Source organism: Sparus aurata, chromosome 11 (genome assembly GCF_900880675.1).
Source record: "Sparus aurata chromosome 11, fSpaAur1.1, whole genome shotgun sequence".
Taxonomy (NCBI): domain Eukaryota; kingdom Metazoa; phylum Chordata; class Actinopteri; order Spariformes; family Sparidae; genus Sparus; species Sparus aurata.
This window is the reverse complement of record NC_044197.1, coordinates 31,110,035-31,392,450: the sequence shown is the minus strand read 5'-3', so window position 1 is coordinate 31,392,450 and position 282,416 is coordinate 31,110,035. Positions and strand designations below refer to the sequence as shown.

Below are 282,416 nucleotides of genomic sequence, written 5' to 3'. Positions count from 1 at the left end.
TGAGACATCATACTGAGCAGTTACCCACTGCCATATTTACTGATTTAATCCTAATTCACTCCTCTGCAACTCCTCATGTTTTTGTGTACCTTTTAAAAAACTGCTATGGTTACTAGTGGAAAGATGTTTAAAACTGGGCCAAAAGTGAACGGACCATTGAAGAGGATTACACATTCACATTTAGACCATGTCACACCAGAATTCAGCAAAATAGTCTCCAGGTAGCGGTTGAAAATGTCTCTTTTGCAGATACTGCAATAACCTGCAACACAGCAAGGATCAAACCATATATCCTGCTGAAATTGTGCCATGAATCACACATTTTTTCAATTTAAAAGATAATTTTCCAACTCCAATAAAACCACAGATGAAAGGAGAGGTGGTCAGTTCTGTGTGCTGCTAATATACAGGAGCAGCTCTGCAATGTTTAAAACTTCAACAAGATGATGTCACAAATGGGACTGTTGGCAGCAGGCACGTGCACACATAAGGCCCAAGGGGAGCTTGAGTCCCTGCCCTTTTTGCCTTGTATTAAAAAATGCCCTTTTTGTGTGTTTTTTAATGAATAAATAAATTCCTGTTGTGCATAGGGATGGGAAAAACGTCTTGAACCTTTGTGAGTTATAAATCCATGAACATAACTTTCTTGTGGGGACTAACAAGTCGCCTTCCACTTATTCAACGTGCTTAAATATGAGTCATATTTCAGAAGAGCGCCCATTTGTGTTTGTTAAGCTAACTTCTGGGTAACGAGAGTTAAGAATAATATGACAGCTGTCTGTGTTGGCTGTTTATCTTGTCACATATCTTAAACTTCTTGAGTTTACTTTGACTTTTCTGTTGTAACCATTGCTGTTCCTACTAACAGTCACAGTAGTCATTTCTTGGTTCTGTGACATGTTTAGATGTGTAGCCTGTATTTCTTGTTTGCACTTGTCCTCCAATAAACAGCCTATTAATAAACCAGTGTTTCATTGCTTTTTAAGAATTGCAGCTGAATTGCATGTCTTCTGAACCTCAGTATAATGATAATGTGAATAAACTCATGTTGACAATAACTTGTTGACACAAAAGAAATGGCAATTGCATATCACTCAGAGCTACACAGGATACACAGCTAAGTAGCTAGCTTTCTATAAGTACTTTGTTTATTAAGTTTACATTAATTAATCTACATATTACTAGATACATATTTTGTTATTAAGGTCTGAAAAAAAAATGGTGCACACGCATGTACTGCCCTTTTCTGACTTTGAGCCCCTGCCCCTCTATAATCATGTGCACATCCCTGGTTGGCTGTGTGATCTTCATAATTACATATTTTCACAGTCTGATATTTCATTGGTTTGATGACAAACTGAGACTTCACTGACTTGGAAAATTATCCCAAACAGGATCGAAATATTATTTTTTCGCTACATAAAGTGAATAAACTCAATAAACAAACTGACCTCAAAGAACAACACTATTTATACAGTTTTACTTATAACCTTGTTTATGTCTTTGCTTGTTATTCAGATATGGGAAACGAAATATGTCTGCCTTTGCATTATTATCTCATTAATATAGTAAATATTAAAATTCTGAGTTTGAATTCATTCTCCAAAACTACATAGTGACCCTCTAAAAGCATTGAAAGCACATCTTCATGAAGACCAAATTTTGTCTCCAAGTGCTAGATGACTTTTGAGAAATACCTTCACATTAATCAATATTTTTTCTCTTTCAACCTACAACTGAAACCATTATCAAACTTATGTGATATGGCATAAAAAGGATGCAGTTATATGCTACCACCAACAACTGACATGTTGAGGTCCTCGACATGCTTCAAACGATCTTTGCACTGTCACTAGAAGTCGGCAGGCAAAAGTTTTTACTCGAAAATTTAGAGGTGATAATCCTGCTGACACAGAAAGGAGCAAGATGTGATGAGTCATGGATATAGTGAGAATGGTGCTATCTTTCACACAGTCTTGCCTCAAAGGCCCTCAGTTGCAAATATGAGAGGATACGGAGGTAGCTGTGTAAAGATTTTGAAAAACAGAACTTCAGATAGAAGTTCAAACCCTTTTTACATTCACTCCTACAAACAGGTGGACAAACACTGCATGAAGTGGATGTTAATCCTTGGATTGTTCAGACAGATTTCTGACATCGGGAAGGCACTATAGGACCCTTATACACTGTGAAGTAGTGATACAGTATGAGACAGGACCAAACAGCCAATGTAGAGCTTTGGCAATACAAGAGACAGTTTGTGTCAGAAATATCGCCACACATCTACAAATCTACTAACAAGTGCCAGCCCTGCAGTCAAAGCTAGTTTTTGTTTTCCTGTATTCCACGACATGAGAGCAGCATCGGCATTGCTTCTGAACTGATCACGCACTGTCCGATGAAGAGATTGTTTAATCTCTTTTACAGAGTGACATAGAAACAACCAGAGTTGTAATGTGAGCCGGGTTTGATCACTTTTTGAGTGTAAAACCAAACACAACAACATGAATCATTTTGTGCAGACGCTGTCTCCAATGCTGAAACAAATAATACTGCAAGAGACACAATGTTCATGGATCAGGCAAAGGCATGCTTTTCATATCACCTCCCTGTTAGGCCACCTCTGAACAAGAAACAATTTTGCCGATAATAATGGGTGCTCACAAATTGTGCAGCCTCATATATTTTAAGCTGACTGCACCCTTAAGACAGTGAAACACCACATATTGGAAGAATTGTCATCCCTCTAGATAAGATTCTGTGGAGAATCTATTGACAAGCAGCTGCTGCATTGAAACTCCTCTGAAGAACATCCCACTAAAGTACTTCATATGGATTTTTGTTCTAATCTTCGTGCTGTGTAGCTTTTGGAAATCTCTTAACAATCGTCATACTGCATGAACAGAAGAGGAGGAGGAAGAAGAGATCTTTAGAAGAGTGGCTCTAAAAATATATTCTCTCATTCCCTCTATTTTACTTGCTTGCTTTCTTTGATTGATGTAAAACTCTGTATGGGAATGTGAAACTGCAGGAATGTTGATCCTGTGGGAAGAAAGCACAAAACACAAATCATCCAGATCTCACCAGAAATGAAAAATACATTTAATCGACACAAAGCAGGGACAAGCAATGAGCACAGGTTAGCAAAAAAACTGATGTTTTCATCTCTGTCAACCTTCAGTACTTTATGTTCTTCAGCTTGAACATGGAAGGAAGGAGGCAACAGAGTTGAAGCAGGGTTATAGGAGTAGGAGGTGTGTTATTATATCCATCTGCACCATCAGAGAACAGGCAGTGGTTTGTTTTTCGTGTGCAGAATATTTCTCTGCTTCATTGCCTCTTAGAGAAATGTTACAAAGTGCACTGCGTTCAACTTGTTTTTTCCCTTTCCAATTTTCGTATGAAAATCCTCTCCTGCACCAGAAATCTAAGAAGTATCTGAATCCCCATTTCTGGTCTAACCCTCATGCTGAAAGTCAGTGTGTTTCATTCCACTTGTGTTCCTCGTCCTGCGATCATCCAGCCCTCCCACACAGTGTGTAATGGTGACTCAGGCACCTCAAGTCTGCCTTCATCTTCCACTCCGAGCTGCAGAGAGCTGAACCAATCCTCGCTCTCTTACTTCCCTTCATTCTCAGATCACTATATGTCTCAGAAACAGCACATACGTACGTGCGTACGAACAGGCACACAGGCCCCGGCTGGCCACTCTGGATGAATCGTGATCAGGATTGAGTGTTTCTCTTGACGCAGTGACATCATCACTAATTGATCCTCTTTTGAATTCTGACAGGGGAATTATATGCTGCTGTATGGGGGTTACCATAGCAACTGGCCCATTTTCAATGCAAGGAGATGTGGAGTGCTGCTGGAAGCTGGGGGATAATTGGGGATGTTGGGGTGGGAAAGGGGGGTTGGTGGGTCAGGATGTGTGTGAAGAAAAGTGGTGTGGGGGGTGTTGGTTTGGGGTGGACTGACAACTCAAACACAATCCAACCACCATACAGAGCAATGGAGCAGAGCTCTGATTTGCACAAGGAAACTAATTACAATTCATATGCCTTGCTGAAGATTAGCAAACTATTGAGATTTGGACTGATCACACGTCCCTTATCTAGTATTGACCAGGTACCTCTGCACAGATCAATAGGTCACAGGTATATCTACAGCAGAGCACAAAGTAGAAAAAAACACTTCATGTGTTAATCGATTGATCATCCGTGCTTGTGAGCTGCAGTCTGAACCCTCTAAATCAATACAGTCCCTGTTATATTAACAGAGAAACTTAAATCAACAAAGTCTCTGTTTCTGGAAGCCTCGCCACGAGACACACAGGCAAATTTACACACTATGTATCATTAGGGAGGTACTTAGGAGCTTATCATATTATAACAAGGCTACCTAAAGATTGAAAAATGCAAAATAATTCAATTTTCTACAGTTAAAATGCAAGTTCTATTTATAGATCTCAACTCCACTTCTGCTTGTTCTGTATTCTGCTCAGTACTTTGCAGCTCAGTTTTCATTAATTTTCTTTAAGCCCGCCAGACACTTTTATCAATCTTGTACATTACACTAACACACATGCACATTTTAAGTATTTATGGCCAAAAATTAGACCACTAATCTTACACTATACATATTGGATGAGCAGTCATGAGTTGGATGCTCCCACTGACTGTAAACTCAGGAACCCTTCAAATAAGAATTCCTTCAAACACAATGGCCATCCCCAACAATGTTCATAAAAAGCGAAGGGCAGAGAGACAGACAGTATGGTCTGTTTTGCAGCAAAGTTCAGTTTTATTCAAAACAGAGCACAGTTTCAGTCGAGACCCCAGTTAGCCACAACAACACATTTTCTGGTGTCCAGATTACATAAAAAAGAAATGCCAAAAGTCAGACACAAATTTGAATCTATTCAAGCTGGGTTACACAAATGCTGTGATAAAAACAAAAATGTGAGTAATTTCAAGAGCGGCATGATTTTCATCTTTCGCTGAAAAAGTCACATGTGACAAGGGGTAAAGCTATTGTTCAGCTGCACCGAGCTGAACAGCTCCTGGGGAAGAGCCTCAGGTGCAGAGCCAGATCTTTAGGCAGAATAACAACCTGAGTCACATCAGATTCTGCTCTGATCTGGAGCTGCTTACTAATGGAGGGAGAGCCCAGAGATTACTTTTAAAATTTGGGATTAAAAAGTGGATTTATCTTCACTCCTGTTCATCAACCTGACTGCAGCAGTGATCCGCAGAGGTGACCTCCATTATCGGTGTGTTTATGTTCTGTAATGTTGACTGCTGACTGGAGCTGGAGGGGAAATGGATTTTTGGATTAATAGAGAAAACCAGAGTCTCTGGTGAGTGCTGAGTTTAGGGAGAGCACCAACTGAATAGAAAAAAGCAGACACACACACCTTGCAAGCTGTCACTAGCTAGCTTATGGCCAATGTCCAGTAAGGTTTTCTGATTGTTATGGGGCAAATAAACACAATGATCCCATGATTAAACTCTGTTTGGTCTATACACACCATAAGAGTCAAGCCATACTAGCAGATCTGTGAGGATGTACTTAGTAAAATGGTGTTTTTAGTTTAATACAATCTTCCAATATTTACCATTTTTGTTATCTTATCATATTAGCATGCTAACAATCCAACTTTCCAAAAAAGTGCAGAGAGCTATCATGGCAACCCATATAGTAGTTTTTGAAAGATATTACTAAAACCCCAAAATGTCAGGGGATCACCAAAGTAACTGGAATTCATGCACTTGGAACCTTGACCAAACCAAAGTGTTGGACAAACAGACCTGTCAACAGACAGATGGACACTGCCATCCATCAGTGTGGCTAACAAGCTCACTCCAGTTTATAATGGGTCTTCATATCAACAGCCATAAGAAAATCACAGAATATCTCAAATTGCAACAAATGTTTTGGATCCATCTTAGTTCATATTAAGCAACAGCAAGATCATTGATCATTCAGGCAGTTGATAGGCTGTGTGTGGTGTCTTCCCTCAAACATCTGATGTGATTGTTAATTTAGTCAAGGGCTCCCGTTGTTTGAATCAGGCTCATAGCAAGAGGCTGATGTCTTTCTCAGAATGCACTGGGCAGAGGGTGGAGACACCCTGCATGTGTCACCAAAGTCCATTGAAGGGTCAGTGCAGTCAGTATACTTTTTTGGCATAAAGGAGGATGAACAAGATTAGAAGAATGTGCAAACAATACCATAAAATGAATTGCATTAGAAACTTTAACATAAATTCTGCTAATGCATCCCACATCTGATTTGTATAAAGTGGATTGGCAGAGGGAGGAGTAGCTGTGGTGTCAGGTCGATTAATGTTGGCAGAGACGGCCCCTGTGAATGTTCGAGAATGTAAATATAATGCATCTCCCTTTTGCTGGTCCCCCTCATCATGATGTAGCAATAACAGCGATTGAAATCACCATGGCAACAGAATTTCTACCTGAAAGCAAGGCTGCGGAGAAGCTAGAGGAGGAGGGATGGAGAGACAGAGGGGAGAGGATGAAAAAAAGGGGGCTGGGGCCTCTCATAACACTGCATGATTTATGGAGGTCTGGGAAGGAACATTTACACCATGTTCACTTCACACATCGTAAAAAAAGGATATGAAGCATTATAGACCAGGCAGCCATTCAGCAAGTAGATTTGCCCTGGCTCTTTACCCCTTCTTTCTCTCTCTGTCTCTATGAAAGCGAGGAAGACAACGCCTAAAATGTTTCTTTTTCTCAATTGCCCTACATAATGACTACTAATTCAAAGAAAAAGGAAATATCAAATCTATCTCACGCAAAGGTCCAGAATATCGGTAATGATTTAGTGCAATGTCAAATCAAAAATGCTCCATTCTTTCTTTGGTATAGGCGCCTCACACTGCTGCTTTAAATAATTTTTATGGTCATGGATATGAGATGTACTGGTTTTTAAATACCCGCAGCAAGACTCAATATGTAAGCCTATCCATTCTTGACTGAAACCTCTGTTTTCGCTGCCTTCTTTTTTCTGAATGTTAAGGGTTAGGTTTCCATCTGTGTGTATCTGTCTCACTTGAGTCAGAATAGTTATTGGAATACACAGATGTAATCGGCTAGTAGCATAACGGCCATGATTTACAATGCTTGCAACAAATCTCTGTGTTTTCTGGGACGCTAGTGCTGTAAGGGCGAAAAATACTGCGCTGGTTAAAAATACAAAATTTCAACAGTATTGATTCATTATAGGTCCAGGTCTGGATAGGGCAGCATCTGCATCTGGACCCAGACAAAGGTCAACCTATTAGTGACCTCAGGGTGGATGGAGAGGGATGGCAAGTTATCAAGAGGGATATTTTTTGGTCATTTTGCTAACAAGGTGGGTGGTTCCACCTCTAGCCTTCCCTCCTAAATAAGACTGTCTGGAGCCAAAGTGAAATTCCAAGTTTCTAGGCCTAAACAACCTCATTTGAAATCCAGCTGACATTTGATATAACGCTAATTACAAAGCATTAAGCTTAGAAACCGATCCTTTAATATGACAGCATGACTTTTGCTCTCTCTAGTTACTTTGGCCAAAATCTAAGCTGCAGGTAAAATCCTACGGCCACCTTATCCTACCTATTTTTCAGATCATCACAATGAATTTGAAGTGAAAACAGATTTCTTCACAATATAATATTGGATTCATGGCAAAATGTGCCACTCAGGCTGGGAGCAAGACTAACAATAGCTAACTTACCTAATGTAGCTGTTTAGCAAAAAGGCAACAATGCATTCAGTAGAGAGAACTCTGTTGAGGTCCTGTAACTCATGTCGCAATCAATAACCTCCACCATAAAACACATTATGTTCAAGCCTGAAAGCATAGTAAATGCCTTAATACTGATGGCTTCAATTTCATGTTGGATCTCATCAAAGAAGATGCTCATTGTGCCAGAAGCAAGTGTACAAACACCAGCAAGAATAGAAGTATCAATCCCAGAGATTAATCTTGCTGTTCTCCTTTCATCATCAAAATGAGCAAGGAAGTTTCTGTTAGCAGTTATTTTCCTATATTATTTCCTGAATATTGTATTGCTCCTTAATGCTTGGCAGTCAAAGCCCCAATTTCAACCAACAGGGAGTCAGACGACTGCAGTGAAATCTACACCGCACAGAAAATGGCTGACGAGAGCAATGTCAGAGTCATTAGAGTATTAACAAAATGGCCCTTTAGTCTGATTATCAGGCTATATCTTAGTCAGACTGACAACGTGGGACTTTAATAGTGAATCCAACAGGTAATGTCCCTTTGTAAAAAGCTCCTTGCTCTGAACTGTCCTCGTGTTTTCTCACCCATCTGTGCTCTTGTTTTCTTTGTTGAGTGACTGAATCATTCTCTCCCGCTACAGTTTCATCCATATCAATGGAGAGCGCCACATGAGCCCTCACAAACCTCCCCTCTCTTCCTACTTGCTCTTCCATTGCCATGGAGACTCTGGAGAGTCCTCACTACATGGCAGGACTTGTCAGAGACACGCAATGCTTCCTTCTTGTCCCACAGGCACACATACACTGACACTTCTTCAATTAACAGTATCAAAAGAAACACATTGCTATTCTCCTTCCTCCATTCACCCAGTGCCTCATCTTCATCTTCCCAGTGCAACATTTATTTTCCTGGGTTTCTGTTAAGTCCCATGTTACAGACAGCTTTATTTCCCCTGTGCCTGGTGGGTCTAACAGCTTTTACACAAGTTTGCACAGCAACAGTGAAGTCTGGAGGGAAATAGGAGACCTTGGTCATGGCACACATAGAGTCAGATGAGAGGGACTACAATAATAAGTGAATGGGACGAGGCGCTGAGGAAATAACACAAGCAAACCGACTAATTCAAAGGTCAGTGAGTAAAAATTGGTGCTCAGTTGTGGAGATAAACTACTGCAACTATTTTAGCTTCTTGAAATTTAATTGAAACCAGCAACATTATCAGGAAACGTAACTTTAGCTCTCACCTCAAATGAAATATTCATTCAAAAATGAAAATACTTGTTTGGGCTATAGACAAACATTATATGTCCAAGATTATGTGGAAACAGTATCCAGGCACAACTTTAATTCTAAAGTTAAGTTAGAATTTTAGAGGTTAAGTGTGAACGCACTTGAGAGATCTTTGGCCTAAAACCCAATCCAACACCTTTGGGATTAGCTAAAAAGCCGAATGCCCCCCACTTCGGGCAACCCAATCCCAAAATAAGTTTCTGCTAAAGCCACAGAAAAGTTAAAACAGGACATTTCGTTATGTTGCTTATGTTTGGGTACAACAACTACTTAGTTAGGGTTAGGAAAACATTGTTTGGTATAAAATAGCTGTTTAGGTCACCACGATCATGGATGGAAATGGTCCAACTTCCTGTGAAAACTGCCGGTTTTGGTCACCACGAAAATAGATGGAAGTGTCCCCAGCTGTCCTTCAAAATATCCAGTGGTGCCACCCAGTGGTGTCCGTTTGACTGATTTGTTACCTGTAAAAACGGCACCACCGTCTCCTCCACTTCCAGTGTGAAACGTGATATGGCACGTTTGCTACAAATGTCAGCCTCGGACGGATATGTGGTTTACAGAAATGTTAACTGCCATTATATCCTGGCTGATTTGGGATCCACTGGATTCAATTATTTCATTAACTGCAGTGATACTGGGTTGAGTGGAAGCAAATCCCTGCAGTCACATTTCTAAATCTGTTGGAAAAGCCTGATAATTGAAGTGGCAACAAGTGTCCACAAACTTTTGGCCACTTATTTGAGAATGTGTAGTGAACAAAAACAGGCCTGCCAATATGTTAGAATAGATTGTTGATATTAAAGGCAACATAAATGAATCTGAGAAATTGTTGAATCCATTTGTCTTGATTTACTTAAAGGGAGAAAACAAACAAAGACATTTTCTCTCACAGGGATCATCAATCAGGTAACTGACAGGATGTATACTTTTTCTGATTACTTGGAGTAAATAATTACACAGTGATTGTCTCATTTCAACAAGCTAAGACAAGTTTATTAACATAGCACATTCCGTACACAAGAACAATTCAATGTGCTTCACACAGTACATAAAAAGATTAAACAGGAAATACAGAGTAAACCACTGAAACATAAATGATAGGAACCATGTGGAGACATGCTTAAATTTTTGGCAACAACAGGGGAACACAGTTTTTAACGGGAAACCAAACTCTTTATCTCCTGGATATAGTTTCATATTTAAGATCTAGCCAATCATTTTGCCATTTCTATTGTCAAACTTAAAAAATGTGATTAAAGTGAGACAACTGTAGATAAAATGAATGCCCGAGCCTCCATGTGCTCCATTCAGCTTTGGACTGTATTCCTGAACTTTCTCCTCACATGAGGTTTGTCTCTGAGATCCAATTATGAGGCACCACTAGCATAGGATTATTTAACACTTGTATTAGACAGTCATGTTCCCCTCAGGAGAATGTCACAACTTTGTGATTACTTCAAATTCCCTCAGGACAAGTTTTTTTTTTTTTTTTTCCTCCAATAGTTTAGTTTGTGACCTAATACGTTTTTGAAATAAATAGTCAGACAGCTGTAGCTCAGGATTTAGGCACACTAGGCATCCAGCAATCAAAGATCTATGTCAAATCCCTGGCTCCCTCAGCTACATGCCAAAGTATCCTTGAGCAAGATGCCAAACCCCAAATTGCTCCTGATGAGCAGGTTGCCACCTTGCATGGCAGCCTCTGCCATGAGTGTTTGAATTAGTCAATGTAACAAGTGTTGTAAAGCTCTTTGAGCGGTCACTAGTTCAAAAAAGTGCAATAGACATGCAAGTCCATTTACAGTGTTGTAAAGAAAACAAATAAGTCAACTTGCATAAAACTCAAGATATCATTTTAAAATATTACTTTGGAAACTGTTCCCTCAGTCCTCTTAGTTAATGTTTCTTTATCTGTGATCACATTGCAAATCAATTTCTCATTTTACGATTACTGCAAATCAGTCATCAGCTTCTTGCTTGCATTACCTCCCATTAGCAGTCACATGCTAACATGATTTGTTTCATTATCAGCATTCTGCAGTTTGTGCATCCTTTGCCCTTGCTTTTGGGAGTAATAATCTCGTGTAAGATCGCCTCTTCGGGCTTCTGAGAAGGAGACTCACCAACTCTGAGCATGTCAGTGTAGTGTGTGTTGGCGCACAAATTTGTTGTGACAGCTAGTTACTCAGAATTGTGTGACCCAAGCATCCAGCAGACAGAGAAGACCATCTACCCAGACTTAAGTGGTGCATCTACAGTATGAACATCCCCCCCCGACATGCTGCTCAGACGTGGTCCGACCTTGGAGAGAGAGCTGCTTCTTTACTGGAGGAGGGGGAAATAAATAGAGAGGAATAAAGGCAAGACAAGGCTTTGACATACATCTTTAGAGACAAGCAGAGCACAGAGTTAAACATTAGCAGTCCAAACAATGTGAGGAATAACTCTCTCTTGATAAATAAAACATTTAGCATTTCCATTAATGCAGAAGGCTCGACGGGCCGAGGTGAGAAATGGGGAGTGCAGCAGAGTACATCTCTCAGTGCCTGCATGCACGCATGCATGCGTGCACACGCGCGCAAGTGTGTGTTTGCCAGCACTCTTTTCCCACAACATAGTCATTTGATAGCTCTCAGAGGATTGTGGTTATAAACAGTATTTTTTTTTTTTTTACTACTGTCATGCGCCCCAAGCTATAATAAATGTGTTTTTTCTTCCTGTCAGTGTACAGCTACGTTGCAATTCATGAAAAATCTGTTAGCTGTCAGTCATTCAGGATAAATGGCAGCTGAATATCTGGACCTCTGTAAGAAATAGAGTACCCGAAATAACTAAAGCAAATGAGGAGCTGCAGAGATTATTCCAGCCCATCGAGCTTCGCTGGTAAATAAACCTCAGAGGAGTCTCAACGCGCAGACCACTTTTCAAAACCAATTACTTTTAGTGATGTAGAATATATTCTCCTTTTGATAAGTTACAGTATACTAGTGCATTGCCCGTAGAAAGTATGTATTCCTATAGAAAAGTGGGAGGTTAAGTAGCTTTTTTTATGGATGGCCAAATGAGGCTGTGTTTGAAGGTGGGACGTCAGGGATATTTAGGTTTGTTGTGAAATTTGATATTCCAGGGTATAATTGGCCGTTTCTGACATTTTTTGATTTTGAGGTCCTGCCTCCTCCGTATAGCCCCCAGTGGAGGCTGTGCTGGCCACGCTTCCATGGGCATTGGCTCATCTGGCTGCGCCGGCAGATCAAAGGCACTCCATTCACTAATGCAATGTTGTGCAAAACTTGACAGGTCAAAATAATATTGCACACTTTCTCCGGGGTATACAGCAGCGTTCCCCCTGCTGGTCCAAGACAGAGCCACCTGTCCTTCAGCAACCCGAAGCAGCTCCACTGTGACCCGTGTGTGCGTGTGCGCACTATTGAGTCCGCGTTCCTGCTCTGTAGCGGGGTTTGCCAGCGGGGTTATTAGGTATTCCGTTAATTAGTTGTCATGTTAGGCTATTTAGCCTATCATATTTTATTTTGCAAAAAAGTGGTATCAGTAAAAACGTGGGCTTTTAAAAAAAAAAAGTTTTGTTTTATTCGTTTTAAGAATCCGTTTTGATCTGATCTAAATATGTGACTGCTTATGCTTAATGACAGCTGAGGTTTGTTATTTTCAGACTCAGCCAGATTTTGCAGTGCTGAACCACAAATCCACAGACTCAGATTTGCGTACACGAGCTCAGACCTGACGTGAGATCTGATCGTAGCTTCCGCTCACGTCCAAATTGATAAATGCCGAAGTTTGCGTGGAAATGGTCGTACGCACGTTTTTCTGCCGTACGTTCGTTTGATAAATCAGGGCCATTGAGACCAGTGGGTGGAGCTGAAGAGAATATCCTGATTGGATGTGATTGAGAACCCAAGGAAATTATGTATTTGTAGAGACTCGTTTATCACAAGGTACCGATAAAGCTACTCTTAATTGGACCAACATTTACAAATTGAACATCATGCTGTATTGAAGAATCCCTGGAAGTAGTGCTTGAGACCATGAACTGATTAGGAAACTGTTTACTGAGGTGATAGACCCAGCAAGAAGTAGGGTCATTTTCTCATAAGCTTACATAATCAGACTTCCTTTGAAACCAGTGGAGTCACCCCTGCTGACCATTAGAAATAATGCAGGTTTACAGGCCCTATGCATTGTCTTCAGAATGAGAAAAAGAATCAGAATGCCTTTATCTGTCCCGCAAACTTAGGTGCTGATTAGTAAATATTAACAAGCTTACAGGCTAAACTAAGTTGGTGAACATGGTGACCATTATACTTGCTAAACATCCATATGTTAGCATTGTTAATGTGGCACTTCTCAGCACATCTCTCTGTCACACATATTTTAATGTAAAATAAATAAGTATAAGATTGTTTTGTCCCTGGAGAACGGCATTCAGTTTACACTTCTTTCTAACTAACTAACTTTGGTTGTCTTAGAGCCATAACCTAAAATCATTTGAAAACCAAGTTGTTACTGTAATCATATACCAAAAAAATAGGTCAAAAAACTTATTCTGCATTTAGATTGGAAGTCTTGTAAGTTGTCTCTTGTGTGATCCGAATTTTTTCAAATTTCAAAAAAACACTGCCTACCACAATTAAATTACTGCATTAATCAGAATGCAATCACTGTTATTGTGCTGACTCCCCATACGCTGTCACACAGCCAGAGCAAATGGCTCTAAGGCTATTTTCAGGCTGCCTGCAGATGGCAGCTCTCAGGTAAGACCACCCTATTCGGAAATTAAGAGAGGCTCAGAAATAGAGCCTGCTCCTAGTAGTTGAAAGTAAATAAGTACGTTTAGTAATAGATTGTACTTGTACATATGACAAGGAGCTTTTAATTGGTCATAAAATAGTCCAAAGAAAATCATTTATGAACACATAAATACACCATTAATCACTGGTGGAATGCAACTACTTACTCATCTGTAAGCGAGTAAAGTATCTAAATACTGTGTTTGAGTATTTCCAGTTTCTGCTAGTTTACTATGTACTACCACTCCGAACATTTTGAATTAAAAAAAAAAACAAAACTGATTCTGATGATCAGAAACATGCTGAATTTTGGATCTGATGATCAGTCATCATCTAATCTAGTATATACAAACTTGTTAAATGTACTAACGTAAAAGTACATTACACATATTTTTCTTAAATGCTTACCCAAAGGTAATATTTTAACACTATATCATTACTTTTACTTAAGTAAGACTTTTGGATAGTTTTAACAGCTCTGCCAATTATATTCAATAACACACTTTTTCCTTCCAATTTTTCATTCTGCTCGATGAGTACAGTTACTTTTTACCATATTTTCATGCTAATACTTTTGCACTTTTATTCACATTTTTGAAAGCAGGACTGTAACCAAGTTTTTCTAAACTGAGGTAATGCTGAAAGGTCTGAAAGATGTGGAAAATGTTTATAATTAAACATGGGTTTGCTCTTTCCAGGCGTTCTCTTGTTTTAGACCAAATGGATTTTGATCTTTTATAACCACTGGAGGTGGTTACAAAGATCAATAAAGAGCATTTTTTGCTAAGCATTTCATTTAGAGCTAACCTCTACGTTCCCTGCTGTCATTTACAGTAATTTACAAATTCAACAATTTTAAAAGCAAACCTAGAAGAGGAAGGATCTCCATGTGGGTTCCTTAATACTGTGTCTTTCACCACTTTTCCTGCCTTTTGTGTAAGGTTGTTGTCTTGATTTCAGAGGCAGGACACTGAGGGATGAGTGCTTTCTCCAAGGCAAAGGTTCTTTTGGGAGGGATGTGGGCTGCAGTTTATTTGAAATGTAGATTCTGCACTGTGTCTGTGGTGCTTTCATCCTGTCCATGAAAAATGCATGCTGTGATCTCATTATCCTGCTCTACTCTTGGAACGCTACATAAAATCAATCCAGGGCAGAGGAGGGCTGAGAACACTACAGATTCTTCTTCTCTTTTCACAATGGGTGAGAAGAGGCCCTACAAGTGGGAGGAGAAGTGTTAAGGAACGCTTGTGTGTGTGTGTGTGTGTGTGTGTGTGTGTGTGTGTGTGCGTGTGTGTGTGTGTGTGTGTGTGTGTGTGTGCGTGCGTGCGGGCGGGCATGTGCATGTGTGTGTGTATGTGTGAAGCACTAAACTGGTGGTTTAACTACATGATTTCCATTTATTTCAGTGTGCTTCAGATAGAAAATACATAATATTCAGTGGTGGAGGAAGTACTCGGATCATTTATTTCACTTAAAGTACCAGTGTCTTGATGTAGAAATACTGCTTTCAGTCATGATAACACAGTTGTTATGAGGATTGAACCTATACTCTGCTGAAATGAGTAGCCAGTTCTCATAATGTATTTCACGCACAAATATCATTCAAGTAAAATGTCTGAGGATCCATATAGTCCACATTTACCGACTGAAGTTTATAGGGGACGAAAATCGGTGGTGCCAGGTATGCCATGAATCACACATACGAGGTTTGTCAAATTACACGATAATTTTCCAAGTAAAGACAGTCTCTGTTTTTGTTGTAATTAAAGTAAACTACCATTTTGTGTTTGTCTCGCTCAACACACGTCACCAACACCAACATGGCTGCCATCTCGGCACAGAAATGGCACCAAAGAAAGATGAAAATCACAATAAAACTAGCATAACACAACTGCAGTTATGTGAAATGAGAGTTGGTCAGATCTTTGAGCTGCTTTTATACGGGAGCAGCTCTACAATGTTTAAAGGTCCCATATTATACTGTTTTTCATCAATTTCACACAGCTGTCAGAGGTCCAACAACATTGCATATGATATGCATTGCCCCAAACCCATCTGTGGTCCTGAATTTCAGATGTCTAAAAGTCGCTCAAGTCAGCTCTACTGAGAGCAGGCTGTTTATGTTCCTGCACCTTTAAATGCTAATGAGCTCTATCTGTCAAACCTGCCTTGCCTGCTACACACCCCTCTCAGGGAAAGGATGCCGCTTACGCTAGTGGTAGCATGCGTTAATGTTTTCGGTGGATGACAACCAAGCTTCATCGTAATATTACATAAACTTGCTTCAAACGCCATTGCATAGCAGACCGAAGCAGAGCTAACTAATTAGCCAATTTCAAGCTGACCTCACCATACTCATAGGCAACTGTAAATACAATCAAAACATGGTGACACCTACCTGTGGCTCAGGTGCAGTTGCTGGGTCCGGTATTGCTGATCCTTTTATGAGGGTCAGTGTCGAGGCAAAGCCAGCTTTGTACTGACCCTCGTTACTGAAGCAGTCTGATGTGAAGTGGTTAGCACACACATACAAGCTAACAGGAAGCATAGCTGGCATGTTGTCATTAAAAATGAAACGCAACCACTATCTCTTCTGATGTTCTGTAGCTCGGACAGAATATAGGCACTTATGTTGATTTATACAACCAACAACAGAGCAATTTGAGTGTCTAACTCTGAGTGACGACATTGCGAAACACTGCTGTCTTACCACTGGACACACCGAACCTCACCTAGGGGATGATTGCCTCCTCTTGGATATCTCCTATCACCGCGCAGAGGAGGCCAGACTATGAACATCTCTCCTTTCATTATGTAACGAAAGGAACAGAATCAGAACAGCCTGTTGGAGCGCCATTTTACCAGTGGGTGGGCTGCAGAGACCATGGAGGACTTGTTTGCTTTTCTCATTCTGGGAGTTGGCAGGCTCAGGGAGGACCAGTTTATATATGTAGACACCAGAGAAAACGTGTTTTCCATAATATGGGACCTTTAAGTTATGGGTTACAGTCTGATATTTCATTAGTTTGATCACAAGCTGCAAGTTTTTCAAGACGAAGATTATCTTTGAAATTCACAAACATTTTATGTACAATTAATGGCACAATTCAGACGTGATCAAAAAATGATTTGTCTCTCTACATTCGCTACCACAATTTTTTTCTGCTCTAAGGTCCCATTAGGTAAACCAGAAGAGGCATGACTGGCTCTCTATCTTATTTTACTCTTGTAAGAAACATGGTTTCAAACATCAATCCTGAGTCTGTTCTTTAAATGGTTTTCTAATAAATAATGAATACATTTTGAATTTCTGATAAAGCCATATCAATTTCAGGCTGAAATGATCAACTTCTGGTTAGTCTCACCCATATCTGGTTTGTGCTCCACTCATCTTTAATACGAATACAGGTAATATAGGTGGCTGTGTCATTACCAAGCCTCCAGGAAGACGGCCAGGCTTTGAAGCCAATTTTCATAGTGGCCAACGTTACGTGATGCACTGGGGCCAAAAAATCCTTCTCCCATAAGCTTACATTGTGAAAAGGGAGCAACCCCATGAAATACTCCACGCTGGTGCACTGAAGGACACCTGGACATATCAGATATGAGTGGGTTGTCAAATAGCAACTGAATGAATATATGAAATGACCAAATGCAGATAACAGTTTTAGTTCCGGCCGTGGTTCTTTCATTTGTTATTTGGTGGATTTAATTTTCCTAAAAGTCTTCATGTGTTAACAATATAAGAGCACAATCTGTGAGAGTTTTCTGATCTATAGCCGACCAAAAGGTAAGGAAGAACTGTGTTCAATGTTAAGTCATTAGTTTGGTAGACTTAGACCTGTGCAGGAGGAGACTAGCGGGTAAGAGCTGACATCACTGTCCTTTTTTTCGCTATTAGCCACCCATACAACACGCCGGGGAGAGTTCAGGAGAGCAGAGGTGAATATGTTAAGCAGTGCCATGCAAGGACAATTCTAGAAGGGAAGAGGCCAAAAGAAGTAACAGGAATGGATATTATAACTGTAAGCCTCATCAGGCCGTATACTGTATACTGCAACCTAGGAGTCCATGACTCCAACTAAATATTGATTTTTAGGATGATGCAAGACATAAACTTTAGTTTCTGATGTAAAAGTTGTACAATTGGTTGACCTAATCATTCACACCAGTCACCTTCCTTCTTTCAGATGTTAGTGACAACTTACCAATGTCACACTCAAGACGGTCTGAAGTTTCTTTTAATGAAAAATGTGTAAATACAGGTCATTCTGACAACCAATGCAGACGTCCTTTGGCGTTGTTTTTTTGTTTGTTTTTCTGACATTCAGCATGAGCTTAGAATGGAAAATGTGTGTCAGTGTAGACACAGTCCTGTATATTATAAAGAATAGGAAAGCATGTCCCTTCAGTTGCATGTGTTGTGAGGGCACAAACTGTCACAGTGTGTCTGAGTGTGTCAGCGTAGGAGGAGCACAAGAATAAAAATAAAACTTATCTGCTTATCTTCTTCTCACAGTAGAAATGTCACCTGTCATCTTTATTTCACCACAACAGTTTTTTGTTTTCTGTTTTTTCTCCACCGGATGTTCTCATTGCCTAATTGACAACAGGTGGGGGGAGAAACATGTAGCTGCAATTTAACCAATTACAGTAATGATGGGTGAGGGCCGTGTCTCATTTCCCACTGTAATGGGCTAAAGTGAGCACACCTCGTCTAACATACTGAATACCAATAGCACAGCTGAATTCCTGCTTTGTGTGTGTGCGAATGGGTGTGTGTGTGTTCAGATTCAGGAGCAGGGTCCGTGTGTGTGTGGTGTTAAGTGTATTGTAGGGAATCCCTATATATTCTTGTTATGGTTGCCATGGGAACCGACAGTCAAAGGATAAAGTGAGCTCTGCCCATGGCCCCACAGAGATTAATGGCCCGTTCAGACCACTACTCTCCAATTGATGTCCCCTTCGTCCTCCACGTCAATACAGACACAGCTGTCTCCACAGTCAGATTAATGTAGTCTTCAACCATCAGTACCAGGCTTAAGGATCTCAGCTCTGCTGCAAAAATGTACTGCTTCCAGAATATAGCCACAGCCTCACACTTACACTAAACTGTCATCCATAAAAAAAATTGAAAACAAAAACTGTTGGGCTTGGTTTGGTAGGGTGAGGACCCAAATGCGGACACTGAAGCTGGAAATAGTTTCAGGAGTGATTTATTGATTTCACAATGGTTCAGAAAGTGAGGGAGTTGAACGGTCCCAGGCGGAGTCCCCGTCTGGCAGTGTGGAGGTGGAGGTGCAGGTGTGGTAGCTCACATTGACGCTGGTGGTAGCGTGGCATCGAGATGCCAGAGATCCCGGAGTGAGTCAGCTGCGGAGGGTTTGTCTGGAGGCTGTCAGGAAACACAGGAAGCCGGCGGGCTAGTGATCACTAGAGAGAGCTCGAGAGCAATTAGTTGTCCATAAGAACGAAATGAAACAATTTAAAGTTGTGGAGAGCGACAGTCGAACTGGAGCCATGTATTACATCGTGTAGATATAATCATCTGGCAGCAGGTAGCATGAAGAGCAGGGCTTTATCAGCAGCCGCTGATTGCCAACCTGCTGCAGGAGCACATGTCATGTCGGCTCCGGTTATGGAAACTCTGCCCAGCCTACCCATGCACCTCTGTATGCACAACACAGACCACAAAAACCACACCAAGCACCATAATAACCAACAAGTATTGCAGGACATGACAGAAAATGTGACAGGACTGGGAATCTGCCTACCAAAGCATGTTGCGCTTAACCTATAGGGGGCGCTATAAATGCCGTAAATGCTACAAATGCGTATCTCAAAGACCATTGGATGGAATTTCACCAAATATGGTATGCATGCACTAGTGCCATGTTGATAGGTGAAAGTGGGCGTGTCCTATTCGTCATTAACCATCATTGTTTGCATTTTATTAATTCATGGCGAGCTGGAAGGACCCAGGGACACGAAACTTGGTACGTTGAGTATAAATGAAGTCCAAAGACTGCTCCAAAAATGTGATCCCAATCCATCAAATGGGGGTGCTATAACATAGGGTGTAAACTTCGAAAGGCTCTTCCCGCCAAGACATAAATGCTACTGACTTGAAATTTTTCATACACGTCATCCTGATAGTCCTCTACAAACAGCCTCTTGCACTATGAAAGCTGCTGTTACAGACTTTTTGCTTATTTGCATAATTATCTCCACATTTCTCCCAAAATGATCATGATCATGGAACTGTGATTACTTGAACATTATAATACCTATTGAAACAAATTTCATCTGATAGGGGTCCGTGGTCTGATGGTGGATCATCTGGCATTAACATTACTGTCTTCTAAAGGCCGTCACGGACTCAGTTTTTCTCAGCCATAGGCATCACAGAAATCTTGAAATTGAAATGAATCCGCTGACAACAAACATGTCATGTTAGCTTACTGGGAAAGAATCGCTTCAAATTTGAACTGTTTTTACCACAAGGTCTGTAACCTCGATGTGAAATGATTACTTGTAAAAATAACTTTCAGTCAGCACTTCATGAGGGATAAGATGAGGATGAGGAACCTGCTGCTGCTGAAATTGAGCTAGATTTATGGCTGTCTGACTGCCTTCAATCTTTACAACTGTCGACATTAGCTTTAACCGTTCTTAAACTGTGTTAGCTGTGAACTGTGCTCACCTTTCTTTTGAAAGAAATTTGTGAGGATTTGACTTTGACACCTGCAGCACCTGCAGCTGCAGGGGTGGACTGAACCATTATATATTATAAGGGGTGAGAGGGGCCTCAGACAGCCTACACCACTCACAAGTAAATTCACAAAGAGGCACAGCTGGAGATCGCTAACACAGTTAGAGACAAGAGAGACAATGAAAGCAGCAAACCGCGCGAAAAATGGAACGATGAAACCCTGCGAAGTGATGTGCGGTCAGTTTGATCGCTTATGGCCAAAACAGGTTAACATCTCATATTTTGTGTAATTTATATATATATAAAACTATTCCAAGTTAAAATACAGACACTTTTAGGAAAAGTCATGTAACAGCAGTATTGCATTTTTTTCATTCAGTGTTATAAGTACTGTATTTTCTCTATAAGTGTTGATGTTTTCCTCAATTCCTAATATATACAATTAATGAAAATAAATTAAATGTTAAATAAACTTGATTTAACATGGTAGATCCCTTTGTATTGTTTTTCATGCAGTTGGTGCAACATTTTGAATTAGGACATTGAGATTAATGGGTAATTGTTCTGTACCATGGTAAGGACTTGGTGTTTAATAGTTGAACTGTGGTAGTTTGCCCATATCTTTTCCTGTTATAGACTGACACCGGCCCCCCACCACAGAAAGGAAAGTTGATGTTGCCCCCACCGAAAAAAGTTTGGGGACCCCTGGCCTACACTATTATTTTTTTTCATACAGAGTTAAGTCTCTCATCCGATTTATTCTGCCAATTCTATGTAAATTATGACATAAATTACTTAGAAATAAAAAAAAAATAGAATAAAAACAAAATTTTTATTTCAGGTCTTTCCAGGGCCCCCTCCCTGTTTGGGGCCCTGGGTAATCAGTCCCACTCCTCCCCCCCAGTTCAAGGCCCCTGGGTGCATGCCTAAAATGGACATTTCTTCGCTTGCACTAGTTTTCACGAAGAGGTCGTATGATCAAATATGGTCTCTCCATTTTTCACGCAAAAATAAATCACTAATTTCACTAATCCTAAACAAATAGCACAAATATAAACATTTAGCACAGCTATTCAAACATATAATGTGTTTCATTAACTTGATACATGATGATGTATACATGATACAACATATATACATTAATTGATATTGTAGTTTCACTGTGAAAATGGTGCACAAGTAGAATCAACACAATTGTCATTTTAAGTAAAGTAAAAAATATCATGATGTCATAGCATCATGCAGCCTACAATATAATACTTTGTATGGCTAATGAAGCATTAATTGCTCTGATGCCATTTCAAATGATTACATTCTGTTATTTCCCAGAAAATGTTTAAGAACACCTGTTAGATGATTGGAAGACTCAAAAGTTCAATCTATTCAAAGGTCAGACCCTGCAGCACAACACTTAAACTTCATATTGACTTTGTCTTTGCTGTAATCTCATTGAGATAATGGACTGTGCAGTCATTTCAGTCTATTTTCAACCCATAGCTTATTAAATCATTTTGTCCTGTAACTCAGTTAGAGTAATGGATCGCTATCAATGGGATTAAATGGGCAAAAGGTGTAACGGGATAAACCAATTGAGCAGAACACTGAGTGATGTTTATGTGGAAAGTGTTTAACGATGGGGTGGAAGTAGAGCCTGAACATAAACATGAAGCAGTTGCTGTTCTCCCGATATAGGCGTAAGATGAACTCTCTCGGCCTCATCGAGGCTGTAAATCCACAATCTTTAGTGTCAGCAGAGCCACTTCATGTGAAAGACGACCCCACATCGCCTCCCCGCCGCACACTCTGACTATTGAACTGGCTGTTGGAAATGTCAGGTGATGCATGTTAAGTACGTAACATTTCAATAAATAACAGGTCTGAACAGGATTGTGGCTTGTCATGTTACTCGTCCTTAAAATGCGCTCTGCTGCCTGCCACAGCCACAGAATGTCAGGAAATAATAACTGTAATTGCAGTTTGTAAGAAGTTCTCCATAACATCAGTAATATGCTCTGTGAAACCCCTGAGAATGATATTCATAATGATGATAATGTGTGCAGCATACATTGAAACAAAGGGTATAATTTGCAACTGAGAGAACATATAACACAGACTAATAGTGATTAGATAATTGTGTGATTCAGGATTACAATGAGCCTAATTTTCATTGTTACATGAGAGGAGAGCGCAGATTGGTCTCATCAGGAGGTTGAATCAGTTTATGTTTGACGGATTCCTCCGTTGAACTGAGCTTTCTCCTCTCAACAAGGCACCTCTTGGCTGGTGTAATTTTCTGTCGGATTGTCTGACTAATAAAATTGGCCACGCTGGCGGTCTGTGGTGACAGACAAAGATCAACGCCTTGAGGCTCAGAACATGGAGTGCAGACATGAAACCCTAACATAAAGCGACTTCGGCGAGGATAGAGAGGAGTAAAGGAAAGCCGAGATGATGGGGACATGCGGAAATTAAATTAAGAGAATGCTGCACTGACAAGGAATTTTGTCGAAACAGAATAAGGTGGAGAAAACAGCGGTGATGTGAGGGACATTTAATAACACACCTCCCAACAACAAAGGGGAGAGGAGCTCAGATCACTGCAGAAACATGTAAGTGACAAGCAGGCCTCACAGCTGGGATTGATTATGAAAGTGAGACTCAAAGAAATTGAACAACAGATAAATGTAGAAAACCAGTGACATTATTCTAAAGAAGATAATCACATGATTATAATCAAAACCCTCTTGTGCAAACACCAACAGGCAGGAGTTGGTGATGATGGAAAGACACTGACACTTTCAATCAAATTCCAGCAGTGATGATACTTAACTGAGCCCCAGAAACTTTGAAGATGAACATATATGAGCAGCTAGCAGGTCTTGATCAGTCAATGTAGGAAAAGGGGTTAGCTCTATATTTTTTTTTAAAAAAATAATGAAAATGTATAATGAAGCATTACTTAAAGCCTGAAATACTCATTCCTATTTGGAAATAAATTGGATTTAGAATAATGAAAATAGTTGGTACAAGATTGAATACAAGAGACAAGAGGGACTTTTATTCAAAACATAGTACGTAACATTAGTTAATATGCTGATGACTTTACTTTGACAAGAGAATATCCATCCCTTTATCAGATTCTGCACCAAAATATTAATGGGGTCCATTCTTTTAATTGGGCCTTCATCCAAGTTTGGTGGAAATCTGGTCAGTAGGTATTCCTGCCGAAAAAAACAACCAACTAACTAACTAAAAAACAAGCAAAGGGACAAGAGTGAAAACATTACCACTTTGGTGGATGTATTTAAAACTAGCAAGCCATTTCGATACGCCCATGGCCGCAACCCATAAAAAACGTGATTTTTTACCACTCGTTTTGCATGTGCAAAGTTTCATGCGTGTTTGAACATGTTTAGTCCCCACACTTTACATCTACTGCTGAACAGACAAACACAGTGCTAACCTTTTCCTTTGCTCTGTTTCGCGTTGAGAGTCACTGTCATCACTCGTCACTGTGGTTGTTTACAGTGACAATTTATAGTCGTCATTGCAAATGGTACCAAATGAGTGAACATCAGGGCACCCTTCAGAGAGGTGTGCCTCTGCTAATGCACCAGACAGTGAAGGAGAAGACTACAAGCTAGGGATTGGTGAAATAATATTCAACAGTCATCCTCTATCCAAAAATATGCTTTCATAAACCAAATTATTTTAAGCAGTGTAATACACCCCTTGAATAAAATGACCAGCGGTGGCAGAAAAATCATCTGTGTTTCATTTCACATCCCAGTGAATCTGTGTAAGTGATGCTCCATGATCACATTCCACATGATGATGTGTTTGTTCAGCCTTGGGCTGCGGTGTGCTCACTGCTGCTGCTGCTGCTGCTGCTGTATGCGTGTCTCTGTGGAGCTTGTTAAAGCTGCAGAGGTGACTAGCTGCAGCAGGAACCACCGCTCCGAAGAGACTCAACTCAGTGAGAACCAGGAGGATGTTTTTTTCTCACGTTTGGTATGTTAACACCTGGTGATACATATTTACCTTGTTAATATTGTACAGTGCATGTTCCCTCCAACAGTGCTCGAACATTTAATACTAAAATCACCACTGGACGGAAATCCTAAAGGATTTGTCATTTTTATATATTTCAACATAACTCTTGATGATATTGAAATACACGTCTGAAAACAAGCTGAGGTTTAATTATAACTTACTCATCTTATTACATGTGATGGTGAAGTACACAATTTAATGTTTAAATTAATAGAAAAATGATGGAGTTAGAAAGAGACAATAATGAAGCAAAAGCAAACAAGGGTCTTAATGGCTGAAATATGGTCTGCTTTGTAAGAAATCATGATCCACGGATGGAGCTGCCAACTTGGATGGTTAAACTGGCTTCATCCCAGAGAGTTAAATCTCAAATCTCTTGTACGATTATAATTAGTTCTTTTGACTCATTAAAGTAAATATATTTGATTAAAAACTGCCTATGACTTTGAGAGTTTTGATCCACATATATTTTTCTAGTTAGTGGGATCCTAACTTATCTCTCACTCTGCAACTGTATATTAGACATCCTCACAGACAGACGGATAGTTTTGGATTGGTGATCGCATCTCCTCAATTCTAGTGTTAAACTCTGGATTTGAGCACCTTACCCTGTCTCTAAGGCTGAGCCCAGCCACCCTAGAAAAGATACTGCATTCATTTTGGCCAATCTGCAATCTTGTTCTTTCATATGGTCGAAAATGAAAGCAGCTCATTATGACATACTTGTGTTTGCTGTGAGTCCACGGTAAGTTCTTACAACTTTATAACAGTAAAGTTACGTCACGTACATAACGTAAGGTTAATTACTCGGGTCTGTAGGTACTCTTTAAACAGAAGTAATGTTATGAACCCAAACCATGATGCTTTCTTAATCCAGTAGTTGTAGTGCCTGAAACTAAAAAAAACTTGTCTTGCCCAAACTTAACCAAACTGCATCAATACAACAAAGGTCTGGTACAGGCACGTGCACACATCGGGCCCAAGGGGTGCTCGAGCCCCTGCCCTTTTTGCCTCGTATTAAAAAATGCCCTTATTGTGTGTTTTTTTTAATGAATAAATAAATTCCTGTTGTGCAAAGGGATGTAAAAAAACGGCGGTATAAAAATGCCATGATTGTCTAACGTACACATTTCCTCTTAATATGGTGTTGTGTGTGTGTGTTGAACCTATAGCCGCTTCTCTGTCCGCTGCGGCTCTGCTCTGTCTCTCTCTACGAACGGTCGATACTTTCAAATAAAAAGCCCTCGCTAAGAACCCAGTTCTAAACTCCAGTGGGGTGCAATGGTCCGTCTCTGGAGGTAGTATCAGGGCTGCATTATTGATGAACCGTCCCAGTGTGAACAGATAATCCGGAGGTGCGGAGCGAGGGCGTGTCGGTCTGACTAGTCTGATAACTACACAGGTCCTTCACTCAACCAAATACAGAGAAATGTCCCACAAAGCAAGTTTACAGGACCGAACAAAAGTAACGTACTAACTGTAACTGTCTTTGGCAACTTATATGAGGAAAACAAATACTAAAGTTGTGCGTGGAGAAGCGTCTGTCCTCCTGTCTGTCCTACTGACTTTTCCTCACATTTCTGCTCAAAAAACAGCGTCTGTCATCGGCAAAAAACTTTAACTCACAGAGTGTTTAATAAATCACCGCCACTGTCAGCCCTCCTGGCCAAGACTTCAGGGAATTTTCCCCCAGAAAACAGCCTCCATCCCCGCGAGTGACAGTGTCAGACAGCGTCCTGTTTACTGATGGTGATTATGTATATTGGTAATTTAGCGCGAAAAACTTAACTCCGTCACTTTCCAGCATGTTTGGTGGGTCAGGATCTCAAACACTACACATTATAACAGCATCCATATGATTATAAACTGTCCGTGGGTTTAGATTAACGGGGGGACTCCTGTCAGTCATGTCGTTCTTGGGGATGTGTTGCATACACCCTTCTCACTTTGTCTCCAACATGATATTTTAAAGTACACAGAGCAGCAATTTATGGGAAATAAGCTGAAATGTTCTCTTAAATTCTTCATACCTTGCTAACTAAAGAAATGGTGAAAATGATAATTTGCTACATTAAATATGACATTTACAAACATGGTTTTATACTAATCAGTTGTTGTCTGTATCGCCGGGACTGAAATTACCTTAAATGTCCCTTCAGGTTTCAAGCTGCGTCTTGTTTGACTGGCACCAGACATAGATGACACACCTCAGAGAAGCACCTTTCCTCTAAATACCTCTTCGATTGAAAGGAACCTTGATCACTAAAGCCATTTAAGAGCCGACAAAATTACAACTAGACTTCAAGGTTTCATGAGCACAGAATCCCCCAGCAGTTCAGAGCTTTACTCCCATTACAGCAGCAGGAGGACTCAGGCTGCAATGAAATTTCACTGAAGAGCCTCATGTGAACCACGTGTGCCACACAGTTACATTAGATCCTCTTAAAGAGGACTGTATATGTCGAGTTTCCCTGTTCACAATAGCCAAATAGCCATAGGCTTTCATTTGACAGCTTCAGCTTGTACAAATTATTAAGGTGATTAACTGAATGTAATTGTGACTTGGCGATGTGATTGCACTGCCAGCTTAGAGACAGAGAGGGAGGAAAAAATCAACAGGGTTGGGAGTCGAGGGGAGGGAAAACAAGAATTTCTGGGCAGCAACATCCCAGGAGTCTGGCTGGTAGACAGACACTGATGTTGAAATTCAGATCACACACTCGCCTGCAAACCATGCTGCTCACCAGGGAGGGGAAGGATGAGAGACAGAGGGGGAGTGTGAGTGTAGGGGGGGGGGGACAACATACAGAAGAGGAGGCTGAACATCGATGTACACACATGCCACATACATGTAATGTAATCAGACAAAGGTGGACCGACGAGCCTGCGTCAGAATCATTCATGTTTTCATGGATTCATATTGATTAAAACTCCAGCTCATTTAGAATTCATAGATATAATCTCATGTAGTCCAGCTCATCTTCAATATCGGGGCTGAACAGCAGAGACTCTGTAGTGATGATGTCATAGAGACAAATCCGGGAGCTGCGCCACAGATAGTGAAAAATAGAGCAACTCCTCCACCTGAAGACAGCACAGTGGTGTTAGAATTAACATATACTGTACATATCAGCCAGACAATACCAAGGGAGACATAGAAATCTACTACAAAAATGAGAGTTTGGCTCAAAAATCAATGATTTTATCCTGAGCCTCTGAGAGGATTAAATCCGATGCAGCATCTGGGATGCATGTTAAAATTCACCTTCCAGAGTTTTGTGCTGTGATTAATATTCATACTACTATACTCTTTATTATGCCACAAAACGTGATTTTTTTTTTTTGTTATTCTGAACCACAATCATCTGCACAGACAACCCAGTCACCAGAATTAATGTTAGTCACACAAGTTTATGCAAAACCACCAATGACTTTAAACTGGATGTTTCTTTATGTTGCAATTTTTCATTTTTGTTTTTGTTTTGTTTCGCTTCGTTTCGTTTCGTTTTCTTCTGCTTTTTCCGTGAGGGTCGCAGGGATGTTACTGCTTTTATCCCCTTTTTTCAAGGGGACGCGGGGGTTACTGGGACCAATTCCAGTTAACTGTATAGGTGAAGGCCAGGGGACACCCTGGAGGAGACGCCAGCTCATCGCAGGACCCTTACTGATGGCAGAGGCAGCCACACAAGGTGCCAACTGCACATCAGGAGCAATTTTGGGGTTCAGTATCTTGCCCAAGGATACTTCGACATGTAGTTTAGTTCATTTATGTTTAATTTTCTAATACTTGCATGTCACAACACTGTGCTTATACTCTAGTTAGGTTTAGGCACAAAAAACACTTGGTTAGCGTTAAAAAAAAAAACCTCATGGTTTGGCTTAATATACCTGTTTTGTTGTTTCTGTTTTCCTCAAAGTCACAAATAATAACAGCACAGGACACAATGTGAGTTTCTGCCATCATTAAGTCTATATTAGAACTTGTATACAATGATGGTTTTATTATTCTATAAAATTCTATAAAAATGGGCTTTTGCCAATTCAAATAATGATATTTTATAACAAGACACACTTGTTTTTCAAGGAGAAGTATCGCTCTGAAATCCTGAAATTTCCTGCAGGGAGAGAGAAAGCTTGGGGATAAGTTGCAGCAAAGGTCGGTGGATGTTGTAGTTGATGATGTGATGCATTTTTCAGCCATACGTTTAGTGTTCAGCTTCAGGGGACAGCTGTCTTTCTTTAAAAGAGCTCTGCTTCCCTTTTCTAAATCATTAGAGGAGGCATTACACATCAAGACTGCCTTCGCAGTTATCCTATGTCTCGTTTTTAGAATGTGTTGTGGAGACACGTGCACTCAAAAACACAAGTTTACACAAACACAGACAAGTGAGAGAATAGAGAGGATGATAGTAAGACGAATGAAGAGACAGATGCCTGTTATTCTGCAACAGCTCACCTGTGGCTCACTCTGAGTAAAGCTGATGGGTAAATGAGTCTGACAGCGCAAACACAGACCTAACACATCTGTCCACATGTGAACACAGAGAGAGGAGTCATTGGATCATCTTTTATACGTACACAACATAGCACAGCAGATTACAAACATTTCCACCTTAACAGTTCATAGAAATACCATTGAACCCCCTCACTGACCAGACATGAAAAGCTTTGAGTTTATCAGAATATTTAGTCTGAGTTGTCGGCGCGGGAGCAAGAAATTAGCACTCTTTTTTGCCTCCCAGGCAACAAGCTGCCCTACCTCCTGGCATGAAGCAAACTTTGCCACTTGTCTCCACCATACATACCCTTTTGCCCTCCTCTCTCAGCCACTCCACACAGCTCTTGTTTTGGTGTTTGTGTTTGTTCATTCTGGGTCAGAGGTGGTTAACAAACAGGGGCTTCACACAGAGCTGAGCTAAATGCCCTCCATTGATCCTCAAATGTAAGAAGGAGGCCAAAACACTTTTAGCTCCTTTGTCTGGAAAACGGTCTGAAATATTTTTTTACTGTCATGAAATATCTGACTCTTCTTCTGCTCTTTGCTCACATGATACTCAGGGGCCCAGAATAACAACGATGTTTCAAGAGGAGGGAGAAGAGGGGGAGGTACTGCAGGAGGAATTAATTGTAGTTAGGCACAACAGAAAGAGAGCAGACGTACACTGTATAGCGCTTTACATTTACACAGATATATTTCACATATTTCTATGTAACCATACAACACAGCACTAAGGCAAATTCAATTTTTTGAAAATCTACATGGTGACAAAACTATTTCTGATTCTGCTTAAGGTTGTTAAAAGTCAGCGTCAACCAGCCACAAACACAGCTAAGTCAACGGAAATCTTAGATTCTTTAGTGCTTATATTCATGTCAGCCATTTAGATAAAACAAGATAAAATAACATCATCAAGGTTCCGTCAACAAAACAACTAACAGCTAACATGTACACAGTTTTGCCAGCTCGCCAAAAAGTGTCTTCAGAGTGTTTCAGTCATGCATTGAACTCCAACTAAAACTGACTTGTTATTTCTTAATGTCATGTAGATCCATTTCAGTAACATATTTAGTCCAAAACACAGTTTTTAATAAAGGGTGACAAAATGACACAAATAACTGTGAACACAAATGCTTTTTCATGCTTTTACCTGTCAGAAAACTCCTCATTTCACAGCAGATGAAGTTTATGTCAATTTAGCATTGTATTCTTTGAGTAGGCTGTATTTCCACTCCAGCACTTGTTTTTTGCCTATTTCATATGCACAGAGTGCAAATACACAAAGCATTATAGAGACTCTCGGGCAGGTTAGGATATTTTGAGGGCGCCTGGATATTTCCTCAGAAAAACAAGTGTTTAGTTTCCATTTTTAGAAATATGGTTATCATACCTTTGAACGTGAAGCTTATAATCTTTCAAAAGAGCCTAAACCCATGTCTGTACTCCAAATGTTTCAACAACAGCTTTGAATGTTTTTTTTGGCTAGTCTTGGGTAGGTGTTTAGGATAAGTTTATATACATTTCCAGGAATAAGAGCAGGTTAAAAGTATTTTTTTCTCATTGAATAAATTCCAATAATGGAGCAAAATATATCAAAAACATTGATGCCTCCTTTGTCACCACGGCTGTAAAACGTTGGCACCTACAATGACAAAAAAACCTGAACAATGGTTGAACCTGATTACTGACGCATGCAGGTTCACAATCAGGCTTCATGAGTTGTGTTTTAATGATTTCAAGAGTGACATTGTTCATTCTAATGCTAATTTTTTGGGGTGGTTAACACAGGCACTTTAGAGAGTTGACGCAACTTTTCATGACCCACACAAAGGGAAATTGTTACCAGCGGGTCTCATTAACTCTGTACAGCAGGGTCACTCTGATGAATGTAATGGGGCTGTCTGTTGTCAGGAGCCTCCTGAGCCCAGGAGAGAAGCTGGGTCAGGCAGAATGCAGCAGCACAAGTCAGCTCAGCGTGGAGATCTGACCAGAGGGAACAACTTGATTACACGATGACAACTACTGAGCCACACACACACGCACACGCATGTCAGCACATGAATTATGAAGGCAAACAAAAGCCAACGTTCCTGACTGCGTCTTACATGACTGTGACGCCATCAAAATCTGTCCACGGACAGACAGACAGACAGATATATGAACACCTGGTACTTTCCACTCCAATAAATGTGCGTAATACCAATTTTTGTCACAATGGCACGCAGAAACAGTACTAAGATTAGTATTTGTTTAAATGAATGTGGTTTAAAATGATCTCTTTTGAGGGGTCTATGGAACATCTTGTTGTCAGAAGACGCCATTTTTTAAACATACTGTGCCATCAGGTCACATTTCAGTCAATCACATGATGACATTGGTTTTCTGCTTCTTTACACATCTAGCATCTGAATGAATGATACATCCAATATGTAATATAAAATGGTTTATTTCCTATTTTATTGTAAAAATGTTTACAATAGCCACAAAATCACAAATTTTAAATAGCCAAATTTCAAATAATCTATAAGGTGGACAATGCATCGTAGTCACTCTGATTGTTTTAAGTGTGAAATACTTTGAAGCTCTTCATTCAGATTAATTTAAATATCTGCATTAGTTTCCAAATAAGAATGCTATTATTTGCTTGCATACAAACACACACAATGTCCCCTGCAGCACCTTCAGTTCAGTTATCACTATGGCAACTGACTGGGTCCACATTCTCCCTTCGCCTCATTTAGAATGACAATAATTTCACAGCATCATGTTCTCACTTTCTCACTATTTGTCTCTCCGTCACAAATATACTCTTAAGACAAAATATCGCTTCTTTTCTCTGTTGAAGAAGACAGTGTTGCTGTCTTTGAGCAGAGCAGATATCCTGTTATTTGTGTTGCACTGTTCTGCTCTGTGCCTGTCATCTAGCAAAGTGTAGCTATTCATAGAGGCAATCAATGCCAACCAGCAGGAAGAGTGACAAAACAAAGCTTAATGACGTGTGAGCCTGCTTTTGATAGCATGTATAAATAAACTGTACACGCTACTCACCAGTGAGTCTCTTCAAAACAATTAAAGAAGGTGCAGCCTGTTTAAAAAGGACAGGACTCAGTGTCTGTCAACCCTGGATTATTGTTTCTTGCCAGGATTATAACATTATGAAGTGTAAAAGACAAAAGTCAACAGGTTAGGTTGAATGCCTTCATAAAATTAATAAAGATTACAAAATACCAGTGCCCTACATTTCCACAATATCTGAAGGCAGACTCAGAGCTGCAAATTAATAATTTCTCTAGTTTATCAATGAATTGTTTGGTCTATAAAATATCAGGAAAATATGCAAGTTGAAAAGTTCACAGGGGACATTTTAATTTTTTGTCTTTTTTGTCAAGTATAAAATGTAAAACTTGTTCAATAAAATAACTATACATGTGTTATACACTGCTCAAAAAAATTAAAGGAACGCTTTTTTATTGGGTATGGCATGAGGTCAATTGGACCTGTCTGATAATGATCTGGACCGTTAAGTAGCAGAGGGCGTTGTCGATCAGTTTCAGCTGTATTAGTGTTGATGCGATTAACAACAGGGGCACTAGAATTGCAACAATGAGAAAACCCCCAAAAAAGGATTGGTTTTGCAGTTTTGGTCCTTTCAAGTTTCTCCCTCTTGATCTTTTTTGGCTGGTTTTCCACTAGTGCTAGTTTTGGCCAGAGTCATTATCACTACTGGCAGCATGACGCGATTCCTTAACCCTACAGAAGTTGCACAGGTTGTCCAACTCCTCCAAGATGGCACATCCACAAGTGCCGTAGCAAGGAGATTTAATGTGTCTCCCAGCACAATCTTCACAACATGGAGGAGATTTCAGGAGACAGGCAGTTACTCTTACTATAGGATAGCTGGACAGGGCCACAGAAGGTCCTCAACCCATCAGCAGGACCGATATCTGCTCCTTTGTGCAAGGAGGAACAGGTTGAGCACTGCCCGTGCCCTACAGACCTCTGGGACATTATGTTTCGGTCCATCAGGCGCCACCAGGTTGGTCCTCAGACTTTACAGGAGCTCAGGGATGCACTTACACAGATCTGGGAGGACTTCCCACAAGACAACATCTGTCCTCTCATTAGGAGCATGGCGCAACGTTGTTAAGCATGCATACAAGCACGAGGGGGCCACACAAGATATTGAGAAGCATTTTGAGTTGTAGAAATTAAATTTTGGCAAAATGGACTAGCCTGCCACATCATTATTTCACTTTGATTTTCAGGGTGTCTATACAATTAAGCCCTCTGTAGGCTGAACACTTTTATTTCCAGAAAAAGATGTAGCATCCTTTAGTTCCTAAGACATTGCCCTGTCCATATATGTATAGATATCCAGCATATTTTTTTTCCACATCTGATGTGTTTTTAAAGTGTTCCTTTAATTTTTTTGAGCAGTGTTTTCCCCAAACAGCCAGATTCCTCACTATAGCACTCAGCAGAGACTCTGGTTCTCTCTCTTCCTTTTTCACCTCTCCTCTCTGCATCATAACATTAATGAAGTAAAGTACATTTCCCCTCCAGCTCCAGTCAGCAGTCAACAGTACAGACCATAAACACCTGACAATGGAGGTCACAGGAGTGAAGATAAATCCACCTTTTGATTGCAAAAGTTAAAAAGTCATCTCTGAGCTCTCCTCCTAAACAACCCCAGGTCCGATCAGAATCTGTTGTGACTATGGGTGTTTATTCCTCCAGAGGTTTTGGCTCTCCTCCAGCACTGGTTGGAGCCTGCAGTTTTTTTAATAGAGAGACCACTAGCACCACAAATTACATTGTGTGTTTATTCATCAAGGACTCATACATCAAATCATAAAAGTCGGAAGAAACCAGAGATTATCCAAAGCTAAAAAATCCAGTAATTTGGCCCCAAACCTTACATGAAATGATTATTAAAATACATGCAAATTAAATTGATGGAACGCCCTTGGTAGTGCATGATGTATGGCAACAAGGTCACAACCATCACTGGCAACCTTGTTGAATGCCATACCCTCTTTCTCCCATTTCCTGTTTGCCTCTTCACAGTCACTGACCAAAAAAGGCATAAACATGCCAAAAAATTCTGATTCATTTCATTTAATGTCTGCTGTGGCATTCATTAATTCCTCATCATTTTTTGCAACTCAAATAAAGTACATGGTCCTGTTTTCAGTGCAAGCTTACTGGTGTTATTTTGTCATTTCAAGAAAAAACATCAAACAGACAAACATCTCTCAAAATGTTGACATAAAAAGGTTTATCAAGGGTAAGGTTGTGACATTGTACTCTATGTCAAGTGACATAGTGTCAGTTGACATACTGTCATTCTGATAGTATATTATGAGATTTACCTGTATAAATAAAGGTTAAATAACAGAACTTCATGACAATTGACATGGTCATTTTGCATGTTCCTCATCCATATACATATATATAAAGGGAGGAATTTCTGACCGTATGTGTCTCAATTATCTTGAGAACCGAGCGCTGCTATATGAAGATCAAATTCAGCAGGTGATTGCACAGGAGAAATGATTCTAGAAATAGTCTAGTCACATAGTAAGGTGACCAGATTTCTTAAGTGCTGTGTTCACAGCCCCATAGTATAAAATTGGAAGCCCACGTTCATCAACAATCTGTTTCCAGTATATATCTTTCACTTGGTAACTACCAAAACTCAGATTTTTAAGTACAACCCATGCTTTCATCCAATCTGCGTGTGTAGAGAAGAGCTGTTTGAAGTGACAACCCGCTAAAGTGACCCGATGATTTACGCACTTTCATCAAACTGATGGTCGGTTCATTTTCCTGGTCTAATTTCAGACTGGCAGACAATGCATCTCGCACAAAGATCGCAGGTAGGAAAGATTTGCACAGATCTCTGAGCAGATGAGAAACCCTATTGAGTGTTCCTAACATGCTCATATCCACCTCAAAAGTGAACTTGATGATTAGTTCCAGCATTTTCACAGGCAGGGTAACAAGGGATACTATGTCAGAATTTGATACATTGACAGGAGATTCAGGGGAACTAATCAAAGGTATGTCAAGAATAGAACCACCATTAACTTTCTCACGTGCCAGCCTTGGTGCAGTGTGTCTACTTGCTGGGATCCTTAGCATTTCCTCTTCCTGAATACTCTCTATGAAGGAGATGACAGGACCACTAAGGCTGACATAGTGATCCTCATGCCCTTCTGCGATGTGATCAAGAACCAATGTGGACATTTCCTTATGGTATCCTTCAGTAGGTGAAACAATTGAGGTAGCATCCATGCCAAGAGTTGAAACAATTAGAAAGTGAGTGTGGAAGATTTGAGCAGCTCCTTGGAGTGCGATGTGATCTCCAAAAGTCCCAGCCTCACCCATATGGTTTATGTAGCCTTTCCAGTTACCATCTACAAAACAAGACAATGATGTACAATCAAAAGCAAAAGGATTTGCAGCAAAATCTGATACAATCTCCTCCCCTAAAGTTGCAGGCTATTTCTATTTAGGCTCTTTGCCTAATCAATGATTGTCTCTGTTTAAATGATTGTCGTTGTCTCCTCGTAGGTAAAATGCTACTGAAATCACCTGGATGGGTCTCTATTTCCACCTCTGAAAGATCACAGTCCAGAGTTTGCATGCCATTATTGCTTTTTCTGCCACAGTAGACCTGAAAAAGTGAAGCCCAGTGCAGTGTCTTCTTTGGGTCTTCATTCAGTACTCTGGCATAGACTGGTAAATGGCTTACCCAATTCCTTCACACTCTAGGTTTAGCAGGTCGTACAACATCTTTTTACACAATTACCGATGCATAGGCACTACTTTTCCTTGACTCTGTGGATGATAAGGGGTGCTTTGAATGATCTTCACTTTAAGGGACTGCATGAGTTTCCTCACGGCTCCATGGAACTCTTTACCTTGGTCATGCTGTATTATTTTCGAAGGCCCATGTTCACTGTAGATCGAATTCAAGTGGTTGGCTATTTCACTGCTACTTTTCCCTTTCAGTGGCTTAAGCCGACATATCTACTGAAGAAGTCTTGCACCTTTAGAATGTATCTGTGTGGATTTGCCATACCATACTTTCCATTTATTCATATCCACAAGATCAAACTTATGTCTGGTCTGTACTTCTTTGGCCTTGATTGGCTTCAGGCTGGGCTTGTTCAAAAATCTGGCCTGAAGGTGTTGGTAATGTTTGGATGTATCTAGAACCACCCCGAATCCTGTCCTCACTAATGCCTGTGTAGTGTTCTTTAAGCCGCACCTTGAGTTTTCTTGCCCCAGAACCGTTTGTTTCCTCTACTCCTTTCATCACCAATGTTGGGATAGAGCCTTTCTGAACGACAGTCTTCCCATTGAAAAGGACAGTCAGGCCATCGTCATCCAAGGAAAACTTGTCTCTGTTCCTCCAAAACCAGTGCAACCAGCATTGTGTTGTACTCTTGTTCAACTCGCAACTGCAACATTGAACTCTTCTTTCAACAGTTTCAGAATGACATCGTAGCTCTCAGCCCAAGCCTCATTCCAATAATTCTGTGAAATGAATGTTAAATGCCAATATGTTTCATCTCTTCCTTGTGTCTTAATGCAAACTTTTCAAAAAAGTTTCAGAAGCTGGCTTTGTATACAGACATAAACACTTGTATACAATTAAGGGTAAACTAATGCTGTACTTAAAGGTGGAATATGGAGAATTACCAGAATACCACCATCTACTGATCAAGATAATCAAGATAATCCATCTATCCACCGACTGATTATAAATAGGCTTAGTTGAAAACAAAGGCACACGACCGCGGGAGGAGGCTTAGGAAAACAGTGGAGAAGTGAGCCACAGGCTGGTACGATGTAAACAGGAAGTCATTATCGAACCTGTCAAAATGTTTTTAATAATTAATTCAGACTAAATATAATTTTGTATGGAAAAGCAATACTTTTATTCTGCACCCAGGTATTATTTTTTTTTAAATATAGTTATTAATAAACATTCTCCATATTCAACCTTTAATTAACTTCTAATTAGCACAGGGTCAATAACAAAAAAATAGCGTGTAGCCTACCACTTTATCATCATATTCTATCAAACTATTTTCTGATAGACATCTTAAACTATATAAAGAAGTAGCCATGCCTTGGCTAAAGTTTAGTTAAAGCTAGTTAAAGTTAGCATCAGTAAGAACTAGCATGGAGCCACATGGTCAATAAAAACTACTCTAAAGCCTGCTGCTAGCCTACCATTATCAAACTTTTTCTGGTATTGATGCTGAGACACTGCATACTCACTTACCAAGTGATCATATAAAGGGAGAACGCTTCAATGCTGCTGGACATATTTTCAGCTAGCCACCACTGAAAGAGATCCTGATCGCGTTCTCCCTTGCAGGCACTCTAGTGGCCAGGCTGCCGGTGTCCAAGATTAATTAACCAAAAGTTAATTAATCAAAAGCATCATTCATTACCAGCAGATAGTGTTGCAGAAATGACATCACGTCAGTAAAACGGGATTTAAATGATCAAAACACCTTTAGACAGTTAAAATAATTGTATTTTCATAGAAACAACATACAACTTCAGAGACCCTATATAAACCCCAAAAATGAGTTTGAAAAATAAACATGACAGTTGTTATCAAGTTTTGTCATTCTAATGCTGACATTTTAATTAACCTTTATTTATACAGGTAAATCTCATAATATACTATAAGTATGACATAATGTCAGCTGACCACTATGTCACTTGACATAGAGTAAGATATGAATTTGACATTGAAAGTGATATAATAACCATTTATGAGTGGATATGTAGACCTATTCAGGTGTCATGTAATGTGTATGCAGTTGTTGAATGCTTATGTATGCCTTCTTTTAAAGAAGTGTTACTGAAAGTTGTTTTGTTGGTTGTTTTCATGAGGTAGTAATTTGTTGGAAATCTGTGAAGTGAAGAGATATGTTTAGGGAAGAGTTACCTGGGGTCTCCAGTGCTGCTCAGAAGCTTATATCTGAGCTTGAATTCTGGTCTCCCACGGATGTAAGTCCATCACCCACTCAGTAAGACCAGGATGTAGTTGCATGTCCCTGAGTATTTGCACAGTGCATATGGCTGTATGGTACTCAAGCGTATATAACATTCTTAGATTCTCAAAACACAAAATGTAGAACTCTGGACTGAAAATGAACATATATATTACATTATCAGTTTTGGAAAAAACTGTAATAATTTCCCAATAATGTAAGGTATTACATTATCAGTAAAAATGTAATATCAGTCAGGTTATTTTATTACATTATTGGTCAAGTTATTACATTATTGGGTTTTATTACATGAGTTACGTGCACATTTTATTACATTTTCAGTAAGTAACTAAGTACAGTATGGGGTACTTGTAATTTACTTGAGTATCTTAACTTAATACTTTTGCTGAAAGTAAAAAGTACTGTTACTTTTCTGAAATGGATAATTCTGCATCATGAGAACTTGTGCTTCTGGTACTTTAGATGTGTTTTGGTGCAACTTCCTTTGTACTAATGCGTATTTTGAGTACGGCAGCTTTACTAATCAACACATTGTGGTATCACTACTTTAATTTAATTTAAAGTTGCAGTTCACTACAAAATCCAAAATACATATTTGCTCCTTTGCTGGAGTGCTATTTGTCCATCAAGATTGTTTTAGTCTGAGTTTCTTTGAAGATATCGGCCATGAAGACTTTTGCCTCCTTTCCAATTTAATGGATCTAAATGGCACTACACCTAGCAAAGAAAATGCACATGAAAACCTCAAGGCAATGTCTCTTTCAAGAAATCCTGACCTGGTTTCTCAAGATAATCAACAGACTGTGTTGTGAGAAATTTCATGTAGAGACTACTTTGTTTTTGTATCACTACACAAAAGGGAGCATTTATAAGAGGCGAGATAACTAAGCTAACTAATGTCACCACTCAGCTGCAGAGGATGCCATTAATGATAACGTCCCAAACAATCTAGCAATCTAGATGGATAAGTAGCAGAGTACTACTTCCCTCTTTGTCAGAAGCAGGTATGTTTGAGTGGTGAGTGAGTGTGTGTGTGTGTGTGTGTGTGTGTGTGTGTGTGAGATGATCACTCTCCATTATGATGTTGGATCCTAATACCACACAATTTTGCTAAAACACAGTTATATACAACATCCAACACTCTCTTTTGCCCCAAGGAGGATACTTTTTCGACCACAGCAACCACCGACTCAGCCACACACACAGGCAGTCAGCAGTCCCCAGGCTGGAAAAGTAAATGAGCTAAAAATGTATGAAGACTAAAACATCCCCAGGGAGACATTATGTGAAAGAGACACCGTTTCCCCAAGGACAGGAGCCACACACGGCTTTCAGAGGAGGAGAAGAAACAAAGCTGAGAGGCAAACAGAGGCTACTTATGTTCAGGGAAAGCAGATAATATAGAATGGAGGCCAACAATTGAGGACACACAAACTGGAGAGTCAACTGTGATCAACTCTTCATTTAGACCCAATCCATTGTCTTTTGACCATCTAGTCTGATGAGAGGGCTATTTTTTTCGTAACCTCAAAAGTTCTTTTGAGTTTTCTCAATGGAACATTAAAAAAACAGCTCAGTTGGGAGAATATATTGTTAGCAAACCACAGACACATCCAAGGTTGACTTTTGTAGCAACGGTGGCATATCGTGTTCACACTGTATTTTTAAAAGCCACTATTCACACCAGGACTTTAAAGGTCCCATATTATACTGTTTTTCATCAGTTTCACACAGCTGCCAGAGGTCCAACAACACTGTATTCGGAATGTTTTGCCCCAAACCCTTCCATGGTTCTGAATTTAAGCTGTCTAAAAGTCACTCAAGTGAGCTCTACTGAGAGCAGGCTATTTCTGTGCCTGCACCTTTAAATGCTAATGAGCTCCATCTGTCATTGCTTGCCTTGCCTGCTACACACCCCTCTCAGGGAGACGATGCCGCTTACGCTAGCGGTAGCATGAGCTAATGGTAACGTTGAATGTATCTCTATGGCTCGCCAAGATTTTTTCGTTCAACCATACCAGGTTGACCCAGAATCTGACCCAGAAGGAGAGGCTCCTGAAGAAATACATACTCTGCAGCTGCAGCAGGACGTTTCATGGGTTTGGGGCAATACATTTCGAATACAGTGTTGCTGGACCTCTGACAGCTGTGTGAAATTGATGAAAAACAGTTTAATATGGGACCTTTAATGTGGTGGGGTGGACTCCCCTTAGTAGTGCTGACGAATGCAGCCTTGGCCCAACTCCTCCCACAACAAATTCTCTAATCAGCACCAAGCTATAAGGTACCTGTGTGCCATTGTTTGACCTCTGCTTCCTGCTTTCTCTGGTAGTGTTGGTGTCCCAGTGGCTGTGAGATCCCTGTTTGCCCTTACCAGAGCTTTTCTGTGCATGAGGGGTGCACAGGCTGAGGTTTAAAATGTATTTTAATGTGCAGTGATGTTTCAGGTTCACCTGCACCATAACACTGCTGTTTTGCCCACATCCGACGTTCAACATTTAGTTTGTTGCAATTGCTTACATTCAGGGCCGTAACCACCATTGAGGACACCGAGGTCATGTCTTCGGTATTTTTTCTCAGTGGAAAAAAAAAACAAAACAGAGGAGGCGATAACTGCCGACAAATAACTTTACTTTGTACGGAAACCACTTGCTCCTCTGTGTGATCATCACCTTGGGTTACCGTTACAGAGTGGTTTATCTTGTCGTAAATATACCATCTTTGGTCATGGCACTGGTTTGTGGGTAGGCTACCTCAGCGGGAAGAGGAAACTCTATATATGTATATATCCACTGTCTCTGCTCCAGCCCAGACTGCGGCTTTTGGAAACCTTTAGCGTACAATAACGGATTAAAAACTCTGTTAAAAGGACAAGCTGTACTTCAGCGGTAAGGATTTGTAGTCCGACGTATAAATCCTTATATAAAGAGTTTTAAGCCTGGAATCGCAGTAGGTCAGAAAGTGAAATTATGGTAGCGCTGTGGTAAATGATGGTAGAGTTATGTGGTAGCAGTAACTAGCTAACATGAAATTAGCGGGTTTGGTAAACATTTCCATGGTAATAGCGAGCTCCACCAATCAGATACGTCGCTGTTACACTATAGGATTGTGGGTAGTGTAGTCCTTCTGGAACTCTAAAACTAGTTTTCATAATATTAATCCCAGCAGAGGTCAGGACAGTAACACAATGTTACCCAGTGCTTTTAATGTTACTTTATTAACTCAGCTGAGTTGTTGTGTGTTTACTTTCTTCAGAAATAATGAAGAGAGCACGTCAGACCCTGCTCTCATTTGAGAAGAAGAGAATAGGGCAAGAAGAGGACGAGAGGGAGAGAAAAGAAAAGAAAGGTGAATGAGAAGACCAGGTGCTGCCCCAGGATAGGGTTATTAATGTCCCATACACACTGATGTTAAACAAATCATACTGTCCTCTGATCTAATTCAATCATAATCCTAATTATTCAATCTCAATGTAACTTAACTTAACGACATATCTAGTAAGATAGTGAAATTGTATGACTTACATTTTGCTTGTGTTCATGTACTGTTTGTGTTTGAGTTTGCATTTTTGGTATTTGAGTTAGTGTAGTGACACAGTTAAGTGTGTTTTAAAGTTGATATTAAGGAGGTGTATATTATTTTGCTTAATTCCTTCTTGGCAGGAGAGACAAGTGGAGAGGAGTTGAAAAGAAAGGGACAGTCAAAGGATGAGAGAGAACAAAGAGACAAAGATGGAGGTAGAAATATTGAAGACACAGAGACAGGAAACGAAAAGGGAGAGCAGATAATCAACAGCAGATAGACACAGAAAAGGAGGCTGAGGGAAAGAGCAAAGGAGACTCACTGGAACAAGAGAGGGAGAGCAGTACTGGGGGAGACGAGGCTGGAAGAGAGGTGACAGGAGAGGAGACAGTGATGATAGGTGAGAGAGCTGGTGTCAGTACATGTCAAAATGAGTTGGATCTAGCCAAGTACAAAAATAAAACACTTAATGAAGAAGAGAAGTACAGCCTTCTGAACAACAAGTGGGTCACCCAAAACCACAAGTACCCCCAAAGGAAATTTGGTCAGAGGCGGTTACGCTACAGCAATAAATGGGAGGATACATATCCATGGTTGAGGTATTCAGTGTCAGAAGATAGTGCATACTGTGCCATCTATATGTCATTCGGCAAAAAAACAACAAATGAAGTTTTCAGAAATGAAGGATTTTATGATTGGAAAAATGCTCTTGGGGAGAAGCGGGGAATAATCACTAATCACGATTGTGGCTCAGGCCACACAGAGGCCACCAAGCTCGCTGAAAATTTTCTAGACATTGCAAAAGGCAAAAAGGAAAGTATAAAATCAGCGGTGGACAAAAGTTATGAAGAGAAGGTCAATAAGAATCGAAAAATTCTTCTGTCCATCTTAGACGTCATTATTCATCTCTCTAAGAGGAACATAGCACTGCGTGGGAACTGGACTGGCAAAAGTGAAGATGGCAACTTCTCTCATTTCATTTCCTGGAAATCCTCATTCGATGCCACACTTCAAAACCTTCTTGAAACGGCACCAAAAAATGCAAAGTACATCACACCGAAAATCCAAAATTAGCTGATAGCATCCTGTGGGGCAGAGATTGAGGAGGAAATAGTGAAGGAAATTAAAAAAGCTAAATATTTCTCTGTCCTTGCAGATGAGACCATGGATGTGAGTGGCATAGAACAACTATCCATCTGCATTCGGTACATTAACCATGACAATAGGGCTGAAATATGTGAGCAGTTCTTGGGTTTCTGTCCTCTTGACAAACAAGATGCGCAATCAATTGCAGAAGCCATTCTGTCTCAGCTGAAAAAGTGGGATCTGGACATCAAATATCTCAGAGGGCAGGGCTGCGATGGAGCCAGCACAATGAGTGGCCATGTGAGTGGAGTTCAACAACGTATTAGAGAACATCAGCCAAGGGCACTATTTACACACTGCCGAAGCCACACACTTAACCTTGTGGTTGTTCATGGATGTTCTGATGTTCCCCTCATCAGGAACACCAAGGCTACTATAGAGAAAATAGCAGTGTTTTTTTCTGCATCTGCTGTTAGGAAGGACATATTACAAGAAGATCCACAAGAAAATGAGGAAACTCAGGCAAGCAAGAAAAGAAAAATAGGTGGTATCCCACTCATGTCAGACACACGTTGGGGCTCCAGAGGAAAGACAGTAGGTGCTTTTATAGAGCACTTCAAAGCAGCACACTCTCCACTCACTGACATGGAATCTGGGACCTCCTCTAATGCTAGCAAGGCCAGCAACCTAAAACACAGTATTCAGTCATTTGACACAATTGTCTCTGCTGTCCCCACAAACAAAATCCTTGGTTATATCCAACCATTGACCAACCAGTTACAGTCAACAAATATCAACCTGCGTACAAAGAGGCCAGAGAGGTGGCTCAGGTCATTTCTTTGCTGAGGAATGAGGAGAGCTTCAAAGAAGTATATGAGAAGTCAGAACAACTTGCCAGTACCATTGGTGTGGTTCCTGTAAAAAAACGTGTGACAAATAAACAGCAACTGGGAGCAAACGCACCATCAGAGTCCATAGAAGAACACTACCGAGTAAATCTTTTCTACCCTTTTGTGGACCATGTGATCAGCCAATTGAACACCAGGTTTATGGAAGGGTCAGAGCCTGCTACACTTGCTACATACCTGATACCGTCATCTCTGTCCAAACTCACAAAGGAGAAGCAAGAAATGATGCTGTCATGGTATAGAAAAGACCTCCCTTAGCCTGACTCCGTCGACCAGGAGATTCACAGATGGAAAGTCAAGAAACAAGCTCCAGAAGAGCTGGAATCCTCAGCTATAAAAACACTAGCTGGACTAGACAAGGAGTACTATCCAAACATCCACTGTATCCTCTCAATCTACCTGACACTCCCAGTGACCACCTGTTCATGTGAGAGGTCCTTTTCAGCATTAAGGAGGCTGAAAACCTGGTTAAGATCATCCATGGGCAATGAGAGACTGACTGGACTTGCAATGATGCATGTTCATAAACACAGAGCCCTAGATCCAGTCAAAGTGCTAAGGCGCTGGGATGCCTCTGGCCATCGCAGAATTGCTTTTAACATCAGTTCTCAGGCACCATGCACGCTTTCAGGCAGTTTAAAATCAGTTACAAATACATATTTCCTTATGGACAACTTTTCTTGTTAAAAATCTTGTCTTGCATTATGCCCTGTTACATCTAGGCTAGATAATCTTTGAAATGTTGCTTATGTTAGGACATTTATGTTAATTGGAATCAGTGTACTGTCAATAATCAACAATCATACAATTCCAGTGAGTCTACATGCCTGGTGCCTGGCTTCCTGCCCCAATCTACTTGCTCTCCACATCTGTACTGTATTCTGCTGTCCCTGCCCTCTCGAAGGTTGGTCAACACACACACAGTGTCAGTTACAAATACACATTTTCTTATGGACCCACCCGCTGAAACTTTGCTTATGTTCAAGCCTCCGCAATTATGACCTCAGTATTTCTAAAATCCTGGTTACGGCCCTGCTTACATTTACCTTGCCTTACCCATTTAGTTGCATTTTGAAATTGTTTTGCCTTTAGTTTTTTGTTTTAGACCAACTGGGTTACTTTACTTCATTTGTTGTTGCATTTTGTTATTTGCTTACTTGTGTTTTCTGACCATTTGTTTTTATAATCAGAGGGCCATAATCTTGGGAGGCTAGCCACCTGTGGTGAGGTCCCTTCACTTTTTGTATGTAAATAATCACACGGGTACAGACTATTGACTGCATCATTGCTGTGAGGTTTTCTGTGCTGCGCTGAAGGGGAGTAGTGGTAGCACCCCTGGACACTTCCTCTGTGTAGACTGCCGCTCCACATGTGGCCTCAGCTTAAGTTTTTCCTTTTTTGTGGGTTGGGCTGAATTTTACAACAAATTCACTGAATCTTAACATTCCATATTGAGGACTTTTTGAAATATATGTAATAAAGTACTTTGAAACACTAAACTGATTTTAAAAGTTTTGTTTTTTCGGCCATTTGCTCGTTAACCCTTTTCCCTCAGCAGTTCCAAACTCTGCCCGTTTACATTGATTTTGATTATTGTTTAAATAAAACCTTTCATTTACTTTAATACTTACGTCTCTGTCTATCAGTAATGACCCTCTGTGTCCTTTTTTATTCCCCAACCTATCCATGCACTTGAAAGATTTCTTGGGGTTGTAAGTCCCCAGGTGGCGTTGTTCGGCATCCCCCTGAATTTTCCCCCCTTAGTGCCCCCTCCCCACATTAACGACTATCAAATGAAAAATGTTTTGAAATGTGAAACAAGTTAAAAAAAACAAAACATTAATGTGATTAAATTGAAGTACTTCAAATAGTAAATAAAGTATTTTTTCTAAAAGACTGTTCTGATTGAACCATAATCTGTGAGATGTAATGAACACCGTAGCACTTAATATTGATTGAATTGTTGGTAATGGTTTTAGTAATGAGGTACAAATACTTTTGGAGGATTAACACTACTAGACTTGTTTCAGATTCTGGAATGCATCCAGTTGCCTACAGTGACCTTGATGACTGAAAATCACAACCATCAAGATATCAGTATGTTTGCAGACTACAAATATAGCACTTACAAACTGATATATCATGAATCATACAGTATTATAAAACATACTGTCACCATGCATTAAACATTGTTACCCCAAGTGGCATTGAATAGTCACTGGTCATTGATGTATGACTGCGTTAATGAATAACATTAGACTAAAGGAAATATTTTAGAGGGTGTTGGGGTAAAATAGTGCAGAGGACCAACCAGACACACAAAAGCAACATTTTTAAGACAGGAATCTCTAAAACAATAGCGTTTCCTGCACTTCTGACAGAATTTCAGTGCTTAGCCCTGCAACCATCTGTGGATATTTTTCCCTGCCTCCTCTGACAGTAATGAGATTATGTAATCCCACAGGCTTGAGGAACAACATGCTAACTGTCTCACCCCTGACCCTGGTCTCCAAGGTGCTCCTTTTTCACTGTCCCTCATCCTTATTGAGCCTACAGGGGCAGCTGTACCTGCCAGAGCCCCATCAACCCCCCTGCTGCCCAACAGCCGGCGCCTCTCACCCTCCAGCAACACCTTCCACCACCTGCTGGCATTCAACAGCTACAGCCAAGATATTTGGGGCAGAAGCGCGGGGCTGGGAGAGGGAAAAGCGGAGCAATTGTGTGGTGGTGTCCGTGTGCAGCTTGTTTTAAAAAATTTGATGCCAAATTAGGAATATAAATATCCTAAAAAACACATTGTGTCCTGAATGTCTTTCAATAATATGCTGTGGAGTGAGATGAGATGGAGCGAAGCCCTTAGAGAAATAGGTATCCATGGCAACGCATAGTGTCAAGCATCACTCCTCAGAAGTTGTGAGCTGTGCACACCACTCCGCTCGACATGATCTATCACTAATCTAAAACCCTGTACTTGTACATCAAAGGCCAAAATGAAGCTTTTTCTTTTAAATGTTGTCTTTCATGTATAAGTAAACAGTGTTTTAAATTACTGATAGATACTTTTGGGTATACTAGAAGCTCAGTTGGTAGACCATGCACTCTATGTACAGAGGCCATTTCCTCGCTGCAGAGGCTCAGGGTTTGAATCGGACTTCTGGCCCTTTTGCCCATTTTTGAAAAAAGGAGGCAAAAAACCACACCTGTGTCTGCATCAATGGAGCTAAGGTGAAGCAATTGAACAGTTCCTGGGAATCACTGCCCAGTTATCCAGATATACACCGATCAGGCATAACATTTTGACCACTGACAGATGAAGTGAATAACACTGATTATCTCTTCATCATGGCACCTGTTAGTGGGTGGGATATATTAGGCAGCAAGTGAACACGTTGTCCTCAAAGCTGATGTGTTTGAAGCAGGAAAAATGGGCAAGCATAAGAATTTAAGCGAGTTTGACAAGGGCCAAATTGTAATGGCCAGACGAGTGGGTCAGAGCATCTCCAAACCTGCAGCTCTTGTGGGGTGTTCCTGGTCTGCAGTGGTCAGTATCTATCAAAAGTGATCCAAGGAAGGAACAGTGGTGAACCAGCGACAGGGTCATGGGGGACCAAGGCTCACTGATACATGCGGGGAGCGAAGGCTGGCCTGTGTGGTCCGATCCAACAGACAAGCTACTGTTGCTCCAATTGCTGAAGAAGTTAATGCTGGATCAGAGAGAAAGGTGTCAGAACACACAGTGCAATCGCAGTTTGTTGCGTATGGCGCTGCATAGCCGCAGACCAGTCAGGGCACCCATGCTGACCAGTGTCCACCGCCGAAAGCTCCGACAATGGGAACATGAGCATCAGAACTGGACCACGGAGCAATAAGGTGGCCTGGTCTGATGAATCATGTTCTCTTTTCCATCATGTGGATGGCTGGGTGCATGTGCGTCGCTTACCTGTAAAACACATGGCACCAGGATGCACTGTGGTAGGAAGGCAAGCCAGCGGAGGCAGCGTGATGCTTTGGGCAATATTCTGCTGGGAAACATTGGGTCCTGCCATCCATGTGGATGTTACTTTGACCAAACCACCTACCTAAACATTGTTGCAAACCCTGTACACCCTTTCATGGAAACAGTATTCCCTGATGGCTGTGGCCTCTTTCAGCAGGATAATGGTGTAATTACAGCAGTTAACATTTCTTCAAACCACAGATACTTTTACATAACGAGGTAGAAGGAATGGTGTAGACTTTATTACCAGTCACAACTGAAATTTGACATGGGGAAATTTCCAGCTGACTGTGACGTTTTTCTAACCATAACCAAGTGGTATTTGTGCCTAAACCTTAGCAAAGCATAAGCACAGCATTATAAACTTAAACAAACAAATAAACAATAAACAAACGTATAGAAGCAACATAAAGAAACCTTGAGTTTGATCTTATCGGTGGTTTTGCAGAAACTTACACTGCTAACATTTATTCAGCTGATTGGGTTGGGGAATAAACATCTCAGGGAACCTATTATGGTCATCGCATATCACTTTCTTTTGAAAATGCAGCATGAAGAGAATGAAATCAAGCAGACTGTTCTGTCAGGTCACCATGGTGAGCATCAAAGACAGCTTGCAAGCTCCCACTGTAGCTCCTTCGAGGAGGAGAACGCCTCCTCTCTGATAGAAGATTCGGCCCCTGCTGATGTCTTCCTCTTGTGTTCGTATGTCACCTTTGTGTTTGTATGTTGTGTTTACAGTGAGGTGCATCAGATCAGCTGTACCATGTGTGTGTGTGTGTGTGTGTGTGTGTGTGTGTGTGTGAGTGTGTGTTAACCACCATCATATCTGCGGTGGAAATGCAGCCAGGCAGGCAACAGGCAGATGGCCAAACAAACAGACAGACAATTGGTGCTGGGTATTGGATTAACATGAGGATCTAATTGCATTTGCGCAACCAGAGAAAGCACATAAGGAGAAATTAAAAGTGGCATCCAAATGACAGCTCAGTTACGTAGCAACATAGGCACAAACAAGACGACTTCACAACATATTTCCTTTGAGGGTTGTTCCAGTAATCAGGACACATAACACTTAATACTGTAAGTAAGAGAACATTTAAAGTCCATTATACAGAAAACTAAATATCCAAAATAAGAAAGAAAATGAGAGAAACACCACAATTGACAAGACGATTACAAGCTGAAATTTTGAGGAGCAGAGGCTCAAAAACAAAATTCAGTGTTCAACCATGTCTCTTTCTGTCCTTCTTTCTTTTGAATTTACTGCTGTTTTCTGTTTTCCTTTGTCTTGTATCCTGTCTTTCTGTTTTGTACTCCAGACATGTCAATGATATGCAGATTATTGTTCTTTCAGTCTGAGTTTGCTCATGTTTCTGAAGAAAGACTGTGACTTAAAGCCTGTAAAGAGTGCAAATACAGCCCACAGTCTGTGGAGGCTCCTCTTCTAAATGTTAAGTCACATTCTGTGCAACAACTCTGAGCCGATTTATTTACAGCTTCAAGAAAAAATCAAATACAAAGCCAGAGGGGTATTGCACAATAGTAGGATAAAGAAATCCAGGATAACTGAGCAAGCGCGGCTTGATCTAGTCTGCTCGGCGCATCCTGGCTTAATTGGTTGCACGTTTGCCAAGCCAGGATGAAAAGGCACGGCTATGTCAAGCCAGGTGTAGATAGTCGGGATAAGTGCGTGTTCACGGCATACTTAAATAGACCTCGCGATCGCTCACAGAATCACTGATGGGAACGTGGATAAGAGTCGCGCTTCATATCTCACGGCTGCTGAACAACAGCTCCTGACGGAGGTCTGTGAAGAGGTGAAAGACATTATAAGAAAAAAAGGCATCACCAGTGGCATAATTAAAGAACGAGAGAAAGCCAGACAGACAACAGCGAACTGGCTAATAAAACAATTAATAAACAGTGCTCCACTGGAACTGTCATAATTAGGCCACAATTAAAGGACTAAAGGAGATACTTTAAAGTCCACTAATCAACTGTTGTACACTTTGCATGTTACTCAGGAAATGTAGAGTATGATTAAGTGCAAACAATTATCCACAACGTGTGTCGTTTAATCTATTTTTCTCATGTTATGTTTGTATCTATTTTATCTTTCTCTCCTTCATAAAGAACAAACTTGTCTGGCTATAAAATGACCTGGCAGCAAGTTAAAATTAAATACAAGAACATTTTGCAGGCTGGTGACTTTAGATAACAGTGAACAAATGAGGTGAATAGATTAGGTGTCTGTTGACATGTTGAATGTCTGTATGATTGTAGCAGTTAAATGGCACAGGGGGGCCCACTAAGCCAGGATACGACCCCAGCGGAGGAGCTGGCACTCCATTTAAATAAAGGGAGGCCAGTGTCCGCTTCATCCAAGTTACATATTGCAGTACTACTGCACATGGAACACAGTCAAATAAATATATTATACTGTCTGACTCCTCACAGTGTCTGGGAACACAGTTACACTCTTGGCGCCAGAAGATGATCCGGTTAGTACATTGTATTCAAATCACAGGTTTGGTATGTCCTGTGAAATCTTAATTCAAGTTCTCTCAATACATGTATGTATGTATGTATATGGTAGGGGGAAGGCACATCTGCAGCTGCAGAATGCACTTCTGCAGATGAGGAGACCATGTCACTGGACTCCAGAAGGCTTGCGGTATGTCAATTGGAAATATTCTGCTTATTTAGTCCATAAAGTATGAAGTCAGTGATGTGGCGCTAATAGAAAATATATGTGTAACAGGACCCAGATGCTGCACAGTCTCCTAAGCAGCCTGGTAACATTGTGAGTATTGGCTAAAGTAAATCTACATTATGCACAAAACCTGCTATGCTAATTGACATTTCTTTTACAGACTTCACAAACTGTCAGAAGACTATGCAAAGCACCCGGAGGAACAGATAGAGCTGGCAGACATCAAAATCAAATTCAAGAAGAGATAGCTCCAAGAAATGGAGCTGGAGCTTGAGCTCAAACGCGGGACACTCAATCAATCAATCAATCAACTTTATTTATAAAGCACTTTTCATACATGAGTATGTAGCACAAAGTGCTTTACACAGGAAACATAAAACAATAATAAAGAAAGCCCCTCCCTCCCACCCTCCGTACTATATACATGCACACATACGTACACACACATACACGCACACACACACACACACACACACACACACACACTCTTACTACAGGAAATAAGGAGACATGGCAAGGCACTGAGGATTGAGGAAACGCCACCTTTGGGGCCGTCCACACTGGGAGGAGTCACAGGCTGTGCCACGGGGGGCAGCAGTGCCCAGGCCCCCCGACCCTGACAGACAACGACTGGCTGGGCCAAAGGGACCCAGGGACAGCACCCCCAGCAGCATCCCAGACACAGCTCCCAGTGTGGAGGACCCCCCTGAGGAAACTCTGGAGTTAACCCTTAAAAACTAAAAACATAAGATAGGATAAAAACCCTGACTAAAGATAATTTAATGAAGTGAACAGTTAAAAGGATAAAATGCATAAGATAATAATAAATAAAATAAAATAGTATCGAAGATGAATAATAAAAATTTAAAAAATTAAAAATTATTTAAGATGAAAATAGTTTAAAAAAAAAAAAAAAAACAAGATAGGAACAACAACATAAAATACGATAGAACCACATAAGAATGGAATAAGAATTTAAAATATTAGTTAAAAGCCTGATTAAAAAGGTGTGTCTTTAACCTTCCCTTAAAAATATCAACAGTCTCTGCAGACCTGAGGTTCTCCGGCAGGCTGTTCCACAAGCGGGGGCCATAGTGGCTAAATGCCGCCTCACCGTGGGTTTTAGTTCTTGGTTTTGGTAGGGATAAAAGGCCAGAGCCGGAGGACCTCAGGGTCCGCGAGGGTTGATATGGTAAAAGCAGGTCAGATAAGTAGGAGGGCGCAATGCCGTTAAGACATTTAAAAACCAGTAAAAGAACCTTAAAATCGATCCTGAAGCGCACGGGGAGCCAATGCAGTGACTCTAAAACTGGTGTAATGTGCTCCCGCCCTCTGGTCCTCGTCAGCACTCGTGCGGCTGAGTTTTGTAATAATTGGAGATTTAGAGTACTCTTTTTGGGAAGACCAGAGAGCAGGGCATTACAATAATCTAAGCGACAGGAAATAAAAGCATGCATAAGCACCTCCGTACTGGCCTGGGAGAGAAACGGGCGGACTCTGGCCATGTTCTTAAGATGATAAAAACCTATTTTTGTCATATTTCTTATTTCATATTTTTTACTGATTGTGTTGGTTTAAAATGTTGTAGTTTTGGAAAAAGTTTCTCTCTCTGGCCTTCAAGACCTATAACTAAAACCTCAGTTTTGTCCTGGTTGAGCTGTAGGAAATTCACTGCCATCCATGACTTGATGTCAACAATGCAGTTAAGAAGGGCATCAATTTGATCTGTTTCATCAGGAGACACAATGTACAGTTGTGTGTCATCAGCGTAACTATGGAAGCTGATGCCGTGTCTCCTGATGACATCCCCAAGAGGAAGCATGTAAAGATTAAAAAGAAGTGGACCTAAAATTGACCCTTGGGGAACCCCACATCCAATTTCATGGGTTCCTGAGGAACATATATCCATACTTACATAAAAGCATCGTTCTGTGAGATAGGAACAAAACCAGTTGAGGACAGTACCAGAGAGGCCGACCAGATGGCTGAGTCCGTTTAATAAAATGTGATGGTCTACTGTATCAAAAGCAGCGCTTAGATCCAGTAGAACCAACACTGTGAGCTTTTTGTAATCTAAATTCCATCTGATGTCATTTAAAATCTTTACAAGTGCTGTCTCGGTACTGTGGTCTCTCCTAAAACCAGACTGATGTTTCTCTAAGATGTTATTTCTGTTTAAAAAGTCATTAACTTGGTTAAAAAACAGTTTTTCTAAAATTTTACTTAAAAACGGTAAGTTGGATACAGGTCGGTAGTTGTCAAAAACGTTGGGGTCTAAGTTGCTCTCCTTAAGAAGGGGCTTCACCACTGCCATTTTGAAGGCGGTGGGAAAGACACCTATCTGAAGAGAGCAGTTCATGATGTTTAAAAACTGTTCCTCAAAGAATCCATAAAATGATTTTAAGAGTGATGTGGGAATTGGGTCTAAAGGGCAGGTTGTTGGGTTTACTTGGGAGAATACTCGACCAAGTGTCCTTGCATCAACCAGGGCAAAACTCTCCAGTGTTTCCTCAGGCAAGGACAACAGTTCAGATGCGTTAACAGATAAAACTTGATGGGATAAGAGGCAGGATCTGATGTCCTTGATTTTGGTTCTGAAGTGGTCTGCAAAGTTCTCGCAAAGATCGTCTGTGGGTGTCTTAAAAACTTTATCAGAGTTAGAAGCCGTTAAAATATTAAAAGTGGAGAAGAGGAGTCGGGGGTTATTTTTATGGTTGGTGATGAGTTGTGAGAAATGGGAAATTCGTGCCTTTCTGACTGCATTATTGTAGCTTTTGAGTTGTTGACGTAAAATCTCGTAATGAACTGTCAGTTTATTTTTCCTCCATCTTCTCTATGCACTCCTGCATTTTCTTTTCATTTCATTGATTTCATTGTTTTTTCTCCACGGGGGTGTAGGTTTTCTTTTTATTGTTTTTGTTAAAAGTGGAGCTACTGAGTCAAGAGTTGACTTCAGTCTACTGTTAAAATTATCAATGATAAAATTACAAGGTGCAGGTAAAATTTCAGCAGGAGTGCTCTGTAAAATCCCCATGAAATTTGCAGCCACTTCAGAAGTTATATAGCGCCTCCTCACTGTTCTCACCGGGGCCTCCCCTTGGTTAAAAGGGGAAACTGGACCTGGAAATCCAGAAACTAGAAAGAGAAGTGAGTATTTCAGTGCACACCGTAACCATAACTGCAATACAGTGTTTTAATCTTTGTTGCTTTTGCTCTCTCTATTTCAGGATCCAAGCAACCAAGAGAAATGACTGCCAAATAAACCCTCAGGTGGTGCAGGCACTGAAACCGAGATTTCAGAAGGCAGAAGGTCATCTCGATTTGAGCCCTTGTCTTGCTGTGTGGATGGTTGTAGGCCTGCTGTGGTGGGGTTTGGGGGTCCGCAAGGGGAGTCAAGAGGAATGACTCGCAGGCATAGCCTTTGTCTCCCAGCAGCACACCAGAGAATTCGCCTGATAATGCAAGATATCATTTAGAAAACTAGACGGCAGAGTTAAACACTCATGATGTCCAAGGTGCTTACAGTACAAATAAAGTATAATAAAAAAAAATAAGACTCTGGAGTCATGCACTGAGCCAGGACACTTTGCCTCTAAATTGCTGACAAGGCAGTCAGCATCACAGATCAGCTGAAATGTGAAGTTGTAACCTATTAAGGTCATTTAATGCACAGAATTAATTTATGTAGGTCATAGTAACCACAAATCACTCTTACCTGAACATTGATGCTGTGGAAGGATGTCCTGTTAATGTAATCTCCCTCATGTTCTCCTGAGGGGTGTTTGATCCTGATGTGTGTGCAATCCAGCTGTAACAAAAAATAGTGTCCAACTGTGACTGATCAAATTAGAAACTAATGGTTGCACGTTGAAATTGAGCTTACCTGCAATCTTGTAAAACTCCTCGATGTGGAGGGGTCTTCTGTGGCCAGGGAAGGTGATGAATATGTTGAATGACTTCAGCTCCAGACAAACACGTCTTATTGTGCGGCAAATGGTTCCTTTATTGAGGTTCTCTACATCCCCAATAGAATAAAGGAAGCTCCCACTTGCAAAAAATCTCGTGTGTGTGTGTGTGTGTGTCACAGATTTCATTGAAAACACCTTTGCAACTTCATCAGCTGTGTTTTGTAATCTCAATTACTGCAATAAAACATATTTATGAAATCTCTGATGGCAATTTGGCAAGCAGTCTTCATTAGCATAGCAATTTAACACTTGGCCCAAGTAATAATACTACCACTTGAATAAATATAAAAAGACTGTTGCAATTACAAACAGCCAACAGATTTAAATGAAATGAAAAATGACAATATATATATGTAATATTTTAATGCAGGATAATTAAAATGATGCAACATACTTAGAAAGACCATGGACATGCTGTAAAACACATTAATTCCTCACAGGATTGACAGTGGAAATACAGGTGAATCACTAGGATTAATCTTAGCCTGGCTGTTAGCCTGGTCTAGAGCAGGCTAGCTCCACAGAATAAATCTCAATGGTAACTTATACCATAACATATCCTACTGCCCCCTATCCTGCTTTTGTGCAACTGGATCACGGATAAATTGAGCCAGGATAACCAAGAACCGGCTTAATCCCTTATCCTAGTTTTGTGCAATACCCCTCAAGAGTTGGTTAGCTTAGCTTAGCTTAAAGACTTTCCCAAGGTTTCACTTTTCTTTGTGATTCCAGTGCAGAACAAAGAGACTGTAAGTAAGTCTGTTGTAAGGTTTGTCGTGGTGTTGTGCTTCTTCCTGTCTTTCTCTTGTTTTCCCTCCCTTGTGATTTTCCTGATTGGTTTCACCTATCCCGTATTGGCCTGCTGTGTATTTAAGTGTGTGTACAAACCGCTCTCTTTGTTTGTTCATCTGTTTTGTGTCTCTGTGTCTTTCCTTGTGTTATATGCCCTTGTGTTTTTGGACCCCTTCCTGTGTTCCCCGAGTTTCTAGTTTGTTTTTGGGGGTTTTTTTTTAACACTTTATTTGTATCTTTTCAGTTATCATATAAAAACATCTTATTCTCTATTTGTTTAACAAATGACCATAGAGAGACAATCCCAACAACCACAAATAAAGAAAAAGAAAAAATAAACAGAGACAGACCAAACACACAATCGACCTAACAAACTTATCGTAGACAATGGACAGACAAAAAACAAACAAACAAACAAAAAAAAACAAGACAATACCAAAAAACATACACCATCGGCGAGTGCACCTGGCATTCCTTATTACAGGACTGACCAAGGGTGGGTGTAAACATTCAGAGATCCAGTTCCAGACCAGGTAAATTGTTCACGTATGTTATTAAAGGGTCCCAGGTTTTGTGGAATCGGTTGATGGAACCGCTGAGGGTACATCTGATCCTTTCCAGCTAAACGTTCTGCATGACGTCCCGAATCCAGTGGTGGTGTGAAGGAGGAGTAACAGCCTTCCATTTAAATAAAATCAAGCGCCTAGCTAATAAGGAGGAAAAGGCAATGACCCTCTGTAAGTGAACAGGGGGGACAGATCCAGTTGGATCAGAAAACCACCCAAAAACAGCAACCAAGGGAGAAGGTACGATGTTATAAGCATAAGCATTAGAGCTGACTTCAAAAAAAGAAGACCAGAAAGGAACAAGTTTTGGACAAGACCAGAACATGTGATAGGAGGTAGCAAGGGCCTGTTTACATCTATCGCAAATTGGGTCTATGTTTGGAAATATCCATCCATCCATCCATCCATCCATTTTCGTCCGCTTATCCGGGGCCGGGTCGCGGGGGCAGCTGCCTGAGCAGGGACACCCAGACTTCCCTCTCCCCGGACACTGCCTCCAGCTTTTCCGGGAGGATCCCAAGGCGTTCCCAGGCCAGCTGAGCGACATAGTCACACCAGCATGTCCTGGGTCTTCCTCGGTGTCTCCTCCCGGATGGACATGCCAGGAACAGAGCTCTTCACCCTATCTCTAAGGGAGCGCCCTGCCACCCTGCGGAGGAAACTCATTTCGGCCGCTTGTATCCGGGATCTTATTCTTTCGGTCATGACCCAAAGTTCATGGCCATAGGTGAGGGTAGGAACGTAGATTGACTGGTAAATCGAGAGCTGCGCCTTTCGGCTCAGCTCTCTCTTCACCACGACAGACCGATACAACGACCGCATTACTGCGGCTGCTGCACCGATCCGCCTGTCAATCTCACACTCCATCCTTCCCTCACTCATGAACAAGACCCCAAGATACTTAAACTCCTCCACTTGAGGCAGGAACTCTCCCCCAACCTGGAGGGAGCAAGCCACCTTTTTCCGGTTGAGAACCATGGCCTCGGATTTGGAGGTGCTTATTCTCATCCCAGCCGCTTCACACTCGGCTGCAAACCGCCCCAGGACATGCTGGAGGTCCTGGCTCGAAGGAGCCAACAAGACCACATCATCCGCGAAAAGCAGAGATGAGATCCAGTGGCTCCCGAACCAGATCCCCTCCGGCCCGTGGCTGCGCCTAGAAATTCTGTCCATAAAAATAATGAACAGAACCGGTGACAAAGAGCAGCCCTGCCGAGTCCAACATGAACTGGGAACAGGTCTGACTTACTGCCGGCAATGCGAACCAAGCTCCTGCTCCGGTCGTACAAGGACCGTACAGCCCTTAACAGAGGGCCTCCGACCCCGTGCTCCCGGAGCACCTCCCACAGAATGCCACGAGGGACACGGTCGAATGCTTTCTCCAAGTCCACAAAACACATGTGGACTGGTTGGGCAAACTCCCATGAACACTCGAGCACCCTGCGGAGGGTATAGAGCTGGTCCAGTGTTCCACGGCCAGGACGAAAACCGCATTGTTCCTCCTGGATCCGAGGTTCGACTATCGGCCGAATTCTCCTCTCCAGTACCCTGGAATAGACTTTCCCAGGGAGGCTGAGGAGTGTGATCCCCCGATAGTTGGAACACACCCTCCGGTCCCCCTTTTTAAATAGGGGGACCACCACCCCGGTCTGCCAGTCCAGAGGCACTGTCCCCGACTTCCACGCGATGCTGCAGAGACGTGTCAGCCAAGACAGCCCCACAACATCCAGAGACTTGAGGTACTCAGGGCAGATCTCATCCACCCCCGGTGCTTTGCCACTGAGGAGCTTCCGGACTACCTCAGTGACCTCGGCTTGGGTGATGGATGGGTCAACCTCTGAGTCCCCAGCCTCTGCTTCCTCTATGGAAGGCGTGTCAGTGGGGTTGAGGAGATCCTTGAAGTATTCCTTCCACCGCCCGACGATGTCCCCAGTTGAGGTCAACAGCTCCCCACCTCCACTGTAAACAGTGTTGATGGAGGTCTGCTTCCCCCTCCTGAGGCGCCGGATGGTTTGCCAGAATTTCTTCGAGGCCGACCGGTAGTCCTCCTCATTGGCCTCCCGAACTCTTCCCGGACCCGAGTTTTTGCTTCCGCGACTGCCCGTGCTGCCGCACGCTTGGCCTGCCGGTACCCGTCAGCTGCCTCAGGAGTCCCCCGGGCCAGCCAGGCTCGGTAGGACTCCTTCTTCAGCTTGACAGCAACCCTTACTTCCGGGGTCCACCACCGGGTTCGGGGATTGCCGCCGCGACAGGCACCGGAGACCTCACGGCCACAGCTCCGGACAGCCGCGTCAACAATGGAAGTGGAGAACATGGTCCATTGTCCCCAGCCTCCCTCGGGATCTAGTCAAAGCTCTCCCGGAGGTGGGAGTTAAAGATCTCCCTGGCAGAGGGTTCCGCCAGACGCTCCCACCAGACCCTCACAATATGTTTGGGTCTGCCAGGTCTGTCCAGCTTCCTCCCCCGCCAGCGGATCCAACTCACCACCAGGTGGTGATCAGTTGACAGCTCAGCCCCTCTCTTCACACGAGTGTCCAAGACATACGGCCGGAGGTCAGATGACACGACCACAAAGTCGATCATTGACCTACGGCCTAGGGTGTCCTGGTGCCATGTGCACATATGGACACCCTTATGCTTGAACATGGTGTTTGTTATGGACAAACTGTGACTAGCACAGAAGTCCAGTAACAAAACACCACTCGGGTTCAGATCGGGGAGGCCGTTCCCCCAATCACACCCCTCCAGGTAGCACTGTCGCTGCCCACGTGGGCGTTGAAGTCCCCAAGTAGAACGACGGAGTCCCCGGTTGGAGCACTCTCCATTACCCCTCCCAGGGACTCCAGGAAGGCCGGGTACTCTGCACCGCCATTCGGCCCATAAGCCGAGACAACAGTGAGAGTCCTATCCCTGACCCGAAGGCGCAGGGAAGTGACCCTCTCGTTCACCGGGGAAAACTCCAACACATGGCGGCTGAGCTGAGGGGCTATAAGCAAGCCCACACCAGCTTGCCGCCTCTCACCGCAGGCAACTCCAGAGTAGAAGAGAGTCCAGCCTCTCTCAAGGAGTTGGGTTCCAGAGCCCAGACTGTGCGTGGAGGCGAGCCCGACTATTTCTAGCCGGTACCGCTCAACCTCCCGCACCAGCTCAGGCTCTTTCCCCCCCAGCGAGGCGACATTCCATGTCCCCATGGCTAGAGTCACCATCCGGAGATTGGGTCGCCGGGGCCCCCGCCCACGACTGCCACCCATATCCCACTGCACCGGCCCCTTCTGAACCCTCCCGCGAGTGGTGAGCCCATGGGAGGGCGGGCCCACGTTGCTCGTTCGGGCTGCGCCCGGCCGGGTCCCGTGGGCAAAGACCCGGCCACCAGGCGCTCGCCTGCGAGCCCCAACCCCAGGCCTGGCTCCAGGGTGGGGCCCCGGTGACGCCAATCTGGGCGACGTGAACGTCCTTGTTGTTTTTTCTGTCATTAGGGGCTTGTGAACCGATCTTAGTCTGACCCGTCACCTAGGACCTGTTTGCCTTGGGAGACCCTACCAGGGGCATTAAGCCCCAGACAACATAGCTCCTAGGATCATTCGGGTGCTCAAACCCCTCCACCACGATAAGGTGCCGGTTGGAAATATTCTTGCTAATTTGACTTTTGAGAAGCGTAACCTGTGTAACACTTTAAACTGTATTAAGGAATGTCTGGAACATATGGAAGAAGAATGGACTCTCGTGAGAGACATATCCCATTCCTCATCGGACAGCTGGGCCCCCAAGTCATTTTCCCACTGTTCTCGAATATGTGTAATAGGGAGGTTGCAGCTATCCATAATATGGGAATAAATAAATGATATTCTACTCTTATTCAGCATATTGACCCTTAATTAAGAATCCAAACAGGAAGGAGGGGGAGTGTAGGAAAGTTAGCAAACTTTTTACGAGTGAAATCTCTAATTTGCAAGTATCGCAAGAAATGATTATTGGTCAGACCGAATTTTTCCAATAATTGTTCAAAGCTAGCAAAAGTATCATTGACATACAGGTCCTCAATACTATGAATGCCCTTGTCATACTAAATTTTGAAGCCATTATCCATTAAGGATGGTTGAAAAAGATGGTTACGTATTATAGGTGAGTGAATAGAGATACTCTGAATACCAAAACATCTTTTGAACTGATTTATGATGCGTAGTGATTGAATTACAATTATATTATCCTTGATATTATTAACTAGTGGTGGTAGGGGTGCACAGAGTAGAGCAGGGAGTGAATGTGGGTTGCTTGTGGCCTTTTCAATTTGGAGCCATGCAGGGATCCTATCATTCCACTCTTTTAACCACAGAGAGATGGCATTAAAATTAGCAGCCCAATAATACGTGCGCAAGTTTGGAAGTGAAAGCCCTCCTACCCCTTTTGGTCTTTCCATAAATTATTTTTTTATGCGAGCTGATTTATTATTCCATATAAAGGAAGAGATCATTTGATTAAATGCTTCAGAAAAAAGACTGTCGTATAAAAACAGGCAACGCCTGAAACAAATATAGAAACTTGGGTACAATATTCATCTTTACAGAATTTGTTCTCCCGATAAGAGATAATGGCAGAATAGACCATCTTTTAATATCTTCTTTGCACTGTTCCAACAGAGGAGTGAGGTTACTTTTAAATAGACTGTAATAGGATTTTGTGACTTTTACACCCAGATACGTAAAGGACTCTGCGGACATCTTAAAAGGCTGATTGAGATATTCTCTGGCACTATTATTAATAGGGAAGTATTTGCTTTTATTCAAATTTAGTTTATACCCAGATATATTTTCTAATTCCCGCAAGACTCTAAGAATTTCAGGGGTAGTTGTGATGGGGTTGGTGATATATAATAACAAATCGTCTGCATAAAGCGAGACAGTATAAGTTAGGCCACCGCGTGAGATACCTTGTATCCTATTATTGCCTCTAAGGGCTATGGCAAGGGGCTCTATAGCTAGAACGAAAAGTAATGGGCTCACTGGATCTCCTTGTTTTGTCCCTCTGTGAAGAGCAAAGTACTCAGATGAGATACTGTTGGTATAAACTGAGGCAACTGGATCAGTGTAAATAAGCTTGATAAGATGAATAAAGTTGGGGCCAAAACCAAATCTGTCAAGTGTATGAAAAAGATAACCCCACTCAACCCGATCAAACGCCTTTTCGGCATCAAGCGATATTACTGTTTCTGGGGATGGAGTGCTAGGTTCAGTGTAGATGATATTAAACAATTGTCTTAGGTTAAAATAGGACTGTCTGCCCTGGATAAACCCAGTCTGGTCCTCCGAGATGCTATGAGGAAGAACTGCCTCTAACCGGAGTGCAATGGCCTTCGAGAACACTTTACCATCACAGTTTGTCAAGCTAATTGGTCTGTAAGATGAGCAATCTTGAGGGTCTTTATTTTTCTTTAATAGCAGTGTAATAGATGCCTGACGGAGCGTGGGCGGAAAAATATTATTTTTCAGTGCTTCTGCATAGACTGATAGGAGAAGAGGGGCAAGTTTATCTTTACATTTTTTTATAGAAATCAGTTGGAAACCCATCCGGGCCAGGTGCTTTACCACTTTGAAGGGACAATATTGAATTGTTAATTTCTTCCAACGTCAGATTCTGTTCCAATCGTTCTTTAGAGTCAAGGTCAATTGTAGGGATGTTCAGGTTAGAAAAAAAAACGTCAAATTGGTTGTGATCTGGTGCTGAATCTGAAGAATATAATTTAGCATAGAACTCTTTAAAGCAGTTGTTAATAGCCTGATGATCCTCTGTTGAGGAGCTATCAGGTAGCCTAATTTGGGAAATAATACGGGACGCTGCTTTTTGACAGAGTTGACTGGCTAATAGTTTGGAAGGTTTATCCCCCTCTTCATAGAATCTACTACGGGATTTAAAGATGAGCGTCTCTGCTTGGGTGGTAGTTAGGAGATCAATTTTAGTTTGTAAGCCTATTCTCCTCTTAATCAGATCAGGGGTTGGAGAACCAGATATGAGTCCATCCAGAGCCTTAATTTCTGAAGATAGCTTCTCAATATTCTTATGCTTCGTTTTCCTAATGTGAGCAGAGCGAGAGATAATCTGCCCTCTGAGATACGCTTTAAGGGTCTCCCAGAGAGTTGAGGCTGAGATGCCCTCAGTCCTATTTACCTGCAAAAAAAAGTCTATTTGCTCTGAAATGAAATTTACAAAGTCTGAGTCAGCCAACATAAGTGTGTCAAGCCGCCATGTCCGTTTTGTCCTCTGAGTCGGGAGAGTAACCCTAATACTCACCGGGGCATGATCAGAGATAATGATTGGGTCATACTTACAATCTGTAATAATACTAAGTAGATAGGGGTCAACCCAAAAAAAATCTATCCTGGAAAATGATTTGTGTACATTAGAGTAATACGAGTATTCCCTTTTAGTAGGATGTTTAAATCTCCATGGGTCTATAAGTTTATGTAGATCTATAAACAATTGAATTGTTTGCACAGATTTAGACAGTCTTGGTACAGACTGAGAAGAGCGATCCCGTGCAGAATCTATCACCAAGTTGTAATCCCCAGACATAATCAAGTGATGACTATCCAGATTTGGAATAAAGCTCAGCATCTTTTTAAGAAAATTATCATCATCAAAGTTTGGGCCGTAAATATTAACCAATACTAAGCGAAGTTGAAACATCTCTCCAACAATCATCACGTATCTGCCATTTGGATCCAAGATAGTGTTTGATACAGTAAAAGGAATCTTTTTGTGAATGAGTATAGCTACTCCTCTACCTTTACAGTTAAATTGTTAATGGAACATTTGCCCTACCCATTCTTTGTGAATTTTAGACTGGTCTCGATTTTGAAGGTGGGTTTCCTGTAGGAAAGCAATACCAACCCCAAGATATTGTAGGTGAGAGAGAACCCTTTTTCTCTTGATTGCCTTATTCAGACCCTTTACATTCCAGCTTATAATTTTCATATCATCTTTACCTGGGACAAGATGTGAATTACTCTGTGTCATTAGAACCACGCGATTCAAAAATACAGATGTCTACCCCGTTTAGATGATCAAAAAGCCAGATAGGTGCACAAGCCTTATAAATTACAAATACCACATCAAAACTACAACATACAACACATAAACAGGCCTTAAAAAGGCTATCCCCCCCAAAGAACTTCAAACTACTGCAAACCTACATTTGCGTGCTACCCGCAATGATAAATACTGATAAATATTGATGAACCTCTCGAACAGAATATGAAATGACCTGTAACATCATTTATCACTGTTGAAACCGCAATATCCATGGGCCGTAGACAGTCAATGTAACAAGACGGTGGTGATCATAAACCATAATAATAAAAATAAAATACATTAAAATAACAATTTAGGAGGGCATATATATGCAACGTTGCGTGTAATGTACACATACACTTTCACACATGAAACGTTCATTGCCACATAAACAATACTAATAAAATAATACTACAAAAATAAAAAATACTGTCAGAAAAAATGACAGAATAACCATATCGAATAATATCACAGTCTCTTTTAAGTGGTTATTGGCGTCATTAACCCGATCATTAACGTTACCTCAGTCACCATTCTCTGCAGCGTGTAAGGCGGAGTGTCCATCATCAACAGTAACATTGTTGTTAATGTAGGTCAGCGCCTCCGCGGGGTCAGTGAACTTAATGCGTTTCCCATTGTGTGTGAACTGCAGAGTGGCTGGATAGTAGAGGCCGAACTGGATCTTTGCGGCGTGGAGCTTCTTTTTGGATTCAGAGAAGGATGTGCGTCATCTGTTGACGTCCGGGCTGTAGTCAGGAAAGATGTGAAAACTTGATCCGTTGTAAGAGAGCGGGCCCTTCTGTCTGGTGAGACGCAGGATCAACTCTTTGGTTTTGAGGTGATGGAGCTTAACAATGAATGGCGTGGTCTGTTTTCGCCACCTGTTGGTTTTGGGGCCAGACTTCTGTGGGCTCTGTCCACCGCCAGCGGCCTCTCAAATCTGTCTTCCCCAAGCACATCAATGAGTACTTTGGTGATGAATTCTGTTGGTCGCGGGCCCTCCGCATTTTCTAGTATCCCCACAATGCGTATATTCTGCCGTCTGGTATAGTTTTCCAGGTACGCCACCTTCTCCCTCAAGGCGTTGTTCTCTCTAGCTAGCGAGGTTTGAGAAGCTTCCATGCTACTCAGTCTCTTGTCGAACTCGTTCAGCCTGTCCTCCATATCAGTAAATCGCTGGTCATACACACTCAGAATTGAATGTAGAGAGGCGATAGACGTCCGGTTCTCCTCCCGAAACGAGTTGATAGAGGCTTGCACAGCAATAACTGCATTAGCCAGAGCTTCCATGCTGTTAGCATTATCACCTGCTTCTGCCCTAACGCTAGCCGAGGAGTTCGAGTCGCCCTGTGTTGTGGCTTTCCCACTTTGTTGTTTGGCCGGTTTGGGAGGCATTCATCCACCTACACAGTAGTAGAGCCACTTGGTGTGACTTTCCACCGAAGTTTGAACAGTTACGAGGTCCAAAATGTATAAACTTAATGGAGTAATGCGGGAGCTGTGGAAGGCACGTCTACTCACTACTCATGCTTGAGCACGCCTCCCCACATATGTTTAGATTTTGTTTGTTTCTCTTTGGTTCTTTTTTGGAATTGCCCCAGCCTGTTTCAGTTTTGTTGCTTGTATTCTGGGATTTTGAAATTTTCAGGTGTTGGATGTCAGCTTCATTTAAAAGCAAGCTTCTTTGTTTGCAACCTATCTGCCTTTGCGTCACTTTTGTTTGGGTCCCATTTATGTTGCAACAGCAGCAGCCAGTGGTAACCCTGACTCCTAGTGCTTACATTAACAGTATTTATACTACTAATTTGTTTTACTAAATATTTTTAGGGAAAATGTATAAAAGCCCATTTCCACCAATATGATGGGACTCTTCATGTGTAAAGAGGCTTTATAATGAAGTTTCTATGACTTAATATGTAAACATTATATCTCAAAATAAATGACAATAATATAATCTACTCATAATAATGAGTAGTTTACTTTTTTTCTCCATTGTCTAATTACAGTTATTAATATTCAAATAATGACTTAAGTAATTTGGTCCAAGTCTTCAGTGATGGTGCATTCCATTTAACTCAACAAGTTTGAAAACCAGTTCTAGCCATTGTTAGCTATAACAATACCTACTTGATTAACAATGCATCACAGTAGTAGTAGTAGTAGTCGTATTTTGCACTTACAAATACCAACACCAAAGAAATTTGTTCACATACAGAAGTTGGACAGTACTGTGTGCAAGACTCAAGAAGTCAGAAGTGCTGATAAACATATATTTTACAGCGTTCACAGCTGTTGAGTCACAAAGCAGTCATCTTAGATATTGAGGCTGGGAGTGGTGAGGTGCATCTGTTTTCCTGAGTCAAAAATCGGACTTCAGGGGTTGTTCCAGTTGAAAGACTGGGAACTTGGAAATTATGACTTCATAACACACCTTAAGTCCCAAGTCATTTTTTTTGGGTCAAGACAAATCATAGGTGGTGTGAAGTCAATTCTAGTCCGAATCCAAGTCTCTTCCCCTCCCAAGATTATGCAGTCAAGACAACAGACAAGATATCAGTACCTGTCTCATAAAGATATAGTTTGCCAATTTATGTTACCATTTCAATTGTATGTCAAAAAATAGTTTTTTGTATTAAAACTGTAAATAAATTAAATCAAACAAAAAAGAATAATTTAGCCTATTATGCCTATTTAGGCTTAACTAGCTTCTTTAAAATAAGTAACGGAAATTAACATCAACGTAACGTAAAACATCAAATGAACACAGACAAGTCATTCAAGTCAACATGTCTCAAGTAAAGTCCCAAGTCTTTAACTTCCAAGTCCAAGTCGAGTCTGAAGTCATGTATTTTCCGTCAAGTCAAGTTACAAAACAGTGACAGGGCTAAACGCAAGTACAAGTTACGATGACTCAAGTCCACATCTCTGTTAATCACTGTTAAACAAAACCACCAAACCACATAAATGCTTTTGTCCACAGGGTTGGCTTTTCATCCCTCCTGTATGTACTTGCCAGCTCCATGTGTTGAACATGATAAGTGGTTATTTGCTGCCTTGATTTTCTTTCCTGTAAAGCTGCTGATTCTGCGTTTCTGTGAAACCTCTCAAATGATGATGTGGTTTCCCTCCTGCAGCGGTGCACCTCGAGCTGAGGCTGGTTGGAAAGAGGGATGGGGATGGGGGAGGGGGGAGGGAGGAATGGATGTGTGGGTGCTTTTGCTTTTGAGGAACAAGCCCTCTCACTCTCTCTCTCCCCCGAGCAACTGGGCTGGAATAATTACATAGCATGTGCAAAGCTGAGCTCCACTCATTGTGAAAGGAAGGAGAGAGAGTGATAAATACGAGGAAAGATGGCTGTCCGTTCCTGTGGGCAACACTGAGCCGTGTACAGCAGTTATTACATTATTTACAGCTGAGTGTTTAATGCACCGTTCAGTAATGACCAACCAGCCAATGGCTTGTGATCTGAAGCTCACTTATTCATTCGCCAGGCTGCACTCCAGGCAGCTAAAGGATGGAGGATCGCACCTACCCCCTTCCAGATGGAAACAAAGCCAGATCCCTCTGCTATTTTTCACTTCATTCTGCTGCACTCATGTGTCATACACCTTGTGTGTGTGCACTTATGTGGTTATCTGTAAATCTGTTTGTGTACATGTTGAGGACTGACCCTTCATGTGTTGCCCTACATCTCAAAGGATCAAGTGGATTGGTTCATTCACCTGGCTGAGGTTTCTCTCAGTGCTTAAATTTGTGAAAGAATTTTGCCTCCTCAGGTCTCATCAGCAAACCCAACCCTTCAGTCACAGCTACCAATGCAAACTGCGACACCTTGTGGTTGCCCACTGAAAGTACACAACCATAGCTTCCTGTCGGGAGTTAAACTAACTTGACACATCAAGGTGTTTAGTAGTGCTATTGCAGTGAGGTATGTTTACTCTGTACTGTACTCAACAACATTTTTGAGGTACTTTTTACTAGAGTGTGTACATTTCATGTAAAAGGTACCCCAAAGTCATACTTGAGTAAATGTAAAGATATCTTGTTAAAATATGACTTTGGTGGGGTGCCATTTATCTCCATCTGTCCTATCAATAAAGGGAAAAAATAATACAAAAAAAATATATATACACTACCAGTCAAAGTTTAGACACACCTTCTCATTTAATGTTTTTTCTTTATTTTCATGACTATTTACATTGTAGATTCTCACTGAAGGCATCAAAAGTATTCCATGTATTATATATAATATCATATCCATTTAAATTTATGATAAACACTATTTGCAGTGTTGTAGAAAAAAAGTCCCCAAAAGTTATGCCAGAGTAAAAGTAATCACATTAAAATATTTCTTTGGTAAAAGTGAAAGTACTAGTACTAGTAAAAGTAATTATACTAGAATTACAGGTATATATGGGTCAACCAATTATCCAGCTGATGGAGTATACATCAGGGTATATTAATCTGATTAGAGATCAAATAAATACATTTAAAAATGCACCACTTTGGCGCTATAACTGCAAACTAGTAACATCAACAGTGTCGGTAACATTCATTTCTCATTTCGGTTTGCACTAACTGGGCAATTTTCATACTCAAATTCAATTTATTAATAACAATAGTGTGCACACACTGCTTATGATTACACTGTATATATTTGTACTCATTATGTATATACAATTCCGCTTCTATTTCTGCTCTAGCTCCTCTTATTACCTTTTATTATATTGTTAATTTTGTATTATTATCTTTGTTAATGTTATATTAAACTTTCCTTTGGCTGCTGTGATGCTCAAATATCCCAGTTTGCTGGACTAATAAAGGAATTTCTGATTCTGATAACTAGGGTTATAAAATACATCGAGTGTTGTAAAAAGAACAATATCTGCCTCCAAACATAGTAGGGCAGAAATAGAAAATGGAAATAATCAAATAAACTACAAGAACCTTTAGATTTAAGTACAATACTTAAGTAAATATACTTATTACAATCCATCACTAACTATTTGAAATGGGCCATTCTGCACTAGGTAGTACTTTAACTTTGGTACTTTAAGAATAATATAGTATTATATTGCCTGCTCCACAAAAATTACATTGAAAGACACCTGCAACATTCTGTAGTTAATGAAGAGACTTTATTGACATTAAAAGGCTCCAGGTCTTCAGTACTGCAGCATAGTCTGAAAGATAGAAAGTGAGTAATTAAAAGGAACATAAAATCAATAAAATAAACAGATTACCACATGAAGAGACCTTTTTTTTATTCTGGGGTAAACACATACCTGCCCCTCGTGAAATTTGACCTGACACCAAAACTATTTTTTCTTTATATTTGACATCTATGTACAGAAAGGGCTTCACAAGGGAGAAAGGCAGGTGAGAATTGATTTATTTATTTTTTGTGTCAGTCTGATCTAAATTATTTTTTTCTGTTGATGAATTGCAATTTGGCGAGGGAAAAAAAGTTCTGCCTTGATAATCCCTCTAGGTTCCTTCATTTTATTTTCCATCAGTGAAAACGTATGAAAAAGAAAAAAAATGTGTGAAACCAAGTGAAGAAAAGAAACAGAAGAAATAAACTTTTGTGATGGAACCAAGTGAAAAAGATTTGAGGAATACTTTTTTTTTCTCCTTTGTAACGCTCATTTTTCCAAGACTTTCAAGACTTCCAAGACAAATCACTCTCTTTCACACATATATTTTTTCCTTCCTGATAAAACTGTTTTTACAGATGGAAAAATAAGGAACTCTTTTTCCACCAGTTCTCAGTTCATCAACACAGGAAAAAAAAATTGGAGTTAGCAAATAGATCACCAGAAAAAAAAAGAAAAAAAAGGGCCTCTTCACCCTCGGGGCTACCGTCTGTTTGTCACATGTCTGTGCTTTTATTCTGAAGGAAACTCACATCAGCAATCCACTGGGTGAAGGATGAGGTGCGAGTGAACACTGTGGGCTTCTGTAGGGTGTTGCATCCGAGAGAGGAGACAAAGCTGGTCACCCCCTGAACGTACCACCTGCCATCACCACCCCTGCAGTTCAGAGGGCCTCCTGAATCTCCCTGCGGAGACAGACAGAGGACAGTGAAGGCAGCAGACTGATACAGGGTGAATCTGCACTTCTTATTGTGTTGTGATGACCAGATGACTGGAGGGAATGATGCGTACATGGCAGCCAGAGCGGATGTCACCACCGCCGCAGATCATTGTGGGTTTCACATAACTGCCCCACCAGTTACTGCTGCTGCAGACGCTGTGGCCAACAACGGGGAGGAGAGCCTGCTGGAGCCTAGAGGCAATGGGACCTCCACCTGCAAGAAGGGCATGAAAATTATAAACCCCAAACACAGCAGGAGGTGAGTCAGGGCTGTCAGTGAGCGTCTATGGCCCAAGTTGTGTGTCCCGCACCAACAGCAGTTGGCGGCACTCATCTACGTTTTTTTGACGAACTGAGCAGATGAATCAGCAGCTTGCTGCTAAGAGAAATAACTCTTTATGTTTGCTTTCTCATGCAATGATTCCTTGAACTAAACAGCTAATCAAAGACATGTGTTAACATCGCCTCTTTCTTAGTGCTGTTGAATTTTGATAAGAGGGGACTTAAAGGAATATTCCGGTGTAAATTTAATCCATGGTCTAACACACTGTGAAACTGTGTTAGACTCCCTCTCGGGAGATCAAGTTAGCAGACAGCTAATTTACGGAGTTTTATCAACCTCAGAAACGACCGCACGACAACAATACACTGCAGTAAATGGATCCAAATATAAAACGCCACCAAAAAGCCACAAATAATGCTCAGAACAGCACCAAACTTCAGCAACAGTACAAATAGGGTCTCAGCACATAGTCTGGGGCATCTAACCTCCGCTAGCTTAGCTGGATTTCTACTGAAAAGCTGACAAAATTTACCACTCTTCTGCAGAAAAAAAAATTATTTGTGGCTTTTTGGTGGCGATTTATATAATTTGCGATTTATATAATTTGCAGTCTCTCTTACTCGATCTCTCAAGAGGGAGTCTAACACAGTTTCACAGTACTTTAGACCATGGATTAAACTTACACCGGAATATCCCTTTAATTAGCAGGCATCAAAAAATGCAGCTTTATAACAACAGTTTGTATAACCGCAGTCCTGAGTCTTCAGGTTTCCCTTTTAGAATTGTGATTACATACTCACGCAGACGCAATATGTACAAGCTATTAAGCCATCAACTGAAGTCGTTGCAGTGTATTCAAGTGCAGCTTTTTGCCCAAGTTGCAGATGACATGAGCTCACTCAGCATGCTGTCATCCCTGGCTCTTGGATATTCACCGTCAGCTAATGACGGGGCTGTTACTGAACGTTTGTGGTCTTTTGTGTCTTGGAGGCACATGATAACTCCAGTTTGGTTGTTTTGGTAAGCGGCTCAGTGCTGTTTTATATAAATTTACAAAATATTGCGGGCAATAAGGAAAAAGTGTTTTTTTAATTTAATTTAGTTTGAATCCAATTTCCAGTTAACTGTGTAATTATAATCAGACAAGTCATATGTTTTATTTAGAACACTTTTGCACTGCAAAGGGATTTATGTTGCACTTTCCTGCATTACCATTGTTTTCTTAAAGTTAAACTCTTGCCAAAAAGCAACCAAGGCTTTATTTGTGATTGAATATGAGTCAAACTTTTGTGTAAAAGCATCATTACTGACACTAGCATCAAAATCGCTATTTTTGAAACACTAAGAAGGCTCGACACAACATGAAACTTTGCTGGTAGTATCACCAGGGTCTCCACACATGAACAAGAGCATTGAGAACATTGTTTGTGTACGCGGAGTTTACTAATAAAAGAAGGTTTTTGAACTACTCACCGTTGGAGCTGGATCTCCGCCACCGTCAAGGCAGACAAAAAGTGTCGATCTCCAAATGCGACCTAATAGGCAGGAGAGTAATGGTGGACCTCCTACCTATTAGGCTGCACTCAGGGATCTACACTTTTTGTCTGCCATGACGGCGGCGCGCCGGAGGTGCTACTGCTAACGTGAGTTGTCCAAAAACCGTCTTTTTAGTAAACTCTGTGTACACAAACAATGTCCTCAATGCTCGTGTTCATGTGTAGAGACCCTGGTGATACTACGAGTAAAGTTTCATGTTGTGTTAAGCCTTCTTAATGTTTTGAAAATTTTGATGCTAGCGTCAGAGTACCCCTGCACCCCATTAAAACTTAGCTTGCCCGAAAACGAAACTGCAGTAAATCTTAAAAGTGAAACTTTCGTCTTAATTATGCATTTACACGAAGGTTTGACTCATATTTTATCACAAATAAAGCCTTGGTTGCTTTCTGGCGAGAGTTTCACTAATTTTCAATAAAAAATTCCAGCTTCTGGTTTTTTTCCTCCTCTATGACGTCACACTGAATATCTTTGGGTTGTGGACAAAAAAAATGGACATATGAGGACTAAACACTGATGGAGATTTTTCACCAATTTCTGACGTTTTACCAATCAATTAATCGGAAAAAAAATAACCAACAGCCCTACCATCAATTGCGTGTGTTGTCATGATAAAAACCACTTACTGTAGAGTCGTCCCCAGCCAGTGATGTAGCAGGGGTCGTTGTGAGGGGCGATCTCTCCACTCGCTGGCACACAGGAGGGCTGCACCTTGTCGTTGAGAATGGCAGGCGAGGCCAGTTTGATCATTGCAATGTCATTACTGAAAAATCATGTTGAAGCACAGAGAAACATCTTATGTGATGACAGAACCTCACAATTGCATTATAAATGAAATCATACACCTGAAAAAAATGTCCTCCAAAACACAACTTAGACTATTCCTTGAAGAGAAAATGGGAAATTCTGTTACATGAAATTCTCAATAAGTTATATCCCCTATACATGTGTTAAGCAAGGTGTTAAAACTTAATATATTTTCAGAGGTGTGTATGATTAGTTGGTTGAAGTGTCCATCAGCTAGTGTCCAAGTTCTAATAATAATGGTGATGATGGTGATATGGTGAAATTGGTTTATGTCTTCAGAACTGTAACTTCTTCTTCTGTTTTATTTGACAAAGAATGACCTCAGAACAGTTAAAAACATTTGTTTAAAAACATGTCTCAATATTTTTTTAAGAGTAACAACAGTAATGTTTACTTTAAAGATATAGTCAATATATTTGAGTCAGTATCTCTCTAAAAACAAATAGTACTCAGTGTTCAGTTGACTCACAATGTTTAACATCTGATTCAGTTTGATCTCATTCACATTTTCAGGTTGCAAAGACTGGAGCATGACTCAGACCTATATTTTTTTTAAATGTTGGAAGGATAAAACTATATAAGCTAACACTAGACTCTAACTCTGATAATTTGATCATAATATTATTGAGGTCAGTTATAGATGGATGGAATAGATAGATTGATTCTGAAGATTAAAGGAGCTCCGTGTCCTGGTTCTGTTTACAGAACACATGAACCATTCCACATCTGTTCGGGACATAAGGGGGGGATGAGATTCAATCAACTGTCTTTGTGGTGCATTAATTTATAATTTATTTTTTTAAATTTTATATAATATTATAATCCCAAATTGGGAAATTATTTCTCCCCTCAAATTACACACAGGTGAGCGCACACACACACACATGCAATGTAGAGGAGATGAGACACAAGGGGCTGCCACACATGCTACACATGAGCTTCAGTTAGGTTTGCGCAGAAATGGCAGGTGGAAATGTCTTTCAGAGCTCCTGACCTCTGAGCGTTCCAGGTGCACGGCACCAAAAATTATTTTAATTTTGAAAACAAGTTTATATGTTTGTGGAGTATATATATTACTACTTATTGTCAGATGGGACAGAATTTGGGATTTGTGACAACTGTAGCTCTAAATTGTTGATTGTCCCAAATTTCACAGGACATCTGGTCACCCTGGTACTGAGCCGGCACAGCAAGATGCTCTGTCAACTGCTGTCAGACACACTTGTAGTTTAGTTCAACAACCCATTGATAATCTTTTTTCATCATACAGCCCTGTGCTACCGCATAGCAAGAACATATAGCAAGAAACGACTATGAAGAGGGAGCACCCTGAGTATATAAGAGATCACATGAATAGCATGAATGATAGGATCCGATTTTTGAGATGCTCCTCCATTAATAAAAACATGATTGAAAGAGTTTTATCAATTGTTTTTCAAATGAAAGGTCACTTTGTATTAGGTCACCCTGGTGTCTGTCTGCAGCTTTGACTCTTTCAGACTGGGAGCCAAAATCGGGATGTTTTTTGTAGGAACAAAAAGATTTCAGATTAGTTCTCATTTAGCTGAAAATGTTTTTAAATGCCTTCTTCACTGGTTTATACGACACACGTAGATGTGTGTGTCATCTACATGACATTGGCACAAATATTAATTAATGCAGGTTTAAGTAAGTGTCTTGTTTCCTGTTCGTCTCCTTTTTGAGCTGAACATAGCTGCAGTAATAGCAAGGAGTCACGCACTCCTACCCACAAGACAGGCAGTTATCGTCCCACTTAGGGTGAACCACGATCTTCTCAACACTCCTAATCTGCTCGTAGCTGTCGTCTTTGGTGAGGTCATACTCGCCCAGCACCACACGGTAAGTACGAGATCTGAAACACACATACACATACAGATAGAAAGGTAAAACCTTCATGTGACATCATGAGAAAGCAGAGGATTCGAGTAAACTGTGACTCACCCAATGCAGTGACCGGCAGTCATTACCCAGTTGGGAGCAAGCAGAGTTCCTCCACAGGTGTGACGGTAGGTGGAGCCGCTCAGATACTGCAGAGAGATCTGGGAAACACAGTGAGAAGGAGTCAGACATCACTTATATGCATTAAAGGTGCAGTATGTAAGAACTGGCAGCCTGTTGAATTCATACTCAAAATAAATAGGGGGCAGCATCATCAGAGTAACAACTGGTGTGCTGCTAGCAGTCCGGACTATTAACAGGGTGTTGCTGAAAATATATATGTCCAAAAACAGACCCACTCATTTACTAGCAACAGCTTACAATCATCTCAAACAATGTTTTTTTTTTAAGAAATATCTACTTTTAGAGATGTGGTAAAGTAAAATCAATAGCAGCTGGCAAATCTATATCACCTCATTTGTCATATTGCCTGATTATATTTATTCACCTGCCAGGGCCAGCTGTAGGGACGAGCATCTTCCCCGTTCACAACACGGCTCACAGACGGCGCATAGGTGGGTGTGCCACACCCATAAGCTGGACCACAGAAAGAACTGGAGGTTATAAAAGGCTGATTCAGCTCAGCTTACGGAAATCTTGAACACTTGATCAATCCCACTTTTGAACTCAGTGTTCCACACCTTCAAAGTCATTTGTTTATTGTGCTCTGTAGAGGAACACCTAATTCTTAAATTATTTCGTTGCTTTTCCTCTGTAAATTTCAAAGGAAAGACTGATTATGAACTAATACAATTTAATTATTTGCAGTAGCAGGTTGCTTGTTTGTGATCTCAAAGAGTGCCAAACCCATGTTTAGCAGTTGAGGCAAAAATCATCATATCACAAACACAATTTTAATACTTGCTTCTTTATAAAAGTAATAATAATATTGATAATAATAACGTTCAGGTTTTGCCTCCATGGCTTGTAGAGCTTTTGTGATGAAATCCAACAGCAATAAACAGAAGAGGTCAAACTGAAAGATTAGAGAAATGATCAGACATTAATATTTAAACCTTATATCCACTCGCTGTCCCATTTTATTTTTTTCCTCAGACTAGAATTCATGCCATCAAATATCAAAATAATTTGACAATCACATGAAAAAAGGCTTTTGCCAGGATATGTTTGTGGATTGCTCAAAAACGACTGCAACTGCTAAACATTTCCCTTAAAAGTTTATCTAGAAGTATTCTTCAGGTTTTTGTTTTTGAAAATGACCACAGAAAGAACAAAGGAGAGCTAAAACTATTGTGTGTGCCGTATCTTCTTCCTCCCTGCCACAGAGCTCCATAGTTGTTCAGTTTATTTTGAGTCAAACCCACAGACCATCCTGCTGCCAAAAATACCCACAAGATCACCAAATTGTGGATTAATCCACATCTAAACATAATCTCAGACTAATGGACCAAACCATTTGAGTCAGCATTAATACAAACTACAGTGAGCATCTGTTTTAGAAAATTACTAACCTTTTCTTTGAGTTTTTTTAATTTATTTTTTTTATATATGGGTCAGGAATTATTGACCGACAGTGTTGATATTGTTTTTTTAATAGGTCAAGTTGGTAATCAGAAAAATACACTTTAACTCCAAACTTATCCTTAAATTCTAACCCTACTGGAGGCAGCTGTGTCCATCTTGAAAATGAAGTTGATGACACTCACCGTAGGCAGCAAAAAGCAACACAAGGCCGACTTTCATCATGATTCCTCAGAGTAGACAGTTTCAGTGTGTCGTTACAGCTTTTATACTCTTAATATTCAACAGTAATCAGACAATAACACACACATAAAACACACACAGTCCAGTCTTTGACCTGGGAATCTGCGTGACCTGCTGCATCTGTTTCCCCTGTCCTCACCTAACCCCTTCCAGAGCCGGAAAAAAATATGTGCAGAAACATAACAAAATATTTGACCTCAACAGACGTTTGGGGTAATGTGTATTGCTGTATAGTACAAGAGAGTGGGTGTGTAAAATAATCATTCTACAGTGATTTACAGAATAACAAATTACAATATTTTAACCAAGTATTTGGTGCTGGACCTGAAGAAAAGTAATGATGTTTTTAATCTTGAAACAATTTGTATTCTAAGCATATGTTTACATTTAAAAATACAAGCTTTCTTAACTTGAATTAATGATATAATCTGATTTATTCTAAAAAAGAAAAAAGAAAAAGAAAAATTGTGTTAAAGCTTTGAAAATCATTGCTGTTTCCCTGATGTCAAGATACACAAGAATATGCAGGTTAGGGGTGTTGCGACATCGCAATATTCACCAGAATCATCATGTTAAAAACTGATTTACTGATATTGTGTTTATAATACAAATATGACAATATCATGTGAATGATCTAGAAGAGGTGTTCAGCCTTGTGCATCTTTTGTTTGAGTTCATCTGGTTGCCTTTTTACTAGTAGCTGAGTTCAATTGCTCTTTTTGTACACTTTTTTTTTTTTTACTTTTTTGCATATTAATATTAGCATTAATGTAAGGCTGACATGTGCATTTTTGAAGAGCACTATAAGATGAAATGTAGTATTTTGTTGTGTATGTGAAAAAAAAAAAACCTTTGAGAGACAAAAAAATTTCAGGAAGATATTCTGTCTTTAGCCTTTATTAGGATAGGACAGATAAACAGGACAGGACATGGCTGTGCAGGGGAAATTGTCCTTGTTGAGGTAGAGAGTTTCAACAGTAACTGTTAAATTCCCACAGGAGAGAATGGGAGGGGAGGACATGCAGCACAAGGCCACCAGGCTGGAATCAAACTGGGGCTGCTGCTGAGGATTTGCTCTACCAGGTGAACTCTAGTGTGGGGATAATATTCTGATAATAACAGTGAACTCTATCACATTGATATATCACATCACACTGTACTTTTAGTTAAGTTTGTTTACTGAGGTAATGTCTCAGGAAGACTCCAAAAGTGTCATAGCACAGCTCATATCTACTAGTGTTAAACTAGTGTTCATTTGTGATACATGCTGTCAAGAAGATTGTTAGTTCTTATTAAAGGAATTGATGCATAATTTAGTCGACGAAGAACTAAACTATTTATTGTAATGACAGCAGCCATGTTTCTAAAAATGTTAAGCAAATTTTAAGCAAACTTTTGAAAGTTCACACAAAATTTAAAAGATCAAAATGTGAATCTAGTGCATTTCCAAAATCTGTTTCGAGCGAATGGAGTGGGCTATTTAATTTCGTCAGAAGATGAAGTGGTGTAGGCTACATGGCTACGAAAGTAAACAGGTAACCAGGAAGTAAAACGGAGAGAGGTCTTACTTTGAAATGGTCAAGTTTTTGCTTTTTTGTAAGCTAGCACTGGCCATGTTGCATGTTGTCCAGAGAGGACAAAGATGATGACAGAGACGTTTTTTGCAGACAGCGGAAAAAGCTGATTAGTCATGTGAGTTAAATGTTTGACAGACAGACTGGCTAAATAAGCATAGCAAACATTTTGCACATTGACTCTGATTCGCAAAAGTTAATCAGTTTATGTTTTTCCGAATTGTGCCGTTTCCATTAAGTTTCTAATGTGGTTCTCGGTATTTCTTCAAAATGCATATGTATTTTAGATTTTAAGTAATCAAAAGATTTGCAGTGTCCCAATCATTTGAGATTGACCTTGTAAGTCTTGGTTTGCTATTTTTCCCAGAAGTCAGCGTCCTTGATATTTCTGTCAGGGAAATCTGTCCAGCATGTGCAGGTGGAAAGAAGAGAGGCGTGCCAAGACCTCAGCCAGGGTTGCAGGAGCAGCCAAAACACACAGCCTGTGAGGGGAGGTAAGAGCAAACACACACACACACCCACACCCACACCCACACACACACACACACACACACACTTAACATTTTTATATGAACAAAGTTACTGATTTTACTCTTGGTTTACATGCCTTTAAAGGATATTACACGTTAAAGTCCTCAAGCAGGAGTGCAGACAGACTAATTTTACACAAACATGCTTCCTATGCAAAAATATAGAATTAGAAGAGATGTTAAAAATTCAAACTCAGACACTCTACCTACCCCTCTAGTGTCAGTTTTGAATGTAAAGGGCTTCATTAGACTTTCAAAATAAAACTTGCTGACAAACAGTTCACACATTGTGAAATGGCTTTTTGGACTGTAATTAGATTTGACAAACCATTGCAGATTGGTTAGGTTTAGGCACAAAAAAAACTACTTTGTTTGGTTTCCAAAATAATGATGCTTTGGGTTAAATCAACTACATTCATACACTCATTAAGTAGTGATGTAAAAGTACACATCAGAGTACAGTGTCAGTCACAAAATAATTAACCTAGTTTCATAACATAATTTAAAAACATTTCACTTTTGAAAAATCCTGGGCTCCAGAGGGAAAGTGCATCGTATGACCCATCCAACCTGAGGACACCACCGACCAGACTCTTGACATTTCTCACTCTGTATACTACTGTTACTACGGGATAACCAGAGTGTCAAAATAGAAGTGTAGGGCCACTGACCAGCTACTGTACTGGATTCATGAAGAGTGAATACAGGCTATAACACTGCTTAATACTCACAGCCTCACCATGAGAAAATAGAAATAAAGTAGATGTAAATAAAATGTAAAAAGATTAAATTCAACATGTGCGTTTAAAAGTTTGGTGTTTTATCTGGATCATTAAACTTTGGACCTTTCCAATACTTTCCAACATGTCCTTGCATTACAAAGAGTCCAGATTATCAACAAAACTCTCCATCAGTTGACCTCTTTCCAAAAAGTCCCCAATTAGATTCTACAATCGACATAAGCCCTCTGATCAGCCAGGGCTTGGGGAGCACAGTGGGTCGCCCACTAACTGCAGGTTTAGTGGTTCAATTCTTGGTTCCAGCTGCCATGTCTAAGTGTCCTTGGCAGTGATGGAAATAACGGCGTAATTTCTCTCAGTAACAGGTAATCTAACTAATTGCTCCATCGTTACAACGCCGTTACCGTTACTGACAATTAAATGTGGTGCTTGATAAACTGAAGCTACTCATTGGAGCTGTTGTCATCTGACTTGGCAATCCCATAAGTGATGATGATTGGCTAAGGTAGAGTAAGAGTTCGTAAGCCAATCAGAGGCAGTGTTCAGTTTACACACAAACCACACAAGCACACAGTAGCCTTACACACACAAACTAGCAGTAGTAAGCTGCCGCAATGGTGAGTCCGGAGGGAAAGTTAACTTTTTCAAAGTGGAAGTAGAGACTAGGGATGTGAATCTTCACTGGTCTCACGATTCAATATATATCTATAGATATATTTATATTAGGGCTGTCAAAGTTAACGCATCAATAACGTTAATAACACGTTAACGCAACATCCGCTTAACGCCACACATTTTTTTAACGCACGATTAACGCTCGGCATCTGTAGTCTTGATCCAGAGGGTGCAGAAAAGTCTGAAAAGTGAAAGTGAAAGGAAATGGAGAAAGGCCTTATGAACGGCAGATTTACTTTCAAAACACTGCCAGATGGTTCGGTCGATAGGAAAAAACTTATCTGCACGTACTGTCAACATGCTCCGCAAATAACCCGGTCACTTTCCACCCCAGCATCTTTGGTCGCTAAGCTACATCAGCTGATCTGTAGTCTACTTCATATCAGATAAAACGTACTCCTAGGGCACTAGTATGGATGAGTTTCACATTAACTTTAATATACTTGGAAAATATGGTGATTTCAACTCTAAGCTAAGCTAATCCCTAACAGCGCGGTAAATTTAGTTTTATTCAGGTTTCATTTTGAAATAGCCCTCAGGAATTCCAACCTACCAATACCAAAATACTTCTCATCTGCGTTTAAGGTCAGTACTGATCTTTCACAACCATTATCTCCCAGAAAAAACATTTGAATATATCCCAGAAACAATGAGTGTTAAGTGAGCATTATATGAATATCTCTCCATTTTATTTTGAAATAGCTCACTTGAATTTCAACCTACCAACACCATTCTACTTGTCATCCGTTTCTAAGGTCGGTATTGATCTTTCACAACCATTTTCTCCCAGAAAAACATTTAAAAGACATTCCAGAAACAATTAGCATTCATTGATCATTATGTCTGAATATTTCTGTTTTTTATTTTTTTTTAAATAGCTCACAGGAATTTCTACGGAAGTCGAGAGTGGCCATGCATTCATACATTTTTTCCTCTGTTTTCCCGAGATAATGAGTTAATTAATTTGAGATCTCGAGAAAACAAAATGATAGTGTAGTATATTAAAACACTGCAGGAAACATCATTCAGTGTAGCAATGTCAGAGGAGCATGTCAATCACCGCGTCACATATCTTTTCAATCAAGGCCTGACACAGGCTGAAATAGCATTATATCTTGCTATTACAAATAATATACACATTAGTGTGCGTAATCTAAGAAGACGGTTAGCAAGGCTTCAGCTATATCAGCGGCGCAATCTAAATGAGCCTGATGTCATTGTAGCATTCCTGGCTGGATGATGGGCTGACTCTCTAAGTGATGGTCCAAAGTGTTTATTACAGGAACCTTGTACACTCGAACACACCTTGTGCCTTTTATCAGCCAGGTGCTAAGTAAATCATTTACATCACATTCAGCAAAAACAATGCAGGCACACTTCCAACACGTAGACACACACGATTCACAAGAACACGGGTGTTCTCTGTTCACAGTGAGACGCTTTCAAATTAAAAGTCTCGCGTTAGGCGTCTAATATAATTGATGAAATAATAACCTGGCTTCAAAGAATATCAGTAAACTAAATCAAAACAAGATGTTCTTATAAACAATTATCACATTAAAGGTCATTGACAGTCGTTACACTAACTGGCTGACTCATTCTCACACACACACATACACACACTCTTAATTATATCATAATCACGATAAAACAAGCTTTGTTATGTCCGGATAACGAAATAATTAATTTGTTATCACGAGAAAACTATCTTTGGTATATCAAGATAACGAGATAATAAGTTGTTATCATGAGAAAACAACCTTTGTTATATCGAGATAAAGAGATAATAAGTCATCATCATGAGAAAACAACCTGTGTTATTTCGAGATAACGAGATAATAAGTCGTTATCATGAGAAAACAACCTTTGTTATATTGAGATAACGAGATAATAAGTCAATCATGAGATAACAGTGCATAAAAAAAAGAAAAATCCGTGGCCATTCTCGGCTTCCGTAAATTTCAACCTACCAACACCATTCTACTTCTCATCACACATACACACACTCTTAATTATATCATAATCATGAGAAAACAAGCTTTGTTATATCGAGATAACGAAATAATTTATTCGTTATCACAAGAAAACTATCTTTTTTATATCGAGAGAACGAGATAATAAGTCGTTATCATGAGAAAACAACCTTTGCTATATTGAGATAACGAGATAATAAGTCGTATCACGAGATAACAGTGCATTAAAAAAAAGAAAAATCCATGGCTTCCGTAAATTTCAACCTACCAACACCATTCTACTTCTCATCACACATACACACACTCTTAATTATATCATAATCATGAGAAAACAAGCTTTGTTATATCGAGATAACGAAATAATTTATTCGTTATCACAAAAAAAATATCTTTTTTATATCGAGAGAACGAGATAAATAGTCGTTATCATGAGAAAACAACCTTTGTTATATTGAGATAACGAGATAATAAGTCGTATCACGAGATAACAGTGCATTAAAAAAAAGAAAAATCCGTGGCTTCCGTAAATTTCAACCTACCAACACCATTCTACTTCTCATCTGTTTGTAAGGTCGGTACTGATCTTTCACAACAATTATCTGCCAGAAAATCCTGTAAAAATATTCCATAAACAATTAGTATTCATTGAGCATATTTTAAAAGTATTGGTCGTTTTAGCTCACAGGAATTTAAACTTACCAACACCAATCTACTAGTCATCTGTTTAGATTGTCACTATAAACCTTTCACAAACACATGTTTTCCAGAAAAACAATTATGAATAACCTAGACAGACTGTTGTCAGTGAACATTGACTTTATTTGATCATGATTCCCTAGTATTTCAACCTATCAACACCAAACTATTATACTTTTTTCAGACTATTGTTTTATGTTTTGTTTCTTTTAATGATTTGTTTTAGTAAACAATTTATTTAGTGATCATGTTTTTTTTATTCCATGGTCACCACTAGGGGTGGTTAATCGGCCCAATTTCCCGATTCGATTTGATTCCGATTATTGAAGTCTCGATTCGATTACAAATCGATTTTCGATTATTAACGATTATCGATTCGATTTTCAATTATTAACGATTATTGATCTTCCATTTAACATCAGTCAGCTGCTGAATTATTTTACTTATCTTTTGAGTAACACCTCACAGCACCTTCAATATTGAATAGTGTAACTATGATATCAAAATTATAATTTTTTAATTTGTTTTAAATGTAGTGTTTTGCTGTTAAAAGAAAGCTGCCAAGCTCAGCAGCCGGACTCATGTTTGAAGCATTGTTGGTGATGAGAACCAGGGCGTATTTCTCTATTCCCCACTCGTCTGCCATTGCTTTGAGAAACTCACACATATTTGCGCTTGTGTGGCTATCATCCATAGCTTTCGTCTGAAGTACGTAGGACATTAGCTTCCATTAACTGCTGACATAATGAGCTGTAACGGTCACATATGAGACTGTAGCTCTGGATGTCCAGGCATCGCAGGTTATTGCTACCCTGTGAGCAGAGTTGAGGGACACTTGCACGGAAAGGTTTGTCTCCTTGTAAAGATTTGGAATCGATTTAAGTGTGAAAAAGCTCCGGGATGGAATAACATATCTTGGCTCCAGACTGTGGACCATGTAGCGGAAGCCAGTAAGAGGAGGACTCCAGTTTGTATTACTATTTAAAAAAAATATACATATACATATATATACTTTTTTTTTTCTAAATCGATTTTTGGAAATGTAATAATCGAATCATAATCGTCAATATTATAATCGCGATTAATCAATAATCAATTTTTTTCACCACGGCGTTCGGTTCATCCCGCAGCGCCAGTTCTGCTTACCAAAAGTGGCCCACTAGGCGGCTCGCATTCCACGCCCGGCTCCAAGCCAGCGAGCCGGGCTTCTTACCCATTTAAAGTTTGAGAATAGGTTGAGATCGTTTCGGCCCCAAGACCTCTAATCATTCGCTTTACCAGATACCTGAAAAACAGTACATGTGTAATTATGTCATTTATTTTTTAAGAGCAAACAAGAAAGTCAGCTGACCAAGCGCCTGTGTGGGTATCTATAGAGAAGGAACTCACATACCCCTACCCAACCCAGGCCTTTATTACTCAAACTAACGATGTGATCCCCTATGATAACCCAATCCTTGCCTTCTCACAAGAGACATGGCAAGCCTCACATAAAATCATGGGCTTAAATTCTAATTTTACAAACAAAACATCTCTGTGGCACAATAAAAGCCTCAGGATAGGTGAAAAAAACATTCTCATGGGCTGGTTGGGTTAAGCTGGGAATTGTTTATATTGGGGATTTATTTGATAGAGACCAGTTTCTTTCTTTTGAACAATTAAGAGGAAAGTACAAAATCTCAAACAAGGATTTTTGGAAATATCTTCAATTACGGAGTTGTATCTTGTCATACCTTAAAAAATTACCGCTTACATTTAGAACTGAAATACAAACCAGACTAGAACTGGAGGGGCACTTCAAAAGGAAAACATCATGCTTTTACAACCTTCTAAGGGGGTCTCAGGCCTTAAAAGATGCTGGGAGAGGGATATAGGGGAAGAGATATCCGGTGAAACATGGGTGCAAATTTTTGAATCATGGTTTAAAGTATCAAGGGAAATGCAGACCCGTTTGATTAGCTATAAAATTCTCAATAGAACTTATTGGACTCCATGTAAAATAGCACGGTTAGGACTTAGAAATTCAGACCTGTGTTGGAGATGTGATGCTTCTCGTGGTACTTTTGTTCATATGTTGTATTCATGTCCCAGGATAGAATTACTATGGTCTAAGATTATCTCCTTCATTAACACTATGATGTCTTCTACTCTGGTACAACATCCGCTGCTTTGTCTATTAGGCGTGTTACCGAAGGTAAGTGGACTAACTGTCCACCAGATAGTATGGTGTAGAACAGCACTTATTACTGGATGCAGGATAGTGTTGCGACACTGGAAATCGAAAGAAATTATATTGGTGAAGGAATGGTTCGATGAAATGGCCAAGATTGCTTCCTACGAACGACTTTGTTATAGGTTGCAAGATAAGGAAGAGTTATACATGAAAATATGGGGCCCTTATATTGCAGCATCTTGATACAGTGGTGGGTTGCACCCTAACCATAAACTCCTTTCACCAGTTTGCATTTACATGCATTTGTTTAGGTGTAAGTATGTTTACTGTCTTTGTCGGACTCCCTCTGTGTCTTTGATTGTTTCTGTTTTGTTTGTGTAGACGCTCTGTTGGGGCTTGGTTTTGACTTGTGGTAAGGTGTGTACGTATGTATGTATGTATGTATATATATGTTTTCTTGATGAAAGCCAATAAAAAGTGAATTCCAAAAAAAAAAAAGAGCAAACAAGAAAACCTCATTCAAGAATAACAAATAAAGCCAGCATTTTTTTTTTTACATGCGTTACTTTTTTGTATAATAATTATTGTTTGATATGTGACTTAAGTACATCATATGCATATGAAATTCCTGTGAGGTATTAAAATAAAACTAATATGTTAATATACTAATATACTAATAAAACTTATCACTAGGTAGATATGACGGGAAAAGCCACCTCTGTGTTCCAGATGTGGCTTCATTTATGATCATTTCCAGGAAGACTGGAGCATGGTCGCTCATATGGATAGACCCTATGCTGCATGTAAGCACTTGCCCCATAATCTGTGGAGGTATAGTATAATAATCAATTCGAGAATAGGAGTTGTGTGGATTAGAATAAAACGTGAAATCTTTGACTGAGGGGTTAAGGGTTCTCCATACATCCGTCAGATTGATATCCTCTAACATTTTAACTAGTGACACACCTGTACTCAATTTCCTATGTGTATCTACTGGAGACCTGTCTAATTTATTGTCCAAACAGCAATTGAAATCCCCGCCCAAAACTGTATTCCTCCAGTTCCACTGCTACCCTTGTCCAAAATGAGGAGGGTGGTGAATTGGGGGCATATATATTCATCATAGTGACACTTGTACCATGGATTGTGCCATGGACCAGGATGTATCTACCCTCAGGGTCTTTTTTACATGTATTATGTACAAATGGGGTGGTCCTATGTATCAAGACAGCGACCCCTCTACTGTTAGAGGAAAATGATGAATAATAAGCCTGCCCTACCCAATCCCGCTTTAGTTTCATATGCTCTTTATCCACTAAGTGTGTTTCTTGTAGAAAGGCTATCTGTACCTTATCTTTTTTGAGAAAGGTTAATATTTTCTTCCGCTTGATTGGATGATGAATCCCTTTCACTGTAAGTACAGAACCAGATACTATTTATACCTGACATCTACAACTCTTTTTTGTTGTTATAGAGAGTCACTGTCCTGACATCAATCTGGCCAAACCTAACCTCAGCCCGCCCAGTATAAATGAATATCCCTCTCTGGTGGTACTAGATGAAAACCAACGATTAACCCTTGTATGGTGTTCGGGTCTGTGGGACCCGTTTTCAATCTTTAGCAAAAGAAAAAAGATACGATTCATTATTTTTTCAACCTCAAAATCATCGGCCTTGGCTCATTTTCTGTGAAGAACATATATCAGAACCCATTTTCAATGACCACACACTGTACACCCCCCCTACACATTTATATTACATACAGGGTGTTCAGCTCCACTGGACCCGGGGCTAATAAAAGTGGGGGAATTGTAGGTTCTGTGTACCTTCACTCTGTACTGTCTGGGCCTGCTGTTAGAGAGAGAGCGTGTGTGTGTGTGTGTGTGCGTGCGTGTGTGTGTGAGTTTTGTGTTTCTGCCCCTGTCATTCTTGCACATTGTTTCAAAATTCAAATACCAACAATGTCTGAGCTCACATTTCCGCACATTTTACCCTCTCTCTTGCGTGAACCAATCTTCATATTCTCACACTCTATCCCAGCTGCAAATTGGGGGTGTGACACAATAATTATAGCTTTGCCAGTGTGGTTCCTTAGCACAACTGATCAAGATGGCCAAAAGATTCTCTGCTCAGAGGGCCTTACAATTGATTTGGGAAGAGAGAGAAGCTTTTGATGATGTAGAGGAAGAGGTTTCAGAATGTGAGGATCACCTTTCTGACTATGACTTTGAAGAAGAGGATGAAATTGAGCATCAGCTAGTTCAAAAAAGAAGACGAGCCCCAGGACCAGCCCGTCAAAGAAAGGCAAGAATGTGGTACTCATGAGTACACTGTACAGGGATGGAGAATCTGTGGTCAGGAGCATCAAAACCAGATATCATCATGGACTATGATGTTACCAAAGGAGTCCTGGACAACACAGACAAGCTGGTGACTGCCTACAGCTGCAAAAGGAGAACCCAACAATGGTGATATTCTTTGACATATTGGAAATGTAGTGGAAATTCTCCTTTGTGAGGTAGAGAGTTGCTAAGTCTCCGAAGAACTTCAGACTTCAGCGTATGAATCAGATGTCATTTAATAACACGCAGCGTGGAGAGAAGGCCAACGCATTCTCTCACGAACTCTAAATTTTTATCCCTGTACAGAAACAGAGAGGAGGTTACCTTCATTTACAACGGTCATAAAACATCTTCTTTACAGAATAATGACTCTTTGATATTTTGGTGTGTCCTGTCTTCCCAGGACAGTGACCCTTTAATGTAACAGATATCTTATCTAAACTTGTGTATCTTTCCATGTGGCGATGTGCCCCCTCCTGTGGCTCCTGTGACACCTCAGGCGGTGTGACAGTCTCTCTCCCCCCTCCTGTCCTTACAGCACATTTGATAACAAAAGGAAGACTATGTAATTTTCTCACAGAAATCTCTGCGTATTATGCCTTTCTCATGTGGATGGCACTGAAGCCAGAGTGGAACAGAGGGAAGCTCCAGAGGAGACACCTCTTCTCGAGGAACTGGGAAAGGTACTGGTGAGACCTCAAATCCAGAGACAGCATGTTCCAAGAACCCCAGCCTCTGCAGCCATCCTGAGGAGGATTCAGGAGGAGAATGCTGACGCCCCATCCACCCGACCCATAGAACTACCATCACCATCAGCTTGTGTAGTGTAACTGACCTGAATGGGTTAAATTACTAATGAAGTTAAAATACATTAAAATCAATAGTTATGTAAAACTTTGCTTCATTTATAAACGTGTTGAATTTCTTCCATTCAAATCTTGATTATTACAGATTTCCTTTTTTTTAATTACATTTTACAAAAACAAACCAAAAACGAGTAGCACTTTAATTCATAAAAGTACTCTAACAAAGGTAAAGGGCAAATATTAACCATATATGCTGTATATATTGCTTGTAATTAGGATGAAGTAAACATCTGTTGAGTATTTTAACATAACATTCTTTGATTGTGTTGAATTAAAGGCCAAAAAAATGCAGCGGGGCCACCAGACCCATGAACACTGGCTGAGTAACCAAAATATGAACACCACACAAGGGTTAAACAAAACTAATAACAAGAAAAAAAAAACTTAAGCACATACATACCTGCTGTAACATTAACATTAACATCATTAACCTGTCTGTGAGGCACATGTGAAACCTTATGGTCTCTAGCCTCTTTCCCTCCTTCCTAGACACCAAAACTACACAAACACTTGTAGGATAGAACAGAGCTGCTTGGGCTCTATATGAAATATATACATATTACCGAGATAGCGGTTATTCAGTACACACGCCATCACTGGTGTTTCTATTTTTTGCTTATTACCTTTGGTATTGGTGTATGTTCAGCAGCACCCCTTTGCTCTCTAAAGGTTAACTCCTGACAAATGAGAATGTGCCATGAAACTTAGGATGAATCCTCATTGCTAACAGGCCTGTCTTTATTACACATAGGATTGAAAATCAATTACCCTAAAGAGCAGTGGAGTCATTATTTCCTTAAACACATCATAATGGTGTTACTTAATATTAATACCAGCAAAGTTAACCTCAAGATAGTCCATTCCACTGAACTGAAACATCATCCACAATATCAACCTAAACTCTATATAGGCACAGTCCATAACTGGACTTGTTTAACTTAGATGTGAATCACACTGGATTTGTCCATCATGTCTTGTCCTTACGCAACTCTTCAAAATACCTCTCCACATCTGCTGCGGTTTTGAATAGTTGAGCCTTGTTATCATGAGTGATGCGCAGCATCGCGGGGAAGAGCATCCTGTTAGAGTCTGACCATCATCCAGCCGGGGATGCTACGACATCAGGCTCACTTAGATGGTGCCACCGACATATCTGAAACCTTGCTAACCGCTTTATTAGATTACGCACGATGTGTATATTATCTGTAATAGCAAGGTATAATGCTATTTCAGCCTGTCAGGCCTTGATTGAAAAGATATGTGACGCGATGATCGATATGCTCCTGCTTCTATGACATTGCTACAGTGAATGGTGATTTAATATACTGCACTATTGTTTTGTTTTCTCAAGATCACAAATTAATTATCCCGTTATCTCGGGAAAATGGAGGAAATAAAATATATGAATGCATTGCCGTTCACGGCTTCCGTAGATATCAGTGCTCACTAACTAAAAGGAAATTTTCTCAACCCATAAAGAAAGACTTATCACAAACATTCAAAATCAGCACATCCGCACATACTTTACTTTCACTGGATAGGAAGGCTTTGACAAACTAACTTAAAGGGATAGTTCGTGGTTTTGAAGTGGGGTCATATAAAGTTGCCCCCCTGGTCTCGTGGGTACCAGGGAGAGGTGTGTTCAGAACCCTGCAGCTCTGTATGTTGGAACAGAGAGGCAGAAAACTTAGCTTGCGTTCAGCTCGACTGCAGGATTTATTCTCTCCTTAACAAAAAAACATATTAAACAATTGGCTACCTGAGGTATTAACCAAAGTACTTAGTACTGCATCAGGTGAATTGCAGTAATTTAAAGTATAGCAGATATTGCATTATCTTAAGAAAACATATGTTTATCCATAGCATGTTAATGCATTGAAAACAACAGCACCATGAAATAAACAATATGAATGTCCATATGCACTGAACAACACAAAATCAATTATCTCTCACTTGGTTACTGTCACATTTTCCACAGTTTAAATCTTACCAAATCACATATTCATGCAACCACTCACATTTCTTTTAACTCAGTAACAAACAAAACAGACCCCTTTTACATGTCTCATGGCACTTCAGTTGTACTGCCTATTGTTAACGAGCTCATTAGCAACAGGTCCGCTAGCCTTCCTGCTGGAAAAACTAGCATAGACCAGCATAGCTGGTGACCAGCATAGACCAGCATATGTTGTGTTTTGGTGCTGGTACGCTGGTGACCAGAATCCCCTGCTGGTGCTGGTATGTTGATGCTGGTATGCTGGTGACCAGCATGGGATGTGTCAACAACTTATTTCATATTGCAGAGTATGAGGAGGAGTGAATTTGGCTGTGAAAATCTAATACGGGGCACAGAGTCAGTGAGGTTGTCACAGAACACCAAGTTTATTGAATACAAGCCTCAAACCTGCAAGATTTTGGGCTCATTTGAGGGCACCCGAAACAAACTGCACTATAAATGCAACACTTTGTTTGTTGCTTCCATTTCTCTTACAAGTTTAAGTTAACAATTGTATAAAGTCTTTCTTTTGTATGTACAAAAAATAATTTCTTCTTTCAGATGTTGAGCACACATTAGTTAAAATCCAATAAAATGAGCCATCCAGCTTACAGGTGTGGCAAATCAAGATAGTGGGCATGGGCAGGGAACAGCAGGGATGCTGGTAATTGGGGGCTGGTGACCAGCATACCAGCACCAGCAAGATAATGCTGATAGGCCATCATAATTAATGGGACCTTGCTGGTGGAACAGCTTCTTCATGCTGGTCCACCAGCTAAACCAGCACCAAACCAGCACTAACCAGCATATGCGAGCATAGACTATAGATGTGTACTTTATGGGGGTCATTTGGTACCGGGCCGCAAAGAAAAAATAAATATGTTATTTTATTTCCGTTATATTGACGATCATACACGGAAAGTTATTTTATTTTAAAAAAACGGATTCTCTTTTAAAAACATCCATCTGATCCTGTTGGTGCGTTTGACACGTACCTGTTTCAGTCACGGTATACCCTAAAAAATAAGCCCTCAAGCTAGCTAAAATGAGCGTAAAACAAACCGCACTGGAGAGCTACTTTGCAAAGAAAAAAGGAATTATAATGAGTAGGGATGCGCATCGTTAACCGGTTTCGTTTGGGAACCGGTTCTGATTCAAACGATTCTTTTGAATCGCTAACAAATACACTTTGCGATTCCGCTATCGATCTTCCCGGACTGTAAACAAACGTACCCCACTTGCAAATTTGCGATAACATCACACACACAAGCTGCTGCAGAGCAGAGGTGAGCTGAGCTGCTACGTGCGATGCACTGTGGAGAAATGTCGTCCCGGCATTTCACAAAGAAGGACAACACCTCGAGGATCATCACCTGTAATACCCGTAAGAGGGATCTGTGCGCCAAAGGCGGTAATACAACTAATAGCTTTCACTTGTGCATTTTGTATTTTCCATCCATGTAATGTAGATGATAGCAGAGGCAGTCAGAGTCAGGTTGCTGCTGGCTCTGGTAGTCAGTCTGCAGATAACGTCAGTTATTTGTTGTTCCTGTTGTTCCTCTATGGAATTTATCCTTAGCCAATAGTCACTTGACTTGTGGACTCATTTTACTCATTTTAATAATTGTTTATTTCTTTAATTATTTATTCAGATAAACCAGGTTGCATTCTTTTCTGTACTCATGTACTACTTGTTTGTCAGCCTATTTGGGAATCGATAAGAGAATCGATAAAAAACCGGATCGATTAGCAGGAATCGATAAAGCATCGGAATCGCTAAATCCTTATCAATATACATCCCTAATGATGAGACGGAAGAAGAGGGAGATGGACAACTGTAGTCAAGTTGGCTGATAAAGTGGCTGAACTGCAGCCACGGGGACGGCGAGTGGACAATAGTGTTGTGTCGGTCGCGAACGTGTCGTTCAAATGAACGAATCTTTTGAGTGAATGAACTGAACGGAATCACTTCATGAACTGATTCGTTCCTTTCTCAGTTCATATACATATACATGTACATATACATATACACATATATATATATATACATATATATATATATATATATATATATATATATATATATATATATATATATGTATATATATATATATATGTATATATATATATATATATATATATATATATATATACATATATATATATATATACATATATATATATATATATAGATAGAGAGAGAGAGAGAGAGAGAGAGACAGAGAGAGAGAGAGAGAGAGAGAGAGAGCTGCCAGCTGCATATATATAAATATCAGTCTTTGTAAATACCGGTTAAGCAACAACCCTAGTTTGACAACATTTGGGATATTTTAAGTGTACAACATGACACAATATAAAACAAAGGTCAAATTGTGAAGACATTTTAAAGCAATAATGCTGTCAATTATATCTTGTTGGGAGGAGATTTGAAAAAAAAATATGTTTACGTATCGTTCACAATCATTGGAACACAGGCTGAAATAACCTCACTTTAAAGCCCTTTTATACATAAAATCTGAAAAATTGCTCTTCTTTTGTCTAATGAAGAAGACCTGTGTTAAATAGATGTTTTGAAATGACCGTGCAGACAGGAGTACATGAAAGAGCTTTATTAAATGGAAACTTGCACAGGATTTTTAATACAGAGTAATAATAATGGATAGTTGGTACAGATATGGAGAGAAAAAAACTCAAATCAGATTGCCTACAACACAATGTCTATTGGCCAATAAGAGGACCTTTGCATAGAAGTCCCTACCTAGTGCAACTGCAGCATAGGGAGAAATAGAGAGGTTTGTGTCTACAGGGACATTTAAAGGGAGCTCCAGGTACACAATATTTCTAAATAAAGTTACAGTATCTTCGATCTGAAGTCCATTATCATTCTTCCAGTATGTTATTTCATCTGTGAAAACAGGATCTACACCTGTCTGATAAATAAAAGAAGTTATATACAAAACCAAAATGAGACAGGAGGATAATGGGAAGGTGAAGTAGCTACAGGAGGCGGGAGGGCATTATTAAATATGAAGCCATGCAGTGGGTTGAATCGAAGTTGTTTTCGGCAGATCCAGGACCAGTCGAGCCACATCTGTTGATTAGAGCCAGAGGATGGTAACTGATCCTGATCTTGTGGTTCAGATGTGAAGCATGAAATCTGAACCGTCAGGCTTTGCTAGTTTTCTGTGATAGCCCTTAGTTGTTGTGTGTGTGTGTGTGTGTGTGTGTGTGTGTGTGTGTGTGTGTGTGTGTGTGTGTGTGTGTGTGTGTGTGTGTGTGTATGTGTGTGTGTGTGTGTCTGACTGTGACAAACACACCTGAGCCCCTGTGCAGGTGACATGGCACTGTGAGGAACATGTTCATCCTCTTTCCTCCCCCTCTGCTCACTGTTCTCGTGCCTCTTTGAAGGTAGTATAGATATATTCAGAGCCCTTTGAATAAGTATTAAAAGACCTTCGCTGTGTGGATCGGTGAGGATTTGTTCGTCAGGTTTGTCCCCTCCCAGGTAGAAAAGGATCGTCAGTGACAGGACCCCCACCACCTGGGGGCAGAGTTCATGTGATCACCCACAAAAGACTTGGTCTACATAGTGGTTCCAGCCAAGTGAGTGAATTCCTCCTCCAGTTGGATAGTAGTTTCCCATACTATTTCCAGTTACAGAGAAAGCAGTCAGCTTTCTTTTACTTTGTTAAACACAAGAGTAATTATATTCCACAAAACTCAACATCAAAGGCACATACATGATATTTACTTTTTGCTACGCGTGCCCACTGCTCCCCTTTCTCTGGTATTCCATCCATTCTGTGTAACCTGAGTTTTCTTCTCCCTTTTTTCCTGTTTTTCTTACTAAAGACCAAAACACAGTAAGAGTGAACTTCATGACCTTTAAGCTTAATTTCCAAATTGTTTTTAATGTCAATATTGTGGCAGGTTATAAAACCATCTACACCAAAAAGGTGTCAGAAGCAGCCAGGCTGACGTCTTTGCATGTGTGTTTTCTTTTCTAAACAGACATAATTAAAATTGGACAGAATGAATCTTTTGTTGGAAAAATGTGCTTAAAATATAAACTTCAAATTTGATTTAATTTGGACTTTTTGTTGTTTTGGCAGTTGGCCAGCAGCGTGTATATGATAATTGACCGATATACACTAAATTACGGGTCTTAAAACTCTACCAGACGTGCTCATCATGATTATAACTGCAACTAATGATCATTTAATTTAATTATTGACTAATTGATAAGTATTTGATCAATAAGATGTACGTAAACACTCAGACATACCTGTAATTATTATCCAAAGCCCAAGGCAGCAACACTTTTTAATTAGCAATTTATGATCACAACACACAAAGAGAAGCAGCAAGTGCTTGGTATTTTGCTGCAACTAATTGTTACTTTCATTGTTGATTAATCTCTTTTATATTTTCTCGATTCATTTCGTCTTTAAAATGGCAAATTGTCGATCAGAATGTTGAAACTAGAAAATGCTCACATATTAGATGCTGGAATGATTTTCTCAAAAACTAATTACTGCAACTGATTATCTGAACCGATTATCCAAAAAATTGGTGATTATTTTCATGGTTGACAACTAATCCACAATTTGTTGCAACTTAATTGCACATTTTATATTTGTGAACCAATCAATTGTTTCAGCTCTAATCATGATAGTGAAATCCAGACACCCCTCCTTTGACCCTGCGTCTCTCCTGTAAGTTTAGTTTCCATGAAAACATCAGAAAAAACCCATCCCCAATTCTCTCTTAGTGTGTTTCAGCCTTCAGTCCATGATTGTTTGTATAGCTTAGTTTTGTGAGGTTTTTCTTTTTAGTCCATGAGATGCTTCTGTTCGAGCCTTGTCCCTCTGCTGTTAGTACAACAGCGGGAAATATAATCTACCATTTTATTGTGAAGGAGCATGGTTTTGTTTCCAGTTAGAAATGGATTGCATGTCACAGCTATAGAGCCTGTTTTCCTCGCAGGCTGTCACTGCACAGTACTGGTGGCAGCAGTGTCAGGCACGATTTGTGTTGGACTTTAGCGTTTCTCTGGTGGACGGGAGGATTAGCTGCGCTTTGCTGCCACCTGCTGCCTCAGCTTCTCCCTTCTCTTCTTCTCCATCAGCCTAGTAAAGCAGAAAAAAACGTATCATTCTCTCATTATTTTGTTTTGTTTGTCTTCAGACAGATATAAGAAATCTCATATTAGAATTACAGGTGTTGAATTCAAGTTTAAAGTTAAAGCTGCAACAGGTGAGATACTGATCACTTTAGATTAAATAAATGTGAACAGTTTTCAAAATTCTCTAGTCTACTTGGAGATGCTAAATGTTAAGTAAGCAGCAGTAATACGTATGCAATAAATAATGAAAACTTACTACTCAAAATAGTAAATTATTATACTACATATAAAAAAATAATTTTAATTTGAGCTGAAAGAATAAGTTCATTAATCAAGCAGGCAGTTGATGTCATATTAATCTTCACTATTTTAATAATTGATTTACAGTTAATTGAGTATGTTTTGACACAAGAATACAATTCTAAGAATATCAAGTATTTTAATTATTCAAGGGTCTGAAAATATTTGTATACACATTTCAATAGTGGTTGCCTGAGCCCCATGTGAATCTGACAGCTCATTTTGTCCAGTTAACAATTCAAATCTGACAGATACACAGATATAAGACTGCAAATCCTCATAATTGATAAGCTGAAACCAGAAAATGTTTTATCAATATTATTAATTAGTTGACCTATGGATTGACTTATCAGTCGACTAATGATTTCAACACTAATGATTAATTAAAAATACATGGAATTTAAATGGGAGTCTACACAAGTCAGTTAGACCAAGCTTCTTTTCAGTCAGTCACCTGCGGTTTCGAGCCTCCACCAGCTCACTCAGCTGGTCCTGAGCCGCTCTGAGCTCCTCCAGACTCTGCTGGTAGCTGAGATCCCCTGAACCTGACCTCTCCAGGAGAGAAACCTGGTTTGACAGCTCGCTGGTTCGATCCCGCAGCCGCTGGATGGACATATACAGGTTCTCATCATCTTCCTCCTGTAGCCACAAAAAGTAATCCAGAACAGCAAGTAAATTACAGGTTGTGAATGGAGGTGCATTTGAGAGGTATAAAGCAACAATAGGCTGGCTGACGATTTAATATTATCATTTAATAAAGTAGGGTTGGGAGGTATTTCATTTCTTGATACCAATAAACCTTCCTCAAATGTTCCCACAGTACCATACTTTACGTATTACCACCAGCTGAAAATCAAATCACATTGTAGAGCTTTGAGGAAGTTGCCAAACGCTGCCATACCATTTTAGCTGTATAGCGTACATACATGTTGTGAGTGCTTCGCATACAATTAGACCTTAAAATTAACATAATAATAAAGTAATAATGTTAATATGACAATTAATACTGAAGTGCACTGCAGCAGTGCATCCACCATGTGGTGGAAAATGGTATCGCAGTGACCAACTCTGCTACTATCTCGCAATAGTGGTGTCATTTGTTGTCCAAAATCCCGGAAAGTCAGTTAGAATTTTTGCACAACTGGTTCCCTCATCTCAAAGTCTGTACGTTTTTTAAATTGTTTGTTTGGTTAAATGCCTGAAATAAGGTCTGTTGTTAACAGTTACACGTGTTATTCTATGACATTGATGACATCATTAATGTCTCTTAAAAATGACAAAAGTGTGTAAATGAGACTACAGAGGTTGTCGGGAACATAAAAGGTCATCACAGCGAAGACAGAGACTCATCTACCCACTAGTCTTTCTTTCCAGGCCCACTTTAGTTACAAACTACTTTAACTTCTACACACATCAGTTCATAGAGAACCTGTATAACAAGACGCTTAATGGTAATGTTTAAGTCATGTGACTCCAATGTAGTCTGTTCATAGACTAACATTAGCTTGTTAATGCTAGAGATGTAATGCTTAATGCTTTGAACATCTCAAAAGTGGTGTTAATCTGTGAAAATCTTCCTGCTGAACAACACCTGTGCGTATATAAAAAAAAAAGCGCGTCTGCCATAGAGATTATTTTTAGCAATATTTCAAATTCAGGTTAAAAAATCTCATAGGATTTTTTTTCAAGGGAACCAGGGCAATGCTAACTTCTGGGTTAGCCTACATGAATAAGCCATCCCTACACCAACATGTAAGCGAGACAAAGAAAAACAGTGAGGCGTGGACCTTGGCATTGACAATCTCTATATGAACCAGAAGGGAAGCCAACTCCAGCTCTTCACTGTAGCTGTTTTTCAGAGGGACGCTCCTGTACCCTGACAACACACAAGACATAAATCAATCATCACATGAACAGTCACAAGTCAAAACATTGACAAGAGTATACTATTCTCAGCTTTACCTTTAGCATTTTTAAATACCATGATATTTGCATTAAATGTAAAACAGCTGTTCTGGCAGAATTGTCCACATTCAGCATTTGTTATTCCACATTCACCTGTTCGCAGCAGACGCACAGGGTAGGTCGCCTGTGCCAGGAAGTTCGGATCACTAAACATGTCCTCCTCGTAGACAGTGAAGCGCAGAAAGGAGAATGTGGGGTTGTGGATGTCAAACACAAACTGCTTCTGCACCCACACTGGATTCAGTCCATTATCAGCTATGAGGGCCAAGAAGAAGAGACAGTTAGTGAGTGCTCAACCCTCAGGAAAAAAATAATGACGTGTATGTAAATCAGCGGCAGCAGCTGTCCTACCTACAACATCTGTCTTGCATTTGCAGCTGTCATAATCAGCCCCACAGATCTCTACCTCCACAAACGGACAGACGATGCTACGGCCATTTTTGGGCAGATGACGGGCTCCGAGCACCTGACAGAGGACGAGTGAAAGAATGTGACCCAACACTTAAAATGGCTCAACTCAGAAGTGCCTTTTTAGTTCTTTATGCGGTCACCCTGAGCTAACCTGTAGCTGGATGGTGATTGGCTCCACATGCAAGGTGTCCTTGTCGAATGGGTCAAAGGCGTCGTCCCTCATGATATCAGGCTGGGGAACGTAGCCGCTGCCACCTCCGAGCATGAACAGTGCCTGGTTCAGCTGCATGGGTTTATCTACACGCACATACAAGCACTTTAGTGTTTAACTACGAAATTCAAAATATTTAGTGTTTAAAAACTTCCCTGAAATATCCTAAGTATATCTAAATAACTTGCTGATGCACCTCAATAAAAACAGCACCAGTGTAGAAAGTAAGTCTGGAGCCCTGCATATCGGTTACAGTATGTCTCCCCCTGGTGGCCACTTTATTGCAGTTTTTAACTAAGGGGCAAAATGAAACGTTTAGGGTTAACATGTTCATCAGAAGACAGACATTTATCAGTATCTTAACAGCATCACTTAAGTAACACATCTCTATAGTTTCTGAGTCACTGAGTTTCAAGAGAAGAAGAAAATGTTGCCAGCTTTATGAGTAAGTTACTGCAACTGAACTTGTATTCAGCAACTTAATGATTTATGCTGCAATTGTAACACTGCTTATTTTAAATCTAGTATTAGGACGTGCACAAAGAGGCTGATATAATTTAAATGGGGCCAATTTACATTTTAACCTTGGTTACGAAGAAACACTAGTCATCAGTTTGTGTATCTATTATAGATGACTTTTCCCTTCTTTTTCAGTTGTATGTATTTGTGTCTGAGACAAAGGAAAATAATGTACCTGGTAAATCTGCTAAACGTCTGTGCGGGTAAAAGCCTTTATGTGCACAAGTGCACACTGACCTGGGGTCTGGAAATTGAGTGCGACCAGCTGGGAGCCGCAGAGCCACATGGGAAGTGGGTCGTAGTTGGATGAGTCCAGCCTCTGTCCGCGGGGATAAACTCTGGAAAGCTGAAGGCGGTTGTACTGCAGGAAGCGTTTCCCCCTGCCACGAGTTGCAAACTTCTCTGCCTTTGTTTCTGGGAAGGAAGACATGTCCCGGTAACACGCCCTCTCCGTCCCTATCTCTGGAAGCAGCAGCAAAACACACGATTTTAATAAATGCACACAAACTGGGACTTAGGACAAGAGAAGAAGAGAGAGCAGTGTGATCCATACTGTCCTCGTTGAAGGGGACAGGTCTGCAGTAGACCACCAGCTCAGACAGCTCCACGGCAATCTTCTTCCTCCTCTCCATTTGCTTCTCCTCCTGCATCTGTTACCAGAGAGATAAGACAACCCTACTGTTGGGTCAGAAGTGACAAACAGAAAAAAGTCCTTCTAATTTTGAACAAAAACTATTTGTTAGAATTCAACTTCAAAATTTTATAACAGATGGTAGTTGAAAAATCCAGATGGCTGCTGTAGTGTCGCCATCAGGAAACGTATTCCCAGATTTAGTTTGCATCAGTTTTGATATACAAGACATTTGATGTTTTACTGACCCGAGCATCGGCATTCTGCGTAGCCTCTCTGATCTTGCTGACCCAGCTGGTCAAGTCCTCCAGAGAGTCGGCTGCCACGTCCAGAGTCTGAACCGGGTGAGATGACAGGTGCTGGGAGTGGATTGTGAAGACGTATGGCCGTAAATTCTTCCCATCCTTGTGCACCACTGCACAGACAGATGGAGGGAGGAAGAGGTGAAGCGGTAGAAGGAGAGTTTTTGTGAGAGTTTCACAATTTGAGAAAATTGAGATTTTATCCTTTTAGGGACAAATAGTGTCAAATTTACAAATCTCTGTTGATCTACTTGAGGAAATGAAAAGGGAATTGATCTACAGAAGCATAATGCTGCCACACTAGATAAGAAAAATAGATCAGTATCACATTATAATGTCAAAGGTTTGTTAAACAAGACATTTTCAAGTTGAAACAAGTTATTTTCACTTTATTACAGAGAACAAAACTCAGAGAACAAAAAGTTATAACAAATAACTTTTCTTACATCATATCTCATACAATATGCTATTTACCTTAAATCATGAAATGCTTCAAATCGTAACAAGAACTTACGATATAAAATGTATTTTACAAAAAATATTTCAGTTAATAACAGGATACTTAATTGTTGTAACAAGAAAACATTCTCAGCATAATAAATAACAGCAATAGTCTGCTGTAAGTAGTAAACTTTTGTGGAAGTGTGAACTTTAACAGCATTAGGGAAAATACCAGCTTTAATATTAAATTCGCTGTGTCTACTGTGAAGTACTGTGTTTACTTAACAGATTTTAAAAAGATCACTGAGACCCAATGTGATTTTTTTTAACTGCAATAAAATCCATGGAGTGATATTAAAGTTCTAAGTCAGAGAAATCAGCATCTTTATGTTCATGTGTTCAGGATGTGGTTGGTTTAAGAATGGATTCATTAAATGGATAATTGCAGAAACAAGCTAAATGTGAAAGGGCTTTTAACCAATTTGATGTAACCAAAAACATTACGCAAAAAACAGCATGAATAATTTAAGAAATTATAGAGTTTTCTTGGAATTAGGGGTGTTACGATTCAGATCAGTAGTTCAGTTCAGACCTTTTGTCATTATTATTATTTTTTTACATTATTTTGTATAAGTTCAACTACAATTGGTAATATCAAGAAGGCCTCTCTTGAGAGCCCAAGACAGGACTGCAACTTGAGACTGTGGACATTTGTATCAATGCGTCGGTCTTGGTTTCAGAATTGTTACCACTCTTGGTAATGCAAGATATTGATATAGACCTCTTGTTTGCTTTTATGCGTAGGCAGTGTCTGGTTGGATGTTGGAGTTAAACTGCATTACTTAATGTGCAATAAAATGCAGCCATAGGCTAGTCAGACCTAATAAAAAGCACATATGTGATCAGTTTGTCTCAGGAACAGGCTGGTTTATGGGACTCACCTACATGACAGGTGGGAACATCAATGCAGCCCTTGAGGAATGTTCCCAGAGGACTGTTCTCTGTGGACTGAGACAACGGAATCACAAAAAACAATACTGTTTATGAATGGAAAAGCGAGATAACCATTGGACACTCATCTCTGTGTAGGAATCGGAACTCACTGCTTCATCCAGCTCTCTGACAGGAGAGCTGGGAACCTCCTCCACGTAGTTTGCAGGAAACCACAGCTGTTTCTTTCCCCCATAGTCACCTCGCCACCTAAAGATGAGACGCAAGCCCATGACAGTCTTCTCCAGATGTGAAGTAACATGTGACGGAAGCACATGCACACTGACATTTACTCACCAGCCGCCCTCCTGTTTATCCACATTGAGAATGAGCGCCTGTTTGGGGAAACAGAGCTCGTCTTCCCTCTGAGCTCGATAGTCATACAAAGCTTTGACTGTGCACTGAAACACAGCAGCAAGAGGCCCCATCAGTGTATTTCTATATACAACCACTGGGGGGAGCCATATCTCAAAAGTATAGCTTTCTATTCCCACCCTTCACATATTGTGATTATTTTTTCTTCCTTTTGTTAGCTTTTATACATTTATTAAACTGGAGGTCAATTGCACAGACAGTGTCACTTACTCGTGCTGTGGGCATCTTATTGGCCTCCACATAGAAATGAGGAGTGCGAACCTCATACAGTGCCCCGTAGTCAAGCTCCTGAGAAAAAAACAATTCATGTTTAAATCTGTAGTTGCAAGAGTAACTGCTGTAATACTGCTTACTGTTTATAAGCATGCTTTGTTTTGGAGTTCCAGTTGTGATTCTCTCACTTTCCACTTAACCATTATATTTTGTGAGCCAAAACAACAACTCATGTCACAAAATAAATGTTGCAGGTGGACTGTAACAGACTGCATTGTTGTGCAACAATAATGTAAATCAGAAAGTCATATTTTTTTTGTGAAATTGTGAGAAAATCCATTGATCAAGAAAAGTGATAGATATTTGCTGGTCAAACCAAAACAACCAAAGTGAAGGATGTTGCTTAGACTTTGAAAAATCTGCTGTACACTCTCATTATTTTTCTTTCTTTTTATGGACTGCATGATTATAAAACGGACTAACATGTTTTAAATGAGCTGTGTGTGACTCACAGTGGTGCCCATCCGGTCCAGAGTGTCCTCGTTGATGGGGTAGCGGAGCCTCATCTTGCGGTACAGAGGATGTTTCTCGTAGTAGCTCACAAGGTCGACGAGGCTCTCAAACTCAGCCGAGCTGCCCAACATGAAGAGACGACCTTCCTGCTGGATACGACAGTGTTTGATCTTTCCCTCCGCTCTACAGACAGAGGGACAGTGAAGGAACAATTACCACAAAAAGAAAGATTTTTTGTTTTTTCTGGTTTCAAAGATTTAACGGTTGATGTTGTTGTCATGTTATTGTTTGGACTACCTGAAGGAGATGGCGTAGGAGTTGTGTTCACTACGTTTTCGCACCAAGAAAGCTCCGTCTCTGGGGACACGCATCAGCATGTGTTCAGCCTGAACACGGGACAGACTGGAGTGGTACCACCTGGAAAATGGCCAATCGTTTTGTAACAAACTAATATCACCTATTTTATTTGTACTTTTCTGCTGTTCTCCAGAGGAGAAGGATGACTGTGACATATTTGCAGACATTAATCACTCACTCTCTGCTCTCGTGTGCGTTGGGCTGTGGTACGGGGCTGCCAAGCCTCATCTCGAACTCATTGCAGCGCAGAGGTGTGTCTCTGTAGTGGCAGATGAGGCGGTAGAGGCTGTCGAACACCAGGTTGTCAGTCAGGTAGAAGCGGGTGGAGCCAGACTCCTGACGAGAATGGATCCTGCAGTGCTGGACTCGACCTGAGCGCCTGAAAGCGGAGGAACAGGAGTGGGTCAGTACATTGATTGCAGCTCATCTGGCGTAAACTGACAACAAATAATTTAAACTCTCCTTTCTTTTGTCTGCTGGAAGAAAAAAGACAAAATAGAGGAAGAGGGTGTCCTGTGTTGTTACTGACCAGAACGAGAGGGTGTAGTCTCCGACAAACGTCTCACTCTCCCGGACGAGGAAGGTGCCGTCTTTGGCCCCGCCCTCACAGTAGTCCTGCAGGAGCTTCTCGGCCACTTGTCGACCATCACGCCCTCCGCCCAGCTTCCCGTGGAACCAGCGCTCCGCACAGTGCTGATCGTTGTTGTTACACTCCTGGACAAGAAACAGACAGAAATCTGCATCATCTTTACCTGATTAAGAGCAGCATCACCAACACAACTGTCATCATAATCATCATCATCGTCATCATCATCATCATCATCATCATCATCATCATCATCTACCTCTTTTGCTTCCTCGTCTTCCTCTTCATCAGCTGTCTGGTAGTGAGATGTCTCCTCTGAGTAATAAATCTTATTACTGGTCAGGACAAAGTAGTGTGGAGTCCACGTCTGTAAATCATACATTAGAAATGCAGATTAGTAACATCATGCAAAACCCCGACTCTGTGTATTATAAATGAAAACCTAAAGTCAGGCAATTGGAAACACGCACGTGGTCAATGGGGTCCTCGAGGTAAAGGATGCCATTCTTCAGAGAGTTGCTAATGTCATTTTCAGAGTAGCTGGCTGATGACACCTCTTCATAAAGTGTGCCCTCCACCAGTTTCTTGTGCTGCAGCACAGTGGGAAAACATGAGACACAGTGTGTGACTTGTGACATGCAAATAATTTTCCACCAGTTCAGACTAACTTCCCCTCGTCCACCATTTTTGAATTGATGTCACAGTCTTTTTCAAGGATGCGGTAATTCAACCTTGGCTTCTTCAGAAGAGTTGTGGTTGGTTGTAAGCCACCTCACAGCCAAATTAAATAAAAGCTGGATAGTAATCTAGTGCCTGGATACTTTTAAGGGTTTAGCCCACAAAAGTGGGTATATATTGGAGGGCCTGAAACTGAGCCGTGATGACTACTTTTGTAGGACAATGGTCCCAGAATTACCTTTGATAAACAGTAGTGTTATCATACAAGACCCTTTTATGACACCGATAGCATGATAATATACCAAAATAATGCAAGTACGCCTTTTCAAAGTGCGTTCAATGTTTAACTCTTGGTCTCATTCAGTGGTTCTCAAATTTGCAGCTAATTCCCCCCTCCAGGTGCAACAAAACACTACTTTTAACAGTACAACCACATGTGCACATATCAGCAGGCCCAAAGAGAGAAGATTTTGTTTTGTTTTCTGAAGCGATCCAGAAGTAAAATCTATGGTGTGTTCCTTTAATTTAAAAAGACTATTTTCATTTAAGATAATAATGATTGTTTTTAAGCAAAAGAAGAAAAACAGAACATTAAAACAACCTCAAATTATCTCAAGCAGGCTGAAAGACATAATCAGTACTTAGTTCCTCAGCATTAAATCTAACTTTAACCACATGTCACACAACATGCAGAAGATGAGCTGCAATCCAACTTCTTTAAGCTCTGCAGAAAATCTCTTCCCTTTGTTTAGAGAATTCTGTGGCTGCAGTTTTTGCGTGGGCCTCCCTATCAGTGATGCTGGCTCAATGCTACATATGTGTGTGTTTGTCTCTGTACCTTGATGAGGATCTTCCTGCGGAGCTGGTGGGGTGAGGGGAGCTCCTCAGCGTTGTTGTCGACCGGCTTGGTGAGCAGAAGGTCTCCAAATACCTTTTTAAAGTGTGTGGCCATATTCCTCTGTTGGACCACACTGCAGTGGTCCTCAATGGACAAGATGACAGGATACCTGCACAAACACAGTGGCAGGAAGTAAAGAGGTTGGACATTTAATTTTACATTTATTTTTTTTATTTTTTACTGCCGTCTGCAAGTTGTTCCATTTCTAAAAAACAGCAATAGCAATGGAGAGGGATAAGACAGACTTTTAGACTTTTAAAACCGAACCGTGTATTCCTTCTTAAACCACTTACTCAGATGTGACAAAGGCATGTTCTTTAATGGTGTGCAGCACATCCAGGAATTTGATCTTGGAGGTTAAAGTGTGGCCATGGTAGATGATTGGCAGGTCGTCAGGTCCATCCCAGCAGTCCACTATCATAAAAAAAGACATAACAGATTTAGTTACAAACCTCTCCTGAAATGTATTTACTCTGAAGACTACAAAAGAAATCTGAACACGAAGCAACACTGCTATTGCTTATAGGGCCAGAGTTTAAGGGTGTATTGCCAAAGATATCTGCATAATCAGCTAAATATCAACCTCACAGTAACAGGCCCTGTGGATTTCATGAATAAACCATTTAACTTCTCTTGAGAGTTAAAGTCAAATGCTGGAAGCTCTTACATTCAATGCAGCGGCAGCCCATCCTCAGGCAGCGGGCGTAGGCTTCTAGAGATGATTCACTGGAGAACTGGTCACCTGTCAGGTAGCTGAGAGAACAAGAACATGGAAGAGTTCACAACAGCAGAGGAGGAATTCTTACTGAGGAAATGTAACTATTTGCTGTCTTACTGAGAGTAAGGTAACAATATATGTGAGACTTCTCACTATTGTTAAATGTGGTTGGCCAGTTATTACCATGTTAAAGATACTATTTGGGATGGCAGCTGACTTGTCCTACAATCCCAAATTGTCAGTTTTTGACAATTTGAGAGTGAGACTCAAAAATACAATGCCATACAAATAGCACCTTTAATCACTTATTCAATAAAATGTTACGAAAAGACAAAATGGTATAAAATAGGAAATAAAATGCCCCCAAACATACATAAATTGAAAAGTCATTAATTGCTTATCACAATTTGTCACAATTGGTGGTGGATTTTCAGCTAATTTACTTATTGTCTGGTCAGCTATTTGTCTCAGAATTACAATTGTTGTAAGCACAACATCAGCCCAGTTTAAAAGTGCACTATGTAGTTTTTGGGAAGACATCAGAGGAGAAAAACCTTTGATTGATTTTCCTGCTTTAACTAAATAATAAAACCGTCTTCATATTCATGAATGAATAAACAAACTAAATGTAAAGGACAATGCAATTTCACACTATTTTACTTTAACTGTTTGTATGAGGCGGACCCTGTCACCCTTCTGCCACCCAAACAGTCTTCCAGGGCCTTATTTTTCTCTGAAAACAGCGTTTTTATTCACTTATGGAAAAGCTAAATATTTCTGAGAAAAAAGCAGATTTATGAAAATGTGGTGTTTAAATCAATAACAAGACAACACAGGGCTCCTTTAGGGTTAGTGTGCCTTTTGTGTGGTCTAAGACATGGGAACATCTGAGACACAACCGTTGAGACTTACGTGTTGTGTGAGGAGGAGATCCAATACTGAGACAGTGGCCTTTTCATGTCATCAGGAACAACAGTTGAAAGTCGCGGGTCATATACAGAGTTCTCTTTCGAGTACAGGAATGTCAGGAACTACAAACAGAAATGTAACATGATCAGACTGTAAGGCTGGAAAAAGTCTCTGCAGTTTCTTTCAGTTTTTGTGCACATTTGTGTTTTTGGTACCTCATCCAGTTGTAGCATGGGCTCAGGCTGCGGTCCCCCTCTCATGTAGCCCATCAGGAACTCTCTGACACGACTGAGATCTGACGCCCAGGAGTCCTGAGACAAGCCCCATAAACAAGTGAGCACAAAGCAGTTTTAAGAGAACAATTTAGTGTTGTTCTGGGCAGTGGATTTGTACCTTCTGGTCCATCTGCAAAAACTTCTGGAAGTCATAGAGGGAGATCTGACAAAGCTCCGGTCTGTCAACATTCCTACAAACACAACGGTTTTCAAGATGTCAGACAGAGGAGGAATAAAGTTAAAGAAATGTTCAACTGAATGAGACAGAAGACATGATACATATAGCATCTGTCCGGCAACTATTCTTTATAAATCTAACCACGCCAATTCTAACAATGCCATTTTTCAGGTTAGTGCTCCATAAGGTTAAGCAAAAGGTTTAACATCCATAGAGGCAGGAAAAACTAAGTACCATTAAAATGTCAAAAACGCCTGGAAATCTCACTTTCCTGAAAACCAAAACCATCCTTGGGACACTGATAAGTTAAACTGGACAGGTAGAGGAACAGGAGTGGGGGACGTGAAAACAAAGGAGTGGAGGTAAAGGTGCATGTGGAGAGACTCACCGCAGAGGGAAGGAGAGCTCCAGCTGCTCAATAACCTGGGGACAGGAGGGGAGGAACCAGGTGACGGACAGATGGGAGGGAGCCAGGTGAAGCATAAACAGTTAAAGACAAAGTGAGCGTGGTGTGGTGCGAGAGCAAAAGTACTCAAATGCAAAACTGAAGCCCCTTTAATTCAGAAAATTAAGTAAAATTTTTCTTTAACCATTAACCATTACATTTTTTAGATAATCTTAGGAATTTGGAAAAACAGGGTAACCATTTTTTTTCTCAAGACAACACATTACTCTTCCATGGATTAGCGCCTGTTATTTGATTTTCATGTCATATGGAAGTAAACAGAAAGCTATAGCTGCCTGGAACGTGAAAAAAATGCATATATATTCAAAAAATACTTTACACGCAGAGCATAAATGTAAAGTGCACATGACTTGCAATTAAGGATTTAATATATGGACTCTGACTGGGACAGCATCAAAATCAGTGCTCGTTCCTCTAAGAGTCTGAAAGCATAGCTTGCAATGGAGGATTCTTCCATTGTGATATGACTTCTTTCTATAAATAAAGGATTTGAGTACTTCTTCCGAGATTTTGTTTGTGAGCAAAACCAAATCAACACTCACACTCTTCTGAGCGTCAAACATCAGTGTCCTGTAGAGCTGTGCGAAGTTGGGGTATGACAGATCGGTCCTGGCCTCCACCTCCTGTGTAAACATGGAGGATGTGAGTTAGTGAGAAACGACACAGCGCTGTGGTCGAGTTATAACATCCAGGAGAGGACGTTCAGAGGTGGGTGGAAATATAAGACAGGGGAAACCACTCTTTCTTCATGCACTGGTAAATTCTGAGATCTGGGGTTATTTGCTAACATCTCTTCTTGCAGAATAGAGGAAAGAAAACTGCACATAATACATAGTTAAGTGTCTACCTTAGCCCAAGCAAACAAGTGCACATTTAATTAGATGACCTCAGTTGCATAATTAAACAATACATATTAGAAAAATTGTAAAACAAAATTAAATCCTCTTAATGTTAATAATCAACTTTGGAAGTTAATAGTGATATCTATTATTAATGTCTGAAAATGTTGTGAATCGTGCAATACGTATCTTTCAAGGCTGTTTTTTCTCAATATTTTTCCGTCACTCTCCAAAAATCTCCACTTAAGAAGCACTTTCATCCACCAAACTCTACAGTTTTATTCCTATCCATATTCTGAAGGTTGCTACAGAGTGTTCTATTTGTGTATCATTCATAAGCTGATTTATAGAATAATTTATTCCTAAAAAATATTATTATCATTTTTATTTTTTTTTATTTTTTTTGCTCTTGACAGTATTTATGGAGTGATAAAAAGAGATATCTAAATTTCCCTCTGTAAAAACCTTTCACTCCAATATGCCAACAAAATGAAACATGCATTTTGATCCTGTTTTTATCTAATTCATGTTACTTATCTGGATCAGATTTCTGGCCCAGGAAATCATATAAAATAATGCATTTTCAGCTAGATAAAGCCGAATTTGCAATATTTAAACATACAGTTTTCAGAAAACTTGCACTATAAAAAATAATTAGTTAGAAATGTTACCATATTCACCTGCAGCGTCTCCAATAAAGACTAAAGACTGACCTGTAGCTTGTCTTTGAGGAAGCGCATGTTGGGGACTCTGTAGTTGATCTGGGGCAGCAGAGCTTTCACATCCTTCACCGTGATGCTGCAAAAAACAACGAGGAAAGATGCATTAAAGGAGTTTCTCTGAGAACGCACTGAAGTAGACCGGATAATTCCAACAAAGAAAAACTATTTGACTTGGCACCTGTAGAAACCCGATGATAATTCATGTGTTTTCACCAGGAGATGGCACTGTATGGTTTGGCGAGCTAAAGTCTCCAGATTCCTAGGCTGAGTGTGAGGAATCATGTAAAGTTTTCGTTGTTTAGGCTCAGGAGGGATGACAAGGTGACACGTCTTGTACTTGTCTTTTCACTTAATATACTACAACAGCTGTTAGAGGAACAATTCAGCATTGGTTGTGCTCTTTTAGAGGAATTTGTGGCCAATATAAAAAATTGCAAGTAGGCTACTGTCAGCCGAAGTCTTAAATTAATAAAATGAATGGTTGTTATGCTTTCATATATTTGATTGGTTTAAATGTATAACATCTTTTTTTATATTAGTAAAGTCATGACAGTGCAACAGATTGCTTTTCCATATCAAAAACTCTTCAACAGTAGAGGTTGTTATGGGCTATATATATATATATATATATATAAAATACTTTTTCCATTTTTCCCTGAGCACGTCTTGTCCATGCTGGCTTAAAAGTTGAGCCGTTTCCACGGTGAAAAATTAGCCTGTAAGATCAAGTTTTAAGCCAAAGCAGAGTCCTTAAAATGCCCAGAAGAATCCATGACAACTGGAAAAACTCAGTGATGTGATATGATGAAAAGGTCCTCATTGCAAAAAAAAGAAAACAATGTTAAATGTCAGGCAGCAAAAGTTGTCAAACAGTTCACATGTAATTACAGTAAAATACTATATATATATATACTATATGTATATATTAATACATATAATTCAACCATACGTTACATAATACATAGTATTAAGCACATTTTAAAGCTGTTACAGTAATCCATTGTTGATGTGTACACAGTATTTTACTCTATGGGAACGGGTTGGCAACTTTTGCTGCCAGACACTTCATTTACTTACTATTTTTTAAAGCGTGGACCTTCTCGTTATATCACATGATGTTCAACAGTTGAGGGAATTTGTCCAGTTGTATATAATTTCTGATGATTTTAAGGACTCTATTTGTCTTGAAAGTCAAGCTTAAAGTTTCATGGGAGTGTGATGTGAAAAAGCAATTTGGTGTACTGTCATGAGATATTACATATTTAAACCAATCAATCTTAAGTATTGTTTATACATTTTGAGCATTTAAGACTTAGGCTGACAGAAATCACAACAAATATAAACTGGGAGAACTCATTTCACAGTAATTCATTTATGTACAGTATTTCAGTGTAATTTTACAGAACTGCTTGGCAAATTCTGCTGCCGCACATTTGACCTTTTTGCTTGTCACCAGGTGGTGACACTGTTTTGTCAAGTTTTTATTGAACAAACTGCTTAGAAGTTGTTGCAGTTCCTTCTGCAGAGTCGCTAATGGCTTTACCGCTACATGTATTTTTTTTCTAGGACCAACAGCACATGGATAATCACTTCTGCTGATTAACAAAACACGTGCAACCATCCGGCGTCAGCGAGGGAGCGAGAAAAGCAGGTAAAGTCAAATAAAACCAGGTCAGTGCTCTGTGGCAGGGAGGATCTTTCGGGGTCAATGACCGCAGTCGATGCCAGGTCTGATTTGTCTCCACCCACTTCCCTCTGTCTAGCTACTGTTGCTGCTATTTTCACAGGAGACAGGAAGTTGCCCTCTCCCAACCCAACGCATCACTTCCTGGCGCTTATCAGGCGGTGGCAGGCTATTTGTCCTGGAGCGGCTTCCACCCAAACAGAAGCTTATTAATGAAAGCACGAGAGAGAGAGAGTGTGTGTGTGTGTGTGATATGTATGTATGAGTCTCATGCTGTGGGTTTGTGTGTCAGGCTGTGGGATATGGAGAACCACAAGTGTCACCAAAATAGTAATAAAGCATTTAACTGATTGTACAATAAAAAAAGGCTTTAATACATTAATTTGTAAGTCTTTTTTTGGCCTCAGTGCATTAAGTGACAGTGTCATTACACATTTTTGTACATATACAGACATATACACATATGTATTAGGGCTGTCAAACGATTAATTTTTTTAATCGCGATTAATCGCATTTTGTCCATAGTTAACTCGCGATTAATCGCAAATTAATCGCGATTTTTTTGGCACATTTTTTTCTGTTCTAAATGTACCTTGATGTATTTTTTAATGTTCTTAATACTTTTAACAACATAAGAAAGGGCAAATATGCTTGCATTATGAACATTTTTGGCGGGGGGGGGGGGGGGCTCTCTGCATCTGCCCTGTGTTTGGCTTGCAAGTGATATTTGAGACTCAATGTACTTCGATGGTAACTCATTTCATGTCGATAGTACATGCAGATAACTTTTGTCCTATCGACCGAACCATCTGGCTGTTTCGAAAGTAGTTTGCCGTTCATACCGTAAATGACCAAATAATATACGGGTTTCAATTATCCACAGGGTCCCTTTAAACGCCGGTGCAGATGTATATTTTGGTAAATAACCGCCGGTTCCAAATAAATGTCGGGTCTAATTTTTTATTTTTTTTTTAAAATTAAGGAAGAAGAGGTGTCCACTGACACTGCACGTTTTTCTTCTTCGCCTTTTTCACGCAGTGTGCTGCTTTCTGTCAGTCAGTATCACACTGATGATCGCCATGGCTCCGGTGCAGCAAAACAATAAAAAGTACCACTTGAAATTCAAACTTTCTGTTAAAATATGCAGAGGAAAACTCGGGAGAAGCAGCCGCTAGATGTTTCTCTGTCGACCAGAAGAGAGTGAGAGAAACGGAGCTTGAGCGTCTGTCCGAGGAGGACAACAACAAGGCCAGGCTGCCTGCTGGAGGGAGGAAGAAGGCTAGCGAGGAGCCTGAGATAAACATGCGGGATGAGTTATCAGCAAACGGGCACGCCACGAGAGAGTGTCCCGCAGAATGATCAGGGTGATGGAGAAACAAATGTCCGCCACCGTGAGTGACAGCAGAGATGAGGAGTTTGCAGCGAGTGCTGGTTGGCTGAATCGTTTCCTCCGCCGCAACAACTTCACTTACAGAAGGATGCCAGAGAATTCACCGAGAAGCTGGAGAAGTTTGTAATTTTCATCCAGGATTATTGTGAGAAAGGAATTAAACGCCTGTCCCAAATTGCCTTTTGGTCTGTTAAGTGATTGAAACAACTAAACCCCCCGGCTATTATTTGGTATTTTACGGTAAGTCCTTTCTCCATTTCCTCACTTTTCAGTCCATCGTGTTTTTCCCGAACCGCCAACCCTGCTGCATCTTCTTCTGATTCCCTTTCTGCCACCCTCTGGATCAAGACTACAGGTGCCACTGACGGCCGTAAATCTTTCAATGCGCGTTTTGTTTTTTGTTTTTTTATACCGAGCTTTAATCGCGCGTTAAAAAAATTAACGGCGTTAAGAGGATGTTGCGTTAACGCGTTATTAACGCGTTAACGCGTTATAACGCGTAACTTTGACAGCCCTAATATATATATATATATATACATATATATACATATATATACATATACATATACATATATATACATACATATATACATACATATATACATACATATACACATACATATATATATATATATATATATATATATGTGTGTATATATGTATGTATATGTACAAAAATGTGTATGTATATATATAAAATGTGTATGTATATATATTATATATACATACACATACATTAATTCATCTTTTTATTGCCCTTAACAATATTTAAAAAATGAATTACTTTGTCATTTAGTGTATTTATTTAAAAGATTAATAAATTAATCTGTAAAGTAATTTATTAATGCTTTCTATTGTACAATGAGTTAAATGCTTTATGACCATTTACATGATACTCGGTCCTCAACAGTGGGGGGTTAAGGTCCCTGACAGGGCTCTCACACACTTTGATCACATCTGGATCTGGTTTCACCTCCACGTTCCACCTGCTGTGACCGACCAGCCAATGAGCATCCATCACAAGCTGCTTTTACAGCTACTATTGAGTGTTGACATGTTTGTGGTGAGTCACCCACCTGCCCTCATGGTTCCTGTCCATGACCTCAAACTGTTTCCTCAGCCACCTACAGAGGGAGGGGTTGAGAAAGAGAAAACATGAATCGGAGAGGGTGATTATTACAAGGAGCCAAGCTGAAAAGAAATTAAATAGAAATCACATGTTTCCTGGAGAACACGAGCATGATTGCAATGACTAAAAATGCATTAATGTAAGAAAATCACTAAATGTCATATGTTAATTTTGTCTCGTATGTGTAAATATGAATATGGTCCATTATCTAGATAAAGAAGAATAGAAGAATACTCTATTTTGTATGATTTCCCAGGCCAGAAAGGTGAACATTAGATAAACACATGATTAAAATTCTGCTGTTCTCCAGTTACTAGTGCTCAGACAAAGTTGACAGGATGTCATTTAATATAAACATACAGACTAGAAGTGTCCTAACACGTCCACAAACACTTGAAAAAAAAAGCAAACATGCAAAGCAGCTTTGGCACCATTAAAGTTTATATTTCTGTACACTTTCTCCTTTTAGCAAAAGGTTGTAGGTGAGCACTGACAGTTTGAACTGGGTCTTTGTCAAACATGGCAAAAAAAAAAGTCTCATTCATGTGATCTGCTCCCCAAACAGTTTACACAACTGTCATAAACAGACAAAATTAGCTATTTCATTTCCTCTGACCATTTCCAAACTTATACTGCTAACATTATGTCAACAACAAAACGGTCCAGCACATCCTCACAACCTCTCTCTGTTCAGCTGCTCACACCACAGAAGCCAAAACTGCCTCCGCACATTCATCTGAGGTAAATATTTTCATCCTAAAACAAATGTTTGTCCTGTCCTCCGACCAGCACCTCCCTTTCCCGTCCAGGTTGCTACTTCTTTTGATGTGACCAGATTGTTATGTCCATTCAGGACGAATGAATTGGTGTTCTTTTGGTAATGCCTAGCTGCATGTGTAGTGCGCAGCTGTTGTTGTCTGAAGTTTTAAGTTTCGTTTTGGTTGAAAGTAAACGGAGTTGAGTGCAGAACCTCTCGTCCAGCGTCCTCTTTATATTCAACACAGATATCACTTCATCACACAAACAGAGGGTGGAGGGACGCGTTAAGAGTTTTATAAACACACAAATAAATATTTCAGCAGTGCACGTTAACGCCTTCACCCATAACTGATCACTTCCATTATAACTTTGACAAAATAAGCTGAGGGGTTTAATAATCAACTCACTGTTCCAACACTAAGTGCAGGCTACTAACTTTTCGTATTTCGTTGTCAAGCCTACATGGAGGAAGTTATTGTCATTTAAGTATTCCTTTCCATTATTTTCTGTGTGCATGAAGAACAGTCGTACAGGTCAACACACCTGTCAATCTGTTGTGGTGCGGGCGCTCTTTGAGTGTCAGTCATCAGCCAGTTGAGACCAGTGATCCACATGGTGACCTCCTCCTCACTGAACGCTGCAGAGACACAAAGAGAGATGATACAGGGGAAAAACGTCTAACAAGTGTTGGACACTGGCGACTGAATCCTTTAAATGTCAGAAAAGTCAGCTAAAATAAATATTCATTTAAAGGTTCAATATGTAAGAACTGTCCAGGTCATAATCAAAACAAATTTGGGGAATCATGTCACTGCCTGCTAACTGCAGCTGACGGTTGCCTGTTAGCTCAGATAGTAATGCAGCTGGCTGTCCAGATTGGGAGCTTGGATCACTGGGGGGCTCATGTTGCTTATACCACTATCACAGTAGTTTTGGACCAGGACTAGGGCTTAAAAAGCTCATTCCAATCTTTTGTAGTCTTATTTTTTGTAGTCTTGTCCATTATATTTATTGAGTTATGATAACATTAATCTTGAAAGTAATAAATGAGACAGAGAAGCACAGAGATCAATTACGCCAATCAACTTGGCTGGAAAAACAACCTGCACCTGAAATGATGGTGATAATCCCTCATTCCACAGAAAAACTGTATGCACACTATGGTAAGCACAGTAGGTCAAATTTGAACTACAAAGTATGTTAACAGTAGATGGACAATTTGGGTAATATCTGATAATGTGTTGGTTTTTCTTGACCCACAACAGAGATGTTAATGCGTTCAAGACCTCAGAAATATGCTTAAAAACTACCATTTCATTTTTTGGACTGCTACTATCAATTAGTTAAATACTCACTCTGTCAATTATGTTCTGGATTAATCAATTAGTTGCATCGCCTATTGAATGTCAGAAAATGGGGAAAAATGTCGATCTTAGTGTCATCGGCAAACATTTTGTTTTGCCCAAAACACAAAAATGTACTGTTTACTGTCATAGAGGAGGATAGAACATCTAGAAAATATTCACATTTAAGAAGTTGGATTAAAAAAAATTTGGATGTTTTTTTTATTGAAACATTACTTAAACTGATAAACCAATTATTCAAACAGTTGGCAAGTAATTGAATAATTGACAAGTTATGGATTAATCATTGCAGCTGTAGTTATTATTACTGCGAGAACTGAAAAACTATAAACATTAGACCCAAGGTGGTAAAACCAAATGAATCCTTATGATAACCTGCCTAAGATACATGTTCTTTTTATATGAAAGTTAATAAAGCAACTCATAAGCTAAACTTATTCTCACTGTGAGTTGTCTACCTAGGAAAACATAACTTTGTTTTAATCCCACATAAAGTCTTTACTTTGTTGAAATACGTTCTGAAAAGAAAGGAAATGTAGTGAGACCTCTAATAGACAGGACTGTGAAAAAAGTGTATACACACTGACCAGCCAAGCTGAGCGTCCTGAGGCGAAACTCTAGACCGTATAGCACGATGAAGCAGTGGGCGGTGTCCAGTTTACGTGCCTCCTCCGGGTAGCGCTCAAAGTCACGGGAGCCCTTCCCCAACCGTAGCTCCCGGATCTCCCGTATGTCGACTGAAGGAGGGAGGGAGAGAGAGAGGAAGGAAGGAAGGATAGTGTTGCATGAAGACAAATATGCACGACCATAAATCACACTTTGGCACGTTGTTCATTTCCCTGCCAAACACACAGAAATCTGCTGCCAGAGAGCTGAACAAATGTACTGTGTGTGCCGTCCACAGAGGCCAAAAACAGACGCATAAACATTTCAGCTGTTGGTAGCAGGATGCTCGAAAGTCTGCAGAGGTTTTTAACCAAACTAGGTTTTCCTTCACACTCATCTGAGAAAGAATCCCACAACCTCATAGCTGAAGAGTGTTGAACCAACTGAATTGGATCCCTGAATTAACAAAGTGAAGCCCTACAATTGATGGGCTACAGTCTGCTTGTGCACTATAAGGACTAAATTGCACTAATTTTATTAATGAAACGTGTTTATTGAGGCTGCTTTCAGCTTTACCTCAGTTTAGTTTGAGCCTCACATCTAGAGGGTTGGATGAAATGGCTCACATGTAATCTCGATTATAAAATCAGATATCCAATCTCCAGTGAACACATCACAAAAGATTGACAAGCTATCTTGGACCAATCAGAGATGACTGAACACATCTATAGAGCCCAACAGTGACCACCCACTTTTTTAACGGCTCTGGTTCCGGAAGTGAATTCCTTCTCTCCATTGATATTTCATAAAATCCTTACATGAAGAGTTTTAAGGCTGGAACCAAGCCAATAAACGAAGAGACGAATCGTGACCATAACGCATTTAATTCGGAGCAAAAACAATTTTGGAAAACGGAAAAAAAGCAAAGGTACAAGACACCACTGAAATCTACGATAGTTTACCACAGAGCTACCATGATTTCAACTTCTGACCTGCTGCGTTTTCAATTGTAGCTGTAACTAGCGAACATGAAATTCGTGGGTTCTGTAAACATCTCCATGGTAACAGCGAGCTCCACCAATCAGAGATGTTGATGTTTCACTATATAATATAAAAGGATAATATAATAGGATTGTGGGTAGTGTAGTACTTTTCCAAGACATCACAAATAAAACATGTTTTACTTTAAACAAGGTTGATATCATACAGACTTGTGGCTTCTACCGCATCATATACCATCGTTTCACAATCTCGTAACTCGTAGTAAGTCTACTTTGGATGGTTACGACATTATGGCCAATAATCAAAATCCTCTATTCAGAATATGAATGGCATTTTGCACTTCCAGAACCACACCGTTGAGCTCTATTCTCACCCCCCTCCTCCAGTCTTGTGTTTGCAAAGAGACAGAATAAGCATCTTGTGGGAGCACTGCTAACAGGGTCTGTGAAAAGACTGAAAAAGTTGATGAGACTTAAGGAAATACCAATTAATCTTGACAGTATATGATCGACGCTGTTTGGTATGACTTTCACAAAGTACTTGTGGAGTATCTTTGGACAAGGCGAATTAGCACAGTTGCTAGCTCCAGCGCTAGTAGCCTTAGCTAATAGCCTAAGCTAGTAGCCTTAGCTAATAGCTATTAGCTCTGACAGTGGTCGGACAGTGGTTACTTTGACATAGCCTTTATGTTGTGTAAGTGTAGAAAGTAAGGTTCAAAGCCTACACAGTGTGTTATTTTGTAATTAAAGGTCCATATTAATGCATTTTGTGTGATTTGAAAAAGGTAGAAAATTACTACTGATAGGCTAATAAAAGAATATTCTTCCTCCCCCTAATGTGACTTAGTGTGCATTCAGGTTAAAGGGTGAACCCAAGACAGACACTTTGCAATAAGGTACAAAGTTGAATTTAGAACAATTGCTAATGTGATATCAACTGTGGTTCAACTGAACGGTGGTTCAACTCAACCGTGGCTCAACACAACTGGTGTTACTACTGTCATTGTAAGTGGAATCAATATTTTGTTTTGTATGTTTAAACTTTCATGTTATCTGTAAGTTTCATGTTATCTGTAAGTAGCCGGCACACTTCAAAATCAAACCTTACATCTTTGAGTCTCATTTAGACATTTCACTCTGCTCCAGCAGCCGAACCTGCTGGTCCTTTACCAGTGGCGGTTCTAGACCAGTTTTAATAGGGGGGCCAGGTTGGGGCCTGCTTTTTTTGGGGGGGGCACGTACAACCCGGAAAAAAGGACAAATCCCTCATTCAGACAAAGCAGTGTTTACAATTTCAGCAATTATGATTGGGTAGTAAACTGCTGAGACACTTTATTTCAGCCTTTCCCTTCAGAAAAAAATCATTGCGAGAAATCTGTCATTGTATTATTGATGCAGACTCCCTGTCAGGGGGGCCACAGGGGGGTCCAGACTCAGAGTTACGGGGGCACTGGCCCCTGTTGCCCCCCCCCCAGAACCGCCCCTGTCCTTTACGCACTATAATATTCATTCATCACCTATTAGTCTCCCATAAACCTCTTGTGTCTCATCACCTATTGTCATGATATAGTTTCATTAACTTGAATTTGTTTTACCTGGTCATAATTTGTGAATGCCTCCTATTGGCTGTGGGCTCTATACCAGTGTTTGTTTGGAGCTTTGATGAAGACCCATGTCAAAACATGTTGGCTTTTTAAAATGTAATTTAATCCAATTCTTATTTCATTATTACTCTTCTATTTTTCTGTCTACATGTTACTGTATATGTGTGCAGGGCAAGCTGTCCCCTTGTGGGATTAATAAATGTCTGAATCTGAATTATCATGCTAACATTCAATAATCAACACTAAATACAAATTACAACTGAAGCTGAAGGGCAAGTCAGTAGTTTAACTAATAACAACAAACTGGGTGAGGAAAGGTGGCCCAGTGATCCTGGAACTCATCCAGCTGTCATTAAAGTTGCTCTATACAGTACATATACAGTATATATTGTGTAGTTAGTACAGCTGACTGAAGCCCTGTTAGTGTCAGTCACAACACTGGAGAAGAGGAGGATCTGATTTAGTGTTCCAATAGTACACAATCCCAAAACTAATAAAATGAAGTCAAAAATACTCAAAACAGATTCAGTGGTATGCAGTTTTTATTTAAAGGTGTAAATGCAGGATCTATTTTATTATTTCATTCATAAAGTTCTTTTGTCCCCTAAACCTTCAATTTTAGGGAAAACAAAGATATTAAATTCAGGTATAAAGGAACTGCAAGTTTACATTCTAATGTCTGTACCACTACTCAAAATGAGGGATACTGGGATATGGGTGCATTTATGTGCATGGGTATACGTTATTTTTGGGAACCAAAACACAAAAGTATTCAGATATGTCACAACAAACAATCGAGTAAAACACTAGAATATCCCAATATCTCTTTCTCACTGAGTTGTGTATGTTGGTATTAAAGTTTATTTATGTTTGTTTGATTTATTAAGTTTGCACTGGTGTGACAAAGGTATTTCAAGCCAAAAATAAAGCTTTACTTTTTACAACAAATCTTTTTTTTAAACTGAGAGAACACTTAAAATTTGCACTTGTGTCCGGTTTTGTCTGCTTATTTTTACATTCAGTAAATAATAAATGAAATTAAGTGTCATTCCGAGATTATTCAGGAGCAAAAGGGTTAACAGAGTGGCCGAGTCAGGCGACCAACCACAGAGTATGATGTAAACTCTGGACTCCACTTTGACACTTGCAGCAGTCGACACACCCACAAAGAAAACCCTGGCTTATTGACTTAGCAGATGTCTTGTGCAAACACACAAACATACACTCATAGATGCCCTGCAATTCACACACCAAACACAAGCACACACACACAATTGAAGAGAAAGTGAGTCCTTTAGGCCTGGCTGCTCTTCTCAACTACAGAGAAATTACAGAGGAATAAAGTCGAGACTACAGAGCCTTGTGTCGTTTTATATCAAACCTCCCACTAGGATCAAGTTATGTGCAACAGGTAGATAAAGAACAATCCGAGCCTGTTGCTGGTCTTTATCTGGGCCAAAGCAAGTCGAGAAACCTGGTTCCTATCTAAACCTCCTGCATGTGGAGATGACAGGGAGCACATTTGGCATGAGATTAAGAGAGGGCCATTATTTTCAGATGGAAATGTGTCCATACTTCAGTGGGAGAGGGTTCAGAGCTGGAGGCGGCAGAAGAACATATAAGTGAGTTCTTAGACACAGATGACCTGCTCTATAATGTTTCAAGGAGAAAACTGCAACAAATCCTACAAATCACAGTACATTCATGTTACACAACTGCCTGATGATAATATCATTTAATTGTCTAATTTTCAACAAATCCCACCAAGAAACAAGCAACACCTAAAGTTAAAATGAATGTATTCACTATGAAGTATCATCTGTGTATCAAAGCCTGATCCATTTTTTTGACCTAAGACAGAAGTGCCATAACATGTTTCAACAAAAGTAGTTATTGTGACAGTAGATGCCGTCCGTTTTTGTTTATAAAGCTGCACATTAGCTTTAGCAAAGCAGCAACAAATGTGTGTGCATGTGCGTGTGTGTTATAAAAGCAAGTACATCTTCAGCCTTATTGATAACTCTATCAGGCTTTGGTAAATGATTTATTAGGCATAACAGCCTCTAATCTCACCTCTTTGAACCAACGAAAAGTGTTTACTCTGATTCTCGTTTGCTCTTAGTCTTATCAGATATTACCTGATCTAACTTTCCAGTTGTGCCTGCCAAACAAATCTCAACATTCAAAGCGGCTGTTTTTTTTCTTGGAGCTCAATAATTTGGTAATTTCAGACAGACACGCTTTTATAAACAGCCATTTTGTCTCGAACATCAAGGTGTTTGAGAAATGTTGTTTTACAAAAATTGCACATGTGCATTCGTGCTCATGTGCAGTTTCGTGCAATATGTCGCCTTGAAACTCAGATATCAGACCATTTCAAACAATATCCAGTCATAATAAACCTTTTAGTTCTGAACAAAGTGTCTCACGTTCACAGTTGACTCTTTCCTTCCAAACTACTAAAAAAATCTCCCAAAACCTGCTGCTTGTTTTTCTCTGCTTTCTCCCTTTATTACTTCCTGCCATTTAGTCTGAATGTTGGACCTTTGGGCAAACAGATGCACGGCTCGCTAGACACTAGACGTCACACTTCACACACACACACACACACACACACACACACAGCAGCAGCTCTCCTCTGATGTAAACTTTGATGAACGTATCAGGAGGGAGAGGGCCAGCTGGAGACATATCAGAGTATCAGATACTATCAATAGTCACCGAAAAACACACCGCAATCCATTGCCGGACGCCATAAAATCGAGTGTTTCATCACCAGAGAAGCTCACAAAATAAAACTAACCGTTTTTCTCTTAAGTCTGTTCTCAGAGCTGAATGTTCACCGTTCAGACTGACTGGTTCCTGAACGCACCACGAGCAGTTTACACTGCTAACCTGAAACCACCAGCCGTAGATAATTGCAGAGCACTTCCTGGTACAGCTGGTGACATCACTCCCTACCAGATGGCAGAAGTCTACATGGTGATTATAAATTACAGGGAAGTTAACGATGGGAGACAGGAATGAAACACAAGAGGGAAGGTTATAAAAGGGATAAACGAATGGAGAGATGGGATGTAGTGTGACAGTACAGCTGTCTTTTTTTATTCAGTAATTAAAGAATTGATAAGGTCCTTAAAGGACCATATGAAGACCATTTACAATGTAAGATATCCTTTTTATTGCCTATACTGCTTTCAAATGCATGATATTTTAATTTGCAGCCCTATAGTACACAGCTACAAAAATAACTGCCATAATTCACCAAGGATATCAACTGCTGTCGCCAATGCAGAGCCCGCTGCAGGATGATGCCAATAAAGTGTTTTACAGTGATCAGTGTTTAATGCTTCATTAATCTACTAATCAAAACTCTGGTTTAGTTGAAGTTTCTGGACAATTAGGACAGGATTCAGGACAACTGCTTGTAATTCTGGACTGTCCGAATTTTCCAGGAAGTATGGTCACCATAACCTAAATGTGCATGGAGGTGGTTTTAAGTGTTTAAAGGAATTACAAGTAGTGTCCTTGTTACTGAAAGTAAAGTCTCAGAATGTCATATTGTATGGAATGAAAATGAATGGAAACCAATGGCTGCCTAAAAAGGAAGGAAAGTACAGATTCATATTTATAATACATATTCAAGAAACAGCTACTGCAAAGGCAACGTTATGATGGTGTTGAATAAAAAAAAAAATATATGGAGTCATTGTTTACTTTTCTTACTGACAGACACCTAATTTCATGAATATAAATAATTTTAGCGTTGTGTTTTTACTCTCGTCTTTTACTGTTCATTGCAACCCCCCAACTCCCCTGTCCCGAATTTCACCCATCCTCATCTGTTCACCCGAGTTAAGATGGTCCTGACAAGTCAATTTTTTCAGTTGTGTGAATGATGGTTTTCATATATGACCTTTACCTAAGGTCCAGTGTTCACCGGAAACTAAGATTGTTGTGTTGTCGTCACCTTAGAATGAGCCTTTTAAATGTAGAGAGGGAGCAGGTCATTCATTTTTTATACAATAGCCCAGATTGGACAAACCAAACACTGGCTCTAGAGAGGGCATTTCGCATTTTAGTTTTTTCAAACAGCCACTGTTGTCTCTCCCAGTGTTTCTCCCAGTGTAATGCTGTATTCACCAGGCCTAAGCATTGGGAATTTCGGGAAGAAAACATTTATTTAATTCCTGATTAATATTGTGATGATGATGGGACAAAAAAGGCGGAACTTAAAATGGAGAGAGTGAAGCAACTAGACAATCTACTGTGGCCCCCGTGTGGTAACTTGCCACCTTAAGTCATTTCAATGAGGAAGCAGTTCCAACCACTGTAATTGCCACCCATGTAAATGCGCATAGATTTTGCTCTGCCGCTTACAGTTCCATTTCCAGTGAAGGGAGCATTTATCATGGTAATAGCTGACATCACTTGTCAGAAGCAACAACATAGAGGAGCTGAGAATGTTGGTCTGCGTACCCAGAGCTTTACAACACAGTACTACCCACGTGTAAAGACAACTTTCCCCTAACTTCATTGCACATATACATACTATACTCAGATACAGATATACTATATTCAGATACAGCAAAGAGCTACATTTAAAAACAAAACATCTGAGAGACCAACAAATTCTGCAGAACTTAAACAACTTAAACCAACCATGTGTCAGCATCTAGGACAGTGATGGCTTTCTCCGGAGCTCACAATGAAGCAGAGAGGCTGCTTGCCACTGATGGAGACATGACATTAGTATCAATATACATATATATTGAGGGGCATTCAGTTGGTTGCAGTCTGCTACATCACAGCTAGATCCCACTAAATCTTTCACGCTGGACCGCTTTTTTTTTTTTTTACAAAATAGGGTTTTTTTCCAAGTTTTTTAAATCTAGTTATGTTTTTCAACATTTTCAGTCGAGTTAAACCAATCTTTGGTTAATCCTTATCATGCATTAAATGACTCCTCATTTGTGTAAACCACCTCGAGTATCTCAGGCATCCAGCACCTCATTTGTGGTCCATGTCTGTACTTCCTGCAGAAGATGCTGGATCTTTTGTTTTCCTGCAGCCAACAAGTCCTTCAATCTGAGAAGGGAAGCGGGACACTCCCTGATAACCCCACACTTCCTGCGCCTCAGGATTTAATACCGCCACTGTTTGCCAAGACGCTCATCTCAAAGAATAACACTGATTTCAAGAGTGTGTGTGTGTAGCAAAGCTCAGGGAGAAACTTTATTTTAAAGCAAACGGTAGGAAAAAAAATTAGGCAAAAGAAACAAAGGAAGGACAAACTGGGGAGAAGGGGGGGGGGGAGAGGGAAGACAGAGTGGAGGGGTCACTCAGATTAATGTGAGTGAGTTTACTGAGAACAAAAGAGCCAACCATCAGATCAATGACCTTGAAGTTCAAAAAGAAAGTGAAAGAAAATGGAGTGAGAAAGTGAAATGGGAGGTCAAAGAAAATGAGAAGGGTGTCGAGGTTGATGTGTGTGTGGGGGAGAACTGGGAGAGGACAGCTGGAAGAGGAAAATGGAGAGGCGAAGGAGGAGAGATAGAGTTGTGGGAGATAAAGTGGAGGAGAGAGCCGCTGAGTTCCTGGAATGTACTGGTGGGTTTGTCTGGAGGGAGGTTGTTTGTAAAGGGGCATTTATGGGTTATGAAAACTTGTGTGTTTGTGTGCGTGTGTGTGTGTGTGTGTGTGCGTGTGTGTGTGTGTGTGTGTGTGCGTGTGTGTGTGGGCAGTGTTTCCACCGGTGTGTACATTTGGTCTGAACGAGCAGTGTAGGTGTTCGCTCTGGTTAATGAGCGCTCAGACTCGTAGCCGCCGTCCATTGAATTAGCAAAGGCATTGCTCATGTGGCTTATGATTATGGATAAATAATTGAGAAGGCATCCTGAGCACAAACAGCACCTGCATGTGTGCAGTGGCCACAGAGCTAAGAGCACTGTGACTACATCAGAACACAGGCAAAAAGTACTGCAACAAACTGTTTTCACTGTCGATTAATCTGTTGATTACTTTCTATACTAATTAATGCGTTGTTTGGTTTTTAAAAAGTCAGAATGGATAGAAAATGTGGATCTATGTTTCCTGAAGCATACAATGAACCCCTCAAATGTCGACAAACCAAAGATAGTCAGTCATAGTGATTGTATCTGGGTTCACCACTTTGTCACACATGAGTGTATAAAGGATGCTACTTCAGGAGCCCAGGAACACTTAGTAAAAACTGCTATCTTTAAATACAGTTGGGTTTAACACAGCATCCTGACTTTTTGGGATCTGTGTAAAACATGATTCCTGGAAGTTATGGCACAAAGAATCACCTTCAGCGAGGTGATGGAAACAAATCTGACGGACTCAAACCATTTCTAACTCATATGGGAGGAGCTTTTTTTTTTTTTTTTTTTTTTTTTTGAGCGTGCTACCATGAAGTCTGAGAGTTAGAATAACACATGGCAGACAGAAGGAAACTCTATCATGCCAGTTGTGAATACCATAACTTTTCTCTGTAACAAATCCTCCCCCAGGCCACAAAATCCAGGACGTGCCATGATGCGTCTGTCCACTGAGGAGGCCGGGACAGCACTTCAGCTGCAAACTCAGTCATGATGGTAGGAGGGAGGGAAGCGGCCCCTCCTACCTCTGCAACACGTCTCAAGCTCAGGCGTGCAGAGAGGCTAAGATCGAAACAAACCTGCAAAGCTTTCTGTCTACAGGCTCAGTTCACCCAGACTACAGAAACATACAATTTAAGAGGTGCACAGTCATAGAGAGGTTCAGTTTGAGGTGCGGAGGAGCTAAGGAACACTTATCTTTGACATGATATCTGAATTTCAGTACCAATATCAAGTGTTCAGACTAATCGCTGGAATTGGCAGCAAAAAAAAAAAAAACAGAAGCTGCTGAAAAGACATTGGAACATCTCCTGCCCTGTTTGTGTTAACCAAAGAAGGTATTTTAAGCCAAAATATGATATTTTCCTAACCTTAACCCTGTACTTTATGTACCCTAAACTAGGGGTGTTTCAACAAGAGTACCTCGCGATTAGATTTCGATTATGGGAGCTTCAATTCTTCGATTCTTCGATTATAATGATTGTCGATTCAATTCGATTATTGGTGCCCAGATTCTTTGATTATTGTGATTTTTTATGCTTTTTTTCCATACAAGATTGCTCTCTCATAAACTCCAAAGTGCTTTCACACGGTTGCAGTGAACCCCGGTGGCGAGAGAATCGGCCACTCTTTGGGGGCTGCTAAAGCTGTTGCCATTTTGCAAAGAAACTACTGCTACTGCTCCGTTTGTTGTGGTCCCACTCACTAAAGCAGGGGTCGGGAACCTATGGCTCACGAGCCAGATGTGGCTCTTTTGATGGCTGCATCTGGCTCGCAGACAAATCTTTAATAAAAAAAACAATAACGTTAAAAATATAAAACATTCTCATGTATTTTAATCCATTCATTTCCTACCGCTCATGTTCATGGTTGCGGGTGGCTGGAGCCAATCACAGCTGTCCTCCGGGACAACACCAAATTTTTATTGGATAATGCGTAACGTACACGGGTCGTTGTGAGGTCAGGAAGTAAACTTCCCTCCTTTTAATCAAGTAGTCAGCTAGCTAATTGCAGAAACCCTTTTATCGAAGAAGATGGCTAAAAGAAAAAAAGATGAGGAGTATCGTACTTTTCAGCAGGAATGGACAGAGGAATTCGCCTTTGTGGAGAGAGCAGGTTCTGCGGTGTGTCTAATATGCAGTGATAAAATTGCATCGATGAAACGGTCAAATATAAAGCGGCACTTTGACACACCCCATACTACATTTGCATCGAAATATCCTGCGGGGGACAGCAGGAAGAAAGCATGTCAAGAGCTACTGTGCAGAGTGCAAGCTAGTCAGCAGCAACTCCGTGTTTGGACCCAACAAGGTGACTGGAATTCGGCTAGCTTTGCTGGTGCTTTAGCAATTGTTAGAAACGGAAAGCCATTCACAGATGGGGAGAATGCCAAAACATTCATGCTTGATGTTGCCAATGAACTTTTTGACGACTTTTCGGATAAAGACAAGATAATCAAACGAATAAAAGACCTGCCTCTGTCGGCAAGAACTGTTCACGATCGTACCATCATGATGGCAAATCAAATTGAGGCAACACAAGTGAAGGACATAAATGCAGCACCATTCTTTTCTCTCGCTTTGGGTGAGTCAACAGACGTAAGCCATTTCCACACTTTGAAAAACTGGGAGAGTTTAAAGATGCATGCACAGCAAGTGACCCTGCTCAACATCTTGATCTTCAGCAGCTAGCGGGCTTCACATCTAATCTCCTGCAGTCATTCAAAGGGCGCTTTGGAGAATTTCGTGAGCGCACTCGTCTTTTTAAGTTCATCACCCATCCACACGAGTGTGCAGTGGACAGCGCCGACCTGAGTTACATCCCCGGTGTCTCCGTCAGAGATTTTGAGCTACAAGCTGCTGACCTGAAGGCCTCAGACATGTGGGTGAATAAGTTCAAGTCACTGAATGAAGATTTGGAAAGACTTGCACGACAGCAAGCAGAGTTGGCGAGAAATGTGGGGAGAAATGAAAAAAGGGGAAATGAAAAAACCCACGGACCAGCTGATTGTCAAAACTTGGAACGCGCTTCCCGTCACATACCACACACTGCAGCGTTTGAGTGTTGCTGTACTGACAATGTTTGGCTCTACATATGACATTAAGACCAACCTACGATTACGTTTAACGGATGGAAGTCTCAATGCCTGCATGAAGCTTAACCTCACCACGTATCAACCAGACTACAAAGCCATCAGCAAAACCATGCAGCACCAGAAGTCGCATTAATGGTAAGAAGTACTTTATTCATCATTGGTTAGCAACAGCAAAACAGCGTTATTAAAAAGAATTCAGAGACTTATTGTACTTTAAAAGTGTAATAAAAAATGCATAAAATGCACACATTTACTTGTATTTAGTTTTAAACATATTGTATGGCTCTCACGGAATTACATTTTAAAATATGTGGCGTTCATGGCTCTCTCAGCCAAAAAGGTTCCCGACCCCTGCACTAAACAGTCCTGGCGGCGTGCACGCTAAGTTTCCGGTTACGTGTTTTTTGTTCCGGTCTTGCGGCAAAGCATCAACGTTAATTAATCGATGCCAGATCGTCACGTGACGCATCACGATGCATCGCCACATCGATGAATTGCACCCACCTCTACCCTAAACCTAAGCAGAACAAACATAATTCCTGTCAAAATCTAAATCCATTGCAAAATGTAGATAAATATATAGCCAGCTGTTCGTACAAAACCATTTTTACTCCCAATAACACAAGTATTAAAATGTAGAAATATAATCCAGCTATACAAAACCCAGATTCAAGTCGGAAAATTCTAGATCAAACACAAACTTCCAGGTTCTGGTACTTTTTGTGCAATAGAATCATTGTGGTCAACACAATAGAGTGCTGAGGGTCGAAACAGCCCCAGCTCCCAACGTGTGTTCATGTTTTTGTGAGGGTGGGTTCACACGAATGACAAAAAGACGCATTTTTTCACTAACCATATTGAAAAATGACGTTAGAAAAATCAGTGGTGTGTTTCTCAAAACAATGTCTCTTACTCTGACGTCTGTAGATCATTTTATGACACCAAATGACTGTTTGCACAAACAGATGCCATTTAGCTTGTCAAATGTCTTTCCTCAAATCTCTGAGCTCCACAGCCAAAATTCCATTTATCACCATGATTCTGGGGAGACGGCTGAAGTTTAAGCGACCAACCTGTCTTTACTACACCAACCTGCTTTGATGCAGGGATGACCAGGGGGCAGTTGTTTTAATGGTCAGAGGTCAAAAGGTTGAAAACTTTAGAACATGCACACACAGCAGAAAAAAAACTCTCTGGTGTTTCACTTCAGTATCCGTCAGCATGTTTATCATTCTTGAAGCTGACACTTCACCGTCCTCTGACACAAGCTCTGTGACCGCTGCACAATGTAAATGAATCCAATAGGAAACAAAGTGTATAAAATGCACGTGACCGAGGCACTGTCTGATCATGTACTGTAGAGGATATCCCGTCTTTAATGCATGAAAGGATTATGACCTCATGGCCCCTGAGGGCAAAAATGTAAAAGCTGCTGACCCCCTACGACACAGGAGCATGACTCCCACACTCTTTGTTGTCATCTTAAATCTCTTTGTGGTTGTTTTGTACTGTTGTAGTAATTCTGTCTGTATGTAGTTCTTCTGCATCTTTTTGCAGTTGTGTTGTGTCAGATATTGTGTCTGTCTTTATCGTTGTCTCTTTGTGGCCAATATGGTGTCTTTTTTTTTTGTTATTTGTATGTTTTTATGAGGCCCTGTTGTGTAACATCTAATTGTTTTATGTCTTTTAGTAGTTAGTTTGTGTCTCTTTAGAGCCATTCTTTAATCTTTTTATAGTTGTTTTGTTTTTTTGTGTAATTTTGAGGCCCTGTTGTGTCTTTATATTTCAAGCAGGACTCTCAGGTGCCTCTGTTGGTTCAGAAACTGCAGCTGAACTTCAGTATTTAGTTCAAGCTGCAGATGAAGAGAGACTGTGTGACTCCTGTCTAAAGCCTCCTGCCACATCAGATGCACTCTTTCTGCAATAGAAAGGGTAAGAATGGATTTGATTAACAGATATTCAATAAAAGATCAGGACACCCAAACTTTTAACTGCGCTCTGTAAAAACAGCGCTCACTTCATACAGAGGTGCTCTTTGAGGATCTGAGGGCACAATCCAAAGGGACCAATAGGACAGGGGGCCCCTGGGTATACACCCAGTAGGCTCATTCAGTAATCATTTCACGATTTAATGGCAATACTCACGCTCTCCTTCCATCTTGTCGGGGTTTCGGCTCCACACTATCTGCCGCATGTCCTGCTTTATCTGGAATGTTCTCCTCTCAGGCCGCTGGGATTTCTTTTGGTAGAAGACTGTCATCACCGTCCCCATCTCCAGGCTGTGGAGGATGCGGGGACCGGCCTCTGTCCAGTCCAGCATCCTGGAGGCTGTGATCGGACCAGCAGCCCCTGCAGCTCCAGCAGCGGCCTCCTCTGCCCAGCCATTGAGGCAGCCGCTGAACCTGGCTGCACACATCTTCACTGCATAGCTATGAGGAAAACCTGCAGAAATCTGTTCTGGTTTCTGGGCGAGGATGCTCGTCCTTCAATCGCTCACCGAACGCGCCGGTTATCCAACATGTCCAAACCACTGGTGCAAAGAAGAAATCTTGTGCCACTCACAGCAGGAAGAGGGTTTAAGTGCCAGTTTCACATGAAAACACAAGCTGAGAGACTTGAGAGCTGAAACTCTGACACGTCTGAGATGTGAATTATCCTCTGCTCCTCTGGAGGGGGAGTGTATCCCTCCGTTATCCTTTCCAGATGCTTCTGGCAGCACATCAGCGAAATCCACTTGGACTGAGCTCTCATCACCGCTGGACTCAGGTTTCCACCCTTTATGTGTCCTCCTGCCAGTCCTCCGATCCAGGACAGCAGAGGCAGCTCAGTCCTGCGTCGTTACCTTCTGTCGCCGCTCTCTGCTCCTGCTGCCGGGGCAGTGAAAGAGATGTGTCTGCCCCACTCCTGCCTTTAAAATGAAGTCAGTGCGAGCGACAATGACGCCGAGTTATGTAACGCAGAGTCGGACAAATACTCGGAGGTGGGTGCAGCAGGGCGGCGGAGAGGAGGACGGGCACCGGCGGGCGAGACGGAGAGACGCGCGGACGGGAGAGCACGGAGCGGCCGCGGCGAGAACCATGTGCGCTCCCATCCGCCAAACCATTCTGCTCTCCCCTCACACACGGCTCGTCTCCGGGCACATCACACCGCCGACAGGATTCATTCTCCTCCGCAGTCAGCCGAGTGTAGTCACCGTCCAGAGGCGTGCGGGGCGGCGGTGAGAGGCGGTGAACGGCTCCAGTTTCTCCTCGCTGCTCCTCGGCCAGGATCTGCCTGCGCGTCCCCTCAGCTCCAACGCCAGAGGTCTTGAGAGGAAATTAGGGCTAGCAGACCGGAAAAGCTTGATCAGTTTTTTTTTCCCCCTGTTCTGTGCTGTAGTATATCTGAGGGAGGATGAGGGGAGTGAAGGGTTGGAGCGAAGAGGAGGAGGAGGAGGAGGAGGAGGAGAGGAGACCGAGGGCAGAGCGACCTCCGCGGGTCTCCAGGAGCTTTGCAGCCACACAGGAAGCTTTATTCCTCTGAACACGTGTTAAACGTGTTGAGTCCAGTCAAAGAGGCCAAGTGTGGTTCAAGATGTGTGGCTCAAGTGTACAAGGTCATCACATGTCACAAAGTTATTAGCTGCAGCAAAACATTATCAGACTACAGAGATTAGGTCTGGGAAGCAAAGATGGTTCCTTGCTTAGTGCTAGGCTACAACAAATTATAGTATATCAACAATGGTTATTATTATTATTATTATTATTATTATTATTATTATTGTCATTGCTGTTGTTATTGTTATTATTATTACTATTAAGAAAAAGGATAAAGGTATATTAAAACAATGTAAAAAAAATCTAAACTCTGTTTTTAAAAATGAAGAATTAAGTTTTACACTAATACATTAATAAATGATAATGATGATATATAAGATAAAATAAACAAATTCATAATAATAATTATCATTTTTATTCGAACTATAGTTACAGGAAAGCTTGATGACGATAGAAAAACACTTAAAAAGTGAGTGCTCAATTATATTTTTCAAATGTATCAATATTACATAGTTCCATAAACAGTGTTGGGCGCGTTACTTTAAAAAAGATATTAGTTATAGTTACTAGTTACTTATTCCAAAAAGTAACTGAGTTAGTAACAGAATTACTCCACTATAAAAGTAACCTGTTACCAGGAAAAGTAATAACATAACATTTAGTTTAGTAAAGAAAGGTGTGTAAAATTAAAACTAAAATGTTTTTATATATTCAATGAACATAGACAGATGATATTTCTTTTCAATACAGAAGCATTGGCAATGAGATTGGTCTTGAATAGAGGTAATGATACATTAGGAAGTCTAACTGAAGAGTAAAACCATGATTAGAAAAAAAAGGAGAGAGGCTAAAAAAAAATCTAGTTTATTCAACAACAAATATAAAAAAAAAAAAAACAGTGTAGTGTGTATGTGTGCTATGTAATGATGATGGTCTTCTACTCCCTGTGTCCTCCCTGTTCCAACGGCCCTTTGGAAAGAAAAAAAAAAAGATGAAGATCATTTAAAGTGAAACTCTCGCCAAAAAGCAACCGAGGCTTTATTTGGGATTGAATATGAGTCAAACCTTCGTGTGAAAGCATAATTACGACGAAAGAAGCACTTCTAAGATTTACCGTAGTTTCGGTTTTGGGCACGTTAATTTTGAACGGGAGTGCATGGGGCAAGACATGCTAGCATCAAAATCGCTACGTGAGTAGTTCAAAAACATTCTTTTTCATAAACTCTGTGTACACAAACAATGTTCTCAATGCTCGTGTTCATGAGTAGAGACCCTAGTGATGCTACGAGCAAAGTTTCATGTTGTGTCGAGCCTTCTTAGTGTTCTAAAAATAGCGATTTTGATCAAAGGGAGTATACAGAGTTCCTCAGTGATCACAAGGGCTACGCTGAAATGGTTCCCCCTACACAACTGAATGGAATGATGGGAAAGCTTGGTATATTCCTTCATGGGGTATACCACCTAAAAAAGAAGACCATTAGAGTAGTGTTTGATTGTGGTGCAAAATTTCAGGGGACATACGTTAACTCTGAACTACTTCAAGGCCCAAATTTGAAGAAACACACTGATAGGAGTGCTGACACATTTCTGAGAGGAGCCGGTAGCTCTGATGGCTGACATACAGGCCATGTTCCACCAAATCAAGGTGACAGAAAGAGACACAGACTTCCTGCGCTTCTTATGGTGGCCACAAGGAAATATGGATGATGCTCCTTTGGAATTCTGCATGACTGTTCATTTGTTTGGAGCAGTCTCTTCACCAAGCATAGCCAACTTTGGACTCAGAAAGACTGCACAGGACAATGCAAACAACTTCCCTCCTGAGGTAACACACACAATCATGGAGAAATTTTATGTAGATGATTGTTTGAAATCAATGCCCACAGAACTAGACACAATGGAACCAATCTCAAACCTCACTGAAGTCCGTCATAGAGGAGGCTTCCATTTGTCAAAATGGATAAGCAACAATAGAGCTGTCCTTGGTGCTGTTCCACAAGAGGACTGAGCTAAAGAGATAAAGAAATTGGACTTGAGCAAAGATCAAGTGCCCATGGAACGAGCGGTAGGACTTCAAGGGGTGTCCAAAGTGACTCCTTCAAGTTCAACATCACCATCAGCGAGTGTGCACTTACCAGAAGGTGCATCCTATCCATGGTGAGCATTATATATGATATATCATTAGGCTTTCTGTTTCCACTTACCTTTCCAGCAAACTGTTGTTGCAGGGACTGTGCCAGCACGCCCTTGGATGTGACATGACCATTCCCAACACACTCTCTGAGCAGTGGACAAAGTGGACCAACAGTCCCTCTCAGCTTGCAGATTTTGAAGTTCCACGCTGCCTCAAGCCAAAGGATTTGGTGAGTCAGTGCATGATCACATTCACAACTTCTTTGATGCCAGCGAGCTAGGCTATGGTATAACCAGCTTTCTCAGAATGACAAATGCAGCAGGAAAAGTCTAGGTAACATTCTTGATGGGCAAGGCAAGAGTAGCTCCATTAATGGCAAACCATCCCAAGGCTAGAGTTAGTTCCTGCTGCTTTGGCAGTCAAAATGGATGAAAAAAAATGATCAAACTCATTTTCACACCTATGTGGCGAATAGGACATCTAGAAATAGGGAGTTCTAAATGAATGCCGAATGAGTGCGTGGACAGGGTGAAACTTTGTGAAGATGATCTAGAGTTGAGGAAATCTGCAACAGTGAATGTAATCATGCAGACATGTGAGGAAAGGCCAACAGACAAGTTGCCCAATCACTTTTCAGACTGGACGAAGTTGGAAGTAGATGTCGCATGGATACTGAAAGTTAAAGGTACATTAAACTCCTTGTGCAGAAAAGAAAGGACTATAAGCAGACTCGAAGGGCAACCAAAGTGACCAAAGGGTATGTCAAAGACAACATAAAAGAATCAATAACAGTTGATTATCTTAAAATGGCAGAAAAGGCTATTCTCTCCTATGTACAGAAACGTTTCCCAGAGGAAATTAACATGCTGCAAGAGGGAGCTTCTAATGTGAAAAAAGGGCAGCAGTATATACGGACTGGATCCAGTGCTGGACGATGGAATCCTCAGAGTGGGTGGTCACCTCAGAAGAACATCAGTGCTTGAGGAAAGAAAACACGGAGGAAGGAACCATATGTTATCCCAGTAAAAAACATGCTAACTCTGCAGCAAGAAAGATTATCTCTCACTGTGTAAGAATAGAAGCAAACCTGGTGAGCAAAAGATGGCTGACCTGCCGAGGGAAAGGCTTTTCATGGACTTACCACCGTGATATTGAAGGCTTTTCTCAGTTTATTTTATTTCTATTTACAACAAGTTTTCTGTAAAACAAACTGGTTACAATAAATGGTCATAAGGACCAACCTGAGCCACTCCTCTCCTCATCTTTAACTTGCATGCGTCAGAAACCAACACAGCCACAAAGTGGTAGCTTTCAGGGAACAAAAAGGGAGCAGAAAACGCTACTACACATATTAATGCATACTTTTACTAGTAACTATTGTATAACAGCTACTTTTACTCAAGTAAAAGTTCTTATTACTTCCAAAATGAATGACTGTAGAATGCAAAAAGTTACATCTGGCTGTAACGTCTCTGTGAGTGTAAGATTCAGTGTTCACCACCGCACTGAGAGGAGACAGTCATGATGACATCACAGCCTCTCCGTATCTAATCAGATCCATATGGCTGCTGAGTGTACTACCAGCAGCCATTCAGAATCTGAGGAAATACTTCTCACATGTCCTGCAACATAGAGGCAGGAGGGTGGAGCGAGTTGTAGAAAAGAGAAAACAATCTGTGACTGGGTCTCTTCATGTGATCCCTGAAAACTCCTGAGCTGAATTTCAAAATAAGTTGAACGCAAACATGACAAGAGAAGAAGAAAAATATCAAACACATGATAACTGTGCACCATTAGGATGTTTTTTTTTTTTTCTGCAGTCCCAGGAAGTCTAAAATTACAAAAAATACAGCTGGGACAGAATAACTGACATGTGAGTGGTAGGATGATCAACTTCTCAGAGCTCAACTTCATGTAAATTCATTCAAAGCCTCTATCTGAGGAAATTACACAAGGCAGTGTCAACTGATTCTGATTGTTTGAAGAAAAATATGATGATCATGAACAAATTTTCACCTTCTCTGAAATATAATGGAAATAGATGGCACAGAAATCATGATCCTGTTACTCAAGATAATCCACATCTCTTGTTGTGGGCAGTTTCATATAGGAACTTTTTTATTTTCCGTCCAACTATATAACTGCACAGAAGGAACACATCTTTATGGCTGACTAGATGGATATATAGCACTACAGTTGAGAGGAAAAATATGTGTTTTTGATTATGGGGTGAACTATCCCTGTAATTGATCTTTGACTTACTTTAACAGAGCTATTATCACTCCACAGGGGGTCATATATTTACTGAAAAGGACACCGAGATGTGGTCAAAACTTCCTGAAAAGGTAAATAAATGAGGCCTAACCACTCACCTCTCTTAACTGATGTAAACAAACCTTTTACCGCAATCTGAAAACATTATCAATTGTCGTTTGTGTATTAAGATGGATCAAAACAAATTGTTCCATTTTAAAGAACTGACAAGTTTACATTTGTTTAGATTTTTAGCAGTGAGCAGTCTTTTTATTTTAAATTTTGATCACACAAAAAAAAGAAAGTGAACAGCAGTCAGGAGCATATAATAGCGTACATCAACATCCACATTGATCTGTCCTTCACAACAGTGCGACTGATTTTGTTCCAAAGTTATTAGTCAACATTTTGAATTTGTTTGCTAGGTTCTTGTTCAATTCCTCAAAATGAACAGAAAAAAGACATCATATTGGACGGATACTCAGGTTTCATTTGTTTTCATCTGTCCTCACCGGGCCTTTAAACTTACAAAATCCTTGTAAAGTTACTGCGCTACTGACATTAGCTTTGGAAGACGCCGGACAAAACAGTGTGTATTCCTGTGTGTGGACAGTATGGTGTTAACACTGTTAGGGTTCATTAGGAAGAGGCTCTGCAAACTGTGAGGCACTTTTGAAAAGAGTTTCAATAAAAAGACAAAAAGAAGAAGGGGTTATCTTTAGTTGGCTAACAGAAAGTTGCTGTTGTTGGAGCTTCCTTTACGAATCTCTGTCACCAGGTTGTGGAGTTTCTCTGACAGCGCCACCTAGTGGGAGAAAACACCAAAGATAAGTAAAGAAATCAGTACACAGAGTAGTAGTAGTTCTTCTGTCCATGAGGAGGTCTGAAATGTTCTGACATTATGTATCCAGTCCAGATTTGGATGCTGATTTTGTGCTTTTTGTGTGTGTGAAACTCACTATGTAAGGGTCTGGCTCCTGCAGCCTCTTGTGTCGAGGGTGCAGAGTCTGGAGGGAGCTCTGGACCTTTGCTCTAGTTTCTGCAGCACTGCACAGAGGGTGTGTGACCTATAAAGAGTGGGAGACATTCAGAAACTCCTACACAGTCCTGCAGTGTTGTCTCTTTTGTTAAATGCCTTTCGGAACACACTTAATGATAAACCCCAGTAATCTGTCTTTTAATTAAGATTCTCTAAGGATTTTAAGGCAGTATAATAGATGCCATCACTGTTATTGTATTACCTGTGGTTTACTGTCATTTTCTTTGGACTCGTGTTTTTAAAACTTTAGCTTTTAACTTCGATACAGATCATCTCTGATCCCCTCTTGTACTTTAAGGACCACGCAAAGGAAATTATTCTTTTTGTGCTTCTTTTGAAAGGAACAGTTCACCAAAAACGGAAATTTAGTCATAATCTCCTCATCTGCATGCTGATGGAAACCGGGGCGAAGATTCCTAGTCCACGAAACATTTCTGGAGCTCCACAACGAAACAAATTAATTTGAAAAGACATTATTTACACCCTTTTTAACCCAAAATCGTACAGCTAAGCTAAAAGGGTTAGCTGTCTCAAGTGGGTGCAGGAGCTCCACCGTGCAACGAGGATGTAAATAACTTCTCTTTAAAAAATTGAGGGCTTCTGGAGACTTGGCTCACGCCTTATGATCTGAACGGAGCCATTTTATGTTTCTTTGGTTGTTATTTTACATTTTAAAACAGGTCCCCAGCTACTTCAGTTGTTTAAGCTCCAGAAAGGTTTTTCTTGAATACAAAACATCACGTTACATTCCATCAGCTTGACATTCCAACTGTTCCTTTAACCAGGCACATCACTGTATATGTGCATTAAATACTTTACTAGCAACTCAAAAAAGCAACCTTGAACTTGCTGCTTTCAGATGTGCTTTATGGTATTAGTGTAGAGAGAGAAAAGGGCTGAATCCAAAGTGCAGACTTTATGTTCCCCCCCTAAAGTCAACAAGGGTGCTGATGCACCCACCTTACAGTTACCATACACCAGACCCTTCTTAGATGATAACCCAGAAATATGGATGTGATGATAGAAAGGAAATATGCTGCAAATGTAGTTTATGTTGTGAGTCGGTCTCTCCTCACCTGTCCTTTGGTGAACACATCCTGACGCAGGCAGGTGGCCTGAGCTGGTGTGACTGAGACAGGCGAGTCATCGCAGCCCAGAGGGAAACATCTTAGAGAGACTCCTGCCTCTGGAGGAGACTCCACAGCGAGACACGCCAGATCCAGAAAAGGATGGCCTGCAAGAAAAAGAGAGAAAAACCTTCATAGGCACAGAAGCAACCTGGTGAGGCTAACAATACATCCATTTGTAAAGCCACTTCTTACAGGCCTTTACACATCAGGGACATGATGCTATACACGTCTGTGAATATGTTGCTTCGATTTATTCACACATGGTGATGACTTAATACGTTTAAACACCAGTTACAAACAATGTTACTGATAGAAGCTTGATCAGCTCCTGAGTTCTGCAAAGTTAAAGTGACTGTAGTCTGGTGTATTTTTCTTCATAATTTTGTGTCCTTTGTCATATAATACAAGGTGACAGCAAACATAAACAGATCCACCATTATCATGAGTTGTGACGTCTATTTGGCACAACATGAGTGGTTGATGCCTCATTCACGATGCGAAAGCTCAGAAAAATCAACCTGATGGTGCTTGTGCAGTGAGTAACGCTCACTTACTGTGTGCAAGTAAACATCTGTTATTTGACAAAAAACAATGGAACAGTGTGTAAAGGCTTTAGCACTTGCGAAAACAATCTTTTAGTGACGATGAATTCTCACCGTCAGCGTCTAACAACCTGTAGACAGACTTCCTCCCGGGGACAGTGCTCTTCTGCGGGTCCTCACTGATCTTCATCCTGGGCCTCCCCCTCACCTCCACCAGCTATCACACAGCCAAACATCACACCATATACATGTTAACATGACAGGAGATGTAAATTAAAACCTTTGGAGAGAAAATTAAGTGTGTTTATTGTTACCTTATACACACAGCCCAGCGAAGGCTGTTTGGTGCATGTGACCAGATGTGTTCCAACACCGACCACATCGATCTGATTCTCCTGAAACAATCACACACAGAACGTTAGGGGAGACGGCTGCACAGTGAACTTCATCATAAACAATCCGCACGTTCATCAGTCAGTTTACCTTCTTGTTCAGCTCTGCCATGCTCTGCTCTGAGATGTTATTGGTCCCGACGATGATCAGAGAATCAAAGGCAGAGATGGAGAAACTGTAGAGAGGAAGAGAAACAAAGGAGAACATTACAAAGGAAAAACAGACAATTAGACGCCTGGAGGCGTCAGGTATATTCTCATTGCGTAGACAGACTGATGCACACACACACAGCATGGCACCTCACTCACTGCTCACTGCAGAGTCTGAAGACACGACGTACATCAACCGACTGCCTGCAGAGGTCTCCGCTGTCAAGACGAACTCCTACAGGTCTGTAGCCCAGCTCACACAGAGCCAAGGCCACCGCACAGAAGTTCAACAGACCACTGCTGCAATCACACACACATCATCACATTTCATCATACAATACATACTATAAGTAAGAATAACATATTGATCAATATTGATGTTTGTTGTTAGTTGTGGCTGATGTTTCATCCCGGACTGTGTGAAAAGCTTCGGTGCAGTTATCTGTAGTGATGGTCACGTGAGGATCTCTGAAGAACTGAAGGTTTCCACCAAATTGTTTCACTACAAGATTCATTCATTCATAAACCTGATTTAAATATAATTTTGTGCAACAACAGTGCAACGACCAGTCAATTTATAATCAGTCATCCAAAAGAAAGATTAATGACGAACTATGTTGGTAATCATTTTTCAAGCAACAATATAAATTTGTTGGTTCCAGCTGCTAATTCTTTGTCATTTATAACAGGAGATGAAGAGTGGGTTTTAGACTATTGGTTGGACAAAAGAAGCAATTTCAAGACGTGACTTTGATTTCCTTGGTGGCTGAACGTTTTTCAAAGTTTTTTTTAGACATTTTCAAAGTTTTTTTTAGACATTTTACAGACTAAACGATTAATCATGAAAATAATCAGATTAATCGATAGAGAAATAATAGTTAGTGGAGAGCTCACTATTAAAAGTAAAGGTCTTGCATGTGAAATTCTACCGAAGAATGATCAGTTAATTTTGCCTCAAGTAGTAAAAGTGGAGTTACTTTATTTGGAGACAAATGGGTAGTTTGGCTAGTTTACTCCTGAGGTTACCAACCCTCGGGGTCAGGCAGTTTTTGTCATCATCATATCTTAACATCAAGAGACAGCCATTAATATCACTTGTTACCAGCCAACACTATAGCTGTCAATCACAGGCAGGAAGTTCTGAGGGTAGGAAATGGCGTAGGACAAGAAGGCAGCCAGCTCGCCCTCACGGATCTTCCCCGGCTCCGCCCCCAGCAGCTCGCACACGCGACTCAACCAGCCCTTCGTTAATGAAATGATGTCGACTGGATCAGGGTCCCCGCTCACCGCCACGAGAGTCTGAAACATAAACAGGGACCAATTATTCAAAATGCGTGTTACGTATGAAAGCTGAGTGGTTACGTCTCAGATGTCAGAGCGTCTTTGAAAGCAATAGTGATGTCGCTTCTCTCACACATTTTTTCCTCTAAATCTGAAACTTTTGCCTTTCCCCCCATGATCACTGAGAGAAGCTCGAGCTTCTCTTTTCCTAAGGAGTCAGATGACACATTCCTGAAAATTAGGTTCTAAACTAACAAAGTGAATTACTAACTTCTGTCCACAACTTACATGTTCAGCCACTGAAGAGCTTTCAGAGATATAGAATTAGTGTAATATTGTGTTGGTATTTAGCATGAAATTTGAGGTCTAGTTAAAAAATATTGTAGATTCTCCAAATTACATGTTTATGTTACACCACTACATGTACACAGAATGGAGACAGCAGGTTAATCCCACAACCCTCTGTGCAGGTGCCCCAACCAGCCATAGTAGTGACATGAACACAATACCTCACTGGCCTCTCACCAATGTTTATTTGACTGTACAGCTGCACATAAATAAGACCAAGCCCCCGTAATGGTTTGTCCCATATCCAACTAGTTTATCCAACAATAACATGACAACCTAACTGATAAACATATAGGTGTGGTGTTCTCCTCTTTGAAGGACTGGAGGAGAGAACACGGATTCCTCACCTGTGGCCAGACCTCCTCCAGGGAGGTAAAGGAAGTGACATATGAGTGTGCCATGGTCCCTGCAACGGGGATCCCAAACAGGAAACCAGCCTGAACGTTACTGGTGAGATCAAACCCTGGAAGGCAGAATCTGTGGTCAGTCTGTGAGGAAAACTCAGGACACACTCACAATTATTAATAAACCTCAAGTCATCTCTGATGCCTCTTGTTCACAACCACAAAAATCGAGGATTTTGACATGGTGAGCACCAGAACATGAGTGTCTGACAGCCCACACAACATTCACCTCCGATGTGTGTGTATCGTGAGGCGGTGAGTCCTCCATCTGGTCCCTGAGCCCTTCTGAGGCCCATCTCCAGCAGCTTCCTCCTGGGGCCGGCCGCCAGGCGAAAACGTGCAGCATTACTGCACACCAGACTGATGACAAGAGAGGCGGCGGAAACAGGTTGGAGACAAACTTTTAGACAGGGTTGAAAAACACACACTTTGGGCTGAAAGGGGAGGCATGATTAAAGCCAACAGCTTAGACGTCCATTAAAAGCAGCATTATGCAACTTTTAAAGCAATTCTGGTGAAAAAAAAGTTGTTCAGGTTCATCTTCAAGTTGTCAAATACTGATGCTTTGGGTTGACATCAACCCTTCCCTACTACAAGCAAACCCGAAGTTAACATTTGACAACCTGGAGATGACGGTGAACAATCAACTATTTTTCTCCAGAAAGTGACATAGTGTTGCTTTAATTTCATTATTCAATTTTCTAAAAACAACTAAAAAAACATTTATTTCCCTCCCTGTAGATTAGTTTCTGAGTTTCTTATAATATTTAGTATCTTTGTTTGCAAATGGCTCCTGGGTGAACCAGGCAGTTATAAAGTTAAGAATACTAATATAGTATATGTACTATAGAATACACACACACACATATATATACATATATATAAATATAAATATATGTATATATATATATATATATATATATATATATATATATATATATACATACATACATACATACATACATATATATATATATATATATATATATATATATATATATATATATAACACACACACACACACACACACACACACATATATACATATATATATACCTTTATATGGGTGTTGGGTACTTTCTTGATCCTCTATATGTGTGTAACAGTGCTGTGTGTGACATGGAGCTTCAATTTCCTTGAGGGAACCTCCCAAAAGGATGAATAAAGTTGTCGAAGTCGAAGTCTACTCCATTACAAAGGAAGGACATGACCTTGGTGACCTTAGCTGTAGCTGCTGACATTTAAGCGCCAAATATAGAGCACTGAATCGCTCTATGATTCACTGATTGATTCATTGGCAAACTGGTTTCAGCTTCTTAACTGGGAGGGACACGGTGCAGTTTTACATGATTCCAGACATACTGAGAATGACAGTTAATAACCTGAAGAAACCGCTGAAGGTTCCACACTGCTGTCATTGTCTTAGTCTGTCCGTTAACTAAACATAAATATTTGGATTGTTACTGAGCAGTCAGCTGCGTCAGCTAATGGCAAATTTGCTTGTAAATCAAGTCGACTCAGTTGACGTTTCCTCCTGTGTAAAAAGTCTTCAGTTCTTTGGTAACAAAATAGTGAATGAAGGTGCCAGACTTCAGACTAACCCTGGCTGAGTTAATGTATTAGCTCACATCAGTCTGGTGGATTCAAAGCTTCTGAGTGAAATGTAACTTATCTTTTTTTTTTTGGCCTTTTACACCTTTATTGATAGAACAGCTGAAGATGTGACAGGAAACAGTGAGAGAGAGATGGGGAGTGACATGCAGCAAAGGGACCCAGGCTGGGAGTTGAACCTGGGTCTGCTGCAGAGCCCCAGCACATGGAACGCACGCTCTACCCACTGAGCTAAATGGTGCCTGAATGTAAGATTTTTTTCTGGCATAGACACCTTTATTAAGCAGTAGACAGATAGGAAATATGGGAGAGAGAGAGGGGGATGTGACATGCAGCAAAAGACCTCTGGCCGGAATCAAACCGGGGTCGGCTGCGTATATGGCATGCGCTCTAACCGCTCAACCACCTGCGCGCATGTAACTTATCTTTTAACTTGTCCGGGACAACTAAACATTTGATCGGACGAATGAGTTGCTGTATCCAATACTATCCTGCTGTTTGAGCTCAAATTTGTGGGAAAATGTGTCTAAATGCAGATCAAGTGTTGTTCCTGTAACTGTTAATAGCCCCATCCTTATTCATTTATATATTTGGACAAGCAGCTTGTGATTATGCACAATCCACTTTCATTTACTTGTTTTTATCAAAAAATTAAATGGCAGCTCTTAAAAACGGCATTGTAGTTACTGTCTAGTCTCAGTGTTGTTTCTAAGATGACACAGCCTGTGTTGTGTAGGATTTCTTACACAAAAATAAGCATTTTCATCTAAACACTAAGACTAAACCTACCTGGCGTAGTTGACCAGACAAAGCAAACTGGTCTCCAGCAGTTGAACCACAGCCAGCGGACCTGCCACCTCCATCAGAGGGACCTGCAGATGTTTCAGATAGAAGTTACTCCCTCTGATCCCCCCGATGACCCTGTATGTGAACTCTGACGTTTGACCTTCAGCTCACCCTGGCAAACACCACCGTGCCCTCTGGGACGGAGCGGAGCGTGACGCCGGAGCAGTCCAGGCCTCGCAGGAACTGGAAGAAGGCGGGGTCTGTGGCAGGGGGCAGGACGGAGCGCAGGAACTCCACATCTGGATCCACAAAAACACAACAGTAACAGCTGGAGCTCAATCAGTCAGACTGACAGCAGAGGACATTCTACATGTGTGTGTACATGTGTGCTCTTACACGAGTATGTATCCTACATGTGTCCCCTCTTCCTCACACCCACACACACACACAGACACACACAGACACACACACACACACATTTGTAGTTCTATTATTGTCAGGACTCTCGCTGATATAATGCAGTCCTGAGCCCCTACTCCTACCTTCAGCCTATGACCCTAAACTAAACCTTAACATTAAAACCAAATCTTAAAGTAAGAGTTCACCCAAAAATAAAAACAAATCCCCCCCCCCACGCTGATGGAAAGACAGGGGAAGTGTTGTGATCCATGAAACATTTCTGGAGCTTCACAGCCACAGTGTTGCAGTATTCTCCTAAACAACACAACCAGCTGGAGACTTGTTTAGAAATGTAAAAAACAACCAATAAGTCAATCAATCAATAACATCACTCCATGCAGCACATCCGGTGTAATCCAAGTCTCCTGGAGCCCTGAGATCCAAAACAATCATTTAAACTGACATCTTCACTGTAGCTGCTGAGATAAAACATTAGTGCACATCCTGTCTGAAGTGGGCGCACAAGCTCGACCGTGCATCAAAGATGGAAATAACATCTTTTAAAGGCAGTGTGGCACCTCAAGGGTTCCAGAGACTTGGATTACACCGGAAGAACTGTATAGAGCCATTTTATGTTTTGCAGTGAAACTTCACCTGACTTTCCATCAGCTTGGGAGTGAAGAGATGACGACTTAATCTTCATTCAAAATGTCCTCATTTTCCTAAAACATCCTCACACCCAAGTTAATCTAATCCAGCAGCTATCAACAGACTTCTCTGGTGTGACTGTGATGAGAACTGTTTCTTACAACTGTAGAAAATAACTAAGCACTTAGTTGTACTTAATTTAAGTAATATACAATCCCTTTACTAAGACCCCTTACTTATGGAAAGATACCATAAGTAGGCTTGAATAAAAATACTCCCTTAGAAGTACTTTAAAATCCTTCCTAAATATGCTAGTGATTATAGCTACAGTTGTACTTTTACTTAAGTACACCTACCAATACAGGACTTGGTATTAACTTGCTATTAACAACTTTAAAATAAGTGAGAATGGTGAAACACTTTATAATAACCACTGTTAATAAATGGTACCTTTAGAGTTCATTCAACTTTAGTTAATAGTTATTTCACTGTTAACAAACAAGGACACACTTTATATATCCATCCTTAAAGATATTGTCAGGATGCATGATACATTTCAGACTGATATTGGGAAAATAAAGCCAATAATTGCTTTTATTTACTTGAGAAGTGCAGCACCTACAAACTCCAACTGATGGCTGTTTGCACCTTGGAAACGTGTTTGTGCTCCACCAATAAACACAGAGAAGAAGAAGGATATACAATAATTAATCTTGTTCACTTCTGCCCTCAGCTGTGCATAAACCACAGCTTAGAAACTTATTTCTAAAATACAAAAAATGTGAAATAATAATGTTCCAGTGTAATTGTCACAGTGACCTTGACGGCACTACATTGTTTATGATTGGTATCTGCTTAAAAAAACCATATAATGCATCTTTAACAAATGTTTCATATGGCTTATAAAGCGCTGTACTGCCCGTCAACAGTGAACAGAGGTTAAGTAAAGTTTAATAAACTATACAATCACTATTTATTCGTTATAACAAATTGTTGCCACCAACCTCTGAGACTGTTTGATTGTTCTATATGTTTTGCATCTATATGGATTTGAAGTTGTCATCAAACCTTCTCGGTGCGCACTGTGTGCCGTGTTGCTTCACGTCCTGATCCTTAAGAGATTAGGAATTATTCTTGTGTGCTTAAGTTCAGAGATAAATGTCAAAGTTCAGGGAAATACTCCAGTGACATTCACGTTTTCTCTTGAAAGCCTCACGGGGCTCGCACGGCGAACTATTGCGCAACACAACGGAATGCGTAAAGAGATTGGGAGAGACCAAAGTCACAGCGATCTGGTGAAAAATAGCATGGCGCTGAATTGATTTGGTAAAGTTTGGTGTCTGAATAGTAACGCTGGAGGTAACGAAGTCCAGGTCGACTCTCTCACCTTCGTCTGTGAAGCGAAAGCTGCGCAGGAACAGCAGACAGTCATGCAGTCCAGCGAACAGCGAGAAGCCGCCGCCGAACGGGTTGTCCCTGAAGAAGAGCTCGAACACGGCGGGCTCCTGGTGCCGGCCGGCCCGCCAGTACGCGTAGGCCATGGTGAACTGGTACAGGTCGGTGAGCAGCGGGGGGGCCCGCTCCCGGATAGACCGCTCCATAACCCCGCGTGTGCTGCTTGACGGCGCTGCCATGTTATCCAAGTCCTGGTTCCAGGTTCACTGATGCCGAGATCTCTGGGACTTGCAGTTCTCCAAAGAACCGCTGAGTTCTGCCGCTACTGACGCGACAACAGAGCAGAGACACACAGGCTGAGACAGGCCGCCGTGTGTGCGCGCAACTATGCTGCAGTTCCAGTTTGAGTTAGTAAACATGTTATTAGATAATGACCTGAAGCCCCGATATCCCAAATTAACTTAAAAAGTCATTATTTACACCCTTTTTTAAGATGACATCTTCACTTTAGCTGCTGAGGTAAAAACATTAGTGCGCATCCTGTCTGAAGTGAGTGCACAAGCTCGACCGTGCATCAAAGATGGAAATAACATATTTTCAAGTCAGTGTGGCACCTCAAGGGTTCCCGAGACTCGGATCACACCGGACGAGCTGTATAGAGCCATTTTATGTTTTTCTGTGAAACTCCAGAACTGTTTTGTGGACTGTGAAACTCCACCTGACTTTCCATCAGCGTGGGGGTGAAGAGATAATGACTGAATCTTCATTCAAAATGTCCTCACTTTCCTAAAACATCCTCACTCGAGATAGCTGTTCACACACACACACACACACACACACACACACACACGGTGAAAACATTACCAGCTGACACCACTGTAGCTGGTAACATCTTACAGTATATGCACCAAAACAAACTACAGGCTGCAGAAGGTTCCCTTTCTGCAGCCTGTAGTTCCCCTTATGCAGCAAAAACAGCTCTGACCTGTCAAGGCATAGTTGTAAGACCTCTGGGAGTATCCTGTGGTGTCTGCTCTGCCCTGAGTGGTCCATGTCAACAGGCATCCACATAGATGCCAGGCACAAGATTTTCCAGGAGATCATTGCATTGTAACGAAATGATCAATGTTGTGGCGGATGGGTGTTTATATTTATTAAAACAAATATAGTGTCTCCTGTATGTATTCATTTACAGAGTAGCAGATGTCTGCAGCAGGATATGGGTGCGTATGTAAATAATATTGTAAAATGGATAGACTGATGTACTTGTATAGGAAAAACGAATTGTAATCAATTTCTCTTTCATGTTATTATGCTTCTGCGCCGGCAATAGCCATGGAATTATGATTTCAGGTTTTTGATCCCTCCGTCCCACTGTTGCGAACACCGTCTCCTGAACGCTTCAAGGGAATTTCTTCAGATTTGAAAGAAATGTCCTCTTGGGTTTAAGAAGGATCTAATTAGATCTAAGTGGTCACTGCGGTAACTGTGACCTCACGAAACACTTTTTGGCCATTTCTCAACAATTCATGTAAAAAGTATGGCAATTTCTTTTTAAACAATTGTTTAATAGGTATCTATCTATCTATCTATCTATCTATCTATCTATCTATGTGTATGTATATATATATTTGTGTGTGCATATATATAGAGATAGATATAAACAATTTATTAAAAAATGCAATTTCATAGTTAATTCAACTTTAATAGTTATTTCACTGCTAACAAACAATGAAATGGTTATATTATTAGTGATGGTAGTTATTAGCATAAAGTGCTACCTATGTCAATAAGTTAGTATTAGCAAAGAAATAAGTTTAAGTCAAAATTGGCCATATTTGTTTTTTTCTTCTTGTGTTGAAATTTGAGTCCAATTGTCATCTATTTAAGTGATTATTGATCTTGTTGAAATGCAGAGAAATGCACAGATATGTACTATAGGGTTAAAATTGTTCTAGATGGTTGGAGGTGGACCTCTTTATGTCAAAGTCCTGGCTACGGGCCTGGATGACCACCCATGGAAAGATAAAAGTGATCATAAAGATAATGGAATTCATTTCATGGAAAAATGTAGTAAATTAAATTCGATGTGTTACAGAACACGAGGGGACTTTCTCTGAGCAGGTGATGGTCATTAAAACTACTCAGGCAAGCAGGACGATTGCATTATGAAAAACACATCATCATCGAAGAAAATGTTGGCTCACTCAAACATGAACTGCAGCGTAGTTTGTGCAGACACGTGCCTGTCTCTGCCTGTGTGTACATAAGTAAAAGTACAACTGTAGCTATAGTATAGATTTTAAATTAAGAATTTTATTTGTAATTGAGTATTTGTATTTAAGCATACTAATGTAACCTTTCCATACGTAAATGGTTTTTAAAAAGTAAAAAAGGGATTGTTTACTACTCAAATTAAGTACAACTAAATTAAAGTACTTATTTATATAACTTATTTTTCCACAATTGTAAGAAACAAGTCTCATCACAGTCACACCAGAGAAGTCTTTTGGTAGCTGCTAGATGAGATTAACTGCACAAAACGTTATTAGATTAAATACTGTTATTGTAAGTGTGTGTGTGTGTAAACAGCTAACTTTATGAAAAACACTTTTTAGACCTTGGGAGTGAGGATGTTTTAGGAAAGTGAGGACATTTTGAATGAAGAGTCAGTCATTTCCCCTACTGCCACGCTGATGAAAAATCAGCTGAGGTTTCACAGTCCACAAAACAGTTCTGGAGTTTCACAGAAAAACATAAAATGGCTCTATACAGCTCGTCCGGTGTGATCCGAGTCTCTGGAACCCTTGAGGTGCCACACTGACTTGAAAAGATGTTATTTCCATCTTTGATGCACGGTCGAGCTTGTGCACCCACTTCAGAAAGGATGTGCACTAATGTTTTTACCTCAGCAGCTACAGTGAAGATGATCTTGAAAAGGGTGTAAATAATGACTTTTTATGTTAATTTGGGATCTTGGGGATTCAGGTCATTATCTAATAAAATGTTTGCTTACAAACGGCCATATGTACAGTGGTGTGAAGTGTTGGCCCCCTTCCTGATTTCTTATTTTTTTGCATGTTTGTCACACTTAAATGTTTCAGATCATCAAGCTAATTTAAATATAAGACAAAGATAACCCAAATTAACGCAAAATGCAGTTTTTAAATGAAGGTTTTTTAATATTAAGGGGAAAAAAATTCAGGAACAAATGAGAAAGAAAGTGATTGAGATCTATCAGTCTGGAAAAGGTTATAAAGCCATTTCTAAAGCTCTGGGACTCCAGCAAACCACAGTGAGAGCATTATCCACAAATGGCAAAAAACATGGAGCAGTGGTGAACTCTCCCAGGAGTGGCCGGCTGACCAAAATTACCCCAAGAACGCAGCGACGACTCATCCAACAGGTCACAAAAGAACCCACAACAACATCCAAAGAACTGCAGGCCTCACTTGCCATCTTGATGATCCCCAAGACTTTGGGGAGAATACTCTGTGGACTGACGAAACAGAAGTTGAACTTTTGGAAGGTGTCTGTGCCATTACATCTGGCGTAAAAGTAACACAGGATTTCAGAAAAAGAACATCATACCACCAGTAAAATATGGTGGTGGTAGTGTGATTGTCTGGGGCTGTCTGCTGCTTCAGGACCTGAAAGACTTGCTGTGGTAACTGGAACCATGAATTCTGCTGTGTGCCAAAAAATCCTGAAGGACAATGTCCGGCCATCTGTTTGTGACCTCAAGCTGAGGTGAACTTGGTTTCCAGCTCTGAATGGCTGAAGAAAAACAAAATGAATACTTTGGAGTGGCCTAGTCCTGACCTGAATCCTATTGAGATGCTGTGGCATGACCTTAAAAAGGCGGTTCATGCTCGAAGCTTCCCAATGTGGCTGAGTTACAACAATTCTGCAAAGATGAGTAGGCCAAACTTTCTCCACAGCACTGTAAAAGACTCATAGCAAGTTATTGCAAATGCTTGATTGCAGTTGTTGCAGCTAAGGGTGGCCCAACCAGTTAGGTTTAGGTTTAGGGGGCGATCACTTTTTCACACAGGGCCATGTGGGTTTGGATTTTCTTTTTCCCCCTTAATTATAAAAAACCTTCATTGTATTGTATCACAGAATTCCTGTATTATTATACCACCGTTATCCTGGGCAGTGCACCTTGATAGTATTGTATTTGAATTACTCTGATTTTCACCTCTATCCAGGAACATAAACATGTTTCACATGAATCCAGGGAATCTGAAGAGAAAATGTGTTTAAACCGCAACCTTTAATGGGGTTGTAAGTAGATACTGCTTTGTTTGTTTAGCAAATCAAACACTGTACATCATCAGTGAATTCAAAAGTCCACTTCTTGCATATCACATAAATTAGGATTGTGGGACACCTCTGATCGGAATTCAGACTCCAACAATCACATTGTGATCACATCTGTGACAAATTAGCTGTCTTTTCTCACTGTCAGTATAGACACTGGTGGATTATCTGGACATGCCATATGAAAGCTTTTCAAACTCTATGGTACACCTCTGACTAGTTGTGGTCATTATACCAGGTCTCCCTGCTGCCCGCTGCCCTCCTCCAAAGTGGGGAGGAATCCTGCAAGCTCATTGGTCAGTCTGTGCTTCTGTTCCCTCCAGAGAAAGTGTGTAGGCTGCTCTGATTGGCTGTCCCCTTGAGCATACACAAAGAACGGGCTGAGCTCGATGGCCAGAGCCGACCGCACCAGGCCAACGCCACCTCCCTGCTCTGGGCAGGGGTGGTAAACCCGGCCGCTGACTGGATGCATGTACAGTGCCTCAGGGCGGAACAGGACGGACAGCTTCTCTCCCCCGCCACAGTATGACAGGAATTCATGATCTCTCATAGCTTCCAGAGATCCTGCTGGGCTCTGCAGCAGTTGGGTGAAGACCACGGGACGGTCATCACAGCGCAGGAAGTTCCTCTCCCTTCCACACAGGGACATGTAGGGGAAGTCCTCCTCGTAACGACCTGTCTGATTTGACCGCAGCCGATTGAAGAAGAAGACCAGGAACTTTTTATCTGGTAACAAAGAAACAGATATGACAAGGAGCTTATTGGATTTATTGTGATTTGTTGGGGGCATGCTATATCACTAAAGCGCCATATCCCCTGACATTCTAAAGGCTTTGAGGACGGGCCTGCTTCACTACCTGATCTAAATGATGTCAAACAAATTCAGTTACACAACTAAGACCAAGCAAACAACTAACAGTATTGTGTGTGTATCTAAAGTCTGATGTATCTTCTTTCTCTCCAGTGACCCCCACTGTTGCATTGGGCCACATGATCCTTTTTTACCATCAACACACACATTGTAGTTTGTTTTGACTCTAGCACACATACACCATCACTTTTTTAAAAACGTTAAATTATATATTCACAAGTTGTTTTTTTCAAAGATGTATAACTTCAGTAGGAGGCAATGGGTTGAAGCAGAGAGGCTAAGACATTAATAGAATAGAAACTATTCAAATGTGACAGTGTTGTTCTAAAATTGGTCACTGATGCCGGGGTCATGTCTTCATACTGAGGCTGCCAGATGTTGAAAGGAAACAGTCGAGTCCCAACCCTCTCTGAAGTTTTTTGGCACCATTATGATAACTACTGGTTCCATTTGCTAGCCATCATGTTGCCATATTTCACTGAGTGATATTCTGTTCTCATACACAAACACGTCATGCTCCTGCTAATGCAAACTGCACCTAACACACTTAGGCTGGTTAAGACTTCAGTGAGTTCGAGATTATTTCAGTCCCAGACTCATAAAGAGTCATATGCTTGTGATTTTTGTTGTTGTTGTTAAATTGTGTGTGAGTTCATTTGTACCTTTGAAACAGGTGACAAAGTTCTTCATTTTAGTGTCATCGAGGAAAAGCTGTAAGTTAAAAACACCAACATGTTAGCAGTAGAGTTTATCTTTGAATAAAATGTTTTAAAGGTTTTTAATCGGTGTCAGTGTAAACACTCACCTGGCCCTGGTGGTCAATGTAGTAGAAGTATTCTCGGATCCGTGGTTCCGGACTCTGGCCCTGGATGTAAGTAACGGTGGTTCTGGAGGCGGCGTAGCCGGCGGGCAGGCAGCACCGAGCGGTCAGACCTCTGCAGCTGAGAGCCGCGGTCCGGAAGAACAACATAGCGGAGGAGGAGCACAGAGGGTGAATATGCTCCCGAATAAACACGAAAACACGGAGGACGAAGAATGTGTTCAGCCGGACGCTCTTTTATAACACGAAGTTACACAAGCTCAACTTTCACCTATGTTTTTGTTTACATCTGCATCAGAGGATCAGCCCGGAAGGGTTTACATGTTACAACAGCGCCAGTTTTAGACTGCTGCCGCCTCCTGGACACTGATGGTACTTTTATTTGTATTATGGGTCAAAAAGGTGAGGGTTTACATAAAAATGATCAAATCAATGTTTTTTAAAAGCTACGTTTCTTTATTGTAAATAAAATAATTCACATTTTTATGAATAAAACATCTGCAAACAAAATGAAGAAAATATATATAAATACAGCTACCAAAACTCATTCAAGTGTACATTTAGTATTGAATAGGGTGCTCTCCTTTACTTTCCCTGTTTTTACTATTTCAAATGTACTTTTTTCATCTTTTGTTACAGACTCTTGTTATCATCATCTCAATTAATCAAAATTCACTTATATAGCACCTTTCATAAAGGTTAGTGCAATTCAAAGTGATTTACAGGTGACTAATAAGGACACACACACACACAGAAAAAACAAACATTTAAAAAAGTCAATCGCAAAATTACATGGCATAACACGTGATTTGGTTGCTGGGGAACAGGGGGAAGTTGTGGGAGGGACCGACAGTGATAGTGATAGCGAGTTTTGAGAGTTGAGAGATTTGTGATATTTAGCGTGTTTTGGAGTGAAACGTTTTTTTGTTCAATGAGTCAAGACAATGAGGAGACTGCTGAATGTGGAGCAGGCAGGAGAGCTGAGGCAGACCTGAGCCTGAGGCATTGCTTGCATTTAAATGTGAAAAATTACATATAACTTTGTAAATTTCAAAAACTTATGCACAAGTTTATAAAAACAACAATTTATATTTGCATTATAAGTAATACAAATGGTTCGTTAAAACATATTTGTGGTTTTCACAGTAAAAAATCTAACTTTTTCCTACTTTGATTTTATGTTTTTTTGTGATTTTAGGTCCATTGTGTTAATACAGTGTCAAATTGAAAAAAATTACTGTACAGTCACACATGTGAGGTTGTCCTGAAAATAATGACACCAACAAGGCAAGGTACATAGTTTTTAAGGTGAAATATAAAGGTAAAAATGGAAGATAAAAAAACGAAAAACGGCCAATTATACCCTGGACTGCATAAAATCCCAATAACACACCCAATCAAAACTCTCTATAATCCAACTTGAAACATATTTCTTAAATATTTCCACATTTAAATTCATTAAGCTATTTATTACCAACACCCCTATGAGGTAGGTCTATTCCCTTCTTTGATAGACCTATTCTGGTCATTGTGTGTGTGTGTGTGCTTGTGTGTGATACACCTGATGACACAAAAAAGGAAGAAATGTATGTATATACATTGTAAAACTAGGAGAATATAACTGTTGTTTATTTTTGCAAATTAAAGTTTGTTATTTATCACTTTATTCTTTTAGTCTATGCGGATTAGGGGGCCTGGCTTGTCTTTGACAGGCAAGGGGGGCTTCAAGGAAAAAAGGTTGGTAACCACTGATTTAGAAAATATGAATTTATGAGCAAAACATGGTGGGAACAGCTTACATTTTAACTAACTGATGTCATGGTAATTTCCTGAGAACAGTGGACTGAACACAGGAGAGGGTATTTTTTTTTTTTCATTTTTTTATTCAAACACTTGCAATGGGATGCTACAATCATCAACAGGAAATGCTCTGGCTGAAGGCATTGAACACCTTCTTGAGGGTTGCATGCACACAACCTGAACTTGGGCAGGTAGCATAAGAAACACAATAAATATATCAGTTCAGAAATAACTCCTTACCCTTGCCCATATTGGAACCAAGGTTATGTGTCTCAAGTAGCATTCAAGCCCTGACAGCTGATGTAAAGCATGTCAATATTTTCCCACATCAACTGTGCTGTGTGATAGTTCATTCCAGGCAGAGCGCTCACACAACAGGGCTCTTCAGTGAGCTCCATGTAAATCCCTTGTCTGAAAAGAAACACATAAATAACAACATTCCTCGGCAAGACAGATACAGCAGGCAGACAGACAGACTGCTCATGTTAAAGGCCACCAACAGCCTTTAAAACAAGAGGCTGAACAGAGGCTTCTTTGGGTCTGACAGCACACAAAGCAGCTGATTCAGACGAGCTGGTAATGACTTGAACGTCATCCAAAGACCGTCAGTAACGATAGTGGAACTCCAGCTGTGACCGAGGGACGCACCGACCAACCTGAACCTGTTTGTTTCTCTTCCGCCTTCCTCCTCCTTCTGCTGCCCAGGTAGGGTGGAGCTGTGTCTACCTGGACTCTGACACACAGGAGAGTGAGAGGATTCAATAATGCAGTTATAGTCGGACTTTGGAGCTTTTTCATCGACGTACATTCACGGTAAGTTCATATTTGAACGCTAACTGTTGAATTAATTCTGCTTACGTCATCAGACAGTTTTAGCTAATGAGACCAGCTAACGTATCATACAGACGATGTTCCCTCTTTTTGACCTCTTAAGAAATACAAACCTGCTCCAGTGTCGCTTGGCGTGAATTGTAGAAGCTTCCTTGTTAAGACAAATGCCTTAATGCCATTAATGCTCCTGAAAGTGTATGACGTCCTAACGTAAAGCGAACGTCAACGGTTCCTCGAGGACGTACACCTGGTCGATTATTTTAAGTTAACATTTCAAAACTAAGCTAATATCCATAAAGCACAATTTGTAGTGTAATTGTGCTGATTTGTCATTTCTTGTAAAGTAACTTTAACAGTTTTTTTTATCGTTCAAAGGTTATTTCTGTGTCCGAACAGTATCACTTTCGGTCAACAGGTAACGTTATGAGCCAGCCGCCCCGTTCCAACCGGGGGCACCGGGAGAGAAACGGAGACCACAGACACGACCGAGAGTCTCGCGATGACAGACGGGCATCACCCGACAGTCACAGGTGTGGTTCATCTGCTGCCTTTACAGATGATTAAAAATCCTCCTGTTTCCTTGTAATAACATGTAGGGTTCATAAATGATTGGACGGCAGAGGTAAATGTCTGTGCGAGACTAGGTTCAATCCCCTATGTTAATAATTTTTTTTTGTCGTTTTCGACCATTTGTGATTGATGACGCTGAAGTTAGCCTCCGATTCGCCAACTTCCGATTCGGCACTTAAGGGGAAAGTTAAGAGGAAATTAACGTAGTCTAGGCATAGTAGTTTTTGATCAGGACCTGGTCTAATGTGGCTGTGAAATGTGCCTTTATTGCATTTACACAAATAGAATAAAGGTCTCAAAGATCGGAAACTGTGTCAGAATGAATTTTTAGCCTCTGTAGGATAATGTAGTCCAGATTTGAGAAGTCTAGGCATAGTGGTTTTTGATCAGGACCTGGTCTAATGTGGTCTATATGCTGAGAAAACGGTGACATCTGCCTTTATTGCATTTTCACAAATAGAATAAAGGTTTCACAGATCAGAAACTGTGTTATAATGAATGTTTAGCCTCTTTAGGATGATGTAGTCCAGATTTGAGAAATCTAGGTACAGTGGTTTTTGGCCTGGATCAGGTCTAATGTGGTCTATATGATGAGAAAACGGTGAAATCTGCATTTATTGCATTTTTTCAAAAAGAATAAAGGTTTCACAGATCAGAAACTGTGTCTGAATGAATCCTCAGGGCCTGTAGATTAATATAGTCGAGATTTGAGAAGTCTGGGTACAGTGGTTTTTGATCTGGACCTGGTCTAATGAGGTCTGTAGGTATCAAACAAAAACGGTGAAATCTCCCCTTTTAGCATTTTCACAAATAAAATAAACGTTTCACAAATACAATAGCGGATGTCAGGCAAACCAAATGTCTTACCTAAAATGTTTTTACATCAAGAAGTGTCACAAAAAACAGACAATCAGTGTACAGTCGCACTGCACGTTACGTTAATTTCCTCTTAACTTTTCTCTTGTGCCGAATCGGAAGCTGGCGAATTGGAGGCTAACTTCAGCGTCATTTGTGATTGTGTAAAAAAAAAAAAAAAAGTACTAATTTGAGCTGCAATGATAAGTTGATCAGTTGTATACTATTAACAAATCTCCGTTTCCACCTTCTTAAAAGCGAATATATTTTCTAGGGCTGATGCAACTAACAGTTACAATTCTCACAATGATTTAGGGACACTGTGCATGTGAGTCTGTGCGTGGATGTGCAATAAACGTCAAATTAAATGTGTCACATTGTTTTTGGTTTTAGGAATTTTACAGGAGTACAGGCTTGAAAACTAAGTTATGTTTCTATGTTCCAGGTCTTCCTCTCGACCCCCGTACTACCCCAGAGAGGCCGACTCTCCTCCCAAACATGTGCAGGAGCTCCCTCGAGTGGACCATCATGAGTCCAAATGTACAAACATTTGCTCCAGGAGAGGTGAGTCACGAGCAGAGTGGAAGTATCTGGGTCGAATACAAGCTGCTGTGTCACAGGACAGACATTGGTTTCAGTCTCATTACAGCTCAGTGTTCACTCCTTCCCTGTGTGTAGACTGGACAGACCGGTTCTCTGCTGTTTACAGGCCTCTTTTCTCCCAGTTAAACACAGAGTAACGTGGCCCTTTGGTAAAGGAGAAAGCTGAAAACTTGTAGATTCTTCACATGCTACTGATCATTCTGATCTACCCAGTAACAAAAGAGTTGATCCTCAAGGAATGTTATTAACAGGTCATCTGATATAGTGCATGAGTTGTCATTTATCAAACATAGAATATCTCAAAAGAAGTTTGGTTCCAGCTTCTCAGATTGTGGCTTCTTTCTGTTTCATCAAATTGTAAATGTAATATATTTTCATGCTTGGGTAACTGTTCGTTTAAACAAGGGCCTGATTATTAATCATGTAGGATCTGCCAGTGTTAATATTGTACTTACATTGTGCAAATGTCCAAACAACTAAGTTCTATATATTACAGTAAACACAAGATATTTGATGTTGTGGGGCCCAAAGACAGCAGGCCAATCTTCACAGAAATTGTGCCTTTATCATGTCTGATTTTGAAATTTCATTCTTCACCTGTTTGATGTCTCGACTCCCTTCAGGTATCGTGTTAATCTGCTCTGTCCTGACCAATGCCCTGGTCCTGATCTGCGTGGTTGCAGCTCAGATGGTGTCGTCAGGCCTGTCATCCATGGGTGGACTAGGTGGCTTTGACATCAACTCCAACTTCAACCTGCAGGGCACCGAGCTGCAGAAGGTCCGAGAACTGGACATGCAGTACAGCCAGATGAGGGCGCCGGGGATCTACGGTGGCATCGCGTTCAGCCTGACCCTTGGGGTCATCTCACTGCTGTTTGTTGTCGCTGGGAGCAAACCGCCCCACCGGATGTCCCGGAAGCTTCTGTACGGAGCGCTGGTGTTTCAGGCAGTGGGCGCGGTTGCTTACGTGGTGGCTGTGGGGCTCTACCTGCACTTCATTATCCGGGTCAACTCCACAGACGTGTGTCAGCAGCGTGAGAGGCTGTACGCTCGGAACGGCTACACTTGGATGAACTGTGATGTGAGCGGGGCGGACGCAGCCGTGGCTCTGTTCGGGCTCATCACGGCCATCTTGTACACTGCCGGCACAGTGCTCACCATCCAGACGATCAGAGGGGTGAAGCGCTACCTGCAGGAGCGACAACGCAGAGAGGCAGACAAACAGCGGGGTCGATCCCAGCCACAGAGAGCCCCACTGAGGGCTGCCACCACCTCTGTGTGAGGATGAACATCTGGAGGCTGTATCATGCATAAGATCAGCGGGTGCACAGCTGCCTGTGAGCTTAACTGAGGGTTTCTGGCATCAAATCACAGTGGAAACTTGAGCTGCAGGGCTAATCTGCTCTGAAACATCAGATCCAAAACTGATCCAACCAGCCTACTTACCGATCAAATCACTGGAAAAACAGAGCCATTATTCCTACAGGATCTCAATGGATACAAGTTTACAGTATTGTGACGAGCAATGAAGAGCAACACAAAGGTCCTGAAAGGTCGCCTTCAGAATTTTGGAGTTAGCTGTCATGTTTTTTTGGAGTTTTACATAAAACAAAATTGTACTTTACTTTGATCCAAAGACAAAGCCTGGGATTGTAATATATAATGCATTATTTACAGTCGCTGCCACCTCTTCCTGTGAGGCTCACCTACAAGTCGGGGTTCAAAACATGTGCCTGACTTTATGATGAAATATTTGTAGGATTGTACAGTATATATCAGCCTGATATTGGGATGTTTATATTGTTGGCATCATGTTGTCACCGGTATAGCTGTTCTTTTTTTATCTTCTTTTTTTTTTTACTGTTTTACTGCTCTGGAATTTTAAATCATCCATCATCTCAGCCCTTCTCACCCTGTAGGCATACATTGCAAAATCCATATTGTGCATCCCTTTTTCTTAGCTAATGCTAATACATATGGAGCTGTAAAAACCAGCAGAACTGTAGCCAGAGCAAAAGTATAGAAGCTGTCACAGCTTTAAATTTAGCCAGAGCTTCACATTTCTCTATGGATCGAGGAAGGAACTGAAAGATAATACAAAAGAAGTTTGGAAAAAAAAAATAGCACCATGGCACAAGCTTGCAGTTGCTCTTTAGTACCAAAATTATTTTAAAGCTAAAAGAAACCTTTTTTTGCACAACCATATGTCCAGGATGGGTTGAAAACAGACTTGTTAAAAAGCTGCCTATGGTTTTAAAGTTTTTTTTTCCTTCCTGACAGTGTTGATGCTTTGATACGTCTACTCCATCACTACAGTTCAGGATAACATGAGGCTGATTATTTTAGATTTTTAGCCTCAATTAAGCCCCTTTTCCAACTAAATAGCTTTGGTTCTTCAACCAACCATCAACCATTCAAGATTCTTTGGAATTTTAAACAGCCTCTTCTGAGTTGAAACATTGTCACCGTTTATTCAGGCGTTGCACAATGCAGAATGACAAACCTCCACAAAGGGGATGTCAAATAACAGGAGACAAAAAACACCTAATGTCATTGTGTTCATTTGTTAGAATTATACATGCAACATTTGGTCCTGTACCTCTGGCAGCATTAACAGCCTGACAGTATTTGAGCTTGTTTCATCACATTCTATCTGTGATCTCATTGTGTATATTTGACCTGGTTTAACATCAGTTTTTGTTGATGCAGTAAAATTGTGGGTATTACATTTTCACCCCCCATCACATTTAATACTCCATTCATGGCTCTGATGATTCCGCATGTCATAAGCTTTTAATTTTATGTGAATGTGCTCATGACTGGATCAGGAAACCGAACCGGTTAATTACCAGCCTCTTCAGCTTAAAGAGAGACTTTAAACTGATTTAATTTTAGTTGTCTTTGTGATACAGGTCTGACCTGGTAGGACAGGGACTGTTTGTATGTTGGATTAGACTGTGTGATTTATATAAATATGTTTAACCTGTAAACTAGTTTAATTCATGTTTTTATATCAAAGTTTGACTTTTAAATGAAATGTTTTTGATACTGAAACTGTACCTGAATGTTTCTGCTCAAATTAAAGCTCCATCACTGTGATTCTGTTCAAGACTTCTGTTTGCTAACCAAACAGCCTGCAGGAGGCAGCAGAGCTCTGTCCAGTGTCCTGCAGCTGTTGTCCCTCTCCGTCCTCTCCAGAGGCTTCCTGCCAGCCATGACATCACTGCTGAACGTCCCCTCTCTGCTGTCACACAATGGGCCACACACACAGTGATGTAACTGTTGAACTGTTCAGTGAAGACTTAATTACCAACAAAAGAAATTCTCCAGAGTGAGGTAATTACCCCGCTTTTAATTTGACCATTTCAGATAACACAATGCAATGATTGTATCGCAGCGGCACAAACAAGACAACGTGACTTTAGCTGAGAGAGGCGAGAGGTGAGAGGCTGCGGCTGGCCGTTGTGTAGCTCTTAACATTTATTCTTCATGAAGACCTTTTTAAAGTGGTTAGCTCCCCTAATTTACAACCCATCTTGGTGGTCTGCGCTGTGGAGGCAACTATCTTTTATCATCAATAGAGTTTAAATTATTAGTCAATAAACAGAAAAAATGACAGACCTGGCACAGTCAAAAGCTTACATACACTTGTAAAGAAAATGTATATGATGGCAGCTTTCAGTTCCAATGATTTCTACAGCTCTCATTTTTCTGTGATGGAATGAGTGGGACACTTACTTGGTTCAGTGTGGTTCAATACTGAATTTATTATAGGTCTTCTGAAAATGTGACCAAATCTGCTGGGCAAAAAGAAATATACATGCAGTGATTCTGATGTTTGGTTAAATGTCTCTTGGCCATTTTCACCTGTCCTCTTGCTGGATTTTTGGCCACTCCCCTATTCTTGGGGGTAAGGGCCTCACCTTCTATCCTCAAAACATGTGGCTGCTTATTGTGGTCAAGCAACACATTTTTGTTTCATCTGACCACATTTCATCTGGAGTTTTCCTCCAGAAGGTTTTTTCTTTGTCCATGTGACCCGCAGTAAACTTCAGTCGAGCTTTAATGTGCCGTGTCTGGAGCAACAGCGTCTTTCTCGCAGGCTGTTGATGTAAAACACACTTGACTGTGGACAGCTGTCTTCCAGCAGCTTCTAATTCATTGCATTTTGGTTGCTTTTAGTTGACTCTTGACCATCCATCAGTTTTCTCTCAGCAGCAGGTGATAATTTGTTTTCTTCCTGATCATGCAGTGACACAACTGTGCCATGCACTTCATACTTGGAACAGTTCTTTGCACAGTTGATCTTGGAACATCTCACAACTTTGAAATGGCTCCAAATGCCTTTCTTAACTTATGAAATCAATAATGGACTCTTTCAGATCCATGCTGAGCTCTTCAGACACTACCTTTGTAGTGTTTGTGGCTGTATCAAACAAACCCTAATAAAATGGGCCCTTGAAAGTCACCAGCTGTTAACAGTCAGAAGAAGTAAAGAGGCCATGCTACAAAGAACATTTGATTCAGTTTTCTATAATCACCTAAATTGCTAATTGAAGTTACTGTATGTATATTTTTGAGCCTGCAGATCTGGTCACATTTTCAGAAGACCGATAATAAATTCAGATTTGAGCCAAACTTCATGTGTTTCTTTATGACAAAGCAATATGTATTCCACTCATTCCATCACAGAAAAATGTGAGCTGTAGAAATCATTGGAAGTGAAGACTGCCCTGTTATACATGTTCTTTAGTGTATGTAAACTTTTGACCGTGACTGTATCTTTAACGTTCAAGTAATTTTTTAAGCAAAATTGCGAAACTTTCTCTTGTTCAAGTTTTTCATTTGTAATGAAGTGGTGCTTTTATTTTATGGGATAGTAATTTGACAATTTGGGTGTTTTAGATGGTTGATTGGACACAACAAGCTCTTGAAAAAGGCATCAACCTGGGCATTTTTCACTGCTTATGGACATTTTTATGTGAATTGGTAGAGTGATCAGTAAGAAAAAAAATATTTTCAGCTCAGGATTAAGTAATCTGACGAGAACAGTCCCTATTTATCTTTAAGAATGTAAAATGTCAAAAAGTAAAAAAAAAAAGTGCTCATCACCACCACCTAAAACTCCAAATATCTTTTTAACTTATTGTGATATAAAAATAAAGAGGCAGTGAATACTCACATTTGAAAATCTGGAATCAGAAAATGTTTGGTATTTTTATCCTTAAGTATTAGAGGCCATTAAAACACCCACAATTTGGCCTGAAACAGATGAGATAATGCCATTTTAGACTAGCTGCTTTCTGAAAACCTCTTTACTATGTTGTAATACACATTATAAAATGGCCAGGACTGCTTTACTCCATGTTGCACTTCCTGGTATGTGACTTTTGCCGATGCTAACGATGTATTGTGCAGCTCTAATCTGCATGGCTGGATAACTTGTAATATCTTGTAACCTGTGTGAAATGTGAAGACATCCTTTAAAAGATCTTGACAAACTAAACGGAACACATGGAACAAGAAGTCGAAGTCAACATGTTGCGGTTATCTGAAAACGTTCATTTATTATATAGAAAAAGGTAGCTCTCTTGTGCGATTTGCTGTTGTCATGAAGTCCGTAACACTGTTCTGAGAACATTCTTTGAGCTGGTAACAACTGTAGGATCAGCATTTATTCACCACTGCAGCACCACCCTGAACTCTGCACACCCCCGAGAACACAAACCTGGAATATCAGCCTTCTGAAATAATCATCTTTTCTCTCAGAGAATATTAGTACGCTTCAGTGACTAGGTCACTTTAAAGTATTAAACTCCTAGGAGTTAGTTTAACAGTTTTACTAACTCCGACAGCTGTAAGGCCATGAGCCGTGACAAACGGGGGAAACGTCTGCTACAACACAAAAACTGAATGGTCCGTATCTCCACGTACCATTTAACATTAAATTAATCTGTGAAGTCTAATAAAAAGCAGTCAAAGTGCTTCTTCAAATTAAAGATATGGTGAAAATCAATAACATGAAGATTTAATCAACATAAAGTGTTATAAAAATTGCATTGCGTTTCAAGGGGCATAGAGTTAACAGTAGAAAATAAAGTAAAAAACAAAGAACTCTCTCTCTGGTCCACAAGCATGATCAGAATCTTTTGGAGGGAGCAAACTATTTAATGCATTTTAGAACATCAAGACCGGCAGTCCTGGTTCCAGAGTTTTCCATCCCTGATACTGAAATCCTGGATGTTGTTATAGGTGAGCAGAAGTTAGAGGGGTGTGACAAAGTAGTCTGCAGGTTTCTGGTAGCTGTGTGTTTGCTGGTTGTGTGTTTGGATCTGTTCCTGCTGCTGCTGCTGGATGATCTGCCGGACTTCCTCCTCCAGCTCTGGCGGGATGATGAGCTGGTCATCAGGGTCCGGCTGGGCAGGGGCATTGAAGTAGCCCCCCTGCTTCCTGACGGGAGCATCGGCTGCCTCCTCTATGAGGTCCTGGTTCTTTCCTTGGCAGGCCACAGAGCCATTAGCTCGAGCCCTGCGGCCCAGAGTTCCTGACTGAGGCTCCCTGCTGAGGCAGGGAGAGGAGGGAGGGACGGGGGAAGGAGAAGGGGAAGAGAAGGGAAGAGGTGCTGGCTCATGATGCGAGACGACAGCAGGAGGGATGTTTGTGCTTGATTGAGAGTGATCATGTGTTTGGGGTGCTGGGCAATCGTGGCGATGCAGACAGTGGACGTCAGCCTCCACCTCCACCCGGCTGCCGTTAGAGAAGACGCCTGCAATGGGCTCCTCGTCCTCGCTGTCGACGCCGTTGTCAGACAAAGCTCCGGAGAACTGTCTCTGGAAGCTTCCACCTCCACAGACAGGTCTCCGCAGGCCAACTCGGCCCGGAAGGTTCAGGTGTGACGTTAGTGGTTCGGTCTGTGGCGGCGGATCCTCTGACGACGCTGTGGATCCCACCTCGCTGCTCATCTCAGATGTGCTGAACTCGCTGCTCAGCTCGCTCACTGTTCCGGAAGAGGCCGGCGGCAGCGGTATGCCGCCATCACCACCTGCTGAATAGGGGTGTGTGCTGTTGTGTGCACCTAGGCCTGGGCTGGGGGGCGGAGGTGGTGGCTCGCAAAAACAGCAGCAGTCTTCTGTGATACTGAGCTGTACGACTACGGCGCTGAGGCTGTCAGAGCAGCCGTAGCTCTGAGCCAGTGTCACCAGCTTCTTTGCAGCAGCCAGAGCGTCTGGAACGTTCCTGACTGCCTCCACCGCCTCGTTGGGAGACAATGAGTCCCACAAGCCCCGGCTGCCCAGGAGGAAGAACTCGTCCTGAGGGGTAAGGGTCACCGTGGAGACATGGGGCCTGGGGGTCACAGACGGACACAGGAAGGAGTATCCCATAATTCTGGTGGAGTCAGTCACACCACTGACTTTGTTATCCTGCAGAGGAGGAAGATAAAGGGCAGCTCTGTAAATTTTAGACAAAATCTGAAATGAGAGCTGCAACTTCTGATGATGTTTGTGGTCAGTTAATCTATGACAGTTTTCCTTCATAAATGAGTGAGTTATAAATCAAAATTCAACTGCTGTTGATCAGCAAATCATTTCAGCACTAGTGAAACACAAGAAAGACATGAGTTTGTCTTACCTCTGTGATGATAGCGTTATGTTGTCGGACCCTCTGATACTCTGCCTCCTCTTTGACGGTGTGTGTGGTGGAGAGTTGCATAGCTTTCCCATCGCGGCACAAAACCGCCTGGCACCTGCCGACGTTGGCAGCCTTCAGGGTGAAGCAGCCGCCGTGCTCACCAAGAGCCACCGGGTCGTGTCTGATATGACATAATGCTGCGGAGCCGCCCATCCTCTGGCCTGCTGTGCCCAGTTTCCTGAAGGAGAAAAACAGACACACACTGAGCTGTGTAGGGGGGGGGGTGTGTGTGTACATGTTCACAGTCACAAAGAGCTGTGAACGTTTTCTCTGTGTTGTTGAAGGAATCATATAAAGCTGTGTGTTTACCTTTGCATGGTGAGGAAAGTGTTGGTCATATAATCTTCCCGCCTCTGGCCCCATTGAAGCTCCTCTGCCAGCACGTCTCCCATGGTGCACTGCAGCAGGTAAGGCACCTCAACGTTCTTGTCTCCGTCAAAAACGCCATACAGAGCTTCACGGATCCCACAGAAGCTGTCGAGGGCCAGAGCAGCCACACACAGCCTGAGGACACAAAAATCGCAACATCAATACGTTATTTATGTTTAATTCAAAGAGACCGAGATGATAACCGACAAAACGCCCCCACCTTGAAAATGACCACTTTACTCATTTACTTAAATATGTTCTTATAGACTTTGATGGATAAACAAATTAATTCCACGGGAAGAAACGAGAGAGAGTGGGAGGACTCACTTGTTTTTGACTCCAGAGGCCTCTGTGTAGCCATGGCTCCAGACAGCCGGGGCACCATGGCGCTCATTCACACATGGAGCTGAAGGTGACGGATCCACCCTGAAACATTTGATGTTGCTGCAGAGAAAAGAAAAAATTATTTTCACAAGTCAAATATATTTCCTTGAGATAATCACTACTGCAGGATCTTTGCGGCTCATACTTGAGGAGCTCCAGGCTCTTGTGGTCCAGGTTGCGACGGGGGTTTCCTGTGAGATCAAGCTCCTGAAGCTTGGGAGGAAGCGTCTCTGGCAGAGTCACTTCAGTCAGCTCATTGCAGCTCAAGTCAACACACTGAGGAAGCGACAGACAAAGAGTCAGTTCAATCTCTGTGTACCTCACTAATTTACAAAACAATTCTAGGTGGATCTTCATTCATCTCAGAATGTCTAAAAAATGTATTAAATAATTGTTATTAATATATCTGCTTAAAAAAAAAAAAGAACTATTTGATTAACTGAACGCTAAACACAGCAGGTCTGTTAGCAACGTGCTATATTTCCCAGAGACAACCCCCATATGATCTGTCTCGTGAGGTGCAGCTGTTGCTGGTTGATATTTTATACATGTGTTTTTACTTTAAAATATTTCATCTCATTTTGAAGCTACTGTTTTGTTATATTGGCTGCAAAAATGTTTTATTCATGAAAACATACATAATCATGAAGCATATACGGATGAAATATTGTCCCCAACCTTACTCCATACACACACACACACACTTGTGCACAGACAGAAGAATGGAGCAGTCGTTTGGGTTCAGAGAAAGGCAGATTAGGGAGTTACGGGGAGATTACAAAGGATTTCCTGATTTGGCCTAACCCAATAATGAACACGGAGGTAGATGGACAGACAGATATAAAAAGGGACTGGGGAAACATTTTATTTGTCATCAGAGTGAAGTGAGGTTGTCGGTTTTTGAGAATTTTTGACTTCCCAAATTAATTCCACAACACACCTGACTTGGATCACAGCTTGATCTGCTGGTGTGTGTGGATGTTTTGCGTAGTGGAGAGAGGTATGTACATGTTTACACACCAGAGCTAAATGAAAGGAAGCTGTGCCTAGAACACCTGCGTGCATCAGACTAACCTTGATCTCTGGCAGCTGGAGAACCTCTGGGAATGCGTTTATGCAGTTGGAGTGGGCGGAGAGAGTGTGCAGACGCTGGCAGCTGAGGATGGTGGTGGGCACCGCCCTCAGCCTGTTGCCGCTCAGGTCCAGCTCCTCCAGCTGCTCCAGCCGTGCCAGTTTACTGCAGGAAAGGGAGATACGGTTATATCAGAACGCTGCCACTGCAGACTTTATTTTTGGGAGCCACATTTTTCAAACTCATCTCTCCTGTGTCTGCAAGCAGATTCTGGTGCCAGGCTCAGAATTTAGCCTGGATCATAATGTACTGTGTTTGTAGGATGAAGACAACTCATAAAAGCAAAGGAATGTGAGTTAATGTAAGCCTTGGGGGCCTACGAGTCTGAAAATAGGAGCACAAAACTGGGTGATGTTCTCCCATCACACACAGTGAGAGGAAGTCTCATATCTTAACATCAGTGTGGTCAGAGATCTTAGTCTCGAGGATCTCCGGAGGCTACAATTGCAGGTGTATTATCGGACCGGGGTTCCAGAGATCCAGTGTGACGTCAGGCAGTTGCCAGCATTGCCAGCAATTTTGCACCTTTTCATTGTCCGCTGTCTTTTCTGTATTCTTTCAGCCATGGCCGTTTTATTTCATCTTAAACTGGCCCTTTATGCTGGCCCTCAGTGCACCCTCAGTCTGAAACAAGCCATTTTACCTTCTGACTCTGTAAGGCCTGCCTCTCTAAAAGCCCTCTTACTTTTGATTGAACAAACTTCCAGAAGCTTGCTGAGAGGCAGCATTCATCAATCAGACAGCAAAATGAGCATGGCTTTATCCTTTTGCCAGTGCATTCAGTGGTGTAGTGAGTAGAGCACTGACCTTGATGGAGGCCTCACTGGTTACCATACAAATACACAACTTCATAACTTTATTTACTGATTTTGATGAAACTAGATCATATTTTATGTAGAAAAACAACTCTGATTTACATTGGTTTTCTGATGGACAGACAGCTTTACTTGGAGCTTAGCTAGTTAGCTCAGTTAGCCATTCAGCTAGTTAGCTCAATTTGCAGCTATAGATAGCAGTCATTTTAGCTATCTGACTCTGCTAGGCCTGCAAGAGGTGTCTACATCTCTTATACAGGAGCTTTGGACCACCAGGAGAGGGAGGTTTTCAGACTCAGTATGAGGAGATGTAGCGGGAAGGTTCTGCTAATGGGACTGCTAACTGCAAGGAAAACTGGCAAATGGTTACTTTTACCATCAAGTAAATCTATTTTACCATCCATCAGGAAACTCTATAAATCACAAAGAGTCGAGGCAAAGCAGCTGGAAAACATCCGAGGGAAAACCAGAAAATATTTTCCCGATAAAATATGATCCTGATCAGATTCCTAGTTGGACATGCTGTAAATCTTTTTGGAGCGAGTGGATTGACGTGTCCTTGTACTTCATGCATTTCCAGTGAATGAGCTGAAGACCAAATCATCAGATCATCATTAAACAAGGAAAAAAATATTAAAAACCTAGTACTCAGAGCAATATGAAACCTGAGCTCTTAGCTCACAGGGATTACTTTTTACACAGCTCATAATTTGAAACTTTGGCCACGTTTAACATCAACAACTAACTCTGTAACATGACAACATGAAAGAAACTAAGGAAAAGCATCATAGGTCCCATTTAATAACTCCAATGAAAAACACTTTTGGGAGCGTTTATGTGTGACTTTTTCATTTCTATTTGCTACTTAATCAAAGTCCAACACTGATCAAATCTATACCTGGCAGTGAAGGTCTGCAGCTGGTTGTAGGCAAGGTGAAGAACTCTGAGGTTTTTGTGTCCAGTCAACAGAGGCACACATTTGTCTGTCAGGCTGTTATTGGTCACATAGAGCTCCTCCAGGCTGCTGAAGCTGTCCTCTGATAGGCTGGCTGCAGGGAGGTTCTCCAGCTTATTGGCTGACACATTTAGGTATCGCAAACTGTGATGAAATCCCAACAGAGGAGACAAAGTTAGTGCTTGAACAAATCACTTGTCAAAAATAAGACTGGTGGTAAGGGACAAAGTGAGCTCGGAGAAGTAGGGTAAGAAGAGGGATGTTGTGTCATTGTGTTCACCTCTGTGCTTTAATGAACAGGTTGTGCGGTAGCTCAGTCAGATTGTTGTGCTGGAGGTCCAGGACCTCCAGCGGGGATCTCTCCAGCCTCTCAGCCAGCTGACACACCTCATTCCACCCTGCCAGCAGTTTTCTCAGGCTCCCACTGCACATCAACCTACAACACATTAACACACCGTGAGCTCAGCCTCTCTGTGTATGGACTGTAAATCTGAAGAGAAGACAGAAAAGCACTCTGTGTAGCCCTTTGTTACAGTGACCTTATGCTGAAGTAACTCTTGAATCACAACTGGCCATAAGGAGAGGAAATGAATGAGTACTTGAGCTGGTGTTGGAATTGTATTTGTGCTTCATGTTGTCTGTAGATGGACAGAGCATCATCATCATGCATGTATGCACATTGAAAATGCTGTGATCAAATGATCTGAAGGCTACGGTACATGAAAATAGCCCTGAATCAGTGTGGGTGTGTTGCTACAGGTAACGATGAAACCTTTTCAATTAATACATCTGAGTCCAAAGACTGATCAGCACTGCCAGAGAGCCGCAAAGAAACACAGTGACGTCTTTGGAATGATTAAGGAGGCTGTATTTGAAACGTCTGTCCGAAAGTCGGGTGAGACAGAACTTGAACAGTGTATTTGTGTGTTATCGAAATAATCTGAAAAATTAGTTCCCAGCTGAAATAAATTGATGTCAAGGACCCCTCAAGTCAGAACAACAAAGAAGAGTGACTTCCCAACTGGGGATATAAGACCATCCAGGGAGCATGTGAGTGCAGGGTACCTTCAAGAAGGTATACCTTCTATAAGCTTGATGCATCTAATCACCAGCTTTGTGTTTAAAGTCCTTTAGACTATAATGAGCTCTTTACACGTCAGCTTCTGTGTTCATGTAATACGGCTCACTCACTTCCGGTTGCCTAGAGATGGTGCTCTTCTACAGTAGATGCCTGACAGACCGGCCGAAGATGACGATTAACGATGTCCATCGCATTTGTAAAGCGTCAGCGAAAGCCCTGAAGAGCAAGCTGGAGAAGGGATTTAGCATGTACGCGAATTCTTATGTGTTTGAATATGAAGGTGAGTCTCCTATACTTGTGTCTTTGTGGTTGGGATAGCTGGAAGCTATGGTGCTAGGCTAGTCACCGACAACAGTTACAACAGTAAACATTGAGCCTACTCTCGGACAATGACGTATGACAGTACAGCACATAACTGAATTATTGTTGTAAACTTGCTTGAGTACATTTTGCTTTAATCTGTGTTTGCCATTGTATGTGTCAAATGAAAATGAGTCTCATATGCTTGTGTCTTTGTGGTTGGGATAGCAAGAAGCTATGGTGCTAGCTAGGCTGGTTGCAACAGTAAACACTGAGCCTACTCGCGGACAATGACATGCCATAAAATACCAAATAATAGCCGGGGCGTTTATTTGTTTCAATCACTTAACAGACCAGACGGCAATTGGGGACAGGCGTTTAATTGCCCGTTTGCTGATAACTCATCCCCGCATTTTTATCACAAGCTCCTCACCAGCCTTCGTCCTCCCTCCAGCAGGCAGCCTGGCCCTGTTGCTCTCCTCCTCGGACAGACGCTGAAGCTGGCGAAGTTTGTGACATTTTCATCCCGGATTTTTGAGAGGAAGGAATTAAACGCCTGTCCCCAATTGCCGCCTGGTCTGTTAAGTGATTGAAACAAATAAACGCCCCGGCTATTATTTGGAATTTTACGGCATGTCATTGTCCGCGAGTAGGCTCAATGTTTACTGTTGCAACCAGCCTAGCTAGCACCATAGCTTCTTGCTATCCCAACCACAAAGACACAAGCATATGAGACTCATTTTCATTTGACACTTACAATGGCAAACACAGATTAAAGCAAAATGTACTCAAGCAAGTTTACAACAATAATTCAGTTATGTGCTGTACTGTCATACGTCATTGTCCGCGAGTAGGCTCAATGTTTACTGTTGTAACTGTTGTCGGTAACTAGCCTAGCACCATAGCTTCCAGCTATCCCAACCACAAAGACACAAGTATAGGAGACTCACCTTCATATTCACACGCATAAGAATTCGCGTACATGCTAAATCCCTTCTCCAGCTTGCTCTTCAGGGCTTTCGCTGACGCTTTACAAATGCGATGGACATCGTTAATTGTCATCTTCGGCCGGTCTGTCAGGCATCTACTGTAGAAGAGCACCATCTCTAGGCAACCGGAAGTGAGTGAGCCGTATTACATGAACGCAGAAGCTGACGTGTAAAGAGCCCATTATGTGCTACATAAGCCATTAAACCTCAGCTATCCACCATTTCTTCTGAATCTGAAGGACCTCCACCTACATAGTTTAATTGTGAAACAAACTTGTGGGCCTATGCTGCAGGTGTTTGTGTGTTTGTGACATGCTCACCATACGGGCAGCTCTGTAATAGCATTATGGTTGATGTCCAACACCTCCAGTTTGCTGCTCTCAGACACCCACTCGGGGACAAATCCCAGCTTGTTCCTTTAAGAAAACAAATAGTCAGCGCCCACTGAGAACAAGAACACAGCCTTCTTTCCCACACAGTAAATAGGACAGTTAAGTATTCATAAAGTCTTCATACCAGGACAAATCCAGAACAGTCAGATTCTCTGGCACCGGCTGCACTTCCAGCAGCTTCAGCTCTACAATCACAACATGCAGAATTTTTTTAGAGTCTGACTGTGATTGTGCATGTAGTGTCAGATAGGATCTGTTTACCATCGATACAACACACAGCAAACGTTTGTACCATTGTGTGCAGCGTGCAGGCTCTTGAGGGCATGGCCACTGACTCTGAGGATGGAGAGAGTGTTTCTGTCACAGCGGAGGAGCTCCAGCCTGCAGAGAGGCATGATATCCAGCTCCTGTAAACCAGCGTCTCTCAGGTCGAGCTGGATGATGTGGACCAGCTGATTTGACTGTCCGACTGTCACCTTTTGAAGCTGGTTTAATCTGAGAACAGAAACATAAGGAAATACTGTAGAAAGTGGGACAAACTGAACTTGAATTATTTGGTTTTAAGATTTTTGAATCAGGACAAAATGATGCAGAAATAACAGAGAAGATTCTTCCAGCAGCATCTTGGAAAGTGTTGGATTTTAGATGAGCTGCATCTAAAAATATGTCCTTGTGGATTATGTTTACCTGAGATCTATGTGGCGAGCAGGCAGCCACTGCAGTCCAGCTATATCCAGGACAGAGAGCTGGTTCCCTGCCAGACAGAGTCTCTCCATGCCCCGCAGCTTCTCTAGGACGGGAGGGACACAGCTGAAACAGTTGAAGGACAAGCCGAGGTAGGTCAGGCCCTCCAGAGAGCCCAGTTCTACGGGAAGTGAACTCAGGAAGTTACCATCCAGGAGAAGAGTCTGCAGGCTGGATACAACAAGAGAAGGGAGTCAAGTTGAGAGTGATGATTTACCTTGACATTCATTTTCATCCATGTTTTAACAATATCCATGAAACTCGCAATAAAGGCAAGGAAAAACACTTGCCTTCACTGAAATTAAAACTGTAATGGCTAAACTAATCCTCTTAAATTATCGTTTGAACTTGTCCTTATAATTAATCTATTTTAACTTAGTTGTGTATCTAAATATGAGAGTACTAACTATTATTTTATCTTTTATCATCACTTGATTTCAACTGTTTTAACATCATTGTTTCTCTTGTATTGATTTACTGTACTTTTGCACTTTTTTCATTATAAATCTCTAGCTTTGGCTGTAATTTTACCTTGTAAAGCAAACTGAATTGAATTGATGTATGAAATATGCCATAGCAATAGATGTGCCATGTGTTGCCATTTTGGAAGTAGAAAATGATAGCAATACCCTTATATTTTACATCTACTATGCATAACAACTGTGAGGAAAAATGCTGAAATGTGTCTGAAAGTGGATTTATTTCCATCCAGTGCTAGGAAACTTGCAATTGACTTACGATATGTTACATATACACACATGCAAAAACAAGTGTTTATGCACACACACAGATACAATTTGCTGTTGGACACAATAACTGAGCGCTTGACCCCAAATTCCCTGAAATGCAGAGACAGCAGCAGCATGACTCTGCAGTCTGATCACCTGGACAAAACCTCTGCACCATCAGGACAAGAGTCTGGTGCTCAGCCATTTGTTCACTTAATACAGAGAGGGATTAATCTGCACTGATGGAAGCACACTGACAACAACTCCTGCCTGATGTCTCTGTCAGCAAAGTGCAGGTCACTGAGGATAAACTCTGCGCTTGGGCAAATACCTGCCAAATGTTCATCTCTGTTATCATTAATAATTGCAGAACAGACATCACTTACTTGTGCATGGTTCCTATGTCTGCAGGCAGTGACGAGAGACGGTTTCCAGACAGGTTTAACTCCGTTAGCGAGGAGTTGTCACACAAGGCCAGAGGAAACTCTGACAGAGTGTTATTTGACAGACTGAGGCTTCTCAGTTTACAAAACCTAGAGAGTTACAGTGAGAGTCATTGAGATAAAGAGAGAGGGAGAGGAAGAAGAGGGCAGAAAAAGAGGGACAGAGATAAATCTGTCAGTGCTGTAACCAGATTTTCTTCTCAATGAAGGCTCCAACAAAAACACTTTTTTAGTTATGCAACACCTGAGTCATAAGAAGAAGAATTATAAGAGGAAGCCTACACAGGGTCTCAAGGATTCAACAAAAAAAAAAAAACACTCAGTGTACACGTACTAATTAAAGCTCAGTGTTTACACGACTAAAAGTTTTCACCATAACAATGTAGTGTCTGGTTTTGGTAGCGTGCGTGCGTGCGTGTGTGTGTGTGTGTGTGTCTTCCTTGGCCTGCTTAACCTAATCCAGTTCACAGAGGGGTCAGTGTGAAAGACTGAGGACTGAGGAAAGTCATACCACGAGAAAAACACATTCCTCACAACACTGCCTGGGAAGTGTCTTTTTGGAGGAACAATGGCTGTGTATATATACACACAGTATATACATGTTCATTTCATCACGTATATGTCAGGGTTTGACATCATGTTCTCTTGACAAACAGTGGCAGCAGAGGCGCCAAAATCAAGAAAAACTGCTGAAGGTAAATAATGGATCAGAAGTTTAAAGAAGAGATTAAAACAAAGATTGCTCTGCTTCCTTTAGGAAATAAAATTTTTGTTAAAAAAGTTTACAGCTTGATGTTCATGATGCGTGTGGACATTTAGATAACAGCGGTGTTTTCCACACCAAGACTTTACTTAGGCTGCCTGCCTCGGTATATTAACAGCCACCCATTTATATCTGGCAAACCATTTTTACAGTTAATACTTTTTTTATCCAACAAGAGAATAACACCATCCGTGTAAGATAAATAGGACACAATCTGCCCTCGCTACACATCTCCCTTCTACTTTCAATCACACATTAGTATTAATTCCCTCCTGTAAATGCAGTGATTATGATGCAACCTCTCCTATTTGATCTGAGTCTACTCATGTCATTGTTTTGTACAAACTTGCATTGCACCTTGTTGCAATGCCGTTCTATTTCAAGCCTCCTCCACACAAAGCTCGCCTACTGAAAAAAGAATCCCAGGTGAAAAAATTCTAAATGCAAGGTGTGTTTTTCGGGCAACTTTATAAATCTGAATGCTGATGACGTAAGCAGACGACGTTGCCGATACAGAAAGCAGAGGCAAGCCGGTGTGGCTGCATTAACGTGGACAATTAAGGCAACACTATGTAATGTAGGCAAACTCAAAGTGATTCTAAATCAAAATAATTGATTAACCGCTTGCAGCTGAGAGTCGTTACTGAAATATGGATTGACACACAGATGTGGCATTTTCGGCTTGGTAAAAATGTTAAAAATTGAGGATATTGGCAAATTGGTGCTTAAGGTATGACAGAGCACAATGTTCCAAAATAATGCTGCTAAATTCATTTGTAGGTCTGGATCCTATTTTATTCTCATTTTGCTCAGATGCTGTTAAAGCTGTAAAAACACATTATTGTAGCTACCTGGTGAGTTAGATTTGATCTCAGTAAGCATTTCAGATTAAAAGTATTTTGATAAGGCACTTACAAAGAAAGAGCTTCAAATGACTGTGATATTGGACAAATTGGACCAGCTGCTCTGGGAAACAAGGAAAAGCCCTGTGTCCCAGACGGCGGGTGGCTGCATGTCAAATCTCTCATCACCAATGTGACTCTCTTTTAATCATCCAAACTTCACAATCTCCCACTCAGACGTCATCTGTAATTTGATCCAAGCTGCTTCCTTTCTAAAGCATATGGTAGCTCCAAAGACAGTTAAAGTCATTGAGGGACGTTCCACATCCAAAAGAGAAAAAAAACAAAGAGGGGAATACTGCTCTTCATCTGTTGGCTCCTCCTGTTTTTGTGTTCCCTAACACACAGGGTGCAGTAGATTCAGTCTGAGTGTAGTGAGTGCAGGAGTGACATAAACTCACCTGGTAAGTGCTGGAACACCTTTGTGCAGGGAAATAAAGTTGTTTTTGAGATTGAGGTGTGTGAGGTCATGGCTGTAAAAGAGCTGAGCAGGCAGCTCCTCCAGGCTGCAGCAGGACAGGTCAACTGAGTTCACCCTCTGGGACGCAATCTGACAGAGAGCGACGGACAGGACAACGTGATGAGCAACTTGTGACAACGACAAGATGTATAAAATCCTGCGATCAGCCTCATGATAAATAAACGTTACTGCGGACATGTAACTCTAAGTACCTTTGAGGCTGTCCTGTGCCAGCGGAGATGCTCAGTGTAGGAGTCATAGCTGATGTAGTATGTCTGACTCTGAGCACCAGCTGAGCTGAAAGCCAGACAGTGATTGTGTCTCCTCACCTCCTCCACCTAAAGGACAGAAAACATTTTAATTTCCATTTTTCTAAAAGTAAAGTGTTAAAGCCCAAATCCATCCTTTTCTGCTTGGAAAAGTCACACTCCAACTTTAAGAACCCACCACAAGGAGTATGAGCTTTAATTAAAACCCACCTAAAACCCAGACGAAAACATGTTGCACATCTGATCTTAACATACCACGTTATATACGTTATATATATTATACCGAGGACAGGAGAGGACGCTGGCGCTGCTTGTTCGCCGCTTCTCCTTTCTCTTTTTCTCTTTCTCAGTTTGTTTAACTTACTGATTTAACTGAGAAAATAGTCTACAATAGTGTACTTGTTACCACAATTGCTGTAACCGAATCTGATGTCTGTCCACCCACCTACTGCCGTTGTACTCCTGGGGGGGGGGTGTAAAACAAAAAAAAAATATGTAAAACTATACATGGATACCAATGGATATTACCATCCCAGGAAGGTAGCTAATGATCATGGTTCAAACCTTGGTTTCCTCTGTATAAAAATCAAGACAACAAACAATTTGAACTGGTTTCTTTATTTACAAATAACCTTTGTATCAGATATACATCTCAGCAGTGGCGTGGACAGACTTATCGAAGGGCAGGGGCGAAAATACAGTGTGTTCTCGCCACTGAAGAGGGCACTTTAGCGTGCCTTTTTGCTCCCAAGAGGGCACTTTAGCGCGCATTCTTGCCACCCAGGAGGGCAGTTTATAATGTTTTAACCAGCCAAGGGGGCAGTTTATTGTGTTTTGTCAAGCAAGAGGGCACTTTAGCACACGTTTTGACTCCCAAGAGGTCACTTTAGTGCTCGTTTTGGCTCCCAAGAGGACACTTTAGCGTGCGTTTTGGCTCCCAAGAGGGCACTTTAGCGCACATTTTTGCCACCCAAGAGGGCAGTTTATCATGTTTTAACCAGCCAAGGGGGCAGTTTAGTGTGTTTTGCCAAGCAAGAGGGCACTTTAGCATGCGTTTTGGCTCCCAAGAGGGCACTTTAGCATGCGTTTTGGCTCCCAAGAGGTCACTTTAGTGCTCGTTTTGGCTCCCAAGAGGACACTTTAGCACGCATTTTTCAACAATTGGACCACGAGGGGGTGGCGACCGCCTAAAAATCCTATAGACACAAGCCTTGAATACCTGTGAATTTATTTAGCTAGGAAGAGTTTTCTAAGAGGATTAAAATGAGCCATTGTACAGCATTCTACAATGTGAAATAAGTTAATTATGAGCAATTCTGCAGACAGTGTTTTCCTTTAGTTAGCGACAAGCTATGTGCCCACTGACAACTTTTGTTGCCACTCACAGAAATAAACCCATGAACAAAAAAATATTCATCCAAGGTAAACATTTTTGGGGGAGAGTTACTCTAGAGACTTGAATGATTAAATAATTATAAACATGTTTGGGGGGAAAATCATAAGAAATGTATGAAAATTGCCTCTTTCCAGGAGGATTTGCATCAACCATGTCTTCAGTCAGAAGTAGCAGGAAGCAGATGATGTCATGTGATAGGAAGCAATTGGAAACTATTTTTTATAAAACAAAACTTTTGTCTAAGTTGTCTACTAGCATATAAGTGGAAAAAGTTGCAGAAGTACCCTTGAGATTTTTTATTATGAGTAGAAAATGACAGTGATACACTTCGGCAACAATTGTTGCCAGTGGGACAAAACGGGTTTCATCTCCTCAAGCCATAAACAGCCCTGCACATAGAAACTACAGAAGAACACTGCAACAATTTCATGGCCTTTTTCAGCTCCAAAATTGACTCCATCCGTGCCATCCTATCTGGCTGTCTCTCCACTCTACCTATCCTGACTGTCGACCCACAGTCTGCGATCTCCCAGCCTCTCCACTGCTTCCCTGAAGTCTCACAGCAAGAGGTTGAGGACATCATCAGGAGGATGAAACCCTCTACTTGTGCCCTCGACCCCTTTCCTACAGCCCTGGTGAAAACAAACATCTCTATCATAAGTCCTCTGATCACCACATTGATAAACTACACCATCCAAGCTGGCCATGTTCCACCTGCCCTAAAAACTGCCATAATCAGACCAATCCTTAAAAAACCCTCCTTCGACCCTGAAATCCTTGCCAACTACAGGCCCATTTCCAACCTTCCATTTCTTTCCAAGGTATTAGAAAAAGCTGTTTCTGTCTGCCTACAGGATCACCTGAAACAAAACAACCTTTTCGAAAGGTTTCAGTCTGGTTTCCGCATCGCCCAAAGCACTGAAACAGCTCTGATGAGGGTCACAAACGACTTGCTGATGACGGCTGATGCTGGCTCACCCTCTCTCCTCATCCTCCTTGACTTGTCTGCAGCATTCGACACTGTCGACCACCTGTATACTTCTCAACCGGCTACATCACACCATTAGACTCACTGACACCGCTCTCGACTGGTTCCACTCATATCTCACCGACAGGACAGAGTACGTCTCCATTGGAGGTGCAAGATCAGGGACACACACTGTCACCTGTGGGGTCCCTCAAGGGTCAGTCCTTGGCCCCACCCTTTTCACACTCTACATGCTCCCCCTTGGCCAGATCATCAGTCGCTTTGGAGTCTCATTTCACTGTTATGCAGATGACACACAACTGTACATTAAAATGGACTCAAGCCCCTCTGCAACTTTGCTTCCACCATCACCATTTTCTACTATCACCACCTGTCTGGAGGAGATAAAGGCGTGGATGAAGCACAACTTCCTGCAGTTAAACAGCTCCAAAACAGAAGTCATACTTGTTGGCACCCCTCACCAGATCCACTCATCCTCCATAACCAGCATCACTTTTTCAGGGCAGGTCATTCCCCTCTCCACATCCGTCACTAACCTTGGGGTCATATTTGACCCTCACCTCACCTTTGAGGCTCACATCAAACGTCTCTGCAAAAACTCCTTCCATCACCTCAGAAATATTGCCAAACTCCGACCCTCACTCTCCTTTCCCGACGCCGAAAAGCTCATCCATGCCTTCATCTCCTCCAGGCTGGATTACTGCAATGCACTACTGATTGGAACCCCCAGCAAGAGCATCCAAAGGCTCCAGTATGTGCAAAACAGTGCTGCTAGGATCCTGATGAGAGTGCGAAAGTATGAACACATCACACCCATCCTCCATGCACTTCATTGGCTTCCCATCTCCGCCAGGATTGATTACAAGGTCTCCCTCCTCACTCACCAGTGCGTCCATGGCAACACCCCCTCCTATCTTAAAGAACTGCTAACCCCACAAACCTCATCTCGACCCCTCCGCTCGACCAACTCTCACCGTCTCCAGCCCCCCAGGACTAAGTTCCGCACCTTAGGGGACCGAGCATTCTGTTCTGCCGCCCCTCGTCTATGGAACAGCGTCCCTGAATACATGAGGGCACCACAGACTGTTGAATGTTTTAAAAAAGGAATTAAAAATTTACTTTTTAGCAGAGCCTATGACCACTAAGTTGCTATTGACTTTCAGGTGTTTTTCTTTTTCTTTTTCTTTTTTTCTTTTACTAATGTTTTTCTTTTATTGGTGCTTTTCCTGTAGCACTTTGAGATTTATCTAAATGTAAAGTGCTTTACAAATTAAATATATTATTATTATTATTATTATTATTATTATTATTATTATTATTATTATTATTATTAAAATATAGACAGAACATTTTCAGAGTGCCTTCATCAGAGTGGTGCCTGACATTTATCTTGTTTCAATTCATCAACGATGTGACTTAAATTTTTATTTAAATTAATAGTAATAACTGAATTTAGGCTGTATAACATACAGCTGCAGAATAAAAAAAGTTTTTTTTACCACAGAGAGGAATTCTGCCCCTTTAAGGCTGATAAAGTGGTATGAAGCCAGCATATTAATCAAACAAGTTCGAGACATGAAAGCCCTCCAGAAAGTACCTTTCCCCCAATCAGAGGGAGGATGTGCATCTTGCCGGTGTGGGCGTGTTTCACAGACGACACAATGAGGCAGGTTCCACTCAGTGTGACCTGACGCTTTGACCAGCGGTTCACCGGCAGCGCCAGCTTCCCTTTCCTCACGTTGAACACCCCAGAAAGCTGCACACGTTCAGAGCCGCCCACACTGCGAGGCTTGCCTGGAAAGAGAGAAAGAACCTTAATACATGAGACTGAATGTGATCGTTACACAAACTGATTTTATTGTTAATAAATGGCCTTCTTGCTCAATAAACGTATTATTTTTAGCCATCTGGGTTTTATGAATCAACTCTCAGTTGGGGTTTCTCTCTCAGACAGAGAGAGCGTCAGGAGCTCTGTGTGGTTACGTAAGCGATTTGAAGCTAATAGGCCGTGGGCTGAGAGAGAGAGAGAGCAGTCACTCAGGCGTGATTTGTTACATTAACCCCTCACTGACACAAAAAGCACCCACAATTCAGTTACAGTCACAGGGCAACATAGGGAACTGGACAGAAACACTAAGGACACCAACAGCGCGGAGTTCCCCTGACTTAACTGTGTGTTTAAACACAGCTAAACCAACTAAAACTGATTGACAGAGCAAATCATATAAATAACATAATGCATTTATAATATTCTCTTATGAAACAGTGTTATCTGGGAAGGGAGACACGTGAAGTCTGATCCACTGAGAGGCCTGAAATCAGATTGGCTTGTTATGTAATGTCGTATAACACCAGCACAGAGATCCTCACTGTTGCTTCCTCCAGTGACTTCAACAGAGCGTCACTTAGGTTTCACCGGGACTTACCAATTCTTAACAGTGCTGAATGTTCAACCTCGGTTCTTTTTTAGTCTTCTTTCCTTACTCAGATTTAATTCAGAATTCTGTTAGGAGAACATTTAATATTTGAGATCTTTTGCTTCTTTTGTTGAATGTTAAAAGGATTTTGTAGAAAAAACAAGCTTATGATTTTGAGAGTTCATACTTGTTTTTTTGATTAAAAAAAAAATGAGAGCTGCAACAATTAGTACATTACGGAAGAGGATTAGGGCCACATGTGAATTTTTTTTTAAGTTCTGACTTTAAAGTCAGAATTCCGAGAAAAAAGTCAGATTTCTGAGATTAAAGTCAGAATTCTGAGAAAAAAGTCAGAATTCTGAGATTAAAGTCAGAATTCTGAGAAAAAAGTCAGAATTCTGAATTCTGACTTTTTTTCAGAATTCTGAGAATAAAGTCAAAAAGTCTGCACATGTACATTTTTTTTGAGTTCTGACTTTAATCTCAGAATTCTAAGAAAAAAGTCAGAATTCTGAGATTAAAGTCAGACTTCTGACTGTTTTCTCAGAATTCTGACTTTTTTCTCAGAATTCTGACTTTAATCTCAGAATTCTGACTTTTTTCTCAGAATTCTGACTTTAAAGTCAGAACAAAAAAAAAAATTCACATGTGGCCCTAATCCTCTTCCGTAGTACATAAATCAATAAGTCAGCATAAAGAAAACTATTTTCATAATCAATTAATAATTTCAGTGAGTTTTCTTTCCGGCAACAATGTCATACATTTACTGGTTAGGATTTGCTGCTTCTCTTTTTTTGTTTATACTAAGTAACTGGAGAATCTTTGGGGTTTTGGACTCGCGGTTGGACAAAAGAAGCATTCAGAATTCAATGACATAATTTGGGGCTCTGGGAAATTTTGAGGAGCATTTTTTACAATTTTTTGACATTTCACAGAGTAAAGACAGCCACCATCATTAAACCCCATCAGGTGTTTAGGACACAGTTTCCTGAACTCTTTTCAACTGCACATTAGGTGAGTGCCATCCATTATTTCAGCGCTTTTGATTCTTCATTTCAAGATGAAGAATCTTCCTACATGAAAACTCCCTTTTCCAAGTTCTGTACATACCCTTGGTTTGAACAGGAACAGGGAGCTGTGACAGTACAGACACTGACGATGTTAAATATAAATAAAGATATGATGGAAGCTGCTAAAGGAATAAACTTCCATCAGGTGGTTATAATTCAAATGTGGTCAAAGCTTCAATACAAACAACGATTCAATGCATTATTGATTAGGGCTGCACGATATATCGTTTGAGCATCGTCATCACGATGTACATGTGCGCAATAGTCACATCACAGGGCCAGCGATGTAGGAGGCAAACAAACTCATCTAATTTCAAGGGTACCTGACACACACGCATGCACAGCGATCCGCATATCACATTAGTTCTTATTCAATGTGCGAAAGCAGACCACGCCCCTGCACATGGAGTGAGTGAGTGAGTGTTTTTTCCCAAATCGTGCAGCCCTATTATTGATGTAATTTCACAATCATATACCCCATATGATTGTGAAATTACATTACTTTACCACATCCGCCTGACTGCATAAAGCTGTGATTGGATAAGTGTAATGTAAACATACGATACAACTAGAGCAGATCAATCTGATTCTTTCAAACAGCTCTTTTTAACTAAACAATAAAGAGGAATGTGTATTGTGAGGGCCCACCCTTCCCTGGGTGGTGCAGGCGAGATGTAATGTGTTAATATACACACACATACATGCCCTTTCCTTCCGTCTATTTCTCTGGATGGGGAACATCCTGTCTCTCATCAAGCAGCCAAAACCCGTTTCCTGTTTAAGCTACAACAAAACTTTTTTGGTGTATCTTGTCGATGACGTGTCCTGAAATGCACTAAAGATCTTACCATTTACATCCATGCTTTCTTATCTATAAGCAGCACTTACAAGAATAAACGGGCTAAATCTGAACACCGAGCTGCACAGCTGTGATGCTGTGATTGAGACATCACAAGGATTTAATAATGAGTTTGCTTTTACAGCCTGCAGGTATTGAGTCAGTTTTCAGCAGAAGTATGAGACGAGTTCATCGGGAGATTCTTTGACCTTGTGAAGTGAAGCAGTGAACTCTGGGTACTGCATTTCTGAGTCTGAAACACTGAGGAGGTGAAATCTGAGTTCCACTAAGGTCACTTTTCTCTTACTGTCAGCACAATTTGTGAGTGTGTGTGTGTGTGTGTGTGTGTGTGTGTGTGTGTGTGTGTGTGTGTGTTTGAAAAGGAAAGAGAATACTTGGCAATGTGCATTTTGCAGAGGGGATTATGCTGAGTCAGACTTTGGCCGGATGAAAATCAACATTAACAAACAATGCATCTGCATAAACCGAGAGGACAGGACAGTGTGGAGCAAAACATTCTTTTAGTGAATTAATTGGTACTTTATGTCTTCCAGCCAGGTAAACCGTTTAAAAAAAAAACATCACTTAGCTGAGACTTGATAGTTAACCTTGCTGCATTTTTAAAAAGCCAGAAACGTTGGGACCAGTGACTGTGGAGGATCTTTCCAATTTAACTTCTCATTTCGGCAGCATCATTACATTTGCAGTCACACCACTTCTCTGGAATAGTCCCCGTCATGTCTGAAATACTTCTGCTTCCCTGTTCCAGTTTGGGGTGGGTATCGTGAACTACACTGGTACCGTGACTGCTCAGTAGGGCAGCAACTAATCTGCTGAATATTTTCTTGATTAATCATTAAGTTGTTTGTAGAACCCGACTGCTATTAGGGCTGCAAAATAACGATTATTTTGGTTGTCGACTAATCTAACGATTATTTTATCGATTAGTCGATTAGTCACGATTATTTTGGCAGCATCTGCTTCGACTTTGATTTTACCTCATATTCTCAGAGTAAATTAAAAACCCATGAAACATGCATTTGAAAACATATTTTGAAACACAACTGGATTTTTAATAAGTCAATTGAACTAATAAATACTAATTATTACAGTTTTTAATGATTACATATCTTACAAATGAATTATTATTATGTTATAAATCATTGCGTTAAGTCAAGGTTTACTATTACTGTTTTGTACTGATTTAATATCCTACACATGAAATATAACTGATATTGTTGCTGTCAGACAGAAACCTCTTATATGCAAATTTGACTTATTTTTTCAGAATCAATTTTACTGGCCACCGTCACGTCTGTACACATTATTAACCAATGAACCTATTCAAAGAGCTTGTCTACAGCCAGCCTCTTGTCTGATGACACATGGGGGAGCACAACCACTCTTGTTGTTGTCATTCTGTTGCATTTTTAATAACTATGAATTTTAATAAATGACTTTTTGGTTGCACACTAATGGATGAATATGTCTAAAAAAAATGCAAATCCATTTCAGTTTGATTTGCTTGTAGGTTTGTAGGCTGTTACAGAGTAGAGTTTAGATTCTCTGCCCCAGCCTGTTTTATGTATTTATTTTTTTTAAATAACTTAAAATAATGACTGTATTTCCAGCTACAAAACGCAAATCTCTCTCCTCCCTCCATTGTTTGTGTCGTTGCGTGGTGTAACACGTGAGTGAGTTCTCATGCTGAAAACGTGACTTTTCGCAAACGTGGCGTCACTCCTCGAGATGCAAGAAGAAAGCAAAAATATATTTTTTTACTAAGGAATATGACAAATAGTAACGCACAGTTAGTAACTTTCATCTGATTAGTGGTTTTGGAAATATTAACGAGGTAGATTACACGTTACTGAGAAAAGTGGTCAGCTCATAATTGCAGTTTACGGGCCGGGCCGGGCTAGGACTCAACGTGCACAGGATCGGGTCAGGTTTGATTTTCTGGGCCCGATCTAAGCTCTACTACAGAGTCACATGTAAATTTTATATCATATATTGAAGATAGGAGGTTACCGCTCGAAAATGTTCCCACACTTTGGACGTGTTTGGTCTCGCTTTCTTGCTCTCCTCAATATCATTCATATTCTTCTTCTGCTGCTGCGTCTGCTACTTCTTTGGGGAACCATCTACTTCTACTATGCCACACTGCGGTCTGCATTCTAGTAGTGTTGCTAAAGTGGTTTGCTCCAGCTCAAATCTTTTAAAAAAAAAATGATGATAATAATAAGAACAATAATAAATATGACGCATCCGCGCCAAAAAATTGCGTCGAAATTTTTTTTATAGTCGACGTAATCGATTACGTCGACTAATCATTGCAGCCCTAACTGCTAGGCAGTGTTTGGTGCTGAGGCTATTATATTAGGGAGTTAAAAATTCAGATATAAATATATGTCAGCCAATAAACATTTTTTGCCACAATAGCTCAAATGTGGTTATCTAGCACTTGTTATTGAAATATGTAATGGAAGCAGGATAAATTGACCTCAAAGCACTGAACACAGTTAACTTCACCCAAAATTGAATAATTATATATCACAACAAGCATTGTTTTCTGTACTGCGTTATCACAACCAAAAAATGTCATATTGGCTGATATCAACAACCCATACGCCAATACCGATTTATCTGTGATAGTCCAATATCAGCAAATAGATACATTGACTAGGCTCTTGTTGTTTGATCTATGAAACTTCAGAAATGTTTTGGTTGGGTGGTTTGATCTTATTTGTTTATTTAAGACACTTTAATATAAAAGTGACCATTATATCATTCTCTCTCCCTGCCTGTTGCATGGCTGCGTGTTTGTCTACAGTAGCTGGATGGCCCCTGCTTTCAGCAGACTAACTCTGCGTTATGCTTTGTTCCTATGTCATGTCACTGTGGAAGCCAAGAGGGGGTGAGGGGAGGGCAGGAGAATGTGTCTGACTCTATGTGTAACATTTTCAAGGCAGAGGAATGCCTGTTTCCTACCGTGTCTTCAATAGGCTGTTGGTATGTGAAGTAACAGTAAGACTTATGCTGTTTTTCTTGTTACATACACTCAAAATAACAAAGAAGAGAATTTTTAAAAGGAAAATAACTCATGAATGAATGCAGACTTGAGAGACACACCCAAAACATTTCAGACAGGACTGAGGGTTAATCTAGTAAAACTGCATTCACCATCATCACACCCCGACTCTTTATCTCCACCACCTTTGCTGATGGTGTGAAAACAAGGTCAAAAACAATATCCAGTTGTGCTAATCCCATAAGAGATCATGGCTGTTTTTCCATCCTCTTACCAAGCATGTCAGCAAAACAGGATCTTCATCGATATCAGTAACAACAATAACAACAACAACAGCAGCAGCAGCAGTAGAAGAAGAGAGCCAGAAAGCCTCATGATTTAGGTGTTTGGTGTGCCTAAAGAGCACACCTGTTACCTCCAGATGTGTCTGCCTGTAGGCCTACACACAGAGGGGTTGGGTGGGTTTACAGGATAAACACTGGGTATTGTCCCACCAGGACAATTGCGTACACTTGTTTAACAGTCCAACTGACCAAACACAATGACAGCGCTCATGGTGCGCTGAGAATGGATGAACAATGAATGAGCAGAGACAACTAAAGTGGGATGGTGAAACTACGGCTAGAGGATGACAGCGAAGGGATTTGTGGAAAATAATCATAATGAAAATAGTAAAAATGTCCACAAACATACAGTACATGTCTGCAGGTGTTTCTTTGAATCCATTCACCTGTATAAAATACTGTGAATTTTTCTTCAGCTTAGACTCACCATAGTAGAAGCGTATCAGGCAGCCAATTTCTGGATTCATCCCCTCTCCCTGCACCCTCCATGGGTCTTCAAACCCCAGATTACTGAGGTATTCATTTAATATCTGCAGAGGCCTCTCATCATCTCCCAGCCGCCGCACAGCTCCACCGTGCAGCTGGATGAAGAGAGCCGGGGTCGGACAAGTATTGATGGGCTCTGGCCATCCTTTGCTCCCCACGGGGATCTCAGGGTCAGGCTGGGCAGATGCTTGGCTGGTCAGGGGCCGAGTCTGAGAGCTGCTGGGGTATTTAGAGGGAGGTTTGATTAATTTGGGGGCATCTGTGTTATCATCAGCTCCAGCTCCAGCCTCAGTGTCATTTAACGTGGCGGTGACTTGGCTGGAAGTGCTGCTGGGGTCTGTGGCAGGCAGGTCTGCAGCAGAGTTTCCTGCTGAATGTGTTGGAGAAGAGGTGAGGTCCACTTCATCCGAGGAGCTCTCAAATGGGTCAGGTCCCTCTGTGGCGCTGTCACAATTTGGACTAAGAACTGAGGAGTCTGTGCCTAAACCCAGCCCATCACTGAGAGAGTTCCGGTGCTCTGTGCTCCTCAGTCCACCTGGGCTGAAGTCCTCGCAGGTGCTGCTCTCCATATCTGATCCAGAGTAGACTCCATAACAGTCTGCCACACTCAGGCTCAGATCCACCCCGATCTCATTCAGACAGACCTCAGATGAAGAGTTACTGGCTGTTTTATCATCCAACAAATTAGAGGACAGTTTAGCATCATGATCAAACCGTTTTGTGAGCTCATTCTCCTCTGATTTAATGTTTTTGACATCCACACTGTCACTGAGACTTTCAGTTCCATCAGTCTGTCCATTAGTATCTTTACAGTTATCTTTTAAATCAACTAAAGTTGTAGTTTTGTAGTTAATTCTCAACACAGCACCAGCTTTGCTCCCCTCCAGCTTACTGGCTATCTCTTGAACTGTTGTGTCCGTTGTGCACAGCACCGGCCGCGGGTAGGAGGGCGTGAGCCAGTCGTGGACGTGTATGCAGCCTCGCCGGAGGTCCGATCTCACCCATGTTTTATCCGAGGCCTGAAGCTGCTTGGACTGCTTCTGCCGGAGAAAAGTCCTCCTATCCAGGCTGAGGGTGCTCAGAGGCGAGGCAGAGGGAGCGGGGCTGGCCGCCTCGACGGAAGACACGCCGGGCGAGCAGCTGGTCGGCGGAGCCCCGAGCGACAGATTCCGCTTGTGTCTCTGTTGCCTCCTGCTCAGTAAAGAGTTGACCGAACTGGTGCTGTTAACTGATGTCAGACTATAAATGTTGGCTGTTTTGACGGCGGGCATGTTTACATTTTTGGCCGTACCGCCGATAGCGTTGGCAACTTGGTTTTGATAAATCCCGTTCCTTATCGCAATCTGAAGAAGGGAGGTGGCTGCGAGTCCCTTCCCGAAGAGTTTCGCCTCTGCGCCGCCGCCGTCATCCTCCCCGATTGAGGGTCTCTTCCCCGCAGACAGCGGTGTTAATCCACTCGGCTTCGCGGGATTACTGTCACTGCCAGAATCAAGTACCCCCTGTGGTGTTAATGAAGTTGAAAGCGCTCCGGGCTCGTTTCCCTTCACACTTTCCATCATGTTAGCTAGCGATGGCTGCGTCAGTTAGTTAGCAAAAACAGCCTGCAGGTGAATGCTAGCCTGCGTTAGCTTACAGCCGTTAGCTCGCTCTAGTTGCTGGCTAGTTTGTCCTGGCCAATGTGTGCGGCTCCACTTTAGCTTAGCATGCTAAGGTACTGCGCGGTTCGTCCAAAAGAGTTATTCGCTACATCATCCCATCTCATAGAACGCCCGTTAGCTCGCTCACTGGAGCTAACCGGCTGGTCGACGTGACAAAATACCTTTCTAGTTGGTCGCCATGGAGGCTAGCGCGAGTAGGCGCGACTGTTGCTGAACACACGGATGAGAGTGACGGTCAGCGGGACACGGTGGCCAGGGCGGGGTCTCATTGGATATGAATTATGACGCATTCACGTGCTACACGAAAGCTCGGAATTTGTATAGGCGTGTGTACGTGGGGAAATCCCAGTTATTGCGTGATTCAAACAACTAGTAAAGGGCGAGCCTTACCATGTTTAATGCTTGTTTAAAATGCAAGAAAACAAAACGGACTGTACATTTGGTGTTTTCTGCTTCTCGAATGTGAGTACTCTACACAATTTTGGTGTGTAGGGGCTATTTTTTTTACCTTTTATAATCATTGGGGACAGTATTAAGTTGTTTTTTTTTGGCGGTGGGTGAGGTTATTTTAGAAGCACACACACACACGCACACACAAACACACACGCACGCAGAACAGCCTCAAGGTGTGTGGTTGCACAAGGGCTTGAGTGCCACATGCTCACCCCACCCAGAATTACAACTATTAAGACCAATAATATGATGAAATGTGAGTTAGGTAAGTACAGTCGATGATGTTGTAGGCTAATGTGGATACATGCATAATCAAATACGACAGAGCACCGTGCCCCCCCTCACACATGGGGCACTCATAAATAAAAAAAAAAATAAGAAAACTGCCTCTCTTGCTCTACCAAAAAAGTCAAATGTCCCTGCGTTCAGCAAAACTTAAAATGATGATACCGGCCTCCTCCCTTTCAAACCTCCCTGCAATAATAAAAAACTTACGGATCTCAATGCACCTCTTTTTTTTTTCTATTTTAATAATTTTGAATTTTGTCATTAATAAAATTAGACAGATCGTTTCTCATCAACTGCTTTGACATTTCAATAAATCTGTACCTTCTTGATCAGCACAGTTGATCACTTGTATCTTTTCCCTTCAAAGCACATGAATTCCAAAGAAAGTCTAATCTTAAATGAGCGATGAAGGCAACACAAACTGCAGTAGGTTTATTTACTCATTTATTTTACTAAAACAGTCACATTTTATGTATGCCCGTGCTAGAATATGATGATCTGATGATATGTTTCCTTTAGATTTATAGAGTAAAACTAACCCCACAGTTTACTGTATAGCTTTGAATTTCTTATCAGCACAGATTAGCTGTAACTCGTCCTCTGGCGGCACCTAGTGGAAAAGAGGCTGTATCACCGTGAAAGCCAGTAAATTAGGAAGCATTTATTCTTTCATAAAATGTCAGTGCAACAGTTATTCAGATCCTTCGAAATACCCAAAAGACAATAGAAAAATACTCGTTAGCACTTTATATAATAAAAACCATCATTAATAAATAGTAAATGTAGTTAGTGGTTTGTTTAGTTAGTTTGCTAGTTTGTTAGTTAGTGGAAATCTTGAAGATTTTTGAAAGCGGCAATTGCAGGTTTTCTTCACTGCTTCCCAGACATTCAGTGTCTCCTGTGCGATGTCAGTTGGCAGCTTTACATTTACAAACATCAGTTGCAACTTTTATTATCTGTTTTTTTCTATTTTCTTTTTTGTTTGGCACACAAAAGTTTACATTAAATCATATATGTTCACTGCCTAAGTACTCACCACTCATCAGACGTGTGAAACCCACAGTGAGGATAGTCAAAGTTTGGCCAGAGGGAGCAGAGTCAGTGCTGTGAAAACACGGACTGGAATACGTTTGCCACTCAGGCCACCCTCGACTCCCACACAGACATTGATCTTTATGCCTCCTCCGTTCTGGACTGTATAAACTCCAACATCCGCAGTGTTACAACCCTCAAACGGATCACCACATTCCCTTATCAGAAGCCCTGGATAAACATAGAGGTCCGACTTCTGCTGAAAACACATGGCAACGCCTTCAGATGAGGTGATGCCCAGGCCTATAGCTCATCCAGGGCTAACCTGAAGAAGGGTATCGAAAAGGCCAAGCACAGCCACAAGCAAAGGAACGAGGAGCACTTCAAGAGCAACAGCACTGAGCAGGGTTAATGCATAGAAGGCTGCTGGTCCTGATGGTGTCCCTGGACGTGTCCCAGGGCCTGTGTTGTGCAGCTGACTGAGGTCTGGACTGACATAGTTAACCTAACCTAGTCCCTTAACCAAGCAGCTGTCCCCACGTGCCTCAAAACCTCCTCCATCGTGCCAGTGCCAAAACACTCCACTACAGCGAGCCTTAATGACTTCCGCTCAGTTGCACTCACCCCCATTATCACAAAGTACAAAGAGAGGCTGATCCTGGCTCACTTCAAAACCAGCCTACCACCAACACTGGACCCCTACCCATTAGCCTACCGCCAGAACAGGAGTACAGAAGATGCCATCTCTACGCTGCTTAATTCCGCCCTCTCTCACCTCGACAATGGTAACACCTACTACAAACACCATTGTCAAGTTGGCAGATGACACAGCGGTGATTAGTCTCATTAGCAACGACGATGAGCCGGCCTACAGGGAGGAGGTCCAGCACTTAACAGCGTGGTGCGCCAACAACACCTTGGCTCTCAACACCAAGAAGACCAAAGAGCTCATGATGGCACACACACCCCCATCTGTATCAACGGAATGGAGGTTGAGCGTGTCACCAGCGTCAAGTTTCTGGGTGTCCACATCTCCAAGGAAATTTCTTGGACCCTCAACACCTCCACCCTTATCAAGAAGGCTCACCAGCATCTCTTTTTCCTGAGGAGACTGAAGAAGGTCAATCTGTCTCCTCAGATTCTGGTGAACTTCTACCACTGCACCATTGAGCGCATCCTGATCAACTGTGCCACAGTTCGGTATGGCATCTGCTCCGTGTCTGACCGGAAAGCACTGCAGAGGGTGGTGAAAACTGCCCAACGCATCACTAGTTCCTCACTCCCCTTCATCGAGGCTCTCCAGAGAAAGCGATGTCTGCGAAAGGTGCGTAGCATCGTCAAGGACTGTTCTCACCCCAACCACAGACTGTTCACCCTCTTCCGCTACAGGTCACTCCGCACCCTGACCAGCTGGCTCAGGGGAAACTTTTTCCCTGTGTCTGTCAGCCTTCTGAGCTCCACAGTATAGTGTGTATAATAAAGGGCCTGTGTTTAAAGTGTAACTTGAGTAAAGGTAACATTTGAATATCAAAATCTAAGAAAACATTCATTATGCAACAGAATGGCCCCTGTCGGTGTTATATCATTATATTTTAATGACGTATTAGCCTATTTAACCATGTAATCTGCCGTTTAATGTAATATTGGGTCATATTGAAGAATTGAAGTGCCTTATTTTGGAGTTTAACCAAGAACAACAACTCATATTTCATCCACATAAAATGTTAAAACCTTTCCCAAGCAGTGTGTTCGAACATTTTAATACTTAAATGCAATTATCTTGAGTAAATCCAGTTTGAGTAAATGTGTTCAGCTACAATCCACCACTGTGATAAAATAAATCATTCATATGACTCATAGTAGCAGCACAAGGGTTTAACAGATGAAGGTTGATTATCTAAAACACGTGAATTTGTGTCCTATTTTAAAAAGAATATATAATATCTGTGTTTAATGAGTTGCAGTTTAATGAGTTGCTGTGTGTTCTGATAGTGGTTGTAAAACTAAGGTATCATCAGTATGTGTTAAGCGTCTCAGTCTTTTACTTTCACATGCACACCGGGGTGGAGAGCTGTCGATTTACAGTCCAACTGAGGGCAAAGTGCAAGCTGCATTGTGACACTTTATCATGCTCTCTCTCTCTCTCTCTCTCTCTCTCTCTCACTCCCTCTCTCTATCCTGCACTCTTTCTCTTCCTCCCTCCCTTTGAGTCAAGTCTCCACCTTGTTTTCTGTTTCAGACTTTCACTCATCAGGCTGTGATTTTCACTTCTTGTTGTTTGTTGCAGCACCAGCCAAGGTAAGACCCAGTCCTGTTTTCTAATATGTCTGATTTCTCTCCATCAGCTGAGTTTGATTTAAAGTTAAGTTTTGAGGCTTGTTACTCTCTAATCATGCAATTATATGTTCATTCATGGAGGACAGACAGGTCATAGTCTGTTTCTCTTTCCTTGAACGTTGACAGCTCCTAACGCTGGTCCAAGTTTAAGTGCTGTCCACCACTTTGAGTAAACAAAGGAGCATGTGATGGATGGTAGATGTCGGGGGGGGGGATTAACAGTTTGAAGTATCTCCCTGCAGATGCACTGAGAGGGGGGAGATTAGCCTACTGACACATTAAGACTCTGAACTCCAGGAGATGCATATCCACTGGGATTCAGTCTATCTGAAGAGGTCATTTAATCCTGCATCAAGCCTTAAAAGCTTCTTGGGACAAGTAAAAACCCTGCCAGTAGGGGTGTGAGGATTACACTGATTACCAATGCAAATGAACGTCCTTGAATAGAGTGACATGAATTTGATACTAATTACACAGAGCACTAGTTGATTGAGATTTTCTTGATGCAATTACAATGAAATGAAATTACCTCACCCTGCTGGAGGGTTTAATTCAATGTATTTACAACAAAACAAGATTGTGTGACTCAATAAAGAGTCGCTGTGGGAATCAGGTGGGCAAATTAGTTTACAGCTCTAATAAAAACACTTCAGGGAGAAGAACAAGGAAGAAGGAGCTAAATGGAGAGCACAGGGTAAAGGAGTTGCTGTCAGTTTCACTCCTGGTGTTTGTACAAACACTTTTGATTTTAAATAATCTGTCAATTAAATCAAAGTCTGATGGCTGTATTCATGCTCATTTCAAAAAGGCAGAAAATGTTTTGCTAAAAGGGTAGAAAAGAATGAAATGGAGATGGCTAATCCATTTTCGAATACTTCCCTTAAAATGAGAAATAGAGACTATAATTAGATGTGGCCAGTTTGAGCTCAAGGCTGCTAAGCAGCTCTCCCTATAGCAACTCGTGTGCATGTGTGTATTTGTGTGTATGTGGTTTGGTCACACACTTCCGTTTGTTTTGGTTCCTCAGACGGAGCCCCGACAAATTTAGATCGCAGCCGTCTAAAAATGCTGAAAAAACACGCCAGAAATATATAATTGGAGAGTAGTTGCTCATTAAGATTTGCCCAACCCAACAGCAGACACGCTCACAAACAGAAACTGCATGTTTGTATTGAAACAGGACATTTTTCACACATGTGCCAAAACAGATTTGAAACAACCAGGTGGAAATTACTTCCAGATAGTTCATAGCCCAAGTTGGTCATAATTCGGGCTGAATTAAAGGTACTGTACAGTTAGAAAGGTCAGTAGCATGAAGATAGAGTTGCCTAGGTAACTCAGGTGAGATTCCTGGTCTCTGTTCTAGCTTGTGTCCCATCGAGCTCTGGAGGGAAGCCAATGAGGGATCAAGCCTTCTCATACCACTAGTGAGTCCATTGGTGGTATATTTCACTTCCTTTTTTTTTCCCAAAACTGAAAGAAAAAAAGGGAAATTATACAAAAAGGAACACAATGATTACAGTATATTTCGGTTTGGATACATACTGTATGTGTAGCTTTCGTAATTGTACTCCTGAAATGTACTCTATGTTGATTTTATGATCATCAAATAAAAGAAAAGCAAGTAACCTTTTAACCATACACACACACACACACACACACACACACACACACACACACACACACACACACACACACACACACAAACTTTCCCACACAGCGTTTCCATGACTTCAGAGGACATTAGATTGATGTAGGTTTCCTGGAGACTTACCCTGACCCTGACCATATTGGTAGTGTGATGACATGGACAAGATCAGTCATAGACTTCCAGCTGCCTTTTTGTATTTTTTTGTACTTCTGACATAACCTGTACCTCAGTCTACAGCCTATAAATATAAATACAACAGTCTACGTTATGGGGGACTTGCGTTTTGTCCCCAAAAGGAAGGAGGGAACCACACACCTGGCTACCTGTTGGGTTCATAAGGGGCAGAATAGGCTAACCACTAACTGCTTATAACTGTACTGCGCTGTTAGCTGGTTAGCTGGTTAGCTCAGTTAGCAGTCCTATCACAAATACTGAATCTGCTTTGACCAGACTAAGTTCGGAGCACTGGATGCCCAAAGCCGTAATTAAAACAGAAATCAAAGAATTGATTAATGATTGATTTTTTCCCCTCCACCCAATATATCTCTGTATAAAAGATAGTATAAATGTATTTTATTGTGTTAAAAAAAAGATTAAAAAGAAAAAGAAGAGAAACTTATCCATGTGGGATATTATTCTCATCCATATTTGGAATGATGAGATAGGTTGGGAGCACTGGGGGAGTGTTGGTGTTGTTCACACTGCTTGCAAGGGAGCTTGTATTTGGCATAATGTTAAAATGTAGTTTCTTGCATTAGTTTTTCATTCTGAATGCGCTGAACTAAAATTCTTTACAACTAATTTAAAAATTATATTACACCCAATATCCCTCCAACATCACTATTGCTTTTAATACACCCTTATATTCCTATAAATAACCTATATCACCCAATTAGAAATGAGCTAATATTGATAATCAATATCTAAGTGAGAACTTCACCACACTAAATTGCATTTAAGGAACATTTTGATTTGTTTGAATGAAACTTAAAGTTCAGCTTTAATTGTATTCTGACGATGCTGACTCTGATCTTCTCATTCGAATTGGAAATCAATAACTCATCAGACCTCATGATCCTGTTATAATGATGCCATGTTCTAATTTGAGCAACATTGCATCCTTCGTTATTCTTTACAGAACACACATATTAAAGAATATGCTGATTGTGAACTGAAAGACAAAATGTCTTTAGGACCATATAGCAGTTCTTTGAATCCCATAACTTAAATGTCTGAGAATCCTCATTGATTCATCCTTTTTTCTTATGCTCTGATAAATCATAAACCTGTGTCAGTATTAAAACTGAAGCACAGCCTCTCATCTTCATCCAACGTGTATTGGTTCCCAGTAGGTTATACTTGTATGTTGCTCTGGTGAAAATGGTCTTATCCCTGTTTACTCTGCTGTGTTCACATGGTCAGGGTGAAGGCGAGGTTAACCTCAGCTCCCCTGACTGTTGGTCTCACTCCTATAGACATGCATTAACATGCATGTAATTGCTCTGGTCCATATGCTTACATATGGAGCCCACATATACCACAGAATTACCAGTTCCATGGTATAAAGAAGAATATGGCAGCAATCACATTCTGAAGGTTGTTCAGGACTTGAGTTATATGGTCAGTTCTCTCTATATATAGCTTCAAATTCCATTGCTTGCTTTTACTTTTTTGATATGCTCAAACTAAATTATTGGGACATATTCGGAAACAGAAAACAGTTTAGCGGTGTGCTCTAATCAGGCGAGAATTTCTTTCAGTGCAATTTATTTGAGAAAATGTTTCTATACTTATTTCTGCTAATGCTATCTGTCCCTGTACTAGGCTACCATTTGTATCATCCTTTTCAAAGCAGCCTTATCCCTCTGTCAGCATCCTCTGATTGTAGTCACAAATAATGCCAACCTTAGCTTAGCTTGGCACAAAGACTGGAATCAGGGGGAAGCAGCCAGCCTGTTCAAAGGTAACACAATCTGCCCATCAGCACCTCTAAATATCACCAATGGACACCTCATAATTATTTTGTTTAATACACACAAAAACCAAAGTGTAGAGAAAAACTGGGCTGTATTGGGCAGGATTATGTCAGGGAATATTTCATATGTCATATTTATATCTTCTTATCTAACTTACTACCAGTAAGAGCAAAAGGGTATTTCTCTTATAATTCCAGCACAATCACAGTAACTTTAAATTACTAATAATAACAATAATTCTATCTGCTAGCACCGTACCTAATCAGTTCAAATAAGATAAAACAAAATGACTCTCAACTGCTGTGATATCTTCATCCAGGTCATTTACACTGCTTGAGGTTTAACTTGATGAAATAATCAATTATGAGGTCTTACAACCTCCAGTTGAGCACAATCCCATTTTCTCTTCCAGATCCTTTAACTTAATAATTGTAGCGATGATAATCTTAATAGCTAAATCATAATGCATATCAGAACTTAACTGGTTCCCTTGGTTTTTCTAGTTGGGACAAAAAGTAGAGATTCTATTCTCAAATATCACTGCATACTATGGTGTGGCCGATAATGGTATTTAATGTTTTTTTTTTTTTTTCGTCAGATTTTTTGAATCAGTGGCTTTCCTTTTATCCATGTCCAGATACATTTATTTAAAAATTCAACACTTAAGCTGTGATGCAGCACACAGTATGGAAAGTAATGTGTAACCAAAGTTATCACATAGATGTAGTCTACTAAAAAGTGCAACATTTGCCTCAAAAATGTAGCACAGTAGAAGTATAAACAGCAGAAAATATAGTACAAGTACCTCAAAAATGTACTTAAGTATAGTACTTAAGTAAATGTTCTTAGATGCTTCCCATCACTGAAATAAAACTTTTCTAGAGATTATAGTTGTATAAACTATTATTAACTCAGGTCATGATGTTCCAACCTTATCAGACTCTGTGTGTCAGTTCATGGATTTGTACTGATGAGTAATGAGGTAACGATTTTCTGTTTCCGGGCAGCATCATTCTTCTCTGACTCATCATCATCTCCTCCAGTCACAAGCTCAATGAGGGATTCCAGTGACTCAGCTTTTGGTCCAGTTCCTCATTATCTGACCCTGACTGTACTTTGTTTTAGCTTCACATCCAGTAAAAGGTTTTGAGGATTAATAAGGCTGACCGGGTTTGAACTCACATATCTCTGGAGATCTGGCTGATGCGACAGAAACTCAGATAAATGCTCTGTAAACATCTGCTGACCTGCAGAGAAAATTCTCACTTCCCTGATTTTTCCATAACTTTTATTCTCACACTCTTGTGTTTCACTTCCTGTAGGGTGCCCACATGACTGACATCAGTCATGGAAGAGCCTCAGCGAATCGATCTGACCTACATCACTGAACGCATCATCACCATATTCTGTCCCCCTGAATGTCCCGAGGACATCTACCTGCAGAACCTGCAGGAGATTCTTCTCATGCTGCAGTCCAAGCATGGACACAAATACATGGTGAGGCTGCTGGAAGAGACAAGAAGTCAGATACCAAGTGAAAGGAGAAATACCACAGTAAAGAAATAATCTGATACAAGTTAAAGTCATGCATTAACATTTTTACAGAAGTTGAAGTACAAACATATTTACAAAGTACCAAAATGTGACTACTTATTATGCAGAATGGCCCATTTCAGAAGAATATTTAGTGTGCGTGTGTAAGCATCAGATTAATATTGCAGCTGGTAAATGTGGCACTGATTTTTACTACCAATATACTGATACATTAATCAATAATTGGTTGATTTTATTTGTTGAAAATGAAACTGAATCGGCAAAGTAAAATCTAACAATGTCTTTATTTATATTATTACCAGTTATATACAATTTTTTCAATAATGTTCCTCTGAAATGTAGTGGAGTAAGTTTAAAGCAACTTAAAATGTAACACTCAAGTAAAGAATAAAAAAAGCTATGCTTGAGTAAATATTCTTAGCTACTTTCAACCACTGGGAAAAGAGAAAAATATGATAGTTTGTGTTTGTTTGTTTAGGATTCACAGTACAATGATAATATACTAAAACAAGAGAAAAGGTAACAAATGAAAATATTCTACATTCAAAATGCATTTAGCGTCAAAAATCTTAGCAGAAATATTTCAACGAAATTAAAAACAGAGAGATTTTTAATCATACTTCACTGTGCATCATACATTTGTCTGTATATCTATCTGTCTGTCTGTGTATGTGTGTGTTCCTCAAATATCTCTGCGGATCAGGATCAGACTGACCTGAGAGTTTCAACATGGCTGCTGCGTGGTTCAGTGGTGTGCTATTTCGCATTTGTTTGGACTGCAATGATACCGTTAATAAATTATTTCATAAATGCTTTACAAATTCCACAAGCATCGTCCACCGGAGCCACTACAGTCACGTGCGCACCAGAGCCAATCACTGCAGAGCCCACCGCGACCCCCCCACCTTAAGAAACAAGCAGATTTATACCCGCAGCGGCGCGAGCTGGACCGGGATTTTGCCGGCGGTTCGGTCCCGTTCTGTTCTGTTCATCTAAGCCGCTAGCTACACGGCCCAGATCCCGAGGCGACGGACCGGAAGCATCGGCACGTCCAAAACCGGACCTAGGGTAAATAATGTCCGCCACGCTTTTTCGCGAACATCGCCGTCACGTTTGCTTTGTTTCTGGTGCAGGAAGAAACGGTAAAAACAGGCTTTTGTCACGGAAGTGTCCAAGCAGCAAGTTTGGTTGTTGAGGAACAGGAAGTTGTGAGAGGATCCTAGGCGGATGATTGACATGCAACGACGGTCGGTTTGTGTGAGAGTTGAGAGATTTGTGACATTTAGCGTGTTTGGAGTGTGTAGTTAGTGTGTTATGTAGTGTTTGGTGTAGTGTGTTAGTGAGTAGTGGAGTCGGTTTTTTGTTTAATGAGTCAGAATAATGAGGAGAAGCTCAATGTGGAGCAGGCAGTGCAGCTCTTCATTCAGCATTGCCTGCATTTAAATGTAAATAGTTACATATAACTTTGTAAATGTTTTAGATGTATGCACAAATATAGATAAACAACAATTTATATTTGCATTATAAGTTAAAAAAAAAAAAAAAAAATGGTTTGTTAAACATATTTGTGGTTTTCACAGTAAAAAAATCTAACTTTTTCTACTCGGATTTCATGGTTTTTTTTGTGATTTTAGGTCCATTGTGTTAATACAGTATGTCAAAATAAAAAAAATAACTGTACAGTCACACATGTGAGGTTGTGCTGAAAATAATGACATCAAGTAAATAGCTTTTAAGATGAAATATAATGGCAAAATCAAAATTATAGCTGCTGCGCAGCGATGGGTCTGGTCCGGGCTATTTTTTGGCAAAATTAGGCAATTCTGAGCAACAAACAGGAGAATGGAAGACAAGACAGTTGACAACAATGTTCACTTTGGACGACTTGAGGCTTGAACTCACAACTTCTGGAACCGACGACTGTCATCTAGCGCTCTGAGCTAATTGGCAAGTGGCATTATAACAGTGGCTTGACAAATTGATTAAGCCATTCACTGTTGTGCAGGCAGATTTGAAACCACTGTAAAAAATTCAGTTATCAAGACAAAAATCTGAAAATACACATATTGCAGCATGGAGATGTTGGTTATTAGTTTTTAAAAATTATTAATTTATTAATTTTATAACTGAATAACCAATGTTTAAAAATGCTGCTTGCATTGACTGCAATTATTCACATGAGAGCAGAATTCAAAATGTTCTCAAAAATTCAGTTTTTTAAGTAAAATTCTGATATTTGTCAAGCATCATCTACCATGACTCTAAAAAATGTTAAATTTTTTCATGAACATTGAAGATTTATTTATCTATCTATTTATTTGCAGGTAGGCTATATGTTTACAGTAGTGTTCACAGTCAAACATTTTCATGCACTGTAGGCAAAAATTGTGGGAGGTCTTCATACGTTTTACAGTTTAAAAAAGTGATGGACTTCATAATTTTTAATAGGTTTAAATGTACAAAAGTTTCTTTAGTACTGGGGCTACAGTTTGATGAAAGTGTGAAGTTCTAGCAGGTTGATTTGTTATGAATTTTCAAAGTTTTAACTTTAGACGCTTGCTGTAGCGCCACCATCAGGACTATTGGCTTGGGTTTACAGCTGAAGTAATCTGGCATGAGACTGGACCTTTATGCAAAATTCAGTTAGCTTTCACCCATGGTCCAGTCCAAGCTTTTTGTTTTTATTTAATTTAGAGGCTTGCTGTGATGCCACCATCAGGACAATTGTTGTGTTTCATATTGAGGACATCTGACATTTTGATCTGTCATCATCCTCATCATCACCCTTGCTGGGTCTCAAACCCACAACCCTTGACACCAAGAACCAGCTCCTAACTCGCTGAGCTAATTGGCTGGAAGTGAGACCAGCTGTGTAGCTGCATTTGTCGACTCAGGGAGTCACTGTCCAGGCAGCTGTTGTCAAGGAAGATTTCAAAAATGGTCAAAATGTCAGAAATTCTGTTACCTAAACAAAAATCTGATAATACATAAATTGCATCTTGACAGCATGGAAATTTTGGCGATTTGTTTTTAACTCTAAGTGTTTTGCTTCATAAGAGAAAATCTGATGTTTAAAAATGCCACTCTTACATTGACTCCAGTTGTTCCCATGAGAGCAGAATTCAAAATGTTCTCAAAAATTCAGTTTTTGAGATAAAATTCTGATATTTGCCAAACTTCATCAACCATGACTCCAAAATATTCTCAATTTTTTTCAGGAAGATTGAAAATGTATTTAGCAAGAATTTGATAGTATATGTTTACAGTACTGTTTACGGTCAAACATTTTGATGCACTGTAGGCTTAATTTTTGATAAATCAAAAATCAGAGAAACAAGTTTTGTGGAGGGCGGTCTGAAGATGCTCTCTAGCAAGTTTGGTGACAATTGAGCAAAAATTGTGGTAGGAGATTTTATAGGTTTTATAAGTTTTACAGGTTTTGAAACAAACTGAGTGATTGACTTCATAATTTGTAATGAGTTTAAGTGGACTAAAGTTTCAGCAGTATTGGGGCTACAGTTTGGTGAAGGTTTCAAAACTGTAGCATGTACTGTTGATTTTGTAGGTATTTTTAAATTTTTTAAATTTAAACGCTCATGTGGCGCCCCCCCCCCCCCCCCCCCCCCCCCCCCCCCAGGAGGAATATTGACATGTCCTTGGAATTAAGTCAATCTGGCAATGGGCCGGACATTTCTGTAAAGTTTGGTGAGTTTTCGCCCTTGGGAAGTATGACTTCCTCGGAAGAAAGAAAGAAGAAAGAAAGAAAGAAATGAATTCCTAGGAATACAATAGTGTCCTGGCAGCTTAGCTGCCCGGACCCCAAATAGTCAAAAACAGCCAATTATACCCTGGAATATCGGATTTCACAACAAACCTAAATATCCCTGACATCCCACCTTCAAACACAGCCTCATTTGGCCATCCATGAAAAAGCTCCTTAACCTCCCACTTTTTTATTGGAATACACTTTTCTTACGGGCACTGCACTAGTTTGTATAATTTGATAAACACGATGAAACTAGAAAATTGTTACATGTTCTAAATTCGTCTCATTGTGAATGACAACTTTTTTTCAAGAGAGACATGAGTAAATGTAAAGAGTAATGTGTGGTCAATAATAAAATTATACGATACAATGGAGAAAAATAGAATTTTTCAAGACACAAAAACAGGATATGCAACAGAACATGAAATAAAGGAATATATAAAGAATACAGATAAGTACATTTCACTCCAATAGCTGTTTTCTTACTTTAATCCTTAGCCTTCACTTCTTAAACTACACATTCCGCTGAAGTCACAGTGGCCATCTGTCATTTTAAACATCATTTTGGTTATGTTAATGTCGAGACGAGTTTAATTACACACGCCCAAAATCACATATTTGTCTCACTTTACAATTTGCTCAGCATCAGATGCTCTGTCATTAGATCCTTGAATCAGATGAGGAAAAACTCCGTAAAAATCCTTCCTTGAGGAGACATTTATTTTGAAAGTGACGATTTGTACTTATTTAAAACCTCCCCAGATTTAAACTTTTACAGCCTTAAATTTAATAGGAAATAGGAATGTTTTTGTCTATCTTACATTACCAAACCTATCACTGTTTGGAAGTTTGAATATCAGATTTGTATTGTTTTATGTACAGAGTATTTCCACACAAAACAGTAAGATATAGAACTATAAAGTGATCTACAAAATGAGCACTGGCACAACAAATCTTTAATATTATACAGAAGTACAACACACTATGGTTTTTTGCCTTGATGGAATATATTCCAGAGGAGTTTAAATACCAAACACATACATACTTTTACTGATACTTTAATATCATTTCATGAAAACAATTCTTTCTTTTTCAGCTCATCAACCTCTCACAGAAGAATGACAGTCTCACCAGAATGAACCACAAGGTAACACTTCAGAGCAGCATTCTCAGAGGTAAAATACTTCAGTATGATGTATGTCACAGTGTGTGCGGTCCCTCTGTCAGCTGTTGGACACAGGCTGGGTGGACCTCTTGGCTCCTGACCTGAATCAGATCTTCAGCGTGTGCACGACAATGGAGAACTGGCTGCAAACACACCCCAACCACGTCCTGGTGTTACACTGCAGGGTAAACATGTTCTTTAAATGGATCTACGTACTGTTGGAACTTGTACGTTTATTGATCCTGACTCTGCTGTTGGTTTCCACAGGGAGGTAAAGGTGGACTCGGAGTTCTGGTGGCCTCCTACATCCACTTCAGCAACATGTCAGCCAGGTAACACTGAAGCCATGTGAGTTTGAGTTTGTTCAAACTGTATCGGAGCAGTGGACCTTCAGCTTAATTATTCTTTGCATATCAAAGGAATTTTAGGGGACAATCCAAAACAACAATCCTTAGACAATCAAGAGTCCACAGCACAACATGCTAGCTTGATCACAATGACAATGCTAACACGCTATTGTATAGCAGATAATGTTCACCATGATGAAGATCTTAGTTAAGCATGCTAGCGTTCTGACATTTGCAGGATATATGGTACAATCTGCAGAAAATATAAAACATACATGTAAACGTATCCGTGGAAACTTTCCACTTGGACATGGATCAATTTTAGGTTTTGTTACATCTAGCAACAAACCTCCCTGCATCTAGTTGAAACTAATGGCTCTAAACATCATTTCTTTCATGATTTGGAAGTCCTTTGTCTTCATTTACATGTGATCAGAGTTCCATGTTATAGAACAAGGAAGTGTGAAATCATGACATTTACTGGCCATGTTTGCAGATCAAAGAGTGCTGGCAATACAATAGACAGGGTGAACAGAGGCTGATCTGCTGCTCGACAGCAGCAGGCAAAGGGCAGGACGGCTGATTGGAGAGACTTTGAACTACACTGTTTGATTTTCGGGCAGGGATCCTGTTGCTGTTGGACAGCAGTGAAATTATCTACTCTTAATTTGCCTGAATATCAGAGTCTGGACCAGGAAGACACAAAATACTTTTAAATTAAGCCAAAAGATATTTTTGAATTGAAACATTAAAGTTTACAGTTTTTGTTGCAACATTTTTTCTGTTTCGGGAGCTATTAAAAAGCACATCCTCATTTACACGTTGTCTAATAATGGAATGAAGGCAAAGGCAAATCTGAGACAAGTTGCTAAAAGTGCAGAAAGAGGAAGATGAGGTTGATTTCCACACTGTGGGTGTGCACGTGTGTGTGTGCACACTGATCATGGCTGACTCACTGTTGAGAAATACCTGATTGTGACCATTGTCCCTCTGAGAATTATCTGTGTGCTGGTGTGAGTGAGGGAGTGCAGGTATGCAAAGCTTCGTGAATGAGTGCACAGCTTACATAACTGGTTTTTAAAGGGTCAGTTCACCCAAGTTATTATTCTATCTCTGAGATTTCAAAACAAGACAAATTGAGATAACCGAGGTAAAGTTATGTCTGACACACAGATGTTACCATGGTTACAGCTTGCCCTTTTTACCCTGATTACAAACATGTACAATGTAGACAACTGTGAAAATGCTTGTAACACTATACTTTAACTATTTTTTAAACTTTTATTTTAGGAAAAGAACTCAAAAGCACCAGGTCAATTGATGTGGCTAAAGCCAACCTAAACACAGGGATCTTTCTTACTTCCCTTCACCAATGTTAAATATTTTGTTTGAGTATCTTTTCCATCAACCGACATAGTCATGTCCGACTGCAATTTACATAATTTAGGAATGATTTCTTAGCTTTTCAGCTACATTTTGTTGTAGCTCCTTACTTTTTTCTTTCTCCCAGAAGGCGGCAGCTGCACTGGGACTAAATTATAAACTCTATGACTGCATCATTTTCTAGGTTTTGAGTACTTCTCATCCATGTTGTTTCAAAGTTTATCCTTGACTTTTAAAGCATTAGTTGATAAAACAAAGACACCGTAAGGACTGTTTAGTAGCTGTTCTAGAATATTCTGTCATATAACATGATCTTTATCAGTGAATCCAAGCTCAGTGAATTTCTATGTTAGAAGGTAGATGTTTAGAAGGTAGAAAGACAACATGTGAAAACCGTATCACATCAAATTTAAACTCTCTGCATGAAAAGATACTACCCCTAATCAAGGTGAACTGAGTCATGTTCATGCATCATCATGTTATTATCTGCCTCTCTCTCAGTGCAGACCTTTCTCTCGACCACTTCGCCCTGAGGAGGTTCTACAACGACAAACTGTCCACTCTGATGACGCCGTCAGAGAAACGGTAAGAGCAGCCTAGATGGGGCAGGATCACTGAGGGCCAAAGATCAGCTATGGTTCAGGTCAACAATAACCCAATTTATCCTCCTGTAAAAAGACAACATAATGGAGCAACAAAAATCATCTTTATCCAGTCATAATGTTATCCCAAGTACTTGTCTGAATAATTGTATCCGTGCTCTTCAGGTATGTGTGGATGCTGGGCAGCATGTTAAAGGGAGGACTGAGGATGAGTCCGTCTCCATCCTTCCTCCTCTGTGTTGTTCTTCACGGTCTCCCCAAAATGAGACCAGATGAAGGTGAGGAGCACATGTGTGATCTAGAGGTAGTAGTATCATTTAAATATCAGCAGCTGGTTGTTATACAAGCCCTCCAGATGACATCTACTGTATATTTTCTTTTCATCTGATTAAGATAGTAGATGTTTGTGATTTAATACATGTTCTAAAATCAAAATAACCCTTATATGAATTCCTAAGTACTTTTTAAATATCTTGAAATGTGGTCATAAGTGAAAAACCAAATCATGTGGCCAATCTTCTTCATAAGCATGCTACAAGTAGATATGCAAATACTACTAATCTCTGGATACTGGTGTGGTTGTTAACTGGATCAATACTTGAGATGTAAAAGGTTGACGCCTTTAAGTCTAAGGCTTAAATCAACAACTCCTCTACAGCAACATGCCTCTTGAACAATTCGGACCATTTCTTTATCAAATGAATTCATTTTATAATGCAACTCTTTCTAGGATGTTGTCTCTTCCTGAGAGTCTACCAGAGTCTACAGGCTGTCTGCACATCAGCAGTCTAGTAAGAAACTTTGAAAACATTGAATAACATATTAATCTGTAAATATGTCAGGATTCTTCAGAATAAAATACATTAACGGTTCATGTCCATCTCAGCCATGTTAACGCAGCGCAGACAGACCGGCTCTACTTTGTGCTCCAGCCAGCTCAGCTGCTTAAGGGAGACATCATGGTGAGGCTCAGTCTACATCATTACACATTTTTTTGATCAGTTTTGATTAGCAGCAGCATATGGTATACTATTATTTGATACATTTTTATTTATATGTATTCATATTTCAATGTATCATATATATTATTTTACTTACTAAATACATTTACAAAATACAGTTTAGCTCTTGAAGTTCTGTTCCAGTTCCAGTTCCAGTCAAGAGGTTTCCGGGAATAAAGTTGATACAAATTGTCGGAAAAATGGGAAAAACACAAATTAAAAGCAAAGTTAATTGGAATTCATTGTATTTATCGAGAGTTGGAAAAAACAAAGGATTCATTTGAAATAATTCCTGTCTTTTTTTTTCTAATAAATTGTACCATATTGCATAATTCTTTCCATGAAATGATTGGAAAAAGTATCTTTACCAATGTCTGACCTGTCCCCCATTGTAATGGCTCATATTCTGGAGACTTACAACAACATAAATAATCCTGAAAACCACAAGAACAGGATCTGGTCATTTTTCCCACTGAACTAAATACTCTCTTTTATTTTGCCTTACTGAATAGTCATCAGAGTTATTAATCTCATTGTACTGACTTTTCAGCACATGTGTGAACACGTGTCATCTTCTTCCTGAATTTAGGTGGTTTGCTATGACAAAAACAGCCGTTCATCCAGCCGCCAGGTCGTCTTCCGTCTCCAGTTCCATACGGGCCTTGTGCAGGGACATACCCTCACCTTCTTCAAGGCAGACCTCGACTGTGCCAGTCAAGGTATTTATAGCAGGCTGCTTTCACTGCCAACTATTGTGTCAGCTACCGTCAACCTCCATTCTGCTGCAGTGTCCATCTTAATGTGTAACTGATAAATCCCCCCCCCGCCCGTCCTCTGTAAATATGACCTTGGACCCCTTATCAGCTTGCAGGTGTGAAGCACACATGGAAATATGTTCAGTGTGCCAAGATGAACTGTCCAGCTGTCTGAAACTGTTTGTTAATTTCCAGATCCACGTTTCCCAGAAGATGGAAAAGTGGAGCTGCTGCTCTCTGACAGCCCTGAAAAGATTCAAGGTAAACATCATCTCAGAAAGAAAGATTGATTTTCTTTGACTTTTAAAAATGAATCTCTCAGTTACATAAACATATGGCACCAGCACACATCACTACAGCGAAATGAAACACAACAGAGAATAAATCTGCAGGTGAAGATGTGTTTCAGATGTTTCAAACGTTGTGCCAGGCTTTGATCCAGAAGCCACGGCGTATATTCAGTGTTTCATATTCATTTTATTATCCAAAGGAAAAACGATGAAGAGTCTGTGGTCCTGTTCCTTGAGCTAAATGCTAACCTCAGCATGCTAACAAAGGCGATATGTACCAGGGGTATACGGGTCCTTAAAAAGGCATTTTTAAAAAAAATATTTTTTTGGCCTTTATTGACAGTACAGCTAAAGAGGGTGACAGGAAAAAGAGTGTGAGTGACACGCAGCAAAGGGACCCAGGCTGGAAGTCAAACCTGGTCCGCTGCAGAGCCTCAGCACATGGGACACGCCCACTACCAACTGGGCTAAACGGCACCCCTAAAAGAGCATTTTTATCTCACAAAAGAATAAAGGGCATACACTGATTAAGTATATTATATATTTTTTACTGAATCTGGCCTGCAGACCCCACTTTGGCCAGCCCTGTTCTATACCCTGTTAATTTAGCGTACTAGCATATGTTTGTTTTCTGTCATTTAGTCATAAATCAAAGTATTTGATAGCAATTAATGAAAGTTTTTCAATTTTGATTCATCCTCTGGGGAAAATGATTATTGCTGCATACTTACATGGCAATATCAGCGTGTCTAAAACACTTCCTCAGGCCCTGTCCACAGAAACAGTTTTTGCTGTAAATCTTAGCCTTTCGCACACACAAACAGCATTTCAGGTAACTGAAAACAGACCTTTTGGAAAACTCCACCCAGGGTGAAAATATTTAGAAACTTCATTGTCGATGTTTATTGATGGTGGGCAGCAACAGAGATGTCTGGAAATGATGATGAAGACACTCATATTCGCCTCCTATCTGGGTCTTATCAGTGTATGAAGCATCACTGCTAAATGAGTATTTGAGATTGTACATTGATGGAATGGATGTCTTTCTATATATTTAAAAAGACCAACCTTGTCATACTGTCGCTGTGGGGCAAAAGAAACACGTTGACTGCACCCATATTGATCAGGATTATAGATTTTATCTACAAACCAAAATGTATACTATCAGAAACTTCTGAAAGATGTTATAAGAACATTTCGACACGTATCAAATTTCTGCTGGAAATTAGTTCCTAGAAAAGATTCACAGTGAAGTCTGCAGATTTTACAGAGTAACAAGGACATGTTTCATAGAAATGACATGTTTTGAAAATATATTTTTTTTATTGTATCAAGCACAAAGCACAGTGCACTTCCAGTGGGTTAGCAGCTAAAATATTTTTTTTTAAATTAAAATTAAATTTAAAATTCTTCCTCTTCCTCTTCTTCTTCTTCGTCTTTTTTAAAGAATCCTAAAGTAGCAAAATGTCTTGTAATTTACAAGAAAAAGTAAAGATTAGACGAAAAAAACGTCTTTTGCTCTCATCCCATGAACCTCAAATTTATCTTGTGATCTCACTTAGGGAATCGCTCCTCTAACTGATGCACACCCACACTCGGATACACACTCACTTATTCAGAGCCAACACTTACACACACTGACATATTATTTGGGCTACAAGTTCTGTTGATGAACTGAGCTTCGTTGTGTCTCCTTGCTCAAGCAGAAGAGACAGAAATGACTCAGTTTGGAGCATCGCACCCTCAGACACACACTCACTACTCATGAATGAAAACATTTTCACCAAGTTCACCAAACAGTCTTCCAGGTGGGGGCAGTGTTGTACACCAGGAGGAGGGTGCAGCAGCCCAGCGGGCCCTCAACTCCAACAATCACACTCCTCGCCTCTCAACAGGAAGTAATATGAGGGGTTATCACCCACACACATCTGACAGGAATTCAGATGCAGAGACCGTACATAGGGGAAAACACACAGAGGCGAAAACCAGGGGACACACAGCCACACACATACGAACAAAAAAACAAAAAACAAAATTAAAGCCCTCATTTTTGTGAGACCAGAGTGAGCTGGTGTTATTGTGTGTGTCTGTGTGTGCGTGTGTGTGTGTGTGTGTGTGTGTGTGTGTGTGTGTGTGTGTGTGTGTGTGTGTGTGTGTGTCTTGTTGTTTCACTGACTCCTGACCAGCGCTGCCTCTTTGTCTGCTGCTCTGTTTGTCATTTCCATGTGCAGGCAGAGAGCTGTGGCACAACGGAGGCGCTGTGACAGTGGACTATGACACCTTGGACCCTCTGGTGAGACGAGACTCGTATCAAGACATTTCTTCTCTTGAAACAGGTATAGTGCAGTTAAATGTTTTGGGTTTTTTTTTTATCAGGAATTCCCCCTTTCTAAAGAACTTCTTTCACTTTCTTTTCCTGTTGCTGGGAATTTGTGCAGTGTCTCTGACTTTTATTAGTCAGGTTTTAACAGGAAAACAGTGAAACAGTGACCTTTAGTTGTCTGTGTCCATGGCATTCTTAGGACAACTAGAATACCAATATGGCTACCATTCATTTTCACACACGATGGCAATCAGTTAACTGCTATACTGTGGATGTATAGTCCATCACAATGAGCATCAAGTTATTTTTTGACAAACTGAGATTAAAACAACTTTTTAACATTTGGTTGGAGACCTAATTTTCCTGTTGGGCTACAGACTATTGAAAATGACAGCCTGAGATTGACAAACACTAGGAGTTAGTCTGGCCAGCTTCAGCAGATTTGGTTTATCAAAGACACTAGCAAAGCAACATAGTACATAAAATAGGTGCAACAGAAACATCACGTGGTAACTAGAGACCATCTTGCGATGAAATCACACCAGCCGCAATGGCCATCAACACGGTCATGACCACTTTGTACTCAATGCTACATTATCGGATCGGATCAAACGTGTGCCACACACATTAATCGAGTGGGGGGCCACCCCTTACGTCTGGCCCCCTTGCTTGGACCACGTCTAACATCCAACTTCCAACTTCGCCTTCATTTTAATCTGTAACACAAACCTGTTAAATGTCGTGACAAACCGCATGTGTTACATCTCACTACAATAGTAGTCTCCAAGAAAATATTTTACCTTGATGACATACTCAAGAGTCTGCCACCCTCAGAAAACGTATTAAACTGGCTGGATGGAATCTAGCCGTTCCACCTTTTCCACATTTTGACATGATAAACAATTGTTGTGATGACATGTTAATCAGACTAAGCATGGCTGCATGTGTATGGGAATATTAATGCAATGTCTTTGTACATTTTCTTTTATTAGCCAAGTAAACGTATCACAATATTTTTTTTTTTGGAACCCTGGAAAATGTGCATGTAAACATAGTTAGTGTTTCCAGGTAGCTAATATGAGCAAACAACAGCAACAGAACAGCAAAAACTCACAGTCAGAGACTAGCTGGTGAAAAAAAAGTGGAACATACAGCAGCTAAAGAGAAAGACATTTTTAGGTGGTGGAGACCAAAAATGAACTAAAAGGACAGAGAATATTGATTTTACATTCATCTTTTTGACACAAACATGGCTCCAAATAAATGATCATGTTGCTCTGGATGTGGAAGTAGACAGATGCTTGCTAAAATGTTAGCTGCAACAATGAATTGTTAGCATTTTTTTTTTAGCTTGTTGTAGATTTTTTCTTGCCCCAAGTGGCCAACAAAAAGAGTATCTCTGGCTGCTCTTCAGAAGTTCTATCCCTCTGCGGGCTAAGATCCAGTCACTGAGAAGTTCTGTTTGGACACAAGACTTCACTGTGGTCAGTGCTGTGGGTAATTGTCTGGTCATCAGTGTGACAGCTTACAACTGTTGTGGTCACAAAAGGCCTCTTTCACGTTCCTGGGACTGGGTGTAACGACAATCATTCAGACACTAGCCAGGCCAGACCTGTGTATTTGGAGGGCGACTGTTTTTTCAAAGAGTTTCCATTTAGTTAGAATAACCGTTCATGCAGAGAAAACACCAACATGAAAACACACATCCAGACAGCTGAAACAATCACTTTAAACCGGCGGTTGAGGTTTCAGTTCCAGCTGTTTTATGCCGTTGCTAAATCTGCCTCTACCAGCCATGTAATTTAGATAGACCAATCATTGGGGCAGAAATGCAGAAAAGTGGCATGTAAACAAACATGTACACACACACACACACACACACAAATGCAATCACACATGGCCATTACCTTTAACCACCAGCACACACGCATGCACATGAGCATAATGAGGGTGCCAGCCATTTAGCAACGCAGCCAGTCACAAGAATGTTGTTTTCAACCACAGGTGGTTCTACTTATCCCCTCCCCTCCGACTCCATCTCCCATCCGTCTTTTTTTCTTCTCCTCACCTTTATCTTGTCTTCGGTCTCAGTTTTTCGAGTGGTGCGTGTTGCTCTCAGGTTCAAGTTGCAGGTTGCAATTTGTCCAACATGTCCCCATCCCCCTTCTGCACACACTCTAGCGCCCGCCCCCATGTTTACATTCCCCTCTCCATATTTGGCCAGCTCAGGGTCCTTCTACTTTGTTTTCTTTTCTGCCCTGCACAAACTTTTCCACCTGTGTTTGTGTGTGTGTGCATGCAGTCGAGTGAATGATCCACCTTTGAGTTTCCTTCTACTGTTTTCCCCTCGGACATAAAAATGCACGAGCGCGCGCTCTCTCGACAGCTACCTGTGTCAGCTGGGACAGGATGCAGGGGGAGGATGGAGGGGGAGGAGAAATGAGGCTAATTTTGACGGAGAAGGCGGGGATTCATAGTGCAGGGACGGAGCAGGCAAGGAAGGAGTGCAGGAGTGACATGAGAGAGCGAGAGGGTGGAGGGGGGACACCGGGGGCTGTTAGCACCTTAAGAGAAAGAATGTTCTTTGCTTGTCTTCCTGTGGCAGCCTGAGAGAGAGGACGACAGCAGAGGAGAGACTTTAACTCAGCCGGTCTGGATCCTTTTTGCTTTCCCCCTGCCTCCTCATCCTTTTCATTCTGTCCTCGTCCTCGCCCCTCTTTCCTTTCAGCTTGTCATCTGCTTCTCTTTTCCTTTCTGGGACTCCAAAGGGACGCTTCAGCGAGCATTTCCATCCTGTTTCTAGTCTGCAGTGGGAACAGTGAAAGTTTCCTCCTGAGTGCCATCGAAGTAAGCTTCTCTTTTGTGTGCCTTTTTTACTGAAGTGATAAAGTTCTGTTCATTATGAAGCTCTTACACTGTTGTGAAAGTTATACAGAGTGTTTATCAGTTTTGTGCATCTGTGTGTGTGAGAACTCAGAGACCAGCTGTGAGGTTTTACCATGCATGTCTGGTATTTGAGTTTTATTGCCTCTCTGGACTCTTAAGAGGCTGTGCTCATACAGCTCTGGTATGCACTGTATGTATTGTTGCAGTCACTGTATGAGGCAGGCTTATCTCATCTGAATGGAGCAACCTTTATCAGGCAAGAACTTTGAGGTGATAAACTGTATGTGCCTGTCTTTTATGTTTTAAGGTGAAACTAATGATCATTTTCAGTCTTCGAGCACTTGTTTGGTCCCAAAAATGTTTCAAAAATCACAAGTTCCTAAATTCTAAACCCAAAAAGACTCAGTTTACAATCCATAGAAGCACATTCTCAGAATGGTGACACTCAAACAGGAGAACGTTTGGTTTTTTGCTTAAAAAAATACGAATCAAACAATGAATCCATTATTGATTCATCTTCTGCCGACTGACTCATTGATTAATCAATTAGAAGTGTGCACTCTTTTAGATACAAACAAGTTAAAGTATGAAAAAATGCTTGTGTGTGTGTGTATGTGTGTGTGTGTGTGTGTGTTTGTGTGTGTTTGAGTATAATCGGCTCTATCTGACCTCAGGTAAATGTCTGTGACAGACACATCCACTGCGTGACACACACGTATACAGAGCTACACATGTATGCGTCTGCCTGCCCACACAAAGACGCTTTATATTGTCTACATGGAGTGTGTCTGGAGTGATGGCTGCATTCCAACAGGTGGTGTGTTTCAGTGTGTATGTGTGTCATAGTGAATCATATACAGTAGTGATGCAGGTATGGAGTCATGTAACAACAACATTTACAATTTTTACATCAGTGTAATTTTTGTTTGTAGTTTAAATCTCAATTTGACTTTTGTTTTAATCACTTAAATCTCTATGAATCTTTATCAAAGCTGCAATAACAATGATTACAAATGAGTTTTTTTTTTAATTTATATTATATATTATTTTATACTCCATTAATCCCCATTGGGAAATTCATTATTGTTAGGCTCCTCTACTTTACATTCAATTGTTACCCTGGAGTTACATCAATAATCTTTGTGATTTGTCAAAGTGCTGCCCTGGGCTTTGCTTCTATGGCTTCACACACACACACACACACACACACACACACACACACACACACACACACACACACACACTGCTGTAAACCTCTGATTGGAAGAACTGATTGAAATGTTCCCTCCTACGATTACCCACGTGGACATCATGAACACAATCCTTTCAACCAACAGGGCTTGCTTTTAAGAGTGTTTTGGGCAGAAAACTTCTGATAAAACCACCCAAACAGTCTGACAAGGCAGAATACAACTTTCCATGCACATCAGTGAGGTCAAATCAATGGCTGAGATGGTCATGGAGCTATTGAGCTAGACCCATTATAGCATTCACATAGAATTATTTTTTTATTTTTTGTTGAAGAACCTCTGATGTCATCATGCCCCCCTCACTTCTTACACCAAACCTATAGCCTTGGTTCAGTAGGTCACATTTGCATCTGTTTTCATGTATTATTCTGACCATACTGATTTTGTATCCACAGCTCCACCTCAGGTTCTGGGACCTGGTAATGCCTGTTTGTATGCTAGAGTGAGGAAGAAGAGTAGTGAGGAAGGACTTTTGTTCTCTTTGACCACCAACAGCCCAAACTGCAGTGAGCGGACTCCGTCTGCCAGCAGTGATTCAGGCCTGTCTGTGGCCTCACAGGGACGGACCGGAGCAGGGCACAAGAGTGGACCTGCGTGGGAAAAGAGCGCCCAGATACGGAAGCTGGTCACTGGGCTGGACTTCGAGATTGCTCAGCCTCTTTTGGAGGTCATGGCTGAACTTGCTGCCAATGGGGAGCGGGGGGTCTCTGGAAATGAGTCTGAATTTGGCCTAACTGTCAATGGAGAGGCTTTATCTGGCGAGAGGGAGACTGATATATTAGATGATGAGGATGAAATAGACGGTGAAGCAGCTTCTGCTGTCGACCTGCCGAGCTCCAGCAGCATCTGCTCGCTTTCCTCCGACAGCCTGCCTGGGACTCAAACTGAGTACTCCACACAGTCCTGGGTTCAGCAGCAGCAGGTTGATGTCATCACTGAGAAAGACCCTGCAGCTGACGGGGGGCAGAGGCTGAGCAGGGTCAGAAAAGAGAGGCCGCCACCCCTGGTAGCTCCTGACGCACCAAGTCGAGGAACGAGCAGCAGGGAGGCAGTGCAGAGAGGAACGGTGGACAAGGACGGCACACAAAACACACACGTTATGCACAACGTACAGTCCCTCAATAACACACACATGTCGTCTTGCGAAGATGATGATTTGGCATCGTTAACCACAGACATTGATGAGTCCATAGAGCAGCTGAACCAGCTGATTTTGGATTTGGACCCCACCTTTATTCCTGTTCCCACCCGCTGTGCTCCACTGTCCCGCTCGGCCTCCCTCCACACCAATGGCCTCAGCCACAAAGGAGACACCCATCAGTCGGGTAAGACCACTGAAAATACACAAAGAAAAAAATGTGGAAAGGTGTGTCAAACTCACTTTTACCTCTGGCCACACCACCATTATTGTTATAAAAGTAAGGTTATATGAATGTGTTGTCTTGTTATAATTTTACAAAACTGTCTCTGGATTAAAATATTATTATTTTTAGTAACAACCTAATAATCAATAAGTTGACAAATTCATGTTCCACAAAGGATAAATCCTCATTTGGTGATGTTTCTTCTAGCACCACAATGAGGTTGAAACATGGGGCCTTGAGGAATTTGGAATTCAAACTGATGCCAAATTTTATTGATGAGAAATACCTGAAAATCAGCTTCAGCTGTAGAAGTGTTAGCATGCTAACTGAAGACTCAAAGACAAAAGATTCCAATTTCCTGTCATTCTTTGCAAAACATGTTGAATTTGTATTCAGGCTATCCACTGAAACATTTTCTTCTGTGACTCAAAATGTGTTGTTATGCCACAACACAAGAAGTATGGCTCTAAAACTGTGAGATTCAATTTTTTTGTTTGGCCTTCATCACTGGAAAATGCATTATTACACTTGTGAGAGGTTTCTGCTTCAAAATGCATTTTTTGATCATTATTCTAGCATGAAAGGTTTTACTGTCACAACCTTCATTCAGAGAGGCTGAGCGCAAAGAAGTTACAACTCCTGATCTCAGAGCTTTCAGAAAATTTCAACTTTAGAGGTTGTGAATATCACAAGATGGTTTGTTCATATGGACTCTTCTCGTGAACATGGTTAATATCACCCGATTTGAAGGCAGCACTTGTTAGTGTTAGCAGGTTAGCATGCTGATGTTAGCATTTAGCTCCATACCCTGTATTTTCTGCATTGCTACTAGGGATGGGAATCTCTTGGCACCTCACGATTCGTTTCGATTCCGATTCAGAGGTCAACGATTCGATTCTAAATTGATTCTCAATGCATCTCGATGCAGCAAATTTTTTATGTACATTTCCATGCACGATTTAATTTTTTTTTTATAAATTATATCTGAGTTTGCTAATCACATCCTACTTTTTTCTCACTGTGTGACTACTTGGTACTTTCAAAGCAAAGTATTTGTAATGATCCATACTTAATTTACTTCCAGTATATTTAATTAATAAAACAAATGAAAGAAATGTGACAAGTCAACTGGAAGGCTACATTTGCTAGCAAACATCCAGCTTTGCAAAGAACCAAAAGGAAAAGAAAAGTGTTCCTGTAGCAGCATACATGTAGTACATTAATACAGCTGCAGCTGGTCTACAGTCGATACAGGTGTTTGTATCACAGGTTGATCTGGACGTCTCACACTTTGCCACAGCTGACTGACCTCACGGGCTGGATTTCAACATACTGCGCGGGCTGTATGACAGTGTACAGTTATCACATCGACTTGGATTCAGCTTAATAACGATGTATGCGGCTGGGAACGATGGCTTTAAATGACAGAAATACCCGATAGTTAGTTACAGGTGTCGCAAGTTAAACTGGACGCTGCGCACTCAACGCCACAGCCAACAGCTAACAGCCAACAGTTAACAGCCAACAGCTAACAGCCAACAGCTATCAGCTAACAGCTATCAGCTAACAGCTATCAGCCAACAGCTATCAGCCAACAGCTATCAGCCAACAGCTAACAGCCAACAGCTATCAGCTATCATCCAACAGCTAACATCCAACAGCCAACAGCTATCAGCCAACAGCTAACAGCCAACAGCTATCAGCCAACAGCTAACAGCCAACAGCTATCAGCTAACAGCCAACAGCAGTCTCCACTCTGCTCTCGAGCCGCTCGGCTTGAACAAATGCCTCAGATGTTCCACCCATGAGTTGTTTATGAGTACAGACATTCACGACACATCCCATTTTTTTTGTTGTGTGCACGCCGTCAACTGTCCGGGCGCTGCACTTCCGCACTTCTGAGTTCCGCATCTTGCGTTCCGTCAACATTACGTTGTGAATTAACATGTAAAAAAATCAATTTTTGACATTTGTGAATCGATTCAGAATCATCCACATCCGAATCGCGATTCATCTAAGAAGCGATTATTTTTCCCACCCCTAATTGCTACCTATATAAATGTATGTATTTTGGTTGAACTGACCCTTAAGCTTGGTTAATTATAACTGTACACTGTACCTTTTACACACCCCACTTGTTCAGAGACATAAAACAGTCCACTGTGAAGCTATGACTGGTTGAAACGCCACACTAAAGAAAATACAGGTGTGCCAACAAGCTGGCGGCAGCTGAAGCTCGCAGGCTGGACTTTTTACATTGTAGAGCTCAGTTCAGTTCATACAGAGAAGCTTTTATAACTCGGACTGAAGGACTGAAGCGCTGCCTGATTGTGGAAATCTCCACCTGAGTGAGACGGATACATCAGAAGGTGTGTTTCTTAGTGTTCACGGTGTTTGCTGAAAGGGTAGAAGCTTTAAGTTAAACAGGCAGTGATGTTCCTGCGATGTAAGCAGTATTACATCTCAATGAGGTGTTTACTCTGCGGTCTGTTTGAGTTTAAATGGAAATATACAGACTGAAGAAAAGTATTTGTGAAGACGGAGCGATCTGACCTCTCATTACAGTGACACTCAGGGTGAATTAAAGCCATCCAAACATAATCCACTGACGTCATGATAGAACTACAGTCTGAGGCAGCTGAATGGGATGTCATTTGGGTTGGTAAAGTGTCCCGAGCAGCAACAAAGTGATAAAATAGAAAATCCAGGCTGAGGGCCGCAAGGTGTCTGCAGATACTAGACATTAACACGCCTTTTCTCCCCATTCCAGTCTCCCTCTCTGCCTGTTTCCGTCTTCTTCTGTCTTTTACGTCTTTGTTTCGTCTCGCTGCGTCTGCCGTGTGTGATGTGCACTAATAGGTTGAAATCAGTCTTGTGATGTTGTGAAGGCGGCATGCAATGACGCAGAATAAAAATAATCCATGACTCCCCTGAAATGCATCAAACTAGCCTGTTTTGAAAACGTGAGGAGGAGAAAATACAGATATTTGTGTACAAATTTAGGGAGGAAAAGTCAGAATTTAACAGATTTATGGAATAAAAAAAAAAAGGGGTGATTTCAGATGACATGACACAGCCCTGCTGATCTGTAGTCTGTCAACCTGCATTCAAGCATCTGGATCATGAAGCTACGATAAACAGAAAAGCTGAAGTCAAAGTTCAGCTGTGCCACTAACATACAACCCGACAGCCTCCTGCTTTACAGCTGCATCTTTAATGATATTACATTATTATTACACATGACCTCTTAACATAACTGAGCCCTATCTAAATTTCTCCAACATGCCTGATTATGTTATTCAGGAACCATGTAAGTGAAAAACAAATAGTCAGACATCTGATGTCATTAAGGCTGCCAACATCAGCCGCTAACGTTAGTCGCCCCTTGTAATTCAGTTCTGACAGGAAATGAGGTGTAGAGGTAAAACTTGTCCTCTCTCAACCCAAATAACAACAAAATTATGACAAACCAGGTTTGCAGCGAGTAAACCCCATGATGTTCCTCACAACACACATTCTTTAAATCAATGTGACATTGTGGTATGTGGAAAGAGGTGAATTTAGGACTGAAAACTTGAACCTGAGCGTGTCACACTGATGCTGCCTGTTTTCCTGACCTGTGTGTGTTAGTGTTGCCTTCTTCTCTTTACACCGTTTCTTCTCACTCTGCCGTCACCTGTGACAGATTTACTCCCTCCCGTATCCATCGGGAGGCAGCCAGGAGGAAGAAGCACATTTCTGCTGTAAACTAAATCCGTGATTCATTCTTTGTTTGAGGACCGCGGGTCATAGGTGTACGAGTGATGTCATCACTTCCCAGCTCTTTACATATGGAGCAGCTGCTTCATCAAAGCTGACCCCGGAGAAGCCCGGTGGCTCACGTGGGAGCTCCCGCCATAATGGGCTGTGACAGCTCCTAAATCATATCTCTCAGGGGCTCTGCGGTAGTTATGGGTGACCCAGAGCCATGTGCCACGCAGGGTTACGTTAGTGTTGACATTTAACCTCTGACCCTATGTTTTTATATGCAGCCAAGTCAATGAGAGGTCTTGTGGTTCTTCCTCTAATCGTGGAATTTGAGCACAGGAAATGGAGGGTGCGTGTTAGTATGTTCAGGTCAGGGAGTTTGTCAGGGGGCTGACATCACCCCAGGGCATATTTGAAGCTGTAACAGTAATATTTCACTGTGTAGTTACTGCAGCAGAGTGTGTGTAAAAGGGTCTTTTTGTAACGTGTGTTTTTCAAGCCAACGTTTGGAGGCAGGAGTTTGTCAGTGATCAGGAATGCTTTTGAAGTTTGACACAACACTTTGTTCAGCATCGTGCCCTCCTTCTCCCTCTTGTAATCTCGGAGTTGCAGTCTTCAACAGAGAATAGCCCCGCGTCACAAATGCGGTGGGTTTTAAGTGATCCTTGGCGCTGTAAGAAGCTGCATGGAGGCGCCCTCAGCAGGCCCTCCGGTGCAGCAGAGTAACTGGATTAGTTTCAGTTGGACTTGTTCGCCCTCTCATGTGCTTTTGAGATGATGGATGCTCACAGTAAAAGCTGAGCGCACAATGTTCCACATCGCTGTTTATAGTTGATATGCACAATTGAGTGTCGTCCATGTACGGACAGGCTCTATCATGAGTCATGCCACACACGTCAGGGTCTGTGTAACGGTGTGTTCTTGGTGTTTACACTGTCTTCAAGGGCTGCAGTATGAGATAATAAGCAACATCGAAATGTATAAATTCTGACAACTGATGTATCCGTTTAAATGTGGTATCTTGTAAGTTCGGGGCAGAATTTTAATGTAAAATTAAATTATAAACAACATGAAGAAATAATCAATTATTGAATCAATCAGTAAGAGCTCGGCCACCAGCAGAGCTAGTTGGGGAATCAAAGTCAGAGAAGAGTGAACAAATCTTTCCCATCAAGTAAAGTCCTCAGTGTCGTTCTTTGCACTTCTTTCATGAAATGAACTCTTCAGTTTTTTTAAAGCTGATGCTAAAGCGGCTACGCCAACCTCCTGAGGAGCCACCATTGCTGTTTTACAATGTACAGTCTCTTCACTCACTGGCCGTCACACCTAAAGTACGCCTGCGTGTAGCTGACAGCAGTTCCTCATCGGACTCAATGTGAATTTACTGCCTCGCAAGCTCATGTTAATTTGGCGGCTGTGAACAAAAACATTTGAAAGAAGAAATGATGTTTCTCAAGACCAAAGCGTGTTTTGGACTGAAGTTGCTGATAACATATTCTGTGTACTCCCTTGTTACTATGACCAAAGTCCTCATGGGCAATTCTTGCCAATCAGCAACCTAGGCAGTTTTTGTTTTTCAGGCAAGAGGCAACAAGTCCAGGCCTCTTTTGAAATAAATGGGGAGAGAACATTTTTAATGGTCAGTGGGACATAAAAACTGCATGTATAGAAGCACAAGTCAAATCTGATAAAAACAGCTAAAAAAGTTTGATGACTCCTCTCCAAAATGTGATTGAAAACATTTACATTTAAAACATTTAAACTTCAGGTTCATGACACTGTCTTCTTTTACAGCTCAATACATAGTGCAGCTCATTCCGCCAGAGCACTTGAACAAAACAAATAAGCTGGTACAGATGTCTATATTTGAGAATCTGATAACAATATATCATCCAGTGTACAGTCACATTTCCAAACATTTCTGATGAGGATTCCTTCAGTTATCTCATTTATGAATTGTAAACAAGCTGTGTGTTGAGTGGAACATTTTCCCACTAAAAGACACACTTCTCAGTGTCCATTCTGTTCTATTCTTATCTATCAGCCGAAATATAGTCTGATACTGATGCAGTGGGCTTGATGAACTCATAGAACTCCTATTTTTTTCTAAACCCTTTGTTGAGTTGTTGAATCTTTTTCAAAACCACTTATATCAAACTGAAAAGTTCAGTTGTTCAGTCTACCCATATCTGAAACCAGTGACTGAATGTTCCAACAGATGTTTTTCCGAAATGTTTTTTCCACCATCTGGCCTGCTGAAGTCTTGCTTACTCACACAGTCTGTGCCTGATGATAGGAGCTACACAGCGCTGATAAACTTGCTGATAGACGTTTTTGTCAGAGACAAACACTCCAAACATGAACCATCATCATCACCTTTCACTGCCACACTGGCATCTGCTCAGCATCTCTACTGCTCAGTGTTATTTTTTTTAGACAAGAACAGACACAACTGTTTGTGTTCATTTCATAGAGGAAGACATGACTGATCTTATTTCAGATCATAATCTGTCTGACTGTCTGGCTCTTCTTTTCTGCCTCCTGCCCTCCCCGCTCTCGTTATCTCTCTGCTCCTGATCAGGTTGGAGGCAGCAGAAGCAGGTCAGTGATGTGGTGGACTACGCTGGTCTCCATAGTCCAGGATGGAGAGGGGCTGGTTCTCAGAGCTTCAGAGGCCAAGAAGTACACAGTCCCTCCTTCTCACAAACTCAGGTAACCACAGTTTCTCCCTTCAACTCATCTGACTGCAGCTTTGACTGCGAACTTAATCCATACCAGGGTATAACTGAGAAAACCTGCTTTATTTGAAGTGTCTATAGTCACTATCAAATAATGTGAAAAAGGGTGCTTGTAGTGAGTGACATAACAAGAATTACCCCTTGATTCTGCATCTGCACCCTGGTATGCAAAGCTTTATCATTTTGTTGGCCTGCTACAACTGCAGTATTTTGGCCTAATGTCACTTCTCTCGTGGGCCACAGTGGACAGCTTTTTTTTTTTAGAGAAAAAGATGTAAAAGCCCACTATACACTTCCTGCTCAGTAACAAATAGCAGACAAACACAGGTAGAGACTAGCTGGTGCAGTATTTAATAAGCCCCCGATAAGAGCGACAGGCTTTGAAGCTGATTTAACATGGTGACCAAATCGTGCAATCGGCCCAAAAAGACTATTTACCATAGGCTTACATTATGAAAGAAGTGGCTGTAAAATGGAAAATAATTTTTTTGGGAGCTTCACAACCCCCACAAAATAGCTCATACGAGAACAGGATCTATTTGATTCAACAACAGTTTGAACATCCCAAAAATAATTTTATACAAATTTAAATTGTTTGAATGCTAAACAGGAAGTTAGCCAGCTCAGCGGGCGGAGTCTCCGGTGCGCATACTTGTGGCACTTGTGGGAGTAGCCACAGAGTTACTTAGGCTTCTGATGCTGCGCAGTTTCTCTGTAATACATCCGTAGCTTTAAGTAACTTGAGTGTCCGTTATTTCTCTCAAGAACTTTTAGTTTCCAATAGGCTGTCACAATATCATATATAAACACGGACAGACGGTCATCAACTCTGTCAACCGGGGGACGGACGGACGCGCATCGCCGTCAGCTGGGAGCTCCTAGCTGTCAACCGGGGGATGGACGGACGCTCGTCACCGTCACGTGCGGAGTATAGCGGCGCTGAACTAGCGGTATAGCGGCGTAGCGCCGCTGTTCCACCGTCTGGGGAGAACCCTGCTTAGGCGGGAGGCAAAAATGCTTGGGCGCCGCGCCTAAGCCGTATAATGGCAGAGAAAACCCTGGTGTATGACTTGGTCTCGAGCTGGTTTAACTTGAGTTTGAATCAGACTGAACACCCAATTGGACCAAATGTATTGACTCAAGCTCAGAACTGACTACATTTGCGTGATCAGATTTGACCACATTATTTTGGATTCAGTCGCACAGCAAACTTTCAAAGACTGATTTATTTGTTACCAAATTACTTTAAAGAAAAATAAATCACAGGGATCCTTTTAAAAGATGATGATTATGTAACACTCTTTCTTTTCTCCCTCCCTTCTTTTTTTAAGAGCTGGGGTTTCTGCTCCTGCCTCATTCTTATGGCTGGGTGGCATGAATGGCCCAACTGTTTACACCAAAACATGAGCTTTTAGCCACACACAGATCACAAGACTGATGTCTGCTGGTGTGTGTGTGGGATTGTTAACCATAAAGTAAAACTTATTAAAAACATGTTGACTGTTCCCCTTATTTCATTCTGTTGTTTTTTTTAAAAGCATCTCTACAAAACTAACAGTGTGGACCATCGGGGACACACAGACTTCGTCCCTCCTACTCCGGCCTTCCCTGTGTCTCCTCCGACGCCCTATGGTAAGAGATAAAGTCAGAATGGACACCACTGGATGTGTCAACATTTTATAATCTAATCAATGTCTGTTTTCTTCTCCCAGTGAAACATTTCTCAGACTTTTCCCAGCTCAGGATGGGCGGGCAGTGGGACCAACACAGCTGGACACAAGGTACACTTTCCCAAGAGTGTGTGTGACCATGTGAGTGTGTGAGTGTGGACCCAAACACTCCTGATCGCTGCCGGATAGGGTTGAAGAGTGGGTTGGAATGTCCTCCTGGCATATAACACACACACGCATACACATACCTGGCCTGTGCTCTGTTGCTATTGGCTGGTTCTGTGGGCATGACTCTGTTTTTGGTAAGTCATGTCCGACTAGAGGCAGACAGACAGCGTGTTTCTGGAAGTTTGAAATAAAAAAACGGTCGTAGGCGTTAATAAAGTGGATTGGGATGCAGGACAGCTGATTGTGGCTAATGATAGTCGACTTTAACAGAGGAAGAGACCACTGCTGGCAGGATATCCACTCACGTCCTGTTCTGGGAGGAGATGGGAGAAGAGGGGAGGGTCTTTTGTTTGCTGGGACATCCTGCCTGAGGAGATATGGACCCCGCAGCTGCAGAAGAAATTCACTGTAGTTCAAAAAACAACAGTGTCTCTCAGCGGCCGTGTGTCATATCTGATGTCGGTGGCTGTCATGTTGATTTCAGATTTAAGAACTATTGTTGCTGAGGAAACAAAGACAACATACAGTATAATGTCAGTCATATTTATCAGTGGTAGAAATGTACTTAGAATAATGACTCATAAATGTCCCCAGATATAAACTGTGCTCTCCTTTTACAGTCAAACAATCGCCCCCTGAGGGCTCCTGAGACAGTTTCTATCTTGTTGCTTTATGGAAAGCAGATGTATTCTGTTTGTCTGTTACAGTACAGTATCTAAAGAGACTCATTAAAAAAACTCATGCAGCCTTAAATACTTCAAAAGACATTAAATACAATCGTCCATTTGTGCGCTCAGTTTTGCAAATGCTTGCAAAGTGAGAGGAGGAGAAACACAGCTGAGGGGAATGAGTGGAGGAACCAAGAGAGCAGGGGAGGAGCTGATGTGGAGGTGCAGCGTAGGTGTGGAGGGAAAGCAGACTGGAGAGGAACACAAGAACACAGGAGGGAACCCAGACACACGGACAGACGGACAGATGGTCATCAACTCCGTCAGCCGGGGGACGGACGGACGCTCATAGCCGTCAGCCGGGAGCTCCTAGCCGTCAACCGGGGGACGGACGGACACTCGTCACTGTCACGCGCGGAGTATAGCGGCGCTGACCTAGCGGTATAGCAGTGCAGCGCCGCTGTTCCACCGTCTGGGGAGAACCCTGGACTCTGAAATGTACTCAAAGTCTCAAAGTAAAAATTATCCCTCTGAAGGACATTTCAACCATTTGCCATTTCTGGTCAAAGCTAACTGAAACTCACACCATATTAATATCATTCAAAGACTATAAAACTTAAAGGGACAGTGTGTAATATATCAAGTATTTAGCGCCATCTAGCTGTGAGGTTCTACATTGCAACACTCCTTTGCTCACCCCTCCCGTTCTGAAGACGTTGGAGACATTCCAGAAGCTACGGTGGCCCTGACGGACAAAAAACTCATTTTCAAAATATGGACTCTTTCCCAACAGTGTCGAGTAGTTCTACTGATTCAAGTAATGAGGTAAAGATGTAGTTAGTTATTAGGGCTATAAAAATAAAAACTCGCTGAGCTCCCTCTCAATTCCGCAGTCAAGCTAGCTCTGAGTGAAAACGCATTTAGCCTCACTACGTAGTACCAAGTAGTGCTTTGTGTCCCTCTCGGCAGTCCATAGTTTTTTTAAAACCGGAAAGACATGGCGGCCTCCATAGAGCCTGACCGTGCTATGTATATTCAGATAGGTAATTCTTCGCTCAGGAGGATAAGTCAGATTGTTGGCAGAGGTAATTGTACACCAATGAGGACTTATGAACGAAGACGTTGATTTGAGTTTATAAATTACTTAAATCGTTACACACTGTCCCTTTAAAGGTAGAATTAGTGGGATTTGTCCCAGATAGATAGTAAGATAGTTGATTGTTGAGTCTCATTCCAAGGACATCAAATAGCCAAAGTTTAGGTTGGTAAAGTGTCCCTAGTGGCAAAACAGTGAGAAAACAAGAAAATCCAGGCAGAGGGCTGCAGGGTCCCTGCTAATAAGTGTGACGAGCCTATTTTAAAAATGTGAGGAGGAGAAAGTTAAGATATTTGTCTTCAAATGTGGAGACGAAATGTAAAAAGTTGTGCTCTACTAAAACCAATAAGAAAAAGTAAGACAAGAAAAACAAATTAGAACAGCACTGCACTGCGACATCGCTGTAAACCAAAGAGGATGCAAATTAATTGAGTATAAAATTAACTGATTAAATAACATTTGTTTGAATTGACTGTCCTTGACTCTCAATGGTCAATACCTTCACCCTGAACAGAGAAGCTCAAGTCCATTGACCTATTTAAGGGATGTTTTTTTTTAACAAGTCAAGCTTGTTTTAATGAAATTAATTTAAGATTTGATGACAAGTATGTCAATATCAAATCTTTTTTATAATCAGTTCACAATTGTGATACGTATCCACCAAACAGTTTTCCTTCTCATGAAAATAATCCTACAACATTGTGACCTTGGCATATAGTAATCCGATTCTTGTTAACAAAAGCAAAGTAATATTTATGATGACATTTTGCTGTGTATTGCAGACAGATCGGTTCAGTCCTTTAAAGGGCAGGTCTACCTGTTTATTGTAAACATGTTTGTCAGAGCAGAGCGCTGGCAGGATGGAGAAGGAGCTGATGAAAGAGTAATTATGACTTGTTTACAGAGAAACACCTGATTCTCTCTCAATGCTGGATGGACAGAAGAATTAACAAAGGATGCAAAATATCTGCGGCTCGCTCCCCGTTTAGGGGACAGACGAGCGTTTCCTGTTTCCCACGTTAAAGGCAGACGGACGATTGTGTGGGAAACAATTTAGAATGTCGAGACAGAACAGTCAGGTTCCCCATTTAAATGATTTTTTATTTAATGTTTAGAGTCATTACTGTAATCACAGTATGACCTAAGGCAGCAGACAGCTCCAGAACAACAGTGAGCCATTTGAACACTACAGCTGAGTTTCCACTGTGTTATCACCAGGCTGATCACACTGGGATCCTGCTGGTAAAAGTAAACTATTCCAGTCATTAAATCTGGTGATTTGAGATATATATATATATAAAAAAAAGTCTAGACTCTATTTGGAACTGGTTAGTGTAGGACTGGAAACCAGTGGAAACAGCCGTCCTAGCTCTATCCAACTATAACAAATACCAACACCTCAAAAGCTCATTAATGTGCACGTTAAATCTTGTTTGTTTGATGAATAAAACAGAAGCACATAATTGTCAGATGAATTTCTTTCCCTTTAGGGAGAGCGAGCTGCTTCCTCCTGTTTCCAGTCTTTATGCTAGCTTACTGGCTATTGCCTCCAGCTTAATATTTAGCAGACAAATATCAGTTTAACATAGATCACATGCTGTGTATTTAAAGTACAAACCTTTAACAGGACCCGAAAACACTATTAAGTAAGAACGAGTTATAGCCGACTGTGTATTTTAAGACTGTCTATCAATTCGACAGCATCTGTTGCTCATTTTGTTTACATTTGTTGACTAATTGCTCCTTTAAGTGATGACTAAAAAATAGTAGAATGCTTTAGAATTAGACCAAGAATCATTTTATCGACAAACCCTGTTCAGGATCAACTGCAGCACATCATCATTTCATCGATCTCTGGCAATCATCTGAAGGAGTAGGAGAGGTTTCCCTTTGTCCTCTCAGCTCACTCCCCTGCACTTTCTCCTGACCTTTGACCCCTGAGGTTTAGACAGTCAAGTGTTTGTCTGAAAGGACCATCTGCCTCTGCTGAACCTCAGCTAATAACATCTACATTCCTCTGGCTGAAACCTGCTTCCGCTGGCTGAGAGCTTCCGTATATATATCACTGTTTATTTTCAGCTTGCCACAAGTTCACAAAGGAAATGTTGTTACGTAACGTTACAGTGCGTTTTGGTCACAAGGATAGGAAAGTAAACAGCAGAGTTCATCTTTAGGTTGATTTGTAGGAAAATACTAGAATGACTTTGCAAAGGGTTGGTTTGAGAGAGATGTAAAGCTGTCATCAATCTGTTGTCATAAGCTGAAACATGACATTTGATTGCTGTATGTAGCTGATGATGATATAGCTGATATGATATTCATGTTTTTGTATTTGGCTGAAGCATTTCACTGCTTTTCAGTGATTTCTTTCACTGTCATTTATAAATCTCTACCTCCGCCAAGGAGGGTATGTTTTCACCTGTGTTTGTTTGTTGGTTGGTTGGTTTGATAGCTCAAAAACCACTGAACAGATTTCCTTGAAACTGGATGGAGGATGGGTCTCAGCCCAGAATAAGCTCCATTAACTTCAGGTGTGGGTTTGAATTAAGGGACAGATCCAGGATTTCTTTCTCACTTTCTTCATTGAATCTGGAGGCGGAGTGTTATTTGCCTCCACATACAGTATTCACGTTCTGGTAGGGAGGGACTATAGGGAATATTGATTTGTGTTCCGTGTTCACTTGGAGCCAGACTCAGTTAGCCGCTGTTAGCAGCTACATCAGCAGCAAGTAAAGCCGTCTGTTCATCAGGAAACTCCGTAAATCACTGAGGGTTCAGGCGAAGCAGCCCGACAGCATCAGAGGGAAAACAAGAAAACATTGTCTCCATGCCATATGATCCAGTTTCTCCTAAATCAGTGAACCAAGTTATACATTTGTGTATTCGTACAGTAATCGGCGAGGCCCAGTCCCAGAAACACTAGGGTGCATTTAGCAATACTTCATCAGAGCTGTTGATGACCAAAATGGAGCTGAAAGGATGGATGAATGTGTAAAAACTGCATTCACTTTGGCAATTTAATGATTTAATGTTTTGTTGTCCTTGTAGTTGGTTGTTACAGATCTGGTGAACTTAAATTCTGGTTAAGCACTTATGGGTGGTTTTGAATTTAGGGTAATACAGGGCTATCAAGGATTAAACTTCTTGGATTAAAGGACTGTTGGGCCTTTCCAGAAGTGTGCACTCTGCAGTATATATCTAGTCAGAACTACAATGACCTCGAGCTGAGAGGAGGGAGGTTTCTTAAATGTCATGCGTGTCACCCAAACCATTTTCTTCGGATGATATGCCTGTGTTTGTTGAAGTGATCCCTGTTTGACTTTGCAAACTTGATGTTGTGGATCAACTAGGATGAAATTGACACTTAACATTGGAATAAAGGGTCTTGAAATGCTTCTGGAACATATGTATATCTAAAATCCTAAAGCTGCACCAATCAGTATATCTATATTAAAAATGGGTCAAACGTCTGAGAGAATTGTTACCCAACTCTGTATCTCTCCTCGGCTGAACAGAGTGGTTTTCGTAGCTTTCAGCTCACTGTATGGGTTCTACATCCTGCAACTTTACTGTTGCAGTTCACTCTCATCAACAACTACTTTTCCAGTTGCAGACTCAGGAAAAAATGTGTGATAAACCAACTCTGCCCGGCACCAGACAGCACAGACAGAAAAACAATTAGCAACTGTAGGTTGTTACATTGTTTTTGAAGTTGTTAAATGTCTTTGTTTCTGTCATATTTAGTAACTGGCTTGTAGTTTAAAGACAAGGATTTAGGTCTTTAAACTAATAGAAAACGAGTGTCACAGATGGACTGAGCTGATGTCCATAGCAGCTCACTTCCTGTGTGTGTGTCTGTCTGCATGCCTTTGTGCGTGTGTGTTTGTGGCGAGCAGATGGTGGGAGTGAACACACATGCCGTGACATAGAGGCCATAGAGCCCCCCCCCCCACGACCACAACCACCAACTACCACCACCTCCTCTCTCCACTCCATAAAAGGCCACTCACGACCTCCGACCCCACTGGAATCCACTCTGATTGGCTGAAAGTGCTCGCTGTGGCCCGGCAGGAACAATGCTCAGTGGTCAGTGAGAGGAAGAGGAGGGAGGGAGGGTATGTAGACATGCATGGAGGGGAGGAAAAGGGGGGGAGAAATTCTCTACCTCTTGTCCTCCCTCCATACAAACCCAGAAGTCGAGCGGTGTCACAACAAGCCAGGAACAAACGGGAAGCCTATTTTTCCATCTGGGGTCGAAAGGAATTGGGCATGGCAGCGAAACGATCCAGCCCCTGACAACAGAAGGCTTCAGCGAGTCGAGCTCAGATTGCTTTCTAGCAGAGAGAGAGAGAGAGAGAGGAGGAGATTCTGGTAAAGGGAGAGTTTCATTCACGCGGGGAGAAAGAGCATAGCAGAGAGAGATAGAGACTTTGGAGCAGGAGGGTGAAGGAGTGATCTGAAAGTCTGGTGTAAACAGGAAACCGGCAAATAAAGGGACAGTTCAGGGAAATCATGACTGCATCTCTGGGTATGTAGCAGCACACACACACACACACACGTGTCTGAAAGCTTGACAAGAGTGTGTGATTGAATGAATTTCTTCACTTTCCATCTCTTAGTTACTCCTCCTCTCTCCGAGCATTTTCCTCTGTTTTCTGCTCATTCTCTCTCTTGTTTATACGTAGTTATCTCTGTCCCTCCTGGGAATTTTAAGGAGGGCACACATGGACAGAAACGCTTCCCCTCTCTCCTCCAGGCTGCTGGTATTTGCAGACACCCTTTGGAATTTTTCTGTCAGATGCCTCCTCCAAACACACCCCCCTCTGAGGCTCATCTCTCCGTCTCTTTGTGCACGAACAGACTTTTCGTTGTTGTTGTTGTTGTTGTTGTTGTTGGTTTTAATGTTCTGATCAGCAGCATCTGCAGCCACTCTGACAGCTCACACTTGGTGGGGTTGATGAGATGGTTTGTTCCACTGCTCACTGCTTTGTTCATGATCTCATCCTGTTAACTGCTATTTTGGGCTCCATCGTGCAGACACGGAAGGTTGATGTATTGGTGGTTAACCGAGGGAGGCCGTTTCCCCCTCTCTTCTGCTCTACTGACCTGAGTTGAACCGAAAAAAAGTCTTTGAAGGTTTGTGTTTTGTTAGTGTGCTTATTGGTCCCAGAGATGTCGCACACGATGAAACAACATCTTGCTGAGCCACAAGTTCATTAGTTTCAAACCTAAACCTACTAAAAGAGCGTCAGCCCATATTTTCCATGTGCTGAAACTGGAATAATTACGAACAGAAACGAACAAAATTAATCCATGCTTGATGTTTCCATTATATGAAACTCTGTATCGCTGGAAACGTGTCGTGAATCGCATCATATTCTGAGTTACTCTGTGATTACCATCCCAAGAACTGCGAATGACCCATCAAATAAAGCTTTAGTAAGCTGTGTTTTGTGTATCTATTTTATGGCACACTGTAGACCAAACTATGAGGGATTCATTGAGAAATAATTGCAAGATTACTGCTAATTAGATACATGCAGCACCAAACATAACAGGATTATTTTTCTCTGATTTGTCGACTGTTTCTCAGTGGGCACAACATTTCTGAATAAATCAGGCATGTGTGTACTGATCCAAAGGTCTAGAACCAGGATGGCACTTTGGCAAAATTCAAGCAAAGTTTAAGTGGTTGAAGACGTTGGCTGGTGAGTGTGAATTAAAATGACGGACAAAGTCACTGACGAGTGCCGTTCTGTTCAGGTGTCTGCTGTGTGAGAAATATTTGGCTTTTAGACGACTGCAGGGAATAAAGGGCAAAGAGGCAGAAAACTCCTAACCTCAAGGACGGAAAATGTTGACAACACAGTGGACAGAGGGCCAGTTCAGACTGCAGAGACCAGAATGGAAATTTTGTTCCTCTGAGCATTAATCAACAAGTGGTCTGTGGTGTCCCAAGCTCCGCCTGTTTGATATTTGCCAGAGCATCAGTGGTCCTATATGTGATGATGTAATGGTGTCTGGATTATCTACAGTACAGTAGACAACATGATGAGACAGATGAAGGAAGTATGGAGGCTATATGCAGACAATGGATCAAGTTCTCTGTGAGAGCTGCATTAAAGCAGGAAAATGTAAACGTTGATACTGGATTACACTGGATTGAATTCAAGGGGACAGCTGGGACGTTGGCAAAGGTATGCACTCTAATGAGTGTCAGAAAAGCAAATAGGAAATACAGGGCTCCACAGACCGACAACAGCACTCTGTTTGCTACTACAGGTTCGGCTCTAAAGATCAAGTACAAACTAAGTCCAGTTTGTAGTCTTTGAGATGCCAGACATCACTGAGGTTGCACAACTTTACTATTAAGGTTTAATCTTTAAATGTGCCCAACAAACTGCTGTGGTACCCTGATAACAGACTGAATTACCATGTGAGTTATTTTGTTTCACTTTCCATAGGCACCATGCTGTGTTGATTTGCATGTTCATCACAAGTTTACTATAAATGTGCTGAGTTGTGCCCAAGATGGACCATCTCTGAAGTCTCCAAGTGAGTTGTGGTGACATCACATGGGCTTTGTCATCATTCATCATCCTCTTCTAGATTCATGTCATCATCCCACCTCTGTCTTTCAAGCAATAAGCGCTACATGCAAAGCAAGATCGTAACAACAGCCTGTAAATCGGGGATGATAAGTAGCTGGCTAACAACAACTGCTGCACGGTGCAGTAGTAACTGAAGACAAGCATGTCATCTGTCAAAGGAACACTTATGACACAGGTGACCCTGTTTTAATGGAGGGTCAGACTGAGTCAAGCCAGCACGTGTATGGAATAGAAATATTTGTAGACATACATACAAATAAATGTCTATTAAATAATTCATGTTTTTTTTGGTAATAATGCCTGTTGCAATTTTTCTGTTGATATTTGCTTAAATTTAGCTAACTAGTCATGCAGGAAAAGACACACAAACACAACGCTAGTCAAGTTTAGGGAGAACTTGGAGTCAGTTTGTGATGACATCAAAGCTGCGAACAGACAGAGCTGATGCATCTCCCAGAAAACACTGATTATGCCTAGGTGTCATGATTATAACTACCTAAGATATTCTAAAGCTTGAAGATGTTGGTTTTACATATGGATGTTTTTAACAGCACTTCCTTGACTATATTTCAGTGTGAAGCAGGTTCTGAATACAACTTTAATACATTTTTATTGAAATGTTATATGGATGTCTAAAAATATACATTTTCACACAAATTTGAGATGATTAGACTGATGGTGGCTTGTTGGGGTCATAAAACAGTCAGAAAAACAAAAACACACTTATGATACACAGAATGTTATGCATGTTATAACTACTATAACGTGTATAAACCCACGAGGAGAACCACTTACGGTCTGTGATCACTTCCCCAGATGGGTACAGTCTGAGGAATTTCACTTCAGCCTCTAAACATGATCAAATATCTGGAATGTTTCTGCTGTTCAGACTAACTCAATACTTCCATTCCATTTTAAAACATCCACTTTCATTTTTTCAGCACCATCACATCATCTGATCCAGGCTGGGATGAATGAAGCGTAGTCTGGCTGTGATTTACAAAGCCATCATCTCTTTATCAGAATACTTCAGATGCCAGTTAACACCTTAGTGACAGCATTCTCTCCCATAACTTTTTCTTTACTGTCAACCTTCACCCTGTTTCTCTCCCTCCACTTGTTCCTCTTGTTGTTATTCTTCCCTCCTCTCATCTGCCACCTCACTGAGTCGATAAAGCTGTGAAAGAGCAGGGGCGGCCTACTAGTTCATCCTCTTCTACATAAAAATGCTCTGCTCTGACGCTCAGAGATGTTGAATAGGAGGAGGAGGCAGAGAGACTCAGCAGGGTCTGACGTTGATTGACTTTTACTGAAGGAGGGAGACACTGATCACATTCTGGTGCAGAGCCAAGTGATACCAAGGAGAGAGCTGCATGACTCCTGAAAGAAGTGATTGTTGAAGGTCTTTATAATTAATGTTTTATTACTAAAGGATCATATAAGGGGGGCCTAGTTTTGGTCTTACTGCACATTTACTGTATAGTTCAGTCCAATCGCTCCCATCAACCCAACTATAGACTGCCTGATCAGTAGTGAACTGACATATAAACACAGTAAAGAAATTAGCTGGTGGAAAAAGTGGAACATTTAGCAGCTGAAGAGTCTGATATTTCCTGAGGAGTTGGTAGAGACCAAACAGAGCTAAAAGGAGTACTCGAACTATTAGACTTGCATTCATCAGGTGGAAACATGCATGAGTCTGATGGGGTGATTATGTTGCATTGGAAGTGTCAATGTGTAATTCTAGCTAACAGCCAACAATGAGTTTGTGTTCTTCAGATGCTTTGGTGTTCAAGTAGCCAGAGATCAGTCAATAATTGCAGTTTTAAGACAACAGCAGCAGCGCTGCAGCTTTAGAGGTTAATCATTCTTCAACATTTATAGAATAGAGAACAACTCTATTGTGAGACTGACTCAGCCTCCCTAGCCAAACTGTGAAGTGCAGACTTTTGACCTTTTCAGACTTTTTCCCCTCCGCGTGTATGCTGGAATTTGGGTATGTTGTGCCAGAAATCCCTGCTCTGCACCTTCACTTACTTAACACACTTAAACTCTTTACAATCATCCTGGAAGTTTGGTTTCCCAAACTGTTGTCTTGTATATATTTTGTTGAGTTGTGTACAGCCCCAGAGAGAGCAGTAACTGTGTTCAAGGTAAAGGTGTGATTCATGTGGTCACCTGTCATTACAACTTCACCATTAGAGGGTTTGATGGTTTGGTTTTGAGAATGAGGTAAAAGGTTGGCGAACAAGACCAGGTATAACCTGAAGAAAACTTTAAATCCTAGCTTTGTCTGCAAACAATTCTGCCTGAGTCACGTCAGATAGATTTTCATCAGCGTTGGTGGCTGTTTAACGACAAAGAACAAACATGCCATGATCCCACTCTACTCTACTGCCGTCAGTTGTTGTTTTGCTTGAGAGAACGGCAAAAAAATGACATACTGTGAGTTTAAGATACTCAATTTTCCAGAATTTAAACTGTCAAAACTGACAAACACAGCATTTTAATATGAGATAAGTTAATGGATATCATCAGCCTCCGACATTGTGAATGACCTTCCTCTCAGACTGTAGTGATATCTGCCATGTGAATTAAACTGAATAGATTTTAGAGCATAAGTAAGAACATTATTTTACCCTGAATCATTTTTAAAAAAATGATGATTATTACTCAGTGAAACAGACTTTCAGTGGATCACAGCAGGTGTTTTCCTACACATTGTGTTGTTCCTGCTTCTTCTCAGAGTTACTCTTTCACTCCTATTTCCCTTCATCCCCCTGAGACGCTGCAGCCTGTGATCACTATGAACAGCTGTAACATGCCACAGACCTTTAGACCTGTCAGCCTCACTGTGTGTGTGTGTGTGTGTGTGTGTGTGTGTGTGTAGTGCTTGCACTCACATTCCTGTGGTCATCGGGGAGTCTTCAAGCCCACTGTTGTCCTACATAACTCCATATGCATCATTGTGTTGATGCTGGTGTGTAGGCTCTCCCATCTGTCCACAGAGACGCTGCTCGGAGAGTAAAATGTTTGGATGCGTGAGTGGAAGATATAAAGAGAGACGAGGAGAAGGCTTTCTTTGTCACAACACAACACAACACAGGAGCACTTCAGCTGCACTCAACATGTGACAGCTGTATGTTGTTCATCTTCCTGCATTTCCACTTCTTCTCTGTTTCTCTCTTCCTTTCCTTTCAAACCTTCCTGCTTATGCATCAGATGGATATGGTGTGAGGTGAAAGCATGAGGTGAGATGTTAGCTCCAGATAACCTCACTGTGGTTTTATTGATTAATGGGATCGCCTCTGAACCAAGCATGAAGGTATGCACACATCTTCAGTCTGAGCCATATAACCATCTCTCTCTGAGATCTGGAAAGTGTGTGTTTGAGTGTGTGTGTGTGTGTGTGGTTGCGTGTGTGTCCGTGTGTGTGTGATGGGTATTTTTGGGGGGAGTTATTGGCTGGTGGAAGCTCATAGTCGTGCCCACATGGGTCTGTGCCATCTGGAATTGGTTTTGCAAGGTTCGACCCGAACTGAAGAGGCTTTGTGCTCACTGGGAGCTGCAAGAGTGAAGAGGAAACAATGGACAGAAAAACACTGTTGAATAAACCGAAGGCGAGTTAATTCAAAATATTTGAAAATAATTAAGTTTGTCAGATGTTTTTGTGTTTTAAAACAAGTCTGCAGACAAGACCTCTGTTTTATTTTCCAGTTCAATACCCTGCCCTCTTTCTGGCATGTCGTCAGATTAACCAATGATAGTTTAAGAGAGGGGAAACAATCCAGACGATGCTGGGTCAAACTTAAAGAGACAGTTCACTCATAAATGAAATCTACTCACGCCTTGTGGATAGAAGCTGCAACACCGTTTTTCTGCGAAGCCCTCGAAATGTTTTGTAGGAAACGTCACCTGACTTTCCATCAGCATTGGGGGAGGAGATAATTAGTGATTTTTTTTTGCTGTCCTAGTCCTTTAAAGTAAATGCAACATTTACATTTACACTTTAAAAGACAAGGTCATTGGTAGCTGATGCAAATAAAGTCAACATACTCAGAAAAAGACTAAAGGGAAATTCAAGTTAATTGAAATTTAGCAGGGATTGAGATTGAACAGATTCACTTTGAGACAGAAGAGCTCTTATTTTGAAAGGAAAGAGTCCAGAATATTTTGGGGAAAATGTCATGTATGACTTCTTTATATAAATGAACTTCTGTCACTGAGCCTTGGCACAGATTGTTCTCTCTCATCGGGTTTCTTTATTAGTAAAGGTCCAGCTCAGAGTGAGTAGCTATGGATACGGAGCAGCATGGATACAGGAGGTGAAAGGTGTATTTGAGCATCATAACGACTAGTGGAGCCTGACAGAACAGAGTCAGGTCTGAGGTCAGAGGTCAGGCTGGGGTCAGCCGGTGCTGCCACAGTTTCGGGCTGTTCTGTAATTATCTGGATGAGCTGTGGAGCTGCAGATGTGATAAACCGGTGCGAGGAGAGTCAGTCGTGGGAACAGAGAGAGAGAGATGCAGCTTGATGGCTTTCTGGGAATCGTCCCGAGAGAGCGAAACTGACAACGATGGTCTGTGGGAATGTTTGAGGAATCCCACTGCCCTCAGTGCATTCCCCTCTGTTTGTGTGTGTTTACTTCAAGCAGCAACAACATGAACTATGGATTACACTGCAAAAAACTAAATATCCCCAAGTATATTTGTAGTCTATTTCTGGTCAACATATCGCATTACTTATAAACACAATGATCTACAAAGTAATATTTCAGTGTGCTATAGGGAATTGTTTTAAGGCAGTTGTCACTTGTTCCATTAGCAGATGTTTAAAAAAAACTCATTACAAGCAAAATTGTGTGTTACTGCATACTGCATCTCAAATGTGTTCATTTGAGATGTGTGAGTGTGAGTGTGAGTGTCTGTCAGTAATGGGAAGGTCCACAACATAACTGGCACTGTGCTCCTGACCTTTAACCCCTGAGAGTTCAAGTTGGGTGTCAATCACCTATGGTGTATCTGAGGTACCATGAGATGACACGACCACACCATGTGAAAACAATGTGTTGAGAGTGTTGGATTTCAAATCATGGATTACAGGAGGCTGACTTTGTAAAATACAACTTTCTGAGATTTTAGACTCTTATTCCCCGTAATAGAGTGATGTAGTGATGATGCATCTTCAGACCATCCTCCACAAAACTTGTTTCTCGGATTTTTGATTTATCAAAAATTAAGCCTACAGTGCATCAAAATGTTTGCCTGTAAACAGTACTGTAAACATATACTATCAAATTCTTGCTAAATACATTTTCAGTCTTCCTGAAAAAAATTTAGAATATTTTGGAGTCATGGTTGATGAAGTTTGGCAAATATCAGAATTTTATCTCAAAAACTGAATTTTTGAGAACATTTTGAATTCTGCTCTCATGGGAACAACTGGAGTAAATGTAAGACTGGCATTTTTAAACATCAGATTTTCTCTTATGAAGCAAAACACTTAGAGTTAAAAACAAATCACCAACATTTCCATGCTGTCAAGATGCAATTTATGTATTATCAGATTTTTGTTCAGGTAACAGAATTTCTGACATTTTGACCATTTTTGAAATCTGCCTTGACAACATTAAAAATTATGAAGTCCATCACTCCACTCACTTTTTTAAACTATGAAACTTATAAAATCTCCTCCCACAATTTTTGCCAACAGTGCATGAAAATGTTTGACTGTGAACACTACTGTAAACATATACCTGCAAATTGATAAATAAATCTTCAATGTTCATGAAAAAATTTAACATTTTTAGAGTTTTGGTAGATGATGTTTGACAAATATCAGAATTTTACCTAAAAAATGCAAGCAGCATTTTTTAAACATCAGTTATTCACTTATGGAGCAAATCAATCATTTTTAAAACAAATTACCAACATCTCCATGCTGCAATATGTGTATTTTCAGATTTTTGTCTTGATAACTGAATTTTTTACAGTGGTTTCAAATCTGCCTGCACAACGGTGAATGGCTTACTCAATTTGTGAAGCCACTGTTATAATGCCACTTGCCAATTAGCTCAGAGCGATAGATGACAGTCTTCGGTTCCAGTAGTTGTGAGTTCAAGCCTCAAGTGGTCCAAAATGAACATTGTTGTCAACTGTCTTGTCTTCCTATTCTCCTGTTTGTTGCTCAGAATTGCCTAAATTTGCCAAAAATAGCCCGGACCAGACCCATCGCTGCGCAGCAGCTATAATCTACATTTGTTATTGAAGCAGTCCGTATACTGTGTACTCCTGTACTAGATAAACTGATGAGCTGACAGGCAGATAGATAGTGAACATACAATACATAACTCTCAGTATGTTTAATGAGTCCTACTGGCTGCAGCTGCCACTAAATTCTCACTTAAGGACATCTGATACACCGTACATAATGTTGGCACTATAGAAATGTGCGTGGGAAGCATTTAGCTGTGGGAACATCATGTTAAACCCTAAACTCTGTACCGGGAAATATTCACATCCTAATATGACAGTGAAAACACACTCCTGTACAAGTAAATTAAAGTCAAGTCAAGTTATTACCGATGGGACATACCCACAGTTGATTGACATTATATTTAAGTAATTCATTATATTATCAGAAATTAATAGACACACAGTGGTTCTGGATTCATTAGAGTTATTAAGTGGTTTATTACAGTTTTTGTGCTCCAAAAGTCGCAAATAAACCTTCATTCTGCTCAATATAATGTATTCAAATACAGAAAAAGAACATATTTGTTTAGTAGCTATGCTCCCTTTCACTGTGTTTTATTGTTAAAGAGGCATTTATGTGTTTTAATACAAGCACAAACACGTAAACAGCATTTAAATACTGCAGTCAGTTGTGATGGAGCCAATTCTAATTACTATATACTGTAAACTATTCTAATCTGCATCATAAACAAAGGTTGTAGAACTTGAAAACAGGTTTGTAATGAATCTAGCCTCTTAAAGTAGTGGAGTAGAAATAAAATGTCAAGTAAATTTGAAATACTCAAGGTACCAAGTGTATTTTCCACCACTTCCTTCTACACATGCACAGTGTTACTGTTACGGCTACTCTTGAAACTTTTGAATGGTAACATGTACATTCCAATTTCATGTTTCTGTGTGTGTGCGTGTGTGTGTGTGTGTCTGTGTTTGTGTATGTTGCATCATGCATCAACACTCAAACATTCCTCAAATTCATTAACAGGACACGGCGATTATATAACCCACTCGAGATGATGCCGCTCGTCCAATATGATCACCAACAAAGCCGGCTGTTGAGTCCAAATTCCTCCATCTCAGAGCTCCTGAATGGGGAGAAGGAGCGGAAGAGAGGAGGAGGAGGGGGAAGGCGGGGCGGGTTTGGGGAGGGGGGGGGGGGGGGGGGGGGGGGGGATGCAGCCGGCCCAAACAAGGAGCTCTTTATAATGATTGACTCTTTACATGGTGACTCATCGTACTTCACAGGCCTGTCTGTGGCCTGAGGAGGCCTGCTCACATGTTTGCTGAATGACACACTGTGTTGTCAGTGTCAGGATGTCATGTTGGGGTGCCCTCCCTCCAACGTCACACACACTCCAACTTACATTGTATGATGTCAACCAGTGAAGATTCAAATTTACATTCAAATTTCCCTTACTGGCTCTGATACTGTCAAAGCAGGTTGTACAAGCTCTACCCTAAAGAAAGAATAATTATTTGGGGAAATATGTTATTTTACTTCCTTTCCAAGACATCTTTTTATCTATACACAAAGGCTTGTTGGTAGGAACATTTTTTAAACTTCGGAGGGAGACAGTTTCTCCATGCTTCCAGTCAAGTTTGCCTAATTGCCTATCAGAAGTAAAAGGAGTTGACGTGACATGAGATGGTGGGAAAATGCTTTAAAGGGTAAGGTTTGCAATATTTCTCTTACTGTCAAGAAATTCCACTTACTGCCTGGACTCATTCCCTGAAAGAACAAAAGTGAGAGAAAGCTACCAAATTCCTGTCAGAAATGACAGGTTTCTCCTCTGCAGATACACGTTGACGTGTGTATAATGGTGTGTAATCCAAACAAAGATAGAGTCCGAACGACAGCAAACACAACAAGTACCAGTTAATGGGCAGTTATAATAATGCAAAAAATGTCACATCCTCTGAATTCTAACAGAACATCTGGTTGGTATTTTAGAACTACAGCGTGTAGTAAAAACGTGTTGACATCATTTTTTGGTCTTGTTTTCTTTGTCAGATTCCAGGAGTTTCCTGGACAGTATGAACCACTCTGCCAGCTCCACAGACGGAGAGCTCTTCAGATCAGATGTGTCGGTCACTCCCTGTCAGAGGATCTTTGGCTCCATGTGCTCAGTGTCGTCAGAGAGCCCCCTCCCACAAACAGACAGGTAAACACACAGGCTGGCTAATGCTGCTAAATGGTGCATTATTACATACGGTATGATATAACACACATCAAGTCCGCTATACAGTTAAAACATTAGTAAAAGCAATAAGACTGCTGTTTGTGCTGCTTCGGCCCTCTCCCACATAAACATAATACTTATTCACCTCACTCAAAAACCCCCCAAAAAAACAAAGGGCTAAGAGCCCCATTTACTTTCCTGCCCTGCGCATAAGCCCAGTTTGACCTTTCTGCAGGAAATCTGCTTAAATGCTGTGTAGCACAAAGGGCAGTAGCTTTATGGCACAAAATAGGAATCTTTTGAAACAGTGTGACGTCCTCAGTGCACCTTAACAGTGCAACTGCTGCTGCTACTGCCATTAAAACATCAACTGTTAAAGTTTGCATGAGGTCAGAATTGATATTCAAGTGTTTTATCACATATGTCTTACTCTTTATCTCATCTATATGCTAATATCTGGCCCAGCAGTGTTTCTCGAGTTATTCTTATTTATTTAGGTAATTTAGAGTTTCTTATTTCCTGGAAAAAAACGAGAAACAAAATAGGGGGGCAAATAAAATGTTTTCATCAAATAAATGCTTTCTTAATTTTTACGATGCTGCGATGGATGAATAAAAAGAAGGATGCCGCCAGAATTAAGTTGTTTGCCTCTTGGATTACTGTACAAAGACCCAACCTTAAAACTGGATTCACTGATGTGGTCTCGACTCTGAAAAGTTAGCTTTACTTGTTAAATGCTCGCAACTGCTAACCAGTAGCCTCCGAATGAAGACCTCCAAAAACATAGAAGTGAGGGGATTCATGGGGTTTCCTGATGGACAGATAAGATGGCATTGTTGCTACAGTAACCACTAACTGCTGCTACAGTAGATGTAGCCGTCATTAGCAACCAAGCTCGCAGTCATGCTAGACTCCCCCGGTCCAGCGTCAGTACTGTATTCAAACTGGCCTCCATTTTCTAGGGCACTTCTTCTGCACTATTGGCTACTGTGATAATAATAAATGTCCTTGACGATGTCTAAGCCCCTCCTAGCTCCCTGTTTTCACAGGAAACATGTTGCTATGCTGAAGCAAATAGCAGGTACATGGGAACTTAGATATCCTAAGTATTGACATGACTATTAATTATTTGTATATTTGTATGTCTTTCCTTCCACTCATATGTCTTTACTTCCACTCGTATGTCTTTAGTTCCATCTCTAATCCTCTTTATTTTCTCTTTCATAGCTCCACCCCTCCTTCTGGTTGGCACGACCGGACTCCAAACTCCCAGAACTCCCCATACCCCCCCCAGCCCTCACCTCCTCTCTCCCTCAGCACTCCCAATGCCCACAGCTCTCCCCGGGGGGCCCTGAAAGGCCTGGGTGGTGGTCTGGGTGTCCACAGGGAGACTGACAGCATAGACTTGTCCTCATTGTTGTTGGGGAACGGCCTGGACCATAGCCTGCTGAAGGCTGTGGAGGGCCTCGGAGGTCTGAACCTTGGGGGACACGGGGGCCTCCCTCCGCTGCTGCCTGAGAAGAGGAGAGGTGAGGGGGGAGAGCTTGGCTCCCAGTCCCCCTCTCTAAGTGGGTTTTCCAGTCCTCACAGTGGAAGTAGTCTCAGCATCCCATTCTCGTCCCCGATGACCCCTGACCCCTTTAGAGGATTCGGTGGGGTCCCATCACCAGGAGCAGGTAGACTGACTTATAGCTCAGCATGGTTAGATATGAATATGCCTCAGTGATCACACATCTGTCTGTCATCTGGGTGCACTGACCCTTTAGAACACTCTCTCTCACTTTATTTTTCTCTGCTGCCGTGTCATATTTGGGTCAAAGCCAGTCTGAAACCTAACATAGAGTCTTAATCTGTGTCTCACAGAGTTTGGCAGTAAGCAGGACACTGTGAAGTTTGTTCAGGACACGTCCAAGTTCTGGTACAAGCCCGACATTTCCAGAGACCAAGGTAAATATTGGTGTTGGACAGGAGAGCCGCACGGCCACCTCCAATGCAGATAATATGCCCTTGTGCTCAGGTTAGCTCCCTGTACAGTGTGAACACGATTCTACCTTTTGCTTATCTGTGCTCCCTCCCCTGTCCAACAGCCATCGCAGTGCTAAAGGACAAAGAGCCGGGCTCGTTCGTTGTCAGGGACAGTCACTCATTTCGTGGGGCATATGGGCTGGCCATGAAAGTGGCCACGCCCCCTCCATCTGTGATACAACAGAGTAAGAAAGGTAGGTGGACAGTCTCACTAAGTGTTCTGTTTTTGATGTAGTTAATCTCTGCTTTTAGAATGAATATCTGCAGCTGACATCTTAGGCAAACTTTGTTTAGGATTGACCAAAAATGTGTGGGGAGTTAGCATTCAGCTACTGTCGATCTAATGGACATTTTACATTTTTAAAAGAAAACCTAAAAAATGTTAATCGTTGGTTTTCATGCTTTTTATCTACCGTGTAATGGAATTTTGGAAAAGCCACTGGGTTGCCTGTAGTCTGTTTTTTGACATGTTTGTTTTTCTTAACTTTCCTCTCTGTAGCCATCTCATTAGAGAGCTTACTCACAAATCCACAGAGTCAGACGAATATCGCTTGCAGTCTTTACTCGTCTCTCCAAGCAGACAGAAATACAGTAATCCTCATTTTAACACAGCGTGAATGATTTACAAAGTAGAATCCTTGTCCACACAAGAGTATCCAGAAGAGCGCCGTCTACAGAAACGGTATTACAAATATCTAGAATGAACAGTCAGAAGAGCTGAATCAAGCTGAACTCACCACAATGTATCCTCCTTCCTCCACTGATCGTTGACTAAGCTTTAATATCGGACTTCCTGGTTGTAACTCAGGGAGGTGTGTTTATCACAGAAGGACCAGCAGTACACACACCGCACATCAAACACAGCAAACATGTAGTACAACTAGTAAACAACCCTCATAAGCAACAACAGAATATGTCACGGTGACTTCAACTTTCTTCTCGTTTTAGATTTTGTTATTGACTTGTATTCATTTAGATTTTTTACATCATCTTATGGTTATTAAGTCTTGCAACACTGTTGTGCTCTGTTTTGTTTTTACTGCTTGGTTAGTGCTTGTAAAAGGTTGCTCTCTGTAGCACTTTGGCCTCCAAGGTATGTATGAGAGGTTCCATACAAGTAAAGTTGAGTTTCTTACAAGAAGAAGTTTTCAGCATCCAATTCACCTTTTCAGTGACGTTTTGTATGTAAAACAGCGTGATTTACAGCATCTGATTTCTAGAGTTTGATTTTCATGTGAGACTAATTTTCTGAGCTGCTGATTTAAAGATGATCCAAGGTGACGTCATCTTTTTAGACACATTTTCTGTTTAAAATGATCAAGAAGTTTCATCTACCAGTCAGTAACAACACACTATATAGATGCAAATATACTGATATAGTTTCCTCCATGCCTCTGCATTAGGGGACCTGTCCAATGAGCTGGTGAGACACTTCCTGATAGAGTGCACGCAGAAAGGAGTTCGTCTGAAAGGCTGTCCCAACGAGCCGTACTTTGGTGAGAACAAGAGTACATTGTCTTGTTTTTTACTCGCTCACTTGGGTCTGATTGATCTAATGTCTAATTGTAATTCTTCACAATGTCTTTAATTCTATATCATGATATGGGCATATGGACATATGGACATCGTGATATTGTACATTTCCTAAGAAATTGCTTATGAAACAAACATCTGTTTTCTTGTATGTGATCATGTCACCCATCAGTCTTCATAGTGATAACCTATATATAATGAAGCTGTGCCAAGTGGAAAATGCAAACTGGAACCAATATAATCAAATTTGGGAACCCCTCGAAAACGAGATGCTGCATCTCAAGGGGTCATACTAAATAAATTGACATTTCAGCACACAGGAGTAAAATTAACAATGAAATAGTCGTTGTGTTGATAGTAGGCAGAACTCATTGCGTTGCTGCTGCAGGAGTCAAGAATAATGTGAAACGGTGAAAGTATGAATGTTCTCTGAAGTGTTGTTTTGAAAAATCTGAAAATAGCATCAGTGCTCTCCACTGATCCCAGGCCAGGACTGCTGTACTCTTGTACATTTAGACTATGCTGACATTTTGAAGTGTCTTCAGTCAGTCACTGAGCAGCTTCCTCAAATCCATGTTAATAGTTCACTGTGACGGACCAACAGAGGTAGTTGTAGGACAGGATCTCAATATTATACTGTGTCTCCTCTGCTGCCCTCTTCTGGTCAGCACAATGAGGTACAGCTGGCTCCATTATTCATCATACAGTAGATTAGCCGCAATCGTGAGAGCCTATATGCACAGTGGAGCTGTTAGTAAAATGTCTTATCTGAAGGATTTTTCTATTTCACTGTCAGGAAGTCTCACAGCTCTCGTCTGTCAGCACTCCATCACTCCTCTGGCTCTGCCCTGCAAACTCATCCTGCCTGACAGAGGTAAACTGTGTGTATGGATGGATGTGTGTGTTGATGCCAAGACTGTGTGCTTAAGGCATTAAATAGTGTCAACCAAGTAAGTACAGCTGGATACCGAGAAGCCCCCCGGAAAAGTTTCACAGTCCTTTGAGCATCAAAAACGTTCACAAAATTACAACCAGAAGTTGCCTCTGAATCATTGGTGATATTTGTATTGAGACCGGACTGTGCACAGACTCAGTTTGTTTCTTGTTCTGTAAACTCTGTGTGTGTATGTGTGTGTGTGTGTGTGTGTGTGTGTGTGTGTGTGTGTGTGTGTGTGTGTGTATAACACGCGTGTTTGCACTCAGACCCGGTGGAGGATCTGAACGACTCCTCTGCACAGACATCGACAAACTCAGCGGCTGAACTCCTAAAACAGGGAGCAGGTACGGGACAGATTTGTGCAAAAAGCTGTGTGTTTGTTGGATATCTGTGTGTGTTGATATTCATTAATATCTACACACACTCACAAATATTGAAACTTCACCTCAATCTATATCTGCTACAAAGTGCACAACATTCCTTCTGTCTGAATAAAATCAGAAGATGTTTAATTCTCATTTTGTTGTTGACATGTTCCTTTATTGTGTGTGTGTGTGTGTGTGTTACAGCGTGTAATGTGTGGTACCTGGGGTCTGTGTCGCTGGAGTCTCTGACAGGACATCAAGCGGTGCAGAAGGCGACCACACAGACTCTCTCCATGGACCCCCCGCCGGCATCCACTGTCGTCCACTTCAAAGTGTCGGCTCAGGGGATCACGCTCACTGACAACCAGAGGAAGTGAGTGTTCATACATGTTCAGTCCACACACACACATACAGATAGAAATGTGATCCCCAGAGAATCCACATGTTCACACACACACTGTCTCTATTACTGCAGGCTGTTCTTCAGGAGACATTACACTGTGAACACGGTCATCTTCTGTTCTCTGGACCCACAGGGCAGGAAGTGAGTATCATGACTTCAGGAGGAAGTAAAAGATGCTAAGAAAGAGCACTTCCACCCAGGCTGTGCAGTCCCCTTGTTATGTTATTTATTAAAGCCGAATCGAAAAGATTCACAAAAAAAGTTCACACAGTGATAGTGACTTTTTTTTGAGAACCAGTTACACAAAAGTGTTGATTCATATGCAGTTAAGAAACATTTTTGATTAGATCCTATTGTTTAAGAACTGAAGTCGTGTTGGAAGAGCAGAAGAAAAAACAAATGAATCTTAAACCAATGAATTGATGATACATTATGTGGAGACAAAAGTCTGCACTGGAGCCTGCATGGACTCCTCAAGTCTGTGTGAAGCCTGACCTTCACCGATCGAACATTAATGTGGGCACTTCATGACTGAAAAAGTAAAATATTCAAGCTTGGTGGAACACTATCAGGTCTCACACAAACTTGTGGAGTCCTTGCCAGCTCGAGTGCATGCTGTCATTCGTGCAAAAAAGAAAGTCACTGACATGTTTCAAAGATTCAGCTTTTTACGCAAATTGTTGAAATGTTATAAAACAAAAAAATTGTATTCATGAAACAAATGCAAAATACAAGTACTTTGACAAGTAGTACAGAGTTTTTGACTCTATTCCCATATTCAACATTGTTTTCAGATTTTTCCTTTGAGGAGAGTCATTGTTATTCCTTCTGTCACAACATGAGAGATGAGAGTTTATTTTCAAATATTGAATTAGAACCTCCGGTTTTAATCAACTGAACGAAAAGTAGTAGAGGAAGGATTCATAACACATCAGTTCATACATATCTAATCAGTCCTTATCCTACTAAGATCATATTTTGACACCCTGACAAGTCATTAAAGATGGTGATTTAACATTTATGTGATGACAACATATGCAGAGTATTGTCTTAACCGTATGTTAACATAAATAAAAGTGATAGTAATAATTCATAGGAACACAGTTTGTTTACAACTTCTTTAAAAATGTTTAACATTTCACACAACGTCTGTTGCAATGTTTTAGTAGGTGTTTTAGGACTTAGCTGACACTAGAGCAGGGAGCAGTTTGAAAGATATTTATTACCCCACTAGAGTTTATGTCAGGTGAAGATGAGGGGAGTGCTTTGGCTTGAACTTAGCTGGAGGTGACGTGAAGACAACACATGGTGGTCCTGGAGGGTTACGCTGGGAATAGGGAGGCACTGAGATCCAATGGGAGAGTTGATCGGTGGCGGAGGTGCTGGGGAGGCTGAGGGTCAGGTGGAGCGTGGATTTGATCCAGGTTTGTTGGAAGAGAAGTAGGGAAGCAGTACAAAGGATCTTGGCAAACAAAACACTAGAAGACACTTTAGAAATACAAGCGCTGGAGGATGTGACCACGTACCACGTCAAACTGACTTAATCACCTGGCAGCAGGCGGGCAGAAGATCAGGGTATTTAAGCAGGTGCTAATTAGCCCAAAACAGACTGGAAAACACAATGAACAAAAATTATACAATTGAAAAACACCACAAACAAATCCAAATAAAACAACATCCTGACCTTTCTGGAATCAGGGTTATAAGCAGCGTCAGAGGGGTGATTTATACATTTCTATTTTTAATGTACTGTTAATAGATATACATTATGAGACACGTAAATGATGACAGTGTGATAACCTTATCATATGATTCTGCCCCAAACAGATGGACACGAGACAGTGGCTCCACTGCAAAGTAAGTCCCTCTTACTGACTGAATGTTTTGTCTCTTTCATTGCTCCTTCCAGCTTTATTTTCGTCCTTGTGTTTACATTTTTATTACATGAACTGTTCTGATAATGACGATGAATGGTGATGAAACTGATAATAAAGGAAGGTCTGGAGTCTTCTGAGGGGTTGCTGTAAGAAACAAATAACAAAAGATGTGTCTCTGTTAAACAAAAATGGATGATTTGGTAATGTGACGTACAGCTGTTCAGCTAACTGTGTAATGTTTAGGTGCCTTGGAGACTATTTTGTCTTTAAATATAAAACACTCTCCTACAAAAACTTGGAAAGTCCAAACCTTTCACAGTGACATTTCCAACCTACAGAGGTTGAGTGTTTGATGTTCAAACAACAGATCTAGGAGAAGTTTTACTTTAAACATGACACTGAGCGTGTCTTACTGCTTACTGTTGGACTCTTTGCTCTTGTATAAATATTACTGTCCATCTCCCTCTGTTTCCTCCAGGATCTTTGGATTTGTCGCCAGGAAATCTCAGAGTGAGACTGAAAATATGTGCCATCTATTCGCTGAGCACGACCCCGAGCAGCCGGCGAGCGCCATCGTCAACTTTGTCTCGAAAGTCATGATCGGGTCACATAAGAAGTAAAAGAGAAAGAGACTTGCTGCAGGGTGAAGAACCAACTTTTCTTCCCAAAAGATAATGTAGCCTCATACTCCTGAACCTGGTCCTGTCGCTCCATCCTGCAGAATAAACTGGTATATTTTGTACTGACTGCAGTCCAGGATGCTGCCACAAGAGGGAGACAAGACTGTCATGTATAAAGTTTAACCCATCAACTGAAGGCTGTGACTACTTTGAGATGCATCTTTGGAAATTTGTATAAAATTTGTAAAATATAAGATACTTTTCTGAACTGGATCTAGTATGACAATCGGATTTTGTCACCTGTATCTTCAAACTTACTGTAAATGCACCATATTACACTGCCTTTGACAAATATAACACATTTGTAGTGGAACATATAATCTGAGCAAGAACACATATTTATGTGTAGATTATGACAATAACTCTGAAACCTTTTCTTTTTGGTTAAAATGTATGCATCAGGTTTCAACAACACTTTTGTGCAAACCACTGGCCCAGTTTTAGTCTTTAAAACAAAATGACTGTCATGTGACAAAGCCAATAATGCGGTTGCCTTGAACTCAAGATGAATTTATTGTGTTGTGTTTATTGTATTTATCCCTTTTTACAGATGTGTAAAAGTCTCCTTTTCCTAAATATACCTGTCATATATTTTTGTATATTAACATAAACTGCACATTAGGGTGAAAGGCAGCGTACCTCAGAATGTATGTATGTTATGTAACATATTGTTGTAGGAAGATTAAGATATAGTGTTTTACACATCAGTAAGATCCTGCATACGCAGCCCCTGTATACTTGTTTTACTACTAATATAGATGTCAATATGTTCCTTAACAGTAACACAGTAATGCAGATTTATGTACAGCTATTGTGCCAATCATATTTTCTCTAATAAGAGATCAAATACACGCACTGTGATAAAAGTCAGACATTTGAGTCCACCTCATTTTTTTTTTCCCATTCACAGCTTTCTCAGTAATCATGTGTTGCTGAAGTGAGCGTTGATCAGTTGTCTCATTAAAGCACCAAAGGTATTTGGATATAAAGACAGGTTTGGTTTTCTTCAACCATTTTATTCGTGGTGATTGATTGATGATTTACAACAAACGAGCCGACCAGCTCACAGTCCTTAGCTCACATGTAAAAATAACGATGCACATTTGAAAATGTGTGAAAATGAGAAATTCACATGTGCAGAAGCACATTTTATGTGATTTATTGTGTCACATATATATTATAATCACCACCTTTTAGATGCTTTTACAGTAGATAAAACATGACATAAAGCCAAAATAAAGGCCTTCTAGTGCCTTTTCTGCATGCCGGTGCCCTTTTGTTTTATTTTGCTCCTGTCCCTCAAATATCCTGAATCCATTCCCGCACATATGAATATATGTGTGAAAATGTAAATTTCACCAACGAAAATTTTCGTTTAGGTGTTAAAAAAGCTGCTCACTTTTAAAAATTTCCAGTTTACATTTGATTATTTTCTGAAAATGTAATGTGTCAAAAATTTTGTTGACGTGAAAATAGCAAATCACAATTAATACATTCAACTCGCTGGTAAATTGTGAATTTTCACATGTGAATTGTACATGACACAATTATACAATTGAACATATACAAACTGTCATATTCACAACTTCGCAACAGCCCTCAACACCTTATTAAGTTATTATTTGTTTGTTTTTTTCCTCCCTGTTTTTTTTTTTCAGAATTAGAAGATTGAACAGTTATCCCTGAGGTACTTGGCACGCCTCCTCTTCTCTCCACCATTTTAAAACAAAAAAAATTATCAGATGAATTTGTAGACGAGGATTTTGGGATCCAGCACCTGTTAGTCGGGACATGATACTACAACTTAAATGGTTCAAAAAGTCCTCAAAATATCTGTTCACTGAAGTGGAAGTGGTGCTTTGTGCAAGACTGTAGTTATCTTACGATTTGGGGTGAATTGACCCTTTAAAATCTAGAAATGCGGTTCACAGTTTTACCAATAGATGGCAGTAATTAGCCATCAAAAGAATTTCAAGACATTTCAAGTTTCTGGATGGAAAGTATCTTTATTTTCAAGCATTTCTCCTCCATCTCACTTTTATAATCACACTAGTTTTATACTGAGCAACAGTTTCAGATGGAGCTTAGCAGGTCCACACATACAGGAAGAAACACCCTCCTGAATAACTGAATAAACTTGGCAGTGTCAGAGTGTGTCCGGCTTTGTGTGCACCTTTGAGAAACAGAGCATAAGGCAGAGAGAGGTGCTCTGAATGCCTGATGGGTCTCCAGGTGCCTCAGAGATCTGCTGATCTGTCTGTCTCCAGCCTCTGTGTGCTGCTTGAGACTTTTAGAGGCCAGATCAGCAGATACCAGCTCTGAATGAGGCTCTATTCAGGCTCCTGGTCTCTGTGGAGGGAGCTGAGGAACTGGAAGTGGGACAGAGACATGAGGGGACACTTCATAGTCCTGCTTGGCCTGGAGAAAGAGGGACAGCAAGGAGGGTGGGGGGAGTGTGGTGATGGTGTGTGTGTGTGTGTGTGTGTGTCTGGCTGGGGGGTGAGGTTGATGGGGGGGTTGTCGGTGGTGGATGACCTCACCATTACGGGAAACTTTCCCACAGTCTGCACACAAAGAGGGCCGTCAAAAGGTAAAAAGGATGAGAAAGAAAAGAAATTTAACACAGTGTGTAAAAAAGGAGGCAGAAGTGGCTACTCAATGAGAAAGAGGCTGTTGTGAAGGGACTTGACATCTTCCGTGTTCAGCGATTCAGAGATCTTAGGGGTTGATAGCAGCTCTGCTTCAGCTCAGAAAGGCCTGAGAGAGAATCTGCTCACAGTAGCAACCTCCAGTTTGGCTCATGTTCTCTTTCTGCTGAGTCACCTGCCACCATTTTGTCCCCCAGCTGGACCTCTGTTTGCACTTCCGGCTGCACTTCCTGTCAGGCGGCTCACCAGCACCTGGTGGCCCGGTGGTTTTCACAGCCGCCGCTGCCGCTGGACGACATCACATTCCTGGCATTGCTCACTCCAAATGCTGTTTGGAAATCCAAAGGCAAGCTTCCGTTCAGGAATGCCTCCCTCACAGAGTCCCTCTCAGCCTCTGATCCCCGGCCTCCTCTCACTTTATTTGAGTTAGCTATTTTAAGCCCATGCTAAGTGCGCTGCTGCTGCTCTGGCTGCACAGAGGAGCAAACACACACATGCACAAACCACACCGGACCACAAATAATCCCTCTCCTATTTTTAATTTGGTGGGTTTAAGGGACACAGCCTGCAGGGCTGAGTGAAACCAGGCTGACAACTTACTGATTTGTTACGTGGTGCTTTGTTACTGCGAAGACGATGGTTATTATATACATTTCAGTCATACAGTACAACTGCATCTGTTCAATTATCACAGGTGGAACACACATTTACCCAAGACTGTATTTAAGTCGAGGTACTCTTTTTGTCCTTCTTGGTAATTCTTAAGGGGAAAAATATGGAGCCAGAACGGTGACTTTAAAATTTGGCATCCAAAAAAAAAATTTGCATCGAAAACAAAACCAGTACTGAAAAAAGAAACATTGTCATTGTAACACTTGTCATTAAAACAGTTGTATTGGCATTGAAACAAGTATTGGCACTGAAAAAATTAAGTAATTCAAATAATTCAAATCCGAAAATCTTCTGTATCATCTGTATTTTTCAATGACAATCTTCAGATTTTTTCTTCATGTCACTTTTTTTTCAGTGACAGATTTTTTTTACAATGTCAGTTTTTTTCAGTGTCACTGATTTTCAGTTTCATCTTTCTGTCACTGTTTTGGCGTCGAGAGGGAGGGGCCTGAGGGGAGGGGCAAGTAGAGCGTGGTTTGCATATCATTTGAGAAGGTAATGGCAGCAGCCTGCGGGAAGGCGGGGCTGGACGGCCCAGCCATAATACACCATTTAGGGCCCGTGTGCCGGCCGTCTCTGGGCAACACGAGTTCAACTACCTTGCGGACTTTTCTTCAAGCTCTCTCCTGATGTGTCCAAGTCTCTGTGTATCTGGTTCTGTCCCGGCAGCTCCCAAGCTCCGGTCTCTATGCGTATGGAGTGTGGTAGTAGTAACGGAGCGCAGAGCACGGAGCATTAGCCACAGTTAGCACAACAGTAGAACAGCCTGTTGCTCCGAGCCGGGGCTGCAGCGCCGACTGCTGTGCTCTGGTCTGCTCCCCGAGCTCTGTGCCACCGCACTGCTATTGGAGACCGGAGCTCCCCTATAAACTCAGTTCATGTGGATAATATCACTATTCCTACAATGACTCCTTTGAGTCGAAGCGAATAAACTCAACACGTCAGTATGCGGGTAAAGTCAGCTGTGATTGTGCTACTGTGGTTCATAGTAAAGTACAACAGACGGCTGTAATCAAGTAACAGACACATATTTTCATAACTGACTGACTTTTCTCCCAGCACTCTCCTTTATTGTCCGGTCTCTGTATGTGTGTACAGCGGTGCGGTGGCACAGAGCTCGGGGGGCAGACGGAGGGCTGCTGTCGGCAAGGCAGCCCCGGATCGGAGCGACACAGCTGGGGCTAATGCTTGTTAGCTCCGTACTACTACCACACTCCATACGCATATAGATACCGGAGCTCGGGAGGTCCGGTCTCCGGTAGCGGTGCAGTGGCACAGAGCTCGGGGAGCAGACCAGAGCACTGCTGTCGGCGCTGCAGCCCCAGCTCGGAGCAACAGGCTGTTCTACTGTTATGCTAACTGTGGCTAATGCTCCGTGCTCGGCGCTCCGGTACTACTACCACACTCCATACGCATATAGGAGCGGGGCTCGGGAGCTCCGGGACAGAACCAGATACACAGAGACTTGGACACATCAGGAGAGAGCTTGAAGAAAAGTCTGCGAGGTAGTTGGGCTCTGTGTTGCCCACAGACGGCCGGCTACAACGGTATTATGGCTGGACCGTCCAGCCCCGCCTTCCCGCAGGCGGCTGCCATTACCTTCTCAAATGATATGCAAACCACGCTCTACTTGCCCCTCCCTTCAGGCCCCTCCCTCTCGACGCCAAAACAGTGACAGAAAGTTGAAACTGAAAATCAGTGACACTGAAAAAAAACTGACATTGTAAAAAAAATCTGTCACTGAAAAAAAAGTGACTTGAAGAAAAAATCTTTTTGTCATTGTCATTGAAAAATACAAAAAAATCCCAATAAAATAAAATGATAAGAATTTCAGATTTGAATTATTTGAATTACTTTCTTTTTTAGTGCCAATACTTGTTTCAGTGCCAATACAACTGTTTTCAATACAAATGTTTCAATGACAATGTTTCTTTTTTCAGTACTGGTTTTGTTTTCAATGCCAATTTTTTTTTTGGATGCCAAATTTTAAAGTCACCGTTCTGGCTCCATAGAAAAAGTTTATTACATATTTCATTTCATTTTGTTGAGTAAGAATTGCAGGACTTTTATTTGAGTATTTTTTTCCGTGGAGTTTAAACTTTTCCTTAAGTATTGCTTTGAGCACCAATTTAAGGATTCAGTGATGTAAGTATACTGTATAATACTTTTTAAAAAGAGTTTGAAATACTTTTCAAACCGTCCAGATGCAGGAACGAATGTTGCCATTGTACATTTCTGTGAACCACAGATTCAGTATGTTTAATTTGTATGTGCAATTCGTGTCATATGAACATTTAAAGATGAAAATGTGGCTTTCTGTAACATCAAAATAATGTATTCAGTCTTTAATTTTCTATTCTTCTCTGTTGCCCTAGTTGGTCAACCCCTGACTGCATTATTTTTCATTATATATATTTAGACTTTTCAAAGGTCTTGTAGCCGCATTAACTACTCTCCGGCCGATGACTTAGTCAGAACAAACTAATTCTGTGCAGCCAAACCCAATTGTTTAAAACCAACAGAACACTTATGTAAACCTTAATGGAGATGTTAAAGCTTTCCAGAATTGCAAATCTGTTTTTTTTGCAAATGTAAATTACACAATACATTTAGAATATTTCTATCTGAATCTTCTTTACATAAATTCAGTGAAGAGTTGGAAAAAAATGACACATAACAGGCCATATACTGTGTCTTATACTGTCACACATGGTGGACTTTAAAGCTACAGTACAGATTAAGCTTTTTAATCAGTGAGTATCTGTTTCTTCAGTAATGCTGATTGAATTACAGTACATTTTGTTTGGTCACATGAAAAAATATGCTGCGAAATGATAGGAGTTTGAGAGTTACTCGATGTCTTAGTAGTTCTCTCTTTCAAATCGTCTGACATGTCAACTGACATATTACTGACCCCTTTGTTAACTAAACCCTCTCCCTCTCATCAACAAACAGATGCACTTGTATGAGCAGGAAATCAGTGTTTCTCAACATCACAGAGAAATGAAGGGCATCAAGGTAATATGGTTTTAATATATCGTGGCATCAGACACGCGCAGTTTTTTTACAAAGTTGACACACACATTCCTTACGCTTACTTCAACCACAAACACAGACACAGACACAAAGCCACACACACACACACACACACACACACACACACAGAGTGGTCAAGATTTCGAGCCTACGTGCTCTCAGGCACATGCTGAGAAACAGTGCCTTTATGGCCAGCCTCTTCATTGCATTGTCTCTGGTATAACTGACTGAAACATGCTGTTTCACACACACACATACACACACACACACACACACACAAAAGGCCTGGGTTCTTAGGTATCAGCGTCAGTCTTAATGAACCTGTCTCTAAGGGGTGGGGCTGGGGTAATGTCCCACACAAAGAGCTCCTGCTGGGCCACCGAGCCAACTAGAGGCCAACAGATTAACTTGCATTACATCAGCATCCCCACAATACACCTAATGAGGGAGGGATTATGTGTGTGTGTGTGTGTGTGTGTGTGTGTGTGTGTGTGTGTGTGTATGTGTGTGTGTATGTGTGTGTGTTTTAGAGTCTGTTGGCTCTCATGCCATTGCATCACTAATTAAATGTGATGACTCACTTTTGCTGATTCAGTGTACGTTCGGCATCTTAATGTACTTTTGGTTCTTAAAGCTGTCAATATTTTAATAATAATAATAATAATAAATCAAATGATAATGTGTGATGTGAAGGGTATTGCCCACACTGATGAACCCACTGAGAATTAACAAGAACTTTATTGAACACTTTAGTGCACACAACATTACTGTTTGGGTTAACTCTCATTACAACTCATCAAAGTTTCCAGCTGATAAACCCACACTACTCCTCACTGCACAAAGGTTCACAGTTCATTTATTTGTCGTTGACTGCTGAGGGTGAGTACACAAGTCTCACAGCCTGAGGAAAGGAGTTGCTCTATAGTCTGTTGGTATGGCAGAGGGTGCTTTGCTATCTTTTGTCAGATTGCAGCAGGGTGACCAGACTGGGCTGGGTGGCTGTTCTCTTTTAGCATCTTCTGTGGAGACATCTCAGTTTACCGATACCACGGATGCTCTGTAAATGGGTACCAGTGATGTTCTGGATTAGAATTTTGCCACTACCCAATTTGATCCAGTCTTTGCTGTGGATCAAAATGAGGTGTGGCGGTACAAATGATGACATTGACATATGTGAGTTTTTTCTCAACGCGTTCCCCCAGTTTCCACCTGTTAATCTAAACATGTATCCGACAACCTTTTATAATCATATGGATGCTGTTATAATGTATTGTGATTGGGATCTTGACCCACCATGCATCATGGAAAGTGTCAAACTTACGATTTTTGCTCTAAATTATATAATTACATAATCGGCATCAGTAAACAGTGGACCCTGTCAGACTCTGTCACTCGCAGGGAGGGAGGCTGTTTTCAGGGGTAAAGTTCACTGAAGTCTCACCTGGGAGGTCTGACCATTGCGGTGATTTTTCAAGACAGCAACTACAACAACACACTAGTGTAAGGAGACAAACAAATAGTGAGTTGCTCTGAATTGCATCACACAGTCCCCACCATTTATTTTCAGACAGAAGTGGGACAAAGAGTCGGTAGGAAAGACAAGATGACAGAGGCTGTTCAGCGTATAACTGCGGTATTCTCTTCGTCATATATTGGCAAAGACACTTCCAGTTAACTCAGTACTGTTGTTTGGTCCTGTAAGGTTGCTTTGCGGGTTTGCAGCATCTGTGGACCCTCCTGACAAAAAGATATCAAAGAACTTTTAATAGGAAAATTAATTTTAAAGTTATTAAATAACAACTTCCTGCAGATTTGCTTCAAAACAGGAAGTGTTGCGTATTTCCACATTGGTGTGGTCTAATGACATGAAACTCAGGTTACTACTTCCCCATGAGCCCCTGAGGCCCTGTGCAAAATTTAAGGCGATGACCACAAGGTGGTGCTCTTTAAAATGAAGTGTTTTGTATCTCCACAATGGTTCATCGGATTAACACGAAATTTAGTACATTTATTGTCAGTGCCCTCCTGAGGACAGCTGAAAAAGGGTTTACCAATCCACCACTAGGTGGTGCTCTGGTGGCCTTCTAATTTAATATCTGGCACTGTGCCCACACCATAACACTTATGGAAATGAAATTCATAGAGGTGCTACAGAATGGCCCCTGTGACTCACACACCAAAAATGACCAGCAGGTGGCGCTATTTTTTAATGCAAAAGCGTTTTTCACTCACAACTCCCACTTAATATGTTGCACATTATTACCTCATACCTATGTGTTCCCTGAATTCAGCTGAATTGTTTGGTGTAGGCCACGCCCACTTTTGCGCTAAATCGCAACAAATGAAAAACTTACTTTTTCGAACTCCTCCTTAGCAATTTGAGTGATTTGCACCAAACTTTGCGTGAAGCACCTGTGGACCCTCCTGACAAAAAAGTTATCAAAAGAATTTTGATAGACCAAAAGAAGCCCAAAATATAAAACAACAAATTCCTGCACATTGTGTTCAAAACAGACAGTCTTTCGTATTTATACCAAATACATTCCGATTACCACAACACTTTTGCCAATTGTGTTCCATGGCCCGATGAGGGTTTGTGCAAAATTTGGTGCAAATCAGCCAATAGGTGGTGCTCTGGTGGCAGTCTAATTAGTGTCAATGGGATTAAATGGGGAAATCTTCAAATCCTCTTCAAAACTCATCTACCTTCAACCTCTCCTTCTCCCTTATACTTTGAGCTAGAGAAACCATTCCAACTTTTAAAGAATCAGAAGACTTTGAACTATTGGGCATGTATTCAGTTTTTAAAAATCTTTTTATAGTTTTTCAAAGCATCACAGTTTTAGTTTTAAGGATTTTTAGGCCGTCTTCTGATTTTATGATGGGTGTGTATTGCGTGAGCTAGAATGCGTGACATCGTCGCAGCTGGAAGAACTGGAGAAAAGTTCTCTTCAGCTTGATTTGGATCCCACATCTTTTACTTCACATAGACAATATATACATAGAAATGTAGGAAATCTTGTTGGCTTTCAGCTGATGGTCTTATTTCAGATGTCGGACTTACACTTTTGGCTGTTGAAGCCCCAGAGCGACAAGCACTCAAGCAACTCCCCCGTAAGCCACAATGTTAATTTTGAGCCTAACTTTCTTTTCTTCAGCAATGTCTCCTGTGACTCAATATATAAATATTTTGCCAATAACCATTATGGTTCTTTAAAAAATCACAGGAGTTTGGAAGGTGTTTTCCCATTCATTCTAATGGAGACATTTTCAACTTTAGCTCTGCTACTGCTCCAGCATATGTGCAGCCAGAGAAACTGTTCACTTTTTTAAGCTCTTTCAGCCCTCTTACTTTTCACCTTTTTAAATATTCAACTTTCTTCCTCTTCAGCTTTCATCATGCAGCAGATGACATCTCACACCCCATTAGTTAATCAGTTCTTCTCTGACCTGGCTGGATTCTCTGGATTTTTTTCAAGATCTCCCAAGAGAACCAGTGTGCTTCTTGAAATGATAGCACACAGACTCCCAAGACCAAGTACAGTGAGATGGAACATCCATATCCATGCCGTGAGAAGAACTCGTAAGGAGACCAGATTTCTGATATGAAAATCGGGGACATTTTGAGCGCGGTGGTCAACATTCAAATGTTATCGTTATGAAATAAATAACAGGGGCAATTCCTTGTTAATGTGTTTTAATTTTAATTTCAATGTGTATTTGTCATGTGCATTAAAGCAAATTAGTAGCCAATAGGAAGTTTCAGTAGTCCCGGTAGAAGTAGTTCGGTAGTATTATAATTAAAGAATAGCCACCTCTGTTAAGGCTGCATGAGTTGTTTATTCTATCATATGTCTGCAGCATTTGTCACCAGAGCTGTAAAATACATTTTATCGAAAAGCTCTTTAGTTTCTGGTCCTAAATCTGATCCATGCAGGTCCAAGCAGGTCCACCACAGTCCTCTCCCGTAGCCTCAGCCTCCGTGACCTGGATGAAATAACAGCAGAGGAGAACATGAGCAAAACTGAAAGAACAGATGCAATAGTAAGAAGTTTGTTTCTTAACAAAGAAATAACATCAGATTTGATAACATACTTTTATAATTTATTCATGTGCTCCTTTCTTTCCTTATCTGCTAAATGTAATTGCCTGTTTGAAATGTGCTATATCAGAGGTTCTTAGACCTTTCAGACCACATACCACTATGTGTCAAGCAAAATTTACTTTTTTAACCCATGCAACAGCATCAGCCGTCATTTATAAAGTGCACTCAAATGTCACTGTTAAGGGGACAGACTTAATATTACATTTACAGTTCCAGTATTTATCAATTCAATTCAATTCAATAGGCTTTATTGGCATGGCATTTTACATGTGTTGCCAAAGCACAATCAGAACAATAATAACAATAATACTATTCAACAGAACAATATCAATAACTTAATAGACAAAAATTTACATGTAATATAAGTAATATATATATGTATATAACATTTATACAAGTTAATATAAATGTATAGGAAGCATAAGCAATCAAGATAGCATTAGCACACAAAAACAATGCAAGTGTCAGTTTACTGACAACAAAACAGATAACAAAAGCAAATCTACTGATAATAGAATAAAATAAAGAGATGTTGAAATAAAATGAAAAGATGCTAATAGTAGGGATAATACAAAAAGTAATAGAATAGATAAGTAGAATGATAATAAATAAATAAAAGGAGATGGCGGCAGTAGAATATTGTAAGAACACGTATACTTATTAATATCTATCTGACTCTTTATCTATGTCCCAGTGGTTGTCTCTTTTGTTGTGGCAGGAAGTGACATATTTAGCAGCCAACACTGCACATTCTTTCTTTTCCCCTAGACTGAGTGATAATTTCTCCCTTTCTGTCAAACCCCTTTATCTGTCTCTCACTCTTGCTCATTCTCATTTTCTCCATCTCGCTCTCCTTTGCCTCACCTGACTTGCATATATCACAAACTTCACCAAATTTTGGTGGGGGGGGGGGGGGGGGGGGGGGGTACCAGCCAGAATCAGACCCATGTAGGCTTGGAGGTCTACCTGGTCAAATGCTCCCCACGTTTCCCCAAACACACGTTTCCCCTCCAGGTTTGTCACGTCCAGTATAATTTCCACCATGGACTCTGCTAAAAAACAGTTAAAAGCTGGAGTTGACACAAGATATTGCATATTGTGTTGACACTAGCATCATCCTTACAGTGTTTTCCACTCTGCCTCCTCTGTCCTGTGAGGAAGAATACCAGAGCAATGCTTAGTTTGAAATGTATACATCTTCATATATGGGGCATTTGAACAGATGTGATACATTGTTAGGTGTGGAGAATGTGGCTGGGCACATAAGGGCGAGAATACCACAGGTTTTTACAAATTTCACATGTTTGATAAGAGTCGAGCCATTAAGACATAGGCCAATATACAGTCATAGTCACAGCACCATATGTTAGACACAGGAAATGACATTTAACCCCTTCCTGCACTGTCAAAAACACGGACAGTTAAGAGATGCATACGCGATAATCATGCAACAAGACCAGATACGCAGCACGCTTTGACAGCAGCATGCCCCGACGGCAGCATGCCCTGCGAGGGCCCATTCAACGCTGCTTGCAGCTTTAATTTAATTAGGGGGCCAAGCCCAAGGGGCCAAGTGGTGCTAGGAACCCTATTGTAATTGTAAAGATTTTACATAATATAATAAGGATCTGGAAACAAATGGGAAGGCATTTTAACCTCAGGAAAGTCTCCTTTTTACTACCTATTGCATCCAACCCATCATTTGCTCCCTCAAGCATGGACGGTCTTTTCAATGCCTGGAAGGAGTTAGGGATAGTTAATATTGGTGACTTCTATGTTGAGGGGACTTTTGCATCTTTTGAGAAGCTTCGGGAAAAGTATGACCTGCCCTAGGCTCACCGTTTTAGATATTTTCAAATCATCACTCCATTTTAGAACATGTCTGTACCTGCTCTCTAAATGCTAGACATCGTTTAATCCAATTCAAAGTCCTACATAGAATACATTATTCAAAAGTGAAGTTGCACAGCATTTTTCCTGAAATCTCACCACTATGTGATAAATGTGAGTCTACAGAAGCGGATCTGCTCCACAGTTTTGCCACTGGGGCATCTTTTTGCGGGGTTTTGTATGTTTTTTCTTTCTTTGAGGGGGTCATGTCCTGAACATTGAACTGTATGTGGTTCTGTATTGGACCTCTGCTTTTTTGTTTTTCGCTTTTCTTTGTGGAAAATTAATAAAAATATTTGAAACAACAACAATTGTAAAGATTTTGATTTTGATTTTTATCCGGCTAAAAGTGGTGCTGCAGGCTAAACCGTGCAAGGGAGGGCAGTGCAATTTGGAGGGTTGGTCCCGACTCCTGCGAATATCTCAGACACAAAAAACTACATATATCTGCCTGCAGGGGGCGCTATAACCTAGGCCAACAGGTTTTTGCCTATAACTCCCAAACCCCCCCAAAATATCTTGAAGGTGGTCATGACTGGTCAATGTGGGCGTGGCTTATTACAAGAGAAACAACAAACATTCATTTCAGCCAAACTATTATGCTGAGAGCTTTGAAATTTATATGGTACAGATAGAATAGGACACAGTTCTTCCATACCAAAAATTGCACTTATACTCCACTAGGTGGTGCTATAATGGATGCCATCACGTTTTTGCCTGTAACTTCCACATTTTGAATAACACATTTGCAAACCTTATATCCATATGTTCCCTGAATAGAGCTGGATTTTCTGACATAGGACACGCCCACTTCTGCTGCACATTTCGTTCTCTAAAGTGCCACATATGCAAAACCTACTTTTTCGAACTCCTCCTACAATTTAAGCGCCATCTGCCAGAAACTTTGCAAATAGAATCTCCAGATGTGTCTGATGAAAAGTTATCAAAAGAATTTTGGCACTCCAAAAAATCTGTTAGTTATAACCAAACAATCTTTTTTGCTAGCTAAAAAACACACATTGTTTCATATTTCGGTCAAACTAAATGCTTTCAACATCAAACTTAAGTCAATTATTCCTAAAGTCATCCTGAGGCTCTGTGCCAAATTTGGTGCAAATTGGAATATAGGTGGCGCTATAATGGATGCAATCGCATTTTTGCCTGTAACTTCCACATTTTAAATAAAACATTCACAAACCTTATATCTATGTTCCCTAAATAGAGCTGGGTTTTCTGACATAGGACACGCCCACTTCTGCTGCACATTCCGTTCGCTAAATCGCCACATATGCAAAACCTACTTTTTCAAACTCCTCCTTGGGATCTTGTCCGATCTGCATGAAACTTGGCACAGACACTCTTCAGCTGGACCTGATCTAAAGTTTTTAAAATAATTTTGCTCTGTCAAAAAATTTGCAAATTATTAACGAACAAATTTCTGTAGCTAGCTATAAAAATGTAAACTGTTTGATATCTCGGTCAAACTACATGCTATTAACACCAAATTTGAGTTCCTTGGTTGCCATGACAATGTGAAGGGATGAGCCGAATTTGGCGAATTTTGGCCACTAGGGGGTGCTAAAAAGATGGGAAGTTTTTATCTCTTGAACGGCTTCACCGATTTTGGTATCGGAAATTTGGTCGGTATGATGTAGAGCCAATCCTCAGGCCATATCTTGAAGGTGGTCATGACTGGTCAATGTGGGCATGCCTTATTACAACAAATCCAAATCGGCACACATTCAGCCTTTTGCACTTCCAGTGCACTTCCCATTACAGCGAATACCACGGCTCAGACGTTGGCCTGTGTCCTCACTTTTGCCCCGAGCCTGTCATCCTTTGGGGCCGACTTCTGTGGGCTCTGTGGTGCGTGGGGTCCGAGTTGCACGGGGGGGCTTGGCCCCCGTTCATAACTGCTTGCAGTTCTAGTTTGGTTTTGTTGCCAGCCTTTTGTTGTTTGTATTTTTTCTTTTAGCTTTTTTTCATCTTAAAGTTCAGTGGGACCCTATAACTGTCACCAACCTGGCCTATTTAATACATCTTAATGACAAGTTCAAATTGTAACACTTCAACTGAGGTAAAGAAAATTATTCATGACATATGTATAATGTTCTCAAGACAGCTAATGTCAAAACCCAACCACACAGGACAGTTTAATGTAACATTAACACATAAAGCTACATAGTTTTGCCATGTTAATTAAGTAGGCCTGCTATGATATGTTAATACGGGATATGTTTTCTTGTCAAGTTGTCATAACAAAGACACGTAAAACAGGTTTGCATTAAAAGTGAAAGCAGTCATAAACATTTATGAAGATTCATGACAGGTGTCATGTCATGTCAACTAAAGTGTTAGCGCTTTGACCTGTGCTAGTGTCAGATTCACTCAGTTTAGGGTATTCCTACAAATAACATGCTTGTGATTATCTGGACAATCTGATCACTCGTGTTTCCTTTCATAACTAATACAAATGATGGACAAAACGCCAAAAATAATACCAGAGTTGCAATTTACAGCAATCTCCCTTTAAGATTACACAATGTACATGTATGTGTGGTGTGTGAGTTTTGCTTTGTATGAGTAACGTCAGCGGAATGGTGTTTTTGTGTGTCTCTTTGTGCTGCTTCCTGCCTCTCTACACAGTGTTTTATTAGACCCGACGTACCTCTGGTTCACGTTTCAACTATGTTTTTTTCCATCTTCAGTTTCACCCTCATTCTTACTTCTTTTCTCTTTTATTTCCTGTCTTTTATTACTTAAAAACTTTACAGAATGTGGGAACAAAGCAGTGAGTTGATGTGTGTCTCCTGTGGAGAGAGACACATGCTGCCTATCCTGTTTGGGCCTCTGCATCCATCTTTCTTTTCCTCTTTCTGACTTTTTTTTTTTGCCCTGTCAGTATTCTCATTCAGCATTTCTACCTCATGAGTTTGTGGATGCCATGACCCAGATTTCATTCTCTCTGCTGTCAAGGAAAGAAAGCAGAGCCTAAAAAAAGGGGCCAGGACAGAGGAGGTACTCATGAAATCAACAAATGAAAATCAATGAACTCATTAATTAAAGAAAATAAAGGGGCAAGAAATAAACAAACTCTGAGAGGAGCAAAAGAGGGTGAGAGCGACGGATAATAGAAGGGCAGTCAGGAATAGAATGGGGTTGTTTGGGATGGCTGCACAGTGCACACCAGTGTGGAGAAACCCCAGTATCAGCGCTCGCTACCCCACATCGCTCCGGTCACAACCCTCAAATTCAACCAGGGGTTGCCCGGAGTAATGGGGGGCAGTGAAAAATACCCACAGCTTCAACTGTCTGACCATCTCCGTCTGTAGTCGAGGAACATTACTACATGAGAAAGGTCCAGTTGCGGAATGATGTTCACCTCCTCAGTGAGAACAGCTGAGTTACTTTCCATTATGTTGTAATTAGACTATGATATCTGACCGATTATGGCCCAAACCGACAGGTGACTAAAGTTGGTAACAAATGAGCATCAGGCCCAATACTGACACCAAGGCGCATTCACATGATCACAGTCTCGCATATCCTACATCCGTTTGCAGAGTTGGTTGGTCAACACCTTAGAAATGAATGCTACACGTCCATAAGATGCAGTATGCACATCAGTGGCAGTGTAGTTCAGTATGGGAATGTGACAGGGTCAAAGGTCAGTAAGCATACCAGCAGCAGCCTGGACAACAAGCTAATAGACCATATCCACAATTGCCTGCATCTGTACAATGTTTTATTGCTGCTGCACAGAGACAAATACTCCTAAAGCAGCTGGCGACACATCAGTATCAGAAGTCAACGTAAAAGCTTGCAAAAGGAATGGTACAAGACTGTAACATTCGTATATAGTGGAAAATGTTGAAAAGGTGTTGCCATGTTTATTGTTTACATCATGCCAGCATGGAATTTCTATATAGAGACCTGAGTAAGTGAAGTATGTAGAAAAGTATGTCAATAACTAAATTCACAATGCAGCCGGATGTCTACACAAATGCACAGTTAAAAAAGCAAGTATATCTCAGGCTTAAGGAGATTCAACTAGTGTTGAAAAATTAAATCTGTCACCTATGGCATGTCCCTTTCAACCACCTTCACAGCTTTTTCTCCTTTCATATGATCTGTTAGCGTTACCGCAGTGACGCCACAGCGCTAAAAGGTGTCTGCACTTGATAAATGTAGACACTAGATGGCAGCAGAGTTGCTTGAATCCTGATGATGACAGTAAAATCCTGATGACAGGATTAGTTTATACCCCAATTGACCACAATGTGCTCAGCAATGACAGTGTTGGCTGGTTAACTCCACAGGAAGTGAATGTATGTAGTATAACACTATGTTAATATGACTGCTTCCGCTGATGTTTAACTTTAACAGCTCAAGTTAAAAAAACTAAAGATGTGTAACATTAAGTTACTGTTTGTATGTGCATAAGCCTATAAGTGAAACATACATTCTGAGATACATGTTTATGCTCACTTCAAAGGCAGTGTAGAGATCACTGTTAAAGTGAAACTCTCACCAAAAAGCAACCTAGGCTTTATTTGTGATTGAATATGAGTCAAATCTTCGTGTAAATGCACAATTACGACGAAAGAAGCGCTTTTAAGATTTACCGTAGTTTTGTTTTCGGGCAAGCTAATTTTCAGTGGAGTGCATGGGGCACTGGCACGCTAGCATCACAATCGCTATTTTTAAAACACTAAGAAGGCTCGACATAACATGAAACTTTGCTCATAGTATCACCAGGGTCTCTACACATGAACACGAGCATTGAGAACATTGTTTGTGTACACAGAGTTTACTAAAAAGAAGGTTTTTGAACAACTCACCGTAGGAGCTCGATCTCCGGCGCGTCACCGCCATGGCAGACAAAAAGTGTCGATCCCCGAGTGCGACCTAACAGGAAGGAGGTCCACCATTACTCTCCTGCCTGTTAGGTCGCACTCGGGCTTGCTTGCTAGCATCAGAGTGCCCCTGCACTCCATTGAAAATTAGCTTGCCCGAAAACGAAACTACAGTAAATCCTAAAAGTGCCTCTTTTGTCATAATTATGCATTTACACAAAGGTTTGACTCATATTCAATCACAAATAAAGCCTTGGTTGCTTTTTGGCGAGAGTTTGCAATGACGACATCGTATAAAGAGCAGTAGTAGCATACAGGATTCAATCTGCCCAAAACCCTAGATTTAAAGTAAACAGTTTCGACCATTGCAAATGTCTTTGCAATCTCCACCCAATTACTAAACATATTGGCTACAACAAGATAAAAATTGTCCCTTCACTCAGTGTCAACTCAATGAAGTCCATCTTTAGATGGTCAAAAGGCATATTTGGTGGTGCACTTACAGGCATTTGTTGACCACTGTCTATGTTATGTGTAGCACATACAAGACATTTTTGACAATAATTCTGCTCATAGGTTGAGAAACCCTTAGTCAACCAATACCTGTTTATATCTGTTTGCATCTGCCCTTTGGATGCAAGATCCTGTCTATGCATTAATTTGGCAAAAACCTGATACAAAAATTTAGGCAAACAAGGGTTATTATCATGCCAATTCCAATTTCCATTCACAACACTGGCTTGTAATTTTCTCCATAAAGCCTTTCCTTCCTTTGTGTCTCTGCCCTGCAACTCAATCAGCTGTTGGGGTTAGCTCAACAATTGGTGACATAAAAGCAAGCTGTGGTGAAACGAGAGCTAGTCAGCCCTCTGCTATGATCACATATCCCAGAAAGGTCACCTCCGATTGAACCCACTGTAATTTTTAAGACTAACTTTGTGACCATTATCTGCTAAATATTGCAACAATACCTTAGTATCTGTTTCACAGGCCTGCTTGACAGAGAACAAATCACTGGATCACCCACACACTGCAATAAAGCACTATCACTGGGTAATATCAGACTTTTCAAATTATCTCTTAATGCTGCATCATAGATTGGCGAACTCTCACAAAAACCCATAGGTAGACGAGTCCAGGTCCAAGTTTTCCCTTTAAAAGAAAACACAAACCAGTACTGTGCAGCTTTATGCTGAAGAATGCGTTCATCAGTGGGACTGTGCAACAATATAGTATGTGGATAAGGGGACTGTGGAGGTGAGGGTGGTTGAGGTGTGGCTGCGAGAGAGAGAGAAAGAGAGAGAGAGATGGAGAGGGCTCAGGAGAGCAGTGCCAGGTGAGTGATTCGCAGAGCTGGCACCCATTTACTAATCACTGTCTCCCTTTAAAGTGAAACTCTTGCCAAAAAGCAACCAAGGCTTTATTTCCGATTGAATACGAGTCAAACCTTTGTGTAAAAGCATAATTACAAGGAAAGAGCGATTTTAGGATTTTTCCGTAGTTTCGTTTCTGGGCAAGCTAATTTTCAATGGGGTGCAGGGGCACTTTTACGTTGTTTTACGTTATATCAAAATAGCTATTTTTAAAACACTAAGAAGGCTCGAGGCACATGAAACTTTGCTTGTAGTATCACCAGGGTCTCCACACATGAACACGAGCATTAAGAACATTGTTTGTGAACACAGAGTTTACTAAAAGGAAGGTTTTTGGACAACTCACGTTAGAACCGGCGTGCTGCTGTCATGGCAGACAAAAAGTGTCGATCCCGCACTCGGGGATCTACACTTTTTGTCTGCCATGACAGCAGCACGCCGGAGATCCAGCTCCTACGGTGAGTAGTTCAAAAACCTTCTTTTTAGTAAACTCTGCATACACAAACAATGTTCTCAATGCTCGTGTTCATGTGTGGAGACCCTGGTGATACTACAAGCAAAGTTTCATATTGTGTTGAGCCTTCTTAGTGTTTTAACAATAGCGATTTTGATGCTAGCATAAAAGTGCCCCTGCACCCCATTGAAAATTAGCTTGCCCAAAAACAAAACTACGGTAAATCTTAAAAGTGCCTCTTTCGTTGTAATTATGCTTTTACACAAAGGTTTGACTCATATTCAATCACAAATAAAGCCTTGGTTGCTTTGGCAAGAGTTCCACTTTAAATGCAGTAGTGTGCTGGACCTCAGATGGGGAGGCTCTGCAGGTTCTCATGTTGCACTCCATGGAAGATCTTCCACTCAAGCAGTCTCGTGATGATACTCTACGCTTTGCCTTGGACCCAGTGATAAAAACTGATAGTCATTTGCCGTTCCCTAATGCCGTGCAGGCATATCCACACTTCTTGATTAGTGACAGATTGTATAGAGTGAGTCGCAACTCTAAGACAAGAATGGGAATTACTACGTTGCTGGTACTAAAAAGCCACCGGGAAACTGTTTTCCAGGGGGCTCATTATAACCCAATGGCAGTGCACATGGGGGTGACAAAACACTAGACTGGATAACAGCCAGATTGTATTGGCCTGGCATTTTGGAATATGTACGCTGCTTGTGTGCGTATTGCCCTGAATGCCAGCTTGTTAACCAGCCAGCCATCCAGCAGATGTTGCCAGATTGCAGCAGTGTTATGCTGATGTGTTCTCCCCCCTGCCAAGATGCACAGACCTCATATAGCACCATAGCGAGATGCGCCTGGGCATGGCCAGGGTTCATGGCCCTATTGGTTACAGAAGAGAAGAGAAAAGCAGTTTAGGAAGAATTGGCGGCCATGCTGGAGATGGGGGTTAACAGAAGAGTCCAACAGTGCATGGAGTAGCCCAATGGTTCTGATGGTCAAGAAGGATGGGACTTTCCAGTTCTGTGTGGACTATTGCAAGTTATACAACAACAAGTAGTTCCGACCAAGCAATCTGATTGGTCAACAAGAAATTTAGACCGTGCTCAAATCAGCATGACAGCACGCCTGACTCATTACTCAAACTATTACTCCGCCAAGTCTGTGTATCCATGTCCATGGCAACATTGTAACTGTCAGAGCTGGAGTGGGAAACGGCGGAAAAATAGGCTACAAAATGGATTGGTTTGTTGTTCATTTTGATTTATTTGCTTCAGCGTCTGTCCGAGGAGGACAGCAACAGGGCCAGGCTAGGAGCGAGCGAGGAGCTTGAGATAAACATGCGGGAATGAGTTATCAGCAAATGATGCCACGAGAGAGTGTCCCGTAACATGATCAGGGTGATGGAGAAACAAATGTCCGCCACCGTGAGTGACAGCAGAGATGAGGAGTTTGCCGCGAGTGCTGGTGTGATGGATTGATTTTATGTAAAAAAGAAACAGTTGTTTAAAAAGCAATGAATACAGTCACAGGCATGTTAAGATGTTTAATTAAGAGTTAAAAACTAATGGCATAAGAATACTTACCTGTCAGAAGTTGAATTAACCTGTGATCATCTGTTGATCCTTTTGATTCCCTGTGCTCGATTAGTTATGCCTGCAGAGGTCCAAAGGGGGGGCTCTCGGCCACGATGCCTCATTCTGAATGAAGCTGCCAGAAGAGAAGTATCGTGTCCGAGAGTTTCATTCATTCACTCCCCTTTTCAGGTAGAGGATGTATAGAGTGGTTATGGAGTTGATGTTATTGGAATGGTAAAATAATATGTTTGAGATGTTGTTCTGCTGATGAGCCGACTGAGTTTGGTGTTTTGGGTATTAATGTTCGGGTTCTGGAGTGGCGCTAACCGAGACGCTAACGAGCAGCTAGCTAAACTCCGTCGCGCCGTCCCAGGCACAGAGCGTCACGTGACCGCAGGCACAGCGCATATTGTGTGCATAACTGACTGTTTATGTGTATGTTTAGTAATGAATGTTGTTGTTTATAGTGTGAATTAACTGGCTAAAAGAGTAAATTGCTTACTATTGAATATTATTTGGTTCATTGCAATTATAGATAATATTAATATTTGAAATGTTGGTTATTGATTATCTGAACGTTTTATGTTTTTCTACCCTGATGCTATTTGTGAATATAATTGTGTAAACAATAAAATTCTGAATGAAGCTGCCAGAAGAGAAGTATCGTGTCCGAGAGTTTCATTCATTCACTCCCCTTTTCAGGGCGTAACATCTTGGAGGCACCGCTGGGATGAATGTGACGAGGGCTAGCTGTCCCAGATAGAGGTCCCTGATCATCATTCAACCCTCCACATCTACAGCCGAGGTGGACAAAGAGTGTGTGGTGGTTCATCAACTGCGGAGAGAGACTTGCATGCAATCTGAGGTCAACCACGGGTACCAGGAGAGCTGCTTTGTCTAATCTGTAAGGAGAGGATTCTTCATCACACAGAGGTCCACGGGTCAGAGATTGGAAATGGATTCTTCGGAGCTAGAAGACTTAAAACTAGAAATTGGTGGAGCTCTGTATACACTCACAAGAGACACGTTGATTGAACTTTGTGATTTTCTAACGATTGCTGGTCCCACCTTTGAAAGGGTATCAGGTAAAAGTCGCTCCTCTCTCATCTCACATCTCACAAGTCACTTGGAGAGAGAAGAGCTAAAAGAACTTGAGGACCAGGGGATGGCAGAACTACTGCTACTGAGAGATAAAATTGTCGAGTTTCAACAGGTTGCTCAAAATAGTGCAACAGAACATGCAGCCTCAAATGAAAAACCGACGGACCTGGTGGAAAAGCAGGTTGTTCAGCCTTCAGAAACCGAACAGTTAAAAAAAGAGATCGAGACACTACAAATAGCACTAGCATTGTCCCTACAAGAGAAACAAAGTCAAGTCAGTGGGGGAGCTAGCAGTGCTAAACAAGAACATGCCCCTGCCCAACTGACCCCTCCACCTCGTCTCTCACTCCAGTGGAACAAAGAATTCAAAATAGCAGGTCAGATTGGTGAGCCAGGACAAAGAGATAAGCTTACCTTCTCCAGTTTAGCACATCAAATTGAGCAAGGCATTAGCAAGGGATTTCCTGAAATGGAAATCGTTGATGCAGTGATCAGAGCAATAGCGCCAGGCTTACAACTACGCAGCTATCTTGAGGGAAAAAACAATCTTACCTTACCTACCTTGAGAAGAATCCTCAGATCTCATTACCAGGAAAAGGGGGCAACAGAACTGTACAAGCAACTTACCTCAGAGGTCCAAAGTAATAAGGAGACCCCACAAAACTTTCTGATCCGTGCCCTGGACTTGAGGCAAAAAATCCTGTTTGCTTCACAGGAAGCAGAATCTGGTCTCAGATATGATCCTGTCCTTGTACAGAGCATGTTTCTCCATACCGTCCTGACAGGCCTGCAGAATGACAGCATCAGGAGCGACCTCCAGCCATACCTGCAACAAACAGCAACAAGTGATGAGCTGCTCCTTGAGAAACTCAACATTGCTTGTGCAAATGACGCAGAGAGACAAAATAAAAAGAAATTACTTATCCAACACCGGCCAACCACTGTGCACTCAGCTCAGTCTAATGACACACCTGCAGAAAAAAAAATTAAAAATCCAAATTTGGAACACACCAGCAAACTTCAGCCAGATGTACTAAATGAACTGAAAGAAATGCGAACTGAAATGGCACAACTGAAAAATCTTGGCGCTGAAGTTGCACAAATCAGAGAGTCAATTCAACAGCCTAACCCAGCACAGAAACAGTATCTTGCCACAACTGTAGCACAGGAATACAGCCCGCCCCCGCAGTTCCAGCACTCTCCACAAAACTGTTGGCCTCCCCCAGGGCCAGGGCGAAGAGGAGATACAGCTCAATACCAACAGAGATTTGCCCCACAGCGGCAGTACCCTGCCCCAAATCACGCACGCCTGAGGAAATGCTTTGGCTGTCAGCGGAGTGGGAGTGAGTATTGCACCCATTGCTACAGGTGTGGCAGCAGCGAGCACTTCCTCATAGGTTGCAGGATGAGAGGAGCCAGACAAGACAAAGATGGTCCTTTAAACGAAAGAGGGTTACCCCCACGGGACAGGGAGTAACCAGCAACAGTGCAAAGTCCCAACTGTATTGTTCTCACTGTGGTGTCTCCGGAAAGGATCAAAGACTGAAAAGATGTGCATCCTGTAAAAAAGACACTTACTGCTCTAAAACTTGTCAAGCTGAACATTGGCCAAAACACAGAAAACTGTGCAACCAACACCCTCACTCGCAAGTAAATCAGTGCTTTCACCCAAGTACAAATGCCTCTAACAACAAGAAAGAAGACAGCCATTCCCATCTCGTTGATCTAGTAGGGAAACGATGTATGGTTGAGTGTTATATACAAGGCCACAAAACTCGAGCATTATGGGATACTGGCTCTCAAGTCTGCATTGTTGATCAAAAGTGGAAAAGGAGACATTTACCACATGAGAAGTTAAGAGATGTCTCTGAGTTACTTGATGCACCCAACAATTTGCAAATCACGGCTGCTAATGGACAGAACATGCCGTATGAGGGCTTCATTGAAGTCACTTTTGGATTAGCTGCAGATGGAGCCGACCCCAAAGAACTTGTTGTCCCCATGCTAGTCATGAAAGGTGGAAGCCTTTCACAGCCCATCCTAGGCTTTAATGTCATTGAGCATATAATAAAAACTAGCACCATAGGAGAACCAGATGTTATGAGAAAAGAGCAGTTGCATGAGGCATTGAGGACAGCTTTCCCTTGCCTTCAGAAAGAAAATGTTACAGCCTTCATTGATCTGGTGACTGTGGAACAGACATGTGACTATATTGTGAAAACAACTAGAGAGAAAGTCATTGTACCCAAACACACCTCTGTTCAAATAGACTGTAAGGTACAGACACAGCCACTGAAAAAAGACTCTACACTTCTCTTTGAGCCTGACACAAATCCTCAGTGGGCTGAAGGCTTAGAGTTTAGTGAGACATTGATAAAACTCAGACGTGGTGTTTCACCATACATTGTTGTTGATGTGCAAAATCCCACTGACCATGATATTGAACTGTCAGGAAGAACTTCTGTGGGCACTGTGCAGCAAGTTCAGGCCGTGTATCCAGCCACAGCGTTCGAGAGACCAAATCATCCTCCTCCAGTGTCGGTGAGTCACGTGAATGCAGAACGTGAGCAAAGTACTGACATTCCATGGAATCCACCAATTAACTTGACTCATCTAAGTGAACCTGAAAGAGTAATAGCACAGAACATGCTCCGAGAAGAGTGCTCCTCCTTTTCTAAATCAGAGGATGACATTGGATGTATTGAGAAGCTGAAGTTGAGCATATCATTGAAGGACATGGATCCTGTAGCACGCACTTACCTGTCAGTACCAAAGCCACTATATAAAGAGATGAAAGACTATTTGCACAATCTTATTGCACAAGGATGGGTGAAGAAAGCCAACTCACCGTATGCCTCACCCGTCGTCTGTGTAAGAAAAAAAGATGGCAGCCTACGTCTTTGTATAGATTACAGGGAGTTAAACAAAAAGACTCACCCGGACAGACAGCCAATCCCTCGAGTGCAGGACATCCTCGACAGCCTTGGTGGCCACTCATGGTTTTCACTGTTAGACCAAGGAAAGGCCTACCATCAGGGCTTCGTGGATAAAGACAGCAGGCCTTTGACTGCATTCGTGACGCCATGGGGTCTGTATGAATGGATAAGGATTCCATTCGGGCTGATGAATGCACCCGCAGCCTTTCAACGCTGCATGGAAGAGTGTCTGGAAGAGGTGCGAGACAACATCTGTATCCCCTACTTGGATGACACCCTTGTGTACAGTCAGTCATTTGAGGACCATGTGAATCATGTCAGAAAGGTGCTCCAGCTGTTGAGAAAACATGGGATCAAGTTAAAACCCACTAAGTGTGAATTATTCAAACATGAAGTTCGATATTTGGGAAGGATTGTTTCAGCAGAAGGTAGCAAAATTGATCCAGCCGACACTATTGCTGTGAGAGCTTTGAAAGACAAGAGACCGAACAATGTAGGAGAGCTACGAGCCATAATGGGCTTGCTAAGCTATTACAGACAATACATACAGAATTTCTCTCGCATCGCAGGACCACTTTATTACTTGCTAAAAGGAACACCAGAAGACAACAATGTGCCACAACATAGTACTAGCATAAGACAAGTTACAGGCAAAAATAAAGGAGTGCCATCACACAAACCAATAATGTGGACTGAAGAACACCAGCGCATATTGGAGCAACTTATAGACTGTCTGGTTGAGCCACCTGTCCTTGGATTCCCAGATTTCTCAAAGCCATTTGTGCTCCACACAGATGCCTCAAATCAAGGCCTTGGAGCAGTCCTGTATCAGCTGCAGGATGAGAAACTTCGTGTGATAGCCTACGGTTCCCGGACACTAACTGCATCTGAACGAAACTATCATCTCCACTCAGGGAAATTGGAATTCCTTGCCTTGAAGTGGGCAGTTACAGAAAAATTTAGAGACTACCTGTACTATGCTCCCACTTTTACTGTGTTTAGTGATAATAATCCACTCACTTATGTCCTGTCAAGTGCAAAGCTCAATGCAACTGGATGCAGATGGGTAGCAGAGCTTGCAGACTTTCACTTCACTATCAGGTACCGTCCAGGTAAAGAAAATGTGGATGCCGACAGTCTGTCAAGAATGCCTGTAAATATTGAAGAAATGATGACACAGTGTACTGAAGAGTTGGCATCAGATTGTGTGGCAGCGACAACTCAAGCTGTTGAGTCTCAAGACACCGGGTCGCCAGGTGTCTGCCCAGTACAGTGTACAGCAGTAAATGAAGCGACACACAAAACATTCACAGCTGCTGAGATTCGACAAGTACAGCAGGATGACAAGAACATTGGTCCAGTGATGCAGTTTAAACTGACAAACAACAAGCCATCAGGACATGAACTTAGTGCCTTCAGTATGCAAAGTAAGTGTCTGCTGCGTGAATGGGAAAGACTTCATATTGATGAAGATGGCATTCTTCGAAGGAAGACCGCAAACAAGACACAGCTTGTATTACCTGAGGAGTATAAGACCATTGTACTGAAAGATTTGCATGATGAAATGGGCCATCAAGGCATTGATCGTACGACATCACTGATCAGAGACAGATTCTTCTGGCCGTACATGCAAAAGGAGATTGAACATTATGTGTCCAGAATGTGTACTTGCCTGAAACAAAAAACACCATGCAAAGAAACACGGGCTCCTCTCACCAGCATCGTTACCACACAGCCATTTGAACTAGTGTCAATAGATTTTCTCCACTTGGACAAGTGCAAAGGTGGTTACGAGTATATCTTGATAATAGTTGACCACTTCACTCGTTTTGCACAGGCTTATGCTACAACCTCCAAGTCTGCCAAAACAGTTGCCGATCGCATATTCAACGACTATGCCCTGAAGTTTGGACTGCCAACACGGATTCACCATGATCAAGGTGGCGAATTTGAGAACCAGCTTTTTGCCCAGCTGAAAAAGAACTGTGGTGTGTTGGGGTCGCGGACGACACCATATCACCCACAAGGGAATGGCCAAGTCGAGCGTTTTAATCGAACACTGTTACAAATGCTAAAGACACTCACAGACAAACAGAAGACTAACTGGAAAGAATCCTTGAACAAGTTGATCTATGCATATAACTGCACACGATGTGAGGTAACAGGTTTCTCCCCTTTTTATCTTCTATTTGGAAGGTCCCCGAGGTTACCTATTGATCTCCTGTTCGGACTCACCTCAGAGACAGGAAACACAGACCATCGAGCATACATGGAGAAATGGAAGCGAGAAATGCAGGAAGCATATGGAATAGTACAACAAAATGCAAATAAGTCAACCGAGAGAAGCAAAAGACATTATGATGTAAAAGTGAGAAGCTCAGTGTTGTGTCCAGGTGACCGCGTCCTTGTTAGAAATCTGACGCCTAGGGGAGGCACTGGAAAACTACGTAATCACTGGGAAGAGAACATTCATGTTGTAACACGCCAGGTTGGGGAAAACATCCCAGTCTATGAAGTTAAACCTGAGCAGGGAAGAGGAAGGTCAAGAGTCATACATCGCAATCTGTTGCTACCGTGTGATCACTTACCCTTCGAGATCCAGCCAAAAGAGTCATCAAAGCAGAAGAAGAGGTTGACAAAGACAGCCACAGAAAATGCAAATCTGGAAGAGGAAGAAGAAGATGATGAATGTGAGTACTATTACAAGCCAGTAATACAGTCTCAAGGGCCAAGCGCTGAAACAACCATGGAACATGACGTCACACAAGGGGATTACCAAGAAACACCAGTATTGAGCACTGCTGAGCCAGTGTTTGAAGAAAGACTCCAATCGAACACAAATGAGCCTAATATACAGCAGGAGAATGTGCTGCAAGAAGAAGATGATCGGAGTGAGGATCTACAACCAGTGGGACAGGATGAGATTCCAGAATCGCTGTGTCCAGATTTGGGTGAGAATGACAGAGAACAAAGACATGACTTGCAGAGAAGAGAAAGAAGAGCTCCGAAAATCTTCACCTACGACCGACTCGGGACTCCAGTGTGTTACAGTGCAGCACATGCAAATGAAATGCTTTACCAGTATCAGCCTGCATTATATAGAGGAGTTCAGCCAATGTGGACAAATCGATATCACATTTACCAACCGGTACTGATGCAGAGTTACTAGGCATAAAACAGATGTGGACTGGTCAGTACTGAAAAAGACTGTTTGGCTGAAGAGAAAACATCACCAAATTGAGTAGGGTCATGTATAAGCAGTACATCCATACTTATCCTTTTGTTGAGAACTCTTGGTTCATGAATATTGAGATGTCGGGACGACATCTAATTTAGCAGGGGAGTGTGTGATGGATTGATTTTATGTAAAAAAGAAACAGTTGTTTAAAAAGCAATGAATACAGTCACAGGCATGTTAAGATGTTTAATTAAGAGTTAAAAACTAATGGCATAAGAATACTTACCTGTCAGAAGTTGAATTAACCTGTGATCATCTGTTGATCCTTTTGATTCCCTGTGCTCGATTAGTTATGCCTGCAGAGGTCCAAAGGGGGGGCTCTCGGCCACGATGCCTCATTCTGAATGAAGCTGCCAGAAGAGAAGTATCGTGTCCGAGAGTTTCATTCATTCACTCCCCTTTTCAGGTAGAGGATGTATAGAGTGGTTATGGAGTTGATGTTATTGGAATGGTAAAATAATATGTTTGAGATGTTGTTCTGCTGATGAGCCGACTGAGTTTGGTGTTTTGGGTATTAATGTTCGGGTTCTGGAGTGGCGCTAACCGAGACGCTAACGAGCAGCTAGCTAAACTCCGTCGCGCCGTCCCAGGCACAGAGCGTCACGTGACCGCAGGCACAGCGCATATTGTGTGCATAACTGACTGTTTATGTGTATGTTTAGTAATGAATGTTGTTGTTTATAGTGTGAATTAACTGGCTAAAAGAGTAAATTGCTTACTATTGAATATTATTTGGTTCATTGCAATTATAGATAATATTAATATTTGAAATGTTGGTTATTGATTATCTGAACGTTTTATGTTTTTCTACCCTGATGCTATTTGTGAATATAATTGTGTAAACAATAAAATTCTGAATGAAGCTGCCAGAAGAGAAGTATCGTGTCCGAGAGTTTCATTCATTCACTCCCCTTTTCAGGGCGTAACACTGGTCGGCTGAATCGTTTCCTCCGTCGCAACAGCTTAACTTGCAGGAGACAACTATTACCCACAAGGATGCCAGAGAATTCAGCGAGAAGCTTGCGAAGTTTGTGACATTTTCATCCCGGATTTTTGAGAGGAAGGAATTAAACGCCTGTCCCAAATAAACGCCTGGTCTGTTAAGTGATTGAAACAAATAAACGCCCGGCTATTATTTATTTTCCCTTCAGTGTGAGAGACACTATTGTGACCGCGGTGAAAACGTTTTATAAAAAATATAAAAGAAAAAAAATCAACATCTTTGTTATAACTTGGGCGATAAAAATAAGCCTTTTCTGTTTATCTGTGCAGTATTGATTTAGTTCGGGAAATTCCGAGATCGCGATAAAACATTAACGTCAGCTCAGACTTAACTCATCTGGGACTAGAAAATCCTTTCTGTTGCTAGGTCATTACTAAGGGTTGGATTATTTGTTGTAGTGGTAAACTACGTTCCATTACACATATGAGTCTACTGACGTGACTGATTTTGTTTCAGTTATTAGTCAGACCCCATGTGTTTCCATGGAAACGTGACGCACACTCGCAAAAACCTTTAAAATTTGAGAGCAAATTGTCCATCAACATGGATATGTTTTGATTATACATTTTATTTTTGTTGGTATTAGTTGTATAATCGCAATATTACCCTTGAGTGTGTGCTTTAACATCATTTGATTTAGTGATGCGGTCAGCTGCACAAGCAGCACTGAACTGTTCAAATGACGTTAAAGCACACCCTCAAGGGTAATATTGCTTAAGTGAATGATGTTTCAAAATGTATTACCCGACGCCCCAGGTTGACGAAGTCCTGGATTGGTTGGGCACGTTTCGCTTTTTCACAACACTGGATTTTAACAAAGAGCTACCCTTGTCTCCAGGGTCTAAGGACAAGACGGCCTTCACCACCCGGTATGGTTTGTACCATTTTGTTACGCTTCTACTTGGGTTGTTCGGTGCCCCAGCCACCTTCTAGTGTCTCATGGACCTCTTATCACCCACGGTGGCAGCTTTTCACTTGCAGACCAATGCTTCAAACAGGGAACTGGGGGCTGTTTTGTCTCAGCAGGGGCGGGGGGCCGACCGCCTGGTGCTTTGCATCAGTCGGAAGCTGTCTGAGAGGGAGTCTTGGTACAGCACCATTGAGAAGGAGTGCTTGGCTATCCAGTGGGAGGTCGGTGCCCTGCGGTACTACCTGCTGGGGTGGCCATTCGTCCTCTGTTCAAACCACGCTCCCCTCAAGTGGCTTCATCACATGAAAGATGCCAACCGCTGCATCAATCCGCTTTTTGGCCTTCGAATTCAGGGTGGTCCATAGATAGGTCCATAGGTTGACCTTTTCTCTCGCTCCCATGGGGTTGGGGGAGGAGTAGGTCCGGCCGGATGGCTCCCCGGCATAAGTCAGGCCATGGAGGTATGTGGAGGTGTGCGTGGTCCAGGTGCAGCTACGAGAGAGAAAAATGGGTGGCGAGGGCTCAGGAGATCAGTGCCAGGTGAGTGATTGACAGAGCTGGCACCCATTTACTAAACACTGTCTCCCTTTAAATGCAGTAGTATGCATTATGTAAGAGCAGACGGAGGAACTGCAGACGAGACGCATGAGCCGCGTTCGGTACCTTTGAGTGCATTATTTTGTCTAAAGTGGTTTGAGCAAAATAAAGTAAGGATTAAATTATAACTGTGTGCATGGTGCTTGCTGAGATAACCCACGGTAGTACAGGAAGGGCGATAGGGACATTTGGTGCTCGAGCATGCACTACTGAATTTACTGCCTGCAGGTCGTGAAGAGATCTCTTTTCTTTTGGCTGACCAGCATCTCATGTTTTTCTATTTAGAAATACAGGTGTGCCCAATGGTGAAGTTTCACAAGGAATAACAATATTAGTTTATAACAATGCTTCAGACACTGGTGTTATACATTGCACTGCTTCTGGCTACAATGGATATTGTTCTTTACAAGGGTGAAAGGAAGATTTTGGCATTACTTGTGCCACCCCTTTTATTAGTCCCACATCATATTCACTCTGTGCCCACAATTTGTGTGTTCTGATGAATTTGGAATCAGACATGTATGCACAAAGAGATGTGTGTGTCCCTCTGGCAATAATTGTATACTTCTCTGCAAATTAAAACTAGTTTGACAGCTACACTTATAAGCATTAAGTTCTGGACAATAGAAAACATCCGTTTCGTGCCACCGGTGGTCTTCCCTAGACTGACTGATCCACAGTCCCAGAGCCCCCTACTGTATACATGGGGCTTTACTTAGTAAAACATGGAATCATGAACATGGAAAAAACCCTGTTGCATCTCATCTGGGATTTTTACTCCTACTGCACACATATTGTCATTCCAAAACATCCAATCTGTTCCCAAAACATCACTTTCTTGATCCAATTTCACTTTCTCGACCGAAAACATCACTTTCTTGATCCAATTTCACTTTCTCGACTGAAAACATCACTTTCTTGCCCCTCTTTAAAGCACAATAACTCATATTCAGCATCTGGCCCTGATGAAACACAAGTTATACAGTGAAGTGCAGACTCTGTCATCAGGGTCTCTGTCTGTGTGTCAGCCTGCTGTGGCTGTGTGTCAGCCTGCTGTGGCTGTGCATAGGTCTGAGTCTGTTGTAAGAGATGTCTATCAATAGAAGCTGTTGATGTGAGCCTCCACTGAAACACATACAGCAGCCCCTTTGAGCTGTGCGGCACTAACTATGACTAACTAATAACTCTTGCTTATGTCGAACAATTATATTCCTAAATCATTAACAACCAAAGTGAGTCCTACAAGCAATTCCTTTCCAATTATTACTGAATCTGTTGCCCCTGAATCTACTAAAAAAGGTGATAGGTTGACCAGTGACTTTTAATGTTAGCTTAGGCATCACTTCGACTGCCTCATGAGTCAACCCGGCATAAAATAATAATGTTTGTGTATGAGCTTGGGTACTGGTGTTCTCACGTACTGATGAGTTGAGCGGATCACAGCACACATCCTAGGTTCTGCCACAAGTCAATCAGCACTCTCTGGTCCGGTCTGGTACTGTGGGCATTCCCTGAACCAATGATCCAACGCTCCACAATTAAAGCAACCTTCAGCGCATCCTGTGCCCTGTTGCCATTGTCCTCCTCCAATGCCTCTTACTCCGCCACGTCCTCAGCCTCTTCATCTGCCTCTTCCTCAGTGCCATCCCTTAAACTTGGAGCTGAGCAACCAAGAGCTTGTCATTAACCTCTTCTTTCTTCTTTTCTCTCTTTTTCTTCTTGTCTTTCTTTTTTTTCAGCATGTGCAACCTGTTTCTCCACATCATGTATTCTTGCTGTCTCTCATAGCCAACACAATGTTCTTTCACATGCTCTTGAATGTCAGGTAACAGCCCTTGAATTAATCTGTCTCTCCGGTGCACTTCCCATGGGCTCATAGGAGCAGCCCAGTTATCATCAGGCTGTGGGCGCGGTATCCCGCTGTTGTCTTTATGGAGAGTCATCAACCACATCAGACAATTGTTTGCAAGCAGTGATCTTTCCCAAGTCCATCCTGTGTTTAAATGTATCACTTATCCTGTCCCATCACAGCTCTGTACTGTCTACCATGGCCCCGGTTATAATTAGTCACCACTAGGCCATCCTGACTCCATTTTAAGCCTGTTTGGAGTCCCAGCAACCATTTTAGTTAATTTGTGGTTAGCTTGAATTTTTCTAGCAATATTCAAAGTTGAACTCCATATTCTCCTCCTTCTTATCTGACACTGTCCATGGTCTGGAGCCTCAGATGATCTCCTTATATGTTATTGATATTGTCCTGAATCTCTAGCAGTATGTGGCTGTCGTTGAGAGCATTGTCTGCTCCCACAAGTGTATAAGTCTCTGCCAGTGGGCTGCTCAGCACAGGTGATGTCACAGGAACTAGCTTTGGAGTATAAGAAGGTGGTGCCACTGGAGACATGGTGAGGGAAGATGAAGCTGAGAGTGATGGAGGAAGTGCTGGATACAAGTTTGCATTCAAGGGTGTTGAAACAGGCAGACTTGGGCTGGAAGGAGCTGTGCTTGGAGCTTGGGTCCTCTGTACCTTTTGTTGATGACGGCGAGAGCCTGTTGGTGGAGTCCAAGTCCGTATCTGCAAATTAAACACACTGCATAGACTGATTAGATTTAACTAACCCTGCCTGTGATTCCCTTTCCCTATATTTGACTTCTTATAACCATTTACCACATTCCTTCCTTTCTACCTCAAAAGGCTCACACCTTCTTTAACCCCTCTTTAGCATCAGCTCATATTTAGCTTGATCTACCATTTCTCTTTCCTCAAAATTTATTTTAAGCTTACTTCAAGTTGCAGTCTGGAGTTTTGAGAAAAAGGTGGACTTGAAATTTGAATTAGCTCAGCTCCCAGGTCCCTCCCTCTTCCTCTCTGCTGCTGCAGCCCTGCCTTCAAAGCCCTCCCCACAGAGGAGCCTGCTGTGCACGAGCAGGCTTGTAACCACGGTAACAGAGGAAGCCAGATAACCAAGATGGCGCAATCACAATAACAAAACAACAAAATAAGCCCTGATTGTTCTGTATCTGATCAATACAACTAAATTAAAATGACAGGTGCCTCATGCTGATCACTTTAGATATCCTGAGTAACTAACAATATTCCTCACATCGCGGTAGATGGATTACCAGCTAATCATTACCCAGTGCAATATTTTTGCCATGGTGTCTTTCTGAAGCACAAGTAACGTTATTTCTCTACACCAATTAAACCACTTCAGAGCGTACTGAACACAAACTAATGTTTTAACTGCTCGGTCACTTGAAAGACACTTTTGCTAACCAGAAGCCATGAAGACAAAGCTAAACACCGGAATTAGCATATAGGCTAACAAGCTAGATTTACCAACAAGCTACGTAGCTCGTCTGCAACATCAGCGAAATGCGCTATTGCAAGTATTACTCTAACCATGGCCATCTTAGCCTTGTAGTTAAAACATAGAATGCAACATATATCTAGCAGGGGTCCTTACTTGTCCAGCAGAAAAGTGGCCATCTCTGTTTCGCTCTGAGTCCTTACAAATCCTGCAGCTCCCTCCAACTTTGGAATGACGCTCCGATATATATCCTTGTTTTCTCTCTGGCTCGGTCCAACATTTCTTTTTACACTGCTTTTCTTCGTCAGTCTTCTTAATACTTCTCTTTGACATGGGCAATATTTTTGGCATTTTTGGCTCTTTTGTTGTTGTCTGTTCTCCGCCATTGTTTACAGTTTGGGCTCGAGTTTGAATGTGTCTGACCAGGCAAGAGCAGGCACTGCACCTGCGTGGGGGAGGGGCACTGCCCAGTACATGCTGCGTGGGGGAGGGGGGCTGCCAGCAGCATGCATGAGAATGACTAAAACTTCTCAGACACTCCCCTTGGCTCTGATTGGTTGTGTTGATCCAGAAGCAGTGAAAATAATTTCCCAGTCTGGGATCATTAAAGTAATTCTATCTATCTATCTATCTATCTATCTATCTATCTATTCTTGCAAATCAAATTAGGGCCACTGGATGGACCCACTGACAGTGGATTTTTACACAGCTGACGTGTATCTTACTCTTCTGTCAGATCATGATGACAATTTTAGCAAATATCCGAAAAAAAAGTTACAGACTACAACTACGACAGGTAACGTTAGCTAAGTTAGCAAGCGAGTTAGCTTACCGATCCAGGAGAAAGTTCGCCATTTCCGCGTGTGTTTTGATGCCGCGGAAATCCTTTACCTGAGTCCATCGAGCGTATGCTTCACCGATATTTACTCTGGTTTTTGCTCTTCTCCGGTCACTCAGCTGCTGGGACAGATAACGCACCGTTCGCTGGGGCTCTGAAGAGCTTGCAGACATTTTACCCAGTGTCAGCCTAGCTGTGCCGAGCTTTGCCGAGCTTTGCCAAGCATTGCCAAGGTTGCAAAATTGGCAACCCGCAATGCCGGCCGCTATTTGGCTGGTACGATGTAAACAGGAAGTCATTGTTGAACGCGTCAAAATTTCTTAAATTATTTATTTCAGACTAAATAAAATTTTTCAAGGAAACGCATTACTTTTAATCTGCGCCCCTCTAAACGCCCCGTGGATGTATTATTTTTGCCCAATTTGCCCAATTGTTCACAACTCCAGCGAATTACTATTTGCAGTACTCATTCTTAAGCACTTCTCTAAAGGTCCATGACCTGCCAATGGCTTTTGCAAGGTCCAAGACCTTCCAAGTACTCCCAGACGTTCTAAGCACTTTTCTAGATTCTCTAACGGTCCCTGACCTACCTTAGTAACACGTCTGTTATCTAGAACACTCGATTCCCTGCCATGAGTCGACCCTGTCTCAGCCTTCCAGGTCCCACTTCTCACCTGCGTCTGGGGAGGTAATGGGGGCGTGCGCTCCTCCTTTCAGTCCAGTCGTTTCAAGCTGAGGGAATCCCATTTCTGACACCCAACTGTCATGGCAATCTCTTGTGAATGGAGGACCAAACACAGGAGAGAGTTGTTGTTCCTTTATTCAGCACTTAAGTGGGTGCTTAAACCAGCAACATGTAATGCTTGTGAACAACTTAAAAGAAATGGGAAATGGCACCATAAGTTGTCATAAGTCATGTTGACAGGATGTTATGACCCAAAAAAAGAAACAGTTGTCAGTAGTCAACTAATTGACTGAATCATGTAAACCCATTTTTTCCCCATAAAAGCATTACTTAAGTGCATGTATGTCAACATGTAAAATCTGATTATTATCATAACCTGATTATTCCCAGTTATCGGATTGTTGTGGTCATGTAAACATGCTCATTGATCATCTTGAAAATGCAAAAATATCCTGTGATCTCATCGTGGAATAAGGGCTGAGAATTGGTTCAATACTTAAGTTACTGAAGCATATTGATACTGTACTTAAATACTCTTCAGTATCTCTCTACTGTCTTATTTTTTATTCAACAAAAAAAGAAAGTCATCAAATATTAAATGTCTTACTATAAGAGCCTACAAGAAAATTGTCTAAATAAAAGAAATAACATTTTTATACAGGAACAGCTTGTGTAAATTCAACTCAGGAAACTATGAATGTGACTTCAATTACATTTTACACTAGCTTTCAGTACTTGATTTTTGACTCTCTTTACTCTCTGCAACATTTGGGTGTTTTTTGCATTGTTTGAAGGACTCACAAGAGAACAAATAAAACGATTCTGACTAGAATCTGGAATTTAAATAAAAATAATTTTAATAATATTATATTATATTTTTTAATATTACTACAGCCTGTGAAAACAGCCAGTGAATTTTTTTTTTAAGTGCAAACATTTCAGTCCATATTAGACTTTCTTGAGAACAAAATAAGCCATGTGTGATTAGTCACCCTATATATGTAGGTAACTCTACAGTTGCACCTTATCAGCTTGATTGAACACACATGAAGACAATTACCAGCAGGTCAAATTACAATCACACCAGGACAATACAACCCCATTGACACATTCTCAAACACATGCTGATATAACATATTACACAGCAAATGCAACTAACAGGTACAAAGAGACGATAAGAATCAGCCACAGCACACACATCTAATTCTTAATTTAGGTCACTATTGCGATTTTGCCCTGCTGCTCAGTACATTTAAGGTCCATTCTCCCTAAGGTTGCCTTCCTTATATTTCAGCAGATTTTGAGGAAAGAGAAACTGAAGCTTAGTTTAGAAATTTAAGATAATTTATCTCTTCTACTTTACGGTTTTCTGGAGCCAAATGGCACAGTGTTGTTGGAATGAGCGTAGATGTACTACAGTGTTGAGGATTTCTATACTGAGAACACAAATCAGGCCATGTTTCAGTGAATTTTGAGACAATTTGTGCATTCTCGTGCTCCGCTGATGGACCCATTTTGTGTGTTGGGAACGTATTCTTCCGACTACAGTATGTTCAAGAGCTTTTAAGCTGTAATGTGGAAACAACATGGACTCTAAAGGATGATTTGTTGTATTAAAAAGTGATTTTGTCTCAGTCCTGTTGCTGCACAACTACATTCCCTAAAATGACTAAAATGTTGCTCTGCTGAAAGTCAGATGAAGTAGTATAAAGAGGAGGTCAGGACTTTCTTCTAGGAGGCCACTGTTCCTGTCCCGTGCTTCAAATCAAAAGTAAACATCGAGTTATTTTGATTTACTTATGTATTGAAATTATATCATGTTTATAGGGTTACTTAATTACGTTAACTCATGGTACGCAGTTATTTAAACACAAACAACTTAGTTTCCCTAAACCTAACTGAATAGTTTTCTTACTTAACCCTAACCACTTTGCAAATGCACAAGGTACTGTGAGGTAGACCTTTTGCTGGTGCACTTAAACAGTAATGTTTTTTGGGCGACAGTGATATATCTTGTTTTGGGAGTCAGATTTGGCAATCGGGCTGCATTGGAATGAGAATGACAAGACCCTCAATTGCTTTTAATTATCACAGTCTATTGTAATAACCATGACAGCATGGTCTATGGTGTCTTGTAAAATACTTTCAGATATGTTGCACTATTTTGAACTCCATAAAAGAATAAATCATCTCACACCTCCTTGGATCCTGGCTACCATGGTCCTTTGTGTCAATGCTGCAGAAGAGACTCTTTCTTCTCTGCATCAGCTGAGCCCACAAGTCCAATCTCAGCTGATTCTCCGATTCATTAGGTTATTCACTGAGTAACCATCAAAAGAAACAAGTACACCATGAGCACATTTAAGTGCAGCATGACTTGTTAATTTGTTAAAATTCCTCCATAAATCCTAAAAGTCGTCCAGTGTTACAGGATGACTGGTCACCAAAATAGCTCCCAAAATAATCAAGTGATTGGATTACTCTTCAGTTCACATGAAACTGGTGCTTTTATCACAAATTTAGGATTGCTGAATTTAATATGACTACATTTAGTATTACTTAATTATCAGAATAATTTGCCAAACACCCTCAGACACTATAAAACAGTCTTGTGAAGTAAAACATGGCTCCTCTGGGTTTCACTCAGTGCATTTATCCAGCTAACTCAATAATCCTGCCTTGTGAGACTGGCCTCAGGCGTGATTCAAATCAAAGAAAACAAACTGCAGGCGTGAGTCTGTCCTTATTCTGCTGCAGCTGCTCTGGAACGTTGAGTTTACTGAGGTTTACCCTGATAATTACCAGATGTG

General features: G+C 41.1%; 7 protein-coding genes across 12 annotated transcripts; 2 read left to right on the top strand and 5 right to left on the bottom strand.

Annotated features, from left to right (window-relative positions):
- Nucleotides 1-67,899: 67,899 nt before the first annotated feature.
- On the bottom strand, nt 67,900-75,201 carry LOC115591486 (proproteinase E-like). The gene is made up of 8 exons (XM_030433546.1): nt 75,147-75,201; nt 73,928-74,016; nt 73,483-73,580; nt 73,268-73,393; nt 71,340-71,476; nt 68,948-69,090; nt 68,689-68,841; nt 67,900-67,963 (listed from the first exon to the last, which is right to left on the bottom strand). Exons 1-8 carry the CDS (start codon nt 75,184-75,186, stop codon nt 67,946-67,948), a joined length of 804 nt encoding a protein of 267 aa, XP_030289406.1. The 5' UTR covers nt 75,187-75,201; the 3' UTR covers nt 67,900-67,945.
- Nucleotides 75,202-91,363: 16,162 nt separating this feature from the next.
- On the bottom strand, nt 91,364-129,106 carry LOC115591465 (1-phosphatidylinositol 4,5-bisphosphate phosphodiesterase gamma-1-like). 2 transcript variants are annotated; one of them, XM_030433514.1, is made up of 32 exons: nt 127,789-129,102; nt 114,305-114,454; nt 112,897-112,990; nt 111,542-111,589; nt 107,383-107,467; nt 106,373-106,453; nt 105,753-105,787; nt 105,305-105,377; nt 105,127-105,222; nt 104,915-105,033; nt 103,952-104,037; nt 103,578-103,698; nt 103,225-103,393; nt 102,179-102,298; nt 101,968-102,075; nt 101,652-101,836; nt 101,301-101,501; nt 101,063-101,182; nt 100,765-100,948; nt 100,250-100,327; nt 99,962-100,065; nt 99,778-99,874; nt 99,616-99,682; nt 98,180-98,346; nt 97,854-97,950; nt 97,538-97,762; nt 96,722-96,867; nt 96,511-96,625; nt 96,253-96,414; nt 95,982-96,070; nt 94,649-94,833; nt 91,364-93,898 (listed from the first exon to the last, which is right to left on the bottom strand). In XM_030433514.1, exons 1-32 carry the CDS (start codon nt 128,057-128,059, stop codon nt 93,838-93,840), a joined length of 3,939 nt encoding a protein of 1,312 aa, XP_030289374.1. In that variant the 5' UTR covers nt 128,060-129,102; the 3' UTR covers nt 91,364-93,837. The 2 variants fall into 2 exon arrangements, with proteins under 2 accessions (XP_030289374.1, XP_030289375.1); XM_030433515.1 differs by lacking the exons at nt 91,364-93,898; nt 94,649-94,833; nt 95,982-96,070; ... (1 more) ...; nt 96,511-96,625; nt 96,722-96,867 and adding an exon at nt 96,890-97,075 and having other exon boundaries at nt 127,789-129,106.
- Nucleotides 129,107-133,804: 4,698 nt separating this feature from the next.
- Nucleotides 133,805-144,050, bottom strand: naprt (nicotinate phosphoribosyltransferase). The gene is made up of 13 exons (XM_030433527.1): nt 143,684-144,050; nt 141,421-141,548; nt 141,253-141,335; nt 139,082-139,212; nt 138,796-138,911; nt 137,922-138,118; nt 136,979-137,119; nt 136,761-136,845; nt 136,592-136,672; nt 136,392-136,494; nt 135,682-135,839; nt 134,526-134,633; nt 133,805-134,371 (listed from the first exon to the last, which is right to left on the bottom strand). The coding sequence occupies exons 1-13, from the start codon at nt 143,928-143,930 to the stop codon at nt 134,285-134,287; spliced, it is 1,665 nt and encodes a 554-aa protein (XP_030289387.1). The 5' UTR covers nt 143,931-144,050; the 3' UTR covers nt 133,805-134,284.
- A 2,797-nt stretch (nt 144,051-146,847) lies between these two features.
- c11h8orf82 (chromosome 11 C8orf82 homolog) lies at nt 146,848-150,034 on the bottom strand. The gene is made up of 3 exons (XM_030433548.1): nt 149,691-150,034; nt 149,548-149,596; nt 146,848-148,740 (listed from the first exon to the last, which is right to left on the bottom strand). The coding sequence occupies exons 1-3, from the start codon at nt 149,853-149,855 to the stop codon at nt 148,244-148,246; spliced, it is 711 nt and encodes a 236-aa protein (XP_030289408.1). The 5' UTR covers nt 149,856-150,034; the 3' UTR covers nt 146,848-148,243.
- A 2,002-nt stretch (nt 150,035-152,036) lies between these two features.
- LOC115591483 (MARVEL domain-containing protein 3) lies at nt 152,037-157,463 on the top strand. Of its 4 annotated transcripts, none has more exons than XM_030433542.1 (4): nt 152,037-152,318; nt 152,752-152,866; nt 154,207-154,325; nt 154,988-157,463. In XM_030433542.1, the coding sequence occupies exons 2-4, from the start codon at nt 152,760-152,762 to the stop codon at nt 155,644-155,646; spliced, it is 885 nt and encodes a 294-aa protein (XP_030289402.1). In that variant the 5' UTR covers nt 152,037-152,318; nt 152,752-152,759; the 3' UTR covers nt 155,647-157,463. The 4 variants fall into 4 exon arrangements, with proteins under 4 accessions (XP_030289402.1, XP_030289403.1, XP_030289401.1 ...); XM_030433543.1 differs by having other exon boundaries at nt 152,749-152,866; XM_030433541.1 differs by having other exon boundaries at nt 152,733-152,866.
- A 2,442-nt stretch (nt 157,464-159,905) lies between these two features.
- LOC115591464 (PH domain leucine-rich repeat-containing protein phosphatase 1-like) lies at nt 159,906-185,260 on the bottom strand. The gene is made up of 17 exons (XM_030433513.1): nt 183,291-185,260; nt 176,761-176,957; nt 172,723-172,848; nt 172,452-172,600; nt 170,329-170,475; nt 169,158-169,385; nt 168,763-168,965; nt 168,595-168,655; nt 168,399-168,494; nt 165,989-166,144; nt 165,652-165,852; nt 163,881-164,043; nt 162,952-163,082; nt 162,750-162,866; nt 162,363-162,557; nt 161,994-162,231; nt 159,906-161,785 (listed from the first exon to the last, which is right to left on the bottom strand). Exons 1-17 carry the CDS (start codon nt 184,906-184,908, stop codon nt 160,628-160,630), a joined length of 5,184 nt encoding a protein of 1,727 aa, XP_030289373.1. The 5' UTR covers nt 184,909-185,260; the 3' UTR covers nt 159,906-160,627.
- A 3,773-nt stretch (nt 185,261-189,033) lies between these two features.
- On the top strand, nt 189,034-245,368 carry tns3.2 (tensin 3, tandem duplicate 2). 2 transcript variants are annotated; one of them, XM_030433516.1, is made up of 27 exons: nt 189,034-189,078; nt 194,067-194,241; nt 199,161-199,211; nt 199,292-199,414; nt 199,497-199,561; nt 201,461-201,544; nt 201,727-201,839; nt 202,292-202,352; nt 202,448-202,523; nt 203,152-203,281; nt 203,513-203,578; nt 205,839-205,943; nt 210,462-211,391; nt 217,759-217,889; nt 219,454-219,547; nt 219,628-219,696; nt 236,391-236,541; nt 237,787-238,235; nt 238,423-238,506; nt 238,647-238,778; nt 239,988-240,080; nt 240,914-240,991; nt 241,321-241,398; nt 241,624-241,792; nt 241,895-241,963; nt 243,650-243,679; nt 244,178-245,368. In XM_030433516.1, exons 2-27 carry the CDS (start codon nt 194,092-194,094, stop codon nt 244,317-244,319), a joined length of 3,723 nt encoding a protein of 1,240 aa, XP_030289376.1. In that variant the 5' UTR covers nt 189,034-189,078; nt 194,067-194,091; the 3' UTR covers nt 244,320-245,368. The 2 variants fall into 2 exon arrangements, with proteins under 2 accessions (XP_030289376.1, XP_030289377.1); XM_030433517.1 differs by lacking the exon at nt 189,034-189,078 and having other exon boundaries at nt 194,103-194,241; nt 201,466-201,544.
- The last annotated feature ends 37,048 nt before the right edge of the window (nt 245,369-282,416 follow it).

What these genes read in the sequence shown, in the direction of transcription:
- LOC115591486 (XM_030433546.1), bottom strand. Translation starts at nt 75,186, where the DNA reads ATGATGAAAGTCGGCCTTGTGTTGCTTTTTGCTGCCTACG. An exon ending in TGGCTGGGGACGACTCTACA is followed by an intron (nt 69,091 to 71,339) that starts GTAAGTGGTTTT and finishes CCCTTCTTGCAG; the next exon opens with GTGGAGGTCCCATTGCCTCT. An exon ending in ACATCCGCTCTGGCTGCCAT is followed by an intron (nt 68,842 to 68,947) that starts GTACGCATCATT and finishes CTGTCTCCGCAG; the next exon opens with GGAGATTCAGGAGGCCCTCT.
- LOC115591465 (XM_030433514.1), bottom strand. Translation starts at nt 128,059, where the DNA reads ATGTGTGCAGCCAGGTTCAGCGGCTGCCTCAATGGCTGGGCAGAGGAG. An exon ending in GCAGGAAGATCCTCATCAAG is followed by an intron (nt 102,299 to 103,224) that starts GTACAGAGACAA and finishes ACTGTGCTGCAG; the next exon opens with CACAAGAAACTGGTGGAGGG. An exon ending in TGTTCCCACCTGTCATGTAG is followed by an intron (nt 98,347 to 99,615) that starts GTGAGTCCCATA and finishes CTGTCTGTGCAG; the next exon opens with TGGTGCACAAGGATGGGAAG.
- naprt (XM_030433527.1), bottom strand. Translation starts at nt 143,930, where the DNA reads ATGGCAGCGCCGTCAAGCAGCACACGCGGGGTTATGGAGCGGTCTATC. An exon ending in CTTTCGCTTCACAGACGAAG is followed by an intron (nt 141,549 to 143,683) that starts GTGAGAGAGTCG and finishes TTGTGGATCCAG; the next exon opens with ATGTGGAGTTCCTGCGCTCC. An exon ending in ATGTGTTCACCAAAGGACAG is followed by an intron (nt 134,634 to 135,681) that starts GTGAGGAGAGAC and finishes CACTCTTTATAG; the next exon opens with GTCACACACCCTCTGTGCAG.
- c11h8orf82 (XM_030433548.1), bottom strand. Translation starts at nt 149,855, where the DNA reads ATGTTGTTCTTCCGGACCGCGGCTCTCAGCTGCAGAGGTCTGACCGCT. An exon ending in ACATTGACCACCAGGGCCAG is followed by an intron (nt 149,597 to 149,690) that starts GTGAGTGTTTAC and finishes TTTAACTTACAG; the next exon opens with CTTTTCCTCGATGACACTAA. An exon ending in CTTTGTCACCTGTTTCAAAG is followed by an intron (nt 148,741 to 149,547) that starts GTACAAATGAAC and finishes CTTTGTTACCAG; the next exon opens with ATAAAAAGTTCCTGGTCTTC.
- LOC115591483 (XM_030433542.1), top strand. Translation starts at nt 152,760, where the DNA reads ATGAGCCAGCCGCCCCGTTCCAACCGGGGGCACCGGGAGAGAAACGGA. An exon ending in GCATCACCCGACAGTCACAG is followed by an intron (nt 152,867 to 154,206) that starts GTGTGGTTCATC and finishes TCTATGTTCCAG; the next exon opens with GTCTTCCTCTCGACCCCCGT. An exon ending in AAACATTTGCTCCAGGAGAG is followed by an intron (nt 154,326 to 154,987) that starts GTGAGTCACGAG and finishes GACTCCCTTCAG; the next exon opens with GTATCGTGTTAATCTGCTCT.
- LOC115591464 (XM_030433513.1), bottom strand. Translation starts at nt 184,908, where the DNA reads ATGATGGAAAGTGTGAAGGGAAACGAGCCCGGAGCGCTTTCAACTTCA. An exon ending in ACTGTTCTGGATTTGTCCTG is followed by an intron (nt 168,495 to 168,594) that starts GTATGAAGACTT and finishes GTTTTCTTAAAG; the next exon opens with GAACAAGCTGGGATTTGTCC. An exon ending in CTGCAGACCTTCACTGCCAG is followed by an intron (nt 164,044 to 165,651) that starts GTATAGATTTGA and finishes CCTTTCCTGCAG; the next exon opens with TAAACTGGCACGGCTGGAGC.
- tns3.2 (XM_030433516.1), top strand. Translation starts at nt 194,092, where the DNA reads ATGGAAGAGCCTCAGCGAATCGATCTGACCTACATCACTGAACGCATC. An exon ending in GTCTGCACATCAGCAGTCTA is followed by an intron (nt 202,353 to 202,447) that starts GTAAGAAACTTT and finishes TGTCCATCTCAG; the next exon opens with CCATGTTAACGCAGCGCAGA. An exon ending in GATACAACAGAGTAAGAAAG is followed by an intron (nt 238,779 to 239,987) that starts GTAGGTGGACAG and finishes CCTCTGCATTAG; the next exon opens with GGGACCTGTCCAATGAGCTG.